Here is a 247,341-nt window from a genome sequence, read left to right on the forward strand (position 1 = left end):
AAGTGACAGAAAGGTTGCAAGTTTTAAGCACTGAGTCATCAAGGTAAAAAATCTGTTGATGTGCACTTGAGCAAGGCACTTAATCCTAATTGTTCCAGGGTAGCAGTTGATAATGGCATACCCTGGCGGTGCAATTTTTTAAATTTCCAATTCATGCATGCGTATTAATACATGTGTGAAATGGGACAAATATAAGCGCCCACCAAATTACTATTATTATAGCCTATAACTTGGGCCCAGAGTTTTTCCAAAGTCAGGTAGAACTCCTGGCCCAATTTGAGTATCGTTGCTGTAAAGGGTGGCTGGCATTGGAATGAATTAATGAAAATCAGACCGCAGTTGCTCTTGTTGCTCCAACACTCTTGAATGGACACTTTTAATAAATACTCTATAAAGGAGATGTGCAATGACTTGTTGGGATGAAATATGTGTTATAAAGAGATTAAATAGCTACCGTATGGCATTTGCATATTTTGTAACTTAAAAGAGCAATACTCAACGAGACGCACATGTCAACTTTGTGTGTAACCTAGACGTTTTATGAGGTAAATCTAATTTCAAGAGAATAATTAGATAGTACTTCACAATTTCACTAACGCAACACAAAATGAGGTATGGCAACTGGGAGAGCTGTTGGTTGGTCCACTGACACTATAAAATAAACTGTGTTTCCATGTCTTACTACTGTTTAGGTTTTCCACGCATTTCACATACTCAGGCTTTCCAACGCTGCTTGTGCTCTCTCTTAATAGGTTACTTCACATATGCAAAGGAGATTACAATAGGACACAGAACATGATTTTACCACATACCATTGAGTTTATTGCAAGTTTATAGCATAACAAACTGACTGGGTGAGGTTCTGTTCAAATCTTTGCTAGGTTTCTTCTCCAATCCTACACATACTGTATTTACAGTTAAAGTCGGAAGTTTACACACACCTTAGCCAAATACATTTAAACTCAGTTTTTCACAATTCCTGACATTTAATCATAGTAAAAATGCCCTGTCTTAGGTCAGTTAGGATCACCACTTTATTTTAAGAATGTGAAATGTCAGAATAATTGTTGAGAGAATGATTTATTTCAGCTTTTATTTCTTTCATCACATTCCCAGTGGGTCGGAAGTTTACATACACTCAATTAGTATTTGGCAGCATTGCCATTAAATTGTTTAACTTGGGTCAAACGTTTCGGGTAGCCTTCCACAATAAGTTGGGTGAATTTTGGCCCATTCCTCCTGACAGAGCTGGTGTAACTGAGTCAGGTTTGTAGGCCTCCTTGCTTGCACACACTTTTTCAGTTCTGCCCACAAATTTTCTATAGGATTGAGGTCAGGGCTTTGTGATGGCCACTCCAATACCTTGACTTTTGTCCTTAAGCCATTTTGCCACAAAAGTGAAGAGGCACGGAGTTTGAAGGTAGGCCTTGAAATACATCCACAGGTACACCTCCAATTGACTCCAATGATTTCAATTAGCCTAGCAGAAGCTTCTAAAGCCATGCCATCATTTTCTGGAATTTTCCAACCTGTTTAAAGGCACAGACAACTTAGTGTATGTAAACTTCTGACCCAATGGAATTGTGATTCAGTGAATTATAAGTGAAATAATCTATCTGTAAACAATTGTTGGAAAAATTACTTGTCATGCACAAAGTAACCGACTTGCCAAAACTATAGTTTTGTTAACAAGACATTTTTGGGGTGGTTGAAAAACGGGTTTTAATGACTCCAACCTAAGTGCATGTAAACTTCCGACATCAACTGTACATACTGTATTTACATACAGAATGTTTAAAGAATGTGGTTTATTTTTGCTGTCCTGTTTTGTAACTGCACTTTAAATAAAAATCTAATTGAGGTTGAGAATAAAGGTTGAGTGCAAGACACAATGAATTGACCAGACTTGAAGCAATTTATTATGTTAAAAGTTGTCTTTTTATTTGCACAGATATTCTATTCTGGTGAAATTGTATTTCATACCATTCATCATTGAATAAGACTTCATGTTGCATTCAGTTGTTGCTAGATCTGATAATTAATACTCTTCTTTTTACAAAAACAAATCCTCTTTAAAATTCACCTTTGACAGTGTTTCAATTCTTAAAATACCAATAGAAACTTTTTATTTTCACATTATTAATTGTGCTCGGTACAAAATATGCAAGTGAAGAACTCTCAAGTTTGACTTCATAGCAGTTGTACTCCGGGGTTCCCAATCTGGGAATTGGGTTTAGGGGGTATTTACAATGGGTAAGACTTGTGTCATGTGATCTGGTGCGGCGCTTCGAGCATTTCCATGAGGAAAGTATCTATGGGCGTATCTCCTATCAGCCTGAAGAAGAAGAGGTGCTCCAGACACTTGAGGCCGATGGAGCGTAGTGCAGGCAAACGCAGCAACAGCTTGGCAAATCTGACCAGGAGAAAGTAGATAGGAGGGAGGATTGATTACTCTTGTCTGGGGTGTAATTTTAAAGCCTTATCAAATCAAATTGTATTTGTCACATGCGCCAAATACAACAGGTGTAGTAGACCTTACAGTGAAATGCTTACTTACAAGCCCTTAACCAACAATGCAGTTTTAAGAAAATCCCCCCCAAAAAGTAAGAGAGCAGCAGTAAATAACAATAGCGGGGCTATATACACGGGGTACCGGTACAGAGTCAATGTGTCAAGGTGCGGGGTCACCGGTATTGAGGTAATTATGCACATGTAGGTAGAGTTATTAAAGTGGCTATGCATAGATAATAACAGAGAGTCGTAGCAGCATGGGGGGCAATGCAAATAGTCTGGGTAGACATTTGATTAGCTGTTCAGGAGACTTATGGCTTGGGGGTAGAAGCTGTTTAGGAACCTCTTGGCGCTCCGGTACCTCTTGCCGTGCAGTAGCAGAGAGAACAGTCTATGACTAGAGTGGCTGGAGTCTTTAACAATTTTTATGGCCTTCCTATGACACCGCCTGGTATAGAGGTCCTGGATGGCAGGAAGCTTGGCCCCGGTGAAGTACTGGGCCGTACGCACTACCCTCTGTAGTGCCTTGCGGTAGGAGGCCGAGCAGTTGCCATACCAGGCAGTGATTCAACCCGTCAGGATGCTCTCAATGGTGCAGCTGTAAACTGGATCTGAGGACCCATGCCAAATCCTTTCGATCTTAGTCCTGTGTTGACGCTTTGCCTGTTTGATCGTTCGTCTGAGGGCATAGTGGGATTTCTTATAAGCTTCCGGGTTAGAGTCCCGCTCCTTGAAAGCGGCAGCTCTACCCTTTAGCTCAGTGCGAATGTTGCCTGTAATCCATGGCTTCTGGTTGGGGTATGTACTTACAGTCACTGTGGGAACGACGTCCTCGATGCACTTATTGATAAAGCCAGTGACTGTGGTGTACTCCTCAATGCCATCGGAAGAATCCCGGAACATATTCCAGTCTGTGCTAGTAAAACAGTCCTGTAGTTTAGCATCTGCTCCATCTGACCACTTTTTTTATAAACTGAGTCACTGGTGCGTCCTGCTTAAATTTTTGGTTGTAAGCAGGAATCAGGAGGATAGAGTTATGGTCAGATTTTCCAAATGGAGGGCGAGGGAGAGCTTTGTATGCGTCTCTGTGTGTGGAGTAAAGGTGTAATGGCATACGCAAACCATGAAGATTAATTACGATTTATCGTCTTTAAATCAGATTTAGCGGAGAAGGAATATGGGAAAATTAGAGCCTATATGGGTAGAGTAAAGTGTGATATTTTAAAGAGCTGCAGTGTCATACAGTAGGAAGAGTCAGACACATGAGACTGTTGAATGACTGGACATTAGTGTATATGAGTGTGTCATTTACCGAGACTAGGGATTGGATTAAATCTGTGTCGTGGGAGATCCATGTTATAGCTCGATTGTTCCCGCGTTTGCAAAGACTGCATTCACGGTAAACGCTAAATTTGTCGGCTCATTCTGAAATGTACTTTACATTTTAGCGTGGGTCTTCTGGGATACTTCCACAATAGGGATTGAATGCAGCCCCAAATGAAGCAGAAAATGTATAAGACTGAAGGAGAGTGTGACTGTGAGAGACTGACCTGCCAGGCTGCTCCGGATATCTGTGTTTAGTGTAGGACTCCAGTGAGGCGTAGACCTTCTCTCTCAGGGCTTCCACCTCTGTAGGATTAGACAGGCCCTTGGCATCTGGAAGCAAAGAACATTCATAGACAGAAACTTACCCTTGTGCACACAGTAAACAGTATGTGAAATATATTATAAGTGTATTTCTAAAGTCGAATATATGGTGTTCAGTGAGTTAAAAACGTTAAATGATTAAAAAAATAAGCTAGACAACAATCTTTAATGCTAAAATTAATGAGGATGACCATCCTCCTCTTCCTCCCTGGACGAGCCGCCTCTTGTATGATGATGGTAGTTACCTGGGTTGAAGAGAACAATGGCTCGGAGGCAGCCCAGCTCAGTCTTGTCCATCTGCATGTCTTTCATCTTAGACACCAGCTCCGTCAGCACCCTGGAGACCACAACACAGCAAGAAAAGACATTGAAAACAAGTCACGGGGAAAAAACATGGTAACACTTTATTTTGCAAGTCCATCTATAGATGCTCAACAAACTATCATTATAGACATTTCTACTACTGTAGAAATACCAGGGCTACATTTCTAGCTGTGTTACATAAGAGAAAGCTATAGTGTAGGCCACAGGAGGCTGCTGAGGGGAGGACAGGTTATAATAATGGCTGGAATGGAGTGAATGGAATGGTATCAAACACATGGAAACGTGTTTGCTGTGTTTGATACCATTCCATTGATTCTGTTTCAGCCATTACTATGAGCCCGTCCTCCCCAAGGAAGGAGCCACCAGCCACCTGTGGTGAGGGCTATGGGTTACTATGGTATCCATATTACACATGTCAAGGGGTTATACTGTTAAAGTATTTTTCTCTGACCTGTCAAAGATGGAGCCCACCCCGGCACTGTGGGCGCTGCTGCGGTGTACGTGGAGCCCCGTGGCCAATAGGATACCATCCTTCACTGTCACAGAGCGGTGGGAGAACGAGGCAATGAGCAGCTCATTCCAACCTAACAGAGAGAGAGAAAAATACACTGTGGTTAACTGGTGAGTTTAACTTGAATTGTGACTATGTTGTTGAGACTAGAACTACCTACGTGTCCAGAGGGGTAAGGGTGTGCTAAGGAAACCGCGCTGTGCAAAAATATACTGTATTGTTCTACCACCACTACTCATAGTAAATATTTCTATCAATGCAGTAGATTAATCAATAGGTGTCTATGGTGTGTGAACAGGCATGGTGATCTGCTGTGCTGTAGCTGGAGCCTACCTGCTCGTAATAAGATGACCTGGTCGTCCAGGGGCAGCTCAGAGAAGTGGGGGATCCTCTTGGCCCACTCCACCAGGGTGAACAGCTGCTTGTCTGCTGCCTGGCAGATGTTGGTGACCGGGTCGTTCTTCTGTCAGATAGACACACATGGAATATTCAATAATCAGCTATGAAAGAGGACACTGAGTTTGGAACAAATAGACATGTGTAGAGTGACCTCAAGCATTCAGGACAATGAATATGATTTGACGTAGTGTAGATCTGTCCATAGAGAGAGAGAGATGGGCGGAAGGATGGACAGAGGGAGGTTTGTTTACAGAGTTGCCTGCACTCGCCTCCATGTAGGCTTCAGTCTTGGGTTCGATAGCCAGCTCCGCGTCCAGTATCTTCTCAACAGGCATGTCCTCGTTAAAACTACTGGTAGACTCCACCTCGTTATCACTCTTCTCCCGGCCCCGCTGACGCTCCTCCTGCACCGCTGCGCAGAGGAACACACAAACATGGGAGTCACACACACACACACACACACACACACACACACACACACACACACACACACACACACACACACACACACACACACACACACACACACACACACACACACACACACACACAAACACACAAAGACACACACACCTTCTCTCTTCATGCCCATAGCCAGACACTTCTGATAGCGGCAGTACTGGCAGCGGTTGCGCTGGCGCTTGTCGATCAGGCACTGCTTGCTGTCTCGACACGTGTAGCTGAGGTCCTTCCTGATGGTTCTCTTGAAGAAGCCCTTGCAGCCTTCACAGCTGTACACGCCATAGTGTTTCCCTGGAAGAACATGGAATATATAGAAGATCAATAATGTATCGATCAGATCACCTCTTAATGTATATGAACTGTTGTTGTGTGGTTCTCTCTGGATGTTATCATTCTGTTAATGCTGTTAGTGAGGGGATATAATATGATGGAGCATTTATTAAGGAAATGTTTTGGCTTAGTTATCCTGTAGCTATGTTGATGAAGGTGGTATGGTATACTAGTAGTAGGGACAGAAGTTCTTCCAAACCATGTAACTTGTCAAGGGGAAAAACGATGGTACAATATAGTATGGTCTAGTCTGGTAACCAGCTACAGTATAGTATGGTCTAGTCTGGTAACCTGCTACAGTATAGTATGGTCTAGTCTGGTAACAATCTACAGTATAGTATGGTCTAGTCTGGTAACCAGCTACAGTATGGTCTAGTCTGGTAACCAGCTACAGTATAGTATGGTCTAGTCTGGTAACCTGCTACAGTATAGTATGGTCTAGTCTGGTAACCAGCTACAGTATAGTATGGTCTAGTCTGGTAACCTGCTACAGTATAGTATGGTCTAGTCTGGTAACAATCTACAGTATAGTATGGTCTAGTCTGGTAACCAGCTACAGTATGGTCTAGTCTGGTAACAATCTACAGTATAGTATGGTCTAGTCTGGTAACCTGCTACAGTATAGTATGGTATAGTCTGGTAACCTGCTACAATATAGTATGGTCTAGTCTGGTAACCTGCTACAGTATAGTATTGTCTAGTCTGGTAACCAGCTACAATATAGTATGGTCTAGTCTGGTAACCTGCTACAATATAGTATGGTCTAGTCTGGTAACCTGCTACAATATAGTATGGTCTAGTCTGGTAACCAGCTACAATATAGTATGGTCTAGTCTGGTAACCTGCTACAATATAGTATGGTCTAGTCTGGTAACCTGCTACAATATAGTATGGTCTAGTCTGGTAACCAGCTACAATATAGTATGGTCTAGTCTGGTAACCTGCTACAATATAGTATGGTCTAGTCTGGTAACCTGCTACAATATAGTATGGTCTAGTCTGGTAACCTGCTACAGTATAGTATGGTCTAGTCTGGTAACCAGCTACAATATAGTATGGTCTAGTCTGGTAACCTGCTACAATATAGTATGGTCTAGTCTGGTAACCTGCTACAATATAGTATGGTCTAGTCTGGTAACCTGCTACAGTATAGTATGGTCTAGTCTGGTAACCTGCTACAGTATAGTATGGTCTAGTCTGGTAACCTGCTACAGTATAGTATTGTCTAGTCTGGTAACCTGCTACAGTATGGTCTAGTCTGGTAACCTGCTACAGTATGGTCTAGTCTGGTAACCAGCTACATTATAGTATGGTCTAGTCTAGTAACCAGCTACAGTATAGTATGGTCTAGTCTGGTAACCAGCTACATTATAGTATGGTCTAGTCTAGTAACCAGCTACAGTATAGTATTGTCTAGTCTGGTAACAATCTACAGTATAGTATGGTCTAGTCTAGTAACCAGCTACAGTATAGTATTGTCTAGTCTGGTAACCTGCTACAGTATAGTATTGTCTAGTCTGGTAACCATCTACAGTATAGTATGGTCTAGTCTGGTAACCAGCTACAATATAGTATGGTCTAGTCTGGTAACCTGCTACAGTATAGTATTGTCTAGTCTGGTAACAATCTACAGTATAGTATGGTCTAGTCTGGTAACCAGCTACATTACAGTATGGTCTAGTCTGGTAACCTGCTACAGTATAGTATTGTCTAGTCTGGTAACAATCTACAGTATAGTATGGTCTAGTCTGGTAACCAGCTACAATATAGTATGGTCTAGTCTGGTAACCAGCTACAGTATAGTATTGTCTAGTCTGGTAACCAGCTACAGTATAGTATGGTCTAGTCTGGTAACAAGCAACAATATAGTATGGTCTAGTCTGGTAACCAGCTACAGTATAGTATGGTAAAATCTGGTAACTTGCTACAGAATAGTATGGTCTAGTCTGGTAACCAGCTACAGTATAGTATGGTAAAATCTGGTTACCTGCTATGGTCTAGTCTGGTAACCAGCTACAGTATAGTATGGTCAAGTCTGGTAACCAGCTACAGTATAGTATGGTCTAGTCTGGTAACAAGCAACAATATAGTATGGTCTAGTCTGGTAACCAGCTACAGTATAGTATGGTAAAATCTGGTAACTTGCTACAGAATAGTATGGTCTAGTCTGGTAACCAGCTACAGTATAGTATGGTAAAATCTGGTTACCTGCTATGGTCTAGTCTGGTAACCAGCTACAGTATAGTATGGTCAAGTCTGGTAACCAGCTACAGTATAGTATGGTCTAGTCTGGTAACCAGCTGCAGTATAGTATGGTCTAGTCTGGTAACCAGCTACAGTATAGTATGGTCTAGTCTGGTAACCAGCTGCAGTATAGTATAGTCTAGTCTGGTAACCAGCTACAGTATAGTATGGTCTAGTCTGGTAACCAGCTGCAGTATAGTATAGTCTAGTCTGGTAACCAGCTACAGTATAGAATGGTCTAATCTGGTAACCAGCTACAGTATAGTATGGTAAAATCTGGTAACCTGCTACAGTATAGTATGGTCTAGTCTGGTAACCAGCTATAGTATGGTCTAGTCTGGTAACCAGCTATATTACAATATGGTCTAGTCTGGTAACCTGCTACAGTATAGTATGGTCTAGTCTGGTAACCAGCTATAGTATGGTCTAGTCTGGTAACCAGCTATATTACAATATGGTCTAGTCTGGTAACCAGCTACAGTATAGTCTGGTAACTAGCTACATTACAGTATTGTCTAGTCTGGTAACCAGCTACAGTATAGTATGGGCTAGTCTGGTAACCAGCTACAGTATAGTATGGTCTAGTCTGGTAACCAGCTACATTACAGTATGGTCTAGTCTGGCAACCAGCTACAGTATAGTATGGTCTAGTCTGGTAACCAGCTACAGTATAGTATGGTCTAGTCTGGTAACCAGCTGCAGTATAGTATAGTCTAGTCTGGTAACCAGCTACAGTATAGAATGGTCTAATCTGGTAACCAGCTACAGTATAGTATGGTAAAATCTGGTAACCTGCTACAGTATAGTATGGTCTTGTCTGGTAACCAGCTATAGTATGGTCTAGTCTGGTAACCAGCTATATTACAATATGGTCTAGTCTGGTAACCAGCTATAGTATAGTATGGTCTTGTCTGGTAACCAGCTACAGTATAGTCTGGTAACTAGCTACATTACAGTATTGTCTAGTCTGGTAACCAGCTACAGTATAGTATGGGCTAGTCTGGTAACCAGCTACAGTATAGTATGGTCTAGTCTGGTAACCAGCTACATTACAGTATGGTCTAGTCTGGTAACCAGCTACAGTATAGTATGGTCTAGTCTGGCAACCAGCTACAGTATAGTATGGTCTAGTCTGGTAACCAGCTACAGTATAGTATGGTCTAGTCTGGTAACCAGCTACAGTATATTATAGTCTGGTAACCAGCTACAGTATATTATAGTCTGGTAACCAGCTACAGTATATTATAGTCGTAACCTGCTACAGTATAGTAAGGTCTAGTCTGGTAACCAGCTACAGTATAGTATGGTCTAACCTGGTAACAATCTACAGTATAGTATGGTCTAGTCTGGTAACCAGCTGCAGTATAGTATGGTCTAATCTGGTAACCAGCTACAGTATATTATAGTCTGGTAACCTGTTACATTAAAGTATAGTCTGGTAACCAGCTACAATATAGTATGGTCTACTCTGGTAACCAGCTACAGTATAGTATGGTCTAGTCTGGTAACCATCTACAGTATAGTATGGTCTAATCTGGTGACCATCTACAGTATAGTATGGTCTAGTCTGGTAACCAGCTACAGTACAGTATGGTCTAGTCTGGTAACCAGCTACAGTATAGTATGGTCTAGTCTGGTAACCAGCTACAATATAGTATGGTCTAGTCTGGTAACCAGCTACAATATAGTATTGTCTAGTCTGGTAACCAGCTACAATATAGTATGGTCTAGTATGGTAACCAGCTACAATATAGTATGGTCTAGTCTGGTAACCAGCTACAGTACAGTATGGTCTAGTCTGGTAACCAGCTACAGTATAGTATGGTCTAGTCTGGTAACCAGCTACAATATAGTATGGTCTAGTCTGGTAACCAGCTACAGTACAGTATGGTCTAGTCTGGTAACCAGCTACAGTATAGTATGGTCTAATCTGGTAACCAGCTACAGTATATTATAGTCGTAACCTGCTACATTAGAGTACGGTCTAGTCTGGTAACAATCTACAATATAGTATGGTCTAGTCTGGTAACCAGCTACAGTATATTATAGTCGTAACCTGCTACATTAGAGTACGGTCTAGTCTGGTAACAATCTACAGTATAGTATGGTCTAGTCTGGTAACCAGCTACAGTATATTATAGTCGTAACCTGCTACATTAGAGTACGGTCTAGTCTGGTAACAATCTACAGTATAGTATGGTCTAGTCTGGTAACCAGCTACAATATAGTATGGTCTAGTCTGGTAACCAGCTACAGTACAGTATGGTCTAGTCTGGTAACCAGCTACAGTATAGTATGGTCTAATCTGGTAACCAGCTACAATATAGTATGGTCTAGTCTGGTAACCAGCTACAGTATATTATAGTCGTAACCTGCTACATTAGAGTACGGTCTAGTCTGGTAACAATCTACAGTATAGTATGGTCTAATCTGGTAACCAGCTACAATATAGTATTGTCTAGTCTGGTAACCAGCTACAATATAGTATGGTCTAGTCTGGTAACCAGCTACAGTATATTATAGTCGTAACCTGCTACATTAGAGTATGGTCTAGTCTGGTAACCAGCTACAGTATAGTATGGTCTAGTCTGGTAACAATCTACAGTATAGTATGGTCTAGTCTGGTAACCAGCTACAGTATAGTATGGTTCTAGTCTGGTAACCATCTACAGTACAGTATGGTCTAGTCTGGTAACCAGCTACATTACAGTATGTTCTAGTCTGGTAACCAGCTACAGTACAGTATGTTCTAGTCTGGTAACCAGCTACAGTACAGTATGGTCTAGTCTGGTAACCAGCTACATTATAGTATGGTCTAGTCTGGTAACCAGCTACAGTATAGTATGGTATAATCTGGTAACCAGCTACAGTATAGTATGGTCTAGTCTGGTAACCAGCTACAGTATAGTATGGTCTAGTCTGGTAACCTGCTACAGTATAGTATGGTCTAGTCTGGTAACCTGCTACAGTATAGTATGGTCTAGTCTGGTAACCTGCTACAGTATAGTATGGTCTAGTCTGGTAACCTGCTACAGTATAGTATGGTCTAGTCTGGTAACCTGCTACAGTATAGTATGGTCTAGTCTGGTAACCTGCTACAGTATAGTATGGTCTAGTCTGGTAACCTGCTACAGTATAGTATGGTCTAGTCTGGTAACCATCTACAGTACAGTATGGTCTAGTCTGGTAACCAGCTACATTACAGTATGTTCTAGTCTGGTAACCAGCTACAGTACAGTATGGTCTAGTCTGGTAACCAGCTACATTATAGTATGGTCTAGTCTGGTAACCAGCTACAGTATAGTATGGTATAATCTGGTAACCAGCTACAGTATAGTATGGTATAATCTGATAACCAGCTACAGTATAGTATGGTATAATCTGATAACCAGCTACAGTATAGTATGGTCTAGTCTGGTAACCAGCTACAGTATAGTATGGTCTAGTCTGGTAACCAGCTACAGAATAGTATGGTATAATCTGGTAACCAGCTACAGTATAGTATGGTCTAGTCTGGTAACCAGCTACATTACAGTATGGTCTAGTCTGGTAACCAGCTACAGTACAGTATGGTCTACTCTGGTAACCAGCTACAGTATAGTATGGTCTAGTCTAGGGCCTGTTGTGTTTTACCTGAGGATCGGTCCCCACAGATGGCACAGATGTGCTTGGACATGGACCCTGGGCTCATGCAGCCGTAGCTGTTCATGTGACCCAGTCCAGCTAGGCCTGGAGGAGGCTTGATGTCCTCACTGCTGCTCACATTGTTCAGAGAGTTCATCTACAGAGAGGGGGACATCGACAGCAGAGAGGGGGTTAATGGGGCGTGTGTGTGTGGGTGTCTCACTTTCGCCAACTGGCCACTGTATCACAAAGGTCAAAAGTAAAAAGTCACCGACTTGCAGCTTTCCAGTTTTGTTGAACACAGAACTCAGCACTTCCGGGTTCAGCAAAGATCACAGTGAGTGATATATCATGTCAGTCTTTCTATGACAACATCCCTATTTAAAAAAGATATATATATTTCACCTTTATTTAACCAGGTAGGCTAGTTGAGAACAAGTTCTCATTTGCAACTGCGACCTGGCCAAGATAAAGCAAAGCAGTTCAACACATACAACAACACAGAGATACACATGGAATAAAGAATCATACAGTAGAAAAATCTATATGCAGTTAGTGCAAATGAGGTAGGATAAGAGAGGTAAGGCAATAAATAGGCCATGGTGGCGAAGTAATTACAATATAGCAATTAAACACTGGAATGGTAGAATGTGCAGAAGATGAATGTGCAAGTAGAGATACTGGGGTGCAAAGGAGCAAGATAAATAAATAAATACAGTATGGGGATGAGGTAGATTGGATGGACTATTTACAGATGAGCTATGTACTATTTCAACCATGCATTAGCTATACAGTACACAGTCAGTGCCTTCCTCAGTGTATTTGTGTGTATGCATGCGTGTCAATCAATGTGCATCATTCAAACATAATAGCCCACAGGTGTGCTAACGTGTGTTTGTATTCACTTGTCATAACGTTGGCCTGGGGGTAGGTTTATGACAGTTATAAATACCTCTTCCCCCCTTTTTCCTCTCTCTACCCTACTGATGTGACATTTGAAAAGTCCTTTGGTTAACATAGAGATTCTGGGAACATCAGAAGGTGGGGGGAAATTAACTATATTCTGGTAATCCGACCAATTGAACATATGCGGTGGTACTTAATGAATATGATGTCAGTTTGGTTGTCATCTGAGACATTCTGATCAATGATAGAATGACATAAACGCTACAGTGGAAAGTCTGCACATTGTAGTTATTGGAGTCACATGGAATTGTTGTTCAATTTAAATGTTTGAATATAAAATTATTGGTGAAGAGATGAAATGTAATTTTAGCTTCCAAATGAGAGATTTGGGTTTTCATAAGGTTAGGGCTCTGCTCAATCAGTGGCCCGCCCCTGTGAAGAGACATGGGTTATAAAACTTTACACGCCCTCCTCTCCCTTCCTATATAAAGCCTTGACGACAATATAACCTGCTGTTCCAAGTACGTGAGGTCTGCAGCCTTTTGCGTTAAAAGGACTAACATGTCAACTACAGAACTAAGCCAACCTCAGCGTGAGCTTTGGTTGCGAATGGTATGAACTTTGAACTCTTATTCACTACAGAAGTGATACCTCCTAGCCGTTGAGTTAGCAACAGCAGCTGCAAACGTGGGCTAGGAAAGAACAGACAGAGTATCCCGTCTACCACACAACGACGTTACTACAACGTATCCAATTTACCACCAGAGACATTCTTCAAAGGACAAAGGACTCGGTTGGGCAACACGTTCTTCCATCTACCACCAACCTACCGAAGCGCAGCTCAGAGTAAATATTTATTGCATTTTCCTTTTCCAAATGGGCGGTAATTTAGAATGCATAAGATACTGTATTTACGATAGCATGGCTTCTCCCTTGGTTCCTCAAGTCTTCCCGCTCTTTCACTCAAACCCAGCCCCCTTTTCTTTTGTGTAACCAGCTGTCATATCTGTTCCGCCTGCTAGGGACACTTTCCTTTATGACGTAATTTGTAATCAAGGTATGATTCATTCTGTGTATATGTAATTCTGTGTGATTAGTTAGGTATTTAGTAATTAAATAATTAAACCCACTTTTGTATTGCTGATTCAACTTGTTAGCCAGGGTTCGTGAAGATAACCAAGAATTTACAACTTTCAGATGAGACTGAAATAAGGTGACGATTAATATTGACTGCTATTGATGTAAAATATTACTAGGTCTTTAAGAGTTTATTCGGAAGATAACAGCTCTATAAATATTATTTTGTGGTGCCCCGACTTTCTAGTTAATTACATTTACATGATTAGCTCAATCAGGTAATATTAATTACGGAGAAACGATTTTGAAGAATAGCATGTCATATCACTTAAACCGGCATAGACAAAGACACGACACACTCCTCCCTTGCCCATTCTGCCTCCCCCTCCCACCTTATCAGAAGTGTTTTTTCCTTTGTCATCTGACCTGTTCCCTCTAGGTGAGGAAGTAGCAGTTTACTTTGAATGTTTACTCTCAATAAACACCCACAGTCAACATGTACACAAGGTTCTTAAGGAAGGGCACAAAATTATATCTGCTGATACCAGTTTGAATTCTAATCGAACTCAACTGAAAACACTCAATTGAAACCTGTTACATGCAGTTCCACATGAGAGCAGTACAGGGAGGTAGTTGGTCATTAAAGAGCGACTGCCTTTAAAATCAACTAATCCCTTTGAAAATGGCCTATGTGGTATCGATATGAGCCATAAACAGTTAATATAGTGTCAAAATTGACAAAGTCTAAATAGGGTCATTTTTGTAATAAAGTCAGTCTGGTCTAAAACGAAGTTTGGAAAGATTTTGCGATACAAAGGGTAAATGAAGGTTGGGTTTTGATTTGACGATGTCCCTTTGCCCACTATCATGGGGTGACCAGCTGCGGTGATTGCTCTCTATCCAATAGCATAGACAGTAAGGCAGACCTGCCCAGCAGCTCTGACTTTGTTTACATAAGACAACACATCGTGCATTTTTTTACATGAGAACTACTGCACCAAACACCTTGGTTAGATATAAAATCGTGCAACTAAAACATCCTCAGCAAAAATGTCAAAATAAATTACAGATTTCTTGAGTTATCTTAGATTCATTCTGGGGATTTTGAGGAAGTGAAATAGGCTTCCGTATCTACAGTGTCTCATGGGGGACAAATATCATTAACCAAACTGTATCGGTCAGAAAACACACGTCCAAGACTGAAAACTTGTTTTTCAAATGAGCAACAGAAAAACACACGTGCCAATCGGTGTGCTCAGTTGCTCTTTAAGGCACTTTGGGCCATCTAAAGGTCTAATAGGGCTTAGTTATATATGTCCTGTTTCACACATGTACAAGTGTTGGTGTGAAATGGAAATGTGTTTTTTGCATATCCCTCAGAGAGTGGGGTCACGGCCAGTGATCAGCCATTATAGATGCCGACCCTGTAGCAATTAGGGTTACGTGCCCTTTTCACCTTTTCACCTAGTCGGCTCTCGGATTCAAACTAGCAACCTTTCAGTTACCGGCCCACCGCTAGGCTGCCTGCCGATCATTATCAGACCATGAAGTATTTGTGTTCTTTGAAATACTTTGAGTTTGATTGAGCCTGTCTAGAGGGGCAGGGTTTACACTTTAAGGACTATTCCATTGGTTCCATTGTGCCAGATAAGCTAAAGTATTAGAAATAGAACAAATACTATTTGAACCCAGGTCTGATCATTAAGAATGAGAACATCCTCCTAAAACTGCATTATCCTGACAGTGAGGGATGTATGTGCTGTGCTGTGCTATACAGGCATGCTCAAATCAAATCAAATCAAATTGTATTAGTCACATGCACCGAATACAACAGGTGCAGACCTTACAGTGAAATGCTTACTCACGAGCCCCTAACCAACAATGGAGTTTTAAAAAATACGGATAAGAATAAGAAATAAAATGAACAAGAAATTAAGAGCAGCAGTAAAATAACAATAGCGAGACTATATTCAGGGGGTTACCGGTACAGAGTCAATGTGCGGGGGCACCAGTTAGTTGAGGTAATATGTACATGTAGGTAGAGTTATTAAAGTGACTATGCATAGATGATAACAACAGAGAGTAGCAGCGGTGTAAAAGAGAGGGGGGGCAATGCAAATAGTCTGGGTAGCCATTTGATTAGATGTTCAGGAGTCTTATGGCTTGGGGGTAGAAGCTGTTTAGAAGCCTCTTGGACCTAAACTGCTGTGTACACACACGCACACGCACACACACACGCACACACACACACACACGTGTGTGTCAAGGGACTATTGCAGGTCTCGAGACCAGCCTGGGTCTAGTGTGTTTGGGTAGTAACAGAGCTTTCTGGACCCGAGTCGGCCTACCGCTGCGTACTGTACTCTACTGTACACTAAAAGGCGTCAGGGTCGACTCACGCTCACCCACGCACATACACAAAGGCAACATATGCACGGATGACCTATATAGTTAGTCTACACACCACATCCCATGTCTCTCACTCCACACATATCAGCCATGGGGCCCTTGTTGAATACTTCATATAGCCTATACATTATTCACAGTGCTCTTAATGCTACTGACTGTTCTATACACATTTCTCTGTTGCTTGGCTCATTGAAAGTGCCGGCTCATTGAAAGTGTCTACTTCTTTGAGGCCAAAAGGGAGCTGCACTATTAGCGGTAAGAAGAAATCCAATTTTAACATCCTATTGGCAATAAATTGATCTGAATCTGACTATTGCATATGTGACCCTATTTGCTTTACAGAAGCCTGTTGGCACAGCTGTCATTAGATGACTTCCATTTGTGTTCTCTTTTCTGCTAGCTAGCTAGCTAGCCTTCAAGGCTTTAGCTTAGCAGGCCGGGTCAATGATATCTCCCTCCGACTCACTAGCCATCACGCCTCATTAGCTTAGCTCAGTTAGCTCCGAGTGGGACAGCCAAATACAATTCACTCATCCCCTCTAGGGCAGGCAGAGGCCCAGCCAGTGGTAAAGGCAGGGACTGGGCAAAAAAAATGTCAGAAAAGGAGACATTCTAGATTCTATTTAATGCAGGACGGCAATGTTTTTTTTTTAACTAACTGAATAAAATGTTAACTTTTAAATTCACAAGAGTAAGTGGACAAGAGTAAGCCTCTATTTTCCCCATTTGTTATCTATTTGGGACTTGGACTCGAAGTAAGTGGAAGCGCTGTCTCACTAATGGAGTGGGGACGAGTGAAGTGAGCAACAGAATAGAATGAGGTTCTATTTCTAGGGCAGTGATTCAGTTGTAGTCTGTGGACATGAATGAGTCTGGGTCAGGCTAACCTAATGTAGCAGGCCTGAGCTGTGTTTCTTTCTTTCTGGTCCTGACGAGAGAAAAAAAAACTGTCAGGGGAGGTTTTCCTCTGCACTGGTCAACCAATCCAGTAAATGTGGAGGAGATGTTAAGATAGAGTGTTGCCTTGTTAACATCCAAAAGCAGAAGTTGTGTCACAGGCTTTTTTAATTTCCCTTGAAAACTGGATGCATTTTTGGCGACCTACACTAGGTTCTGTTAGAACAGTGGTCACCAACCAACTGGTCGATCTCCAAAGCATTCCTAACAATGAAGCCTTGCGTTCCTATTTGTCTCACGCTGTTGGCGGTAGGTCCACCTGATTCAGCTGCCCTACATGCCAGGTAGGTGAAGTGTTGCAATTTAGAACCATTTCATGTGTCTGAAGGTACAAACTCTGCCTTCCTGGAGGGCCCGGAGAGCAAATCTGTTTGAAGTAACGTAGCAGGTGTAAAAGAAGCTAAAGCAAAGTTGATACTGTGAGATTTCTAAACGTTTAAAACCATGACTAGAGAGACTGTCAACGAATACAGCAAAGAGATGCTGTTTTTATGAGTGAGTTCATGTTTAAGTTTTTAACTCTTTTTATTCAACAGTTTTATAAGCCATAAAATGTGCATTCTTCCTACTTCCACCTGTGCTACAACAAGCACTTCAGCTGTAATGAATGAGTAGGAAAGTGTATAGATAGGCTTGCATTGTTATTATCAGCGGCTTGGGTCTTCCTTAATATCAAGGAATATTTCACTTTCTCTGGTCATTGAAGTTACAACATGAATTTGTGCATGAGGCAGAAATAATGCGGTGCGACTCGAGCTTCACTATCAGCTGGAAGACGGTGTCCTTTTTTGGTCAGTGGAGGAAAGGGAGAGCGGAGGGACGTTAGGAGGTAGACCCTCAGGATGCTGCGCTCTCTCTCCTCTGAGACTGACAATCAAATGCAGGCACCATCAGCCCAATAAAATAAAAATAAAAAGCAAATGATTTGAATGTATGCTCTCTCAGCTGTGCCTCACATGTAATACAACAACTGATCTATTACCGGTGTGATCATATAGTCTACCTCAAATTGTTTAATATAATATAAAAAGTGGTCCGAACAACAATACATTGGCAGGGGAATTAAAGCAAAGCCAATATGCAGTGATAATGTATTGGGCCTATAGCCTACTGCACAAACCTCATTGCTACAGTACTGTTTTTAATAGGTTAACGTTGCATTGGCTTCCGTTTTTCAAGTCCTGTAAACAATCAATTCTGAGCAGTCGATCTCAACCTGCATCTTGACTCAGAATGTGATCTTGTTTCAGAATGTGATCTTGACTCAGAATGTGATCTTGACTCAGAATGTGATCTTGACTCAGAATGTGATCTTGACTCAGAATGTGATCTTGACTCAGAATGTGATCTTGCCTCAGAAAGGGTTGGTGACCACTAAGGAGTCTGAGACTGCTGTAGTATCAGCTCTGACAGAGAAACAGTTAGAAATACAACAGGCCAGGAAAGGCTAGTCAGCTGGGTGTAGAGTAGTCTCCTTCAATTGGCATGGGTTTGAAGCTTGGCATGCAAGGCTATGGCATTGAGAGACTCATATAAGTGACAATGTATCCAATGCAGTAGTTCCAAAGCTACTTTGGTGGGTCGGCTCACCTGCTGTAAGGCCTCTCATATTTTTAGTGTGTTCGCGTTTAACAAGTGTGTGTGTATAGGCGTGAGCGTAAATAATTGTCCAGGAGGCAGGGAGCCTAGAAGTTAAGAGTGTTGGGCCAGTAACCGGAAGGTCACTGGTTCTATTCCCCAAGCCGACTAGGTGAAGAAAAATCTGTTGATGTGTCCTTGAGAAAGGAACTTAACCCTAATTGCTCCAGGGTCGTTGTCAATAATGGCTGAGCCCTGGCCATGGCCCCTGTCTCAGGGGGAGTTGGGATATGAAAAAAATAAATTTCCAATTCAAAAATAGGACAAATATAAGCAACAAATTATTATGAGTGTGAATACATTGACCCTTACCTGTGGGCTGGAGAGTGTGCTGAAGCCCATGGTGGGAGTAGGGGGGATGGAGACACCTGGGGAGCCCAGAGAGGACGAGGTGATGACGGAGTACGGCGAGCCGCCCTGCCCGTTGAACGGCGAGCCCAGGGTGCTCATGGGAGACGGGAGGGGCTGCCCGGGGTTGACAGAGGCACTGATGACGGAGGGGTGGTGGTGATGATGATGATGGTGGTGATGATAGGGGTGGTGATGAGGGGGTCCCACCATGGTGCTGAGGGACTGAGACGGGGTGGAGCTCAGGTGCGATACCTGCACAGAAGAACCTGTAATCAGAGCAAAAAAACACCCAATCAGAGATGAGAATGAAGGAGTTAGGAGACACGGCAATCAATAAAAGAACAGGACAGAATGGAACACAGCAGGGTTTTATTCATTAGAGCACAATGTAGAAAAACTTGCTACAACTGAAAACAAGCATTTCTTAATGGACCAGTTCATGTCGTTGGTGCCTAATGAATACGACCGTCATCTATATAAACTATATTGTCCTCAAAGAGGATAACCGTTTTCATAGGGATCAATAAAGTGAAACGTTCAGATGTTGCAGGTAGAAATATACAGTGTAGAACCAACACTCTAACCTATTCTAGTCTATTCCATATGAAAATATATTGTTCATGACTACAGCAAAAGGCCTTGGTTCTGGTTCACAGACGGTGTGATGACCAATCAGACCAGAGAATAACAACTAGACCGAACTAGACCCACATCAGCCCCTTTTCACAGCAAAACAAGGTGCTTGAGTAGACAGCCAGGGGTCCAAAATGTCCATCACTCCATTTAACCTCATCACTAATCCAGCTGGTAATGCACTGTGATGGACCTGATGTAGCTGGTCGCTTGGGGGTCAGTGCATGGGGAAAACCTGCATAAGGGACTTCCATATATCACCAGAATAGCCCAAAAGGTCAGTGCAGAGACAGGCTACACTGATCTGATCATTCATAGGAGCTTTATAAGGTCATATTCACATTATGCATCAACATGAGGAAATGTCAGGGGGATGTTACAGGGACGCTAGAGGGATGATAGGGCAACATAGAGCTTTTAGCCAAAATAACGACGGCAAACATTATCCTACATAACGACGACAAACATTAGCCTACATAACGACGACAAACATTAGCCTACATAAGGAAAGTGAGACTTTAATGCGGCACAAAGATTGTTTTTATTTTGTATAGCAAGTTGGGTTGATATGAAATTGCCATGATTGTATGAGAACAAAACGAACGAACAACAGAAGGTGATAGAAGGTTATTTCCCTTCCAAAACAAACCGACTAAAACTCCCATTATAAACCTGCGTCATCAAAAAATCATATCAACAACACCATTCCAACAGAAACATAATGCAACAAGAGAGGGCTTTATCAACTATCAAATCTATTTACATGTATGTAGATTGTAGCATGGCCAGGGTTTTCTTTCTAGCTGGAATATAGAATGACAGGTTGACATTTCAGGCCCCAACAATTTAAGGTTGGGCTGTTGGGCAGAGCTGTGTGTCACAGGGTTAATGGGGGGTGGCATTTGCATGGGGCATGGTTTCAGGGTCGCCGTAGTCAGTCCTGGGTACAGGGATCTCTCTCATGTTACACAGGACAGAGTCTGATAGGTCATCCAGACCAGCAGCGCTCGGACGCCAGTCTACAGTGGTCACTGATACTAGCATGTGTTAGTGGGGTTGGGACGTTTTGTGTGGCAGTGTTAAATGACTACTTGATTTTCATGCACACAGAAAGTCTCTCTCACACACACACACACACACACACACACACACACACACACACACACACGATCATAGCCACACATGCTTCACACCATAATCCACGCAGTACAATAAACATAATGCTCACACAAGTATAAAAAGGTTCTATCTATAAAAGTAGCAAGTCTAAAACAAGCTAAAGGAGGACAAAGGCACTTCCTCATATTGTGTAGTAACAGCTGTAGCTTTAGCAGTTTCTCTGCCAAACCAGACGCAGGAAACCCCAATGTATATTTAGACAGGTTGAACAGAATCTAGAAAATAAATGTGTGCGTGTCTGTGTGTGTGTGTGTACTTCTGATCACACACACACTTTCACCAACTGCCTACTTGTGTCACAAAGGTCCAAAGACACCAACACACAGCTTACCATTTTTGTTGAAGACAGAACCCAGCACTTCATGTTCAGCAAAGATCACAGTGAGTGATATATCAGGTCAATCTTTCTATGCCAACAAATACATGCCCACATACTTCAGTTAATTCATGTATTAGCTATTGTACCTAGCATACAGTCAGTGCCTACCAAGTCAAAGTATATTACTCTGGACTATATGTATGGTCGAAGTGGCCATATTGCTCCCACAATATCTATGTTACTCACTGTCAAAGTCAGGAAGGAGCATCAGGGGCTGGTAGTTTACGTACATATCTAACTCTGATTGGCTAATGTCTATTAAGTCGCTTTCCTCTTTTCCTCCGGAATCTCCGACACCTGCTATGATTCTCATGTCTGCAGGCGATACCTCGGAGGATCTGCAGGGGGCTTGACCCTTCCAACGCAGGAGGCGAGCTGGCAGCCCCCGATCATGTGTGTGTGTGTTACAAGCAGCTGTAGAGTGGCACACACACACACACACACTCTCTCTCTCTCTCTCTCTCTCTCTTGGCACAGCTCCTCCTGTGATATTAATGCCTGCTAAATGTCAAATTCCAACAGCAAAGAGCCCCACACACGTACAAACACACACACACACATTAATAGGCATATTTGAGCAACACACACGTACACATATGAATGTACTTGAGTATGTCACCATACAAACATCATCTGGGTTAAGTGGTTTAGAAGAGTTTAATGATTTTTTTCACTGACTTTTATAGAGATACCATCATCATAATAAAAAAATATGATCAGTGAGCGCCTTAGCTTAATCATGTAAAAAGCAGGCCTGTAGCATCAGGGGCTGGTCTGGCCTGGTCTGGTCTCCCCTGTCGTATTCATTATGATCTGAGAGCCAAAACTGATCATAGAAAAGCCCTGGCCTGGTGTGTGGAGACAGTGCCCACTCATTCCTGTCTAAATGAAGATGATGTCTGATCAATCAGGGACCGTATAATCCTCTTAGCCTCTGTAAGCATCTCCAACCTGGTTATTTACTGTGTGTGGGGGGGGGTGTATATTAGAGATAGTGGCCTGGAAGCGGTTGAGTGGAGGCTTGGTCTACACGACAGCATGCAGTATGCTGAGGCACTGTAGAACACATTTCCCAGTTGCTCGTTACATGACAAACATACACATTCATTCACACGTGCAGTCTCTGTCCCTGTTCCATGTGTCTAAAGGGATTTGGCCTAGAAAAGGAGAAAATTCTATCCTGTCTGTTGGATGGGCTCTCTCAAATACCCAGTGGGGGATTGGATTACTTTTTAATTAAAGATGTCCCTTCTCTCTTGCAGACTTGTCCCTTTTTCCTGTTGAAATTACAGAAGATGCGTCGAGCAGACATCATTAACTTGTATGACTTAAGTATGAGAGGAGAGTGAAGTGATATAGAGAGTCCATTCAGTCCAACTCAAAGCTTCACATTCATTGGTAAAACAATTCAGTATTACATGGGAGGATACAGTAACTTTGCTAACGGTTACTAATGGTAATATAGAGTCAACTGCTGATATACTGTATTCGTAATGGCTTGGGACCACTGGTGAATGGATTCATGCACTAAACCAGATATGCACTTTTTCCTTGTTCACTTATCAGGAAATCACACTGTATCAATTCCTATGGCAGAGGACATCTATATCCAAGATGATTGTTCAACGTTGGTCTGACCAATCTGAATCTATGCTTCAGGATTGTTTTGATCATGCGGACTGGGAAATTTTCCGGGTCGACGTATACACTGACTCAGTGACTGGGTTCATCAGGAAGTGCATACAGGATGTTGTTCCTACCGAGATGATTACAATTTATCCATTCCAGAAACCGTGGATAGATGGCAGTATTCACACAAAACTGGAAAGCGCGAACACCACATTTAACCACATCCAGCTATGACCTCCGTAAGGCAATCAAAGAGGCAAAACGCCAGTACAGGGACAAAGTGGAGTCGCAATTCAACGGCTCAGACACGAGACTTATGTCTCAGTGACTCCAGACAATCATGGATTATAAAGGGAAAGCCAGCCACGTCGCGGACACCAACGCCTCGCTCCCGGACAAGCTAAACCATCTTCGCCCACTTTGAGGAAAACAACACCGAGCCGCCACCGTGGGCCCCCTCCGCTCACGATGACTTTGTGCTCTAGTTCTCCATGGCCGACGTGAGTAAGGTATTTAAGAGTGTTAACCCTCGCAAGGCTGCCGGCCCAGACGGCATCCCAAGCTGCGTCCTCAGAGCATGTGCAGACCAGCTGGCTGGAGTGTTTGGGGACATATTCAATCTCTCACTGTCCCAGTCTGCTGTCCCCACTTGCTTCAAGATGTCCACCATTGTTCCTGTGTCATCATGAAGTGCTATGAGAGGCTAGTTAAGGACCATATCACCTCCATCTTACCTGACACCCTAGACCCACTACAGGTTGTATTCAGTCCCAACAGATCCACTGCCCTATCCCACCTGGACAAGATAAATACCTATGTAAGAATGCTGGTCATTGACTACAGCTCAGCCTTTAACACCATAGTGCCCTCCAACCTCATCACTAAGCTCAGGGTCCTGGGTCTGAACCCCGCCCTGTGCAACTGAGTCCTAGACTTCCTGAGGGGCTGACCCCAGTTGGTGAAGGTAGGCAACAACACCTCTGCCAAGCCGATCCTCAACACAGGGGCCCCACAAGGGTGTGTGCTCAGCCCCCTTCTATACTCCCTGTTCATCCATGACTGTGTTGCCACGCATCTCTCCAACTCAATCATCAAGCTTGCTGACGACATAGCAGTGGTAGACCTGATTACCAACAACGACGAGACAGCCTACAGGGAGGCGGTGAGAGCCCTGGCGGAGTGGTGCCAAGAAAATAACCTCCCTCTCAACATCAACAAAACGAAGGAGCTGATCGTGGACTTCAGGAGACAGCAGAGAGACATGCCCCATTCACATCGACAGGGCCGCAGTAGAGAGTGCTAAAAGCCTCAAGTTCACAGATGCACCATCAAAAGCATTATGTTGGGCTGTATCACTGCCTGAAACAGCAACTGCACCGCGTGCAACCGCAGGGCTCACCATAGGGTGGTGCGGTCAGCCTGACACATCACCGGGGTCACCGTGCCTGCCCTCCAGGACATCTACAGCACCCGGTGTCACAGGAAGGCACGGTGACCCCGGTGATGTGTAAGGCTGACCGCACCACCCTCTGAAGAGCCCTGAGGTTGCATGCGGTGCAGTTGCGTGACGGGCTGCATCACCACCTGGTACGGCAACTGCACCGCCCACAACCGCAAGGCTCTCCAGAGGGTGGTGTGGTCTGCACAACGCATCACGGGGGGCAAACTTCCTGCCCTTCAGGACTACTACAGCATCCGATGTCACAGGAAGGCCAAAAAGGTAATCAAGGAACAACACCCGAGCCACTGCCTGTTCACCCCACTATCATCCAGAAGGCGGAGAGTACAGGTGCATCAAAGCTGGGCAGTCTGATGAACAGCTTTTATCTCCAGGCCATCAGACTGTTAAACAGTCATCACTAGCCGGCCTCCACCCAGTACCCTGCCCTGAACCTCAATCACTGTTACTAGCCGGCTACCACTCGGTACTCTACTCTGCACTTTAGAGACTGCCGCACTAGGTACAGAGAGTCATTGAACACTGGTCACTTTAATAATGTTTATATACTGTTTTACCCACTTTATATGTACATACTGTATTCTAGTCATGGCTCATCCTATATTACTGCTGTTCACACCTTTTCTATTCATATACTGTCCATACACACCATTTTATACACTGAGTATACCATACATTAGGAACACCTTCCAAATATTGAGTTGGCTGGAAGTTCTTTGGGTGGTGGACCATTCTTGATAGGGACGGGAAACGGTGTGCCCGGTGTGCCAGAGGGTCCCTGGTTCGCGCCCCGACACGGGGCGCGAACCAGGGACCCTCTGCACACATCAACAACGGTCACCCACGAAGCGTCGTTACCCATCGCTCCACAAAGGCCGCGGACCTTGCAGAGCAAGGTGCAACACTACTTCTAGGTTTCAGAGCAAGTGACGTAACTGATTGAAACGCTAGTAGCGCGTACCCGCTAACTAGCTAGCCATTTCACATCCGTTACACTCACCCCCCTTTCAACCTCCTCCTTTTCCGCAGCAACCAGTGATCCGGGTCAACAGCATCAATGTAACAGTATAACTTTATGGCGTCCCCTCGCCCCAACACGGGCGCGAACCAGGGACCCCCTGCACACATCAACAACAGTCACCCACGAAGCATCGTTACTCATCGCTCCACAAAAGCCGCGGCCCTTGCAGAGCAAGGTGCAACACTACTTCTAGGTTTCAGAGCAAGTGACGTAACTGATTGAAACGCTAGTAGCGCGTACCCGCTAACTAGCTAGCCATTTCACATCCGTTACACTCACCCCCCTTTCAACCTCCTCCTTTTCCGCAGCAACCAGTGATCCGGGTCACGGCACCAATGTAACAGTATAACTTTAGACCGTCCCCTCGCACCGACACGGGCGCGAACCAGGGACCCTCTGCACACATCAACAACGGTCACCCACGAAGCGTCGTTACCCATCGCTCCACAAAGGCCGCGGCCCTTGCAGAGCAAGGTGCAACACTACTTCTAGGTTTCAGAGCAAGTGACGTAACTGATTGAAACGCTAGTAGCGCGTACCCGCTAACTAGCTAGCCATTTCACATCCGTTACACTTGGCACCTACTACCATACCCCGTTCAAAGGAACTTAGATGTTTTGTCTTGCCCATTCACCCTCTGAATGGCACACATAAACAATCCATGTCTCAATTGTCTCAAGGCTTAAAAATCATTCTTTAACCTGTCTCCTCCCCTTCATCTACACTGATTGAAGTGGATTTAACAAGTGAAATCAATAAGGGATCATAGCTTTCACCTGGATTCACCTGGTCAGTCTGTCAAGGAAAGAGCAGGGGTTATTAATGTTTTGTACACTCAGTGTATATATTGTGTCTCATATGATTCATAATGTACTGTAACCAAGACAAAGTACCTCTCTCCTATAGCTACACACCAAACTGCACCGTTTGACTGTTATCATACTACTTTTTAAATGTAACTGTTACATTTAAAAATGTCAACCCTGTTACATTTAGACATGTCAACCCTGTTACATTTAGAAATGTCAACCCTGTTACATTTAGAAATGTCAACCCTGTTACATTTAGAAATGTCAACCCTGTTACATTTAGAAATGTCAACCCTGTTACATTTAGACATGTCAACCCTGTTACATTTAGAAATGTCAACCCTGTTACATTTAGACATGTCAACCCTGTTACATTTAGACATGTCAACCCTGTTACATTTAGAAATGTCAACCCTGTTACATTTAGAAATGTCAACCCTGTTACATTTAGAAATGTGAACCCTGTTACATTTAGACATGTCAACCCTGTTACATTTAGAAATGTCAACCCTGTTACATTTAGAAATGTCAACCCTGTTACATTTAGACATGTCAACCCTGTTACATTTAGACATGTCAACCCTGTTACATTTAGACATGTCAACCCTGTTACATTTAGACATGTCAACCCTGTTACATTTAGAAATGTCAACCCTGTTACCTTTAGACATGTCAACCCTGTTACCTTTAGACATGTCAACCCTGTTACATTTAGACATGTCAACCCTGTTACATTTAGAAATGTCAACCCTGTTACCTTTAGACATGTCAACCCTGTTACCTTTAGACATGTCAACCCTGTTACATCTGTTATATCAATCTAAATTTGTGGTTTTCAGCAACACTGTCATTATAACATCATGATAAAAGACAACACATGCTACATACAACTGTTTATGTATTCACACAAATAGCCTTGGACATGTGACAGTGACATAAGACCATTACAAATGCATGTGGTAACATGCATGCATCTTCATGAGTCTGTTTTCCAAAGCATTGTGTAACATCATATACAATGAATAAAGTCAACCACATTCTGAGTGGGTTCCCACTGTATATAGAAACCCTGATCTCGCTCTCTCTCTCTGTCTCTCTCGCTCTCTCATTCTCTCGCTCTCTCTGAGGTTAACATTTCCATCCTGGTGTCTATTTCATGTCCTGATTACCAGAGGTGGGGGGGGCAGTCATATGCCATGTGGCCAGGGGGTAGCAGGGGAGGCGCTCGCCGTCTGTTGAGTTTGGAGAGGGAGTGTGCACGTGTGTGTGTATGTGTGCTTGTGTGGGGGGGGGGGGGGATTAAATGGGATTATCCCCCTGGAGGAGATGGTATATTGAAGCAGCTCTATAGAGCTTTTGGGCAGGGGAGGAACCCAGGACATGGTGCTGCTGTACAGAAATACTGTGCCTTCACTGATCTCCATCTCTAAGAAACTGGCCACTATCTCTGACCACAATTGAACTCACACAAAAAACTAATTCCCAAAAAGCTGATAAACATCTCAACATTGAGACGTTATGTACAAGCAGTTACTGTATGTTACTGTATGGCATAGAAATAGAATCACTATTTATGTAGACGCTCTATAGGCTATTCTATTAAATTCCCCAATAATCCTACAAGAGACTACAAAGTTCTGAAGTTTCCATAAAGTGTAAAGCCAACCACGAGCCCCTCTATCTGTGAAGCTGCACTGCTCTCCTATTCTACTGAAGCAGTAGCGTTGGCTACCCAGACTGGGCCCACTTCAACTGGGGCAGAAAAATTACCAATTAGATAAGGGAGCTGATTCACAATCACAAGCCTGCCGGGATACACATCAGAGCACCGCGCCTGGCCCTGACTAAATGTTATCTAATGGCCGGGCCTGCCAGCCCTGTATGTTGACACCCTTTCTGTCTCTGCTATTTCTGAGTTTCCTCCATACAAAGAGAGACAGACAATCAGAACAAATGACAATAAAATGACAGAATGAAGAACAGAGCGGTGTATAGAGGATATTGGTTATAGCATCAAAGCACAATGAGTCGGGTACAAAAGAGTAGCCCACGGCAACAAGCGTGGTTGAAAGTGGAGAGCATGGCAGCAATAAGGGTATGATGAGTAGACAGACAGGGACCTGAGATTAATCCTATATGTTGGATCAGGTCTGTACATAGCCGAGTTACTCCCAACTCCACGATGTACATCACATTAAAGGAGTTGAGCGGAGACGACTGTGGGCGGACTGAAGCTACAACTACATAGAAGGTCCTGAGTAATCCAATTAGTAGGACAGAGAGACAGACAAATACACAGACATGTACACAACACACACAACTACAGAATGCTCACACACATGCGCACACAAACACACACACACACTCACACACACACTCACGCATTTGACGAGTACCAAGCTACATACTAATAGCTGTTAAGAAACAGGTGTCTTGTTGAATGCCAAGTAAGATCGAGGGAGGGAGAGAGAGAGAGAGAGGGAGAGAGACCGAAGGTGCCACTTGATCTCCCCACTCTCTTCCCTCTCTTTATCTCCTAACCCCTTTACAAACACAGCAGCACATAGAGGGCCTCTCAGTGCCCAGGACCCAACACAACACAGGCCTTGTACTACCTATTAAGGGACATCATCAAATAATTGTTAATGAAACATGAGGCCCATGTTGGGCCATCGGATCCCACTGTGTAGAGAGAGAGAGAGAGAGAGAGAGAGAGAGAGAGAGAGAGAGAGAGAGAGAGAGAGAGAGAGAGAGAGAGAGAGAGAGAGAGAGAGAGAGAGAGAGAGAGAGAGAGAGAGAGAGAGAGAGAGAGAGAGAGAGAGAGAGAGAGAGAGAGAGAGAGAGAGAGAGAGAGAGAGAGAGAGAGAGAGAGAGAGAGAGAGAGAGAGAGAGAGAGAGAGAGAGAGAGAGAGAGAGAGAAAAAAAAAGAAAGAGAGAAAGGGAGAGAAAGAGAGAGATAGAAAAAGAAAGAGAGAAAGGGCGAGAGAGAGATAGAAAAAGAAAGAGAGAGAGAGAGCGAGAGAGAGAGAAAAAGAAAGAGAGAGAGAGAGCGAGAGAGAGAGAAAAAGAAAGAGAGAGAGAAAAAGAAAGAGAGAGAGATAGAAAAAGAGAGAGTGAGATACAGCTTATCTCTCAGTATGCCTTAGTTCCCAGGAGAAGACTCAGAAGTGGATACTCCTCCTATGGTGCACTGCTTATGCTCCAGACACTACATGCTATAGCACTGAATAAATCAACATTAGTGTATGTGGCTTCACCCCAGACAGACAACCTTGACTTAGTCTATCTGTCTTTCATATCAGTCGGTCTATCGATCCATCTACATGTCTGTCTGCCTGTCCATCAGCTTTCCCGTCTGCCTGTCTGTCTGCCTGTCTATGGTGTGAAGCTCCATATGAATTGATGGTGATTTATTCAGTGATATCAGGAAGTCTCAACACTGATAGTGATTATAATGAGTACTACAGAGAACACTGGTAGTTAAATCAGACTGCCATCCCAGTTCTATACAGTATGGGGGCAATTAAGAGGGAGTGCATAGGAAGGAAGCATGCAAGTGTTAATGAATAATGAACAAACTATAACTAGGGGGACCTTTTGGGGTATTTGAGGAATCAGAGTCTTTTTTGACATCCTCTTCTTGTTCTACTGTTGATGAATATAATACAGCAACATCTCTTCCCAAACCTGAGTCTAAATGTTGTCATATTACAACAGCGTTTTACTGTTATTTTTAAACAGACATTTATGTAACAACCTTTTCATGAACAAATATGGTCAGCGCTGAGAATTATGTCAATGGTATAATAACATATGAAGAGACATGTTCATTAGCAGGTTTAGAGTTGCTGATTTACCTGATGGCTTGCAGACAGGGGAAAACAAGTATGTCAAACTACAGTATGTAGCCTGAACTGAAAGTAGGCCAAATAGTGTACTGAAGTTCATTGATCTTTGGCTGACACCAGTGGAGAGGCTGTAGACCCAGGATGCTGCTCGTGTTGACTTACCCTGTCTACAGACAAACTAAAACACAGCATGGTACCATATATAAAAAATACCAGATTAACTCTCGCTTTTCATTTCCAAAAAGCCTCCGCTGAAATGGGTCATTGTCTAGTCCTGCTGTTCCAACACTGACAGAATTGTCCTATTTTGGCCGAGAGAAAATAAAGTAGCTTACAGTATATTATAAACTGGGTGGTTCGAGCCCTAAATGCTGATTGGCTGACAGCCGTGGTATATCAGACCGTATACCACAGGTATGACAAAACATTTATTTTTACTGCTCTAATTACGTTGGTAACCAGTTTATAATAGCAATAAGGCATCTTGGGGGTTTGTGGTATATGGCCAATATACCACGGCTAAGGGCTGTATCCAGGCACTCCGTGTTGCCTCGTGCATAAGAACAGCCCTTAGCCATGGTATATTGGCCATATACCACACCTCCTCGTGACTTATTACTTAATTATAAACTCGGTGGTTCGAGCCAGGAATGCTGATTGGCTGACAGCTGTGGTATATCTGACCGTATACCACGGGTATGACAAAACATTTATTTTTACTGCTCTAATTACGTTGGTAACCAGTTTATAATAGCAATAAGAGACCTCCTCAGGCCTTATTGCTTAAATATAGTGAAGTTATCCTCACATAGCCTGGCATGAGATAACATGTACATTAGTTTAAATACACCATCAAACCCTTTGAAATGCATGAATGGTGCTAATGAAGGCAGTTTGTCAGTAATCGTATAGCCTCAAACCGTTCTCTCGCATCAAATCAAATTTTATTAGTCACATGCGCCGAATACAACAGGTAGACCTTACAGTGAACTGCTTACTTACGAGCCCCTAACCAACAGTGCAGTTTCAAAAAATATGCATATGTGAGAGGCTCAGTCAGTGGACGAGAGTGTTAGTAGGCTTGTGTTGTCAAGGGTCCGTGCTATCTGGGATCCTTGGGACATCCCTACCCAATTGAAGTTGACATTTAAAATGGTTAGGGTTAGGCAAAGGTAGGGTTTAGGGTTAGGATTTAGAGTAGGGACGTCCCAAGGATTCCGAATAGCACTGACCATAGTCAACAAGGACTGATCCCATGTCAGCCTTCCTAATCACCATTGGCAGTGAAAACCCGAATGACTTCTCACTCTCTTTGACTGCTTGCTGCAGGAAGAGATCATGGCACTCACAGCCGTGACCGTAGCGCCATATGGCTGCTTCCTACTCCACTAACGTGTTCTGCCATTGCATTGGTGCATTACAGTATGTGTTACTAGTGAATTATATTTGATTGAATTGTGAACTAATGTGAATTCAATGTGAAATCAACAATAATTTGAACCATGTCATGTGATTTAGGTTCAAATTTGTGTGAAAAAAAACTTTGATGACTTTTTGCAAATCAAATCAGTTTTCCACGTTGATTCAATGTCATCACATATGGGGTTTTTTTCTGACGTAGAAGCAACATTGATCCAACCAGTTTGTGCCCAGTGGGATCATAGCAGAAGTCAGACCATGCCAATGTTCAAATAAAACAAAGTCCACCGCTGCAGAGGAGACGAACCCATACAGATGAACTTGTCCCACACTCATTTGTTCACATAACTAAACCCTGGAGAGACAGAAAGAGTGTGAGAGAGAGAGAAGAGAGTGGAAGAGAAAAATAGAGTAAAAGAGCAAGAGAGAGAGTAGAGAGAGAAGAGAGTGAAAGAGAAAAAAAGAGAGAGAGATAGAGAGAGAGAAGTAAAAATAGATCAAGATGTCTCAGATTCCTGGTCCAATGTGGGATAATGTCCTCTGTAGCAATATGAGCATGTGATTACACAAACATAAAATGCTGAGGAAATAATGGATTTGAGTCCTTCAGAATCCTTTCTATAGCAGTATAATTTACTGCATGCATGGCTTCATGCTTGTTCTGGTAATAATCCCCAAAACTGATTCAGTGACATAATTGCTGTCACACTTTGTCTTTTTTTTATTTATTAATTAATTATTGACAATAGTTGGTGTTATAGAGAGTAATGATCAATACTTTTACACTAAAATCAAAATATGAACAGGGAAATGATACAGTCGCCTAGGCTGAAATGCAATAGAATAGAATAGAAAACAATATGCATTTCCAATACAAAGATAGAAGAAGTCTTTGGGTCAACAGGACTGCTTATTCGTGGTTTGTGTTGTGGCCTCATTGTCGTTCTTTGATTGAAAAAAAATATGATGATTCAATTACAGAACAATTTCAGCCAATTAAGAATAGCCTACTAAAGAGAAGTAGCGCTTGCAGTGAAAAAAAAATCATATCGGCCTACCCTCTCAATGTGGTCAGCTTGACGAACTTTCCTCGAGAACAGCGGTGAGGTGAGTGAATGTATGGCTGTCGGATGGATAAGCGCTTCTCTGCCAAGCCAGACCCATAAATAAGAACAAGGCAGCGAACAGTTTAACAAGAGGCGCGTAAGAAAGGCCATAAATTACATAAGCGCAATTAAAGTGCCAACCCCTGACCCTGACTGAGGAGCAGAATCAGTATCAGCTGACTTGAGCATTGGCACTGCCTCCTTGTCAATCAATACACATTAGGTGCGGGACAAGTGTTAACTACATAGATAACATTGCCACGCGGGATTTATTGCCGTCCGTATAAAGTCGGCTGTGCAGAGGGAATTCGGAAACTAAACAAACACAACACAGAGAACTGCAAGAGCAGCCTATGCGGGATATACCGCCCGCGTCTCAAGACTTGATAGAGAAACTGAAAAACATACTTACTTAGATGTAGATAAGAGTCATTGTTATCCATAACTGTATGGACGTTATTATTGTACGTTTTTTCTCTCCAAGATGAATGTTCTTGTTTAGCTTTCATAGAACAGCATCTCTCTGTGAACGCCGTCCCCGCCTTGACTGAGTTCTCTTCTTACTGTTGCCTGACTGGGCTACCACACACGGAGGGGCCCAGCGGAGGGGGTGGCGAAATCAGGAATCCCACTGGGCAAAAACTGGTTGAATCAACATTTGTTCCATGTCATAAAAAAAAAGCAATGTCATGATGCTGAATAAATGTGATAAACTGATTGGATTTGCAACAAGCCATCACCATAAGGGAATGTCGTATTTCTTTACCCAACTTTTTACCTAAATCCAATGACATGGCGATTTTTCTTCTTCTTCACAATTCAGGTTAGTTGACAACTCAAACAAATCTAAATCAAAACTACATGTTGAAATGACGTATGTGTCTAGTGGGATTCTCCCAAATGACAACCTTATTTGCTTAATTTACAAATAATAACATCTATTTACAAATAAAATCTAGTACATTAGAGGCATGCCAATTTAGGATAATGTGTCTGCAAATTTTTGTGGGGCACAGCAAAAGTAAATAAATACGCCAATATGCTATATACTTAATTGAGGAATTAAAGTGGAAATTCCTCCAATTCCAAGGGGATGCTACAGGCTATGTTTGACTACTGATGGAAGGTCTGAAGACCCCCTTGGACCCCCCCTCCCCTCAGAGTGAGGGGTCATTTAAGGGTGAGCTCACACTACCTCTGGAGGTTATTCAGAAGTCACCAGCATTCACAGTCTTGAACTCTCGTTTAAGGGGGACGGGGACACTCCGCGAGCACCGCGGCTGACCACTCCACCACTCCCTCAGTCCAGCCGCTCTGCTCCCTGGCTGGGAAAGACTCCCCCAGCTCCCCCCCCTTCTAAAAACAACCCACAAAAGAACACAGGAGGATGCTAACAAAGATGAATAGCTTTTCTTCCAACTCATTCCACACTAATCAGGCCCCTTTTCATTTGTCCCCCTTTAGATAATGTAAATTCATGAAAGTCAAAGAAGGGGACTAAAAGGACTATTTATCACCCTGGCTTTTATCTCACTAATGGAGCCACATGGTCTAGGACATTAGTATTGTCTGTCCCCTGTTACTCAGTATCATTGCATAGCACACGGTTTTAAGTGGCAGAAGACTATTTTGTTTTCAATCATGGTGGTTCAAAATGAAAATCGGAGGGTTGTGAATAACAATCAACATACAAAGTTTGTGTGTGCGTATGTCAGTGTGTGTGTGCGCGTGTCAGTGTGTGTGTATGTGTGTGCGTGCGTGCGTGTGTGTGTGTGTGTGTGCGCGTGTGTGTGTATGTGTGTGCGTGCGTGCGTGCGTGCGTGCGTGTGTGTGTGTGTGTGTGTGTGCGCGTGCGCGCGTGCCACTCTGTGTGTTTCTCAAAGCATGTGAAAAAAACAGGCTTGGGTGTGTGTATTTAAATCTTTTGAAATATTCAAAAATATTCAACATAATCAAATAATGTGACTTCAATCATTGCAGAAGTGGTTTAAAACATCTTAAATGTAACTAAATGTAATCAAAAATGTAATGTATGTAATTATTTATCATGAAAGCACCATAAACAATAACTGGTAATGCTGCATACTCCAAGAAAGGTTAAAATCTCACCCTTCTGGTAAAAATAGTTATAAATTGATGAGGTGTAGTCACTTTTGAGGACACAAGCTCAAGTACACAGTACAAATATGACAAAAAAATATGGAAATAAGAAATATTTGATATGATGTATTTTCTATTCAACAAAATTGTATGAAAAACATTAAATTATTTATATATTTTCTAAATATAGTATAATCAATTTATAAAATGACTAACTATAATATTTCACCTTCCTTATAAGTGTAAAATACATATTTGTATATTTAGTGTTACAGAAAATGAACGCCCCACAGAGCTCTAGCTTGGCTTCCTGAACTTGTTTCATCTCATATTAATCTTGTCCGTCTATGACAAACAAAGTTTTTTTTTGTTTAAAATCTATGAATGATTTTAGATTACTGGCTATATATACATCTCTGAATGTGCTACTGCAACGAAACCATGCTCTCCTGCTGCGTTATGATGTAAGGATTCCAATCATATGCCTTGTTAGTGGCTGTGACATAGGGTTCAGCCAGGAGTTGATGGACAGTCGAAAGAGCTAATGAAATGGGAAAAGGGACATCCCAGCTTCAAGTGGTGTCAGATTTCACATCCTGCTTCACACAGGCAGAAGATACATACTTCTGTGTCCATGAGAATCAGGGCTACCGCTCAATGCAAGCCATTTCCATCTATGTGGTCCACATATCAATTTATAATCTTAAATGTCGGTTGGAACCGGTACCAGAACCATGCAGGTCCCCAAAACAGGGGAATTTACATATGAGGTTTCATACAGGAGCAAACATTGCTGCTAGTCCACAACAATAGGCCATGTGAAACCCATTGAAAAGCACAAGGCAACAGACCCACCCTCAACACCATCTATCACCACTTAAGCTGAAGCATTAACCCAACTCAGAGAGCTGAGAAGCAAAAGTGACCACAGCTCGCCCGGTCCCTCATATAGCCCAGTGAAGCAAGCTCACTCGATAGTGTCTTCCTTAGGTAAAGTACAGAATTAACAGTTGTAGCTAAAAATGACCATTGTGCATGATGAAACATGTTTTTTTTCTCACCATCACTGCATTTGGCTTCTGCACACAATGTCTGCAGAACAGCTTAATTTCCTCTATTGTCTGTATTAAGTTTCCATGCGTTCAGTTGAGTTAAAGATTCTGAAACAAAAACAACCATGTCAGGGATAGTTCTGTACAGCACTTTTAGATATCAGCGAATGTAAGAATGGCTATATAAATACATTTGATTTGATTTGAGATTACAAAGGTGTCAGTCAGTCTGGTCTGTTACACATCGTGAGCATATGGCCACCACAGTTGAATCACACTCCCTCCACTGGATCTCATATGACATTATGAGATCGAGGTGTGTGTGTGTGTGTGTGTGTGTGTGTGTGTGTGTGTGTGTGTGTGTGTGTGTGTGTGTGTGTGTGTGTGTGTGTGTGTGTGTGTGTGTGTGTGTGTGTGTGTGTGTGTGTGTGTGTGTGTGTGTGTGTGTGTGTGTGTGTGTGTGTGTGTGTGTGGTGTGGATCTTCATGCATGTAGATTTGAGTGTTTTCTTTGTGTGTGTGTGCGCATATAATTGTATCTGTGTGTTCAATAATCTGTGTGTCAGTGTGTCTTAAAACGTGTGGTATGCATCTGTGCACGTGTGTGTTTGTGAACGGTCTTCGGCTTGGTTGGCTGAGTCGTTTCCATCTGCCATGAACTAATTATCGAGGTCTCATCATGCCTCTATGAGCTCCCTTCCCTCCTCCCCTCCCCTCTTCCTCCCCCATCATCACCCCCCACACTGCTGCGGAGTGCATCCCTCCCGCACAGCACCCAACGCAGGCGTGTAGAACATCATCAATCTCATACATCATCAATCTCCAAGCACAAAAGATGAAACATGCAACCCAACATTCCATTGTGAGCTCTTTCTTTGGCCTCAGCTAAGTTTCCATGCGTTCAGTTGAGTTAAAGATACTGAAACAAAAACAACCATGTCAGGGATAGTTTCAGGCTAGGAGGTTGTATGATGAGATCCATAGCCACAGTAAAGTGTGTTGAACATGAAGCTTGATGAGGCTAATGGACAGTTTGGTTTGGTTTCTCATCAGCGTTTGAAAATATGGCAGTCAGTTATCTAGGAACTCTTTGTACTTCCATGATGGGACCTTTGCTCTCATCTGAAGATCTGTAAAAGGGGCCACTTTTTCATTAATTTGCTGTATCTGCCTCTCTGTGTTTGGCCAAGTCAATAAAAACTTAAAGAAGTACAGAAATACTGCCCTTCAGGGATTGGTGAGTCAACATGTTGAGTCAACATGGCCCGATGAAGACACTGGAATTTCGAGGTGAAAGTGGACATTCAAGTCTGTGGAAATTTGAAATCGCAACCAGCTTGTATCATTCTATGATCTTGACTTGATAAAAATGAGAAGATTTGTACTCGTAATTTTTGGTAAGCACCACACAGTTTTTTAACCAACAGACAGAACAGGAGACTGCGGTTACTTCCAAACAGGATCTGAACTTTAGTTTTACTGGAGAAAGCCCTGACCAACAGGAAAGACAGCTAGAGCAGCATTACCTCATGACTGGCGTATCGTTTCAGCGGCACAGGAAGTCTGTCGTAAATCTTACTCAACAGATTTGTCAGCCGGGCTCATGGGACCTGAACCATGACACACTGATCAACACATGAGAGCTCCACCACGGGCCCAACATTAAACCTTGAGAGAACCCCAAAGCAGTGGTCTAATGCATTGCATCGCAGTGCTAGCTGTGCCACCAGAGACTCTGGGTTCGAGCCCAGGCTCTGTCGCAGCCGGCCGCGACCGGGAGGTCCATGGGGCGACGCACAATTGGCCTAGCGTCGTCCGGGTTAGGGAGGGTTTGGCCGGTAAGGATATCCTTGTCTCATCGCGCACTAGCGACTCCTGTGGCGGGCCGGGCACAGTGCACTCTAGCCAAGGTGGCCAGGTGCACGGCGTTTCCACCGACACATTGGTGCGGCTGGCTTCCGGGTTGGATGCGCGCTGTGTTAAGAAGCAGTGTGGCTTGGTTGGGTTGTGTTTCGCAGGACGCATGGCTCTCGACCTTCGTCTCTTCTGAGCCCGTACGGGAGTTGTAGCGATGAGACAAGACAGTACCTACTAACAATTGGATACCATGAAAAAGGGGGTAAAAATAAATAAATAATAATGTTTGTCCAATTCATCACATTGGGAAATTAACTGACTTTCTGAGGTAAACATTACAGGGAGAGTGGACATCATTAGCAATCAGCTAATCCCAATGGAATCAATGGAGTTGAGAGGGGCCTATGGGCTCCTTGGCATCGAAATAAGTATTACTTCAACAACAAGAACCTTGAGCAATAATTCAGAGGCAGGGAGACAAAAGGGGAAGCCAAGTTTGCAACATATTGTGAAAGCCAGCTTAGCAGCTAACCAGATGGACAGCATGCTCTGACCATTTTATCAGCAGAACAACCATTGGAGAGATCCCATGCAGTCAAGTAGGGGAACGACCGAGAGGGTGAAATGTGTCCGCCCGGTCCTTGTTCAGGCTCACACTCTTTCAACAGCTGCTGTAACTTACGAAGCGAGCCTATGAGTCTGGTGCGTGAAGCTAACCAACAGCATGTTCCAATTCGCTTCATTTTCTTCCCCGTTGGCCTACCTAACCCCTCAAAATTTGCAGGTCCGAAGGGTCTGGATAGGTAAAAGCAGCGTACTGGCGTAGCTTCCACCATATGGCGTCCACCTTACAGATCTGCAAGCATCGAAGGGTTGGGACCATGAGGAAAGTGTAGTGAGGCAGGCTCACCAAAACACCTACAGTTCCAGCAAACAGACCAAACAAAGAGTCAATCTGGGAACAATTGGGAGACAAACAACAGGAAATCACCTGGCCCTTCCCTTGAGAACTCCACCTGAAGCACAGCACAGTGGCCAAACAGTGGGCTAAAACAGACATCTTCAAGAGGACATTTGACAGGAAACAACAGAGCAAAATCAATAGGGCCTGAAGAAGGCCAGAGCGGGTGACCGGGGGCACACACCATCAACTAACAGAGGAAGAGAGTACCCGCCTGCTGCCAAATTGGAGGAACACTCAAGGCTTTTCCTTTCCAAACAAGATAGTTGCCAGAATAATTATTTTTAAAAGTACAATGACAGTGAAAGCCTGCGACAACAACAGGTTCGAATGTAGCAGTGTAGTAAACAACAATAAGAGAACATGGGACATCCTGGCATTTTGGACAAAAAGGAAATGCTGTATCTTAAATATATCACAATTAACTAGGGTCAGGAGTTATTCCATGTGCTGACTGTATCTTAAATATATCACAATTAACTGGGGTCAGGAGTTACTCCATGTGCTGATTATCTTAAATCTATCACAATTAACTAGGGTCAGGAGTTATTCCATGTGCTGACTGTATCTTAAATATATCACAATTAGCTAGGGTCAGGAGTTATTCCATGTGCTGACTGTATCTTAAATATATCACAATTAACTAGGGTCAGGAGTTATTCCATGTGCTGACTGTATCTTAAATATATCACAATTAACTAGGGTCAGGAGTTATTCCATGTGCTGACTGTATCTTAAATATATCACAATTAGCTAGGGTCAGGAGTTATTCCATGTGCTGACTGTATCTTAAATATATCACAATTAACTAGGGTCAGGAGATATTCCTGACCCTGCGCGATCTACACATTATGGTACAGTAGTTATAGAACAAGATCGAAAAATGCACCACAATAGTATTTTATAGCCCATTTTTTCATTTTAACGGAATGTCATGTTCACTCGTCATCTCACATATTTTGGCAACTACAAGAGCACTAGTTTTATACTTGATGAATTTACATTATGTCTGTGTCATATTTTTTCTGTGATGGTATAGTGGCCATGATGTAACCACATACACTGAGCTCTTTCCATGACAGACTGACCATGTGAATCCAGGTGAAAGCTATGATCGCTTATTGATGTAACTTGTTAAATCCACTTCAATTAGTGTAGATGAAGGGGAAGAGACAACCTCTTAAGGATCCGACCCTTTTTTTAAATTTTCGCCTAAAATGACATACCCGAATCTAAAGAAAGATTTTTAACCCTTGAGACAATTGAGACATGAATTGTGTATGTGTGCCATTCAGAGGGTGAATGGGCAAGACAAAATATTTAAGTGCCTTTGAATGGTTTATGGTAGTTGGTGCCTGGCACACCGGTTTGTGTCCAGAACTGCAACGCTACTGGGTTTTTCACACTCAACAGTTTCCCGTGTGTATCAAGAATGGTCCACCACCCAAAGGACATCCAGACAACTTGACGCAACTGTGGGAAGCATTGGAGTCAACATGGGCCAAAATCCCTGTGGAATATTAGGAAGGTGTTCCTAATGTTTGGTATACTCAGTGTATTTTTCCTGTACATAGGCCTTTGCTATTCAAGAGTGGTGGTCAGTCCACATGCACTATCCTTTAGAAAATACATGTCTTAGAGTTTTTCTATTTCCACCCTCTCCGAGGACCAATTGTCATCTCCAGAAGGCCTCGAAAAGACTATTTTTATTAACCTGTTAATCCCTGGTTCTGTCTAGAGGGTTACAATAAATAATTGAGATGAAGCCAACCAGACCATAGATTTGTCATACCGCATAAAAAATCTATGATGTTGATGTGGCCCAGTCCTAACTGACCTAAGAATAACCACAGCCACTATTTTGAATGATTGCTAATGTTGCCCAAACAAAAATTAGACACAAATTACACAGCAATAAAAATAATCCCACCCCATTACATCCTATATGCGTGCAAAGAATACCGGATCTGTGGTCTGGCTTAGAGACACTTTTGTAAAAGAGACGGCTGGACCAGGGATTCGCCTAGAACACCTCAGGTTAAGCTGGACCTGTCCTGAAGGGACCAGTCAGATTACGGCCAGAGACACCTGCTTCTTCATGTCACTCTGGTCTGCTGTGAACTGTCTTTCTTTTTTTCATTACATTTTAGTCATTTATCAGACGCTCTTATCCAGAGCGACTTACAGTTAGTGAATTAATCTTAAGATAGCTAGTTGGGACAACCACGTATCTCAGTAATAAGTAAGTACATTTTTCCCTCAGTAAATCAGCAAAGAAAGTGCTGGATATAATACTGAAACAAATTAATGTGCGTTCACATATGTGGTAAGATATTCATCCAGCTCATCAGTTCTGGCCACACCAAGTTTCACCATTACTGCAGCTTGGTGCATGGATGAATTCTGGTTTTAAAATGCATGTCAGTTTGGTCAAACACGGGTGATAACTGTGATTTTTAGATCAGATCAGAGCAGCTCTGCAGCCCCGAGTCCACATCAAGGCTGCAGAGGCCCTTGAAGAGTGACTCACACTTGCTCAAATGTCATCGTATCAGCTTTCACATCACATTTAAGACAGTGATGTGAAAGGGGGGGAAAGAAAAGGGCAGAGGAATATGAAGGTGCAGCATTGTATTTTACTGTCAAAATCACAGGGTCACTCCAGTGACCAAACCAGGACGAAATGTCCAAATTGGACACGGAGGGACTACTTTTCAACGAGGGCCATAAATTGAGGGTAGCCTAACCGTGTCGTCACACCCTCTAGGAACAGCTCTCTCTATTTATAATGTAAGTCAAAGGCTTATTGGAGAGGCTCGCTGAAACTGGAGAGCAGACATGGACTAGCATCAGAAATCTGACTTGACAGGATCAGTAAGAAATGGGTGTTGTTGAGTTCAGAGGAAAGTACAGCATGTGCAGTGTACTTTGTAAACAAATTAATATTTCATATATTTAAGCATTTCACTGTACTGTGACAATAAAACTTGAACTATCAACACTGTGACATGAATAAACTGTTGTATCATATATCTGGCTGCATCACCGCCTGGTATGGCAACGGATCGGCATCTGACCACAAGGCGCTACAGAGGGTGGTGTGTACATTCCAGTACATCACTGGGGCCGAGCTTCCTGCCATCTAGGACCACTATACCAGACGATGTCAGAAGAAGCCCCTAAAAAGGGTCAAAGACTCCAGCCACTCAAGTCATAGACTGTTCTCTCTGCTACAGCACTGCAACCTGTGCGGATGCACAATGTCTGGAAACAACAGGACACTGAACAGGTTTTACCCCAAGTCATAAGACTGCTAAATAGATAGTTAAATAGTTAACCAAATATCTACCCGGACTATCTGGATTGACCCTTTTTGCACTAACTCTTTGACTCATTACATACGCTGATGCTACCGTTTATTATCCTTTTGCCTAGTCACTTTTTCCCTACCTACTGTATATGTACATATCTACTTCAACTACCTCATAAACCTGCACATCGACACGGCACTGGTACCCTGTTTATATAGCCACGTCTTTATTACTCATTGTGTATTTATTCCTCGTGTTTTTATTGTTCTATTATTTCTGTATTTTTCTCTTTGCATTGTTGGGAAAGGCCCGTATGTAAGCATTTCACTGTTAGTCTACACCTGTTGTTTACGAAGCATGTGACAAATAAAATTGCATTGTTTTTATTGTTCTATTATTTCTGTATTTTTCTCTTTGCATTGTTGGGAAAGGCCCGTATGTTAGCATTTCACTGTTAGTCTACACCTGTTGTTTACGAAGCATGTGACAAATAAAATTGCATTTGATTTGAAGTAGTGTCACCATTTCCATGCATCCATTTAAAATGTATATTTGCTGCCATCTAGTGGAATAAAGATGTGAAATCAAATCAAAGTTTATTGGTCGTGTACACAGTTTACAGTAGCATGTGTTATAGCGGGAGCAGCGAAATGCTTATGTTAATTGCTCCTAACAATGCAGTAAAATGTCAAACAATTAAAATGTAAGGGGAAAAAATACAAATAAGACAAGAAATCAAGAAATTGAGAATGGCGGGACAAATCTGATTACAGTGTTTCTTTATCGCTTTGGTACTATTTTCACAAGTATGTGGTAAAATTTTACAACTCTTAGTACAAACTCAAAACAGATCATCAAAAAGGCATCTTTAAGCACATTTTCAATTGACTAAGTACAACACACAAAATCACACAGTAACTTTTTCACCAAACCTTTTTTATTTATTTTATTTCACCTTTATTTAACCAGGTAGGCTAGTTGAGAACAAGTTCTCATTTGCAACTGCGACCTGGCCAAGATAAAGCAAAGCAGTTCGACACATACAACAACACAGTTACACATGGAATAAACAAACATACAGTCAATAATACAGTAGAAAAATCTATATACAGCAGGTGCAAATGAGGTAGGATAAGAGAGGTAAGGCAATAAATAGGCCATGGTGGCGAAGTAATTACAATATAGCAATTAAACACTGGAATGGTAGATGTGCAGAAGATGAATGTGCAAGTAGAGATACTGGGGTGCAAAGGAGCAAGATAAATAAACAAATACGGTATGGGGATGAGGTAGTTGGATGGGCTATTTACAGATAGGCTATGTACAGGTGCAGTGATCTGTGAGCTGCTCTGACAGCTGGCGCTTAAAGCTAGTGAGGGAGATATGAGACTCCAGCTTCAGTGATTTTTGCAGTTCGTTCCAGTCATTGGCAGCAGAGAACTGGAAGGAAAGGCAGCCAAAGGAAGAATTTGCTTTGGGGGTGACCAGTGAGATATACCTGCTGGAGCCCGTGCTATGGGTGGGTGCTGCTATGGTGACCAGTGAGCTGAGATAAGGCGGGGCTTTACCTAGCAGAGACTTGTAGATGACCTGGAGCCAGTGGGTTTGGCGACGAGTATGAAGCGAGGACCAGCCAACGAGAGCATACAGGTCGCAGTGATGGGTAGTATATGGGGCTTTGGTGAAAAAACAGATGGCACTGTGATAGACTGCATCCAATTTGTTGAGTAGAGTGTTGGAGGCTATTTTGTAAATGACATCGCCGAAGTCGAGGATCGGTAGGATGGTCAGTTTTACGAGGGTATGTTTGGCAGCATGAGTGAAGAATGCTTTGTTGCAAAATAGGAAGCCGATTCTAGATTTAATTTTGGTTTGGAGATGCTTAATGTGAGTCTAGAAGGAGAGTTTACAGTCTAACCAGACACCTAGGTATTTGTAGTTGTCCACATATTCTAAGTCAGAATGCATTTGCATTTAAGAGCAGTTGGAGGCCACAGAAGGAGAGTTGTATGGCATTGAAGCTCATCTGGAGGTTAGTTAACACAGTGTCCAAAGAAGGGCCAGAAGTATACAGAATGGTGTCGTTTGCATAGAGGTGGATCAGAGAATCACCAGCAGCAAGAGCGACATCATTGATGTATACAGGGAAGAGAGTTGGCCCGAGAATTGAACCCTGTGGCACCCCCATAGAGACTGCCAGACAACAGGCCCTCCGATTTGACACACTGAACTCTATCAGAGAAGTAGTTGGTGAACCAGGCGAGGCAATCATTTGAGAAACCGAGGCTATTGAGTCTGCCGATAAGAATCTGGTGATTGACAGAGTCGAAAGCATTGGCCAGGTCGATGAATACGGCTGCACAGTAATGTCTCTTATCGATGGAGGTTATGATATCGTTTAGGACCTTGAGCGTGGCTGAGGTGCACCCATGACCAGCTCTGAAACCAGATTGCATAGAGGAGAAGGTACGGTGGGATTCGAAATGGTCGGTAATCTGTTTGTTAACTTGGCATTCGAAGACCTTAGATAGGCAGGGTTGGATAGATATAGGTCTGTAGCAGTTTGCGTTTTGAGTGTCTCCCCCTTTGAAGAGGGGGATAACCGCGGCAGCTTTCCAATCTTTGGGAATCTCAGACCATACGAAAGAGAGGTTGAACAGGCTAGTAATAGGGGTTGCAACAATTTTTGCAGATCATTTTAGAAAGAGAGGGTCCAGATTTTCTAGCCCGGCTGATTTGTACAGGTCCATATTTTACAGCTCTTTCAGAACATCAGCTATCTGGATTTGGGTGAAGGAGAAATGGGGCAGGCTTAGGCGAGTTGCTGTGGGGGGTGGAGGGCAGTTGACCGGGGTAGGGGTAGCCAGGTGGAAAGCATGGCCAGCCGTAGAAGAATGCTTATTGAAATTCTCAATTATAGTGGATTTATCGATGGTGACAGTGTTTCCTAGCCTCAGTGCAGTGTGCAGCTGGGAGGAGGTGCTCTTATTCTCCATGGACTTTACAGTGTCCCAGAACCTTTTTGAGTTTGTCCTACAGGATGCAGATTTCTGCTTGAAAAAGCTAGCCTTAGCTTTCCTATTTGCCTGTGTATATTGGTTTCTAACTTATCTGAAAAGTTGCATATCACGGGGCTATTCGATGCTAATGCAGAACACCACAGGATGTTTTTGTGCTGGTCAAGGGCAGTCAGGTCTGGAGAGAACCAAGGGCTATATCTGTTTCTGGTTCTACATTTTTTTAATGGGGCATGCTTATTTAAGATGGTGAGGAAGGCACTTTTAAAGAATAACCTAGGCATCCAGGCATCCTCTACTGACGGGATCCTTCCAGGATACCCGGGCCAGTTCGATTAGAAAGGCCTGCTCGCTGAAGCGTTTTTGGGAGCGTTTGACAGTGATGAGGGGTGGTCGTTTGACCGCAGACCCATTATGGATGCAGGCAATGAGGCAGTGATCGCTAAGATCTTGGTTGAAAACAGCAGAGGTGTATTTGGAGTGCATGTCAGTTAGGATGATATCTATGAGGGTGCCCGTGTTTAGGGATTTGGGGTTGTACCTGGTGGGATAATTTGATAATAACCTAATCAGTGTTTCATCTATAAATATCTTTCATATAAAGTAATTGCCTTTCACAAAGCAATGCTAACAATAATTTTCATATTATTCTCTTCTCGTTTGTTTAAAAACGTTTGACAATCACTTAACCCAACAGCGCTTAATGGTTAATCACTTAACCGTTTGGTAAACCTATAGATTTTAAACTGGTTTGTCTACAATATATGGATTTAGAGAACTACAGAAATAAAAAGTGTGTTTGTAAAGTATTGTAATGCGTGCGTATTGGCAGCAGAGAAGTCATGCGCAGGAGAGCAAAGATAAAAATCACAGTGAACAAAAACAATAAATAAATACAATGGGACGAAACCCTTCGCACGCCAGACATAACGTGCACAAACTCTTACAATCAACAATACCGGACAAGGACATGTGGGGAACAGAGGGTTAAAAACACAACGTAATTGATGGGATTGAAACCAGGTGTGTGGGAAGACGAGACAAAACAAATGGAAAATGAAAGGTGGATCGAAGATGGCTAGAAGACCGGTGACGTCGATGTCACGTTCCTGACCTTGTTTTCCTTTTGTATTGTTGTGTTTAGTGGGTCAGGGGCCTGTTGCACAAAACTAGGATAAGGGATTAAGCCAGGATATCTTGGTGATCCTGGCTCAATTGATCCGTAATCCGGTTGCACTAAAGATGGATAGGGGGCAGGAGGATATGTTATGGTATAAATTACCATGGAGATTTATTCTGTGGAGCTAGCCTGCTCCAGACCAGGCTAAATTCCAGGATCTATTTAATCTCATCCCTAATGTCAGTCAGCAGTCACCACAAATGGAAACCAATAGTTATTTCACTGCTCACTATACATTGTTATCACATATAACTAGACCCACTGTTATTATTTAAATGTTTGTGATCATTAATTTCAATGATTTTGGATAAAAAATGATTTTTAGATGATGTTGCTATCATTAGATAATTTACAGTTTCCCATAGACTATAAGGCTATATATAAAATGATAGAATATTAGGGCCACAGAGGGGAAAAAAACACAAGTCATAATATTGTAACCAGTTGTTTTAAAGGAGGACAGTTGTTAAAATGACAGATGTGGGGCATTTCGTGAAATTGTACTTCAGTATGGTTTCATAAACAAAGACATGCTGATGTGCCAGAATATTAAGTATCACATTGTCATAAGTATCAAAACTGTAAAAACAATATGTAGCTTTTCTGCAGAAAGAACCAGCCTCATAAATGTATGACTTTATCCTTTTTCTTCAGTGTGGCCCTAGTACTCTGTCATATAAACAAATACACATTCCATATGAATATAAAAACACAATGTGTAACATTATGTTCCTTTATTGAATAAGGACAAAACAAAGCAGGTAAACCATCAGCTCCTTTCGAAACTGAAGTCACAGTGACTCTACAAGATGGAAAGCACAGAATCCAAGCATATTATACAAAATGATACATACACATTCAAAGGTCTGTATATAACACACCCTGCATGTCTGCACACTAAAATAAATGCAGGACAAATCCATACACATCAACTGAACAGACAAATGAATGGATGCAGTAGCCTCCCTGCAGCCTTGTATTACACACAGTATACCGCACAAACATCATAAGAGGCCAAATTCGTCAAAAAACGAACCCAAAAAAAACCAAATTCCAGGACATATTTAACCAAAATTGAAAGCACACATACTAACTAAAATAATTCAACACATATTGGTCCCTCAGCAGCCGACCACTGTCGTCATCAGGGAAGATTGCCGGATTGTCCCAGTCTATGGCTGGTGGCACTCTGGGGGCCCTCTCCTTCCTCAGGCAGGCCACATTGTGGAGGACAGCACAAGCCACAGTAATATCACATGCCCTAACAGGGCTGACCCTTAATTTGTGAAGGCAGTGAAAGCGTGCCTTCAGGAGGCCAAAGGTCATTTCAACTCTGGCCCTGGTCCTGGCATGGGCATGGTTGTAGGCCTGCTGTGCTTCCTGGGGGTCTGTGAAAGGTGTCAGGAGAAAAGGCTGGCAGCCATACCCCCTGTCTCCCAGCAACACACCAGAGAATTCACCTGTCAACACAAAATCTCATCATTACTACCTCATAAACACAGTGATATTCTTGACACAGCCATGATGGTTATAAATAGGGGTTGTGTGGCTTACCTTGTGATAGGCACTGATAGATTTCAGAGGCCCGAGAGATTCTGGAGTCATGGACTGAGCCAGGCCATTTTGCCACAACATTGCTGATCACACAGTCAGCATTGCAGACCATCTGAAATCATAAGATGAGGAATATTACACCAATCAATGCACATCACTGGCAATGCAGAGTGTTCGTCAATGGACAATATCAAAAAGTTATGTTCACCTGAACATTAATGCTGTGAAAGGATTTCCTATTCACAAAATCGGCCTCATGGGCACCTGAGGGGGCTTTTAGTCCACTGCACCAATGACATTGGGGAAACCTGTCACACAAAGTAATGAGTATCCTACTATGTGTTAACAGTTGTCCTGTAATTTGTAGATCCTCTTACCTGCAATCCTATAGAACTCCTCTTTGATGTCACAGAGTCTTCTGTGGCCAGGGAAGGAGATGAAGACATCTGCTAATGCTTTGATAGCCAGACACACACTCCTTATTGTGCGGCAAATTGTGGCCTTGTTCAGCTGTTCTGCATCCCCCACTGAGTACAGGAAGGCTCCACTAGCAAAAAAGCGCAAGGCCACACAAACCATTTGCTCCACACTCAGTGCATGGCTCCGTGCAGTGCGGTGCTTAATCCTGGGACCCAGTAGTCTGCATAGATACCTGATGCCATCTGCAGAAAACCTGTATCTTTCATATAGATGGTCATCAGGGAAGGCCAGTGGGTCCAACCGGTCCCTGAAGACCCTTTCTCGCCTGAAGGCTCTCCTCAGCACAAGTGCTTCTTCATCCACCACATCTCGCACGAATGGGCATGCCATTGTCAGAGCAGAAAGGAACACACAATTTTGGGCCTTCATATAGGCTAGTGGCCACACCTGGTGCTGGGGGGGTGGGCAAAAGAGGGCGATGCCTTATAACGATGACTTGGTTGTACTGATTGCTGGGAAAATAAAAAAAACCTTAGAAAGATGCCACCGTCCTGTGTGCTCACAATAAGAGCTCATATGTCATGGCTCACTTGACTTTACGAGAATATACCTAATTTTTATTTTGAGCTGTGTCATCTTCTTGGAGCTGGGGGAGGAAAGAAAAATAATGATTAATACATTTGTGTTACAGTTAGCATACAGTGTACATTGAAGGCATATCTCACCTCCCTCTCAAGTTTTTTTATTTCAAGGTCCAGTTTCCTAATTGTCCTCTTTTTTATTTCGGACTCCAGTGCAAGATTTTCCATCTTTTTCTTCTTGTACTGAATGTCTATGTCTGCCAGTTCTATTTGGCGCCGGAGGTGGTTGCCATACAACTTTCTGATAGCTTGTGAGCTCTGTGAACACAATACAATTAGCGCAGCTGGAATTTGGCAGGATGTGGTGTCCTTTTATTAATACGCACTATGTTGCCAGGCTGGTTTTCCCACTGTATAGCATCTGGGTCCTGTAAAAGAAATTAGATTTTTTGATTTTGATGAGGACTCCTCACCATTGTAGAGTAAATAGTACTTTCACAGTCTTAACATGATACCTCATGCCTTCTGGAATCCAGAGAGATGGTCTCCTCCTCATCATCGTCTCCATCATGTGCTGTTGCTGCTGCACTGGGGCCTTCACCCTATCACATTTAATCGGATTCATATTGAAGCTAGTAGACAAGACATGCCAGGCCTACAGTATGCCTTTGATGGAGTACTCACTGGATCAGCATCGTCTGGTGCTTGTGCTGGTGGCTCTAACAGGAACACAGTGCTGCCAGACACTGCAAGGCAATAGGTAAACCAAAGTCAGACAGTCCAAATTGATTCAATATGAATGTGGTTGTATCCCATGTAGAGATGGAAGGACATACCTTGAATGAAGCGGGTGGCATCTTGGGAGGAACCTATGCTCGTCTCTTTCCCCCCAGGGATCCCCTCTAAGACGGGCCTGCCTTTATTTAGCTCCAAGGCCATGTCCTCTGCTGGGGTAAGGTCAGCCTTTGGTGACCCACCACCCGTGCCTTGTCTGTGGGTATTCTTTTTCACTGCTAAAACAGTACAGACAATGTGTGAGCAGGCACCTTCTGGGTACAATATATGCTTGTGCTTTGTTAAATATTAGTCAGGGACCATACCATTCTGCAGAATGTTCTTGTATTTGATTTTGACCTGCTGCCATGTCCGTTTTGGCCCGTTCATGTTTAATCTACACACACACACACACACACACACACACACACACATTTAATGGAGTCACACTGCAAAAAATTACTTGGTATTTTTGTCTTGTTTTCAGTAAAAATATCAAAAAATTTATCATAGCTTTATACAGTGTGATGGAGTTACTTTACACAATTTCACTCATATCTGCAGTGCATTTCAATTAAAAATTTAACCGTTTCATAATTACAGTACAACTGCATTTTTGGAGATGTGAATTAAATATTTGAATTGTAATTGTGATGTTTCAGCGGAGCGGTGAGTGTGTAATTGTGCACTACTTACGCATTCAGGCGGTCTGCAATACTTTGCCACGCTTTTTCTCTTTGCTTTATCACTGTGGCGGTGTTGCCTTTCTTCTTAATTATATATTTTACCTCCTCGTATGCCTCCATGAGGATTTGTGCTTCCGACGGGGAAAAGTACGCGGCTCTAGTTGCCATGGTAAATCAGTTAATCTGTGATCTGTGGCGGGGTCTATTTGAGTGAGCCGTGAGCGCGCACCTATCCAGGATTGGTTTCACCTGGCTTAATGAATCCGTGTCTGCTCATCCTGGCTTGGTCTTTGTGCAACCAATTAAGCCTGGACGCACATGTTTTGGCTTCATTGAGCTCAGCTGAGTCATTTATCCCGGATGTCTTAATTCTACTTTTGTGCAACAGGCCCCAGGACGTGAGCTGGGTGGGCAGTCTGTGTTGTTTGTTCTATGTTAAGTGTCAGGTTTAATTGACCTTGTATGGCTCTCAATCAGAGGCAGGTGTTTTCGTTTTCCTCTGATTGAGAGACATACATAGGGAGGTTGTTTCACATTGTTTGTCGTGGGTGGTTGTCTCCTGTGTCTGTATGTATGTTCGTGCCACACGGGACTGTAGTGTTTGTTTGTAGTCGTGTACCTGTTCATGCGTTCTTCACGTTATATGTAAGTTCGTGTCCAGGTCTGTCTTCATCGTTTTGTAAAATTATCAAGTGTTCTTCGTGTGTTTAGTTTCGTCTTGTTAATAAATCATTATGGCATCATACCTTGCTGCACATTGGTCTTCAGATCCCTCTCTCCTCTCCTCGTCCGAGGAGGAGGAATTAGAGTTCCGTTACAGTCGACCACCGAACGTTGCCCGAACAAGGAGAGGGACCGACTTCGGAGGAAGTTGTGACAAGTATAAACATCTAAATGATATGTATGATACATGATAACTATACATAATGTATATTGACTTTGAGGGTCCTGTGTAAGAATTTCCACAATTTGGTGTCAACGAACAGGATCAGTGACTCCACCTGTGGAGCATCTCAGTGAAGGTCTGCGAGGGAGACACCGGTGCTGCATTCCCTAGTGGGAAAGCGTAAGGGAATTTCCCTTCTGATCAAAAAAGGTGACGTGGACCCGCCTAGACCAGACTTCTACTGAGAGCTGCCTGGGGGAAGATACCCGATCTGTGAAACTCAGAGGGACATGTCTTCCGAATTTCAGTAAGTCAATTTAAATTAATTTGTATAAAAAAATACTAATAATGAAATCAAGGCGAGTAATGAATAAAATGGTACCCATAGCCTTATAGAGAGAAGACTATTAACTAATTTTATGAGAACTATAGCGAAAGCTTAACGGTCCCATGGAAAGTCCCACTAACAGCTGTCTTTAAGCATTTATAAGAAATGTCTATGTGGTCTGCAGCCACTACAACATAACATGAGGTACACTACTGGTCGAAAGTTTTAGAACACCTACTCATTCAAGGGTTTTTATTTTCTTTCTACATTGTATAATAATAGTGAAGACATCAAAACTATGAAATAACACATATGGGATCATGTAGTAACAAAAATGTGTTAAACAAATCAAAATATATTTTATATTTGAGATTCTTCAAATAGCCACCCTTTGCCTTGATGACAGCTTTGCACACTCTTGGCATTCTGTCAACCAGCTTCATGAGGTAGTCACCTGGAATGCGTTTCAATTAACAGGTGTGCCTTAAAAGTGAATTTATGGAATTTCTTTCCTTAATGCATTTGAGCCAATCAGTTGTGTTTGTCAGAAGAGAACTGGAAAAATGTAAGAGTCAAAAAGAGAAGAGAGAATGTAGAAATACAAGACGCAAATTAAGGAGCGCAAGCAGTAGGAAGAACGTCAGTAAAAAAGTAGCCGAGATGAAGAAGATGAAACAAGCAGCAGTGATGACAGCAATGAGGGCAGAAAACAGAAAAGATACGAGAAAGAAGACCTCCCCGGGAATGTATCTGATAATACGCTACTCCATCCCCAATGGTGGTGGTAGCATTTTGGAAATGGATAGACTGTGGGATGTTGATGAAATTAAGGCAATAGTGGGTGATGTCACTGACCCAGCAAAAGATGCAGTAAAGTTTGAAGAAGAGGTAAAAACAATCATCTCCATGTACAAAAGAAATTGAAGAAATACTCTGCTGCTGTTTAAAATTTAAATGGAAGGACTTTAAACATGTGATATCGCGATGTATTAGTGGCTAATCGTGGTGACCAGCTGGATGCAGTGTTCACCGCTATAAAGGCTGCTGTCCCTAAACATACAGACTGGCAGAACCATATCCTCTACCTGTAGATAACGTAGATAATGTTATAGATCAGCTCCCACAGAACTGGAAAACTCAGCTCCCACCAGTTTAATATCCAAATGTAAACCGTAATAGTACTAATTTCAATCCATTTATTATCCAAATTTCAGTAATTTGTGTTACAGCTTAATATGTCACATCACACAACTTTCACATCCACATTCACTTAGTACTATTCCCAAACACACTCGGTAATCTCCTCATTACCCCATGTGCATCTTCAACGATTCTCTTGTCGTTACTTGCTATGCACCATATGTATCATCAACGGTTATCTTGCCGCTACTTGCTATCCATATGAATAACACCCGTATTCAAAAATACACAGCCTGTCAAACGTTTTAGAACACCTACTCATTCAAGGGTTTTACTTTATTTTTACTACTGTTGACTGCTTTTTCTTCACTCTGTGGTCCGACTCATCCCAAACCATGTCAATTTGGTTGAGGTCGGGGGATTGTGGAGGCCAGGTCATCTAATGCAGCACTCCATCCCTCTCCTTCTTGGTAAAATAGCCCTTACATAGCCTGGAGGTGTGTTGGGTCATTGTCTTGTTGAAAACAAATGATAGTCCCACTAAGCCCAAATCAGACGGGATGGCGTATCGTGAAGCATTTATTTGGGCTGCAATTTCTGAGGCTGGTAACTCTAATGAACTTGTCCTCTGCAGCAGATGTAACTCTGGGTCTTCCTTTCCTGTGGCGGTCCTCATGAGAGCCAATTTCATCATAGCGCTTGATGGTTTTTGCGACTGCACTTGAAGGAACTTTCAAAATTCTTGAAATTTTCCGAATTGACTGATCTTCGTGTCTTAAAATAATGATGGACTGTCGTTTCTCTTTTCTTATTTGAGCTGTTCTTGCCATAATATGGACTTGGTCTTTTACCAAATAGGGCTATCTTCTGTATACCCCCCTACCTTGTCACAGAGGTTCTCTAGTGCTTATTTTTCACTCTCTCTCTTCCGTTCCTGTTGTTTTTGCTGGTAGCTTTCTATCTTCTATCTTTGATCACACCTTTTGATTACACATTGGATAGATATGGAAATGTATTGATTTTCTGTAAATTGTTGTGTATTGCCTAATGTGAAAACTGTAACTTACAGTAAATTACAGTACTGCAGCACATTACTTTCAGCACTTCTAAGGGCGATTTGAAATGCGTATCTTGCATTGTTTGCTATTTGGATTAACTTGTAGTTAAAATGACCAAATTTAAAAGATATCATTATGTTGTGTTTTGGTGATTAAACCAATGGTCTCATTACATTTCACTGTGACCAGTGTGACCAGTTCAGTTTGTACTAAGAGTTGTGAAAGTGTACCACTCAGCAAACCGTTTATTCACAGTTTAGCTGATGAACGCACAACTCCGTTCTCGCAAGACAAGTTCGCAATACTCATCTCAGCCTCAATATACGGAGTTGGGCGTTCCTCAGCTAACACAGCTTCAAACTTCGTTCTCTGTGTAGGAACGTAAGTGGAGCTATCTCCGGAACTAAAGTGTTCCATTTTTGTTCCCTGATTCGTTACAATTAATAACCGGACCAAACAGTTTAGCAGCCACGCATTACGTTTTTCAAGCATTATTTAGTTTTAGTTATATTTAGTGAGCTACCTTAGTTCTTAACAACTCACTGAAATAGCACACTTCGTTTGTAAGAGGCACGACTGATATTTTTTCCGATAAGAAGAACATTTATATTTAGGCTAGAAACTTGAGGCTGACTTAGCAGAGCCGGATAAATGAATCTAGCTAGCTAACGTTAGCTAGCCTAGCAAGCTGTGTTTAGTTAGATACGTAACTATGTCTCAATGATCATTGAGTGAAGATTATTAATGGACAGATCATACCTCATCTATTTGTGGATAAAATATACATATGTTATATTCTGATATTCAGGAAGGAAGCTATTTAGTACAGCATATACAAACAAAATGCCAGTAGCTAGCTAACGTAGTGAATGACTTAACGTACATATTCACTATATCATATTCATGTATAGCTATGCAGACTTTTAAATGTCACATGCTAACAACAGCTGTATTTCACAGGTCTTCTACCATAGAGAAATCCTGATTGCCAAGCCATGATTCAGGTAGAGGCAGGAGTCTACATCGGGGCAGCATCTGACCTGAAAGATGCCCAGGACCTGACCAATGCTGGCATCACCCACATACTCACAGTGGACTCAGAGCAGCCAGCTTCACCTGATGGGCCATTTAGGATGAAGTATGTCTATTCCCTGGACGAGTCCTCCACAGACCTACTCAGCCACCTCGATGACTGCATACGCTTCATATGTGATGCTTGCGAGGCATCAAAATCTGTCCTTGTGCATTGGTGCGTGAGACCTATCAAATCCTGAGTTATTTAATGCATATCATGATGATAGCCTCACATGCATTTGACATGCAACGCTGTGTTTGTGTTTTAGCCACGTAGGCCAAAGTCGGAGTGCGGCGGTGGTGACTGCTTACTTGATGAAATGTCATAAAATGAACTTCGGCGATGCCTATGCCAAACTCCAGCAACTTAAACCTGATGTAAAGTAAGCAAAAAAAGCTGTGATTTTATTATACCATTCAACTGCAGGGTCTGAATTGTTCATGTTTATTAAGGACACTTTGTTACTTAAAGGAAGTACTGTTATCTTGGTCAACTATGTCCATTGTAAAATGTATTTAATTCATGTTTAGGATGAATGAGGGGTTTGTGGACCAGTTAGCACTATATGAGTCATTGGGTTGTGAAGTAGATGTCACCCGCCCCCAGTACAAGCAGTACAGACTCCAGAAACTCGCCGAGAAATACCCAGGTATATCCTGCTGCTTTCCTCACCTCTTCATCCTTTCTGTTATTTACATTTAGCAGACGCACATTTTTCACCTAGTCGGCTCGGGGAATCGAACCAGCACCTATTTGGTTACTGCCCAACATTCTTAACTGCTAGGCTAACCTGCCACCTTTTCTTTCTTTCTTCCTGTTTCAGGACTGCTGTAGTTTATTTGACTGTACCAGGGGACATTACTCTGTTTAACCTAATTGAAACATTCATCCATATGAATTGAATTGCTGCCAGCTCTGTTTTGTAGAGATCCTCTTAAGACCGTTGTTTATCCTTGACGCAGAGCTTCAGAATGTCCCAAAGGAGTTGTTTGCAGTGGACCCTTACCTAAGCACCTGTTCTGAGGTGGAATACAGGTGTAAAAAGTGTCGGTAAGGGAACTGAATGAGTGAATAAATGAAGAATACACACACACCCTACGGTTTCAGATGCTGAACAGAGACTGAAGTGAGAGTGAAAAATAAAGGCTGTCAGCAAGCAACACAAATGTTCTTCATGTTCACCCTCTGGTGTTACCCCCTCTGTCTTCCCCTTTAGACGGAAACTGTTCCGCGCTTCCAGTATCCTCAGTCACACTATTGGCAATGGACCGACTGCGTTTGCGTATAAGAAGATGCGTAACCTACCGAGTGGGGACCAGACCCAATGTACCTCCTACTTCACTGAGCCTGTCCAGTGGATGGAACAGGCCTTGTTAGGGGTGATGGATGGACAGGTAAAAATGACCATTCGCTTTCAGATGGAATAGTCGTACTTAGTTAATGCTGGCATGGAATATTCTGACATTTTGTTCAGTTTAAGTCAGTTTTAGTCACATTGTTCAGTGTAAAATGAGAATGCATATTTATCTTGGCACAATATAACAGACTTACTGAAGCGGCTCTACTATATTTAGCAGATCAATTAATAAACAGAATTCAAACTGAATGATAACCTACAAACGAGACTCCTCGATGACCACATTTGAGAATAATTAACTTAGCATTTACTTGTTATATTTAGTGTCTTCTAAGTATTTAAAAAAAAACATTTTTTTAAATATATATATTTTTATTTTTTAGATCTTGTGCCCAAAGTGTAGATCCAAGTTGGGCTCATTCAGCTGGTGTGGGGAGCAGTGTTCCTGTGGTCGATGGGTGACTCCAGCCTTCCAGATGCATAAAAACAGAGTGGATGAAATCAAACATCAGTATAGCCACACTCAAATCATGAAAATGTAAAAATGATTCACATCTGTAATAAATTTCTCAGAATAGCTGTCTCCATCTTTCTATGTCTGCCATTGTTGTTTCTTAGATATTGTAGGTTACCTAGACTATTTCTACTACTTGCATATTGAATGAGTAGCCTGAAGGCAATTCCACGGTAACAGTGACACTGAGACTCAGATTTGTCACTTTAAAATGTATGTCAAACAATAACCAATGATTGCAAAGTTAAACAAATCATAGAACTCTATGCACGTGAACTACTTTTAACAATTTCCACTGAACATTTTACATAAACATATTTACTTGAAAAACAGTTCAGATGCAGAGTTTGGTAACAGTATGACGGTTTGTGTCATTCTGTTACTGAACTTTGCATCTTCAAGTAATTGTATTTTTGTAAGATTTTCTGTGGAAATTGTTGAAAGTAGTCCTTGTGAGTGGAGTTGTATGGTTTATTTAACTACGCAATCATTGTTTTTTGTTCAACATTTAAAATGACATCTGAGTCTGTGTCACTGTGGAATTGCCGCTAACAAGATGGTATTTATTTTTCTATATTACATGCAACTAAAGCAGATTGCACAAACTGTTGATGAGTTTTTTTTTTTTTTTGCGTTGCTCGTAACTTGTTTTGTACATAATGTTGCTGCTACTGTCTCCTATGACCGAAAAGAGCTTCTCAACATCAGCACCGGGATTGCTCACCTCAAACTGGACGAAGAGTTTTTCTTCAATGAGTCGGACGCGAGGGCTAAACTGTTGACACCCGGCCCCGTGATTCGCTGGAGAAGGAAACTGAGATTTCGAGGAAAAAGATCAGGGTGCCTTGTGAGGTTATTAGTGATGAGCATTCCGGCTCTTTTCAGTGAGCCGGCTCGCTCGGCTCATCAAAAAGAGACGGCTCTTTTGGCTCCCAAACAGCTCTTTAAAAAATATGTTTTGTAGTTTTTCAAGTCAAAGAGTTTGCGATAGTTTTACTATGATTGGTGTTAAAACAATTCTAAATTATTAAATGAAATCATACTCTACCTTAACCACAATTTATTCAAAAATGCATTGGTCTGTTATGACCAAAATAAGGCTATTAAACATTTGCATTTAAAGTATAACTTTTTTATGTATATTAACAAAGTGCATATAAATCTAACCATTCAAAATGAATACAATCTGAACAGCATAATAGAATATTGCACCATATCAAAGAAAAATAAATAATTTGCAAAACTGCAGCATCCCACAAATTGAAATACATTTAAAAAAGGATGCTATTACACGTGGATGTAAAGTATAACGTTTTAATGTATATAAACAAAGTGCATATAAATGTAACAATTCAATATGACTACAATCTGAACAACATAATAGAATATTGCACCATATCAAAGAAAAATAAATAACAATGTGCAAAACTGCAGCATCCCACTGAAAACATTAAACTGGTCCCTCTTTTCTCTCTTCTTTGTTGCCATGTTATAACCAGCAGCACACAGCAATGCTGACCATATTTTGCTTTTATGAGAGATTTGCATTCAGAATTGCAAGCTGCCTCACTTTCGAGGGGCTGATGAGGTTTCTTCTCTCAGTAATTATTTGTCCCGTTTTCGAGAAGACCCTCTCAGAAGGAACGGATGTGGCCACTATGCAGTCTCCCTATCATAACTTTAGTAAGCCGTGGGTAGACAGAGGCCTTGTTCTTCCACCAGCTCAGAGGATCTGCAGATCTTTCTCTCTCCACTGATCTCCACAGTGACCTGCTCAAAGGGTTCCAGGACTCTGCACACCTCCTCCACCACCTCCCATTCCTCTTGGGTCAGAGCATCAACAGGTGCATTGACAATGGCCAGGGTAGAGATGATGGCATTCTTTGACTCAAGAAACCACTTCAACAAATAAAATGTTGAATTCCTCCTTGTAGTGCAGTCTTGATTTTACAGCTGTATCATCGAGAGCATGCTGACGGGTTGCATCACTGCCTGATATAGCAACTGCTCGGCCTCCGACCGTCAAAGACTCCAGCCACCCTAGTCATAGACTGTTCTCTCTGCTACTGCACGTATGTGACTGTCAGGTATGCGTCAATGGCTGTAAGGGAGTCAGGTGCAGAAGAGCAGATATTGGGTAGCCAACGGAGCCTTTTATTTAGGCGAACCAAAAGCACACGGCAAAGTGAACACGAAATAACAACACGGGTTAACATAACCCAGCGCAACAGACTAACGTGCGCATAACATGAAACAGAATAAACAATACCACACAAAGACATGGGGGAAACAGGGGGTTAATAAATACACAACACATAATGAGGGAAATGAGAACCAGGTGTGTGGGAAAACAAGACAAGACAAATGGAAAATGGATCGGCGATGGCTAGAAGACCGGCGACGTCGACTGCCGAGCCCCGCCCGAACAAGGACAGTGACAAATAACATTTGATTTGAAATAAGTATCTCTCTTCCAGAATACCTTTCTCTATATTTCTGTCTGTCTTACCAGTATTTCTACTGCTCACATTATTCAATGGAATGATTATTATTAGCATTTTATGCCCCCCATATCATAATGCACTGGCATTTTGAAGAAGCAGATCTCCAGACATGTACTGTAGATGTTTGCGTCAGTGTGCGGCTACTAGTTCAAATAACCTTTATCACTAGCAGGCGAGACCGGCTGGGAACTGTCATGTTATGTAAATGTCCCATCGCGGGTTCCGTACTAATAGCAGGACGTGTATTTTTTTATTTATGGTATTTATAGTGGAGAGTTGACGGCAAACTAGGAAATGTGAACACTTTGTTGTGACTCTTTTGACAATTTCTAACATTAGAAATGGCAGAGTTACGTTTGGATTTAGACAGTCATCTACAATATGGGCTATTTGACAGCGATTTAGCCGATATTTGCATTGATCATGATGGCGAATGGGGTAAGTGCGATTCTTATTACATAATAATAGCTGTGTTGTAAACACAACGTGCAACTTCATTGACTGTCTGGATATAAAGAATATGCTCTACGTTATTAAATATAACATACGTTTTAATGCTCAGGCGCAGCAGTACTTGTTTTGACAGTGTCAATAAGCAACTTTCCCCCTTACTGTATTTTTTTATGTATTGAAGCTACTTTGGAAACTCACTGGTCTCTTGCAACATTTTTACAGGCGTAATGTATTAGAATAGATACGTTGGATTCTTTCACTGATCTGTTCCCGCTTGCAACATTGTTACAGACATCAACCTGTTTAAAGAACTTGAAAACCTAAGTGATGCAGAAGAACTGCTTCAAGAATTTGAGTTCACACCACCTGATGAAACAACACTGCAACAAGAGGTATTACATCACATTACCCCTCTATGTAATGCGATGTGTTATTATCCTACTAGGCTACATCTAAAATTGTTGGTAGTAGTAGCTGCCTAACCTACAATCAGTCTTAGTGACTGAAAGTGACAGCTAACAGACTGCATGTTTCTCAGGTGAATGACATTAATCTGTTACAATGGAGATCCTTCGCCAGTGGAGATACTGACGGTTGCTGCACAGGTAAAAATCACAAGGATTGCATCACTTTCAGTTGAACTATAATAGCCAAGCCAAGGCAAAGTAGGCTGAGTGTAGTCAACCATCAGAAACCCTACTAGAACCCTGTGTCTTCCTGGTAATAGATTCAAATCTCATACAGGAAACACACACCCACACTGTAAAGGGGATTTTCCGGTGAACAGAAAGGAGAGCATTTGTTGATAATATAAATAAAACAATCTATCCGGTTTATAGCAAGATTTCAGGGCGAACACATCCAGAGCCGAAGCAAAGAAAATGTCTCTGAGAAGGCCCTTATATATTAATTACACTGCACCAAATGTTCTGTAAACACCAGCCTGAGAGGCTTGTAGGAAGTCACAATATAGGCTGCTACAGAATCACACAGTGTCACAGATGCAGGTACAGTAACTGCCTAAATAAATGAAACACCTGAGTAAATGAGGGATACAAAGTATATTGAAGGAAGGTGTGGTTCCTGAGTTAATTAAGCAATTAACATCCCATCATGCATAAAAATGCCCAGTTGCCCATTATTTTGGCTACAAGACTAGAAGTAGAGATCTCAGTGACTTTGAAAGATGCGTCTCAAAGGAGCTTAGGGGGTTTAAAGGGTGTGTGTGTGGCTCAATCACCAGATCTCAACCCAACTGAACACTTATGGGAGATTCTGGAGTGGCACCTGAGACAGCATTTTCCACCACCAACAACAAAACACCAAATTATGGAATTTCTCACGAAAGAATGGCGTCACATCCCTCCAGTAGAGTTCCAGACACTTGTAGAATCTAGGCGAAGGCGCATTGAAGCTGTTCTGGTGGCTCGTGGAGACCCAACGCCCTATTAAGACACTTTATGTTACCTGTACATAATGAGTGTGTCCTCAAATCCAGTCTGGCATCAAACTTTAACCATAACATTCAACACTGGCAGACATTTAATACTGGCAGACATTTAATACTGGCAGTTAAACAGGAACATCAGTACTTGCAACAGATAATTATTGAAAACGACTTAAATAAATATGATACTTAGACATACATTTTAAAGTCACAGTTAACCCTGTGTTGTTCATTGAGCAGTATCCGGTACATATCGGACTAACATAATCAATGGGGGCCTCCGGTCGCTAATTCGTCCATGATTACTACAAGTTTAGATACCTGGCCAGATTAATTTAGACATCTAAAAAATGTTAGCTGACATGGGCTATTTGAGTGACTGTCAGTGACTGACATAGCAACAGAAAAACGGCTAATGTACAACCAACAGTTTTTTGTGTGTGAGTGGGGGGGGGGGGGGGTGCTGGAGGAATTGATCCATGAGCCTACAAAAGGGCCCATCCCTGCCCTAGTCAGTAGACATTAGGTGGCTGTCTTGGGCGTGGGAAGGCTGCACCTGTGAGGCCCCCAAACTGTGTTGTAAGGTCAATCACACAGGAAGTGAAAGAGGATCGGCAATGTGATGCCCCTGTTTGTCAATTGAATTGAGTTCTAATTGTTTCGTTGGCAGATGTAGGAGTGCCTGGGTCCTCCCTATCATCTGGATCTGCGGTTAGTGATACCTCCTCACTGTCACCACTATCCCTGAAAGTAAGATTTCAATTCGCTCAACACTCTCCCGCTATGCGTAAATAGTAGGCTAAGTACTGACTACTCTCACTAACTTCTGTCTTGTGCATGCCTATGCGTACCAGCAGGAAGATGATGTGTCTATGCAGCCTTTACCGACTATGTTGTCTCCTGAAAAGAAAATACACAAGCGAGTCAGCCCATCTCCCAGAGGTGAAACGTCTCTTTGATGTACATGTCACAATATGGTGGATATCTTCCAAAAAATAATTGAACGTGTCTGTTTAGTTGTATCATAGTTCACCCCTGTATTAACCAGGGGGCTCCCGAGTGGCACAGCGGTCTAAGGCACTGCATCTCAGTGCAAGAGGCGACACTACAGTCCCTGGTTCAAATCCAGGCTGAATCACATCCGGCTGTGATTGGGAGTCCCATAGGGCGGCGCACAATTGGCCCAGCGTCGTCCGGGTTTGGTGGGGGTAGGCTGACATTGTAAATAAGAATTTGTTCTTAACTGACTTGCCTAGTTAAATATAGGTTAAAAAAATATATATACAAAAACACTTACTTATTCTCTTACTCTTTTCCCACCAGCCAAGCGACCCGCCCACCCAAACCAGAGGGTGTCCATTCAGCCCAAACTTCCCCCCTCTGTCCTCCTCACCCAACCCTTGGCCCCTCTTCTCAAAACCAGGACCATTGTCATCCAGCCCGTTGGCCTGCAGACTGTGGTCTCAGTGATCAAGGATCCACCGCATGTGACTGTCCATGCTACTGCACCCTCTACTGGTGAGATTCTGAACTTTCATACTTTAACTCTACTCATGTGTTATCTTACAATGAAATAGTATTTAGTGTCTACTATTATTTGGAGGGGTTTGAATAGTGTTCTGCACAGTTTTGTTGTGACGAATGCCCCTTTATATTGGTGGGTCTTATTCACTGAAATAAATCAGGTTATATGGCTTCCTGGGGGGGGGCTATGGATCTGTCCCAGTTCGAACTATGTTAGTCACATGCAATATCTCAGACCCCACTGGCCCGATTTTTTTTTTTGTTGACGAAACTTGGGGGAATGATGCGTCTTGCTATAGGAATCATCTGGAATTCCAAACTTTGAACAAGCATATCTCTTGCCCCGTTTGAGCTACTGTCATGTAATTTTGCACATATATGCATTTTTTCATGACAGAAAGGTTCCCCATAAGGACCTATAAACTCTGCCGCAAATTAGATTTTGCATCATTTGTAGAGGTTGACGGGTTTACTGTTGCCTTGTTACAGTACATAATGGTATTTGTAAGGTAATGAAAAGCTGAAACAACATTCTGTGAACAAAATGAAAAATAGTATATGTATTTGTCCTATGACTGCACCTGTTGTTATTGACCACAAGGTGTCCTCAAAACAGTGGCTGTGTGCAAAGAAAGATACTGGCTTCTCCTCAAATGTAATCTAACGTAGCAGCAAAATATACGCCTGAAACTAGATCCCCCTACATACAAGAACAAACAAAAAACATTGGGGGAGGTTATCTTCTGCACTGTTCAACCAATCCAGTAAATGTAGAGGAGGAGTTAAGATGGAGTTTTGCCTTTTTAACATCCAGAGGCGGAAGTGACGTCACAGGGTCTCTTTCCATTTCCTCTGAATTCGGAACATCCGGGTTGTTGGGGACTCAGCAGAGACTACCTCAAATGTAACACAATGTCCAGTGTATGACCAGTGCATACCATGCAGGATCCTCGAGGACAGACTTTAAAAACCGCTGTAGAAATATTGTTGTTTTAAATCGTATATTTCATGAACGTCAGCACAGAGCACACTCATATCAACTACACCCGTCATAACCTCTAATTTATATACCAATGATCAAACAGATACAGTACATCCATCTGAGGCTGCGTTTACACAGGCAACCCAATTCTGATATTTTTTCAACTAATTGGTCTTTTGACCAATCAGATCTGCTCTTTTGTCTATAATTATCTGAGTTCTCTCTGAGGCAGCAGGGTCATGGCCCATTAGTAGCCAGACTAAAAGCCTTTAACCTCAGTAGGATCTTAGGTCTACTTGTATTATTACAGTGTAATTAGCATGGGAGTGTTTTCCTCTATAGGCCCCTAATACACTCCATTAGACTTCAGTAGGCCCAGGGCTTTGAAGGTGACTGTGGCAGGGCTTTGAAGGTGACTGTGGCAGGGCTTTGAAGGTGACTGTGGCAGGGCTTTGAAGGTGACTGTGGCAGGGCTTTGAAGGTGACTGGCAGGTTTCAAGGTGACTGTGGCAGGGCTTTGAAGGTGTCTGAGGGAGGGACAGGTTCTCAGCACTAAACAAGAGTCTGACTCTGGACAGGGAGTGGGATGGATCTGTTGTGTTGATGAGTTTATGGGGGGGGGGGGGTCAGTATCCCATACAGGTGATCTGACATCCTTAGTGATCGCGGATGAGAAAAAAAGACTACAGTCTGGATTAGAAAGAAAACAAATTCTATCTGAACCCAGGACTGATCAGTGAGATGAACATTGTGAAGAGCAATTGTACATGTTCCTCAGCTCTAAGGATGCTGGCTACTCTGACTGTTCAGTCAGTTATGTTACAGTGATGTACACTGACTGTATTCAATTAGGTATGTTACAGTGATGTACGCTGAGTGAAGGAGACCCCAGAGGGACATAGGATGATCTCAGACCTGGATGTGCTTTAGCCAACTCTTCTGACTCTGTTATGCCTTATGAGTTATTCAGAGATGGCTAACATCCAGGTTTAGGACAAGGCTAAAACAGACAGAAGGGTTGACCTCTTTCTTAACTGTATCTGGTCTTTGTCAGCAGCAGTTCCCACGATGCATCTCCAGCCGAGACTGTTGATTGGACCCCAGATCGCTTCCCCAGCTCCTCCCCTCCTTGCTGTCACCAACCAGGTGTTCACCATGCCAATTGTACCCCATCATGTTACCGTGGGGACCACTGCTGTTTCTGGCCCCACCCATCCCATGGCAATGACCTATCACAACACAGCTGTGGACACTGAGGTATGTTTGAAATGCATCTGACCTCCGCACAGCACATGTCTGCTTTCTCTCTTGACCTTTTTGGAGAGGAGCCTTCAGCATTGTGTTCTGTCTTATTCCATGACTTATTCCCTCAGATTAAAGGCACACAGTGCGGAAACATCTAGCCTAAAGTAACATCTTACCCCAGTCTTCTTAGGTGCTCAATCTCACAAAAATAGAGGACAAGCTGGGGTCTGCCCAGTGTCCATCCAGACATCTGTAGAGAGGTGGGAGGAGTGGAGGTGGTTGGTAGTTATGAGGGCAAGGCCGCTTTAAAAGCAATAGGCCCTGAGGGTGGTCAGACAGACAGAAATTGAGTACCTGGCTTTTTACTGTGGTAACACTTACCTGGGGTAGTATGTCTCACGGATGGAACATTTAGGGGGTAGAGTGGTGGGGTCGGTCCTTATGTGTTTGCTAAGTTAAATATTTATACAATTTACGTTTTGCAGCTTATAATATGTGTTGAGATAACAAAAGGCTGCCTGGATCTTTAATTTAAAGACCATTGTTCCCTTCGGTCTCAACATACAGTGCCTTGCAAAAGTATTCACCCCCTTGGCACTATTCTATTTTGTTGCATTACAACCTGTAATTTAAATGGATTTTTATTTGGATTTCATGTAATGGACATACACAAAATAGTCCAAATTGATGAAGTGAAATGAAAAAAATAACTTGTGTAAAAAAATAAATAAAATAAAAAAATACTGAAAAGTGGTGCGTGCATATGTATTCACCCCATTTGCTATGAAGCCCCTAAATAAGATCTGGTGCAAACAATTACCTTCGGAGGTCACATAATTAGTTCAAATAAAGTCCACCTGTGTGCAATCTAAGTGTCACATGATCTGTCACATGATCTCAGTATATATGCACCTGTTCTGAAAGGCCCCAGAGTCTGCAACACCACTAAGCAAGGGGCACCACCAAGCAAGCGGCACTATGAAGACCAATGAGCTCTCCAAACAGGTCAGGGACAAAGTTGTGGAGAAGTACAGATCAGGGTTGGGTTATAAAAAAATATCAGAAACTTTGAGCATCCCACAGAGCACCATTAAATCCATTATTTAAAAATTTGAAAGAATATGGCACCACAACAAACCTGCCAAAAGAGGACCGCCCACCAAAACTCAGACCAGGCAAGAGGGCATTAAATATAGGCAACAAAGATAACCCTGAAGGAGCTGCAAAGCTCCACAGCGGAGATTGGAGTATCTGTCCATAAGATCACTTTAAGCCGTACACTCCACAGAGCTGGTGTCACGGTTGTGTGTAGAGACGGACCAAGGCGCAGCGGAGGTTGAGTTCCACATCTTTATTTCTAAGTGAAACTTAAGCAAAACAATAACAACGAAATGTGACTAAGTGGTGCACAAAACACAAAATAATATCCCACAAACACAGGTGGGAAAACAGCTACTTAAATATGATCCCCAATTAGAGACAACGATTACAGAGCTGCCTCTAGTTGGGAATCATACAAATCACCAACATAGAAAATAAACTTAGAACACCACATAGAAATAAATAAACTAGATCACCCCCAGTCACGCCCTGACCTACTTCACCATAGAGAAACAATGGCTCTCTATGGTCAGGGCGTGACAGCTGGGCTTTACGGAAGAATGGCCAGAAGAAAATAAGCAAACATATGGAAGAAGGTACTCTGGTCGGATGAGACTAAAATTGAGCTTTTTGACCATCAAGGAAAACGCTATGTCTGGTGCAAACACAACACCTCTCATCACCCCGAGAACAGCAGGTTCAAGATCAAGTCCCCGAGCTGACAAGGTAATAATCTGCTGTTCTGCCCCTGAACAAGGCAGTTAACCCACTGTTCCTAGGCCGTCATTGTAAATAAGAATTTGTTCTTAACTGACTTGCCTAGTTAAATAAAGGTAAAAATAAACACCACAGTGAAGCATGGTGGTGGCAGCATCATGCTGTGGGGATGTTTTTCATCAGCAGGGACTGGGAAACTGGTCAGAATTGAAGGAATAATGAATGGTGCTAAATAATCTGAAATTCTTGAGGGAAACCTGTTTCAGTCTTCCAGAGATTTGAGACAGGGAAAAAGGTTCACCTTTCAGCAGGACAATGACCCTAAGCATACTGCTAAAGCAACACTCGAGTGGTTTAAAGGGAAACATTTAAATGTCTGGCCTAGTCAAAGCCCAGACCTCAATCCAATTGCGAATCTGTGGTATGACTTAAAGATTGCTGTACACCAGCGGAACCTATCCAACTTGAAGGAGCTGGAGCAGTTTTGTCTTGAAGAATGGCCAAAAATCCCAGTGGCTAGATGTGCCAAGCTTATAGAGACAAACCCCAAGAGACTTGCAGCTGTAATTGTCGCAAAAAGTTGCTCTACAAAGTATTGACTTTGGGGGGTTGAATAGTTATGCACGCTCAAGTTTTCAGTTTTTGACAGCTTGGCTGTCATTATAGCCTGATGAAGACAGCTTGTCTGTCATTATAGCCTGATGAAGACCGCTTGGCTGTCATTATAACCTGATGAAGACAGCTTGGCTGTCATTATAGCCTGATGAAGACAGCTTGTCTGTCATTATAGCCCGATGAAGACATCTTGGCTGTCATTATAGCCCGATGAAGACAGCTTGGCTGTCATTAGCCTGATGAAGACAGCTTGGCTGTCATTATAGCCTGATGAAGACAGCTTGTCTGTCATTATAGCTTGATGAAGACAGCTTTGGCTGTCATTATAACCCGAAGAAGACAGCTTGGCTGTCATTATAGCCTGATGAAGACAGCTTTGGCTGTCATTATAACCCGAAGAAGACAGCTTGGCTGTCATTATAGCCTGACGAAGACAGCTTTGGCTGTCATTATAACCTGAAGAAGACAGCTTGGCTGTCATTATAGCCTGATGAAGACAGCTTTGGCTGTCATTAAAGCCTGATGAAGACATCTTGGCTGTCATTATAACCTGATGAAGACAGCTTGGCTGTCATTATAACCTGATGAAGACAGCTTGGCTGTCATTATAGCCTGACGAAGACAGCTTGGCTGTCATTAAAGCCTGACGAAGACAGCTTGGCTGTCATTATAGCCAGATGAAGACAGCTTGGCTGTCACTAGCCTGATGAAGACAGCTTGTCTGTCACTAGCCTGACGAAGACAGCTTGGCTGTCATTATAACCTGATGAAGACAGCTTGGCTGTCACTAGCCTGATGAAGACAGCTTGTCTGTCATTATAGCATGATGAAGACAGCTTGGCTGTCATTATAGCCCGATGAAGACAGCTTGGCTGTCATTATAGCCCGATGAAGACAGATTGGCTGTCATTATAACCTGATGAAGACAGCTTGGCTGTCACTAGCCTGATGAAGACAGCTTGTCTGTCACTAGCCTGACGAAGACAGCTTGGCTGTCATTATAGCCTGATGAAGACAGCTTTGGCTGTCATTAAAGCCTGATGAAGACATCTTGGCTGTCATTATAACCTGATGAAGACAGCTTGGCTGTCATTATAACCTGATGAAGACAGCTTGGCTGTCATTATAGCCTGACGAAGACAGCTTGGCTGTCATTAAAGCCTGACGAAGACAGCTTGGCTGTCATTATAGCCAGATGAAGACAGCTTGGCTGTCACTAGCCTGATGAAGACAGCTTGTCTGTCACTAGCCTGACGAAGACAGCTTGGCTGTCATTATAACCTGATGAAGACAGCTTGGCTGTCACTAGCCTGATGAAGACAGCTTGTCTGTCATTATAGCATGATGAAGACAGCTTGGCTGTCATTATAGCCCGATGAAGACAGCTTGGCTGTCATTATAGCCCGATGAAGACAGATTGGCTGTCATTATAACCTGATGAAGACAGCTTGGCTGTCACTAGCCTGATGAAGACAGCTTGTCTGTCACTAGCCTGACGAAGACAGCTTGGCTGTCATTATAAGCTGATGAAGACAGCTTGGCTGTCACTAGCCTGATGAAGACAGCTTGTCTGTCATTATAGCATGATGAAGACAGCTTGGCTGTCATTATAGCATGATGAAGACAGCTTGTCTGTCATTATAGCATGATGAAGACAGCTTGGCTGTCATTATAGCCCGATGAAGACAGCTTGGCTGTCATTGTAGCTTGATGAAGACAGCTTGGCTATCATTGTAGCTTGATGAAGACAGCTTGGCTGTCATTATAGCATGATGAAGACAGCTTGTCTGTCATTGTAGCTTGATGAAGACAGCTTGGCTATCATTATAGCATGATGAAGACAGCTTGGCTGTCATTATAGCATGATGAAGACAGCTTGGCTGTCATTATAGCCCGATGAAGACAGCTTGGCTGTCATTGTAGCTTGATGAAGACAGCTTGGCTATCATTGTAGCTTGATGAAGACAGCTTGGCTGTCATTGTAGCTTGATGAAGACAGCTTGTCTGTCATTGTAGCTTGATGAAGACAGCTTGGCTGTCCACGCGTTGGTATTCAGTTATTGCATCTGAGCTCCTAGAGTGTGAGGCTCTCCTTTTCTTTTCAAGGATAGAAGAGAAACATCTAGAACATTGTTTTTTCGGAACGCAAAACGTATACCTAAAACAAATAGCTGTCTCGTTACACAATTGGGATATTTCAGTTTGTTCTTGAAGTGGTCCCTAAAGTGAACATATGTTTAGATTTGGCCTTTTGGCATGTGTGTCATCATCGTAGAGTAAATGTTAGTATTACTGGGGACAACTTGTGCCTGGTAGGCATTGTAACATACATTTTAAAAGACCCAACTACTAGGTAAACCCAGCATGAGAGTAGAAAATACCCAACTGATGGCTAAAGTAACCCATGTTTGGATTATTCAAGCAACCCAACTGGCTGGGTCAAAATAACCCAGCATGTGTTCTGTTCACTATTTATCCAGTGCTGGGTTAGAGTGTAGGAAATCCCTCTGAGTCTACTTAACCATTCCAACACTGGGTACAAATAGTATTTAAAATAATTGTAAATACTTAAAATGGGCTTGATTGAGCTTGTGTGGTGCAATGGGACCAATAGAACAGTTGCAAAACTGCAAATCCCACCCATCTGGCACACCAGGCAGGCTGGAACAAACGGTACAAGTATTTGACAGATTTCAAATAGTAGTTGCACTCAGGTCTGCATAGGAAAGCCTCTTCACTTAACCATTCCAACAAGGTGACATAAGGACAGCTGGAGCGACTGGTTTATTTATCCTTGTCTTGAAGGAGTAATAACGTATAACAGTTAATCACTGTTTAGGACCATGTGTAGCACATGACTCGCTACATGCAGTACTAGTATTGGACTTTTCTCAAATTGAAGAGAGTGGAGTGGATAAGCCAACATTAGAAGAATAAAAATATTATCTTATTGTTTTGAGGCAGAGGTTTCTCCAATAAAATCTCTTTAATTAATGCTACGCTATTTGGGTTTTACTGTGGTAGAGCTTGGCAAAAACATTTGACACAGTAGCCCTGGTAATAAATGTAGAGTTGTGTTGGCTCAGTCAGTTTGTTAACAGCTTGTAATCAATTCTAGAAGTTTAATAGTTTTTCGAACTTGGCTGGAAAAATATGAAATTGAAATATTGATATGGTAGCCCAACAGAGACATAAAACAGTCAACAAAGAAAACATAATTTCATAATTATTTCCTACTTTCTCAATATGACAGTGCTATTTTCAGACCGCATCATGACCTAGGTTGAACTCTTAGACAACCTCAGAAAATTTTATTACTTTAGTCTCTAATTAATTACAGTGAAATGTGTTTTTTCCGCCTCGATATCCAAGAGCTGTACACTAAAAACAAATGGTTCTATATAGTGCCAAATAAGGGTTCTTTGGCTCATAACGATATAACCCTTTTTTGAAGGTTCTATAAAGAACCATGCTCATACGGTTCTGAATGGAACCTTTATGGTGCTATTAAGAACCCTTTCCTAAGGTTCTATAAATAACTATTTAAAAAATGTTTGAATGGTTCTTTATAGAACCTTTATGGAGAATGGTTCTATTAGGAACCTTTTATCAATGTCAAAGGTTTTACAAGGAACCTTTTGAAGAACCATACAGGGTTATTTTTTCTGGTCAGATATGTTATATGGTTAAAATGCTATAGGTGTTAATTGACAAATTGAATCAAGTGTGCTAGCTGTCTACACAACACAGCTCTCAATTGACAAGATACCATCGCTGGCCATAAGTAAGTAACCTTGCGAGGTGCGAGCAGGAATGAGTCCTGTTTCTGTACCGTGAGACAGCTTGATGTAGACCACCTGGACAGGACGCTAGTCTATCGCAGGTCCGTACCCCAATGTTGAGAGCTAAGCAGAGATGTACCAGGTCTCATTTTTACAGTCTTCGGAATGACTCAGCTGAGGTTTGAACTCCTAACCTTCCAATCTCAGGGCAGACATTCTAACCACAAGGCCACTGTCGTTAGAATGTGAAGGCATAACACAACAGATTAGATTAGATAAACTGGAATGGCAATCACACTCACGGTTGCACAAAAAGAGCTGTGAGCAAACCACCCCCCAAAATATTCTGTTTGATTCCAGACCTTCTTTGAGTCTCTGCATTAGCCGTCTCCAAAGCTTCATTGCTGTGTGATGGCAAGAATTTAGTGCTGGGAAGTTTCTTTGAAATATTAGCATTTTGCTGTGTCATGGATTGTCACCTTTCTAGAAGACAAGGATGGCTTGTGTGTGGGTGTGCCTGTGTGTGAATCTGCGTATGTGAGGAAGTTGTTTGTTTACGATGACGGACCAACCATTAGGCCAGGGAGAAGAGGTCATAGTTTCCCTCATCCAGTCCCAGGGGACTCATGTCTGGCTGGTAATGAATTATGTTTGACCTTTATCCCCCGTGGGAACCTTAGCAGGGCATAGTGTCTGAATGGGTCTTTTGAAAGTCCTATCTGTCTGTTCCCTAGGGTGGAGGAGGCCCATAGGATGATAGGTGATTTATCTTTCTGTCAAACCAAAGAGAACATAAAACAATCGTGGACACCACTGGTAAAACATGACAGTGGCTTCTGGCTTCGCCTCGTACCTAATGACACCACTTAGCACTGATATATTCACAGCCTATCACAGACTTTCACAGACTTTTTCTGTTACTTATCCTATCACACATGACCGCATGGCATGGTTTTAGAGCTATTCAGTAATCTATTTTAGCCTCGTAAATACCAGACTGATTACCCCTGCTTGCCAGATCAGGCGGCTTGCGATGCTAAATCTATGTAGGACCAATGTAGTTTTGCCACTCAATTCTGGTGGACTCTTACCAATCATTTGTTTTAGACTGGTAACAGCTACTGAACGGGGATTATTTTTGAGAACTCCATTATGCAGTCTGACTGTATGTCGAGGAGGTTGACGTTTAGTGTCATGAGTCTTGTCCTGGAGGAAGAATTGAGCGATTTCCCTATAGATACAGTTGAAGTCGGAAGTTTACATACACTTAGGTTGGAGTCATTAAAACTCGTTTTTCAAACACTCCACAAATTTATTGTTAACAAACTATAGTTTTGGCAAGTCGGTTAGGACATCTACTTTGTGCATGACACAAGTAATTTTCCCAACAATTGTTTACAGACAGATTGTTTCACTTATAATTCACTGTATCACAATTCCATTAGGTCAGAAGTTTACATACACTAAGTTGACTGTGCCTTTAGACAGCTTGGAAAATTCCAGAAAATGATGTCATGGCTTTAGAAGCTTCTGATAGGCTAATTGACATCATTTGAGTCAATTGAAGGTGAAGTCTGGTTCATCCTTGAGAGCAATTTCCAAATGCCTGAAGGTTCCACATTCATCTGTACAAACAATAGTACGCAAGTATTAACACCATGGGACCACGCAGCCGTCACACGGCTCAGGAAGGAGAAACATTCTGTGTCCTAGAGATGAATGTACTTTGGTGCGAAAAGTGCAAATCAATCCCAGAACAACAGCAAAGGACCTTGTGAAGATGCTGGAGGAAACAGGTACAAAAGTATCTATATCCACAATAAAACGAGTCCCATATCGACATAACCTGAAAGGCCGCTCAGCAAGGAAGAAGCCACTGCTCCAAATCCGCCATTAAAAAGCCAGACTACGGTTTGCAACTGCACATGGGGGCAGAGATTGTACTTTTTGGAGAAATGTCCTCTGGTCTGATGAAACAAAAATGGAACTGTTTGGCCATAATGACCATTGTTATGTTTGGAGGAAAAAGGGGGAGGCTTGCAAGCCGATGGAACACCATCCCAACCGTGAAGCACGGGGGTGGCAGCATCATGTTGTGGGGGTGCTTTGCTGCAGGAGGGGACTGGTGCACTTCATAAAATAGATGGCATAATGAGGAAGGGAAAAGTATATGGATATATTGAAGCAACATCTCAAGACATCAGTCAGGAAGTTAAAGCTTGGTCGCAAAGGGGTCTTCCCAATGGACAATGACCCCAAGCATATTTCCAAAGTTGTGGCAAAATGGCTTAAGGATAACAAAGTCAAGGTATTGGAGTGGCCATAACAAAGCACTGACCTCAATCCCATAGAAAATTTGTGGGCAGAACTGAAAAAGCGTGTGCGAGCAAGGAGGCCTACAAACCTGACTCAGTTACACCAGCTCTGTCAGAAGGAATGGGCAAAAATTCACCCAACTTATTGTGGGAAGCTTGTGGAAGGCTATCCAAAATGTTTGACTCAAGTTAATTCTCAAGGCAATGCTACCAAATACTAATTGAGTGTATATAAACCTCTGACCCACTGGGAATGTGATGAAATAAATAAAAGCTGAAATAAATCATTCTCTCTACTATTATTCTGACATTTCACATTCTTAAAATAAAGTGGTGATCCTACCTGACCTAAGACAGGGAATATTTACTAGGATTAAATGTCAGGAATTGTGAAAAACTGTATTTGGCTAGGTGTATGTAAACTTCCGACTTCAACTGTATATACCATCTACAAAGTCAAAATTGTCTATATTGTAAAAATATTTAATTTAAGGTTAGGGTTAGGCATTAGATTTAGCAGTGTGGTTACGGTTAGCGTTAAAATCAGATGGTATGATTTTGTGGCTGTGCTAGCTAGTGACTACTTTACAGACCTGCCTCCAGAACAAGATTCATTACGAAAAATGCTAACCTCTGGATATGAGCTAACTTACCAAAATGTAAATGTAATTGTCTAGTGTCTATTGGATGTTTTCCATGAAACCCTTTACCTCAGCAGATCTTACACATCAAACCTGTGACATCACCTTTCACTGACCAAATCCATGTTCCCTGTTGTGATGTACTGTAGTAGTATCACTGGCTTAGCTGCACCGAAAAACAAACAGACAAGTACAGTAGGAATAGATAGATCATTTCTATGGCTCATGGTGGTGGAGAAGGCTTGAGAACCTTTTTTGGATTTGGAATATAATTTACTGTCTTTGACAAAATACAGTTTACAGTGCATTCGGAAAGTATTCAAACCCCTTGACTTTTTCTACATTTTGTTACATTACAGCATTATTCTAAAATGGATTAAATGTCCCTCATCAATCTACACACAATACCCCATAATGACAAAGCAAAAACAGGTTTTAGATTTTTTTTGCAAGTTTATTAAAAGTAAAACACTGAAATATTACATTTATATGTACTTTACTCAGTACTTTGTTGAAGCAAATTTGGCAGCAAATACAGCCTTGAGTCTTCTTGGGTTTGAAGCTACAAGCTTGGCACACTTGTATTTGCGGAGTTTCTCTCTCCCATTCTCTGCAGATCCTCTCAAGCTCTGTCAGGTTGCATGGGGAGTGTTGCTGCACAGCTATTTTGAGGTCTCTCCAGAGATGTTCGATCGGGTTCAAGTCCGGGCTCTGGCTGGGCCACTCAAGGGCATTCAGAGACTTGTCCCGAAGCTACTCCTGCGTTGTCTTGGCTGTGTGCTTAGGGTCGTTGTCCTGTTGGAAGGTGAACCTTCGCCCCAGTCTGAGGTCCTGAGCACTCTGGAGCAGGTTTTCATGAAGGATCTTTTGCAGCGATGCTCGGTTAATCTTTCCCTCGATTCTGACTAGTCTCCCAGTCCCTGCCGCTGAAAAACATCCCCACAGCATGATGCTGCCACCACCATGCTTCACCATAGGGATGGTACCAGGTTTCCTCCAGACGTGATGCTTGGCATTCAGGCCAAAGAGTTCAATCTTGGTTTCATCAGACCAGAGAATCGCGTTTCTCATTTTCTGAGAGTCCTTTGGCAAAGAGTCCTTTAGTCTGAGAGTCCTTTAGCAAGCTCCAAGCAGGGCTGTCATGTGCCTTTTACTGAGGAGTGGCTTCCATCTGGCCACTCTACTATAAAGGCCTAAATGGTAGAGTGCTGCAGAGATGGTTGTCCTTCTGGAAGGTTCTCCCATCTCCACAGAGGAACTCTGGAGCTCTGCCAGAGTGACCATCGGGTTCTTTGTCATCTCACTGACCAAGGCCTTTCTCCCCCGATCACTCAGTTTGGACGGGTGGCCAGCTCTAGGAAGAGTCTTAGTGGTGCCAAACTTCTTCCATTTAAGAATGATGGAGGCCACTGTGTTCTTGGGGACCTTCAATGCTGCAGAAATGTTTTGGTAACCTTCCCCAGATCTGTGTCTCGACACAATCCTGTCTCTGAGCTCTACGGACAAGTCCTTTGACCTCGTGGCTTAGTTTTTGCTCTGACATGCACTGTCAACTGTGGGACCTTATATAGACAGGTGTGTGCCTTTCCAAATCATGCCCAATCAGTTGAATTTACCACAAGTGGACTCCAATCAAGTTGTAGAAACATTTCATGCATGATCAATGGAAACAGGATTCACCTGACCTTCATTTTGAGTTTCATAGCAAAGGGTCTGAATACTTATGTAAATAAGTTATTTCTGTTCTTTATTTGTAATACATTTACCAAAAAAAACTGTTTTACTTTGTCATTATGGGGTATTGTGTGTAGATTGATGAGAAAAGAACAAGGCTGTAACTGAACAAAATGTGGAAAAAGTCAAGGGGTCTGAATACTTTCCGAATGTATTGTATGTACAGTAAATCAGGGTACAGTATGATGACTTGATCGCTCAATTCAATCAAACTCGCATCTCTGTATTTACTGTATGTAGTAGCGTTTTCGTGTGATCAAATAAAATCCCTGAATGGTTTTGGGTACTGTTAAAACCTATTCTTTAGGACTACCAGGTAGACATCCCTCTCGGGTACTGTAGATGCCAATTCTCAGATTAAGAAGTGTGCATGCATGCGTTTGTAAACAAAGGCACTGTATAAACATTGCAACGGCAAGTTCTCCACCGTAAAACAATAATTTGATGGTTCTGCAAGCCTTATGTTATCTCACTGCACAAAAACTGCTGACTTTTCCCCCCACCGCCCAATCAGAGTGCAACATCAACAAACCTGCAGTCAACAGCTGAAATCTATATCTCTAGAGAGTAGAGACTCATATGCCGATTCATATAGCTTCATATCAAACTAATTTTCAGCCTCTTATTCAGGCTCCCCGTACTCCCAGTTTACACCAGAGCCAGTGAAGCGCCAGATTGCTGACTCTGTCTACCATTGTGGAGGAGGGGTGGTTTGTTCTGTTGACTATACAGTGGTTGCTTAATGGCAGGGTTTGACTTTCCCCTTGCAGGACGTGTATCCCCTACTCCCCCAGCATTGGGTAACCAGACATGCTCTTTTTGATTTCTCAGGACCTGGCAGGTCCCCCCCCCCGGAACGAATCTGTTTCTACGGAGACCGAATAAAACAGTGTAGTCTGAATTTGCATAGCTCCAAAAGCCGCGCTATCAGATATGTTACGAAGCATGGCCTCAGAAATGGGGTGCAGAGCAGAAAGCAGTGAAAGAGCTGGAGCAGTAGACTTTAGCGGGGTTCTCCTGTGGTCTATGGCTCAGTGGTAGAAATACTAGTCTCAGAGAGGGCATTGGAGGACAACAGAATGGATGTTAGTCAACTGCTACTGCTAGGCAGTGTTATGAATGTTCAATGTCTAGTTTTGATATACATTTGGTTGAGTTGTGAACTAACGTGAATTAAAAAAATAATATATATATATATATAATCAACATGTCATTGAATTTAGGTTAAAAGTTTGGTCAAAAAAAGACGAAATGCCCTTACGTTGATTCAACATCATCACATAGATTTTTGGGTTGAACGGATGTGGACACAACATTGATGTTTTGGGTTGAACGGATGTGGACACAACATTGATGTTTTGGGTTGAACGGATGTGGACACAACATTGATGTTTTGGGTTGAACGGATGTGGACACAACATTGATGTTTTGGGTTGAACGGATGTGGACACAACATTGATTCAACCAGTCTTTGCCCAGTAGGTAGAGACTTAGTCTAGATATAGAATAAATCTCTATATATGGGTCTGGATTGACATAATCAAATGCTGTGTGCTTTATACAAATGAGATGGAACTGATGCTGTTTTAAATGTGCATTGTTACTCATAAAGTTGTTTATTTTATCACCTAAAACATTGCAAGAACATTCCTCTTTTGGTAATTTAGTTCACTTTGATAATGCCCTCCCTCCCTCCCTCCCTCCCTCCCTCCCTCCCTCCCTCCCTCCCTCCCTCCCTCTCTATGTATGGCTGTCATTAAATAATCCCACCACTAATCCAGCTCTCAGTCCACTCAGAGATGGAAAAAGGCAGTGCGTGCGTGTGAAGTCAGTTCTGCAGAAACATGCTGGAGTCATTATCAGCTTGTAATTGATGATTCTGCGTCAGTTTTTCCATATTTTGCAGCAGCTGCACCTATTGGGTGTGACTGAGGGAGTAAGTGACTGAATATATGTGATGTTAGACAAACATGTAGCTTAGAGCTGCGTACTGTAGGTGCTCTGTCTGGGCAGACAAGATGGCGACCAAAAGGTGTTACTGCCGGGTATGGCTTATGTCTGGTGTAACTGGCGTCAACAGATTGGTTTTGTAAACCTACAGCCAACATCATCTGCATGCCCAAGCCAAGGCCAATGTACTCATATTATATAATCCTCAAGCTCTCCTGTGTTGTGGACATCCATTTTGAATTGTTAATGTGTTCTGAGTAGGAGGAGTCAGCTGATGCATGGTATTTGTAACACCATGGTTGTATGTGTTTGATTTTCTCATACATCCATGCTGAAATATGTATTAACTTTGAACTTTCCCATAAAAGCATCTCTGTATGACCATGTCAGTCACATTATTTTATCAATCCCTCCACTAATCCACCCTCTCCACCTGTCCAGGTGTGTGTGGAACGGCGGCAGCAAAGGATGGTGAAGAACCGTGAGTCGGCCACGCTGTCTAGGCTGAGGAGGAAGGAGGCGCTGCAGGCCCTGGAGGCCCGTCTCAGGGGGGCGCTGTGTGAGAACCAGAGGCTGCTCGAGGAAAACGGATCCCTCAGAACCCAGCTGGATGGACTGCTCACTGAGGTGAGACGGGATAGACACACAGGGCCCCTGTGTGAATACTTTCCAAACATATCCTTACTTCCTCGCTTCCTGAAGCAATGACTGATCTGACACAAATTGATAGGTTTAAGTGAGGGTTCCATTCCACTGCTTTCACATATGCACTGACTTCAGACACCAGATCACCCACTCATACAGATGTAGGATCTTAATTTGATCACCCTATTGCAGGACAACTTTCCTGCAATGCAGGACGTTTTAAACTTGTAGTGTATTTGAGGTTTAAAAAGGCTTCTGAAGTGTGCAATTTCCACTTTCCCCTACAAAAAATGTATCAACCCCTACAAAAATGTCCATTAATCTTAATCCACATAATAATTCACATTTTCTGTTGCTGCAGCTTTATTTTCCTGCTGTAGCAAACTGGTTCAAATTAAGATCCTACATCTGTACAACACATCCATTTCTATTTCTCGCTTCTTTGATGTGCAATAATCACTGATCTGGGATGATTTGATACAGTTGCCAGTTCAGAGCTTGTACTGATCCAGTCTGGTAATTTTTCTGTACTTTTCTTCACAGAACACTGTGCTAAAGGTGACAGCTCCAAAGAGACGGGCTGTGTGTCTCATGGTCGTCCTGGTGTTCTTCGTGCTCAACACTGGTCCCCTGAGGTGAGCATTTTGTCTGTCTGTCTGTCTGTCTGTCTGTCTGTCGGTCGGTCGGTCGGTCGGTCGGTCGGTCGGTCGGTCGGTCGGTCGGTCGGTCGGTCGGTCGGTCGGTCGGTCGGTCGGTCGGTCGGTCGGTCGGTCGGTCGGTCGGTCGGTCGGTCGGTCGGTCGGTCGGTCGGTCTGTCGGTCTGTCGGTCTGTCGGTCTGTCGGTCTGTCGGTCTGTCGGTCTGTCGGTCTGTCTGTCTGTCTGTCTGTCTGTCTGTCTGTCTGTCTGTCTGTCTGTCTGTCTGTCTGTCTGTCTGTCTGTCTGTCTGTCTGTCTGTCTGTCTGTCTGTCTGTCTGTCTGTCTGTCTGTCTGTCTGTCTGTCTGTCTGTCTGTCTGTCTGTCTGTCTGTCTGTCTGTCTGTCTGTCTGTCTGTCTGTCTGTCTGTCTGTCTGTCTGTCTGTCTGTCTGTCTGTCTGTCTGTCTGTCTGTCTGTCTGTCTGTCTGTCTGTCTGTCTGTCTGTCTGTCTGTCTGTCTGTCTGTCTGTCAATCAATGGGGGGCTTTTATGTCAGCCAGCCAGCCAGTCAGTCATCTCTTTGCCATGTCCAGAGCCCGATAATTCACTAACATGCTGTATAAATTACACGTTTTCTCCCAATGTCTCAGAAAAAGGGCCAAATCCAAGCCTTTTCTTTCTCACGGAGGAAGGCTTCGGAAAGTTGGCTGAGAGTCGGGAGAGGAGAAGGGCTCTCTTGAGTTTTCCATACGCTCAGGCTTCCCAGAATTTTAGAACTAGGAACGGGGGAGCATTGCTTCCCTTTCACGCCGGCCGGTTCGAAAATGAAACCTGGAGATCAGCTGCACATACGTGCTTATTTATAGACTCCAAATGTATTCTATCACTCCGTTCCGATTGGACATGTTCCTTTGAATCCTCTCAATTAACCCTGGCCAGGGACAGCGAACTTTTGCTAATGTTTCCAGTCATAGCTCAAGTCAATATCAAATGTTTTTTCAATTATTAAGGTCCTGCTGAGTTTATCTTTTGTCACTCACACGTTTGGATTCATTTCCAGGCATTTAGAAAAAGGCATTGGTTAGGGGGGTGTTTTTTTTTATATGGGGTGTGTTTTCATTTGATACTACTGCACAAGATTTTGACCACTCTTTGGCATTGTTGTGTTGAGTACCTCTGTCAATTCTTACTGGGTCTTGTATTGTTTTGGCTCGAGTAGGAGGCCACAAGTTTATTATCCTCTTCTGTGTGTGGGTGTGTGTGTCTGTGTGTCTGTGTGTGTGCAAGTGTGCGTACATGTGTTTCTGTGTATATGGGTATGTATGCTTGTGTGTGTGTCTGTGTGTGTGTATACATAGGCTTATGGTACGTGGCCTTCAGATTGCAGGCCTGTCTAAGACTAAGGCAAAGCAACTGGCAAGGTACTGCTCTGTTTCAGCAATTATGGGCAGCCTAGCTGGGTGGAGAAGGTACTTTTTGTATCCTAAAGTGCCCTTGTATCCAAGAACTTTGAAATGTTTTAATCATTCCTTGATGTAATATGGTTTGTGGATTCAGATAAAGTATTTAAAATTTAGCCTAGAGCGTAAATTAAAATCTTTGATTTTGTTCACACACAATGGATTTAAGTCATGCCTCTCCTAAGCCAGGTAAAGTCTCTGTGTGGTTTTAAGTCTGTAGTCTGGCCACAATGACCAATCCTCTACTACCTGATCTTATGTTGTGATCACTCTTCTTCTCGTCTTCATCACCCGTCTTGCTTGTTTCAAGCTTGTGTGCATTTTGACCTTTTTGATAAAATGTTTTAACTTTTTGAGAAAAATGTATGAAGAGCCTTTATGAATTTATAACAAATTAAACACTAAGATGAAATTGGAAACTTTTTTTGATCTTTGTAATGGCTTTAGCCACCATTGTATGTGAATGCGTGTCTGTGTGTGTCTGTGTGTTTGTCTATGTTTGTGTGTGACTGATTCACTGCAGAACGATTCGGTCCTCAAAGGGAAATGCTCTAAGGTCTTTAATGCTCTAATGTTCTTGAACATGTGTGTGTTAGTCCATGTTGTTTTTGCCATGTTTGGCATGGCTTGTGTAACTGAAGACCCTGTCCCTCTGGTCTCAGTGTGTGGGAGTCAGAGCCCAGCAGCTCCAGTCTGTACACGGGGACGCCACAAAGCAGCCGACATCTGCTCAGCTTCTCCCTCGACCAACAACAGAGGAGAGGGGAGGAAACACCAGCCCCCCAGTCCCCATTGGATCCGATGGACGCCCAGTACCCACAATCCCACCAATCCCAGGACAGGTAATTACCACAACAAGAACATGAGGGTCCTCGAGAGTTTCTGGCCCAATATACATATAATGCTGTGTACTGCATGCACACACCGACAGACGGACGGACTGAGGGAGGGAGAGGGAGAGGGAGAGGGAGAGGGAGAGGGAGAGGGCGAGGGAGAGGGAGAGAGAGAGAGAGGGCAGGGGAGAGGGAGAGAGAGAGAGAGGGCAGGGGAGAGGGAGAGAGAGAGAGAGAGAGAGAGAGAGAGAGAGAGGGTGGGGGAGAGGGAGAGAGAGAGGGAGAGGGGGGCCTACTTGCTTTGGTGCAGCGCTATGTAACAAGGAGATCCAATGATTTTCTGCTAAATCTCTCACTGACTTCTGATTAACAAGTCTATTTACACATCGAGTGCATTAGAAGAGTTAGGCACAGGCTTGGATTGATAGGCTTTAAAGTCACATCTTTGCCTTTGCAAAATGCTCACGAACCAGGAATAATATTTAGTTTTTTTAAAAAGGACAAAAAAGCTGAATTAAAGAGAAGTGGGTACCCTCAAGTGTTGGCTTCTGGAGGAGAATCGGATCCATCCAAGAGAACTTCATTCTGTCCAGGGAACCAGAACTATAGAGGAATTGGCCGGTCGTTTCAGTTTGACTAAGCATCTATTTCCAGCCCTGTTTTCTTTGTTGGAATGGAAAGATTGCTCATTTTATCTTGGTGATAATATTTACATCCATGTATTTATTGATGTATTTATTTATTTATTTATAGGAGACAGTGCACATTAATCAACATCAATATTACAGTAATTCAACATCCATGTAAATGTGCCGGGGTTAGCCAAACGCTTATACAGGACTCATATATTTACCTTATTTAGACTCATCATTCTGTGGTGAAAAATCACTGTGTTGAATTGGAGCGTTGCAAGCAGAGCACAATATGAACCAACTTGGCAAAATCAAACTGTAATGTTGTCTCGCAAGTTTCCTCTTTAACATCAGTGTATAATTTCAGCACTAGTTATACTTGTTGTCTATACAGCTGTAGGATCTTAATTTGAGCCAGTTTGCTACAGCAGAAAAACAATCCTGCATCAACAGGAAATGTGAATTATTATGTGGATTATAATTTATGGAAATTTTTGTAGGGGTTAAAACCTTTTTTGTTAGGGCAAATCAAGAAAAACATTTCTACGTGGAAATGAGAAATACACTACAAGTTTGCATTTCATTCTTATAAACAAAATAGTGATGAAATTAAGATCCTACATCTGTATCTCACTCAGTCAAAGATTTTGACCTTGCTGTGTACAAGTCATATAGTTGACTGAGTATTTATTTTGGCACGAGTGATACAAAGCACACAACAGAGGCCTTAAGAGATGACAGACATATTTGCAGAAAGCATGCGCTGTGCCGCGGATGAGCCCTCCTGTATATCACTCCTGCAAACAATCTATTGATCTCCAGATTGACAGACTCTTTATATATTCCTGGCTCACCACCGGTTGTCCCCATGTGTCCAGCTCTCTGCTACAAAGTACTACATAACTTCACTACAAATACCTTGTGGTAGTACAGCAGTAGGCTAACTGGAAGGCTTGGAGAAGGTTACACAGTCTCCCACTGAGAGAGACCACTGAAGGAGTGGAGCATTATGTAACCGATAGCTTGGTCATCTGGGCCCAGGCTATAGAACACAATACTGAATATCATCAAAGTATATGTTCACCAGCACAATGTGTGTGGACTCCTCCTTTTTGGTTTATGGGCCATTTTAATGCCCGTTCTCTACCCTATTGTGTTGTTCCGATCTGGAGCCTAGGGCTCATCCGGACAAGTGTATGTTCCACACAGATTTCAAGAACAGACCATTTATCTAACTATTCCCAGGAGAAATCCAGTCCAACCTCTCTGCTCCTGCTGTGTGTGTCTGTGCCTACCTGCGTTTGTGTGTGTGAAGAAGATCCCACTGGCTCTGCTGGTTATTGTTGCAGCTGACTGAGAAGAACTCTGTAAAACTTATCAACTCAACCCGTTATTTAGTTTATGACATCATTAATCAACTCGACACCTTCTTTAATGTATGACATCATTAATCAACTCAACCCCTTCTTTATTTATGACATCATTCATCAACTCAACCCCTTCTTTAAGGTATGACATCATTCATCAACTCAACCCCTTCTTTAATTTATGTCATTCATCAACTCAATTCCTTCTTTAATGTATGACTCCATTCATAAACTCAACACCTTTAATTTATGACATCTGTAAGAACCGACGCTGGAGATGAGCAGCAGGTACAGGGAGTACACGTTTAATGAACGGACAAGTGACAGAACAGGAACAGCGTCAGAACAGGGGGAACAAACGACATGACATTATGCTGAAGTCGGAGAACAACCTCGGGAACAGACAGATATAGGGGGGGTTATGAAAGCAGGTGATTGAGTCCAGGTGAGTCCAATGAATCGCTGATGCGTGTGACAAGGGAAGCAGGTGTGCGTAATGATGGTGGCAAGAGTGTGTAACGCTGGGCAGCCTGGCGCCCTCGAGCGCCAGGGAGGGAGAGCGGGAGCAGGCGTTACAACACCATTCATCAACTCAACCCGTTCTTTAATTTATGACTTCATTCATCAACTCAATCCGTTCTTTAATTTATGACTTCATTCATCAACTTGTTTTGTCTATTGAGTCATCTGCACAGTTTTTGTTCCAGATGCTTGTTTAGAACTGATGAACACCTGGGACGTCCAGAGTAAGTGACTGGTATTCCAGTTAATGCATTAAGGTCCATAGACCACAAGGAAAACCCACAACGTACCGCAGCATGGTCCTGTAGCATATCAGCTGCTGAATCACAACGAGATCACAGAGGGGAGGGGAATGTGTTGTTGATGATTAATGTCTCCCTTGCTCCCTGTCTCTCTCTTTCTCTCTCTCTCTTTCTCTCTCTCTCTTTCTCTACCTCTTTGTTTCTGTTTTCTCTCTTTCTCCCCCTACCTTTCCTCACCCCTCCCTACCTCTCCCCCTTCCTTCCTTCCTTCCCCCCATCTCTGTGCTCTAGGTGGGAGGACTATGCTCCAGAGAAGATGGCTTCCCACTCTCCTGTCTCCAGGACCAAGTCCCTCCGGTCAGTACTAACCAAGTCAATCTGATCAGTAGCCTTCTACCAGCAGATAATTCAGTTCTACAACTGTAGGATCTTAATTTGATCACTCTTTTTTTATTTTTTTTTATCCCCTTTTCTCCCCAATTTTCGTGGTATCCAATCGCTAGTAATTACTATCTTGTCTCATCGCTACAACTCCCGTACGGGCTCGGGAGAGACGAAGGTCGAAAGCCACGCGTCCTCCGAAGCACAACCCAACCAAGCCGCACTGCTTCTTAACACAGCGCGCCTCCAACCCGGAAGCCAGCCGCACCAATGTGTCGGAGGAAACACCGTGCACCTGGCCCCCTTGGTTAGCGCGCACTGCGCCCAGCCCGCCACAGGAGTCGCTGGAGCGCGATGAGACGAGGATATCCCTACCGGCCAAACCCTCCCTAACCCGGACGACACTAGCCCAATTGTGCGTCGCCCCACGGACCTCCCGGTCGCGGCCGGCTGCGACAGAGCCTGGGCGCGAACCCAGAGACTCTGGTGGCGCAGCTAGCACTGCGATGCAGTGCCCTAGACCACTGCGCCACCCGGGAGGCCTGATCACTCTTTTTTTTGCTGAGAATTTTTCTGCATCTTAGTGTGAGCTTCGCGATTGACATATATTCACTGAAAACCCACGGTTATATTATCAGTATTGTACTTTTCATGTAGCCTACTTTTGGCCAGCTAATAGCCTCACCACCGTTCAAGCAACATTATGGACTAAACGTTCAAATCCAGTTGCTGCAGGAATATTTTGCTGTGACAATGTAGGTCAAATTAAGATTTTACATCTGTACTTAGCCTCAATCTTCCAGCCTTCTTGTCTATATCGCCAGTATGAAAGCAAGATTAGAACATCCGGTTAGGTAAGACTTGGGTACATTGATTTTGAGAATTTGAATTCCATATTGAAATCACGGTGATAGCTACCTCAATTGAGTATCAATGAGTCCACTCAGTATTCTCTGAAGAGCTAGACTTTGTCCTCCTCATTGTTAAGTAGACTCTAATGTGATCCATGTGGACCACTCATCAAACCAAAGTGTTCACCAGTCGTTTTGACGCCGTCACAGTTGACTGAAAAGATGGATGGTGCTCAGTATAAAAACTGATTGCCCACACTTTAGCTCCACCCAATTTTCAAACCGTCACGCTATTTGAGAGGGATGAGGTTCATACTGTATGAAAGCCAGCAGCAGCCTTTAACAGCTTTTACATAGAAAAATCCCTGAAAATCAAAGGTTTTAGAATTCCGTCATCATAAAATACAATATGGCTACCAAGTTCACTCCCAAGATGAATAGAAAGCAAATTTTATTTCAGGCAATCAAAATAAGTTAATAAAGTATGATTTCTAACTGAATATTGGTTCTTCCCCTCCACTCTAGTCTGGCTCAGAACCTGAGAGGCTGGGTTCATCGACACGAAGAGGAGAGGACCAAGTCCACACGTTCTACCACCGATCAATCCAGACATACAACAACTGATCAGCACACAACCAAAACTGTCCTGGTAGGTTAGACACTCTTCTTCCCTACAAAACAGGGGAAAGCTACTAACTAGGTCCTAGGTTTTCCCTGGTCAGGCAGGTTACATGGCCCTAATAATGAAGACATTTTAAAGTCTGATCAAACGTAATGCTCATTGCTGATTTTTGGACAGGTTAAGCAGTACCTCAGAGGCTATTTAAACTGTCAGTACGTAGGCCAATGTGTACTCCAGTAGAGGTTTCAGGCCCGTGTCAACACGTCTCTCCGTGATGGCCCATTAAGTAGAGCTGCCACAGCAACATAAACAGTTTAGTGAGAATATGTGTATCTTTCTTGTTATGAGGTCACAGCTGCCGACATCTGACACCATTTGGCTAATATTGTAACGATGTACGCTGAAAGTCGGGAAGCAAGTTCAGGGAGTGAAAACATTTAATAAATAAAAGAACAAAACAAGAAACACGAATAGCGCACCGACATAGAACAGAAACAATGACGACTGGGGAAGAAACCAAAGGGAGTGACATATATAGGGCAGGTAATCAAGGAGGTGATGGAGTCCAGGTGAGTGTCATTATGCGCCTAACGCTGGTGACAGGTGTGCGCCCTAACGAGCAGCCTGGTGACAAATAGCTAAATATTTATGTTTTTGTTGTTAAAACTAACACTCAAATTTAACCTCAGGTTATAAATCCTTCCTTAGGTTAGATTCTGATATTAGTTGATGGCATTTGATTTGTTTTTGATATAGCACTTTTTATTTTGTTTTTGACATCTGGTATGTGTTGTCTTTGACAGCTTAAATAGAGAGGTAGACTACTGGGAGCTATAGGTGAAGAATTACACTTTCAGACTGGCTTCCATTTGAACTCAGACCCAGTGAGTCAAGTCTGTAGTCTGCTGTGCTGTGCTGCAGTCAGAATGTGAGGAGCCCAAATCATTAAATCAGTTTTACAGGCCTAAAATTTTGTCCCCACTTGGAGACAAAGTCCTTTTGAATTTTTGTTTTTTGCTGTTTTAACTTCGATTCAGAGAGTTCACACAAGGCTTTTAACAATGTCTTCATACAGTGTGAGCTTCACAAAACCGCCTTTTGGTTCTCACGTTCAGCCAGTACTCAGCAGTGTGTCAGGCTCAGTTACATATACAAATGGTTTGAGGACATTATTGTTGATATATTGTGTTACTGTATACACCACTTACTGTAGAAAGAAAACAAACTAGTGAAAACACCCAAAGAAATGGTGCCACTAACATTAGTTGACATGGGAAGCAAATGATAACCAATGGTGTTTCTTCTCTTTGGGAGGATTCCACGTGCATCTCTAGCTTCCTGTGTAAGACATTTTTAGGGGTTGCCTAATTGGAAGCGGGGAGTTTCCACTGTGTATGACACCCTCAGGGAGTTCCAGGAAGTTAGGGAATTATCTGTGATGATCGTGGTAAGTAAGAGGAGGAAGAGGATATAAATGAATGTTTAATAATGTTAGAGGTTACAGCGTTTCATGCTCAAGGCTCTCCTACACACGTAACCCTCAGGGCTAGACCTGGTCCTGGACTCATCCTTTCTTTTCATTAACTCCATCTCAAATGATACCATATTGTCTGTGTAGTGCACTACTACGGATGATCAGGGGGTCAGGACATAATTACAAATCATTTGTAGACAGCAAATTGACGTCAAGAAGTCCAAACAGATACAATATTTGTCTAAAGCAGAATCATTTCAAACCTTGCTGACATTTGTATATAATCACATACGGTATATCTCTCTATTATGCGTGGGAATACGTTGAAACAGATTTCCAAAATTAAAATCACTCGGAGCTGATTTGCTGGTGTTTTTACAGTATTTTATGTCCAACAATAAAAAATAAAAATTAAAAATATATATATGTGTATATGTATATATTTGTTTTGTTTCTAAAACTTGGGGGGCCAAATAAAATCACCTGTGGGCCAAATTTGGCCTGTGGGGCTACCAGTTGGGGAATCCTGCATATAGTATTAGTGATAAACTCTTCTCAAGGGAGTACTTTTATAAGTGAGATTTACACTTTGCATACTGTCCCTCTTTGGATGTGTTTAAACCTCTTCCAGACTTTGGGAAAACCCCTCTGCATTTGCTCTACCAACTGAAGTGGCACAATAGAGATGCATGATTTGCCAGACCAGGAGATGTTGTCTATGTAGCTTTGCACAATGTTGGCATATCCTCACACTTTGACATCATGCTCTGCTTTTTTCTGAGTTCCAACTTTGAAGTACACTTATCAATCAGTTTTGTTTGCCATTTGATGAAAAGCAGTGAGATAGATCTATTTTATCCCTGTGTGATTCATCCCCAGACTTGGAGTTTATGGGGGAAAAAACCCACTGATCCCAATGAAATGCACTGTGAAGCACAGACTTGGAGAGCCCTCGTCGAATTGGATGAAACACGCCTGTCTGTAAATCTCTCTCTCCACCTCCATCTGTCATGTTTTGTCATTGATTATCATGTCTTGTCCCTGTGCTTCCCTTCTATTCGTTTCCCTCTGCTGGTCTTATTAGGTTCTTTCCCTCTTTCTATCCCTCTCTCTCCCCCTCCCTCTCTCCCTCTCTCACTCTCTCTCTCTATCGTTCCGTTCCTGCTCCCAGCTGTTCCTCATTCTCCTAACTACCTCATTTACTCTTTCACACCTGTCCCCTATTTTGCCCTCTGATTAGAGTCCCTATTTCTCCCTCTGTTTTCCGCTTCTGTCCTTGTCGGATCCTTGTTTGATGTTTGCTGTTCTGTGTCCTTGTTCCGCCCTGTCGTGTTTTTGCCTTCTTCAGATGCTGCGTGTGAGCAGGTGTCTATGTCAGCTACGGCCTGTGCCTTCCCGAAGCGACCTGCAGTCTGTGGTCGCGTCTCCAGTCGTTCCTCTCTACTGACGAGAGGATTTCAGTTTTCCTGTTTTGGATTTACCTAAGATAATATCCAGGAGTATCGTTTTTTGTTTAAGACTGGAATAAAGACTCTGTTTCTATTAAGTCGCTTTTGGGTCCTCATTCACCAGCATAACAGAAGGATCCGACCTAGAATGGACCCAGCGACTACGGATTCTCGCAACACTGCCGTCGAGTTCCAGGGAGCAATGCTCGGCAGACACGAGCAGGAATTGTCTGCTGCTCGTCATGCCGTTGAGACCCTGGCCGCTCAGGTCTCCGACCTCTCAGGACAGTTTCAGAGTCTTCGTCTCGTGCCACCAGCTACTTCCTGGTCTTCCGAGTCTCCGGAACCTAGGGTTAATAACCCACCATGTTACTCTGGGCAGCCCACTGAGTGTCGCTCCTTTCTCACCCAGTGTGATATTGTGTTCTCTCTCCAGCCCAACACATACTCAAGAGAGAGAGCTCGGATCGCTTACGTCATATCACTCCTTACTGGTCGGGCTCGGGAGTGGGGCACAGCTATCTGGGAGGCAAGGGCTGAGTGTTCTAACGATTATCAGAACTTTAAAGAGGAGATGATACGGGTTTTTGATCGTTCAGTTTTTGGGAAGGAGGCTTCCAGGGCCCTGGCTTCCCTATGTCAAGGTGATCGATCCATAACGGATTACTCTATAGAGTTTCGCACTCTTGCTGCCTCCAGTGACTGGAACGAGCCGGCGTTGCTCGCTCGTTTTCTGGAGGGACTCCACGCTGAGGTTAAGGATGAGATTCTCTCCCGGGAGGTTCCTTCCAGCGTGGACTCTTTGATTGCACTCGCCATCCGCATAGAACGACGGGTAGATCTTCGTCACCGAGCTCGTGGAAGAGAGCTCGCGTTAACGGTGTTCCCCCTCTCCGCATCTCAACCATCTCCTCCCACCGGCTCAGAGACTGAGCCCATGCAGCTGGGAGGTATTCGCATCTCGACTAAGGAGAGGGAACGGAGAATCACCAACCGCCTTTGCCTCTATTGCGGTTCTGCTGGACATTTTGTCATGTCATGTCCAGTAAAAGCCAGAGCTCATCAGTAAGCGGAGGGCTACTGGTGAGCGCTACTACTCAGGTCTCTCCATCAAGATCCTGTACTACCTTGTCGGTCCATCTACGCTGGACCGGTTCGGCTGCTTCCTGCAGTGCCTTGATAGACTCTGGGGCTGAGGGTTGTTTTATGGACGAAGCATGGGCTCGGAAACATGACATTCCTCTCAGACAGTTAGGGAAGCCCACGCCCATGTTCGCCTTAGATGGTAGTCTTCTCCCCAGTATCAGATGTGAGACACTACCTTTAACCCTCACAGTATCTGGTAACCACAGTGAGACCATTTCCTTTTTGATTTTTCGTTCACCTTTTACACCTGTTGTTTTGGGTCATCCCTGGCTAGTATGTCATAATCCTTCTATTAATTGGTCTAGTAATTCTATCCTATCCTGGAACGTTTCTTGTCATGTGAAGTGTTTAATGTCTGCTATCCCTCCTGTTTCTTCTGTCCCCTCTTCTCAGGAGGAACCTGGTGATTTGACAGGAGTGCCGGAGGAATATCATGATCTGCGCACGGTCTTCAGTCGGTCCAGAGCCAACTCTCTTCCTCCTCACCGGTCGTATGATTGTTGTATTGATCTCCTTCCGGGGACCACTCCCCCTCGGGGTAGACTATACTCTCTGTCGGCTCCCGAACGTAAGGCTCTCGAGGATTATCTGTCTGTTTCTCTCGACGCCGGTACCGTGGTGCCTTCTTCCTCTCCCGCCGGAGCGGGGTTTTTTTTTGTTAAGAAGAAGGACGGTACTCTGCGCCCCTGCGTGGATTATCGAGGGCTGAATGACATAACGGTTAAGAATCGTTATCCGCTTCCCCTTATGTCGTCAGCCTTCGAGATTCTGCAGGGAGCCAGGTTCTTTACTAAGTTGGACCTTCGTAACGCTTACCATCTCGTGCGCATCAGAGAGGGGGACGAGTGGAAAACGGCGTTTAACACTCCGTTAGGGCATTTTGAATACCGGGTTCTGCCGTTCGGTCTCGCTAATGCTCCAGCTGTCTTTCAGGCATTAGTTAATGATGTACTGAGAGACATGCTGAACATCTTTGTTTTCGTTTACCTTGACGATATCCTGATTTTTTCACCGTCACTCGAGATTCATGTTCAGCACGTTCGACGTGTACTCCAGCGCCTTTTAGAGAATTGTCTCTACGTGAAGGCTGAGAAGTGCGCCTTTCATGTCTCCTCTGTCACATTTCTCGGTTCTGTTATTTCCGCTGAAGGCATTCAGATGGATCCCGCTAAGGTCCAGGCTGTCAGCGATTGGCCCGTTCCTAAGTCACGTGTCGAGTTGCAGCGCTTTCTCGGTTTCTCTAATTTCTATCGGCGTTTCATTCGTAATTTCGGTCAAGTGGCTGCCCCTCTCACAGCTCTGACTTCTGTCAAGACGTGCTTTAAGTGGTCCGGTTCCGCCCAGGGAGCTTTTGATCTCCTCAAGAAGCGTTTTACATCCGCTCCTATCCTTGTTACTCCTGACGTCACTAAACAATTCATTGTCGAGGTTGACGCTTCAGAGGTGGGCGTGGGAGCCATTCTGTCCCAGCGCTTCCATTCTGACGATAAGGTCCATCCTTGCGCTTATTTTTCTCATCGCCTGTCGCCATCGGAACGCAACTATGATGTGGGTAACCGCGAACTGCTCGCCATCCGCTTAGCCATAGGCGAATGGCGACAGTGGTTGGAGGGAGCGACCGTCCCTTTTGTCGTTTGGACTGACCATAAGAACCTTGAGTACATCCGTTCTGCCAAACGACTTAATGCACGTCAAGCTCGTTGGGCGTTGTTTTTCGCTCGTTTCGAGTTCGTGATTTCTTATCGCCCGGGAAATAAGAACACCAAGCCTGATGCCTTATCCCGTCTCTTTAGTTCTTCTGTGGCTTCTACCGACCCCGAGGGGATTCTCCCTGAAGGGCGTGTTGTCGGGTTGACTGTCTGGGGAATTGAGAGACAGGTAAAGCAAGCACTCACTCACACTGCGTCGCCGCGCGCTTGTCCTAGTAACCTTCTGTTCGTTCCTGTCTCTACTCGTCTGGCTGTTCTTCAGTGGGCTCACTCTGCCAAGTTAGCTGGCCACCCCGGCGTTCGGGGTACGCTTGCTTCTATTCGCCAGCGGTTTTGGTGGCCTACTCAGGAGCGTGACACGCGCCGTTTCGTGGCTGCTTGTTCGGACTGCGCGCAGACTAAGTCAGGTAACTCTCCTCCTGCCGGTCGTCTCAGACCGCTTCCCATTCCTTCTCGACCATGGTCTCACATCGCCTTAGACTTTATTACCGGTCTGCCTTCGTCTGCGGGGAAGACTGTGATTCTTACGGTTGTCGATAGGTTCTCTAAGGCGGCACATTTCATTCCCCTCGCTAAGCTTCCTTCCGCTAAGGAGACGGCACAAATCATCATTGAGAATGTGTTCAGAATTCATGGCCTCCCGTTAGACGCCGTTTCAGACAGAGGCCCGCAATTCACGTCACAGTTTTGGAGGGAGTTCTGTCGTTTGATTGGTGCTTCCGTCAGTCTCTCTTCCGGGTTTCATCCCCAGTCTTTCGAAACCCTGCGTCTTGGGCAGAACAGCTCCCCTGGGCAGAATACGCTCACAACTCGCTTCCTTCGTCTGCTACCGGGCTATCTCCGTTTCAGAGTAGTCTTGGGTACCAGCCTCCTCTGTTCTCGTCCCAGCTCGCCGAGTCCAGCGTTCCCTCCGCTCAGGCTTTTGTCCAACGTTGTGAGCGCACCTGGAGGAGGGTCAGGTCTGCACTTTGCCGTTACAGGGCGCAGACTGTGAGAGCCGCCAATAAACGTAGGATTAAGAGTCCTAGGTATTGTCGCGGTCAGAGAGTGTGGCTTTCCACTCGTAACCTTCCCCTTACGACAGCTTCTCGCAAGTTGACTCCGCGGTTCATTGGTCCGTTCCGTGTCTCTCAGGTCGTCAATCCTGTCGCTGTGCGACTGCTTCTTCCGCGACATCTTCGTCGCGTCCACCCTGTCTTCCATGTCTCCTGTGTCAAGCCTTTTCTTCGCGCCCCCGTTCGTCTTCCCCCCCCCCCCCCCCGTCCTTGTCGAGGGCGCACCTATTTACAAGGTACGGAAGATCATGGACATGCGTTCTCGGGGACGTGGTCACCAGTACTTAGTGGATTGGGAGGGTTACGGTCCTGAGGAGAGGAGTTGGGTTCCATCTCGGGACGTGCTGGACCGTTCGTTGATTGATGATTTCCTCCGTTGCCGCCAGGGTTCCTCCTCGAGTGCGCCAGGAGGCGCTCGGTGAGTGGGGGGGTACTGTCATGTTTTGTCATTGATTATCATGTCTTGTCCCTGTGCTTCCCTTCTATTCGTTTCCCTCTGCTGGTCTTATTAGGTTCTTTCCCTCTTTCTATCCCTCTCTCTCCCCCTCCCTCTCTCCCTCTCTCGCTCTCTCTCTCTATCGTTCCGTTCCTGCTCCCAGCTGTTCCTCATTCTCCTAACTACCTCATTTACTCTTTCACACCTGTCCCCTATTTTGCCCTCTGATTAGAGTCCCTATTTCTCCCTCTGTTTTCCGCTTCTGTCCTTGTCGGATCCTTGTTTGATGTTTGCTGTTCTGTGTCCTTGTTCCGCCCTGTCGTGTTTTTGCCTTCTTCAGATGCTGCGTGTGAGCAGGTGTCTATGTCAGCTACGGCCTGTGCCTTCCCGAAGCGACCTGCAGTCTGTGGTCGCGTCTCCAGTCGTTCCTCTCTACTGACGAGAGGATTTCAGTTTTCCTGTTTTGGATTTACCTAAGATAATATCCAGGAGTATCGTTTTTTGTTTAAGACTGGAATAAAGACTCTGTTTCTATTAAGTCGCTTTTGGGTCCTCATTCACCAGCATAACACCATCTCTCTCCATCCTCACCAACCTGTTGTGCAGAAAGAAAAGAAGGGACAAAGAGGAGACAGGGTTTGTTTTTGTCATATTTCCTGTGATATCACTTGAAATATTATACTGCCGTGTCCTACCAGGTCAGGCCAGATTCGTTGCAGAGCTCTTCTTGAAAACCGCTTCGCTCCACTCGTCTAGTCGCACAGGAATAAGGCTAGCACGCATAGTTTTAGGTGGATGGATATTTCAGGTGAAAAGGGAATAACATTTACAGTACAGACTGTACCTCATACAGTCAGGCAGAAGTCAAAACTCAAGCTGAGTGGTGCCACTGTCTCAGATTCTGCAGTAGTAGCTGATTTCTTTTGTAACATTTTTGGTTTTCTCTGGTGTGCGTGTCAATATATGTCTGCGTTTGGTTTATCTTGATTTCTTAACTCTCTGTCTCTGTGAAGAGGAGCGTGTCCTAAATTGAGAAACTTGGCACAGAAAAAGTGATCTGTTTTTATCGGTCTCTGTATAGCACGTCTGTGTGTGAGACTGTTTTCGATAGCATCTAACTGGCTGAATTATGAAGAGTTGGACGAGCATCTTCTAGATTTGCAATCCCTTGCCTCTCTATCTGCTTTTGCTCAGAGTAGATACCCCACTTCCTGGCTAGTCTCCCAGTCCCTGCCTCTGAAAAACATCCCCACAGCATGATGCTGCCACCACCGGGATGGCGCCAGGTTTCCTCCAGCCAAACAGTTCAATCTTGGTTTCATCAGACCAGAGAATCTTGTTTCTCATGGTTTGAGAGTCCTTTAGGTGCCTATTGGCAAATTCGAAGCGGGTTGTCATGTGCCTTCTACTGAGGAGTGGCTTCTGTCTGGCCATTCTACCAAAAAGGCCTGATTGGTGGAGTGCTGCAGAGATGGTTGTCATTCTGGAAGGTTCTCCCATCTCCACAGAGGAACTCTGTAGCTCTGTCAGAGTGACCATAGGGTTCTTGGTCACCTCCATGACCAAGGCCCTTCTCCCCCAATCGCTCAGTTTAGCAGGGCAGCCACGTCTTCCATTTAAGAATGATGGAGGCCACTGTGTTCTTGGGGACCTTCAATGTTGCAGACATTTTTTGGTACCCTTCCCCAGATCTGTGCCTCGACACAATCCTGTCTCGGAGCTCTACGGACAATTCCTTCGACCTCATGGCTTGGTTTTTGCTCTGACATGCACTGTCAACTGTGGGATCTTATATAGTCAGGTGTGTGCCTTACCAAATCATGTCCAATCTCAAGGATGATCAATTGAAACAGAATGCACCTGAGCTCAATTTCGAGTCTCATAGCAAAGGGTCTGAATACCTATGTAAATAAGTTTAGTTTTTTAAACACATTTGTAAAAGTTTCTAAAAACCTGTTTTCGCTATGTCTTTATGGGGTATTGTGTGTTGATTGAGATACATTTAAAAAAAAAATCTATTTTAGAAAAAGGCTGTAACGTAACAAAATGTGGGAAAATACTGTATATGAGATTTAGTGCGGACTAGAATTCGACTGTCTCAATGGAATCCTTATACTGGGGTGTGGTGTACATTGTAGGACACCCTCAGCCTCATGCCTCACTCCTCTTGAATTAAGTCAATAGTCAACTCTCCTTGAAGCGTGCGGCATGACGATTAACTCAAGGAGGGTTGTTGATTGACTCATTGAGGGGTGAGTTTTGAGGCTGATGGAGTCCGAGAATTTACATACTGATCTTCATCCACAGTGAAACATGTTTTCTCAGCCGTGGGCCACTCATGCAGTGACCCGTTGAACTGGCATGCCTGGATTCTGTCATTGCCTTTGATAGGCATTAGTCAATTGTTTTTAAAGTGTTACTTTCATCCCATCCATGTTGGTTTTTACGGTAATATTGCATGTGTCATCCAACGATAACGCTTGTATACATTTTTTATTTCGATTTTTCCTTCAAAATATTTTTTAAGAAAATATTTCAGCTTACATTTATTTTGAAGGTTATATACCTGTGCTTCTGTTTCACATGTAAGTCACAGGATATGTGTAGAGCAGAGACAGGATGAGGATCAGTGTTTTTTCAGGTCAAACACATAATACTGTGGGCAATGCATGGGTAAATCCATACTGGCATACTGGCTAAGGAAATGGTCAAGTACAAGAAAAAAATGGCCACATAAACAAAATGTCTCTTTAAGTTCCACTTGATTTTTTGTCATCAATCAGCCAAGACAAAAGACACAATGATATAGTGTTCTTCATTCAATGATTCAAGTTTCAGAATGGAGCAGTCTGGTTTAATAGCAGTGACTCACTGACCACCATTCTATAACTTTTTTCACAGAAGTCACCTGAGGAGACGACCCAGTCCAGTAACTCGGTTGTAACAGTCAGCTACGACACTGAGTAAGTATTCATAAAAAATGGCAGAAACAATGTGTTTTGGACCCTACAGTATTTTCAGTGTCTTACTTCAAACTCTTCAAAATTATTTTATGGTCATGTTTTCCCTTTTGGTTCCACTACTGTGGAGAATGAGAGGCCAAAACAGTTGTGTTGCTATTTACCAGCCCAACTACAAAAGTAGCCTTTGCTACCAAGTCAATGGTAGACCTATGATACATCGATGCCCCACACTCATACAACTTGTGTTACACTGTGAGCTAGAAGTGGGAAGATGTTCCTCTAGATTCAACAGGGGAACTTAGAGTACTATTACTAGATTACTTATTCATTACTTATTCACTTATAACATAGTAATAGCATGGTAATAACTTTGTAATAATGTTTCATGTGAAGGAGATGGTGATTATAGATACAGTACATTTAGTTACAGTAAATGTAGTTACATTTAATCAAGATCTTCTAGGTCTCTTTCTTTTAAATTCACTGCTGACACAGCAGGCTGCAGTCATAAATATTGTCAGACTTTCTTTAAGTTGTCAACTAACCTTAATTACATATCAGATTTCTATTATGTTAGATTTAGTTTTGATATGTCATATAGTCTATTTCACTGCCACCTCTCTCTCTCTTTCAGCAGACCAGGAAGTGAGGTTCTGGTGTACTACTCACACCATCAAAGCTACAGCGACTTCTTCGATGAGTTAAATCGACGAGGCGATACTTTCTATATGGTGTCCTTTCGCAGGGTGAGTCACTCCATGCATATTCCATAGCATATTCCGTAGAAGCAGGCAACCATGTATCCTTCTGGTTATGACAATGTGCTGATCTCAAGGCCAAATTCAAATCTGGTCTGTAACTGTTTCATGACACAGTTTTGCCTTCAGCAAGTCTTCAGCGGATGAAACTGATAAGTAGGGAAGAAATGGAATCATGAAGTGGTTGTGAAGCAATTTTGAAGAGCATACTGAGCACTAATCCAGGGCACCAATTTTGAGTCTTAATTGAAGACGGAAAGCCCCAAATTCAAGAGCAGATGGTCTTTTGAAGCTAAAGGAAATATTTGTTTTTCCTTCCTCTTTTACCTCCCAAATGCATGAATGAATGAGGTTTGAAAAATGTCTGGTGCTGCTGATTAAACATGTACATTAGCGTTTCAATCTTCACATATGAGCGTATGTAATACATTTATATGTGATTTGTAACTTTATCGGTGTACAGTTAATGATTCACTAATTGACCTTGACACAAATTGCATTTGTGTGTTTGATGTAGGCCTTTTGGATTCTGAGCGAGCACATTCGGAAGGAATGTTATGGCTTTCAGAGACCTAAGGCGTGTAGACCTTATGAAATCCGTGTCCAAATTCAAACATCTAGAACAATAAAGAAGATGATCCTTGATGCTGTTCTTATATTCCTTTCATTCTGTGTGGTGTTTTGGCTGAAATGACCATTTACGGTAACCAATGGGGTCCGTTTCTTGTTAAGCTACCAGATTGGAATTTCACTGCAATTTTTATTTGATGTAGCCTAACCACTGAGAATCTTTTGATGTATTGATTGAGCACATTTTCCTTCCGCCCCACAAATTTTGAAATCTTTTCTCTGGTGAAGTGGAATGATGTAGTTAAACATCTCCAATACATTTACATTAAAGTGAACATTTAAATAATATTCACAACTGTTTATCGGCAACCTCTGCCAGGAAAGTCTTTTCGATGACGAGAATGCATACCTCCATTTTCATAAAAGACACACCAACTGTAAACTATGAGATCCTTATATCTGTTATTCCGTCTCCTCTGATATGTCTCCAGACATTCCTTTATACATTTGATGGAGCGTTTTATACACTTTTGAGGCTTTGTGAAAGCATTCTCATGATGCTAATCGGCTGAATCCCTTAGTTCTGTCTGTTTTATTCTCATTCTCAACCAGCAAGAGAATGACTGACTGTCTTATTTCATTGCACCCCTAAAGCCCCTTACACCGCCCTATTCATTTAGCCATCTATTCAGACAGCCCCTCTGAAGTCTTGGTCTGATTTTCAACGTTATTCTAACCTGATGACTGGTCAGGAAAGTTAGCAGGGACCATTCTCTCTGATGGCCTGCCAACGTCTGTTTTGTGAGAACCTGAGAGAGAAAGAGAGAGAAAGAGACGGAGAGAAGGAAAGTGAGCTCTGATTGCAATCTCTCAACTCAATTAATTCAGAGCATCAACGCCAAGGGGCCCCTCTTCAGCTCTTTTGTGTGCCATTCAGCTCTGCTCTCTGACGGCCCTTTATCCAGGATCAGATATCTGTTTCCTGAAGGCCCATTAACTGAGCCCCAATGGAGGCATCAACCCACCCACCACCTGCCTTCAGACCTGCCTGCATCATTCAGTCCGGATAAGAAGCTCTTGTACAATTGCCATTGTTTTGTATCATGGCCTCAATAGAAACCCTTTGCTGGCAAACCAAGTATGCTCCTTTCCAGAAGGTACTGTACATAAGCCGTACATTGAGAGCTGTTGTCAATGTGTCAACCCCACACTCGATCTTAAGCTGAGTATCACACACGTACAGTAATTGCATGAATTGCACCTGGTTTAACTGCAAACAAGAGTTGTGATGTCATTGGAAATGGCAAGTGATGGAAAGAGCAGAATGCTAACTTAATGCATTGGACCATGGCTGCTGTGGGAAAGAAAAGCTGAGCCCAAAGCTGAGCCCAAAGTTTTGTAGGTGAACATGATGATCAGGAATATATTCATACAGTATTTTACTGAATCACTTTTGATTATGATAATTGGCTCGCTCGGGTACTGTGCAAAGGGCGAAGAGATTTTCGGACAAAATGGTAGAAATGTTTCCCAATATTGTTTTCCCGAAGCTCATGGAAACGTTCCATCTCTCAGAGTTCAGGGCTACCCGCTTTTACAATCTATGCCAAAGCGAATTCCAAAGGGAATTTCATTAAAATGTTCAATTTAAAACATTTAAAAAGGTATCCTTTTTAGATTTACATTTACATTTAAGTCATTTAGCAGACGCTCTTATCCAGAGCGACTTACAAATTGGAAAGTTCATACATATTCATCCTGGTCCCCCCGTGGGGAATGAACCCACAACCCTGGCGTTGCAAGCGCCATGCTCTACCAACTGAGCCACACGGGACCGTGTGGCTCAGTTGGTAGATAAACGGGACGGGACCGTGTGGCTCAGTTGGTAGATAAAACTATACTAAATATAATCACATCACTAAATAATTGATCAACAGCACTGTAGGGTAGCACCATGTTGTAGCCGTAGGACAGCTAGCTTCCATCCTCCACTGAGCACATTGACTTCAATAGAAAACCTAGGAGGCTCATGGTTCTCATGGTTCTCACACCGTTCCATAGACTTACACAGTAATTATGACAACATCCGGAGGACGTCCTCCAACCTATCATAAGTTACAGCTAGCTAGCACTGCAGTGCATAAAATGTGGTGAGTAGTTCACTCAGAGAAAACTTATTTTTTAAAATTCATTATGCCTTTTTTTCACTTACAGTTTCACTTACTTAGCTAGCAAATGCAGCTAGCTAGTTTAGCCTCCTGAAACACCCTGCTCAAACAGTTAGCTAGCTGGTTATGTCTATCCAGCACAATACTGAAACTCTTCCAAGTCAAGGTAAGCTTTTAGTTTTACAAATGTATTGCCACTGGGGCCCTCCGGTGTAAAGTAGATGTGAGAAGGAATACAACGTGGCTGCTATGAAACTTTGAACTGTGTTTACGCGTGATCAGGGGTGTATTCATTCTTCCGATTCTGTTGAAAAACATTTCTTAAACAGAAGTTAACGGAACAAAACGGGGATAAACATACCTGAATTTGTCCAATAGAAACTCTCGTTTGTAACTGTTGGACTAATTACACCCACTGTCAGCTAGATGCAGGCAAGAGTGTGCAAGTCGGTATTGAATGTCACTATCTGTCACATCAATTTTGTCTCTCGACCTGTGTGCACCTACGTTGTAAATTTTCATTCATAGGCTAGGTTGTAGCAACCTCATGATGGGTATAGGGAAAATTTGAGTATCATGTAGTAGCCTAAACGTATCGCTGTTACATTTAACTGGGTGAATGGAAAATGAATGTCATTGTCACGTTCCTGACCTTATTTTTCCTTTGTTTAACTTTGTTTAGTTGGTCAGGACGTGAGCTGGGTGGGTAGTCTATGTTTTGTGTTTCTATGTTGGGGTTAATGTGTTGCCTGATATGGTTCTCAATTAGAGGCAGGTGTTTGACGTTTCCTCTGATTGAGAACCATATTAAGGTAGGGTGTTCTCACTGTTTGTTTGTGGGTGGTTGTCTTCCGTGTCTGTGTATGTTGCACCACACGGGACTGTTTCGTTTGTCGTCCGTGTATGTAGTCTGTTCCTGTTCGTGCGTTCTTCGTAGTTTGTAAGTTCTCAAGTCAGGTCTGTCTACATCGTTTATTTGTTTTGTAGTTTGTTAAAGTGTTTTCGTGTTTCGTTCTATCATTTAAATAAATCATTATGTCAAACTATCACGCTGCGCTTTGGTCCAATCCCTACTCCTCCTCTTCAGACGAAGAGGAGGAGAACGACCGTTACAGAACCACCCACCTAACAAGGATCAAGCAGCGTGAGAGGAACCAGCAGCAGCGGCCAAAAAACCAAGACTCGTGGACTTGGGAGGAGATTCTGGACGGAAAGGGACCCTGGGCACAGCCAGGAGAATATCGCCTTCCCAAAGCTGAGCTGGAGGCAGCTAAAGCAGAGAGGTGGCGATATGAGGAGGCAGCACGTAAGCGAGGCTGGAAGCCGGAGAGGAAACCCCAAACATTTCTTGGGGGGGGGGGGGGGGGGGGGGAGTGTGGCGAAGTCAGGTAGGAGACCTGCGCCTACTCCCTGTACTTACCGTGGAGAGCGAGAGTACGGGTAGACACCGTGTTACGCAGTAGAGCGCATGGTGTCTCCTGTACGTGTGCATAGCCCGGTGCGGTACATACCAGCTCCTCGTATCGGCCGGGCTAGATTGAGGATTGAGCCGGATGTCATGAAGCCGGCCCAACGCATCTGGCCACCAGTGCGTCTCCTCGGGCCGGCTTACATGGCACCAGCCTTACGCATGGTGTCCCCGGTTCGCCTACATAGCCCGGTGCGGGTTATTCCACCTCCCCGCACTGGTCGGGCGACGGGGAGCATACAACCAGGTAAGGTTTGGCAGGCTCAGTGCTCAAGGGAGCCAGTACGCCTGCACGGTCCGGTATTTCCGGCGCCACCTCCCCGCTCCAGCCCAGTACCACCAGTGCCTACACCACGCACCAGGTTTCCTGTGCGTCTCCAGAGCCCTGTTCCTCCTCCACGTACTAGCCCTGTGGTGCGTGTCTCCAGCCCATTACCACCAGTGCCTACGCCACGCACCAAGCCTCCTGTGCGTCTCCAGAGTCCTGTACGCACTGTTCCTTCTCCCCGTACTCGCCCTGATGTGCGTGCCCTCAGCCCGGTACCACCAGTGCCGGTACCACGCATCAGGCCTATAGTACGCATTGAGAGTCCAGTGTGCCCTGTTGCTGCTCCCCGCACTAGCCTGAAGGTGCGTGTCCTTAGCCCGGTACCTCCAGTTCCGGCACCACGCACCAGGCATACAGTGCGCCTCAGCCGGCCAGAGCTGTCTGTCTGCCAAGCGCCGTCAGAGCTGCCCGTCTGTCCCGAACCGTCAGAGCTGCCCGTCTGTTCCGAGCCGTCAGAGCTGCCCGTCTGTTCCGAGCCGTCAGAGCTGCCCGTCTGTCCCGAGCCGTCAGAGCTGCCCGTCTGTCCCGAGCCGTCAGAGCTGCCCGTCTGCCCAACGCCATCAAAGCCGCCCGTCTGTCCCGAGCCTTCAGAGCCGCCCGTCTGTCCCGAGCCTTCAGAGCCGCCCGCCAGACTGGAGCCGCTAGAGCCGTCCGCCAGACAGGAGCCGCTAGAGCCTTCCGCCAGACAGGAGCCGCTAGAGCCTTCCGCCAGACAGGAGCCGCTAGAGCCTTCCGCCAGACAGGAGCAGCCAGAGCTTTCCGCCAGACATGAGCAGCCAGAGCTTTCCGCCAGACATGAGCAGCCAGAGCCTTCCGTCAGACATGAGCAGCCAGAGCCGTCAGCCAGCCATGAGCAGCCAGAGCCAGCCAGACAGGATCCGTCCCTCATTCCGGAGCTGCCCCTCATTCCGGAGATGCCCCTCATTCCGGAGATGCCCTTCATTCCGGTGCTGCCCATTAAGCTAGTGGGGTTAATTTGGAGGGTGGTCATTTTGAGGAGGCTACGAAAGCGGGTAGTGACTATGGTGGGGTGGGGACCACGACCAGCGCCAGAGCCGCCACCGTGGACAGACGCCCACCCAGACCCTCCCCTAGACTTTATGCTGGTGCGCCCGATTTTTTGTCCTTTAAAATAATTTCAAGTTGATCAGAAATACAATGTAGACATTGTTAATGTTGTAAATGACTATAGTAGCTGGAAATGCCAGATTTTTTATGGAATATCTACATAGGCGTACAGAGGCCCATTATCAGCAACCATCACTCCTGTGTTCCACTGGCACTTTGTGCTAGCTAATCCAAGTTTATCATTTTAAAAGGCTAATTGATCATTAGAAAACCCTTTTGCAATTATGTTCGCACAGCTGAAAACTGTTGTTCTGATTAAAGAATCAATAAAACTGTCCTTCTTTAGACTAGTTGAGTATCTGGAGCGTCAGCATTTGTGGGTTCGATTACAGGCTTAAAATAGCCAGAAACAAATAGCTTTCTTCTGAAACTCGTCAGTCTATTCTTGTTCTGAGAAATGAAGGCTATTCCATGCGAGAAATTGCCAAGAAACTGAAGATCTCATACAACTCTGTGTACTACTCCCTTTACAGAACAGCGCAAACTGGCTCTAACCAGAATAGCAAGAATAGCAAGAGGAGTGGGAGGCCCCGGTGCACAACTGAGCAAGAGGACAAGTACATTAGAGTGTTTAGTTTGAGAAACGGATGCCTAATAAGTCCTCAAATGGCAGCTTCATTAAATAGTACCCGCAAAACACCAGTCTTAACGTCAACAGTGAAGAGGCGACTCCTGGATGCTGGCCTTCTAGGCAGAGTTGCAAAGAAAAAGCCATATCTCAGACTGGCAAATAAAAAGAAAAGACTGAGATGGGTAAAAGAACACAGACACTGGACAGAGGAACTCTGCTTAGAAGGCCAGCGTCCCAGAGTCGCCTCTTCACTGTTGACGTTGAGACTGGTGTTTTGCGGGTACTATTTCATGTATTTACTCATCAATCTACACACAATACCCCATAAAGACAAAGTGAAAACAGGTTTATGTATTAAAAATAGAAAGACAGACGCCTTATTTACATAAGTATTCAGAACCTTTGCTATGAGACTCCAAATTGAGCTCAGGTGCAACCTGTTTCCATTGATTATCCTTGAGATGTTTCTACAACTTCATTGGAGTTCACCTGTGGTAAATTCAATTGATTGGACATGATTTGGAAAGGCACACGACTGTCTATATAAGGTCCCACAGTTGACAGTGCATGTCAGAGCAAAACCAAGCCATGAGGTTGAAGGAATTGTCCATAGAGCTCAGAGACAGGATTGTGTCAAGGCACAGATCTGGGGAAGGATACCAAAAAATGTATGCAACATCGAAGGTCTCCAAGAACACAGTGGCCTCCATCATTCTTAAATGAAAGAAGTTTGGAACCACCAAGACTCTTCCCAGAGCTGGCCACCTGGCCAGGGAGGTGACCAAGAACTCGATGGCCAAGCTGACAGAGCTCCAGGCTTCCTCTGTGGAGATGGGAGAACCTTCCAGAAGGACAACCATCTCTGCATCATTCCACCAATCAGGCCTTTATGGTAAGTTGGCCAGACGGAAGCCACTCCTCAGTAAAAGGCACATGACAGCCCTGCTTGGAGTTTGCCAAAAGGCACCTAAAAGACTATTAGACCATGAGAAACAAGATTCTCTGGTCTGATGAAACCAAGATTGAACTCTTTGGCCTGGATGCCAAGCTTCACGTCTGGAGGACACCTGGAACCATCCAGAGGGTGAAGCATGGTGGTGGCAGCATCATGCTGTGGAGATATTTTTCAGCTGCAGGGACTGGGAGACTAGTTAGGGTTGAGGGAAAGATTAACGGAGCAAAGAACAGGGAGATACTTGATGAAAACCTGCTCCAGAGCTCTCAGGACCTCAGACGGGGTTCACCTTCCAACAGGACAACGACCCTAAAGCACATAGCCAAGACAACGCAGGAGTTGCTTCGGGACAAGTCTCTGAATGCCCTTGAGTGGCCCAGCCAGAGCCCGGACTTGAACCCGATTGAACATCTCTGGAGATACCTCAAAATAGCTGTGCAGCGACGCTCCCAATTCAACCTCACAGAGCTTGACAGGATCTGCAGAGAATCATGGGAGAAACTCCCCAAATACAAGTGTGCCAAGCTTGTAGCGTCATACCCAAGAATACTTGAGTCTGTAATCGCTTCAACAAAGTACTGAGTAAAGGGTCTGAATACTTATGTATTTGTGATATTTCAGTTTTGTATTTTTCTATAAATTTGGAAACATTTCTAAAAACCTGTTTTTGCTTCGTCATGGGGTATTGTGTGTAGCTTAATGAGGGATTTAAAAAAAATTATAATACTTTTTTTTTAGCATAAGGCTGTAACGAAACAAAATGTGGAAAAAGTCAAGGGGGTCTGAATACTTTCCGAATGCATTGTATATGGAAACTGTTTAGTACCACAAAATACATTAAATAAATAAAATCCTGATCTTTCTTCTATCTCTCAGATATAGAACTGACACTTCAGAACAAACTTCTTTTAGATTTTTTCTTCTGTTTTTCCATGTAGTGAATTTGTTATTCAATGTGTTTGTATGGACTAAAAGCAGTTAGGCCAAATAGCATTTTTATATATTTTTTATACTTCAAGGGATGTTAAAATTCTAACTCAAATAGCAAAATGACCATTGATATGAACTTCTTAAAACAATTCCATATAGCTTAAGAGAACCCCCACCCCCCCTCCTCCGGCTTAGACTATAAAGGGTTAAGGACCAGTTCAACTTAGTTAATGCAGTTAGTCATTAGTTATCTAACGCCAACTCTTTCTTTCCTTGTAGGATCACCTTCTGCTCCCTGCGACCAACCACAGCAAAGGGAGAAGGCCAAAGATGTCCTTGGTGTTACCAGCTATTAATGTGAATGGTAAGGACTAGTAACCGATGGGAACTGAGCAATAGCAAGCCAAAAGTAACCATTTGACTCTAAACTCTAAGGAAGTTTATTGATGTACGTTTTGGAGAAGAGCTTTCACGAAATCAGAAGCCACAGCCAATTTACATCTCCACCTTCATACTGTGTATAAACAGACAACCTAAACTAGTCACCAGTTTAGTTACAGCTTGAACCAGCTTGAACAAATGACTGTTATTGTGATGGATGAATGCTCACTTTTTCTTTTCGTCTTGAAAGCTTTCCTCTGTACTTACTTCCTATTGTATTAGTGACAGAAATAGCTTTCAGGTGTAAACTAAGCTATTTTTACTTCTGTCATGTGCAATGAATTAGGCTATTTTGCTAAGGGCAATCATATTGGTCTGTTGGTACCCCTTCTACCCTGAAGAAAATAAGTAGAATACAGATTTGACATGCCCTTTTAAGGATAGAATGTACACTTTCGGAAGTTCAGGGACAACAGTACTGTACGGCACATTTGCTTTTCTAATCTTAGGTGATTTGCTGTCTCTTCAGTAGCAGGGGAGGGTTAAGCTTTAGAGAAGAGCTTGTCTGGGGGAGCCAGATAAACAGTTTGAAAATACGAGTTGGATTATACTACATATGTAGGATCTTCATTTTACCAGTTTCTCACGGCAGGATAATTAGTCTGCAGCAGGAGGAAATGTGAATTATTCTGTGGATTCTAATTCATGAAAATTGTTGTAGGGTTGATACATTTGTTGTTAGGGCAAATTAAATCAGAAGTGTGAAAGTGGAAATTACACATTTTAGAAGCCCTTTTAAACCTTAAATGCACTACAAGTTTGCAAGTTTTCATCAAATTAAGATCCTACATCTGTAGGACATGGGGCTCACCATTGAACTCACCCTCTTTTGTCTGGGTTCTGTCCCCCTCAGTCTTCAGAATTAGTTTTTTTGTGTGGGTTATGATAAATTATTAATGCATTTAATAGGTACAGTTGAAGTCAGAAGTTTACATACACTTTAGCCAAGTACATTTAAACTCAGTTTTTCACAATTCCTGACATTTAATCCTAGTTAAAAACTCCCTGTTTTAGGTGAATTAGGATCACCACTTTATTTTAAGAATGTGAAATGTCAGAATAATAGTAGAGAGAATGATTTATTTCAGCTTTTATTTCTTTCATCACATTCCCAGTGGGTCAGAAGTTTACATACACTCAATTAGTATTTGGTAGCATTGCCTTTAAATTGTTTAACTTGGGTCAAATGTTTCGGGTAGACTTCCACAAGCTTCCCACAATAAGTTGGGTGAGTTTTGGCCCATTCCTCCTGACAGAGCTGGTGTAACTGAGTCAGTTTTGTAGGCCTCCTTGCTCGCACATGCTTTTTCAGTTCTGCCCAATCTATAGGACTGAGGTCATGGCTTTGGGATGGCCACTCCAATACCTTGACTTTGTTGTCCTTAAGCCATTTTTCCACAACGTTGGAAGTATGCTTGGAGTCATTGTCCATTTGGAAGACCCAATTGCGACCAAGCTTTAAGCTTTAATTGCGACCAAGCTTTTTAGCTTTCCTGACTGATGTCTTGAGATGTTGCTTCAATATATCCACATAATTTTCCTACCTCATGATGCCATCTATTTTGTGAAGTGCACCAGTCCCTCCTGCAGCAATGCACCCCCACAACATGATGCTGCCACCCCCGTGCTTCACGGTTGGAATGGTGTTCTTCGGCTTGCAAGCCTCCCCCTTTTTCCTCCAAACATAACGATGGTCATTATGGCCAAACAGTTCCATTTTTGTTTCATCAGACCAGAGGACATTTCTCCAAAAAGTACAATCTTTGTCCCTATGTACAGTTGGCTTTTTTATAGCGGTTTTGGAGCAGTGGCTTCTTCCTTGCTGAGCGGCCTTTCATGTTGTGTCGATATAGGACTCGTTTTACTGTGGATATAGATACTTTTGTACCTGTTTCCTCCAGCATCTTCACAAGGTCCTTTGCTGTTGTTCTGGGATTGATTTGCACTTTTCGCACCAAAGTACGTTCATCTCTAGGAAACAGACCAATACTGTCTTTCAGAGCTCAGCCCTTACAGACCAGGGCCTCCGGCCAAAGGAAAACCTCCCTCCCTGGACACCTCTGGGGATCGGCTGCCCTCAGTGCAGGAGCCTCGCCATTATGGCCTTGAGCCAGGCCCCTGTAAACATACTTTAGTGAGTCCCAGAGGCCCCACAGTTCAGAACATTGCAAAGGCCGCTATTACCTGCCTCACACTGTTAATGGTCCTGAAACATTCCAAGACCTGTTTCCTGAGTCTTATGGATCAAGTTTGTTATGCAAACACGCATCATCCTACAAAACAGAACTTTATGCTGACTGCTTGTTGACAGCAGTTTTGCTTTCTCTGAATCCAGACATATAAATCTGAAGTTTGGCATGTTTTTGTAGGGAAAGAGTCATCATTAATTTATTTGTTTAAGGTCTAGGTCATTAGCTCCCACAACATTAGCCAACATGTTTTGGATCTGCCATTATGCAATCTCATAGATGAGTGACAATATCTAGATTACAGCTTTAGAGTGATTACGAGGAGAAGAAAGAGAGAAAGTGGGATAGAGGCGTTGGTGGAATACAATGCAGTCCTGTCATGGGAATGCTTTGGTTTATTTCTTTATCTCTGTTTCTCTTGCTCTCAAAGTCTGTTTCTTTTGTTACCACAGTCTCTGTTTCTTTTGTTACCACAGTCTCTGTTTCTTTTGTTCCCACAGTCTCTGTTTCTCTTGCTCTCAAAGTCTGTTTCTTTTGTTACCACAGTCTCTGTTTCTTTTGTTCCCACAGTCTCTGTTTCTTTTGTTCCCACAGTCTCTGTTTCTCTTACTTTCAGTTTTTTTGAGGTGCAGAAGTGGATGCCAGAGAGGAATTTGTTTGATGTGCTTATGGCTTTGTTGAAAGGATATGCTATGCTTATTACATATCATTAGATAATATCCTTGGAGAGGCACAGTGGTGGCTGCATATAATTGCCAGGTGATTGTAACGGTAGGTTGTAATTTTCCCCAGCCACAGAGTGTGGTTGTTTAGAAAGACCTATTCTTGCCATAAATAGCTTCCATCTGTAGAAATCAGTTTGATATTCCTCACTACTTGAATAGAAGATTTACCATAGTTTTGTCCTCAGAATCACTCTTCTGGGCTACAACATATGGTGCAAGAATGCCAAGTGGCCTTTTGGGTAACTTTATCATAACCAATTGGCCTCAGTTGAAGGCTGCATGGTATGTGGAGGATAATGAAGGGCAATTTAGTATTTTCGTTCTCATGATTTGAAATAAGCCATTTCACTGTGTTGTATTGACAGGCCAGCATATTTTCTCATGTTCACATAGTTTAGTTTATGGTTGGTCTGACGTAAAGACTTCCACCATTTGGAATTAGCTATTCTCAGGTATGGGCTGTGCCATTTGGAATTAGCTATTCTCAGGTAAGGGCTGTGCCATTTGGAATTAGCTATGCTCAGGTAAGGGCTGTGCCATTTGGAATAAGGTATGGTCTGTATGAATACACAAGTGTTCCATTTGGAATTAGCTATGAAATAAGCTGTGCGTCTGTCTTCCAAACCAGTCAACACCTTCAAGTTCCAAGCCTTAAAACTGTCTCGAGACAATGCAGGTGTACACCTGGCAGCTAAAACAGATTCCTTGCACAGATATACTGGCGGATTCAGCTCTCATAAAAAAGAACAGTAACAAAAGTGTTAAATTCTATTTATCTTTAGTGGGTAATATTTTTGTATAGTATATTATATACAGTAGTGTATTCAGGTATTATGGGCTTATCATATTAGTTTTCATCAAACATACAGTAGAAACACACATACTTTGAATGTCCATGTGTTCACAAAATGTGATCGGTTGCATAACCCTTTCAATTTAATTTCCATATGCATTAATCCCCTTTAGATCCAGAGCCTGATCCCTACGTGTGCCAGTAAATTGCTCCCGCTGGCTAAGCCACATGGACCTGGCCTTTCTGGCCAGGCTGATGGCTTCAGCCAGTGTTCTTCCAGGAGCTGGTGTTCAGCCTCCAGCCATCCTGCAGGCTCCTCAGCCACCTGATACCAGACAGGGTCTCTGGGAGAAGGCAGTGAACCAAATAATGACTATTGCATTTGGGCTCTAGAGCGCTAAGAGGACGGACTTCGGGATTGGATCCTCACAGAGAGACACTATAAGGGGATCCCCTCAAGAGATCCTCATTGGATGTCTTGACCCAAGATGACTGAATATCATTTAGATTTTGATTATAACCATATTTTTTTTACTTATTGTATTTCATTACAGACTCTGTCATCAAGGACGACACATTTGAGGTGATGATGCAGATTGACTGTGAGGTCATGGACACCAAGATCCTCCACATCAAAACCTCCAGCATCCCAGAGTTCCTACGTGCTAACACCACTGACTTCCAGGCTGCAGCATCGGTTGGTGTTCTATCAGACTCTTCCTGAACTTCACTTCAACCAGAATACCTGGCAATCTGAAAGGCTATAATTTAGCCAACATTTTCAACTGTGACAAAACATTTAACTTTGTTGTATCCTCTCTGGAAATGTTCTGCATCAATTTCGCACATCCTCTGTCTTCTACATTTCACAAGTCCTTGTACCTCCGATGTTACAAATCTATCAAGACGTATAAAGAAGTTGTCCAGCAACTGTTTGCCTCCATATTGCTTGGTTTAGAGCATCTGGTTTATGTTAAATTGACAGGCTGCCAATGCAGGCATCTAGGTCATTTGTTAGAATAAATATGGGACTTAATGTTGAACCCTGTGGAACCCCTTCCAAAAATTCCTTCACTCTCTTGACCCTACAGCTATTGCGCTCTTTTAATTGAGCCATAATTTTACCAAATGTAACCTAATACCTTTATACAAAACAGTAATTGATTCTGGACCCTATTGATGGAACCAAGCCATGTTAACAAGATCCTTTTCACAGATATTAAAGTTGTTAATAGACATATCTGGTGGAGTTATGATTCGTACTTTTTATGAAGCCATGTTGAGTGAACAAAATTACTTACTAAAAACCCAAACAATGTAAGCAATACATTTAAATTTTTATCATTTAGCAGATGTTCTTATCCAGATCAACATACAGTTTGTGCATTCATCTTAAGATAGCTAGGTGGGACAACCACCTATCACAGGCATAGTAAGTATGCTTTCCTCAAAGTAGTTATCAGGAAAGTCAGAGCTAGAAAGGGGTGGGGGGGTCAAGTTTTTTACTCCTTAGTATGTGCAGTATCACACAAACATGATGTAAGTTATGTGCCCATTATTTTCAGAAATGTGTACATTTGGGGTGTAATAATGAATTTGTTTTGTTTGAGTTGCTTAATGGTTTGTCATGGTTTTCAGAAAAAAACCATGGACAGTAACATGTTCTAATATTGATGACTAGTGTGTCAGCATTCATGTTTGGAGGCATTTATTTTAAATTACAGTATATACAACATACACTTTAAACTTCTAACAAGCAGTAAGAAATAACTGTGTCTTGCTTTGCTGAATGATCTTGCCTGCTGCCATTTGGGCAGTTAAAAACAGTAACCATTAAATATAAAAATACAACAACATGCGTTGGGACAAAATGGGAGACATTTTGAGAAATAAAACACAAACAGAGCAACAGAGATTATAAAGTGCAAAACACAACGGCCCTGTAGACTGATCTACAATCCACTAAGACATCAAATATACACTACCGTTCAAAAGTTTGAGAACACCTACTCATTCAAGGGTTTTGCTTTATTATTTTTTATTTTCTACATTGTAGAATAATAGTGAAGACAACAAAACTATGAAATAAGACATGTAGTAACCAAAAAAGTGTTAAACAAATCAAAATATATTTTTTATTTGAGATTCTTCAAATAGCCACCCTTTGCCTTGATGACAGCTTTGGACACTCTTGGCATTCTCTCAAGCAGCTTCATGAGGTAGTCAACTGGAATGCATTGCAATTAACAGGTGTGCCTTGTTAAAAGTTAATTTGTGGAATTTCTTTCCTTCTTAATGCATTTGAGCCAATCAGTCACAAAAACCATCAAGCGCTATGATGAAACTGGCTCTCACGAGGACCACCACAGGAAAGGAAGACCCAGAGTTACCTCTGCTGCAGAGGACACGTTCATTAGAGTTACCAGCCTCCGAAATTGCAGCCCAAATAAATGCACAGACACATCTCAACATCAACTGTTCAGAGGGGACTGTGTGAATCAGGCCTTCCTGTTTGAATTGCTGCAAAGAAACCACTACTAAAGGACACCAATAAAAGAAGAGACTTGCTTGGGCCAAGAAACACAAGGAATGGAGATTAGACCGGTGGAAATGTGTCCTTTGGCCTGGGGTCCAAATTTGTGAGACGCGGTGTGGGTGAACGGATGATCTCCACATGTGTATTTCCCACCGTGAAGCATGGAGGAGGAGGTGTTATGGTGTGGGAATGCTTTGCTGGTGACACTGTCTGTGATTTATTTAGAATTCAAGGCACACAACCAGTATGGCTACCACAGCATTCTGCAGCGATACGCCATCCCATCTGGTTTGGACTTAGTGGGACTATCATTTGTTTTTCAACAGAACAATGACCTAACACACCTCCAGGCTGTGTAAGGGCTATTTGACCAAGAAGGAGAGTGATGGAGTGCTGCATCAGATGACCTGGCCTCCACAATCCCCCGACCTCAACCAAATTGAGATGGTTTGCGATGAGTCGAACCGCAGAGTCTAGGAAAAGCAGCCAACAAGTGCTCAGCATATGTGGGATCTCCTTCAAGACTGTTGGAAAAGCATTCCAGGTGAAGCTGGTTAAAAGAATGCCAAGAGAGTGCAAAGCTGTCATCAAGGCAAAGGGTGGCTATTTGAAGAATCTCAAATAAAAAATATATTTTGATTTGTTTAACACTTTTTTGGTTACTACATGATTCCATATGTGTTATTTCATAGTTTGGATGTCTTCACTATTATTCTACAATGTAGAAAATAGTAAAAATTAATTAAAACCATGAGTAGGTGTTCTTAAACTTTTGACCGGTAGTGTATATATTTAGGATCTTTTATACAAAAAGGTGCTTGTCCCTTTATTATATATATATATATATATATAACTACTCGTATGCTTTTAATATGCAAATATAACATTGTAGGTCACCTGGTGACCGTTGTCCCATGCGTACAGCTTTTTGTCCTTGGGGTTGTAGTCGATTTGCGTCGTGTATGTGTAGTTGTTTGTGAAAGGTATTCTGGGGATCATCTGGGTGTGTGTGTGCGTATCGAAGGCGTAGGATATATTGGCGAGGGTGCGTTCGTAGTTGTCCACCGCATACAGGACACCACAAATGACAAAGGAGTTTCCGTAGAAGTGTCTCCTCAGGCCCGTTCTGAACGTACTCTGGAGGCTGAGGTCGGTCGGGTTCACACGGCTTAGGATGATTACTTCCTGATGGAAGCCCTCCTCATCCAGAGCAGGGTACACTAACCACAGGCCGCTCTCATCCACCGCAAAGTCGATATCCGAGTGTCCTCGCCGCCTCCAGGAGGCGTCCTCCTCCTCTAACACGGCGTCGTGCAGCGTCGTCCAGGCTGCCACGTAGAGCAGATGCAGGTCGAACTTGATGATGTCACGGGAGAAGGCGCGGTTGTAATAGAAAGCTCCGTTGTACACCACGTGGCCTGTGCCGATCCAGTTGTACGGTAGCTTGTAGGAATTGGTGAAGTGTCCTGACAGGAAACAGACCAGAGAAACAATAGAGTATTCAATACTGAGCAGCACACATTGCACAAATCAAATGGCACCATTACATGAATCTATTGCCATGTCTGTCTCGTAATCATGGCACCTAGAACCAAAGCAGTTACTTGGTTTTGAGACTATTCTATTGTGAAAATACCTTGTTTGAAGTTGTCCATGTCGTGGAATTCCAGTAGGTGGTTACCATAGTAGTAGTTGGTGACATATATGACATTTCCGTTGCCCTTTGGGTCCTTCATCCAGGCCCCTTCCTTCCGGCCGTAGGTGTTATGGGTCACTGGGTCCGAGATGGAGGCCAGAGTGTCTTTGCACATGCCTGTAAGTAAACATACAAAGATAAAGATAATCTGTACTCCCCTCAGGTATTTAAAGATCAAACAAATAACACTATTTCCCTCCCAAAAAGATCAATGTGGTGTATAATACAAATCATGCCTTTTTCAGCATCAAATTTGAATTTCACTTTGGAAAATAAAAAATCTGATCAACCAAAGATATTTTTTACCAGGGACTTTAGGGGTCGCCGAGGGGCCCTCTGTCCAGCCGATGTGATGCTTGGGTTTGGGCGCACCCGTCACCTTGCTGGGTGAGGCTGTGGTGCTGTTGACCTGTCGCACTGCAGCGGTTGGAGACGTGGTCAAAACAGACAGGGTTTCAGGTTTCCTAGTGGCCGCTGGCTGGGTGGTGCTTGCGCTTGTCGCAACCATTGTAGTAGTGGTGGTTGCTGCGGTCGTAGTTGTGGTTGGAATGGTTGTGGTCGGGATGAACACAGTGGTTGATGGTGTCTCGGTAGCTTTAGGGGCAGATGTGGTGGGATTCCCTTGGGGACTATTGGTTGTTTTGGAGGCACGAGTGGCCTGGTTGTCTGGGTTCCACTTCCTGTCTTGCGATGTTGGTGTCGCGGTGCCTGCTACAGGTCTGGGCTGGGTGGGTCTCAGGAGCTGGTCATCGATGAGCAGGTCCATGGAACCATCACCGCTCAGGGCTTCGTCTGCTGCTGGTGAATGAGCAGCACAAGCATCATCTACACTACACCAATATACTCAAGAAGCCTCTCCAATCTCATATTAAACCCCAGAACAAAACATGTCTATAGGCACAACCCCAATATAGAGACCCCCAAAAAGAAGCCGTCGACATCACTAAAATCCCTGGGAAGATTTACATTTAAGTCATTTAGCAGACGCTCTTATCCAGAGCGACTTACAAATTGGAAAGTTCATACATATTCATCCTGGTCCCCCCGTGGGGAATGAACCCACAACCCTGGCGTTGCAAGCGCCATGCTCTACAAACTGAGCCACACGAGCCACACGGGACCAAGAAGATGCTGTATGTTCTGAACTGGATAGACCACTGCTATGTTAGTTATTCTAGTATATGTCCAGTATTTTAATGGACTTACTGAGCTCCCCAGCGGCTCCATCGTCCACCGTGTTGGCCTTGTAGAAAGTCACTCCTCTGATGACCATGCCGTTGAGTCCCACCTTGCCTTTCAGGGGCCCCTCCCTGTTTTGCAGCTGGCTCCTCTTCAACATGGGCCTGGTGGTCCCCTGGCCCTTGGCCCCAATGTAGCGCTCCTCATACTTCTTCTATAGGAGGATCCAATCATAAAGGACCAAATGTTACCATTGTGTTATTTTTAGTTACAATAAGTTCTTAGCAACCATTTGTTGCATGGCAGTAGAGTTTTCTGTTTCTGATTTTAAATTGTAATACTAGGCTACAGAAACAAATGCTATGGTTTTGAACATATTGTTTTTCTGGAAACGTATGCAGTCGAGGTTCAAAGTAAGAAAGTAATTTATGTCAAATACTCTGAAGTCTGAGGAAAATTAATTGTTTTCTGAGACATCTGGAAACTGTTGTAGTCCAGAAAGCAGACTAGTTTTTATCCCGCCACACTGTATTAAAGAGAGTGCCAGGCTACTGGCTACCTTAATGTCTTGCCAACGTTTCCACTACAAGTCCAAAGAGACTGACTGCCTTGGTTAGCATAGACTTTGTGTGTGTATGTGTGTGTGTCTTACCTCTGTGTTAGCATAAGCTGCAGCTGTATCCTTCTGCAGAGACGGCTCCAGCTCAGTCAGACGTTTTCTCTTTTCCATCCTCTGCTGGGCTCTTCTCTCCTTCTCTCGCTCCTTTTCCTCACTAGAGGGGCTCCTCACACTCACTTTATCCTTCTCCGTGTGGTTACAAGAAAAGGTCTGGACACCCACAGAGACAAAGCAAAATGGTGAGAAGCCAGTACCATGACCATAGACTCTAAGGCAGGGCTCATCGATTAGATCCAACCGGGGGCAGATTCTTTTCTTGAGCGGATGGTCAGGGGGCTGGAACATCATTACAAATAACTTGTAGACTGCAAATTGACCACAAGGAGCACCAACAGCTATAATATTTGACTAAAACATAATAATTTCAAACCTTGCTTACATTTGTATACGATCAAATATATCTCGCTATCATGTGTGTGAATACTTTGGAACAGATTTCCAAAATGAAAATCACTTGGAGCTGATTTGCTGGTGTTTTTACAGTCTTTTATGCCCCCCCCCCCACCCCCCCAAAAATGTAATCACCCGCGGGCCGGCAGTTAGGGAACTCTGCTGTAAGCTATGCAAGCTATGACTGCCCATTCTGAAATGCCTATGAGTGTCAGTATACAAACCTTTTCTATATTGCCAACCCGGTTGAGGAGTTTGGTTGTAACTGAGTGCAACTTTAACAGATCCATCCCGTAAAACGCTCCCTCCAGTAACTCCATTACTGTTGAGAGCTGTAAGAGAAAGTGATCAGAATCATTGCAGTACATTTTAGATAACATACATGTACATGTTGTAGTCCTGTCTCACGCTGTTTTCAACCACATATTTTCAATCACAGATGATGTGGACATTTCATTCAGATCAAATAAAGTTTGAGGAAATATTCCCTTGCAAAGGGACCTGGCTAACTCCTTGTTTTACAAAGACCATGGGTTATTTTATGATGGACCAGTGTAGTGTTTTTGTCCTTAGAGGTAGGCGCTTGTGTTTTACCTTGATGTCATCTTTCCCCGCCTCCTGCAGCTTCTTGAACCTGTAATCTCCCTCGCAGGGATTCAGAGCAGAGGGTGGGGCTATACACGCACACTTTTTACAATTGGGCCCCGATGTCACAGTCTCCACTGTGTAAAAGTCTTCGGCCTTGGCGGCGCCCTCCTCTATCCGCCGGCAGGCACTTCTGCTCAGCGGTCTGACAACACATTTACAGCGACAGTCAGAGCCTTCCGACAGCGTTTTCACTTTGTCATAATCTCCCAGCAGCTATAATTGAGAAGAGATGGGTAGAGCATGGGTAGTCCACCAATGAGGAGCACAGCATTTCAACAATTCACACACACAAGGCATTGACACATGCATTGGTTACAGTTCAGTGGAGGCTGGTGGAAGGAGATGTAGGAGGACAGCCTAGTGGTTAGAGCGTTGGGCCAGTAACCGAAATGTTGCTGGATCGAATCCCCGAGCTGACAAGGTAAAAATCTGTCGTTCTGCCCCTGAACAAGGCAGTTAACCCACTGTTTCCAGGGCGCCGTGGATGTTGATTAAGGCAGCCCCTGCACCTCTCTGATTCAGAGGTTAAAGCGGAAGATACATTTCGGTTGAAGGCATTCAGTTACCTAGTCAGTACAACTAGGTATCCCCCTTTCCTTGTAATGGCTGGAATGGAATAAATGGAACTGAGTCAAACATATTGTTTTGATGTGTTTGATAAGTTCTCTTTGTTCCAGTTCCATTCCAGCCACTACAATGAGCCCGTCCTCATATAGCTCCTCCCACCAGCCTCCTCTGGTGCAGTTACTTATAGGATGGATTCAGAGGTAGCTCAAATCAAATCAAATTTTATTAGTCACATACACATGGTTAGCAGATGTTAATGCGAGTGTAGCGAAATGCTTGTGCTTCTAGTTCCGACAATGCAGTAATAACCAACAAGTAATCTAACCTAACAATTCCACAACTACTACCTTATACACACACACAAGTGTAAAGGGATAAAGAATATGTACATAAAGATATATGAATGAGTGGTGGTACAGAACGGCATGGCAAGATGCAGTAGATGGTATAGAGTACGGTATATACATATGAGATGAGTACTGTAGGGTATGTAAACATAAAGTGGCATAGTTTAAAGTGGCTAGTGGTACATGTATTACATAAAGATGGCAAGATGCAGTAGATGATATAGAGTACAGTATATACATATGAGATGGGTAATGTAGGGTATGTAAACATTATATTAAGTGGCATTGTTTAAAGTGGCTAGTGGTACATTTTTACATAATTTCCATCAATTCCCATTTTTAAAGTGGCTGGAGTTGAGTCAGTATGTTGGCAGCGGCCGCTAAATGTTAGTGGTGGCTGTTTAACAGTCTGATGGCCTTGAGATAGAAGCTGTTTTTCAGTCTCTCGGTCCCTGCTTTGATGCACCTGTACTGACCTCGCCTTCTGGATGATAGCGGGGTGAACAGGCAGTGGCTTGGGTGGTTGTTGTCCTTGATGATCTTTATGGCCTTCCTGTGACATCGGGTGGTGTAGGTGTCCTGGAGGGCAGGTAGTTTGCCCCCGGTGATGCGTTCTGCAGACCTCACTACCCTCTGGAGAGCCTTACGGTTGTGGGCGGAGCAGTTGCCGTACCAGGCGGTGATACAGCCCGACAGGATGCTCTCGATAGTGCATCTGTAGAAGTTTGTGAGTGCTTTTGGTGACAAGCCGAATTTCTTCAGCCTCCTGAGGTTGAAGAGGCGCTGCTGCGCCTTCTTCACAACGCTGTCTGTGTGGGTGGACCAATTCAGTTTGTCCGTGATGTGTACACCGAGGAACTTAAAACTTTCCACCTTCTCCACTACTGACCCGTCGATGTGGATAGGGGGGTGCTCCCTCTGCTGTTTCCTGAAGTCCACAATCATCTCCTTTGTTTTGTTGACGTTGAGTGTGAGGTTATTTTCCTGACACCACACTCCGAGGGCCCTCACCTCCTCCCTGTAGGCCGTCTCGTCGTTGTTGGTAATCAAGCCTACCACTGTAGTGTCATCCGCAAACTTGATGATTGAGTTGGAGGCGTGCATGGCCACGCAGTCGTGGGTGAACAGGGAGTACAGGAGAGGGCTCAGAACGCACCCTTGTGGGGCCCCAGTGTTGAGGATCAGCGGGGTGGAGATGTTGTTACCTACCCTCACCACCTGGGGGCGGCCCGTCAGGAAGTCCAGGACCCAGTTGCACAGGGCGGGGTCGAGACCCAGGGTCTCGAGCTTGATGACGAGTTTGGAGGGTACTATGGTGTTAAATGCTGAGCTGTAATCGATGAACAGCATTCTCACATGGGTATTCCTCTTGTCCAGATGGGTTAGGGCAGTGTGCAGTGTGGTTGCGATTGCGTCGTCTGTGGACCTATTGGGTCGGTAAGCAAATTGGAGTGGGTCTAGGGTGTCCGGTAGGGTGGAGGTGATATGGTCCTTGACTAGTCTCTCAAAGCACTTCATGATGACGGAAGTGAGTGCTACGGGGCGGTAGTCGTTTAGCTCAGTTACCTTAGCTTTCTTGGGAACAGGAACAATGGTGGCCCTCTTGAAGCATGTGGGAACAGCAGACTGGGATAAGGATTGATTGAATATGTCCGTAAACACACCAGCCAGCTGGTCTGCGCATGCTCTGAGGACGCGGCTGGGAATGCCGTCTGGGCCTGCAGCCTTGCGAGGGTTAACACGTTTAAATGTTTTACTCACCTCGGCTGCAGTGAAGGAGAGCCCGCAGGTTTTGGTAGGGGGCCGTGTCAGTGGCACTGTATTGTCCTCAAAGCGGGCAAAAAAGTTGTTTAGCCTGTCTGGGAGCAAGACATCCTGGTCCGCGACGGGGCTGGTTTTCTTTTTGTAATCCGTGATTGACTGTAGACCCTGCCACATACCTCTTGTGTCTGAGCTGTTGAATTGCGACTCGATTTTGTCTCTGTACTGGGACTTAGCCTGTTTGATTGCCTTGCGGAGAGAATAGCTACACTGTTTGTATTCGGTCATGCTTCCGGTCACCTTGCCCTGGTTAAAAGCAGTGGTTCGCGCTTTCAGTTTCACGCGAATGCTGCCGTCAATCCACGGTTTCTGGTTTGGGAATGTTTTAATCGTTGCTGTGGGTACGACATCGTCAATGCACTTCCTAATGAACTCGCTCACCGAATCAGCATATTCGTCAATATTGTTGTTGGACGCGATGCGGAACATATTCCAATCCGCGTGATCGAAGCAGTCTTGAAGCGTGGATTCAGATTGGTCGGACCAGCGTTGAACAGACCTGAGCGCGGGAGCTTGTTGTTTTAGTTTCTGTTTGTAGGCTGGAATCAACAAAATGGAGTCGTGGTCAGCTTTTCCGAAAGGGGGGCGGGGGAGGGCCTTATATGCGTCGCGGAAATTAGTATAACAATGATCTAGGGTTTTTCCAGCCCTGGTAGCACAATCGATATGCTGATAGAATTTAGGGAGTTTTGTTTTTAGATTAGCCTTGTTAAAATCCCCAGCTACGATGAATGCAGCCTCAGGGTGTGTGGTTTCCAGTTTACAAAGAGTCAGATAAAGTTCGTTCAGGGCCATCGATGTGTCTGCTTGGGGGGGAATATATACGGCTGTGATTATGATTGAAGAGAATTCCCTTGGTAGATAATGCGGTCGACATTTGATTGTGAGGAGTTCTAGATCAGGTGAACAGAATGACTTGAGTTCCTGTGTGTTGTTATGATGATCACACCACGTCTCGTTAATCATAAGGCATACCCCCCCGCCCCTCTTCTTACCAGAAAGATGTTTGTTTCTGTCGGCGCGATGCATGAAGAAACCAGCTGGCTGCACCGACTCCGTTAGCGTCTCTTGAGTTAGCCATGTTTCCGTGAAGCAGAGCACGTTGCAATCCCTGATGTCTCTCTGGAATGCTACCCGTGCTCGGATTTCATCAACCTTATTGTCAAGAGACTGGACATTGGCGAGTAGTATGCTAAGGAGTGGAGCGCGATGTGCCCGTCTCCGAAGCCTGACCACGAGACCGCCTCGTTTGCCCGCACAGGGTCGCCGGCTGGGATCAGATCCATTGTATTGGGTGGAAGGCAAAACACTGGATCCGTTTCGGGAAAGTCATATTCCTGGTAGGAACGATGATGAGTTGACGTTAATCGTATATTCAGTAGTTCCTCCCGACTGTATGTAATGAAACCTAAGATTACCTGGGGTACCGATGTAAGAAATAACACATAAAAAAACAAAATACTGCATATTTTCCAAGGAACGCGAAGCGAGGCGGCCATCTCTTTTCGGCGCCGGAAAAGCATATTAATATTAATATTATTAATATATTAATATTAGCATATTAATGAGAATGTATACATTTATCACTACATAGGAAAAACTACCATCTCATCTCTCTGATACCAAATATTCTATGCACATTGCACATTGAAAATGGTTTAACGACTAACAATCGACTAATGTAGAAAAATACTGCTTTTTAACCCTTTATATGGGTATGAAAAATATTTTTGTCTTACGAACATATTTCACATTTAGGAGACATTTTAAAACTAAAGTAACTATATACTAAAATGACAACGCTCAGTGTGCGTGCGTAAGTACGCATGATAAGTGCTCAACGTAATAGGTCAACTTTTCCAAGGCCAGTATTCATAGATCATGAAGTGTCCATTATTAATATCCTAAACTAAACGGAATTATAATGCTTGGGAAAATTACATTAGTTATTCTCATTAACTGTCGCACTTGGCTTTAGATAGGTATAGGCTGTGCGTAAAATTCGGCTATCTAATCAATCCTGTTACAAATACCGAGAAAGGTCGTAAATACCTGAGTTAAAACGTTTTCCTGGTTGTCCATCTCATCATCTAGCAGTGGTCCGTCGGTCTGTTCTAGTTCCTCTTTTATTCCATTATCCATTACGTCGCTGAATGCAATTTGTGCCCAAGTGAGAGCGACCGCACACCACAACAAGAGCAATATCTGCAACCTAGACACCATCTCCTAAATTACCAGGTGCACAATTGATAAATTGCTAATCAAAAAATGATGTATTTGAAACTCTCTGCAGCGAATTTCAAAAAATAATAAAGTAGTTTGAAATATTCAAATGTTATAACAAGAAATATTCAAATGTTATAATAAGATGTTCATGATTAAAAAAAAGTGATCTCGCAATGGAAGTTAATCCGAGATGTATTTAGAGTCCACAAAATTATTGTGTTGCCCTCGCTGTAAGTGATAGGTATGACCACTGTTGATGGTCGGAGGTAATGAACAGGCAAGTGAACGTTCTAATGGTTGGTTATGGATAGGTGGGACGGACTTTATCATTATTGGATACAGGATGCAGTCTGTCTCGCAGATTGGATGTGAAACAATGTTACAAGAGATTAAACAATAGTTTTCAAACATAATATTTGGTCATTAATGTTCTTTCTTCTTAACTGTATAGTTGTATAAATGCCTCTCCTGGCCATTGGGAAATGTTTGCTATAGAATTCCTGACTAGTAGGGTATTATTATAGGTGATATTATTTGATGGACTGCAGAATGAAGCTCATAAATCAGACACAATTTTAGAATAGGCTATTTGTGGTTGAAATAAAGAGAAAATGTGAGCCCCAAATTTACCCGATAGCGCCATCTAGGGGATTATTTCTGTCATCGTCTGTTTATGTGATTGACATTATTCTCCCACCATTCCAGCAATGTGGGAATCAAGATAAATGAGTATTATCCGTTATATATTATTTAGAGTGAACAGCCATTATACATAGTGTATTTCATAATAATGTGCATTTCCCTCACAGAGTGGATCCTGTCATAACTGTTCAGCAGTTATTTACTGGTATACTGGTCTTGATACACAAGCCACAGGTCTTGCAATTGTTCCTTAGATCAGTAGGTGGACTATAAGTGAACTTTTCGAATGCAGAATATTGTACTCAAATGCCTAAAGTATGAACACAACTGCCAATATTGTATGTTTTACTTGCAACTTACTTTTGATTATCTTGTTTGGTGCTAATGCACTTGTTTCCCAAATATAACGTCCTGGGGCCAGAAACAGTCAAATATGTATTTTCAAGTCATTTAATCTCACCTTTGCTCCAACTTAGACACTTTATTCTGTGTTCGGTAGGTAGTTCTGAAAGGTTCTCTTAAAAAGAGAATAGAAAGGTTCAACAGCCTGTGCTCTTATTAACATCTCTCACAAGCCACTCAAACCAGTTACAATAACCTCCTCACCCTCTGAAGGATAGTTCTCCTGGTTGAGTAATACTTGATTAATAATTCCCTGTGCTATGGAATGTGTATATGCCAGTGTTTATGTAAGGGTGAGAGGTGCAGATCCATTTAGCTTGGCATCCCTCATTCAAAGCTGTTAGGACAACAGTCTATTGTGTAGGTACAGAGCCCTCCAGCAGTAGCAGTATGTGGCAGCTCGGGAGGTTGAAGTTGTTGCTTTGACAGAAACCTACAACTATGCCACAGCCGCTAGAGGTCCTCTTTAATGGGTACAATGTGTGAAATCACAGATCCTTTTTGTTTAAAAAATACCTGCAATAGTATGACAACATGCCAGGGAGTGCAGCTACTAATCTCAGGGATACTATTTTATTTTGTCGTTGGGGTTGAAGAAAAGTAGAAAATGTAATTGTGTATTAGTCAGCGTAGGAGGTCAGAGTTGTTTGTTGGGTATAAGGTCTCACTGATTTACCTCTTTCTTTTTAGAAGTAATAAAAAGTAATGTTATGGTCAGCATGGTCAAACACTTGGTTGGTTTAGGACTGTTTTACATTTGATACAGTTTCCTTTCTTCCCCAAAGAACTTTGAAGGTTATAGATTACGTTTTAAGTATTCCATATGATCAAATCAAATCAAATGTATTTATATAGCCTTTCTTAAATCAGCTGATATCTCAAAGTGATGTACAGAAACCCAGCCTAAAACCCCAAACAGCAAGCAATGCAGGTGTAGAAGCATGGTGGCTAGGAAAAACTCCATAGAAAGGCCAAAACCTAGGAAGAAACCTAGAGAGGAACCAGACTCTGAGGGGTGGCCAGTCCTCTTCTGGCTGTGCCGGGTGGAGATTATAACAGAACATGGCCAAGATGTTCAAATGTTCATAAATGACCAGCATGGTCAAATAATAATAATCACAGTAGTTGTCGAGGGTGCAACAAGTCAGCACCTCAGGAGTAAATGTCAGTTGTCTTTTCATAATAGATCATTAAGAGTATCTCTACCGCTCCTGCTGTTTCTAGAGAGTTGAAAACAGCAGGTCTGGGACAGATAGCATGTCCGGTGAACAGGTCAAGGTTCCATAGCCGCAGGCAGAACAGTTGAAACTGGAGCAGCAGCACGGCCAGGTGGACTGGGGACAGCAAGGAGTCATCATGCCAGGTAGTCCTCCTTCAACCACCAACTTACCATCCTGAGACAAGGCCGAGTAAGCCGAGTAAGCCTTTCCCACAAAGATCTCCACCACGGCACAACCCAAGGGGGGGGCGCCAACCCAGACAGGAAGATCACGTCAGTGACTCAACCCACTCAAGTGACGCACCCCTCCTAGGGACGGCATAGAAGAGCACCAGTAAGCCAGTGACTCAGCCTCTGTAATAGGGTTAGAGGCAGAGAGTCCCAGTGAAGAGAGGCCAGGCAGAGACAGCAAGGGCGGTTCGTTGCTCCAGAGCCTTTCCGTTCACCTTCACACTCCTGGGCCAGACTACACTCAATCATATGACCTACTGAAGAGATGAGTCTTCAGTAAAGACTTAAAGGTTGAGACCGAGTCTGCGTCTCTCACATGGGTAGGCAGACCATTCCATAAAAATGGAGCTCTATAGGAGAAAGCCCTGCCTCCAGCTGTTTGCTTAGAAATTCTAGGGACAATTAGGAGGCCTGCGTCTTGTGACCGTAGCGTACGTGTAGGTATGTACGGCAGGACCAAATCGGAAAGATAGGTAGGAGCAAGCCCATGTAATGCTTTCTAGGTTAGCAGTAAAACCTTGAAATCAGCCATTGCCTTAACAGGAAGCCAGTGTAGGGAGGCTAGCACTGGAGTAATATGATAATTTATTTTTGTTCTAGTCAGAATTCTAGCAGCCGTATTTAGCACTAACTGAAGTTTATTCAGTGCTGTATCCGGGTAGCCGGAGAGTAGGGCATTGCAGTAGTCTAACCTAGAAGTAACAAAAGCATGGATTAATTTTTCTGCATCATTTTTGGACAGAAAGTTTCTGATTTTTGCAATGTTACGTAGATGGAAAAAGGCTGTCCTTGAAACAGTCTTGATATGTTCGTCAAAAGAGAGATCAGGGTCCAGAGTAACGCTGAGGTCCTTCACAGTTTTATTTGAGACGACTGTACAATCATCAAGATTAATTGTCAGATTCAACAGAAGATCTCTTTGTTTCTTGGGACCTAGAACAAGCATCTCTGTTTTGTCCGAGTTTAAAAGAAGAAAGTTTGCAGCCATCCACTTCCTTATGTCTGAAACACAGGCTTCTAGCGAGGGCAATTTTGGGGCTTCACCATGTTTCATTGAAATGTACAGCTGTGTGTCATCCGCATAGCAGTGAAAGTTAACATTATGTTTTCAAATGACATCCCCAAGAGGTAAAATATATAGTGAAAACAATAGTGGTCCTAAAACGGAACCTTGAGGAACACCGAAATTTACAGTTGATTTGTCAGAGGACAAACCATTCACAGAGACAAACTGATATATTTCCGACAGATAAGGTCTAAACCAGGCCAGAACTTGTCCGTGTAGACCAATTTGGGTCTCCAATCTCTCCAAAAGAATGTGGTGATCGATGGTATCAAAAGCAGCACTAAGGTCTAGGAGCACGAGGACAGATCCAGAGCCTCAGTCTGACGCCATTAAAAGGTAATTTACCACCTTCACATGTGCAGTCTCAGTGCTATGATGGGGTCTAAAACCAGACTGAAGCATTTCGTATACATTGTTTGTCTTCAGGAAGGCAGTGAGTTGATGTGCAACAGCTTTTTCTAAAATGTTTGAGAGGAATGGAAGATTCGATATAGGCAGATAGTTTTTTATATTTTCTGGGTCAAGGTTTGGCTTTTTCAAGAGAGGCTTTATTACTGCCACTTTTAGTGAGTTTGGTACACATCCGGTGGATAGAGAGAACCGTTTATTATGTTCAACATAGGAGGGCCAAGCACAGGAAGCAGCTCTTTCAGTAGTTTAGTTGGAATAGGGTCCAGTATGCAGCTTGAAGGTTTAGAGGCCATGATTATTTTCATCATTGTGTCAAGAGATATAGTACTAAAACACTTGAGTGTCTCTCTTGATCCTAGGTCCTGGCAGAGTTGTGCAGACTCAGGACAACTGAGCTTTGGAGGAATACGCAGATTTAAAGAGGAGTCCGTAATTTGCTTTCTAATGATCATGATCTTTTCCTCAAAGAAGTTCATGAATTTATTACTGCTGAAGTGAAAGCCATCCTCTCTTGGGGAATGCTGCTTTTTAGTTAGCTTTGCGACAGTATCAAAAATACATTTTGGATTGTTCTTATTTTCCTCAATTAAGTTGGAAAAATAGGATGATCGAGCAGCAGTGAGGGCTCTTTGATGATGTGTTCAGTGAACCACAAAGATAGTGAATTCCTAAAAGAGGGACTCTGACAGCAAAGTTATTTTGGGTGAAACGTCTGAACATGCCTCTTCAGTCAAACCTTTATATTCACAGTAACACAAGAACAAGCTTGCATTATCCAAGGTGATATACTATTGTCTGGTTGGAGTTCAGATGGGTTGGTGCTACCGAACACAGGAAATATATTCAGCATATTACCTAACTGGGAAATCTCCTGCAATCTGTTCATTAAAGAGACTCCATCAAAGTCCTCCATAAATATTACATTCATTGGCCTCTATGTAAGATCTTCTGTTGGGGAGCAGGAAATGTTTTGTAGTAACAAGAACTACTAGAAAACATACACCTCCCCCTGGGCTTTGGCCTTTTTTACTCCCTCCTTTTACATCGCTCCATATGGAACAGCTTATACACATTGATGGAAACATGGAGACATTTGGCCAGAAAACCAAGTGAAACAGCTACAGGCTTTATTTCCAGTTGTTGGGGCTGGGTTTGACTTCCATAAGCCTATTTAATAGAATATACAGGTTTCATATATTTTCGGCTTTAAGTGGAACAGTTGTTGGCGTCTGTAAAGTCTGTATGTTTCCTGGGGAAGACAAAAGCAACATTCTTCCAGCACTGAGAGAATGAATGCAAGCTTGGGTTTGTGGAATCAATCAAATAATGTTAACAGTATGACCGGTATGAAACAAAATAAACTTTACACCGGCGTATTTATTCCAACTTACTTTCTAACAGCATGGGAAGAATGATATTTCAACAGGCTTTCACAGTCTTACTGCAGAATTAGACGTTCATCCACGATCTTCAAACGTAAAATTTTGAAGTTGCTCCTGCTCTGTATCATTCCATATTTCTCCAATAAAAACCAGTGTGCATGACTGGGATTGAACACACAACCTTCTGATCCACCACCACCCACATCCACAATGCCCTAGCAAAACTCATGCCCACTTGATGGCAATATCTCTCACTGTTGCCCCTAGTGGCCGCTTTGGAAGGCATTACCCGAGGTCGTCAGGACACGGACAGACGTCCGATTTCAACATCAATCTTGAACGACCTGGCTGGATATTTTGCCTTAGCTGTGGAACTCTAACCACTTTTGATAGACTGGGGCCCATATTATAAATGTTGGTTTTGTACAGTATAGCCTATGCATTGTTCACTCACAGCCAGGACCATTGTGTCTGTGTTTATAGGATTTGTGAGTTATTCCTTTCTTGAAGACCAGGACAATGAGGATATGCTATCAAGGAAAGTCAGTCACTGTTATGCATAAGCAGGACATGATATTTTAGTGAAACTACCCCACCTCCCCTTCTGTTACATCATAATACCATAGGTCTTGTTACATCATAATACCATAGATCTTGCTACCTCATAATACCATAGGTCTTGCTACATCATAATACCATAGGTCTTGTCTTTCCCCTTTTAATACTAGAAATAATTGCTTCTCTGACACCCTGTAAATATAGACTCTCTCTCTCTCTCTCTCTCTCTCTCTCTCTCTCTCTCACTCACTCACTCACTCACTCACTCACTCACTCACTCACTCACTCACTCACTCACTCCCACACTCCCACCCGCACGCATGTGCGCGCACACACACACACACACACACACACACACACACACACACACACACACACACACACACACACACACACACACACACACACACACACACACACACACACACACACACACACACACACACACACATGTTCTGTTTGAATGTCTCTCTGTCACATACCACACATGCACGCACGCACACACACAGGAGAGGAGAACTACCCCTCTACCCCTGGAGGCAGTCACTATTGAAAGAGCCAGGCATGGGTTTTAGAGTACAAGGTTCTGCAAGTCTACAATGTATATCAAAGCCGGCTTGACCAACACTCCTTTCCCTCCAGGCCTGCAGGTTGTAAAGCCATTAAAGCATCTAGGATTTTATTACCAATAGGTCTCTTAGTGCAACCCTCCCTTTCAAGCTGTGGTTAAGGTTGGGGGGTCGAGGCCTTCTTGTTCCTAAATGAACCATGTACTGTGTTTGGAGCGCAAGAATCGGTATTATTTTTATTCACAGCGCTGTCTTGCTATTCGGAACCTTTGAGAGAGCATCCACCAGCAACTTTAAGGTAAATCGCATACTTTTCATTCATAAAAGTTATTTAAAATCTGAATCCGTCTTGTGCAGAAAGCCGTGCGCTTCAAACATCCTTGTTCTCAACTCAAATGTCTGCGCGTGCATGTATCCCGGTACTTATCTGAAACTAAAGCCTTCAAATGGCAAGAGGATACTCTATTTCTAGACTACTAACCCATGCTTGCCCGCAACAGTTTTAATCCATTCGGGACTGTATTAGCCAAGTTTAGGTTTTGCGCCTTCTCCCCCCTTCCGTTTTATGCCGAAATACTTTTTCTGGACTCTTTATGCTTCAATATCAAAGCCCCAGCTGGAGTCTACATGTCTGCCTGGTATTTCCTAAGCCGTTGAAGTGGCTGCATATTATTAGAGAACTTCGTGGTCCACTGGACTAAAACTAATGAGGCTGTGCGGGAGACATGGATACGGTACAGGGTTCTACTTTAGTTCTAATTGAAGGAAGGTAGTCTGTAGACGTCTGACATGGGAAGATGCTCTAATCAATGCGTTAACAAAACAGTCTAGGCTAGTCTACATCTAACCAACATCAGGGCAACCGTTATAAAACAGCTTCTGAAAAAAAAGTTATTTGAACCTTTTCCCCAACTTTTTTTTACAGACATACTTCAAGCCTTCTAGATGCGTCAAAACAGTTGTTTTGTGACATATGGTTTTCCAATTCCACGGGTTAATTTCTATTATTGACGTACTCAAGCCTCTTGAATCATCTACATGGCCTCCACCTGACTGGCACCAGACCTGCTCAACTCCAGTGACTTTGAAGTGAAACTGGCCAATGTCCAATTGGCAACATGGTCTCAGGGAATTCGTATTATTCTGTATGTAAATCGGTGACTCTCCCTTTAGTATCATATGTTACATTAAGTTAGGTTACATTATGAATGGTATAGCGGTCGTGCAATATCATGCGAACTAGAGGATGCATATTGTCATATTGTAATGACCTTGATAGATCATTAGTAAAATAATATCCAAGACAGTGGAACGCTTTCTCGAATCAAACAGTTTTTTATGCAACTCGAACACGCAACTGTATGTACGTAGCCTACGCCAATAAATCGTTATACATAAATCACTAACTCTGATAGCTATCTCACTGATCCAGGACGTAAGAGAGAGAGAATAATCAAGCATGGCAATATAACACAACCTTTGGTGCCAAGCCCCCCGCTGTTCCAGCAACCACAAGGATACCTAGCAGACAGCAGGGGGACTGGCATGCTGTACCCCGCAAAACTCTGAGTAACTGGTAAACGTGCCCTGATAACCACACAACAACAGAACGTCAGAACACAAGCACGTCGCTACAGATGAAGTAATTTATAATACATCTTGGAGTACGTTCAGTACTATACATCTTTATTTGAGACCAGGTTGCTTGGTACATCCTAACAACAAAGAAGAAATATAGCTGTAAGCAGCCATGCCGGGGGTCAAGCTATGGTCCTTCTGAACACCTTACCATGACCATGTCAAACCACAGTGATGTCTCATCCATGGCAATGATGTTGCTCTCCTTTATCTTCTTTTGCCCTATCTTTTTTTGGTACTCACTGTAGTTCACTCATTAACAATTAATTTAGACCCATCGTTTATTTGAAACAGCCGTTTATTTGGTGAATTGTGTGCTGACGCTCGGCTATTAAAAGGGACAGGCGGCAATAGCATCTATGGACGCACATCTTTAAACTCAACATTTTCCAAGAGTCTAGCTAAAACAACACGGCCCCTATAAGCCAATGAGCTGCATTCATGTTTTTTCTTATCCAACAGCGCCAACATGCGGCCAAACTCAACCGTTCTCTACAGGTTAGCTAGAATCACATCCCCGAGCATGTGTGTAAAATGTAACCACTGTGAGTCAAACAGATCAAGAGATATGAATATGTTCCCGTAATAGTGCCACCGTGTGGGGTCGATCTGAATGTGCTTCCATATGTTGAGTCTTGACAGTGTTTGGAACATGGTAATCAAGTTTTATTACAATACGAATGTCTCTGTCTGAATTATATGCATTTATGTGCCAGGTCACGTCCATTTGAGTCTGTATTGGCCAGTATCGGACATATTTTTCGACATACAAGTCTGTAAAAACATGCGTTGAAAGACCTTGGTTCATTGATGCCATGTATCAAGTTTCGTGCAGACCGATTATTTGGTGCTAGAGGAATAGCGTTTTATGTGTTTTTCACAAAATTCTAAATAGCGGAAAATCCATCATGTTGGACCTTGTGGATCCTTGAGGCAACTTTGTTCCTTGTGAGGAGAGGGTCATACGTACTGAATTTAATGACTAGGTCACACGGGGTAAGGGGCCTGACCTTTCAAAGTTTGCATTTTCAATCGTGTGTTATAGCGCCACCACGTGGCCATTGGCATGGCATTGCATGAGAGGGTGTGGCCCTTGGTGCTTTACCAATATGCAAGGTTGCACCCTCCTAAGCCTTACCATCTCACGGGAATTTGTATTTTTTCACCAAATCATCGGCAGGAGAATAATAATGAACTGCAACAAATACAAAACGGTTTTACACAGCTTTGCTACTTGAACCCCTAATTATGGGGAGAATTTACGTTGGTGGTTAGGTGAACTAACGAAGAAGGTTAGGATAATTTACGTGAGAGGATCCGAGAACTAAAAAGACAAAGGTTAGGTGAATTTACATAGCAGGTTAGGTGAATTGGGTTAAGTTTAGAATAAGTGTTACGGGAAGGGTTTGCTAAAATGCTACTCGAACGCGCAACCTTTGGATTGTTAGACAGTTGCCTTTTACGCCCACTCATCCTCTCCGACCAACCTCCCTACTTTTGCTTCTGTCTAAACCCACTGTGCACAGACGTCAATTCAACATCTATTCCACATTGGTTCAAAGTATTTTACATTAACCAGTGTGTGCAGAGTGGGAAGTAACTAGACCATTGGTAGGTATCATACGTCCTTGATATGGCTGGGCAACAATTGTCCCCCACTGCTGGTCGCCACCACCTCCAAAAAGGTAGTGATTTGGAACTTCCGGGAGGTTCCGGGTTTGATAGCCTTGTGCATTAAAACCTGAAAAGTGGGGCTTGCACATTCTTGTTTGGACATGCATCACTCTAGTACCCTAGTTAAGTTACAGAATTGTCAGACTTTTGGTGTTTCTACCCATGTTTGTGATTTCAACAAAATAACTTTATTTCATACCTCTCATACCTTGTGTTCAAAGATGTGGTGATGTAAAATGAGTTTGTCTTCAAATTTATATGGCTGTCATATACAGTTGAAGTCGGAAGTTTACATACACCTTAGCCAAATACATTTAAACTCAGTTTTTCACAATTCCTGATATTTAATCCTAGTAAAAATTCCCCGTCTTAGGTCAGTTAAGATATTTTAAGAATGTGAAATGTCAGATTGAATAGTAGAGACAAATATTTCTTTCAGATTTTATTTCTTTCATCACATTCCCAGTGGGTCAGAAGTTTACATACATTCAATTAGTATTTGGTAGCATTGCCTTTAAATTGTTTAACTTGGGTCAAATGTTTCAGGTAGCCTTCCACAAGCTTCCCACAATAAGTTGGGTGAATTTTGGCCCATTCCTCCCGACAGAGCTGGTGTAACTGAATCAGGTTTGTAGGCCTCCTTGCTCACACACGATTTTTCAGTTCTGCCCACAAATTTTCTATAGGATTGAGGTCAGGGCTTTGTGATGGCCACTCCAATACCTTGACTTTGTTGTCCTTAAGCCATTTTGCCACAACTTTGGAAGTATGCTTGGGGTCATTGCCCATTTGGAAGACCCATTTGTGACCAAGCTTTAACTTCCTGACTGATGTCTTGAGATGTTGTTTCAATATATCCACATCATTTTTCTTCCTCATGATACATGCACCCCCACAACATGATGCTGCCACCCCCATGCTTCACAGTTGGGATGGTGTTCTTCGGCTTGCAAGCCTCCCCCTTTTTCCTCCAAACATAATGATGGTCATTATGACCAAACAGTCCTATTTTTGTTTCATCAGACCAGAGGACATTTCTCCAAAAAGTACGATCTTTGTCCCCATGTGCAGTTGCAAACCGTAGTCTGGCTTTTTTTATGGCGGTTTTGGAGCGGTGGCTTCTTCCTTGCTGAGCGGCCTTTCAGGTTGTGTCGATATAGGACTCGTTTTACTGTGGATATAGATACTTTTGTACCTGTTTCTTCCAGCACCTTCACAAGGTCCTTTGTTGTTGATTTGCACTTTTCGACCCACTTTTCGAGACAGAACGCGTCTCCTTCCTGAGCGGTATGACGGCTGTGTGGTCCCGTGGTGTTTATACTTGCGTACTATTGTTTGTACAGATGAACGTGGTACCTTCAGGCATTTGGAAATGGCTCCCAAGGATATAGCAGACTTGTGGAGGTTCACAATTTTTTTTCTGAGGTCTTGGCTTGATTTTCCCATGATGTCAAGCAAAGAGGCACTGAGTTTGAAGGTAGGCCTTGAAATACATCCACAGGTACACCTCCAATTGACTCAAATGATGTCAATTAGCCTATCAGAAGCTTCTAAAACCATGACATAATTTTCTGGAATTTTCAAAGCTGTTTAAAGGCACAGTCAACTTAGTGTATGTAAACTTTTGACCCACTGGAATTGTGATACAGTGAATTATAAGTGAAATAATCTGTTTGTAAACAATTTTTGTAAAAATTACTTGTGTCATGCACAAAGTAGATGTCCTAACCGACTTGCGAAAACTATAGTTTGCTAACAAGAAATTTGTGGAGTGGTTGAAAAACTTGTTTTAATGACCCAACCTAAGTGAATGGAAACTTTCGACTTCAACTGTAGATGTGCTTTTGTTTGTTGTTGTTTGAAGTCTCTTTGCACCTTCATATTGAATTACCACGACTACCTACCTTTATATTAATTAGCCAATTTGTTGGCTTCAATTTGGTTCAATTTAGTTGAATTCAGACATTCAATCACCTTTCTCCCCCTGTGTGTCTCATCTTTTTTCCCATCCTCTGGTTTTATCATTCTTTCTCCTCTCCCGTGCGTTCCAGCAGCAATGAGTTTGAGGTGTGATTGATGGACCATGACATCAGCCTTGCTGACATGTACAGATGGAAGGTATCTGCGTATGCACCCTGCAGCTCAACATGTACCACAGGTGCAGCTACCAGCCACACCACACATACAATGTACACACCCACATTGTACACACACATACTCTCAAACACGTTCACATACATTACACCAACAAACACACATACCGGTACTGGCAAATCACTTCTTGTCTCTTCTCTCCACATTGATCATACCTCCCACTAAAGATAGTTTAGTCTCATGAACAAAAGAAACATAAAGGATACATGTTCAGTGGGATATTTAGTGTGAGCCTGATTGTTCAGTATTATATTGGTCATGGTAGTCTATGCTCTGCAGGTATCAGTGTCGGTGTGTCGACTATGACTGCGACACCGTGACCAGACCTGAACCCACACATGAGTTCTGCACTGGGAAGGAGTGTCCACCAAGGTGAGATATTTCATGTAATATCACATCAGATTTTTGACGTTCTCATGGACCAGGACCTGATGGTGTGAATTAGGGCTGTTACATTGACCGTATTACCGCTACATCGGCGGTCACGAGTCATGATGGCAGTCAAATTCCATGTGACCGTTTAGTCACAGTAATTAGGCTTCTCCAAGCTCTGATGCTGCTGATGGTCATTAGTAGTCTACCAAACTTGCTAACTGCCTGGCACTCTATTGTCCCTTGGATCATTCTGACATCAATTCAAATGTAATGTAAAATCCAATCAAACACTTGAGAGCCCATGAGCTCATGTTGCGCAACGTTTCTATAAGCTATGCAATTGCGTGAGAAAACAGAGTTTTGATGGCCTCTTAAAAATATTTGTGTCATTCTCAAAACTTTTGGCTACGACTGTACACTAATGTTACTGCACGATGCTCTCCATGGGGCAGCTGTAGAACTTTGAGGATCTGAGGACCCATGCCAAATATTTTCAGTCTCCTGAGGGGGAAAAGGTTTTGTCGTGCCCTTTTCACAACGGCCTTGGTGTGTTTGGACCATGATAGTTTGTTGGTGATGTGGACACCAAGGAACTTGAAACTCTCGATCCACTCCACTTCAGTTAGTTCATGTTAATGGGGCCTGTTCAGCCGTCCTTTTCCTATAGTCCACAATCAGCTCCTTTGTCTTGCTTATATTGAGGGAGAGGTTGTTGTGAGACAAAGGAGCTGATCGAGTAGGTGTGTCCAACCTTTTGACTGGTACTGTATAAAAAAACATTTATTTTGTGCTGTGTCTAACAATCCAGAGAAAAAAAGCTGGTGAACAGGCTAACCCCTATTATGGTTTTCTTCACCTCAACACAAACATCAAGTCAAAGACACAGAATGTCTCATGTTGCAGACTGTTTATATACCACTACGTGTTGTGACAACACTATGTAGACAGACACAATAATCAGTCACACTATAAACTGGGAGCATGCTGACCAATAAAAAGTGGCACCAGATTCACAAGGAGAGATGCATCACATTTAGGGTGGGTTATGGGTGGGTTATGGATAGAATAGCTACTCTACAAGTTCTTCTGTCACAGTGATGCTTTCCACAGAGGTTTATTTTTAGGGATCTAAACTCTAATAAAAAGGCATGGAAGCACACAGCAATGGGTTGTCACTTGACTAATTTCATAGTACAGTACATTTTGATACCATCTTTAAAAGGATCTCCATGGACCGGGTAGCAGCGCAGGCGACACACGGTTAAAGTTCAACTGCCTATGAGGTTAGCTGGTTTAAAACAGTCGGCCTTCCAAACCATTCCAATACTTTATCTTTAATACTTTATCATTAAGTGCTTTAACATTAGCTCATTTATCTACTGTAACATAGGTATCATACCTTGACAACACTAAGTCAGCCGTCAAATGAGGCCGTGAGCTAAAATTTCCCAATGCTGTCCACAACCACTAGAATTGCTGGTGTTCACAAGGCATTACTGTATACTTGCGAGCCCAGTAGGTTTAGTGCATAGGGTGTACACGTGGTCCAAAACAAGACAACAAACACCACACTATGAAGGTGAATTAAAACAGTGCCGGACTTCAAGAGGACATTAGATCATGGGGCGAGTCTCCGCCCACAGGAAGTGAGGTGCTATATGTCGTGGAGGACTTCCAGCACCGTGGAGATGGACCAGGCCTGTGATTCGCAGCTGAAGGGACAGTACTGGCCATTCTCATTGGTCAGCTCTGGCAGACCCTTCCAGCTAGACCTTAGAGGGTTAGAAGAGACATGGATGAAAGTTCAAAGAGTGTGTGTGTGTGCGCGCATGTGAAAATGTGTGTGTTAGTGTGTGTATTTACCTCTCCAGGTGGACATAATGCTGAGAGAGAATGCTCTTCACCAGGTACACTGTCTGTTCATAAGTCTCCTTCCCAAGCTTCTTGGCAAAATAGAGCTTTGCTCGCAGGAAGTACCCAATTGGCCATAGCCACTCCTAAAAAACAAACAAAAAGCCATTAAACCAATCAGATCAATTTAATACAACTTTATTTATACCCTCGGGAGCATTGACATAATAAAGTTAACAATAACTATAATAAAAGGTGTAGTACAACTCAATTCCTCAGTAATGGACACTCACTGGTCCTTGGTGGTAGTTGAAACCTCTGGCCACGTTGTAGTTATCGTTGTCCAGGGCGTTGTCATAGACACCGCAGTACACCATATCACTAGGGGAGAAATTAACTTGATGTCAGTATATGTGCCAAGAAAATAAGTATTGAAAATGAATCAGTTAATGAACAAGTATGAGTGGGGCCAGGAGTTTTTCCTGAACATATGACCTGAATAATAAAAACTCAGGGCCCTAGGTTCTCCTGGTCAGGTCACATGGTGATGAGTGATAATGAGGTCTCTTACTCTGGGTCCAACGTCTTCATTCCCAGAGGTCCTAGCAGCTTCTTCTCAGCCATTCCCAGTGCCTTCCAGGCTCTCTCCACAGTGAACAACTCCGGAGCCTCAGGGACAGAATAGAGAACACCATTCGGGTCAACTTATTAACCCATAAGAGTTATTGTGTAGTGGAAACGTCTAGAAGCAACAACAGCTCAGCCGCGAAGTGGTAGGCCACACAAGTTCACAGAAACAAGACCGCCGAGTGCTGAAGCAGATAACGCGTAAAAATCATCTGTCCTCAGTTGCAACACTCACTACTGAGTTCCAAACTGCCTCTGGAAGCAACGTCAGCACAATAACTGTTCATCGGGAGCTTCATGAAATGGGTTTCCATGGCTGAGTAGCCGCACACAAGCTTTGCTGCCATTGGACTCTGGAGCAGTGGAAACGCGTTCTCTGGAGTGATGAATCAAGCTTCACCATCTGGCAGTCTGACGGACTACCAATGACATTCTAGACGATTCTGTGCTTCCAACTTTGTGTAAGGCTCTTTCCTGTTTCAGCATGACAATGGCACCGTGCACAAAGCGAGGTCCATACGGAAATGATTTGTCGAGATCAGTGTGGAAGAACTTGACTGGCCTCAACAGAGCCATGATCTGAACTCCATCGAACACCTTTGGGATGAATTGGAATGCCCAACCTCATTAATGCTCGTGGCTGAATGGAAGTAAGTCCTCGCAGCAATATTCCAACATCTAGTGAAAAGCCTTCCCAGAAGAGTGGAGGCTATTATAGCAGCAAAGGGTGGACCATTTCCAAATTGATCATAAATACAGTGTAGACATTGTTCATGTTGTAAATGACTATTGTAGCTGAAAACAGCAGATTTTTAATGGAATATCTACTTAGGCATACAGAGGCCCATTATCAGCCCATTACCCTTTTGCAATTATGTTAGCATAGCTGAAAACTATTGTACTGATTAAAGAAGGCAATAAAGCTGGCCTTCTTTAGAAAAGTTTAGCATCTGGAGCGTCAGCATTTGTGGGTTCGATTATAGGCTCAAAATGGCCAGAAACAAAGACCTTTCTTCTGAAACTCATCAGTCTATTCTTGTTCTGAGAAATGAAGGCTATTCCATGCGAGAAATTGCCAAGAAACTGAAGATCTCGTACAACGCTGTGTACTACTCCCTTCACATAACAGCACAAACTGGCTCTAACCAGAATAGAAAGAGAAGTGGGAGGCCCCAGTGCACAACTGAGCAAGAGGACAAGTACATTAGAGTGTCTAGTTTAATAAACAGTCGCTTCCTCAACTAGCAGCTTCATTAAATAGTACCCGCAAAACACCTGTCTCAACGTCAACAGTGAAGAGGCGACTCCGGGATGCTGGCCTTCTAGGCAGAGTTCCTCTGTCCAGTGTCTGTGTTTTTTTGCCCATCTTAATCTTTTATTGGCCAGTCTGAGTTACGGCTTTTTCTTTGCAACTCTGCCTAGCAGTGATGGTTGCTGATAAATGGGCCTCTGTACACCTATGTAGATATTCCATAAAAAATCTGCCGTTTACAGCTACAATAGTCATTTACAACATTAACAATGTCGACACTGAAAAATTCGCTTTTCTTTCAAAAACAAGGACATTTCTAAGTGACCCCAAACTTTTGAACGGTAGTGTATATATATATATTTTTTTTTACATGTATTTCACTAACCAGTCTCCATATATACTCCCATTACTTTTTTCAACTGGTACCAGGGGACCTTCAGACGAGTTTAGTGAGGCCTAGATCAAAACAACTGACATGTTCGTGAGAGTCACCTTTTCACAGAGGGGTCATAGTGTCTAGCCTAACTGTCCTGACTCTAAAGACAGAAGTTGGCAGATGGCTGTACCGACTTCAGACGAGTCCCAAGACGCTTGTGGGGGTCATCGAGCAAAAACAAAGAGACTCATCATTCCATAGAGGGACTATAGTTTGTAGGCCAAACCGTTTGGACGCTACAAACGATTTGGTGAGAACACCAATTTTCGGGATGTCTCAAGGTCTGACAAACACCGCTCTAGCTCGGTCAGCTTTCACCGCAGATGCAAAACAACTGGTATCTCTAGGTTAAACTGACAGATTTATTATGCTAATTTGAATTCCGCAGGGGCACGGACATTGACATTAGGTGGTTTTAATACCTCAAACTCTACCACTATGTCCTGCTATACATCTTCCACTGACCCAGAGCTTTAGCTCTATTTACATCCAAGGAGTAGCCAAGAAAATGGGCTAAGGACCAGGGTTGGTGTCAATTCCATTTCAATTCAGTCAATGCTGGAAGTAAACTGAAATTCCAATGCTTCTCTATGAGAAAAAACATGCAAAGGATTGAAGAAACGGGGCATGGGCTGATGCCACTCTGATGGCAACTCACCACCACCATGGCAATGCAAAAGTTGGGCCTGAGCTGGTAGTCACACCATGGGCTGGAAGCTCCATGGCTGTCCTTGTAGATGCCTCTCTTGTGGACCAGGTCGGGGTGCTTCTCGTTGGGGTCCTTGTCGTCGTGGGACACATAGAAGTTCTTCTCAAAGTTGGCCAGGATCTTATGGTTCCACTCCTCATAGGAAACCTTCACCTCCTTACCTGCAAGGGAAAACAATAATATAATAAAAAATGTTTCATTATGTCTTATTAGTGAAACAATTGTCTCTGAGGGAGGGACATTGCACATGTAAGTTTGCATACATGTCCATGTGTGTGTATGCCAGCACTGCTGGTGCATGTGTGTGTGTGTGTGTGTGTGTGTCCAGGCAGCACTCACCATCCCGGTGTATTTTCATGGAGCTGTGGGGGAACAGGCCCTTCTTATGGAGCTCCACCAGCCAGCGCACCGCAGACTTACTGAGGCCCACAATCTCCACCGCTGACCCATCTCTGGAGACACACAACAAGGGAGACAAGTCACATCAAATCAATTTAATATGCATTATTACATCTTTACAAACTTCAGGAGAAGCAGGAAAGACACCCAACTAAACATACACTGGCTTTTCCCTAGTTTGGTTTAATTGTATTGTTTTGTAGGTTTAAAGGCCCAGAGCAGTCAAAAGCTTGATTTTCCTGTATTTTATATACTATAATTCCACACAATGAGGTTGGACTAATACTGTGAAATTGTGAAAATGATGGTAATGCCCTTTTAGTGCAAGAGCTGTTTGAAAAGACCGGCTGAAGTTTCAGCCTGTTGTGGTGGGATGGAATTTTGGCCTGCCTAGTGACCGGTAAATTAATAAATAGACCAATAAGAAAGAGCGTTCCAAACCTCTCTGCCAATAACACCTCGTTTTCAGTTGTCCCCTCCCTACCTAGCAAAATTCTTGTTTGAGAAATTACTCTTTGCTAAGAAGCTATTTTTAGTTTAATTTTGACCATTTTAATTGAAAACAATCACATTAAGGTGATTAAATGTTACCCAGAAATGATTTGATATTGAGATAAAAACAGCTGAATTGGACCTTTAAGAAATAGGGGTAAAGTGGATAGTCTTACCTGGGTGTTGCAGGCATGCCCTTGTTGCGAGCTTTGTCACTCTCTCCCATTTTGTCCATCCATGTTCCGCAGTTGAAGCGGTTGCCACCGTAAACAAAGCCAGTATCACGGTGCACTTTGGCCACAACATTGAAGCCTGGGAGCAAGGAGAATAATAACAATATACCATATTTGCTGAAGCAAGTCAATGTGCACCTCATAACAAAAACCAACAAGAGCAACTTGTAAGGAATAACAGGTGGCCCAGAGTTTTTCCTCGTCAGGTAACTTGGTCAGTAAAAACTCCTGGTACTACTTATTAACTCAAAGTGTGACCAAAACAAGAGGTGACCAGACTGTGGCGAACTCACCCTCGTCCTTCATGTGCATGTCGATCTTTGGTCCTGCGTTGCGCTCCCTGAAGTCGATACCCTGCATGTGACGTGTCATGGCCTCGTGGATGACATCACACAAGGGCTGTGTGAGCAGGGACTGAAACACACAAGGATCACGTTAGACTGTACCTGTGCGTGATGTACAGAGCCTTCAGAAATGATTCACACCCCTTGACTTTTCCACATTTTGTTGTGTTACAGCCTGAATTTGACACTGGCCTACACACAATACCCCATAGTGTCAATGTGGAAATGCTTGCAAATTAATAAAAAATTAGTCAATAAGTATTCACCCCTTTGTTATGGCAAGCCTAAATAAGTTCAAGAGTAAACATTTGCTTAACAAATCACATAAGTTGCATGGACATTGTTGAATGACTACCTCATCCCTGTACCCCACTGGTCCCTCAGTCGAATTTCAAACAGAGTCAACCACAAAGACCAGGGAGGTTTTCCAGTGCCTCGAAAACAAGGGCACCTATTGGTAGATGAATAAAAAATGTAAAAGCATACATTAAAAATATATCCCGTTGAGCATGGTGAAGTTATTAATTCATTGTTTATTTTTTATTGAACCTCTAATTACAATTTGGATGGTGTATTAATACACCCAGTCACAAGATACAGGTGTCCCTCCTAACTCAGTTGCCGGAGAGGAAGGAAACCGCTCAGGGATTTCACCATGAGGCCAATGGTGACTTTAAAACAGTTACAGAGTTTAATGGCTATGTTAGGAGAAAACTGAGGATGGTTCAACATTGTAGTTACTCCACAATACTAACCTAATCAACAGAGTGAAAAGAAGGAAGCCTTTACAGAATAAACATATTCCAAAACATGCATCCTATTTGCAACAATGCAAGTAATACTGCAAAAAATGTGGCAAAGCAATTCACTTTTTGTCCTGAATACAAAGTGTTATATCTGCGGCAAATCCAACACAACACAAGACTGAATACCACTCTCCATATTTTCAAGCATAGTGGTGGATGCATCATGTTATATGTATGTTTGTAATCGTTAAGGACTGGGGAGTTTTGTAGGATAAGAAAGAAACGGAAAACCTGGCTTTCCCACAGACAAGGAGTGGCTACGTAAGAAGCATTTCAAGGTCCTGGAGTGGCCTAGCCAGTCTCCAGATCTCAACCCCATAGAAAATCTTTGGAGGGAGTTGAAAGTCCGTGTTGCCCAGCAACAGCCCCAAAACATCACTGCTCTAGAGGAGATCTGCATGGAGGAATGGGCCAAAATACCAGCAACAGTGTGTGAAAACCTTACAGAAAACGTTTGACCTCTGTCATTGCCAACAAAGGGTATATAACAAAGTATTGAGATAAACTTTTGTTATTGACCAAATACTTATTTTCCACCATAATTTGCAAATAAATTCATAAAAAATCCTACAATGTGATTTTCTGGATTTTTTTCCCTCATTTTGTCTGTCATAGTTGAAGTGTACCTATGATGAAAATTACAGCCCCCTCTCATCTTTTTAAGTGGGAGAACTTGCACAATTGGTGGCTGACTAAATACTTTTTTTGCCCCACTGTACATATTTAACAAAAAATATATGGGTGATTGAAAATGATGCAGATAATTACATTGATAGAAGTCACAATCTATTTGCAATATTAAAGCTGGTCTACCCCCAAAAAACCTATTGTCTCAGGGGTGTGAATACTTATGTAAATTAGATATTTCTATATTTCATTTTCAATAAATTAGCTACAATTTCTAAAAACATGTTTTCACTTTGTCATTATGGGGTATTATGTGCAGATGGCTGAGAAAAAAAATAATATTTTTATCAATTTTGAATTCAGGCAGTAACAACAATGTGGAATAAGTCAAGGGGTAAGACTACTTTCTGAAGGCACTGTATGTGTGTGTGGACCTGTATGTGTTTATGGATATGTGTGTCTATATTTGTGCATGTGAGAGTGTGTGGGTGGGAAAGAGAGAGCGATGGAGAGTGTGTATGTATGTATGTGTTTATGCATGTGTGTTCGTGTCTGATGTGTACACGTGGGTGTGTGTGTGAGAGAGAGAGGGATGAAACGTGTATAGATATGACCTACCGGAGTGCCAGGGGCCTGGGGCTCAGAGTCGTCACGGGGGTACATCCTGACCACAGGGCAGCGGAGGATGGCAATGCCCTCAGGCACCAAGGTACAGTAATCCTGGATGCACTGCAGCCACCACCACACGGCATCACGGCAGTTGAAGCGGGCACAGATGCCCTCGCCCAACAGGTTGGGGATAAGACCGTGTCTCAGGGTGCCTGCAAATGCCAGGATGATGTTTCTGTAGGAAAAAGAGACATTCAATTAATATATCAACTGTACTCCAGTGTAATATCCAGTGGTGGAAAAAGTACCCAATTGTCATTAAAAAAAGGAAAATACACCTCAATAGAAAATGACTCAAGTGAAAATCATCCAGTAAAATACTACTTTAGTAAAAGTCTAAAAGTATTTGGTTTTAAATATACTTAAGTATCAAAAGTAAATGTAATTGCTAAAAGATACTTAAGTATTCAAATTAAAAGTATAAATCATTTTAAATTCCTTATATTAAGCAAACCAGACTCCATCATTTTCTTGTTTTTTTAAATTTACGGATAGCCACGGGCACAGACAGAATTTACAAACAATCATGTGTGTTTAGTGAGTCCATCAGATCAGATGCAGTAGGGATGACAAGGGATATTCTCTTGATAAGTGCGTGAATTTCACAATTTTCCTGTCCTTCTAAGCATTCAAAATGGTACTTTCGGGTGTCAGGGAAAATATATGCAGGAAAAATAACATTATTTTCTTGAAGAATGTAGTGAAGTAAAAGTAAAAGTTGTCAAAAACATAGATAGTAAAGTACAGATACCCTCAAAAAACTACTTAAGTAGTACTCTAAAGTATTTTCACTTAAATACTTTACACCACTGGTTATATCTTTTCTAATAGCTAAGAAGTTCAATTTGGATACTACTACAGTACAGACAAAATACACACCTAGCCTCCAGGTGACGACCAGTGACCAGCATGAGTCCACGCAGAGCGATGAAGGTGTCTCGGCCCCAGCAGCGGAAGATTCCAGAGGAGAAGTGAGGCAGACCTGTGAAACAGGAAGGTAGAGATGAATAAAGGAAGAAGACGTTCAAATGCAGCTGAAATTCAAACTCCAATTCTCAAAATGGTACCGAGATACAAATAGGACTTTGTCAGCTGACAGCTACTGGATTGGACTGAAGCTTGTAGAATTGTGTCAGCTTAAAAATACCAAGCGACTGACTACAATAGACCATTTTGCTGACCAACAATAGACTTAAACACCACTTATTGGTTTCGTGAATATCAACAGAAGAATTATGGTTATTAGGTTGGCATCCAACTACTGTTTCCAGAAGTAGAATAGAATATATAATAGAAATAGGTTGTTGCTAGGCAGACCTGCGGCCAGGGAGACGCAGCACTGCTCCTTCTTGCCAGTGTCCTTGTTGAGGCGGTAGGGGACGTCGGGTAGTTCCAGGGATAAGGGGGGCAGAGCCGGGAAACTGCCCACACCACCCATCTGGACAGAGCCCAGGGCCAGCAGTTTGACAAAGGTCGAGCCGTTCTGGACAAAACTGAAAGAGACAGAAACCAGATGAAAAACATGATTTTACATTAAAAAAATTGTGCACCATTACTGGACAAAACTGAAGACACCACGAGAAAACACATATGTTGTAAAAAAGGAGAGGTTAAAAGATGCTGTCAAAAACATTTAATGGTATGGTTCTGGGTTTCGGCACAAATATCCTTAACGGTGCAGGGCCTTTTTTAATACAGATATTCTCACTAAATCTAATCATTTAAGAATATTCCATTCTTCTATTGCATAATTTCCTCAATGTATGTTGGGTTTGAGAGAAACGTTATAGGGTTGTTTATGTGAGACATCCAGGTGCAAGATTTTAATTTGACCAGTTTCTCACAGGAGGAAAATCATCCTGCAGCTTCAGGAAATCTGATTTATTTTGTGGCTTATATAATTAGAGCAAATCAAGTCTGAAATGTTTAAGTGTAATTTACAAACTTTAGAATCATTTTAAAACCTTGAATACACTAGAGGTTTGCATTTCCTGCTGTGCAGGACATTTCCTGCAACAGGGTGATCAAATTAAGACCCTAAATTTGTACCTGGACATCTTGTTGAAGGTGGTGTCAAGAGCCGTGGTGTAGACTCCCACTAAAATGGCATCAAAGTAGCAGGGGATGAGATAGCGAGGGATGTGCTTCAGATAATGGAACATCGCCTTGAGCCACTTCCCCACCTGGAAACAACACATGTTATCTGGATAACACCAGACTCTAAAATTATGACAACGGAAAATGGTGACAATGATGATAATCATCTTCCTATTATCATACTGCTACCACAGTGGTTGATTTAAAACCCCCTTAGCTGGGCTGAGTTGTAGGATTCATTTCTATTTACAATAATCATTGTCAAGTTCAGACCATCTTGTTTGTTACTTCTTACCATCATTAGGCCTATAAAAAAATCTAAATGGGATTCATTTATTCAGTTTAAATTACTGTCACTCAAACTGCTCACCTCTCCTAGAGCGCCACTGTGACACACCAGCCTGTTACTGACGTAGTCGATCATCCAGTCCCCCTGTCTCAGATTGTCACAAACCGGGTGGCCCAGGTCGTTCTTGGGACGAATGTCCGCCATCACTGACAGAAGACCTGCATGAAAACAATGAATCCCGTTTTCAATGTCTAAGTCCAGTTTCATTCAACAATATGTGTATAGCTGCTTGTAGACACAGCTCTAGGATGAGCTAACCAACTCAAATCCTAACCTTAACCATTGTGGGGGATGGAAAAATATCTGACCCTGTATCAGTGGTTGGGGAAACTTCCACAATGTGTGCTGACCAGGGTTAGGATCAAATCAGTCAATTCAGGAAGTAAACTGTAAAATTCCAATTTACTCTGAATTGACCGAATTGAAATGGAATTGACCCCAATCCTGGTGCTGACTGGACCACCTCACTGTGCACTGGGGCAAAATTGGGCTCCCGAGTGGCGCAGCGGTCTAAGGCACTGCATCTCAGTGTTTGAGGCGTCACCACAGACACCCTGGTTCGAATCCAGGCTGTATCACAACCAGCCGTGATTAGGAGTCCCATAGGGCGGGGCACATTTGGCCCAGCATCGTCCGGGTTTGGCTGGTGTACAGTAGGACATCATTGTAAATAAGAATTTGTTCTTAACTGACTTGCCTCGTTAATAAAGGTTAAATACATGTATTTTTTTTACTGTACCTTGCAGGCCACCGTACTTGAAGCTGGTCCAGGAAGGGATGTTGTAGCAGCCTCCTCCGTCCTCCTGTTCCTCAGAGTCACAGCGGAACAGCAGCATGTTCATGTCGCCCAGAGTCAGCTTAGACATGATCCTGAATGGGGATAGAAGATGGAGTCACATAACATTAGAACACACCCACCTGAGAGCACAACTGGAGACTACAGAGCCCTGCTGATCAGTATTTCAACACATACTGTATGGACACAATTCATCACTATACAAATATATAGCTACCAGGAAAAACCAAACATACTATACCTTTCAAGCCATTGTAAGCGTAACGCTTTTCCAATACACTTGGTGAGTGATTCCGGAAAGTATTCAGACCTTCAGTTTTTCCACATTTTGTTACGTTAAAGCCTTATTCTAAAATTGATTAAATAGTTTTCCCCCCCTCATCGATCTACACACAATACCCCATAATGGCACAGCAAAACCAGATTGAATAACTGAAATAACACATTTACATAAGTATTCAGACCCTATACTCAGTACCCTATACCCATGCCAGGTTGCAGTTGTAAATACGAACTTGTTCTCAACTGGCCTACCTGGTTAAATAAAATAAAATAAAATAAAAAATAAATAAAAAATACTTTGTTTAAGCAGCGATTACAGCCTTAAGTCTTCTTGGGTATGACACTACAAGCTTGGCACATCTGTATTTGGGGAGTTTCTCCCATTCTTCTCTGCAGATCCTCTCAAGCTCTGTCAGGTTGGATGGGGAGCGTCGCTGCACAGCCATTTCTGTTGTCCCCAGTCTGAGGTCTTGAGTGCTCTGGAGCAGGTTTTCATCTCCGTTCATCTTTCCCTCGATCCTAACTAGTCTCCCAGTCCCTGCTGCTGAAAGACATCCCCACAGCATGATGCTGCCACCACCATGCTTCACCGTAGGGATGATGCCAGGTTTCCTCCAGACGGGACGCTTGGCATTCAGGCCAAAGAGTTCAATCTTGGTTTCATCAGACCAGAGAATCTTGTTTCTCATGGTCTGAGAGTCATTTAGGTTCCTTTTGGTAAACTCCAAGCGGGATGTCATGTGACTTTTACTGAGGAGTGGCTTCTGTCTGGCCACTCTACCATAAAGGCCTGATTGGTGGAGTGCTACAGAGATGGTTGTCCTCCTGGAAGTTTCTTCCACCTCCATACGAGGAACTCTGTCAGAGTGACCATCAGGTTCTTGGTCACCTCCCTGACCAAGGCCATTCTCCCCTGATTGCTCAGTTTGGCCAGGCAGCCAGCTCTAGGAAGAGTCTCCAAACTTCTTCCATTTAAGAATGATGGAGGCCACAGTGTTCTTGGGGACCTTCAATGCTGCAGAACTTTTTTGGTACCCTTCCCCAGATCTGTGCCTCTACACAATCCTGTCTTGGATCTCCACGGACAAATCCTTCAACCTCATGCATTGGTTTTTGCTCTGACATGCGCTGTCAACTGTGGAACCTTACATAGACAGGTGTGTGCCTTTTCAAATCATGTCCAATCAATTGAATGTACCACAGGTGGACTCCAATCAAGTTCTAGAAACATCTCAAGGATGATCAACGGACACACAATGCACACGAGCTCAGTTTTGAGTCTCATAGCAAAGGGTCTGAATACTTATGTAAATGTGATATTTATGTTTTTTCTTTTTAATACATTTGCAAAAATTTCTAAAAACCTGTTTTCGCTGTCATTATGGGGTAGTGTGTAGATTGACGCAGGAAAAAAATGGTTTAATCCATTTTAGAATAAGGCTGTAAGGTAACAAAATGTGGAAAAAGTGAAGCCTGATAACTTTCATGAATGCACTGTATGTGTTTGCAATGCAGTGTGTGTGTGTGTGTAACGGTACATTTGCGTGTTTTTGTGTGATGTATACTCACTGTGCCAGTGGTGTCTCCAGTATGGTTGGTGTGTGCTGGTCAGGCAGACTGCCAGGCTTGTACTTGGGGCTGAATTGGATCAGGTGATGTCTGATGACTCCCACCAGCTCCTGGGCCTTAGGGTCCAGACTCACCCTGGTGAGGGAAACACATATACACTACCAGTCAAAAGTTTTAGAACACCTACTCATTCAAGGGTTTTTCTTTAATAGTGGAGACATCAAAACTATGAAATAACACATATGGAATCATGTAGTAACCAAAAAAGTGTTACACAAATCAAAAATATTTTATATTTGAGATTCTTCAAATAGCCACCCTTTGCCTTGATGACAGCTTTGCACACTCTTGGCATTCTCTCAACCAGCTTCATGAGGTAATCACCTGGAACGCATTTCAATTAACAGGTGTGCCTTGTTAAAAGTTAATTTTGGAATTTCTTTCCTTCTTAATGTGTTTGAGCCAATCAGTTGTGTTGTGACAAGGTATACAGAAGATATCCCTAGTTGGTAAAAGACCAAGTTCATATTATGGCAAGAACAGCTCAAATAAGCAAAGAGAAACGACAGTTTAAGACATGAAGGCCAGTCAATACAGAACATAAAGAACTTTGAAAGTTTCTTCAGGTGCAGTCGCAAAAACCATCTAGCGCTATGATGAAACTGGCTCTCATGAGGACCGCCACAGGAATGGAAGACCCAGAGTTACCTCTGCTGCAGAGGATTAGTTCATTAGAGTTACCAGCCACAGAAATTGCAGCCCAAATAAATGCTTCACAGAGTTCAAGTAACAGACACATCTCAACATCAACTGTTCAGAGGAAACTGCGGTGATCAGGCCTTCATGGTCAAAATGCTGCAATGAAACCACTACTAAAGTACACCAATAACAATAAGAGAATTGCTTAGACCAACAAACACGAGAAATGGACATTAGACTGGTGGAAATTTGTCCTTTGGTCTGGAGTCCAAATTGGAGATTTTTGGTTCCAACCGCAATGTCTTTGTGAGATGCTGTGGGTGAACGGATGATCTCTGCATGTGTATTTCACACTTAACGTTTCGACAGGCAAGCTGTCTTCATCAGGGTATAATCACAAACACTGCAGGGTGACTCGTTTATATAGTGTCAAAAGACACACAGGTGTCGTAATCATGGCCAAGTATGGCCTAATATCATTGGTTAATTCTCAAATATTAAAATGGCATACAAAGAACAGCATAGAAAATACAAATGGATTGCATACGATCATAGATTCATTTTAGACTACACAAGCTTACAAACAATTACAAATGGCAAAAGTCACAATAATCATAAGAATAGCTTCAGATCAAAGTCTACGTTGAGACCGAAGGGAGCAAGGGTCTTTAAATTAAAGATCCAGGCAGCCTCTCGTTTTAACAATAAATGATCAAGGTCACCCCCTCTCCTAGGGAGGGTGACATGTTCGATGCCAATATAACGCAGAGACAAAATCGAGTGGTTTGTTCCAAAAAGCATGGAGGACGATGTGTTATGGTGTGGGGGTGCTTTGCTGGTGACACAGTCTGTGATTTATTTAGAATTCAAGGCCCACTTAACCAGCATGGCTACCACAGCATTCTGCAGTGATACGCCATCCCATCTGGTTTGGGCTTAGTGGGACTATCATTTGTTTTTCCACAGGACAATGATCCAACACACCTCCAGGCTGTGTAATGGCTATTTTACCAAGAAGGAGAGTGATGAGTGCTGCATCAGATGACCTGGCGTCCACAATCCCCCAACCTAACCGATTTTGGGCCAGGCTAGGAGACATACTGTACAGGCTCTTCAAGGCTGGAGAGACTCCTGGATTACTGCCATGAAGTCAGCCAAAAGCTAGAGGGTAAGGTTTCTTCCTTCGAGACAGATTTGAACTAGCGACCTAAGGACCACTGCTATTTACCTACAGTCCTCTGCTCTACCAACTGAGCTATCGAAGGGGTGCAGAGTCAACAGTATTATCTGTGAGTTGTGAGTGGACAATAGGGGCTAAACAACAGTGTACAATAGGGGGACAAACTGGCAAGAGAATATCCCTCATTGGTGTGTGTTACAGTAGACATGCTTTGAAATTCTATTTAATGGGTGTATATATTGGTCTGCTCATCATGACCTCTGACCTGAAGGCGATGACGCTGCCAGGGGTGAGGCGCTCGAAGATGATCTCCTGGACAAACTCACTGCTGCCCTTAGACGTCACGCCTGCGTGTTTTACAACACCACTATCTTTCAGCTGGGGTGACAGGGGACACAGAAGACCAGGGGTGAATAATGTTTCACTACCACATAAAACAGTATGAAGGTCCACAATGGGCGATTGAGAGGAGAGGACAATTATGAATCGGCTTTTGCTGGTCTATATAACCAAATATTGTGTGTAGATTGAGGAGGATTTTATTTTTCATACATTTTAGAATAAGGCTGTAACGTAACAAAATGTGGAAAAAGTCAAGGGGTCTGAATCTTTTCTAAATGCACAGTGAACTAAATGGCATTCAATAGAAACTAACAAACATTCCAGACAGAATATAGACACAATACCAGCTTGTGAAATGTAACCAGATGCCACTGAAGCTTCTTGTTTTTCAAGACCCAGTCTGAAAATGGATTTGTTTGGTTTGAGAGGAAATATTTGTCACAAGGCGATCTTTACTGCTCAAGCCCATTGTGACAGGAGGCCTAAACAACTAATTATTACCCACGTTCCTAGCGTCACACTACCTGGATGTGCTCCTTAATCTCCACGGTGTACTCCGGCATGCCGTTGATGTACTTCTCGCATTTCTTGTAGGTGCCGGCTTGCCGGTCAATGATACGCGCCTCCAGAATGACCTCCTCAATTTTACCTGGAGATGGAGAGAGATGAAGGGGATTGTGTTAAAATAGTAGGTGCATCCAGGTCAGTAGTGTTTAAATACTGGTTTTAAATTATCCCTGACTAAGATGGCTGCCATTATCAGCACATTCTAGAGTTCTGAAGATGAATGACATAGGCCACAACTATAATTGTATTTCTATAGATAACCCATTCTGAGGACAGTGTCCTGTTTATGGTAACAGTGAAGCATCACACCAGGGATAAACATGGGTGGAACCTCCTTCCTGTACTGGTGGTGTTTGGGGTTGTGGAAGGCAGTGCGACACACGGCCACCACAGACTGGTGGGTGCTGGGACAGTGACGCGTCACCGCCACAATGTCCTCGTCCACCTGGTCAACGTACACCTAGGAGAGGGCCAGGGGACAAGCAGTGTTACAAACAACTTTTATCAGGCAAATACGTTTCCACATTCACACACACATACTGACCTGAATACTGTAGGGCCAATGCTAAAATGATCCTTTGGTTATTATCTACGACTCTTCACATGTCAAAGGACTAAATAGGAGTAACTGCTATGTCATATCTATTTAATCCAGTCTACAATTACCATTCACCATGTTGCCAATACCCATTCAAAAGGACTATGGATATGGGCGAGGAATTGGTTTGGGATTGAGTCAGACGAACACCCATTCCCCCACACACCCACCTGGTTGAAGCCCTTGGAAGCCAGTTCCTGGTGCATTTTGTTGAGGGCCAGCTTGCCAGCGATGATACCCGTCTTCAGGTTGACCTCCCCGGGTGACGAGGCCTTGGCTTCAGGGTTCCACTTGGGGTAGAAACGCTCCTCCTTGACCACTGAGATCTACAGGCAGACAGGCAGGGGAGATGGTCACTAAAGAGTCTAGTCCAGGCAGGAGAGATGGTCACTAAAGAGTCTAGTCCAGGCAGGAGATGGTCACTAAAGAGTCTAGTCCAGGCAGGGGAGATGGTCACTAAAGAGTCTAGTCCAGGCAGGAGATGGTCACTAAAGAGTCTAGTCCAGGCAGGAGATGGTCACTAAAGAGTCTAGTCCAGGCAGGAGATGGTCACTAAAGAGTCTAGTCCAGGCAGGAGAGATGGTCACTAAAGAGTCTAGTCCAGGCAGGAGATGGTCACTAAAGAGTCTAGTCCAGGCAGGGGAGATGGTCACTAAAGAGTCTAGTCCAGGCAGGAGATGGTCACTAAAGAGTCTAGTCCAGGCAGGAGATGGTCACTAAAGAGTCTAGTCCAGGCAGGAGATGGTCACTAAAGAGTCTAGTCCAGGCAGGAGATGGTCACTAAAGAGCCTAGTCCAGGCAGCGGTACTCAAATACTATTTGAGAAGGTCCAGTCCCACAAATTTCCTAGATGGCAAAGGTCCGGATGGATATTGTCATTTAAATCGGCATAGTAACAAACCCCCACGGCAGGTAGCCTAGTGGTTAGAGCGTTGGACTAGTAACCGAAAGAGTTACTAGTCCCCGAACTGACAAGGTAAAAATCTGTTGTTCTGCCGCTGAACAAGGCAGTTAACACACTGTTCCTAGGCATCATTGTAAATAAGAATTTGTTCTTACCTGACTTGCCTAGTTAAATAAAGATTTTAAAAAACAACAACAAAAAATATTCACACCCCTCATATTGGCGTAGAGAACATTTTGCAGTTTTAAACATAATTTCCTGCAATTCTACAAATGTTGCTATGGGCCGGAGAGAAATGTTGCAGTTATAAATCTCATTTCCTGAAGTTCTACATATGATACCAGGGGTAACTAGTTACCATCATTCTAAACTCCTTGGTTTTATACTTAAAGTGATTTAAGATATTGTGACGCTATAGTGGTGTATATGCATTTAAGATATACAAATATCTGTCTTAAAGTCATTATACTGTTATGACCAAGAAAAGGTGTGAGAGTTACCTGGTGAGGCACCATCTCATCATATCCCCTGGTGCTGCCAGAGCAACAGCAGGCCATTGAGACGATGGCAGAACTGGGGAGCGAGTCGTACGCAGAGCGGAGCTGGAACATAGACAACAACAAAGGAATTGACACACACCAAGGTTTGTGGTTGTCTCTTTTTTTTCCCACTAGGGGAAATGTTCCCAGAGAGTGAACATGGAGACAGCACACACACCTCACTGGAGTTTCATATTGTACTGGAATTAAACCAAAAGTTCATACTGAAATCAACCAGGCTCTCAACAGTGTGAAGCCCCTACAGATCACCTTGTTGCAGGAGAACTTTCCTGCAATGCACACAATAGCATACCACTTAGAATGCATGGCCAATATAATTGTTTCATTCTAAGCAGTAGTACGCCAGCTATTGTGCATATTGAAATAGTGCCTAGATATTTTATTTACAGCAATGAAATAGCAATGGCCACTATAACACTGTGATGTACCTGAATAGCGGAACTCAAGGATAGGCTAAGAATAAAGTACCTGGATGGGGCACTCGTTGTCGTGGGTGACGTCCAGGAACATGGCGTGGGCGATGCTGGGCACCAGGGGGCGGAGGCTGGGCTGGACGAAGGCCCCGACGGGCTCCCCTCCGTACCTGTACACAAGTCTGCCCTCCTCGTGACTGTCCCCTGCACTCATTGCCTCTGGAGGGGCCAGGAAGGGAGGGAGAGGGAGGGGTTCACAGTTACACCACTGTATTAGTTTGTAGTCTTTTCAATCACATACAATGGTGTCAACATGCAGGAATTGAGAACACCCGTTGGTACAATGTTTCATTCACAGATGCAGTGATGCGTTAACCTGGTCTCAGATCTGTTTGTGGTGTCTTACCAACTCCTATGGTCATTAATGACAAGAACCAAAGGAGTTGGCAAGACGGCACAAATCATTCTGGGACCAAGCTAGTGGTGTGCAATCCTACCTCTGATGAGCGAGGTAATGCCTAGCTTAGTCACAAAGACATTGTCCAGGTCCTCGCTGCCCGTGAACAGCTCAGCCACCACGTACAGACTGGGCCTCAACACACGAGCCACGTCCAACATGTACTACATGTCCACATCCACAGGTCAGTCAACGGTGGGTTAAAGCACAGAGAGGGTGGGGGTAGAGGAAGGAGAGGGAGAGGGAGAAGAAGTCGAAATGTAGGGAGGTACGGCGAAGCTAAGCAGGAAAGCAGGTTAGTATGGAAGAGGGGTCATGGGGGGGTTCAAGGTTCAAAAGAAAACATGCCAAACACCAAACCAAACAAAGAGACAGAAATATGAGAAGGGAACCGATAAAGGGGTGAGGAGGATGCCAATGATAAAGGTCAATGAGGTGTTTAGACCAGGAGTAAAAGAAAGGTGATATGTTTAATGCATTTTTTTTTAGCAGAGAGCGAGATAGTATGTAAAGTGAGGTATAGGAATGATGAAATGAGGGTTGTAAATGGGAGATATTAGAGAGACACACAGAAAGAGACAAAAACAGAGACTAGATTTAGTGTCATGCCAAAACAAAACGTTTTTGGTAACACTTTATTTTACAGTCCTAAGATGGTATTTGGTGTTTACTCAAAAATGATGTTGTAACCAACGATACTTTCTGGTATATGCTTTGAAGAAACTGGTACCAGATGTTACAAATATATCTGTTTTTCAATGAAATCTCAATAGTGCAATTATTATGTCATTTAAATAAACATTTTCAATGGAATGTCTAGTAAACACCAGATACGTCAAATAAAGTGTAACCTGGGATTTAACCCCCACCACTCCAGTGCTGTATCTACTACATGTCAACGTCCGGTACCTCTGACAAGACTGGTTATCCCCAGGCGGTTAACAAACACATTGTCAATGAGCTCGCTGCCCGTAAAGAGCTCAGCGATTACATACAGGTTGGGCCTGACCGCCCTGGCTGCAGACAGCATGTGCTACGGAAGGAGAGTGGTTTCAGTAATGACATTGTTTTGTCACTTTACAGCGAATTATCACTAACTTTACTCATACATCAACCGTATCAATTATCTTGGAAGATACCTGAATCGTATTAATTGGCCATACAGTAACGTTCTGAATTTCATAGATAGCATGGCCTACATGGATTGTAATAACAAACTCAATGGCTCAGACTGAATGGAATTGTGTACAGTACCTCAGCGACATGCAGAGGGGTGGAGTGACAGTTGTCCAGGCGGACCCCAGCGAAGTGCTTGGCCGTGATCTCTGTGTACTTCTGCATGTGGGCCCACAGGTAGGGACAGTCCTCGGGCTTGTTGCCGTAACGAAGTTTGACACTGTCGCCCCAGCAGATCAACTCTCTCCTGATGTACACGTTGGAGCCTGGAAAGATGGAGGCATTTGTTTTCTTTAAATTCTCAGAGACTTGGCCTTTAGTAACACTGGGAATTATATTTACATCTCACTGGCTCCCCCTTGTGGAATGATCAGGTTACCACAGAACCAGCATCACTATTTCCAGCTTTTTGTTTCTAAAGTCTGAACTAAAAATGTTTCTTTATATTCATATATATCACTTAGGCTAAATATGTTTGGTAAGATAGCAGTTGTTCTTAATCAGAGTGACTAGTTCACGCATCGCTACACTGTTTGCGTGTCATTGACCCATAGAGAGACACTGGTCTTTGCCCTGAAGAAAAGAGTGAGCGTAAAGTTTTATCTTCCTTAGCTGAATGCGCTTATTGTAAGTTGTTCTAGATAAAAGCACACGTTTGAATTATTATAATTTAAAACAATTGACTGAGCTTCAACATCCCCAGAGCTGGGGCACAGTGGAGAAATCGTCAGAAGTGAAGATTATTTTGTTGCTGCCTAAGTGCCAGCCGGCACAATGGGCAGGAATGAATGAATGTAAAATAAAACGTGTGGACCTGGCTCAGCAAAGTTCCTAAGAGGGTCATCTCCCATCACCCAGCCGTTGTGAGCCAGGAAGTGACGGGCCTTGTCTGGCTGGTCCATCATTGTCAGGTCATCCTCCAGGCTTTTCTCCTCGAATGGGAAGGTGAAGTATCTGTCAACATACAAAAGCATTTATTTGTATCCAGAATGAGATGTGTAAACAAATGACCCAAATTGTATTTAGATGTGCATGCTGCTAAGGCTCTAAGGAAGGCACTCCTGTTTAAATAAGCTTAGCATGAAATAATCGCTGATGTCACAGATGGAACTCCCCGTTTTTTCAATGCCAGGAAATAAAGTTAATCTCCTTCTTTGACATTACAGTCCTAATACTCTAGACCCTGTTCCTAAATCTGTTTTTATATTAATGTGAGTGAACTAATTAATCAAGCCTTTTAAAATCTACATACAGTCAGCACACACAGCATACCTGGTAACAATAGGGTCTTTCCTGGTGACGGGGCCCAGCTTGGGCCCGTGGTCAGCCAGGCGCTCATAAACTACATTTCCCACGATGCAGTTAGCAGCCTGTTTGAAAAAAAATAAGCAGAACAAAGAATTGTAAAATGGACGGACTACATTACCCAGAAACACGTATGGAACATACCAGAGCTACTGCTGGGGGTGGCGGGAGTGTGTCCTACCTGCTCCTGGTGGTGTAACATCTGCTGGTACTGCTCTTTATTGATCTCCTCCAATCTCCCCCACAGCCAGTTACAGGCCTCCAGAATGGCTTGAGGACTGCGGCTGGACAGGGACAAAGAATCGACAATGTGCAGGATGAGACTTGGTTTTAGATTTGGGGATCGATTCATTCAAGAGAATCTACTCAATGAACTCATGTTAAGTCATGACCATCGGTTCATCATGATCACACACACACACACACACACACACACACACACACACACACACACACACACACACACACACACACACACACACACACACACAAACCTGTGAGGCACAAAGGTCTCTAGTGCAGAGTCCATATCCACTTTATTTCCGAACCGTCTGAACATGGGGTCCTGGATGATCTTAAGTCCCTGTTTACCCCCAGTCTTCTTCTGGTCTGGTTTTGCTCCTGAGTCCAATCACATAATACCACAACATATAAATGACTTCATCAATACCAACACATTCAAGCATATCCTCAATATATTTCTCTGACTGAGAAATTATAGCTGCCAAAAAAGGAACATTGGATAATGATAAATCAACAACACTTTTGCAATTTCTCCTCATTTATATAATATTTCTTTTTTATGGAGTCATTTGTTTCACATCAGACATGGACAAACTCCCACTGAGGTGGAGGTAGGTGTCTGTTTGACTGTGACTTGGCTCTACTTCTCATGCGAATCCATACACGGTCACTGTTTGGACTAGAGGTCGACCGATTATGATTTTTCAACACCGATACCGATTATTGAAGGACCAAAAAAGCCGATACCGATTAATCGGCCGATTTGTTCAATTTTTTTGTAATAATGACAATTACAACAATACTGAATGAACACGAAAGCTAACGTTTAAGTTCCTTGCTCAGAACATGAGAACATATGAAAGCTGGTGGTTCCTTTTATCATGAGTCTTCAATATTCCCAGGTAAGAAGTTTTAGGTTGTAGTTATTATAGGAATTATAGGAATTATAGTACTATTTCTCTCTATAAGATTTGTATTTCATATACCTTTGACTATTGGATGTTCTTATAGGCACTTTAGTATTGCCAGTGTAACAGTATAACTTCCATCCCTCTCCTCGCCGCTACCTGGGCTCGAACCAGGAACACATCGACAACAGCCACCCTCGAAGCAGCATTTCCCATGCAGAGCAAGGGGAACAACTACTCCAAGTCTCAGAGCGAGTGACGTTTGAAACGCTATTAGCGCGCACCCCGCTAACTAGCTAGCCATTTAACATCGGTTACACCAGCCTAATCTCGGGAGTTGATAGGCTTGAAGTCATAAACAGCGCAATAGCTGCTGGCAAACGCACGAAAGTGCTGTTTGAAAGAATGCTTACGAGCCTGCTGCTGCCTACCATCGCTCAGTCAGACTGCTCTATCAAATCATAGACTTAATTATAACATAACACAGAAATACGAGCCTTAGGTCATTAATATGGTCGAATCCGGAAACTATCATCTCAAAAACAAAACGTTTATTCTTTCAGTGAAATACGGAACCGTTACGTATTTTATCTAACGGTGGCATCCATAAGTCTAAATATTCCTGTTACATTGCACAACCTTCAATGTTATGTCATAATTACGTAAAATTCTGGCAAATTAGTTCGCAATGAGCCAGGTGGCCCAAACTGTTGCATATACCCTGACTCTGCGTGCAATGAACGCAAGAGAAGTGACACAATTTCACCTGGTTAATATTGCCTGCTAACCTGGATTTGTTTTAGCTAAATATGCAGGTTTAAAAATATATACTTCTGTGTATTGATTTTTAAAAAGGCATTGATGTTTATGGTTAGGTACATGTTGCATCGATTATATGCAACGCAGGACACGCTAGATAAACTAGTAATATCATCAACCATGTGTAGTTATAACTAGTGATTATTATTGATTGATTGATTGTTTTTTATAAGATAAGTTTAATGCTAGCTAGCAACTTACCTTGGCTTCTTACTGCATTCGCGTAACAGGCGGGCTCCTCGTGAGGCAGGTGGTTAGAGCGTTGGACTAGTTAACCGTAAGGTTGCAAGATTGAATCCCTGAGCTGACAAGGTAAAAATCTGTCTTTCTGCCCCTGAACAAGGCAGTTATCCCACCGTTCCTAGGCCGTCATTGAAAATAAGAATGTGTTCTTAACTGACTTGCCTAGTTAAATAAAGGTGTAAAAAAAAAAATATATATTATATATATAAATATAAATAAATAAAAATCGGCGTCCAAAATTAAATCAAATCAAATCAAATCAAATTTTATTAGTCACATACACATGGTTAGCAGATGTTAATGCGAGTGTAGCGAAATGCTTGTGCTTCTAGTTCCGACAATGCAGTAATAACCAACAAGTAATCTAACCTAACAATTCCACAACTACTACCTTACACACACACACAAGTGTAAAGGGATAAAGAATATGTACATAAAGATATATGAATGAGTGGTGGTACAGAACGGCATGGCAGATGCAGTAGATGGTATAGAGTACGGTATATACATATGAGATGAGTACTGTAGGGTATGTAAACATAAAGTGGCATAGTTTAAAGTGGCTAGTGGTACATGTATTACATAAAGATGGCAAGATGCAGTAGATGATATAGAGTACAGTATATACATATGAGATGGGTAATGTAGGGTATGTAAACATTATATTAAGTGGCATTGTTTAAAGTGGCTAGTGGTACATTTTTACATAATTTCCATCAATTCCCATTTTTAAAGTGGCTGGAGTTGAGTCAGTATGTTGGCAGCGGCCGCTAAATGTTAGTGGTGGCTGTTTAACAGTCTGATGGCCTTGAGATAGAAGCTGTTTTTCAGTCTCTCGGTCCCTGCTTTGATGCACCTGTACTGACCTCGCCTTCTGGATGATAGCGGGGTGAACAGGCAGTGGCTTGGGTGGTTGTTGTCCTTGATGATCTTTATGGCCTTCCTGTGACATCGGGTGGTGTAGGTGTCCTGGAGGGCAGGTAGTTTGCCCCCGGTGATGCGTTCTGCAGACCTCACTACCCTCTGGAGAGCCTTACGGTTGTGGGCGGAGCAGTTGCCGTACCAGGCGGTGATACAGCCCGACAGGATGCTCTCGATTGTGCATCTGTAGAAGTTTGTGAGTGCTTTTGGTGACAAGCCGAATTTCTTCAGCCTCCTGAGGTTGAAGAGGCGCTGCTGCGCCTTCTTCACAACGCTGTCTGTGTGGGTGGACCAATTCAGTTTGTCCGTGATGTGTACACCGAGGAACTTAAAACTTTCCACCTTCTCCACTACTGACCCGTCGATGTGGATAGGGGGGTGCTCCCTCTGCTGTTTCCTGAAGTCCACAATCATCTCCTTTGTTTTGTTGACGTTGAGTGTGAGGTTATTTTCCTGACACCACACTCCGAGGGCCCTCACCTCCTCCCTGTAGGCCGTCTCGTCGTTGTTGGTAATCAAGCCTACCACTGTAGTGTCATCCGCAAACTTGATGATTGAGTTGGAGGCGTGCATGGCCACGCAGTCGTGGGTGAACAGGGAGTACAGGAGAGGGCTCAGAACGCACCCTTGTGGGGCCCCAGTGTTGAGGATCAGCGGGGTGGAGATGTTGTTACCTACCCTCACCACCTGGGGGCGGCCCGTCAGGAAGTCCAGGACCCAGTTGCACAGGGCGGGGTCGAGACCCAGGGTCTCGAGCTTGATGGCGAGTTTGGAGGGTACTATGGTGTTGAATGCTGAGCTGTAATCGATGAACAGCATTCTCACATGGGTATTCCTCTTGTCCAGATGGGTTAGGGCAGTGTGCAGTGTGGTTGCGATTGCGTCGTCTGTGGACCTATTGGGTCGGTAAGCAAATTGGAGTGGGTCTAGGGTGTCCGGTAGGGTGGAGGTGATATGGTCCTTGACTAGTCTCTCAAAGCACTTCATGATGACGGAAGTGAGTGCTACGGGGCGGTAGTCGTTTAGCTCAGTTACCTTAGCTTTCTTGGGAACAGGAACAATGGTGGCCCTCTTGAAGCATGTGGGAACAGCAGACTGGGATAAGGATTGATTGAATATGTCCGTAAACACACCAGCCAGCTGGTCTGCGCATGCTCTGAGGACGCGGCTGGGAATGCCGTCTGGGCCTGCAGCCTTGCGAGGGTTAACACGTTTAAATGTTTTACTCACCTCGGCTGCAGTGAAGGAGAGCCCGCAGGTTTTGGTAGGGGGCCGTGTCAGTGGCACTGTATTGTCCTCAAAGCGGGCAAAAAAGTTGTTTAGCCTGTCTGGGAGCAAGACATCCTGGTCCGCGACGGGGCTGGTTTTCTTTTTGTAATCCGTGATTGACTGTAGACCCTGCCACATACCTCTTGTGTCTGAGCTGTTGAATTGCGACTCGATTTTGTCTCTGTACTGGGACTTAGCCTGTTTGATTGCCTTGCGGAGAGAATAGCTACACTGTTTGTATTCGGTCATGCTTCCGGTCACCTTGCCCTGGTTAAAAGCAGTGGTTCGCGCTTTCAGTTTCACGCGAATGCTGCCGTCAATCCACGGTTTCTGGTTTGGGAATGTTTTAATCGTTGCTGTGGGTACGACATCGTCAATGCACTTCCTAATGAACTCGCTCACCGAATCAGCATATTCGTCAATATTGTTGTTGGACGCGATGCGGAACATATTCCAATCCGCGTGATCGAAGCAGTCTTGAAGCGTGGATTCAGATTGGTCGGACCAGCGTTGAACAGACCTGAGCGCGGGAGCTTGTTGTTTGAGTTTCTGTTTGTAGGCTGGAATCAACAAAATGGAGTCGTGGTCAGCTTTTCCGAAAGGGGGGCGGGGGAGGGCCTTACATGCGTCGCGGAAATTAGTATAACAATGATCTAGGGTTTTTCCAGCCCTGGTAGCACAATCGATATGCTGATAGAATTTAGGGAGTTTTGTTTTTAGATTAGCCTTGTTAAAATCCCCAGCTACGATGAATGCAGCCTCAGGGTGTGTGGTTTCCAGTTTACAAAGAGTCAGATAAAGTTCGTTCAGGGCCATCGATGTGTCTGCTTGGGGGGGAATATATACGGCTGTGATTATGATTGAAGAGAATTCCCTTGGTAGATAATGCGGTCGACATTTGATTGTGAGGAGTTCTAGATCAGGTGAACAGAATGACTTGAGTTCCTGTGTGTTGTTATGATGATCACACCACTTCTCGTTAATCATAAGGCATACCCCTCCGCCCCTCTTCTTACCGGAAAGATGTTTGTTTCTGTCGGCGCGATGCATGAAGAAACCAGCTGGCTGCACCGACTCCGTTAGCGTCCCTTGAGTTAGCCATGTTTCCGTGAAGCAGAGCACGTTGCAATCCCTGATGTCTCTCTGGAATGCTACCCGTGCTCGGATTTCATCAACCTTATTGTCAAGAGACTGGACATTGGCGAGTAGTATGCTAGGGAGTGGAGCGCGATGTGCCCGTCTCCGAAGCCTGACCACGAGACCGCCTCGTTTGCCCCTTTTTCGGCGTCGCACAGGGTCGCCGGCTGGGATCAGATCCATTGTATTGGGTGGAAGGCAAAACACTGGATCCGTTTCGGGAAAGTCATATTCCTGGTAGGAACGATGATGAGTTGACGTTAATCGTATATTCAGTAGTTCCTCCCGACTGTATGTAATGAAACCTAAGATTACCTGGGGTACCGATGTAAGAAATAACACATAAAAGAACAAAATACTGCATATTTTCCAAGGAACGCGAAGCGAGGCGGCCATCTCTTTTCGGCGCCGGAAGTTCATTTACCGATTGTTATGAAAACTTGAAATCGGCCCTAATTAATCGGCCATTCCGATTAATCGGTCGACCTCTAGTTTGGACAGGTGGAGCTCATGAGAAGAGGAGATGGTTACTCTTTTGAACAACACTCTGACATAAGGTGTTTATAAATCAAAGGTATATTCATTAGTGCACACCATAGCAAACCGTATTAAACATCTTGCAACGGAAACAAGAGTTTCTTATTGGACAAGTTCATTTAAGTAGGTAGGTCTCTCCACGTTTTGGCCTGCTTGCTTCCTTTTTGGTTCCTTGTGAATACCCACCATTTATTATAATGACACAGCAGATGTCATGAACAGAAAGATAAAAACAGTGCTCAGTTGAATGCTCTCACCTTCTGTGAGCAGGGTCCTGAACTCCTCCACAGTGCTCTCGATTTTGACCTGGAAGAATTCCCACAGCTTGACCTTGGGGAACACCTGCTCCCACAAAACATTGCGGATCGCCTTAGAGAGGTAAAACAAAAAAATAAAGGTTTAGGTCTTCACAAAAGGAGCTCACAATTTCATTAAGACAAACCGAACGAGGTGTTATGTATAAGGCCCTGGAGTTTTTCCTGACCACATCTGACATGACCAGGAAAAACTCTAGACCACCATTATAGTGCTGTTGCCAGGGAACAAAAATTAAGTAAGCTTTCCTTAAAGGTCCAATGCAGCCATTTTTAACTCAATATCAAATCATTTCTGGATAACAATTAAGCACTGTGGTTGTTTTCATTAAAATTGTAAAAAAGAAATAGCTTGTTAGAAAATAGCAATTTCTCAAGTAAGAATTTTGCTAGGACTGTCTGGGAGTGGTCTGAGTGGAGAGGGGAAACTGAAAACTATATGTTATTGGTAGAGAGATTTGTAACTCTTTCTTATTGGTCTATTGACAAATTTACTCCATAGTGATGTCACCAGGCAGGCCAAAACTCCATCTCACCAAAACAGGCTGAAATGCCAGGCAGTCTCTTCAAACAGCTCTTACACTAAAACTGGATTATCATCTTTTTCACAATTTTATTCCAACCTCAGTGTGGAAATATATATAAAACACAGAAATATCAAATTTTTGACTGCACTGGGCCTTTAAGTTCCCGGTTTGAGGAAACCCTCCTGCTTATTCCCTCCTGATTCCAAGAATCCTTCAACCAGGATTTTTTTTTAAACATGGGAATTTTGGGAAGGTTGGAATTTCACAATCCTAGCTGAGAAAGTAAACCTCAGACACTCACATTGAGGTGCCCCTCGTTTTGGACCTGGGCGGGGAGGCCCATAGCAGCGTACTTAGCGTCAGCCATGTTGCAGGTCATGTGCCATATGGCCCGGTCCAGGACCCAGGCTGACCTCAGGTGGGGGGAGTTGACCAGGTTGTAGCCACACTCAGGATGCTCCTTGATCCACGGGCTGTTGGCGGCTGCACAGGCAGGGGAAGCGCACAAAGCAACAGTTACCACACTGAAATTCTCAGTTATGGAGGACATTGAGGCCTTTGTCAAGGAATATTACAGAGGGGAATGAAGGTTCATTGATTCTATGCAGACACTCCCTGAGAACTAACCTTCTATCAGTGGTAGGATAATCGTTGGGATAATCATTGGGCACATGACCAAAATGGCAGCGGTATCTCTTCACTCGAATAAACCCTAGACTTTTTTTTTGCATGAAAAATATGTTGTTTTTATGGTAACACTGAAAATGTTGACTTTTGATCTAGGTTATTTCTCAGATAATACACATTCTAACCATAGTGTGCGCCTGTTTATAATATGCGCACATATGATAGAAAAGGGGAACTCTAACATAGGTAACCATTTCAGAGTGTTATATCATATCACAGCAGCGCAGACCCATTGGTACATCATTGTAAGCCGCACTGACCACAGACCATAGAGTTCAGCAGGTTTCTGGACATCAGTCAGCACATGGCCTTTAAGCTGCCATGGAGATAAGGTTTCTCTGACCATCTGACCTTTCACAATACTGGGTCTTGGCCATAGAGTGCTGCTCTCAAGACCTCATCCTCTCCAAGCCTTACCTAGGTTTCTGAAGCAGGCTACCTACAGTACACTGAACCTTATTACAGACACTTGTAAACCAGAAAGGATACAACTGCCCTGAATAGAAACTAGTAGACAATAGAAAAACAACTCAACTACCTCCATGCAAACCCCACACTCAAACACTGAAGACAAAAGAAACCACCGCTGAACCAATGGCAAGGAGCCACTTTGACACAGGTTCTATTCAAAACACATCTAATCAATAGGAGCTTAAGTCAGCGAAAGCATTCTCTTTTAACTTAGCATGCTAGTCACATAGATTCTGTTATGCAACAGCTTGGCTGCAGGGCTGCACACACACAGACTGGGTGCACCAGCAGCCATGACCAAGTGGTGCAGAATTATCTAGGGAGGGTATTTTTAACACGCCACTCATCTTTAAAGCTCGCTCTAGACTCGAGGACCATGACTCGTCATTATTTTAGACACTGTGGCCTTTTCCTAGTGACCTTTTCCTAGTCTACATTCAGTAAGAGACATGCAGTATGCAAACATTGGCTAGACTGGGACTTTAAAAATGTTGTAGATGTAGAGGTTATTTAAGGATATAAGACTGCTAAACTATGAATTGTGAGACCTGCCTAGCTCTTTGACAATGCTGGTACTTTTTCTCTGGACTTTGAGAGGAACTGCTCTTCAGGTATGGCCTCACAGTTACTGACTGTGACGCAACATCTCTAACCTAATACGCAGCTGTTGCAATGATCCTTCAACCAAACAGAGGGAGACACACGCACAGGCACACGTTCACCCCACGTCCCACCTACACACGCACACCTGTGTGATTGTAGACCACGTCAGTAATACAGATCATATTCCATTCTTTCTTCAGTTTCTGCACCAAATCTCCCACTTCTGTCCAGGTGTAGTTCTTTCCCGGTGGTGAAAACTCTGGGTTCAGGCTTAGTTGGTCAGCTAGGGAGTAGCAGGACCTGGAATTCCCTAGAGTCTGTAGTGGGGTGAAGTGGATCATGTTGTAGCCTATGAAACAAACAAAATGCATTTGTTAATATCCAAGCATTGGAGCTAAATGTTCTCAGTTTACTTAGTTGATTAAGTTTCACATGAAAAACTCAGGGAATGGCGTCCTCGCATGGCATGATAGCTATGCTTTCCATTTTACTTTAATGCATGTACGGTTATTACTACTACATACAGTATGCGTTTTGGAACCAGCTTGTTAATGATTAAACTAACCCTCTTTCTATTGTCAAGTGAGGACAAGCCTGGGATATTGCAAAATGACAAGATGAAAATGTAGTGTCAACATTGACTTGGAATCATGAACTAAACTGGTGTCCGTAGGTGACCTAAAACAAATTCTGCCAAACCTGTTAAATGGGATTCAAACTTCCTGGTGAGATGATGGACTTACAAGACAATTCTTCGCTCTTGATCCAGGAAAACTGCAGGCATAACACACCTAATACTGTACATCTAATTTAGTTGATGACTAGTTGATAAGTTGAATCAGGTATTCTAGTCCTGGGTTGGAACAATTAAAGCTCTACACAGACTAGACATCCCTCCAGGACAAGGATGGAAGAGAAGTACACGTAAAGGCAGGCTGGCATAAAGACGTCACCCTTCTCTCTCACCAGACTCCTTGGCCACCCTCAGTCTGGCTGGCCAGTCATCCAGGTGTCCCAAGCATTTGGACAGGTAGGTCTGGATGGTGATACAGTCCAGATGGACGTGGTGGTTGTCAGCACCGGCACGCAGCACAGGGTCCACCACTATGTAGCCACCGCCTGACTTCTCCTCATGGCTGGGGGTGAAAACATGTAGAATATTTACTTATAGTGGTGATATCAAGCATTATATAAGGACAATAAATTATTATATGAAGACAATCTGGACAATGGTCCAACTTGAACATACAACATGAAGCTATAGTTGCTCAGTGATGTTGTGGCTCATGTAGAAATGCAATATGAATACTGGTCTCTATTACAATAGTGCTTAACTCTCACCCGTGACCAAAGTAGTATTGGTATGATCCAGCGATCTGTAGGTCTAGGGTGCAAAACTTGTCAGAGTCGTCCTCTCTTCCCATGGGGTTGTGCCAGTCCAGGGCCTGGAAGGTGTGACGGTCAAAGTGTTTGCCCGGGGCAGGGTAGTTAGTGTGCACATGCACATGTTTTCCCTGGAGAGTAGGGCCCAGACGGAACTGGAGCTCAAAGCCTTAGAAGAAACATATAGTACAAACAGGCCTGAGTATACAATACATTTCTATGATTGTATGCTGCAAGGCACATGGATCAAGTTACGTCCCCCCTTTCGCCATGCTTTTGAATGCACCACTAACGGATTACAATCCGTTTCAACTAACATTTGCTACTCATTCTCCAAAAATGCGAGAAAGGAGATTGCTATTAATGAACCAGCTAACAAATTTGGGACCAGTTTCCCAGACACATATTTTGCCTAGTTCCGGACTAAAAATAATCTTCAACTCTCCATTGAGCTTGCTTTTCAGTCTAGTACTTGGCTTAATCTGTGGAAAGCACCCCTTAATCTGCTAAACCACCCCTTAAAGTCTAGTTGCCATAGACCAGGGATGGGCGGCACATTTTTCTCGCCGCCACGATGACAAAACTAGTAGAATTCCATGAAATGAGTTCGAACATTTCAAAATCACAACTGTCCCATGGCAAACTATGTACAATTGCAGAAATGAACTCTAAAACTTCAAGTTCTTCTCTCCACTGTCAAGAGGGGGGGGGGAGGGGGGGGCAACAAAATACTTCACTTAGGGCCGGCTCTGACTGCATGTGTGGGTATGAATGTGGGTAGGTACGCAGACCCGAGAGCCACTGCGGCCCCCTCCCACGAGGAGTTCAGATTTTTTGTGGCCCCCACCCCTTTAAAGTTGCCCATCCCTGCCCTAGACTATAAGTTATTGATAGATATAGGAATAACAATGAGTTGTCTGATCTCTGAAAATAGATTCTGCTGATAAGCTCAGCAGCAGCTGCCTTATCAAGAATGGTTGAGACTGCAACACTGCAGTTGCTCAACTGGAGAAGTGGAGTGATACTGGATCGCCACTATTTCCTGTTGTTGCTGTGCAACTGTAGTTGTGGTTTATGCATATAATTTAGACAATGAACAAGATTATTCGAATCATCTAAACCAGAATCTCTTCTTAAGGAAGCAAACTATGTTGGCTTTGTCTCATGATAGTATCATGTTACCAGATATCATTGAATTAAAATTAATAATGGCTGGGATGAGGCTATTATTGATCATGTATAACGTGAGTGTTATCTAGAAAACGTTGATGCATTTGCATACTGGAAATCTTGGATGACCAACAGATGTCTGAAGTCATGCAATAATTTGGTCTATATTAAACTAAAAAGGCAACACTCTCACCTCACAAGAACAACAAAATGTTCAAAAACTGCAATGCAACAATACAGGGAGGGACATGTCTGTCTGCAACCACACTCCCCAGTCCCCATGGGCTATCTATAGAAACAGCACACTAGCAAATATTGCTACACGTCTCATGTTTAAATACCACCTTAACTGTCACGTTATTCTCATTGTCAATACCATGGTAGCCTAAGGCATGCATAAAAATTGAAATAATGTCCAGGCACCTTGGTCCAGACGGAAGAGTGTCCTTCCCAGCTGTTCCATATCGTTGAGGACCAGGACTCTGACTTGTTTTGCCTGGAGGGACATTTTGACTCTGCCTATATAGGTCGTCCTTTACTGTACAGGGGATGATGATATGGATTTTCTTTTTCCAAGAACCTCCTGTTGAAAAAAAATGTAATATGTCACCAGCCATCAACAACATATTTCAGCTGTCTAAAAATAGTTACATTTTAGCAGCCTATTGCAGTTTCTAACATAATATTGTTGACACGTTGTGACAGCTGAATGGTGTGGTTGAAATTGGACAACTGGATCCAGTTCTTAAAGATCAATGCATTTGGAATGTGATAATAGTCACTACAAAGGTGAAGTTCTTAGAAGTGGAGCTGTCACTTGACGCAATTGGCAGGCAGCCTTTTATCCAGAATTGGAAACCATGTAGCTAGCCAATGGTCCAGTTTAAATTCGGTCCATTATCAACTAAATTCAGACCTAATTTTGAATCCTTTTCAGTTGTTCACTGCATGTATCCCACGGCTCCTCGCGTCCACAATGCGCGCACCACCAACACGCACTATCAACAAACGCCCACTTGAAATTGCGCAGCGCATAAGTGTCCATATTTAAATCATAACTCATTCTGGATAAGGTCCAGAATTCAGTCACTTAAAAGGCCAACCAGGCTATTAAATACTCGATCTACCGTGTCCATCCTCAGTCGGCCACTCACTAAAGTATAAGGACCAAGCAGACAACCACAAAACCTGAATCTGCAAAATGCGAAAACTGTACACAAAATTGTGTTGAAGCATTATGCGTAGCTTACAAACTATCGAAAATAAAAAGTTATGCACCTGTTACATCCAACTTTAAATACTCAACGCATCGTGAAAAGCTGCTTTACTGTAATTTGCAAAAATACAAAGTATCGGTATTTTTCCTGTATTGAAGAATACGCTTGGCATCTGAGCAGGGGGGCGTGCCGATTTTGCATCAACCTTTAACCCGACTACCGTACATGTACGAATATAAGAAAGCTGTATTATCATACTTTCTTGTAGACAGGTGCAATACAAATCTTACCTGTTTGGCAACATTATATGGCCTTATTACAGAGCACCATTCGACTGAAACACCAAATGTTGCAATATAATTCATTAAATAAGAAACGATACAAGATAAAACCGCGAACAGGATTGCGCTGCTTCTACATGAAGAGGACGTGTGTTAGGTAACATGTAGGATACATGACTGCACTGCAGAACTTAATAAAGTTCACGCGCTATAAAGAACGTTCTCGATGGAGTAGTAAGGTGAAAGCAGTCCGAGAAGATGTGCCTGTAGACGAAATCCAAGGTGTGAAGTCGGGGAGATGGTTTTCCAACAGCAAGGCTCAGTGCAACATGGCAGTGTTGCCATTGTTTATAAAATATATTCTTTATAATGTCGAAATAAACAAGTCTCCAACCCCCATATCTTACACTCACAAACTGAAAATATATGTGTGTATATCAATGGAGACTGCTGAGGGCAGGACGGCTCATAATAATGGCTGGAATGGAGTATAATGGAGTGAATGTAATGGTAACAAACACATGAAAACCATGTTTGATACCATTACATTCACTCCATTATACTCCATTCCGGCCATTATTATGAGCCGTCCTCCCCTCAGCAGCCTCCACCGGTGTATATTGTAGTATCAATTGGTGAGAGAGAGCCTCAAATATTACATTCAATTGGACATATCCCCTTGGTTCCTGATTGAATCTTTGGTAAAGTTCGCTTGGGTCAAACAAAACACCCTAATGATTGGTTGGCAATCCAGCTTCCCACAACGCAGGTGATGGCTGCAGGATGAAGTTGGTGAAGAGCAACTGCAGAAATTTGCAGTCCACTGCAGTCAAAACTGAATGACCTTTGATCACATGGTTTTTGTCAATTTCATGCAGTCTTCATGTAGGCGCAAGTCGGCAATTTTTATCCACATAACACTCTTTGACCACTGATTGTCACCAAATTGACAAAAGTCATCCGCTCTAACACGCCCAATATTACTGTGTTTTCTATTTAATCATGTGGCATATATGTATTATTTTCTGCAGCTCATTTCACACTACAAGAGAATTTCCAATTTGACTTATATCTGACTGTGGGCACGTTTGAACGGATCACTTTTGTCAAGTCAGTCACCTCCTTTCAAAATGTGTTGCATTATGGGGATAGAAATTGTCTCGACTTCCACCTACATGTCAACTGCATCAACTTCATCCTGCAGCCATTGACTGAGTTGTGGGAGGCTCTATTGTCAACCAATCATTTGACACCCAAACGTAACCAAAGACATGACTGAAACAAATGTTGCAGAGATTCATGTGTAGTGGATATGTAACGGATGTGAAATGGCTAGCTAGTTAGCGGGTACGCGCTAATAGCGTTTCAATCAGTTACGTCACTTGCTCTGAAACCTAGAAGTAGTTTTTCCCCTTGCTCTGCAAGGGCCGTGGCTTTTGTGGAGCGATGGGTAACGACGCTTCGTGGGTGACTGTTGTTGATGTGTGCAGAGGGTCTCTGGTTCGCGTCGGGGCGAGGGGACGTACTAAAGTTATACTGTTACATTGGTGCCGTGACCCGGATCACTGGTTGCTGCGGAAAAGGAGGAGGTTGAAAGGGGGGTGAGTGTAACGGATGTGAAATAGCTAGCTAGTTAGCGGGTACGCGCTAATAGCGTTTCAATCAGTTACGTCACTTGCTCTGAAACCTAGAAGTAGTGTTTCCCCTTGCTCTGCAAGTGCTGCGGCTTTTGTGGAGCGATGGGTAACGACGCTTCGTGGGTGACTGTTGTTGATGTGTGCAGAGGGTCCCTGGTTCGCGCCCGAGGTCGGGGCGAGTGGACGTACTAAAGTTATACTGTTACAGATACATACAAATGCATGTGTTATTTGAGGCTGTCTCATTGACTGTATATTGAACACATATGTTAGTATGTCAGTGTGTGATATGGGGATTGAAGAGTTTGTCGACATTACAAAGAAAAACTTGAATAAACAACTGCAACACTGCCATGTTGCACTGAGCCTTGCTGTTGGAAAACCACATCAGTGTCTGACTTTCGCCTGTCGCAGATGCACCTCCCACCGACTTCTCTCCTCGACTTTTGTCTGTAGTCGGTTGTTTCAGCCTCACCATTCAAAGAGCCCTGTGTCATTATCTGATAAAGATGTACAGTTGAAGTCGTAAGTTTACATACACTTAGGTTGGAGTCATTAAAACTAGTTTTTCAACCACTCCACAAATTCCTTGTTAACAAACTATAGTTTTGGCAAGTCGGTTAGGACATCTACCTTGTGCATTTTTTCAACAATTATTTACAGACAGAATATTTCACTTATTATTCACTATATCACAATTCCAGTGGACCAGAAGTTTACATACACTAAGTTGACTGTGCCTTTTAAACAGCTTGGAAAATGCCAGATGATGTCATGGCTTTAGAAGCTTCTGATAGGCTAATTGACATAATTCGAGTCAATTGGAGGTGTACCTGTGAATGTATTTCAAGGCCTACCTTCAAACTCAGTGCCTCTTTGCTTGACATCATGGGAAAATCAAAAGAAATCACCCAAACACCAAACACAATTTCCAAATGCCTGAAGGTACCACATTCATCTGTACAAACAATAGTACGCAAGTATTAACACCATGGGACCACGCAGCCGTCATACCGCTCAGGAAGGAGACACGTTCTGTCTCCTAGAGATTAACATACTTTGGTGCGAAAAGTGCAAATCAATCCCAGAACAACAGCAAAGGACCTTGTGAAGATGCTGGAGGAAACAGGTACAAAAGTATCTATATCCACAGCAAAAAAACTCCTATATCGACATAACCTGAAAGGCCGCTCAGCAAGGAAGAAGCCACTGCTCCAAAACCGCCATAAAAAAAGCTAGACTACGGTTTGCAACTGCACATGGGGACAAAGATAGTGCTTTTTGGAGAAATGTCCTCTGGTCTGATGAAACAAAATTAGAACTGTTTGGCCATAATGACCATTGTTATGTTTGGAGGAAAAAGGGGGAGGCTTGCAAGCCGAAGAACACCATCCCAACCGTGAAGCACGGGGCTGGCAGCATCATGTTGTGGGGGTGCTTTGCTGCAGGAGGGACTGGTGCACTTCACAAAACAGATGGCATTATGAGGATGGAAAATTGTGGATATATTGAAGCAAAATCTCAAGACATCAGTCAGGAAGTTAAAGCTTGGTCGCAAATGGGTCTTCCAAATGGACAATGACCCCAAGCATACTTCCAAAGTTGTGGCAAAATGGCTTAAGGACAACAAAGTCAAGGTATTGGAGTGGCCATCCCAAAGCCCTGACCTCAATCCCATAGACAATTTGTGGTGTTACGAATCCCTTTGGCCCGACAGTCTAGGGGGGATGGTAATGGGACCCGTAACACAACTCATGCAAATTATAGTAGTGAAAACGTAACAGTGAGAACAAATAACACAGACAACTTAATTACCGTCAAACACTAAATGTTTATTTATAAACACACGGTAAATGGGGGGAAGCAGGAAAAGGGGCTGAGCGGGACCCAAGGAATGAAAGAATAATAATTCAAAAACACCCCTAAGCTAGACTAGCCTACTTCACAAACAGCTAACTAACTAACCGTAACAGTGGGCAGAACTGAAAAAGCGTGTACGAGCAAGGAGGCCTACAAACCTGACTAAGTTACACCAACTCTGTCAGGAGGTATGGGCCAAAATTCACCCAACTTGTTGGAAGCTTGTGGAAGGCTACCCGACACGTTTGACCCAAGTTAAACAATTTAAAGGCAATGCTACCAAATACTAATTGAGTGTATGTAAACTTCTGACCCACTGGGAATGTGATGAAAGAAATAAAAGCTGAAATAAATCATTCTCTCTACTATTATTCTGACATTTCATTCTTAAAATAAAGTGGTGATGCTAACTGACCTAAGACAAGGAATTTTTACTAGGATTAAATGTCAGGAATTGTGAAAAACTGAGTTTAAATGTATTTGGCTAAGGTGTATGTAAACTTCCGACTTCAACTGTATGTAATCATAGGAAAAAATGTCCTAGCCCCACATAAACCATATAATAAAACACTAACATCCCATGTTATTTTAGCATTCCATCTTTCTACTCATACTCAGTGTGTAGACTAATAGTTTCATCAAGTGAAAATATCATTATCAATACAGGATAGGATAGGCAAAATATGTTTTTATATATCAGATCAATACAAAATAGTAAGAATCAAGTAAAAAAAGTGTTATTTATACTGGAATTATATGATTATTCAGTGCATTGATTAGTGTAAAAACATTTCTTATTACATGTATTATAAACATCGAAAGTGTTATGCATTACAGTGTAGTGGAGTGTTATGATTGGATGAATACAGGTATTTTAATACTTGAATACTGAGTGTGCGTAATACAGGATTATATGTTTTATAGGCAGCATAGGCTTTGACACTTTGTATCGTATACAGATTGTACTATGTAGAAGACTACCAGTATTCTACATGAATATCTTCCATCTGCTTCTTGTCCAAACTGAATAATGAATGTGTATGGTTTAATATAGGCAGATGTGTTATGTTATAGTTTATTAAGGTTTGACACTTTGTGAAAAGATGGTATTGTGGTGTGTACCAGTCTTCTACATGAATATCTTATTCTGCTTCTTGTTCAGGCTGCTGGGCGAGATCAGAGCCTCCAGGCTCATGCCAGCGTACAGGGGCTGGTTCCGATTTCTCCTGAACACCAAGGTGACTCGCACCACCAGGAGCACACAGGAAACCACCAAGAGTACAACTGGAAGTGATAGAAGACAGAGTAAATTATCCTATTTATCTTTAACATGTATATTAGTTTCTAATATGATTTACGGAGAATAGAGAGGGAGGTTCTAAAACGTTTAAGTGTTTCACATGAAGAGATTTGAGCCCAGTCCAAAACGAAGCTAGACATTTCTTGTAGATCTGAAAGAATCTGTTAGGTCTAAACAATATGGTGGGAACTCCATTTAGCCTATCACATGACTCGTGGAGCTATTGCTTACACCCATCCAATCCCTTCAGATCTACAATATGTTTTCAGGTTTAGGAGGAAAGGGTTGATGTTGTACTTGGTAATAGATATCTAGTCTGAGAGATGAGACCTACTCACCCATGAAGATAGCGTTTGCGCTTGGTGCTGCAGGGTCGTAGTGCTTGAACACATTCCCAACCAGAGCAATTATTACCACAGGGTAAATAGTCAGGATGTACCTCACATGCTGATCCAGCAGGAAGTTCTCAATACCAAACCTACAATAAACACATTACGATTACATTGAAAGTGTGTGGCTGTGTGCACAAATGTGCTGAGAGTCTAATTTACATTGGTAACGTCTATATAATTAACAAATAAAACATATGCATCGAGTGAGATTGGATCACATGCCCAAAAATGTAATCAAAAGACGATGAGCCTGATTCTCATAAGACAGACTTTGTTAAACTGTGCTTACCATCCGATCACCTCCACCAGTAGGATACAGAGAGACACGGTGGCTGCAGTGCTCTTTGCCACTCCAGAGAGGTCCAACACCAGGGTGAAGTTGATCAGAGTGGCGATGGTTGTCCATGTGGCATACAGGGCAATGCCATTCTGCACCTAAGATTTAAGAAAACGTTACTTGTAGTATACGACTGTAGAATTCCTCATAAGAGGACAAAGGAAGGGATAGAGCAACTGAAAAAGTGGATTACCTAAGATGGTTAGAGAAAATACATTACAATAGAATGATTATGTAAAGTAAAATGCAGTAGGATGGCCAGAGCTGTATGTGCTTTAGCAAACTAATCTCAAGGGGTATGAAAGTATTCATACCCCTTGACTTATTCCACATTTTGTTGTGTTACAGCCTGAATTCAATTGTTTTCTTTTTCCTCAACCTACTACACACAATACCACATAATGCCAAAGTAAAGACATGTTTTTAGAAATGTTTGCAAATGTATTGCAAATGAAATCTCACACCTGGGTCAATACAAGTTAGAATCACCTTTGGCAGCGATTACAGTTGTCAGAGTCTTTATAAGCTTTCCACACCTGGATTGTGCAACATTTGCCCATTATTATTTTCAAAATTCTTCAAGCTCTGTCAAATTGGTATTTTCAGGTATTGCCATAGTTTTAACTTAAATCCGCTTGAAAATCTAACTCAGCCACATAGGAACATTCACCGTCTTCTTGGTAAGCAACTCCAGTGTAGATTTGGCCTTGTGTTTTAGGTTATTGTCCTGCTGAAAGATTAATCCATCTCCCAGTGTCTGGTGGAAAGCAGACTGAACCAGGTATTCCTCTAGGATTTTGCCTGTGCTTAGCTCCAATCCGTTTACTTTCTATCCGGACTCCCCAGTCCGTAACAATTACAAACATAGCCATAACATGATGCAGCCACCACTATGCTTGAAAATAGAGAGTGGTACTCAGTAATGTGTTGAATTGGATTTGCCCCAAACATAACACTTTGTATTCAGAACAAAAAGTTAATTGCTTTGCCACATTTTTTGCAGCATTACTTTAGTGCCTTGTTGCAAATAGGATGCATGTTTTGGAATATGTTTATTCTGTAAAGGCTTCCTTCTATTCACTCTGTCAATTGGGTTAGTATTGTGGTGTAACTACAATATTGTTGATCCATTCTCAGTTTTGTCCTAACACAGCCATTAAACTCTGTAACTGTTTTAAAGTCACCATTGGCATCATGGTGAAATCCCAGAGTGGTTTCCTTCCTCTCCGGCAATTGAGTTAGGAAGGACGCCTGTATCTTTATAGTGATTGGGTGTATTGATATACCATCCAAAGTGTAATTAATAACTTCACCATACTAAGGGATGTTCAATGTCTGCCTTTTTTTCTCTCTATTTAACGCATCTACCAATAGGTGACCTTTTTTGCGAGGCATTGGAAAACCTCCCTGGTCTTTGTGGTTGAATCCGTGTTTGAAATTCCCTGCTCGACCTTACAGATAATTGTACCGTATGTGTGGGGTGCATAGATGAGGTAGTCATTACATTTTTTAATGTTAAACACTATTATTGCACACAGAGTGAGTCCTTGCTATTTATTATGTGACTTGTTAAGCAAAGTTGTACTCCTGAACTTAATTAGGCTTGTTAATAACACAGGGTTTGAATACGTAATGACTAATTTTAGCTTTTCATTTTTAATTCATTTGTAATAATTTCTAAAAAATATAATTCCACTTTTACATTATGGGGTAGTGTGTAGGCCAGTGACAAAAATCTCAATTTAATTCATTTAAAATTTCAGGCTGTAACATGACAAAATGTAGAAAAAAATCAAGGGGTGTGAATACTTCAAAGGCACTGTGATGAGTTCTGACTTCTAAACTTGAAATATTGTTAATCATAAGGTATCCTATGGAAAGGAGAAGGGCCACAGTCTGGTTTCTACACCAGAAGTTAATGGTTATCTGTAGGAGGAATGTATATGGTTGCGGTCACTGATAAGGGTGGAGAGCTGTCGATTAGTGAGGAATGGGGGCCAAGGTCAGGTCACATTAAGGGAGAAGAAACAGTTTATTACCCGCATCACTTACATCTTTATTGCTAGGCAGGAAGTTAATGTTTAGAGGGAAGGAGGAGACTTAACGCAAATTGGGGTGGGTGGATACATATGTAACGGATGTGAAATGGCTAGCTAGTTAGCGGTGGTGCGCACTAATAGCCTTTCAATCGGTGACGTCACTTGCTCCGAGACCTTGAAGTAGTGGTTCCCCTTGCTCTGCAAGGGCCGCAGCCTTTGTGGAGCGATGGGTAACGATGCTTCGTGGGTGACTGTTGTTGATGTGTGCAGAGGGTCCCTGGATCGCGAGGGGACGGACGTAAAGTTATACTGTTACACATACATACAGTTGAAGTCGGAAGATTACATACATCTTAACCAAATATATTTAAACTCAGTTTCACAATTCCTGACATTTAATCCTACTAAAAATTCCCTGTCTTAGGTCAGCTAGGATCACCACTTTATTTTAAGAATGTGAAATGTCAGAATAATAGTAGAGAAAATGATTTATTTCAGCTTTTATTTCTTTCACATTCCCAGTGGGTCAGAAGTTTGCACACTCTCAATTAGCATTTGACCTTTAAATTGTTTAACTTGGGTCAAATGTTTCAGGTAACTTTCCACAAGCTTCACATAATAAGTTGGGTGAATTTTGGCCCATACCTCCTGACAGAGCTGGTGTAACTGAGTCAGGTTTGTAGGCCTCCTTGCTCGCACACGCTTTTTCAGTTCTGCCCACAAATTGTCTATGGGATTGAGGTCAGGGCTTTGTGATGGCCACTCCAATACCTTGACTTTGCTATCCTTAAGCTATAACTTTGGAAGTATGCTTGGGGTCATTGTCCATTTGGAAGACCCATTTGCGACCAAGCTTTAACTTCCTGACTGATGTTGCTTCAATATATCCACATAATTTTCCTACCTCATGACGCCATCGATTTTGTGAAATGCACCAGTCCCTCCTGCAACAAAGCACCTCCACAACATGATGCTGCCACCCTCGTGCTTCACGGTTGGGATGGTACTCTTCGGCTTGCAAGCCTCCCCCTTTTTCCTCCTAACATAACGATGGTCATTATGGCCAAACAGTTCTATTTTTGTTTCATCAGACCAGAGGACATTTCTCCAAAAAGTACAATCTTTGTCCCCATGTGCAGTTGCAAACCGTAGTCTGGCTTTTTTTTAATGGCGGTTTTGGAGCAGTGGCTTCTTCCTTGCTGAGTGGCCTTTCAGGTTATGTCGATATAGGACTTGTTTTACTGTGTATGTAGATACTTTTGTACCCATTTCCTCCAACATCTTCACAAGGTCCTTTGCTGTTGTTCTGGGATTGATTTGCACTTGTCGCACCAAAGTACGTTCATCTCTAGGAGACAGAACGCGTCCCCTTCCTGAGCGGTATGACGGCTGCGTGGTCCCATGGTGTTAATACTTGCGTACTATTGTTTGTACAGATGAATGTGGTACCTTCAGGCATTTGGAAATTGCTCCTAAGGATGAACCATACTTGTGGTCTCCAATTATTTTTCTGAGGTCTTGGCTGATTTCTTTTGATTTTCCCATGATGTCAAGCAAAGAGGCACTAAGTTTGAAGGTAGGCCTTGAAATACATCCACAGTTACACCTCCAATTGACTCAAATTATGTCAATTAGCCTATCAGAAGCTTCTAAGGCCATGACATCATTTTATGGAATTTTCCAAGCTGTTTAAAGGCAGTCAACTTAGTGTATGTAAACTTCTGACGCACTGGAATTGTGATACAGTGAATTATAAGTGAAATAATAAGTGAAATAATCTGTCTGTAAACAATTGTTGGAAAATGACTTGTGTCATGCATAAAGTAGATGTCCTAACCGACTTGCCAATACTATAGTTTGTTAACAAGGAATTTGTGGAGTGGTTGCAAAACAAGTTTTAAATGACTCCAACCTAAGTGTATGTAAACGTCCGACTTCAACTGTACACACACACACGCTGGTGGGAACATGTCTTTGTGTGTTCAGCTGTCTGACCCATTGGGTGATTAAACTTGGTTTTAGCTTTTATAGTTGTCTGTCCATTTTTACCCTGTTATTTAGAACCTAACAACTGTAAGTGTCACCATAAAACTAAATGGGATGAGTGAATCCAATGAAAAACAATACTCCGACTGGAGTTGGCTAAAGCACATCTGTGACCATGCTACAATCATGAGGATGGTGTGAGTCTAACAACTAACTAAATTAAGCCACAAATTAAACTCACCAGCACCCGGATGCACCAAAGATCCTTAGGGTGGTTCTGGCTGAGCCAGGCTCCGTAAACACTCAGCCCATAGCAGGAGAAAAAGATCATAGCGTAGTTGGTGACAGCAATGATCCCCAGTAAAATCAACGCAGCAGTCATCTGCCTGTGCGGAACAGTAAAACAAAAGACCACTCTCATTGATCCACAAGTTACCTTGGTGTTTTGAGCAGAAATATTATTTTTTTTACCTTTATTTAACCAGGTAGGCTAGCTGAGAACAAGTTCTCATTTACAACTGCGACCTGGCCAAGATAAAGCAAAGCAGTTCGACACATACAACAACAACAGAGTTACACATGGAATAAACAAACATACAGTCAATAATACAGTAGAAAAAGTCTATATACAGTATGTGCAAAAGAGGTAGGATAAGGGAGGTGAGGCAATAAATAGGCCATGGTGGCAAAGTAATTACAATATGCTGCTATGGTGACCAGTGAGCTGAGATAAGGCGGGGCTTTACCTAGCAGAGGCTTGTAGATGACCTGGAGCCAGTGGGTTTGGCTTCGAGTATGAAGCGAGGGCCAGCCAACGAGAGCATACAGGTCGCAGTGGTGGGTAGTATATGGGGTTTTGGTGACAAAACGAATTTGTTGAGTAGAGTGTTGGAGGCTATTTTGTAAATGACATCGCCGAAGTCGAGGATCGGTAGGATAGTCAGCGTTACGAGGGTATGTTTGGCAGCATGAGTGAAGGATGCTTTGTTGTGAAATAGGAAGCCGATTCTAGATTTAATTTTGGATTGGAGATGCTTAATGTGAGTCTGGAAGGAGAGTTTACAGTCTAACCAGACACCTAGGTATTTGTAGTTGTCCACATATTCTAAGTCAGAACCGTCCAGAGTAGTGATGCTGGACGGGCGGGCAGGTGCGCGCAGTGATCGGTTGAAGAGCATGCATTTAGTTTTACTTGCATTTAAGATCAGTTGGAGGCCACGGAAGGAGAGTTGTATGGCATTGAAGCTCGTCTGGGGGTTAGTTAACACAGTGTCCAAAGAAGGGCCAGAGGTATACAGAATTCCTGTCCTACAATCTATAGGCCTGGTTATTATCATAGCATGATAGAGACCCACAAAAATACAATGAATCTCAATGGGTCCAATTATATATACCTTGTGTAGTAACATTGTATTCATACATTATGTATTTCTTTTTTAATTGTAAACCAAAGAAGTTAAGGGGGGAAACGCTAGGCCTATGTGGTTCAACTTCTCTCAATGTTCTCTACAGACAGGCAGAGGCCCACAATGTGGGGAGGTGTGGTATGGTTATAGTAACACCTTGAATACACCGTCCACATTACGTGTGCGAGCATTGCAAAATAAATTTACACGGATGTTATTCAATAATTTCAACCAAACTTGTCACAGTGTCCGTGTAGTGTAGCCAGGTGGTAATTATAACTTGGTTCTATTTAAGATGTTCGACGGGCTGCAAATGCCCTCCTTATTGGTTATCAGGAAGATACAAACCCACGTGGATGACAAAGACAAACGAGGAGTGATTCATCAGAGATAACTAAGAAAAAACGAACTAAGTTTCCCTTTTTATCTGTGGATTAATCGTCTGAGTAGAAACATAATTTTGTATGAATCTGGGTAAAAATTCTACAAAGAACCAGCTGTAAAGAGGACCATATGCATGTCAGGTTAAACAACCCCATGTTAATCTCCCAAAACAAACGAGCTAGCAACATGCATGTTTCAATCTGCCTGGAAATAAATATATTGATTTTGATATTTTAACCTACATGTAATGATTGCGCCTGGTGGAGACAGGCAAAATGATCACGCAAACATTGGTGCGGGGCTGATCTAGCCATGGTGGAAGTGGAGATGCTGTATTTTAATTCCACCCATCCACTTAAATCAGGTTAGTCAGGCAACAGGAACTCATTGGTTTAGGTGTTAAAAGACTGTTACGCACTCTTGAACCCATAGGACAAGCCAGGTCATGTTGAAGGCCATGTTGACTATCCAGGACACGTAGAAACCATATGGCAGTACAGAGAGGGTCCAGCTCCTGAGGAATTGAAAATAAAGTTGGTATCAGAACAAACATTCTACTGTAGCTTTTAATTTTTTATTTATTTAAATGTAACCTTTATTTAACTAGACAAGTCAGTTAAGAACAAATTCTTATCTACAATGACGGCGTTGGGCCAATTGTGCACCGCCCTATGGGACTCCCAATGACGGACGGTTGTGCTGCAATACCTACATAACTATACATCTAATACATGAATTACTGCATTTCACTGTCTAGGTGTTGATACTACAGCAGAAGGATGGTGTCCTAAAATAATAGAATACTATAGAATAGTAGCCTAAAAGATAGATGGCTGCATGGTTGAGCTAGTGATTGATTGACTGATATAGGTAAGTGAATAATTGTGTCTGTACCCTCTGTAGAGGAAGGAGATGACATAGATGAGCATGAGAGACAGCCAGGTGTAGATGAGCCCCCAGATAGAAAAGGTCCATCCAGCCGGAGTTATGTCGGTTTCATACTTCTTGGAAATGTTCCCTGTACTCGAATGGAATGGTCCTAGAAGAGAGGAGATTGCAAAACAAGTACAGCATAACTGTTGGGAAAACTACAGTGTTGCATCAGTCAGTTATGTAGTCTCAAGCACCAGACTTCCTCCCCTGAGGACAAGGTTGTCATTGACTTTGTGTAATAGGGTGGGTTCTGCATGTCCCTTGCTAAACATAAAGCTAGGAACTTTTAATGCTTCTACTTAAGAATAGAATAATGTGCAGCTGTGCTGCCAACAAAATGTTATTTCCTGTCCTACAGTTTAGTATGAACAGCCATATAGGAAGCGCTACACAGTTAAAACATAGCAAGTTACACAACACTGCGTTCACATGAGTTAGCGTTAGCTAAGTTAGATAAGACTCACCCTTTCCAGCGCCTGCCATAGCATTAATTGCTAAAGCAGAAATGTAGATCAGCACAGACAGTGCAATGACCACAATACGAGGAAGGCTTCTTTCTTCCATTATTTTTAACTACACTAGCTACAATGTATCTAGATAACTGGCTAGTCTAGTCGATAGTTGATCATGAAAGTCCACACTGGATGGTGATTGGTAGGGGAACAATATAAGGAGTGTAAACAATCTTCTTCGGGAATTTCTTGCCTGCTGCATGTCCACTGTCAACAATAGGTATAGCACCACCTGCTGTGCAGGAGAAGCCTATACAAAAACAAAAAACTAAAATGGAATGGTTGTCTTATTTTCACTGTCCATGTATCAAATGATAAATCCCCAAATAATATGAGGAAACATTAAAGAACACGCTGACTTGCTTTATTCGGCCAAGTAGTTGCAAAGCAGGAAGCACCATCATCCAACCAATCAGATGAGGCAGTGACAGCCCCGTCATTTTCAAAATGGCAGCAACATTGCAAATAAGCGAGTTTGATAGTGAAGACCAAATAACTAAAGAAATAGCTAAACAAGAAGAGACAACGTCGTTGAAATACATAATCTTGCGCAAAGACAAACGTTTTGGGCGAAAGGGTAAGCTAGTTGCCTATCACCGTCTGATGTACTAGGCTACTTACTCCCGGGGCGAAGTGGCTAACGTTATCAAGATGGTTAAACGTTAACGTTAGCTAGTTAGTACACTGTGGCCATGCTGAGCTGGTGTAGGTAGACCACTGGGGTATACAGTAACAAATAACGATGTAGACATGCTGTGGGAATAGCTAGCAAACTAGGTCTGTAGCTTTTGGTCTGGTTATTTAGTAAAGGACTGCCTCTTCCTCCACACTACTTCCTCCACATCTTAAAATGAGCTAACGCTAGCTAGCAGATTGTAACCAGGGTTGCCATGTCTGCGGTTCTTTTACCAAATTGGGCTACTTTGAAAACGATGTCGCGGATTAAAATGTATTGATGGCGGGTTTTTGAGCTACTTCTATTTGGCACTGCGGCATCTCTTATTTATATATATATATATATATATATATATATATACAGTATATGTAACTAGCTGCTGTTGACTCGGGCAATGTGCGCCTTGAGAGAGTGCTGCAACTGAGTCAACGAGAGAACAGCGCGCGCACATCAAGACAACTTTTTTTTTTTTTTTTTTTTTACAAGTTTGTAGGCTATTAATAAGAATGTCTCCATAATGACACTAATTTTCCATAAAACTATAACGGCGACAAAGCTCTTTAGATAAATTCGCTAAAAGGTGGTTTAAAGTAAACTACATTCAAATGTCGACTTTTCTCATGGTTAATCATATCAAGCGAAGGGTTTAGTCGTGCTCAGTTCTAGGGTCTGGAGCGCTGCGCGAGTGAAAATGTGAAATTATTGAACTTCCTCGCGTGCTTCTGTTATGGGAGAAAAGTCCACAATGAAAATTACTTTGAATGCTGAGAATGATAGGCTACATTTGGATCTGTTGGTGGTCAAGTAGGCTATTAATTGCAATGCCATTCGGCTACTGTAGCCTACCATTTGATACAGTACAATAAATATGTTGAAATCACTGGAGTCATTGCAAATCAATTTGTGCCACTTGTGTAGCCTAGCCGGAGCTGGCAAACGGAATTAATAGCCTATAACTCCGTCTTTTTTGTTGGAGCCTTGTGTTATTATGCAATTATTTATGGCCATGTTTAGTTAATTAAATTGGGAGTTATCAATTGTGATCATGGTTACAGCTCTATCGCGAATGTATCTGTCCACATTTAATGTCAGTTTCATTGTGGACTTTTCCCTGAAATGAGATAGCCTATAGCCCCTGGAAGGACATCTGCATCTAGCTCAGTAAACCATGGCAAAGTTGAATTGCAATTAAACCCAGATGAGTCATTAGCCTATGCCTATTGAAATAAGTCAATCTCGCAGACCATTTATAATGGATTGTAGTCTTAACATCTGGCAAAATTGCCAGAAAACAGCCTAACATTGTTTTTTTGAAGTTCTTCCAAGTGTTTCCTGCACAGAGATTGAGACCCTCTGTCCAAGTTATCACTCACTCTCCCATTGGATTTATCTATAGTTATGCGCATCCACAAACTAGATTTATTTACAATTAGAAACTGGGTAGTTTGAGCCCTGAATTCATATTGGTTGAAAGCCATGGCATATCAGACTGTGTACTATGGGAATGACAATTTTAAACATATTTTTACTTTTCTAATTACATTGTTAACCAGTTTATAATAGCAATAAGGCTCCTCAGGTGTTTGTGGTATATGACCAATATACCATGGCTAAGGGCTATTTCCAAAGAATATACCCTTAGCTGTGGTATATTGTCCATCTACCATGTCCTAGGACCTTATTGTTTAATCATAGCAGTCAAAACAAGTTAAATTGACATCCATTGATGAAAAATAATCTGGAGAGTTTAATAAGGGAAGTTTCTTGTGACATTCTTAAACTTACAAGAATTATTATTCGGATGGAAAAACAAATTTTCCTTCATTGCCTACATAGTTAAAATTGTAAATATTCCTTAACTCGCTCAATAATGTTATGGCAAAAGGGTCTCATGGATAATTTTTTGGGGGGGTAATGGGTAATGGTAATGGGTTAATAGAGATTGTCACTAGTTACCACAGCCACAAAGACACTTGTTAATTGTTTATTCGTTAGAAAACGGCAATAATCATCGCTTGCGATACAGCTTTCAAAACATATGGCCTCTCATCAGCGAGAAAGAATCCTTCAAATAGGAAATATACTTACTGTAGCAGTTTTGCACAGATTCGTACAGCTATGGGTGCCTCTAGTTGACAAAACTACACTTCCTCTAAACTTCCCGAGTCACGCTTACACACAAGTGTTCAGAGCATGTTAGATAGCTACAGTGGCTTGTGAAAGTATTCACCTCCCCTTGGCATTTTTCCTATTTTGTTGCCTTACAACCTGGAATTAAAATGGATTTTTGGGGGGGGAGTTTGTATCATTTGATTTACTCAACATGCCTACTACTTTGAAGATGCAAAATATTTTTGGGTGAAACAAACAAGACAAAAAAACAGAACTTGAGCGTGCATAACTATACTTTGTAGTGCCAACTTTTGCAGCAATTACAGCTGCAAGTCTCTTGGGGTATGTCGATATAAGCTTGGCACATCTAGCCACTGAGATTTTTCCCATTCTTCAAGGCAAAACTCCTCCAGCTCCTTCAAGTTGGATGGGTTCTGCTGGTGTACAGCAATATAAGACATACCACAGATTCTCAATTGGATTGAGGTCTGGGCTTTGACTAGGCCATTCCAAGACATTTAAATGTTTCCCCTTAAACCACTCAAGTGTTGCTTTAGCAGTATGCTTAGGGTCATTGTCCTGCTGGAAGGTGAACCTCCATCCCAGTCTCAAATCTCTGGAAGACTGAAATAGGTTTCCCTCAAGAATTTCCCTGTATTTAGCGGCATCCATGATTCCTGACCAGTTTCCCAGTCCCTGCCGATGGAAAAACATCCCCACAGCATGAAGTGCCACCACCGTGCGTCACTGTGGGGATTATGTTCTCAGGGTGATGAGGTGTTGGGTTTGTGCCTGACAGTTTTCCTTGATGGCCAAAAAGCTTAATTTTAGTCTCATCTGACCAGAGTACCTTCTTCCATATGTTTGGGGAGTCTCCCACATGCCTTTTGGCGAACACCAAACATGTTTGCATATTTTCTTCTTTAATCAATGGCCTTTATGGCCACTCTTCCGTATAGCCCAGCTCTGTGGAGTGTACGGCTTAAAATAGTCCTATGGACAGATACTCCAATCTCTGCTGTGGAGCTTTGCAGCTCCTTCAGGGTTATCTTTGGTGCCTCTCTGATTAATGACCTCCTTGCGGTGGGTGGCCCTCTCTTGGCAGTTTTGTTGTGGTGCCATATTCTTTCCCTTTTTTAATAATATATTTAATGGTGCTCTGTGGGATGTTCAAAGTTTTGGATATTTTTTTATAACCCAACCCTGATCTTTACTTCTCCACAACTTTGTCCCTGACCTGTTTGGAGAGCTCCTTGGTCTTCATGGTAGCACTTGCTTGGTGGTGTTGCAGACTCTGGGGCCTATCAGAACAGGTGTATATAAACTGAGATCATGTGACAGATCATGTGACACTTAGATTGCACACAGGTGGACTTTATTTAACTAATTGTGTGACTTCTGAAGGTAATTGGTTGCACCAGATCTTATTTAGGGGTTTCATAGCAAAAGGAGTGCATACATATGCACACACCACTTTTTTCATTTCACTAAATCAATTTGGACTATTTTATGTATGTCCTTTACATGAAATCCAAATAAAAATCTATTTAAATTACAGGTTGTAATTCAACAAAATAGGAAAAATGCTAAGGCACTGTAATTAGCATAGGTGGTCGCCTCTTGTCTTCTGTCTGTTTTCCGTAAACATGCGCTGAAACATGGAGATATGGCCGTATGGGAATGCTAACCCAAACCTTATCACGGTGTGTAAAAATTTAACCTTTTGCTTTTGAAATTATTTCTCCCTGATATGAAAGATAAGGTCCTTATGCTTCCAAAACTGTACTGAAAGCGATATGTTAATGTTCAGATTGAGCGGCGTGCTCCCCGTACAGAAGACACCTTAATCCAATGATTTATCTGTAAATTAATGAAACTGAGTCATGATCAAGGACTAGCCTTACGGGAGTTGTTGATATGGTGAATATCCTTTTAAGCCCAGAATGTATTTTTATTTAACTAGGCAAGTCAGTTAAGAACCAATTCTTATTTACAATGACTGCCTACCCCGGCCAAACCCTCTCCTATGCAGTGCCTTAGACCGCTGCACCTCTCAGGATCCAAGGAAGCAGCCATTCAACTTGCCGTTCACCAGCTTTTCAAGTTTAATAATGAGAAAATGTTAGATACTCACCAAATATGGAGTTTAGATTGCTATCATCAAGCTACATACAACCTGAAGAAATGCCTCTTTGGCACCTCCATTGTATTGAGCTGTTGTAGACTTCCGATCATTTTCTAAATTCAAACAAACCCCCTGAAACTAGACATGGATGTTTAGAAGACATTGGTTGTCTTCTGAGTCAGGAAGTATCAACAAGTTAAGGTTGGTCAAGTGATCTGTGTCACACCAAACATTACCTATCTAATAACACCCAGCCAGCAGGAACAGGCAATATTTTTAATAGTTGCTAGCATATGGGATTATATTCCAAGCACAGAGGATTTCTTGGATACAGAAACTTTGCTACTTTATTTATTTTTGCATTTAGCAGACGCTTTTATCCAGAGCGGCTTACAGGAGTAATTAGGGTTAAGTGCCTTGTTCAAGGGCACATCGACATATTTTTCACCTAGTCGGCTCGGGGCGTAGAACCAGCGACCTTTCGGTTACTGGCCCAACGTGCTTAACCGCTAGGTTACCTGCTGCCCTATGTTATTTTCCCAATAGTAATATCAGTTTCTTGTCCTTTGACAGATGCACACCCTTTGGAAGGAAAGAAGATCAGCTGGGAGGTAAAAAGTCACCCATTCAATGGAGTTCCATTTCAGGTTGTGGGCACAAGCACATATGAATGCCATCAGGGGAAAGACCGACAAGTAAAAGCTAAAGAGAAACATGCTGCTAAAATGAACAAGAAGGCGGTAAGTTCAAAGACGGATCGCTGTTCTACCATACACTTTTACAACATTCATTTAATTTCGATAATGTTGAAGTGTACTAGGCTAACTAACAATAGATTGGACTTTAAATGGGTTTCCTGACCCTATGTGGTCACTAAAGAAAGATCCCATGGCACTTATTGCAAGAGTAGCCTCTGGCTAAAATCCAATTCCCAACCAGGCCTCATTCCATTATCATTCTTGTAATTGGCATATATATCACTCCTCGCCTCTCCACCATGATAGCTAATGTGTGGTGAGCAGTCTGGCTCAAAATGGTAGTGGGTGAGATGCAGGTAACTGCCAAAATAAAGGAAACACGTGAGTAAATGAGGGATAAAAAGTATATTGAATGCAGGTGCTTCCACACAGATGTGGTTTGTGAGTTAATTAATTATCATCTCATCATGCTTAGGGTCATGTATAAAAATACCCAGTTGCCCAGTATTTTGGCTACCATGTTTAGAAGAAGAGATCTGTAACTTTGAAAGAGGGGTCTCAAAGGATTATAGGGGCTGTCTCTGTCACCAGATCTCAACCCAATTGAACACATGGGAAGATTCTGGAGCGGTGCCTGAGAAACCGTTTTTCACCACCACCAACAAAACACCAAATGATGTTGCGTCCCTCCAATACACTTGTAGAATCTATGCCAAGGCGCATTGAAGCTGATCTGGTGGCTCGTGGTGGCCCAAAGCCCTATTAAGACACTTGGTGTTTCCTTTATTTTGGCAGTTACGTGTAAATTGGTGGAAGCTTCGGGTGTCTCAAATTGCTATATAAGTCCAATCAATTATTATTAAATGTTTTGCCACCTTCCATAGCTTGAAGACCATGCCTTAAAGAGACGGAAACAAAATACAAAGAAGGTGGACTGCAAGGCTTTAATAAACATCGCCCACATTATCCGCTTTCCTGGTTTTAAGGTAAATATGAAGAACTATATCATGGTTTAGACTGTCACCTACAGGGCTAACGCTGTACATAACAGTACACATTTAACAAGCATGTTATTTCCTGTCTAGATTGAGGAGAGTACTGTGCGCTCTAAAAAGGAGGCCTCCAAAGATCTGAAGGCAGCGCTAAGTGAAAAACCAAGCTCTGTGAAGGCAGAGGTTGTCTACTGCGTCAGGTTCCCCTCTCTCTCTGAGCATAGCTCACACGCACTTGTTGGCGAGGTATGTGTGTGTGTGTGTGTGTGTGTATATATATATATGCATGCTGTCCTACCTAAGAATGATATAAATTTTTTAAAATAAATAAATGACCCCTCTGTGATAAACCCATGTTCTTTATCCCAAAGAGGTCCTCTAAGAAGAACTTGAAGGTGTTGCAGAAGCAATGTGCAGGCTATCTAAAAGAAATAACAGACCTCACCTATCATCTTCAAGATGAACAGTACATGACTGGCCTGTCTTCACATCTGCAAAGCCTATTGCAGGAAATTAAAGGACTTGTCCCACAGGATAAAGATCTCACACTGACCCTTTCCCCAAGGAAGAGAAAGGCTGAGGAGGACATGGCCACCCTACCAACCCAGGGAGCGTCACAACCTTTCACCGACAGTGTAGGACAGCATGCAGATTTACAGAACACATGCGAAGAACCATGTTTGCCAAACTGAGTGTGGAGTGAGATTGCTTGTAGGCAGGGAGCCTAGGGCGACGGAGGATGGCAGTGTGTGTATATATGTGTTGAGTCCGTTTTTTGTTTTCCCCCTTCAGAATATTTTATTTTTGATAGCTGGGTTTTGTGGTAACCCAAGCCTACCAGCATACTTGTTGTACTATTTTAATATTAATTGTAATAAAATAAAAATACAATTGGGTGATAATCCTGTATGCAGTGGTGGAAAAATTACCCAATTCTTATACTTGAGTAAAAGTAAAGATGCCTTAATAGAAAATGACTCAAGTGAAAGTCACCCAATAAAATACTACTTCAGTAAAAGTCTAGATGTATTTGGTTTGAAATATACGTAAGTATCAAAAATAAACAACTGCTAAAATATATTTAAGTATCAAAAGTAAAAGTATAAATCATTAAAAATTCCTTATATTAAGCAAACCAGACGGCACCATTTTCTTATTTTTTTATTTATGGATAGGCAGGTGCACACTAACATTCAGACATAATGTACAAAGGACGTATTTGTGTATAGTGAGTCTGCCAGATCAGGAGGAAGTAGGGATGACCAGGGATAAGTGTGTGAATTGGAAAAATGTTCTGTCTTGCTAAGCATTCAAAATGTAATGAGTACTTTTGGGTGTAAAGTAAAAAGTAAATTATTTTCTTTAGTAATGTAGTGAAGTAAAAGTTGTCAAATATAAGTAATATAGTACAGATACCCCAAAAAACTACTTAAGTAGTACTTTAAAGTATTTTTACTTAAGTGCTTTACACCACTGCTTGTATGTGGTGCATTTCCACATCCAGTACCCAGGTCAGGTCTTCTGTCTGATTCCCTCTGCATTCTCTCAACATATCTTTCCATGTAACTTACTGTGTTATCTCACAATCGTATCTACACCATAAAATGAAAACCTGTATTTACAGTTAAAGATTAATGTGTTTCTGACAGTTTTATAGTACAGTGCTAATTGGTGGAGTACTGTGGCTACCAATATCCCTGTGAGCCTTCCATGTCGCCGAGGGTTAAGGGTATAAATTGTAGATTAATAATATTGCATTGTATTACACTCTCTAAACTTGTTCTATGGATTTCTTGGCCAAAATCTGTTAACTGTTTTTTTTTAATACATTTTGAGATCTGTCTGTGGAACCCCTGCAATACCTTTGGAGAACCTCTGGTTTATACGTTCATTGTGTGGTCTTGTCGGTTTCCACTCCAATATAAGAGAGATCTCAAAAATGGAGAATGCAGTGATAAGGCTATTATATTTTAGGACATGTGGTTTTGGTCTGTGATATAGTCTTGAGTGTTTTTGATATGAAAGTGAAACACTTGTACAATCACATGTTATCTTGTTTAGCTGATTAGGCCATGTATCTGATTCACCTGGGAATACACTGCCCTTGCCAGAACCGGTTTTATGTCTCTTGTCATTCTATAATTGCATACAGTTGCATAACTGTTTACACAACTGTTTGTCTATGGATTTTGGTGGTGGAAACAAGGTCTAACACATTCTAAAAGTTATCTGATTACTTTACATAATGTGCTGCATTTCAAATTGTTTGCTTTATTACATCCGTTAGTGGATTTGGTATTCCACACACCTTTCTTTGTACATAAAATAAAATGCAACTTCGATCTGGTCTTCTCAGCTCCCTGGCTTTACTAGTTATCTCCTAGTTCTCAAAAATGTAATGTCAGTCAGTGTTTTCTTTCGTCCATGAGGTCAAGGGGTTTGTGGTTTGATATTGGCTTGTCATACTGCCCCTGGGGTAAAGTCTTATAACATTTATGTCACATTATTGTTTAATGACACCCACGCTTCAGCCAAAAATGTTTAACTAACCCAAGATAGACTCATTTCCAATGGGAGCAAATTAATCATAGTGGGCAGAACAAGCACAAGCTAGCGAGATCCTATTGGTGCGTCCCAGCATGTATTTGCATATTCCATTAGGAAACGCCTACTCTTAAGTGAGTGTAAATCTGATGACTCAATTCGTGCTTGCACTTCTTTTAAACAACACCTTTTTTTTTTTTACTTTGGTAAAGGGCAAAGTCTACAAAAAATAGTCCACTCTGTAAGAGATTCTAGTTTTGGGAACAGAACATTTTTAATTGATGAGAAAATTTGCAGAATGTGGGCCAAAATCCATCTTCTCACACTGCTGGCCACTGCGCTTGTTCTTATCACCATATTTGGTGGTAAGTGGAAATTCCAACTGAATACTTCAGATATTTACATCCAGTGAAACATCTGGCTCATTGTTTTGTCGGAGCTTCTGCTACTGACTACATTAAAAAATATATATATATTTTACCTTTATTTAAAATTTACTGTAAATGTCAGATAAATTGTGGTATATATATAATATGGGGGGATCTAGATAGAAGGCCTCAATCATTTATATAGCTATACATTTTCCCCCTCAATGGCCACTTTATGACCTGTTTATGACGGTAATAAGCTGTCAAAGAATGGAGAATATAGATAAAAGGTTTTTTGGATGAAGGTTGGCGAAAGGATTTAGTAATTCTGCCTTTGAAATGGCTTCCAATCATGCTGTCATACAACAGCATGCATCTTATTAATTGTATGCCCTATTTCTAAAGATGGAGTACCCGTTGAATGTCACCTCACCTTCACTGACATATTAGTCACAGTATATGTCACTGATGGTAAGAGAAGCCTACTTTCTGTAAGTGACTTACTACTAACTCGTCCACCTCTGTGACTATTGTCTTGTCTGGGTGGTGCACAAGCATGACCTAACCCCTCATATCCTCACGGTAGAAGGTCATCAATGTTCCAGCAGAGATTCTCACAGGCTCCCGATCACCCTTCCTCGTGAAATTTCACAGTGAGTGGAATGGACACTGAAAATAGCAGGCAAACAAATGCATAAGAATGTACCCTTCACAGAACTGTCGGTGATACCATGTTAATATGGTTGGTGTGGCAGGTAGCCTAGTGGTTAGAAAGTTGGGCCAGTAACCAAAAGGTTGCTAGATGAATCCCTGATCTGACAAGGTAAAAATCTGTCGTTCTGCTCCTGAACAAGGCAGTTAACCCACTGTTCCTTTTATTTTTATATTTAACATTATTTTACCAGGTAAGTTGACTGAGAACACGTTCTCATTTACAGCAACGACCTGGGGAATAGTTACAGGGGAGAGGAGGGGGATGGGGATGATTAGGTGACCGTGATGGTATGAGGCACAGCTTGGGAATTTAGCCAGGACACCGGGGTTAACACCCCTACTCTTCCTAGGCTGTCATTGAGAATAAGAATTTGTTCTTAACTGACTTGCCTAGTTAAAAGTTCATTAAAAAATATATATATATCATGTCAGACTTTCGTCAAGAATTTGATATATACGGCATTAATTGACTTGATTTAAGAATGATTAAGGGTAATCTAAAGTTGTTTACATGATCTATTTTGTAATATCAAGCACTCTCATGTTGATTGCTTGGATGTTGGCTGGAAGCACGGACACTTTCATAGTCAGCTACTTCAAACCTGATTGCCCAGAGCAAACACTGTTCAGTCAAAAAATGTGTTTCCAGGTATGTAACAACAAACAGATTAACTCAAATGTAACATCTGTTGTAAAAGGTTAAAGATGTAAAGGCTGTAGATGTAACGGCTCAGGGAATATACTGTACATGGACAATAAGTTGTCCCTTTACATTGATATGTCACTGCTTGAAGGTGATAAGCATCAAAGATACAGTGTAAGTGTCCTGTGTTTGTTCAAATGCATCGAGGGTTGATGGTGTTAACAGTGATGCTTATCTGTTTGACCTTCACTCTTCCTTTCATCTACAAAGGAGGATAGAGTAAGGTGAGCTACAGCAAACATACAGGTCCCCCTCTTACTCTGCCTCACTCTTGCTGTTATGCCCTGCTTTAACTTTAGTTTGCCAACAGAGGGCATCATATCTTGTTGTAGGATGAAGGCCTCAGTGGAAAAGTGGTTTGATGTACAGTGTGTTGTCTATCTAGTAGCATGTATTCATGGATGCCAAGGGAAGCCCGGCTTCCCCAAAAAATTGACCAAGAAAAAAATATATATATATATATATATTTAGTCTCTCTGTGTTTCCTAATTATCCTTCAATTCACAAGAGTCTGAATGTATTTAATCGGAGAAAGCATCCGAGGGAGCGAAACAGCGCCCCTCTGTCTCAGTACGTGTAGGCCATTATCTGAGGCTGTCTGTTCAAAAAGAGTATAACGTTACTATAGTATTGAATGCAAGGGAAGCCAATTTGGATTTGGCTTCACAGCAATCACATTACACCAAAACCAACAAATAATTTACAGAATTAAACTTTAATTGTTGTATCTCGTTGTGTTGTTGTCCTCTGGTGGCTAGCTAGCTAGTTAAAATCATCCCTTTCCTAAATTAGCCATGGATGGAGATAGGGATTTGGACTTCTGGTTTTACTTAATTCTCCGTACTGGCCTATGATTATAACAGCGATTCTGATCTAATCATAAATTCATACGTTGTGCCTCTGGCCTGAGATGAAGGAAGTTCAATATGTAACTAGATGTAGTAGGCTAATGTTAACTAGCTGGCTTGGCACATCGTTTCCCATGAACGGAAGTTAGGCTAGCTAGCAAGCAAGCATTTTAGCCAGCTAGCCTAGGACAACAAAATCTAAAAGCGTGCACTGTATGGCAGAGTCATGGTAAGAGAGGAGGACAGCATTGGCGTTTCACTACAAGTAGGGTGAGTCAACATGTTTTTTCTACTTACACACACCCACCCACACACACACATAGAAATCAGTGACATGGACAGCCACATCATATCTAGCTTACGTTTATTGGACTAAATGGTTTTTGGTATCTTAGTTGTCACTGTATTAGACTAAGCATAGATTATTTGATGATGTTGAAATGTTAAAGTTGGAATGGTGTTGGATTAGTGGAGGCAGCTCCTGTTTTCTTTGTGACTTGCGGTAACACTCTGTGGTTCTAAATCAATAGTTGTTTACTAGTCCGAAAATGTTGGAAACATTAACCTGCTTGACCATGCTGTAGGTCATTTAATACCATATGCTTTGTGGACTTCACCAGACAGCTGTTGCTCTCCGGTTTTGTGAAGAAACAAAGGTGTGGTTGAATTTGTACTGTCCCAGCCCTGGCTATACTTCAGCCCATAATGGCCTCTCTCAGACCTTCTCCCGACTCCTCCAGGTAAAGCCCAACTGTCATCTACATCTCATACATGATCATACTCTGAAGATGCTGATGCTGTAAAATAAGGTTTCTCTAAGCTGCTGGTATGGATGTTTGGTTATTACCTGTGTATGTGTGGATGGATGCTGTGTTTAATGTGGTGCTGTTGTTTTCTGTAAATCCTCTCTCTGGCTGTTATATAAGGTGTGCTTCTATTATTAACCTGTACTCTTACCACTGATTAGCTGTTCTCTCGATGCAGGAGGTGGGTATTTCACTGGATGCAATGGGGAGATTATGGCTGGTTAGTCCACCTTTGGAACTTATGTTATTTTAGTACATATTTGTTTCTATTTGATAGTCAAGCTAAATAACTTAAAGTGCATACATTATCCTAATTTTGTCATATTAAATGTCACTGTTACTGCGCAGTTAGCTGATTATGACCACTTCCCATCATTGAATAATTGTTGTTTAGAGCCAGGAGTTTTTCCTGTCTTTAACAGGAAAATCTCTTCGCCCTATCTATAACTTGGGCCCATAATTTTTATGGCCAGACGGTCAGGAAAAACTATTTGCCCTTCTCATTGATTTCCACTAGTTTCTATAGTCCCAAAGTCCTGTTCCACAGTCACAAAGTCAGGTTCCAGAGCCACAAAGTCAGATTCCACAGCCACAAAGTCAGATTCCACAGCCACAAAGTCAGATTCCACAGCCACAAAGTTAGATTCTACAGCCACAAAGTCAAAATTGGCTACAAAATTTGCTTTTTGGTCTTAATTTAAAGTTAGTGTTAGGCATAAGGTTAGGTTGAAAATCTAATTTTAAGAAGATAAATTGTAGAAATGGGCATGGTTTGTGACTGTGTCTATAAAAGCTACTGACGACCCTTTTCATGTGATACTCTTTTCCTGTTGTGATGCCGTCGGCCATGTTTTTGGGGATTGGTCAGCAGTCTGCCTCACCCCTGGTTGCTGGGGGTGCTGACTGGGTTTCTTCTTGAGAGTGTTCCTTGGGCTCCATAAAAAAGCCTACATTAAAACACGTAACTTGTTTCATGATTGATAGGTCTGTTGCTTGAATATATAAATTATTTTCAGAAATGCACTTTTCCCATTAATTTTAACATGCATAGCAGGTTAAAGGTGATTGATCACACTTTCTGTAGAAAAAGTTGTCATTGTTTCATATTCAAAGGTGAAAAGCTTTTCAGCACCAATTTCCTGTTTTGTGATGTTGTGACCTTGTTTCCACAGCGAGTGACCCTAATGACCAGCAGGGGATTCTTGCTTACTACTCAGAGGGCAGCACTTGGGTAACACCATAAGAACAGACTTAAGAGTTATCTCTGTGAAGCTTTGAAGTGATTTGAAGTATACGGGCCAGTAAGAATTCAGGTTTAAAGCCAATGACGGATAATTAGGATGGAACTCTTATCCTGAACTTTATATTTTTATGAAGTTGTCTTGGTTTGACTAGATATTGCAAGAAGCTGTACTGTTCATGAGTAAATATTTGTGATTTACTAGTAACTGATTGTGCAAAGTATAATATTGGCCCCAGAGCCTAATCAGCTGCTGGTTTTTAGCTAATTATTAACAGTTTCATATTATGGCTGTCTTGACAGATTGGTGCAAAGAGACCGTTTTAATTTGTCGGATATTATTTAATTGTGCACTTTTGACAATTTAATATAATGTCATCCTTTTTTTCACAGGATGCATGGTTCAAAATGGTTGCCTTTGTTATTGGGAATAGCAGATTTCCTGGTCAGCTTTATTTACACCATCGGTGTATTGTGACAACTGTGAGGATGACCTTTTCATGGTACAGGACAACTCACTGGCTGTTAGAATGAGGAAGGATTGTGATTCTTATTCAGATTCAGGCCACAGGCAGATCAAGGCACTGAACCAGATGTATGATCTCTAGATCGAGGGAAAGGAAATGGTAGGGAATATTTTAAACAAAAACATTTTTACTGGATAGCTTTTTGTACTATTGATTTTGTGCTAATGTTGTTATCCCAACTTCTCAGGAAAATGTAGAGTACTGTAAGTCTATTATCATGATTACAATCTTCACATTTTGTTGAAAGATAACTATAATTAGACTATATCTGAACAGAGCAGCTGCATGCCGTACTGCATGCCATATAGCAAAGATTCAAGTGTTTCTTTCAAGTTTTTGTCCTCAATGTTATACTCAGTATAATGCAGCTAAGTTCATACAGGCCACTTTAAATGTAGATCGTGTAATTTCATATAAAAAAATGAATGGTTGATTGAGAAAAGCATTTGAATGTAACTATTTATGCTGTAAATTGAAATGCATTATCTTGATACAGCCTTGTCCCATATGAGTTAATGTGTATTACATTTCTGCTAAGTGTTGGTAAAGCGCTGTAAGGGAGAATGCACAAATTATTCTTTCAATCAATTATTGATATCTTAATTAATAATTAGAAAATGTACTTTTTGTTGAACTTTAATGTGCATGTCAGATATCTTTCCAAAATGGAATTTATCCTGTAGTATAATACTGTATAAATTAATCATGCATGAATTTGTAGTTAACTATCCCATCCTGTGACTACTGTACATGTGATTTTACTTTATTGGTGTTATAGCTAGTGTGGACTTCCCAATCAACACACACAGCCATACACACTTACAGGCACACACATTTCTAGGTAACAAGAGGACAAGTCAATTATTTTCCTTAATGTCAATACAACTTTATTTTGATGCAGAATTATCAATTGAGAATAACAAAAACAAACAAAAGCGAAATCTCCATGGAACAACTTAACACTTAAAATAACAGAGAATGCAATTTTAAAGTATTCACCTTGGAGTTTTGCATTAGTTTAGTACATAATACTAGACCACCTGCAAACAAAAAAGATCACATTGTGAAGCATAAAAAACAGTAATATAGTTGAAAAAGGCATCTCAAAATGGCAATGTCAGGTCAAGCTTTGAATATCCTATACTATAAGTGGCTATCATATTAAACATTTTAAATGAGGTTAATTATACAGGTAATCATAATATGCATTCTTTATTTTAGAACAATAATAGATTCGTTTTTTACTGCTTTGGATTACCACATTTATCATAATATTCTTATTGCCTCTTTAGTTTAAACTCTATTTAGAAGAAAATACAATACGAAAATACCATAAATATCTTTCTTTTGTATAACCAAGACAGTACTTAAAAATATGTAAAGATCTTAACTGAACAATATCGTAATGTACTCATCCGGTAGTCCATCTATGTTCATTACATTGTGTCATATCTCTTACAATACCAATTACATATTTTATTTCACAATAACTTTAAAAGTACAGTACCAGTAATGAATATATATATTCAAGCTGTATCAATAATAGAACTGGAAACATCTAGCAAAGTTCAGGAAGTTGGCAGCTGTAGTAATATGGAATGGGATTATTCAGGTTTGGTGTTCTTCACTCTTGTTCGTGGTTGACAAATAGTCTTGCCTCCCATCTCTGAGCCATGGCATTCTTTTTCCTTGGTAATGTGGAGAGTGATTCTGGGAACTGGGGGAAAGAGTTTCACCTGTAAAACTGCATACAGTTTCAAGGTGAAAATGGATGGTGTTTAAAATGGTTTGTAATGAAAAACCAGTATCAGAAAATGTAATAAACACAATTAAACATGAGCACATGCAATGTTATTTAGTGAGGCATTCAGATGACATTTAGTGAGAAAATCAGATGACAAAATATTTTTTTTCTACACTGGTCATGTTTCGCAATTGGCATGACAACGAACACCACAAGGGAGTTGACTAGGCTAACATCTGTTCGTTGATTAATTATTATTGGAGAAGATAGGACATACCCTATGGTCACATGACAGGGTGGAGCGGTCCAGCTTTCGAGTCCTTGATGGTGATGAAGGGGAAGACACACATTTCAGTGGCACTTCTGAAGAAGAAAGAGAAACCATTAATACTCATACATTCATATGCTTAGAGACCTATATCATGAATTTGGACAAGTGGTGACCACTAGTGATGCAATGAAAACACAACACAGCTACAAACCACAAACTCTTTCTCATATTAACCGTGCTCTTCATCAGTCATCAGCACATACCTGCTGTATCAAAGCTCAGGTTCTCCAGGTTGGGGGACACCACAACAGTGTCATACTTCTCCCTGGTGTGCATCTGGCTCCTCTGCCTCCTCCACTCCTCCTCCCTCTGCTTCACCATCTTAATCTCCTGATCCACCAGGGACATGGAGCTCCGCGAGCGCAGTTTGAAGAAGGGGTTGTTGACAAATGTGCTCTCCTGGGTCTCCTGGCAGGAGGCCGAGCTCAGGCAGAACTCTGAGGCGCTTCGAATGATCAGGTTGGACGTCTCTAGAATGATGACGTTGGCTGACGTCTCCAAAGGCCACTCGCTGTAACGGCTGGAACCCGGGGAGAGCAGGGATCCTCGGGTGCGGTGCCTTGGGCTGGTGGGGTAGGAGTCTGGCTCCAGGATGATCACGTTTTGGGCGGTCATTTCGTGGTAGGTCGCACACCTTGGTGTGGGTGAGGGGGAGGTGGCTATGGAGAAGGTTGGGGTTTTTGCGTCGAGAGACCTCAATGGCCTGCATCCGGGATCACTAGAGTCAAACATCTTCCGTTTCTCCTCCACCTCCTGGCAAAAACCTTTCCCGTACTTGCCGGGGTAGAGAGTGGTTGGTCTGGGATGTGCAGATGATTCTCCAGCTTGACCCTGTTTCGCGATCCCTCTCTCCCGCCTGAAGTTTTCCTCGCGCTCTATGGTCTGTCGTATCTCCCTTTCCACAGGGTTGTCTGAGTCCTCGTAAGGGGACCTGTAGCTGAGGTCATCCAGACCTGAGTCTTCTGAACATGGGCTGAACTGGGTGTGATGAAAGTCACCCAGGGCGAGGCTGTCGGGTTCGGTGTCCCTCCTGGGTCGGTCGATGTTCCTGACGGGTGTGTACATGGCGCTGTGGCCTCCCTGGCACATCCCCTGCTGTCTGACAGTGGGCTGGTGGACCTGGACCTGTCCTTTGGTCTGCTCCTCCATTTGGCGCCACTGCTTCCGAGCCCCCTGGAAGTCCACATGTTCTGTACTAACGTTCTTGCTCGTCATTTCTTGTATCACACAGTAGTCTTGAGGAACCTTCTTGTCAGGGTCAGAGCTTACAGAAGAGCTTGCAGATGTAGAACGACGTACTTTGCAAGCTCCGCCTTGGCTGGCCTCTTCCTCATCCTCTGGAATCTCGGATAAGACCTTGAACTGGCCAGAGGACATATCTTGGTCTTGGATCTCGCATTCTGTGGGGCAATCGGGTTGTTCAAGCTCATGAGGACTATCTGCAGTTTCATCCTTGGCCCCATTCTCTGCCTCCCCTGCAGCTTTGTCCTTCTCGAGAGCATCTTGAGCATTTCCGTCACACCTTTCCTCCTTGTTGACTGTAGATCCAAAAGTGGACCTCCATTGGTCATCAGTCTCGCTGTCTGATGACACGATGGCCATTTCTACCTGCAGACAGTCACTCAGGTCGTCTCGGTCAAGGTCATGACAGGACCCCGTAGAAACGTCAGAGGAGACCTCCTCTCGGATAAGCTGCTCCAAGATGGACTCTTGTGTCACCATCACTTCTGATGGAGCAGAGTTGTCCATGTCATCTTCTGCAAGCAGGTCTTCCACCTTGCAAACGGGTTCACTCCCAAATATACTTGAGGAGTTGAGTAACTCTTTTAGACTGAAGTCATCTTGTCCTGTCCCAAAGTTGAGAATCCCCTCCTCTCTGTTTCCATCCACATTTTCATTGTCCTCGTCTGGTTCATCCACTGACGTTTTTATGTTCTCTTTTGTTCCTCTGTATTCTGCGAAAGGTTCTTGGTCACATTCTTCCTCGCTCTCACTAAGCAGACGTCTCTGGTCCTCCGTTTCCCCAGAATCCATTTTATAGTCTGTTAGGTCGTCCGTCTCTGAAAGCTGGCTGGTCTCCATGGCTACGGCCCCAGAGTGGGATTCTTGTTCTTGTTGTTTCTCTTGTGGAGTGTCGCTGGCACTGGCACTGGCACTGCAGCTCTCTCTCACTTCATTCCCCTTTATCCTCTTCACTCCAGCTGTGGCTCTCTATGGAAGTCAAATAAAACACGTTAAGGGAAGAATAATGCGGAGACACAAAAAAACCTGTATCTGAATAGATCAATGGATAGCCTACTGAACCTGGTATGATGTATTTTTGTCTTTCTTCGATGGCTCTTTTGATGAAGTGTGGTGGCGAGTGGAATTCCTTATATAGTGAAGCTCAAATTAAGTAACGCCTATATCAGCCAGTACCCTCAGTTCCATGTAAAAAATATATAGTTTATCCTTATAGGTGGTATAATGTTATCCTTTCAACACCCACCACAGTAACTGGTTAACTGGTTATCATTTTGGTTCTCTGTGATATGACACACCAGGGTTTCACCACGCCATTTTAATTTCATCAAAACACCGTCTTCACTCTGGTGCTTACAGAGGATGGGAGGAAATCTTTTGAAAGCATAAAACACCTTGAGACATGCTTCAAACCGAGCATGGCTTCGCTGTAAGTGGGTGAGAATTAGCATGATTTTGATAGTTTCACAGCCAAGCATGTGATTCTGCCAGGGATAACATGTTGATGTCAAAAGAACATTGTACTGACATACCCCAAAAAACACAGAAAATGGCTAGGTGAAGGGAGATGGGCTTGTTGTCATACATACTGTATGTCTTTAGATGAACGTTTGGATAAGGTTTTCATACAAGAGATGCAAGCTGTCTACATACAGTACATGTATGCATGAAATATGGTGACCAGACCATTTTCTGAGGCCCTTAATAACAGTTTACATGTGATTAAAACTGACTTCTTGATTAGGGGATGTAAGCAAATCAGCCCACACAGTAGCCCTAATCAACATACCTAGCTATTGCTAAGACAACATTTATTGCATAGTGAATACACCCACACACCAACACTGATAATTCACACCATTGGAGTTGGCATAGGCTACTGTCCACCAGTTGGACAGCACTTATTTTTCAAGTGAAGCTGTGTAGCGTGCTTATTGCCTAAGTTGTTTGAAAGCTTGGAGACCCCATATCTGCAAATTATCAACAGTTTCTTTATCTGAAGAAAAACAAAAACATGCTGAAAGCATTGCACATGTTTCTGAGTGTGTGTGTTTGTTTGTTTACGCACATGTTGCAAACATGTGGCACTGCATACTGTGACAATGGCATTGGGCAGAGAACAGAATAAACCCATCTGAAAGAACAAATTGGATCCATTATGTAAGGATGAAATACCTCGGCCCCCGTCATTTCGGTTGTGTCCCAATAGCGTTTGAACATTGTGTCCTGGTACTGCAGTACAGGGAATCAGTACATTCGAGCCCTCAGGGCATCCAACCCAGCCTCCATCCACCACACTGTACTAAGACCTGAATTCAACCTGTACTGGTCATTCATCCATAATGCTGTATCAATCCTAATGTCGATGGTTGGAGTGATTTCTTTGAAGCTCTTAACTTGCACTAGTTTTGCTTCTCCAGTGCACCACCATACAAACTATTCCTCCCATATACTGGTGTTTCTGACTGTTTCCTGGATGGAGATCAAGTCCACTTGGTGTGAATCTCTTAGCAAACATGCTGTACTGTATATGGTATAAATATAGCTTTGGAACGGTTGCCTAGAAACTTGCTGAAATGAAAATCCAAGCTCTCCTGGGAGCAGCTTGTAAGAGAGATGCCTTTTCATATTTTTTATCCTCTGGGTCATATTTAATGTACATAGAGCAGTATTAAATGTACAGTAAGCTCTCTGCAATACCAGTAATGGCTAGATCTGCCAGATGGACCAGATTCATCTTGAATGATACAGCAGGGACATGTGTTGAAAAGTAGGGTAGCCTAACCCACTGGCCACACCACGTTATTTCAACATGGAAATGTGGCTAATTTTTGGTTGAGACATTGCTCAATGAAATTTCAACCTTTATTTACCCAGTCAAAAAGACAGCCAGAATTTTGTTGAATTCCCAATGTGTTATCATATGCGTTCAACCATCTAAAAGCACAACCAAATTCCTATGGAAAAACAATGTCAGATTTTTGGTTTAGTTGTCATCTAAATGTGTTACGATGTCACGTTCTGACCTTAGTTCCTTTGTTTTGTCTTTTGTTTTAGTATGGTCAGGGCGTGAGTTGGGTGGGTTGTCTATGTTAGTTTTTCTATGATTTTCTATTTCTGTGTTTGGCCTGATATGGTTCTCAATCAGAGGCAGCTGTCAATCGTTGTCCCTGATTGGGAACCATATTTAGGTATCCTGTTTTCTGTTGGGTTTTGTGGGTGGTTATTTTCAGTCTTTGTGTGTCTGCACCAGACAGAACTGTTTTCGGTTGTTTCTTTGTTGGTTTGTTAGTCAGTGTTCAGTTTTGATTATTATTAAAGATCATGAACACTTACCACGCTGCACCTTGGTCCTCACCTTCTTCCACCGACGACAGCCGTTACATACGACTTCAATTTCATCCATTTAAAAACCCAACAAATTTCGAATGGGATTACCAAGTCAGATATTTTTTATTTATACAACAATTTAATGTGTTATCACTGTGCTTCATCTAATAGCACTACCAAATGACCTGGATTGTAGTTGAGATTATATTACAATATTTGTTTATTTGTTAATTATATTTGTTAATATATAATATAATTAATTTGTTAATATTTGTTCATTAATATTGTGAAGATCTCCACAGACCTGTGACCTTTGCATGCTACCCTGAACATGCACACTTTCTATGATGACATAATAAGACTTTTAGAGTTACAGTAACCTCTAAATGTGGCCATGGATGAGTTGAATAAAAACTGTTCCATAGCCTTAACTTTAGGCTATTTACTGCATTACAAAAGTCATATTGAATTGTGTTGGTTGACAAACAAATATCAACATTTTAAAGGAGATGTATCTAACGCTTGGATAGTTTCATCTGAGCCACTGGCTTAATCCTATTCTTTAGCTTTTATTTTTGGTTTAGTTGGAGACGTGAATCCAACATGTAGACAAGTTAATAGGCTATTTACTTTATTGCAAAAGTGAGATTAAATTGTATTTGGTTGTCAACGCAACCAAATATCTCCATCTCAACCAAAAATCGAAGTAATAAAACAGGACTATATCAAATCAAACTTCAAATGCACTTTAAATAAAGTTCGATTTGATTTATTCCTGTTCTTTTAACTTCGATTTTCTGGTTGAAATGGAGACGTGAATCCAACATATTAAATTTGACATTCACTAAAGCTTGAAATCCTAGGCCTATATGTATTGTTTAGTTTTGTTGAACCCTGGGCTGAATTGAAACAATAGCTTTTGATTTCTTCGCAAACGCTTATACAGTATGGTTAAATGTAATTTGAACTGTTTAACCCACCCCTTGGAATGACTTCGATAGCAATAGTGAATATATTTAGTTATTAAGAAATCTCTAAATAATCATTCTCACGGTAACACATTGGTAGTAGTAAGTGACAAATATCAAAGCTGGGCTTGGTTAAACCCCTGGATGGGAGACCAAATGCAATAGCTGTAGATACATTTGCTCTCCAGTAGGAGGTTCTGCTAAGCCTATTGTTTTTTTCTGATAGTGGATATAACGTTGAAGATCTGACGTTGTTTCAAAGGTACAAACTAAACATATTTTATACAAGGTTGAAAATTGGTTACCATGATGACATAATTCTGTGGTTGAAATTTCACCCTCAAAACAACAGTTTGGATGACTGTTTGAAAATCCAATGTATTTTCCATTTAGATTCCACGTCACATTACCTTGACAAATTACGTTGAAAAAACATTGATTCAACCAGGTTGTGCCCAGTGGGAAGCTTTACTTTACACACACAAATATTTTACTGAATAGCATTATGAATGTTTACATGTACAGTTTGAAAATTCAATGAGAAGGAAATATTTTGAGTGCTTTGCAGAAGGTCAAATTACCACAGGCCTAGGGATGGATTCACCTGCCAGGCTATCAGTAACTAATTTCACCTGCATGGCCATGTATCTTTGTGTTGTTCATGTGCACTGTTATATCATGTGGCCTGCTGTAGGCGTATGAACCAGCACATCCTACAGGTAATGTGTTCTGCTTTCTAATCAATCATTGCAAAATGGAGTCTGTGGTCTGCACAGCCAAGATAGGTTTACTGCTTTGATCGTCTGCAGACACAACAAGGATGATATCAACAGCTGGTTACAGTAGGATGAAATCCCTCAGTTCTGTTTATGTGGGAGGTGGAAAATACGACTGAAAGATGACTTGATTGTTGAGTATGAGGAGAGTCCCTCACACCCCTTCTCTTGTTACATCAAAGGTTGAGTGATGTACTCTGAATAACCTGTTCACAATGTCCCCAGGATACCCAACCAATGGGAAAAGGATCCACCATTTGCAGTGATACAGAATGAGAAAATTCTGTAAAATCTCAGAGAGTAAATATGTTCATGAGAATGAATTGCTTGGCTGATAATAATGTGAAAAATGCCTTAATGTAAAGTTATTTTTTTTTTCTCTTGATAAAGGCAAACCACCTGTCGTATGGCTGAGGACCAAAGACATGTTGGACAACAGATAAAATAGTCACGCGCAGAATGCTTAGGATACCCCACTGCGCAAATTACAGACATTTCCACCATTCTGCGGGGTGATGTAAATAGCAAACAGACATGCATCGACCAGGCAAATGCCCAGCATAGTGACAGATAAACTCACGTGCCGTAGCCGAGCAAAATCCATGCGATTTATGTACCCATCCAAGCCTTGAGCATGCTGCCAATCAAAACAAATTGGCCGTGGCGAAAATATACAGTATACTTGGATAGGATAACATATCTGGTACCTACCAGCAGCCTCCAACAGAGCAACCAGAAGGATATCATCTCCAACTTACCGAAGCGACCACATATTATTTGAACTACATTCACGGGTAGAGAACTCAACCAAGCGGCCACCCGTTGCGAGTAATTCATAGGTTTAATTTGAAGGAGGAAGAGATTCGCGTTTATGTGGGTGTGTGTGGTAGGTGTCGGTCGGAATTATCGATTCGCAAGGCAAATTTGTCTGATGTTAACTAGAGCAGACGCAATAAGTATTGGCATAAACGCCACTGAAATGCATTGCATCGCCCGCGACCCCCCGCGCTTCTCTCACAGCATCCTGCCCAATCCCCATACAGATAGATACGTTGGGCGCGTATGCATCGGCTACTGCAGCATCCAGCTGTCGCCCCCAGGCTCCTTCTCTTTCAGAGACCAGCTATGGAGCGTTTGATTTTGCCTGCACTTTTTAGAACCCTGTCGATTTCCATGACCAACGTCACTGCTGCTCTGAAATCATTAGCTCACTGATTATTCATTGTGGTCCATTAACATCCTTTTCCAGAAAGGGCTTCAGTGTTTTATCAGCTGTCAGGTTTTGTACATACAATTATTTCAATTGACTGACCCCTAAGTTCATTGCTTGGGCTGTCTGGGTTATATTATTAATATTCTGTCACTAAGTGGACAATTAGAACATCTAAATATTTCAGTCGTTTCAAGGATAAACCAGAGCTGAGTGATGCAAGAGAGTGAAGTCTCTGGTGAGGGTACTGTATTGAAGAATAACCCCTAGACACAGTTAACTCACTGCTGTTAAAAAGCCATTCAAATCTGGATAAATGATGGATCTTTAATAAGTGAGGTGGATGCGAGTGCCATGGCAGGACTGGCTTTTTAATCTTTTAATGCTCCACTTTTGTTCTGTGTCCAACATTTGGGATCAGTTGTTCACTTTGGGCCTGCTGTGATAAATGAGGCAGTATGCCTACCATTAAAGGTGTTCAATTCATCTGCTGAATGTGTTTGTATTTATGACCGTGTTTTTCTTTCTGCTTGCATTTTCTATTTAGATGTGTGTATTTTCTGTAATTTATGTAACTCAGGGCTCATCTGTAAAAGAGACATTGGTCTAAAAATGACTCCCTGATAAAATTAAGGTTAAATACAAAATAAAATAATAATTCAATAAAATAAGAGGAGAACCCCAACAAAAGCCACCATATCTACCCCATATGCTAAACAAAATGTATACAAAGTTAAACAGTTCGTTTTAGTGTCCCAAATTGGCTAAAATGGCATACCCTGGATATATCTCTGTCTCTTGTAATGTGAATGGTCTGTAAACTCTGACTTTTTGAGTTCCAGGGGGGCATTCCAGCTGTACAAAATACCTGAAACTGTATGTTAGCTTTCAAAAGCGCTTCCTCAACTCACTACAACTTTTCTAACCCCTCATCCAGCATTAAAACCCAATAAAACAAATTTAAAAAAACACTACTCTCAGTCTTAAACCAGTGGTCAGCTTGACAACCTCTCCAATGTATGCAGGAATGCTCAGTGCTGCTGTGAGTGTTTCTACAGTTTAATCCACCCTCACTCTATGTTCTCCTCAGCTCAGCTGGCTCACTGGAGCAGAGCTTTGTTTCTATCCACTTCAACCACACACTGAAGCCACAGTAAGAACAGAATCAACCAAATACCAATAACACAACCTACTTATGTTAAAGCAGAGCTCTCTCCTCCTCTTTTTCTCACACTCTAGCCTACATCTCTATCTTTCTCTCCCCCGCTCTCACTTTTTCTCTCTGTATCTCTCTTTCCCTGTTTTTCTCAAACACTCTCCATCTTTATCACTCTTTTTGCCTTCCAGAACACAATCCCAGCAGTACTAACTCAATACTCGGAACTGGTAACCACCTCTACAAGACTGTCAAGTGCAAAGTCCATTATTGTGACCTTCTTACTTTGGTCACCGTCTCTAAAGTGTTGCTAATGGTCATCAGCCTGATGCTGAATAACTAGGTGATGACCAAACGTCATGTTGTCCTACTGCTCCCTTACCTCTCAGGGTCTTTCCACAGTGATTCGGGCTCGGACTGGTCCAGTGGTGGAGTGATGAAGTGGAGTGTGCCTGTCTGCATCTGTCTGACACACACACACACAGTCACCACAGCGGCAGGCAGCAACACAAATCGGGTGCGTGGAAATCAGCCAATCACGAAACAGAAGCTTTGGTGACAGTTGTGTGTGCAACATGCGTTCACAGGCTCACACATTGAATATCACAAGCTCAGGGCAGCTACACGGTAAATACACTGACTGTACAAAACATTCAGAATATTGAGTTACACCCCCTTTAGCCCTCAGAACTGCCTCAATTCATTGGGGTATGGACTCTACAAGGTGTCGAAAGCATTCCACAGGGATGCTGGCCCATGGTGACTCCAATACTTCCCACAGTTATGTCAAGTTGGCTGGATGTACTTTTGGTGGTGGATCATTCTTGACACAAACTGTTGAGTGTGAAAAACCCAGCAGCGTTGCAGTTCTTGACACAAACCGGTGCGCCTGGCACCTACTGCCATACCCTGTTCAAAGGCACTTCATATTTTGTCTTGCCCATTCACCCTCTGAATGGCACACATACACAATCCATGTCTCAATTGTCTCAAGGCTTAAAATTGATTCTTTAACCTGTCTTCTCCCCTTCATCTACACTGATTGAAATGGATTTAAGTGTCATCAAAATGGGATTATAACTTTCACCTGGTCAGTCTATGTCATGGAAAGAGCAGGTGTTCCTAATGTTTTGTACACTCAGTGTAGATCTTGCATGCACACACACCACACACCACACACCACACACACACACACACACACACACACAAACACCAACATGACCTTTTCAAAGGACTTACTACTTTTCATCATCACATATGGCACGTGTTACATCTGTCAACTTGACATTCTAATCTCCTTCATCCTCATTAATCACACTTGCCCAGATCAGCAGCAGCAGCAGAATAAAGATGCAAAACAACAACCTGACTATTTGATGTGTTGTTGTTACATGCATGGCACCAACAGCTGGGATGGAATACAAAGACTCCCCCACACAGCCTCCTACACAGCTAACTGTTAGCTACTCTGTCAGGTTTTGTGTGGACCCCAGAAAGAGTAGCTGCTGCGTTAGTAGCAGCTAATGGGGATCCTTAAAAAAGAACAAATACTACTCCTGTCAGGGATTTTAAATGGTAGAAGAATCACTAAGGTCTGTGAATATGGATTTTTTTCTAGCATCACATTTTATCTTTCCTCTATAGCAGTGCTTCCCAACCCTAGTACTTGACTTTTTAATTAATTTTTAATTTCACCTTTATTTAACCAGGTAGGCTAGTTGAGAACAAGTTCTCATTTACAACGGCGACCTGGCCAAGATAAAGCAAAGCAGTGTGACACAGACAACAACACAGAGTTACACATGGAGTAAACAAGAAACAAGCCAATAACACAATAAACAACTCAATGACACAGTAGGAAAAAAAGAAAGTCTATATATACGGTGTGTGCAAAAGGCATGAGGAGGTAGGCAATAAATAGGCCATAGGAGCGAATAATTACAATTTAGCAGATTAACACTGGAGTGATAAATGAGCGGATGATGATGTGCAAGTAGAGATACTGGTGTGCAAAAGAGCAGAAAAGTAAATAAAATAAAAACAGTATGGGGATGAGGTAGGTAGATTGGGTGGGCTATTTACAGATGGACTATGTACAGATGCAGCGATCGGTTAGCTGCTCAGATAGCTGATGTTTAAAGTTGGTGAGGGAAATAAAAGTCTCCAACTTCAGCAATTTTTGCAATTCGTTCCAGTCACTGGCAGCAGAGACCCGGAAGGAAAGGCGGCCAAATGAGGTGTTGGCTTTGGGGATGATCAGTGAGATATACCTGCTGGAACGTGTGCTACGGGTGGGTGTTGTTATCGTGACTAGTGAACTGAGATAAGGCGGGGATTTACCTAGCATAGACTTATAGATGACCTGGAGCCAGTGGGTCTGCGGACGAACGAATATGTAGCGAGGGCCAGCCGACTAGAGCATACAGGTCTCAGTGGTGGGTGGTATAAGCTGATTTGGTAACAAAACGGATGGCCCTGTGATAGACTGCATCCAGTTTGCTGAGTAGACTATTGGAAGCTATTTTTGACTATTGGAAGCTATTTTGTAGATGACATCGCCGAAGTCGAGGATCGGTAGGATAGTCAGTTTTACTAGGGTAAGTTTGGTGGCGGGAGTGAAGGAGGCTCTGTTGTGAAATAGAAAGCCGATTCTAGATTTGATTTTGGATTGGAGATGTTTAATATGAGTCTGGAAGGAGAGTTTACAGTCTAACCAGACACCTAGGTATTTATAGTTGTCCACATATTCTAGGTTGAATCCGTCCAGGGTGGTGATGCTAGTCGGGCGGGTGGGTGCGGGCAGCGAACGGTTGAAAAGCATGCATTTGGTTTTATTAGCGTTTAAGAGCAGTTGGAGGCCACGGAAGGAGTGTTGTATGGCATTGAAGCTCGCTTGGAGGTTAGTTAGCACAGTGTCCAAGGAAGGGCCAGAAGTATACAGAATGGTGTCGTCTGCGTCGAGGTGGATCAGGGAATCGCCCGCAGCAAGAGCAACATCATTGATATATACAGAGAAAAGAGTCGGCCCGAGAATTGAACCCTGTGGTACCCCCATAGAGACTGCCAGAGGTCCGGACAACATGCCCTCCGATTTGACACACTGAACTCTGTCTGCAAAGTAGTTAGTGAACCAGGCAAGGCAGTCATTAGAAAAACCAAGGCTATTGAGTCTGCCGATGAGGATGTGGTGATTGACAGAGTCGAAAGCCTTGGCCAGGTTGATGAAGACGGCTGCACAGTACTGTCTTTTATCGATGGCGGTTATGATATCGTTTAGTACCTTGAGCGTGGCTGAGGTGCACCCGTGACCGGCTCGGAAACCGGATTGCACAGCGGAGAAGGTACGGTGGGATTCGAAATGGTCAGTGATCTGTTTATTAACTTGGCTTTCGAAGACTTTAGATAGGCAGGGCAGGATGGATATAGGTCTGTAACAGTTTGGGTCTAGGGTGTCACCCCCTTTGAAGAGGGGGATGACCGCGGCAGCTTTCCAATCTTTAGGGATCTCAGACGATACGAAAGAGAGGTTGAACAGGCTGGTAATAGGGGTTGCAACAATGGCGGTGGATAGTTTTAGAAAGAGAGTGTCCAGATTGTCTAGCCCAGCTGATTTGTACGGGTCCAAGTTTTGCAGCTCTTTCAGAACATCTGCTATCTGGATTTGGGTGAAGGAGAAGCTGGGGAGGCTTGGGCGAGTAGCTGCAGGGGGGGCGGAGCTGTTGGCCGGGGTTGGATTTGCCAGGAGGAAGGCATGGCCAGCCGTTGAGAAATGCTTATTGAAATTTTCGATGATCATGGATTTATCGGTGGTGACCATGTTACCTAGCCTCAGTGCAGTGGGCAGCTGGGAGGAGGTGCTCTTGTTCTCCATGGACTTTACAGTGTCCCAAAACTTTTTGGAGTTAGAGCTACAGGATGCAAATTTCTGCTTGAAAAAGCTAGCCTTTGCTTTCCTGACTGACTGCGTGTATTGGTTCCTGACTTCCCTGAACAGTTGCATATTGCGGGGACTATTTGATGCTATTGCAGTTAGCCACAGGATGTTTTTGTGCTGGTCAAGGGCAGTCAGGTCTGGAGTGAACCAAGGGCTATATCTGTTCTTAGTTCTGCATTTTTTGAACGGGGCATGATTATCTAAGATGGTGAGGAAATTACTTTTAAAGAATGACCAGGCATCCTCGACTGACGGGATGAGGTCAATATCCTTCCAGGATACCCGGGTCAGGTCGATTAGAAAGGCCTGCTCTCAGAAGTATTTAGGGAGCTTGACAGTGATGAGGGGTGGTCGTTTGACCGCGGACCCATAGCGGATACAGGCAATGAGGCAGTGATCGCTGAGATCCTGATTGAAAACAGCGGAGGTGTATTTGGAGGGCAAGTTGGTCAGGATAATGTCTATGAGGGTGCCCATGTTTATGGATTTAGGGTTGTACCTGGTGGGTTCCTTGATGATTTGTGTGAGATTGAGGGCATCTAGCTTAGATTGTAGGACTGCTGGGGTGTTAAGCATATCCCAGTTTAGGTCACCTAATAGAACGAACTCTGAAGACAGATGGGGGGCGATCAATTCACAAATGGTGTCCATGGCACAGCTGGGAGTGGAGGGGGATCGATAGCAGCAACAGTGAGAGACTTATTTCTGGAGAGATTCATTTTTAGAATTAAAAGTTTGAACTGTTTGGGTATAGACCTGGAAAGTATGACAGAACTTTGCAGGCTATCTCTGCAGTAGATTGCAACTCCTCCCCCTTTGGCAGTTCTATCTTGACGGAAAATGTTGTAGTTGGGTATGGAAATCTCAGAATTTTTGGTGGCCTTCCTAAGCCAGGATTCAGACACGGCAAGGACATCAGGGTTGGCGGAGTGTGCTAAAGCAGTGAGTAAAACAAACTTAGGGAGGAGGCTTCTGATGTTGACATGCATGAAACCAAGGCTTTTTCGATCACAGAAGTGATCCCCCACCTGTGGACGTCGGGCCCTCATACCACCCTCATGGAGTCTGTTTATGACCGTTTGAGCAGACACATGCACATTTGTGGCCTGCTGGAGGTCATTTTGCAGGGCGCTGGCAGTGCTCCTCCTTGCACAAAGGTGGAGGTAGCGGTCCTGCTGCTGGGTTGTGTCCCTCCTACGGCCTCCTCCACGTCTCCTGATGTACTGGCCTGTCTCCTGGTAGCGCCTCCATGCTCTGGACACTACGCTGACAGACACAGCAAACCTTTTTGCCACAGCTCGCATTGATGTGCCATCCTGGATGAACTGCACTACCTGAGCCACTTGTGTGGGTTGTAGACTCCGTCTCATGCTACCACTAGAGTGAGAGCACCGCCAGCATTCAAAAGTGACCAAAACATCAGCCAGGAAGCATAGGAACTGAGAAGTGGTCTGTGGTCACCACCTGCAGAATCACTCCTTTTTTGGGGGTGTCTTGGTAATTGCCTATAATTTTCACCTTTTGTCTATTCCATTTGCACAACAGCATGTGAAATTTATTGTCAATCAGTGTTGCTTCCTAAGTGGACAGTTTGATTTCACAGAAGTGTGATTGACTTGGAGTTACATTGTGTTGTTTAAGTGTTCCCTTTATTTTTTTGAGCAGTGTATTTTTATTGTAACCCTGGACAAGCACACCTGATTCAACTGCCAACTAATCATCAAGCCCTCAATGAGTTGAATGAGTTTTTTTTTGTCAAGGGCTACAACAAAACTATGTACTGGGGGTACTCGAGGACCAGGGTTGGGAAACACTGTTCTATAGGGTCAGTGAAGAGAATTATATTTTAAGTGAGAGACATTTGGGGGCACGAGACAGTCTATATATATTGGTTTCTGTGTTTTATAATGGATATCGACAAATATCTGCAGCATCCTCCCCTTGAGCTGAAAGAAAGTTAATATCACATCACCACACTCTATTTAAATCAAAGCCTTTGTCAAGGGACATTATAAGAAAATCTCAGTTTCAACGACTTATTGGCATTTCCTTTGTATAACAGCTTAACACTCAGTTGTGTGACAATTAGCTTTTTAATTATTTAGTTAGCATGATTATCTTTTACAAATATGCAAGCAGGTTACAGTTTCAACAGCAAATTATATTAAGGCACTTAGCATATAAAAGTGTGCTGGCTAGTAGCCTACAGTAGAGGAGGACAATATATCTGGCAGCAGCATAAAGGCTGGAGAGTAAACATCAAATGCACTGATATCTTCAGGAACATTGAACGAGCAGATTTTTCATTTAAGATCAGCGATTCCCTTCAAAAGTCTGTTTTAGACTGGTTGTTCCTTCTCAAAATGACATCATTGGTATATTTTAAGCTCTAATACTCTGTGTAAGGAAACATTATGAGCAAACATGTTTACCACTTTTAAACAGAACCTTATATTGAGAATTATATTTAGAATCCAAATATAAAGTTTTGATTTGAGCTATTGATGGCCTCACAGAAGTGTGCTTGGTGTTAGTCGAATGTGTTGCGCAAAGATGTTTTTCTTCCTTCTCGTCATGGAACTTGAAGGGTTGATGAGTCTTGCATGGAGTATTTCTACACAAACTGTTCAGGTTTCTCCATACACGTACTTGAAGCTGTAGGAAATGTAAGAGAAAATAAAACACATTTACCATGTAAATATCATATCACATCAATTAGGACTAATTAAGATTCATCCAGATTAGTTGTGTTATGTTTATAATAATGTGTGTCCTGAAATAACCTCAAGACAAAAGTATGGGACAAGACTTTCTGTGAAGTATAGTAACACCACTCTTCCAATAGCCTACTCACCAAGCAGACAAAGTTGTGAGGAAAAACACTGTCTGAACCAACCCCAGGAGAGCTAAGATTGGTGTATGTCCTCAGTTATGTGTCATCAGCATTTATGTAACTCAAATTATAGTTATATAAGTGTGTCTCAATCACATATTACAGGATGACACATTCCTTTTAAAAGCCTCTTAGTTCGGGAGACATCCATGTCTAATGATCTGATTGATGTCTGGACCGTTAAGTCTGTTAAGGTCCAGACCATCCACTGTCCCTGTCCTCAGAGAGATCATGAGAGGTGACAGAAAGGTCGTTAGCACTGTCAGATGGTGTGAAAGTGTTGTTGGGTGCGTGTGTATGTGTGTGTGTGTGTGTGTGTGTGTGTGTGTGTGCGCGTGTGTGTGTGTACGTGTGTACATGTGTGTTTGTGTGTGTGTACATGTGTGTGTGTGAGTACATGTGTGTGTGTACGTGTGTGCGTGTACGTGTGTGTGTGTGTGTGTGTGTGTGTGTGTGTGTGTGTGTGTGTGTGTGTGTGTGTGTGTGTGTGTACGTGTGTGTGTATGTGTGTGTGTGTGGGAGGGTGTGTGTGTGTGTGTGTGTGTGTGTGTGTGTGGGAGGGTGTGTGTGTGTGTGTGTGTGTGTGTGTGTGTGTGTGTGTGTGTGTGTGTGTGAGGGAGGGTGGAACGCATGTCTTATCCCTCTTCCTTTGACTCCTCAGATGTGAAGTGATCAGTAATAACACAGTGATGGTTATGTATAGGAAATTATTCTGACATTAGCTTCAGTTACAGTTCTACTGAAGACCTTAACATATTGCCATGCACTTTCTTCCACTTTGTACTGAATCTCATTAGCTACATAGTGTCGGTGTGATGAAATGTTTTAATGATAAATAAAGCAAACATTGAACAAATACACAACAATTGTTCAGCAGAAATACACTGAGCGTAAAAAATATTAGGAACACCTTCCTAATATTTACTTGCGTTCCCTTTTGCCCTCAGAACTGCCTCAACTCATCGGGGCATGGACTCTACAAGGTGTTGATAGAGTTGACTCCAATGCTTCCCACAGTTGTGTCAAGTTGGCTGGATGTACTTTGGGTGGTGGACCATTCTTGAGACACATAGTAAACTGTTGAGCGTGAAAAACCCAGCAGCGTTGCAGTTCATAACACAAACCAGTGTGCCTGGCACCTACTACCATACCCCGTTCAAAGGCACCTACTACCATACCCCGTTCAAAGGCACCTACTACCATACCCCGTTCAAAGGCACTTCAATCTTTTTTCTTGTCCATTCACCCTCTGAATGGCACACATACACAATCCATGTCTCAATTGTCTCAAGGCTTAAAAATCCTTCTATAACCTGTCTCCTCCCCTTCATCTACACTGATTGAAATGAATTGAACAAGTGACATCAATAAGGGATTATAACTTTCACCTGGATTCACCTGGACAGACTATGTCATGAAAAGATCAATTGTTCCACACACACACACACACACACACACACACACACACACACACTTGTGCCTGTTATATGCACAAACTCATGCACGTACACACTCACACAATCAAACAGATCATTGTTACACAAGAGGATTAAGGCAGTCAATAATGAGTTAATTACTGTTTAAGTTACAAGGCAAGCAATCATGCATATTACTGTAAGTATACAGAGTACAGACATGGCATAACAACATTGCAATGTGGAAAAGAGATTCTAAAAAACACATACAAAATAATAAATATTAAGTTAGTGCAAAACAATTATTTAATCAGAGTGTACATTTGATTTGCACTGTACCTTCAGACCAGTTATTTATAATATGTCAGTAAAAAAGTCAATTCTAGCTTTGTTATCCAAAAGTAGAAACATAAAAAATATCCAATAATATTTTACAGTCTGTGTTACAATGATTAAGACAAGAACAAACTGATGCAACAGAGAAGCCAACTACCCAGCATACAGTTCAACACACTAGCCAGCCAATGAGAGACCTCAAAAGTGCTGTCAGTCAAAGCAAAGGAAGTGATGTTAGTTAGCTAGTGTCAACAGTTGCAGGTTGGTTACATGAGCATGCAGCATGGCTTCTTTCTCTTTTTAATCTTTCTGATACCTGGGGCTGAGTGCTTCTCTGTCCCGTCCAACTGTCCGTCTGAATATGGGTAGCATGCCTCTTTGGCCTGTTGACCAGGGTAGACCAACTTCTTTGACGCTGTGTATGGTGACGCATTGTTAGCGTTAATATTAGCGGTGGGCTCTGCCATGTACTGTATTAATTTGTGTTGAGGTTGAGAGTGATGATAACCCCAGTTGTTGTATCCATCCGGGTTGTAGGTGTTAAGCTGAGGGTTACTCTCGTCCACCCCATCCTCATCGCCAATGACGACAAGCTCAGCCCGGATGGACCCTTCGTAGCCCAGACCACGTCCACTGTCATCCTTGGCGGTTTGGTAGCCCATAAAGATCGCAGTGATAGGCTCAGATGTGTCTATGGCGTTCAGGATACTGAAGTGCAAGTCTTCCTGGTAGATCGGAGATGGTTTCCGGTCCTTTTTAGCCGACGAGTTGTAGAACATCTCGCCTTGCTGGCTCTCTCTAGGGCTATGGTAGGAGTTGTGGGTGGGGTGAAACTCCCCGCCGTAGGAGAAAGGGTTCTGGTTGTACCCGTTGGTTGGCTGGTAGTACTCCTCGTCCTTCCTGCAGATGAAAGAGGGGACTGGAATGTGAGGGGAGGAGGAGAGACTCTCCGGCCCTGAGTAGTGGACTCCATCAATGTAGTGGAGCTCCTTCCTGGAGAGGACGTCATGCTCATACAACTCCGGCTGATACCCATTCCCATTGGTTCCTTGGAGGACTTTAGCATGACTCTGTTGGGGCCTGTTGGAGGCTGAGGCACTCCTGGAGAATGCAGGCACTGATTCCTGGTGAACCTGATGGTCCTGTGGGAAAGCTCCGCTTTGAGGCATCTTCTGCACTATAGCCTTTCGGAGCAGCTTCTCCACCTCCATAGGGCTGAGCTCCTGGTGGCTCCGAGGGCCACAGGGGGTGGAGAATGCAGGCACTGGTTCCTGGTGGACCAGAGGGCCACAGTTGGGGGAGAATACAGGCACTGCTTCCTGGTGGCCACGAGGGCCACAGTTGGGGGTGAATGCAGGCACTGGTTCCTGGTGGCCCGGAGGGCCACAGTTGGGGGAAATTACAGGCACTGGTTCCTGGTGGCCCCGAGGGCTATAGTTGGGGAAAAATGCAGGTGCTGATTCCTGATGGCCCTGGTGGCCCCGAGGTCCTCTCTGAGACTTCTTCTGTTCTGTGGCTGCTCGCAGCAGCTCTTCCACCTCCATAGGGCTGAGCTCATCCACTCCATTCCCCAGGTGAGACCCGTCAGACTGCAGGGCATAGACGGACTTACGGCCGTCGTCGTAGACTTTAACCCCTCTCTGCTGGAGCTCCTGGGGGGTGACGGTGGATGTAGACAGGACCCGGCTCTCCCCGGTACGGAGGTCCTTCTGGACGTTGATCTCCATTGCAAACATGGCTGGAGGAGGAGAGAAGGAGGAGAGACAGAGAGTACGAGGAAGGGAGAGATGGAGAGAGAGATGGGTTGTAATTAGATAAAAATAGGATTTTGACATATCTACAGTACACGCCATTGTTGTAATAAATGTTACTATGAAGTTTCTTACTTTGTTTGGGTGTGTCCTTATTAAATTTAAAGGACTGCTTCCTTGAAATTTGAGGTTTATAGAACTTTGGGACATCCAGAGTAGCTGGGGAAATATAGATTGGTTCTGTGAAAAAAATAAGCTATGTTTTTTGTATTACCAATGATTATGTGTATAGTGTAACATGCTTGATCAAATACATTAAATGAATAACGCAATCAGAAAGCTAGCAAAAGGCCTTACCTTCTTTGAAATTCTCATTTGCCTCCTGTAAGACAACATAAAAACAGCACTTTTAGAGATACAACTCAGATCAACAAAACCTCAGATTAACAGTACCCTCATTGTGGCCAAAGCAAAACATCTAAACCAGAAATATCTCAATGTCAATTATGTTATGTCCAAGTACCTTTATTATCTCCTCAGGGGTTTTCTCAATAGCCTTCAGTCTCTTCAGTATGAAGCCCTCGTTTTTTGATATCATCGTCTCTTCCCTCTCCAGAGCCTCAATCTCTTTCTCAATCCTGCAAGCCGAAACAGAAAGGGTCAAAGGTCATATCACCTCATAGACAGGCGGAGAAGGGATGAAGAATGGATCAGTGAACTGACAGTTTTCTCATCTTCGGAAGACTTCCTTTTCTGGCTCTAATCTCGTCAGAGGTGTAACTTGGCAAACTGATCATGGCTGGCAGCAGACAGACTCAGGGTCAACCACCCGTGCATCCCACCTCTGCCAACCCCATCAATGCTGTGCTATCCCACCCAACTGGCATTAAATCACCCCATTAGAGTAGCACAACCCTGCCACTTGACACCTACAGTCCAAATGGCTATACCCCAAAGCGGTACGACCCTAACAGATTGGAACCTACCCTGTGAAATACTAAAAAGTGTCCATTCAGTTGAGATGGGTGGAACAGGAGGGGGGAGGGCAGAATGAGTCTATTTGTGGATATCCCTCACTCTTACTAAAGAAACAAAAAGGCCAGAACATCACCTTTTAATAGTGACAAATACCTATATGTTTAAATCCAAGGTGGTTTTCATTAGGTAAAAAAAGAACTCTGTTACTTCCATCTCAGTTACGGGAGTTAGTGAACCTAAAGCTCACGCTGCTGTTGTCTTACTACCAGCACCTTAGGGGTTTCAGGGAACGCACTGACTGCCACTTGGACCAATCTACGGACAAATATAGGTCTAACTGGACAGTTGATGGGCTACCCTTCACCGCAGACAGTCCAATACATGTTGCCAGGGTGTTGATGCATGCAACGTGATGCAGTGCCTGTCGGTTGAGCATAGAAATTAAATAAATAAAAGAGGCGTCCCCATTTAAAAGCAACACTTCACCGTAAGTGGTACAGATTTAACATGGGTAAGGTTTAATCGAATGAAGCATCCAAGATGAAACATATGCTAAAACATATCTCGACATACCAAGGCCTATATTCCATCAGGCAGCCATGTTAAAAAAACAGCAATGTAAACATACTGTAGATCAGTTTAGACATGAACAAATGGAGTATCAGTTGTCCTGGCTTACTGTACCTGTGGATGCTGGTCTGGAGGAGCTTCGTTTGTTGTTGATCTCCCCTCAAAGTCTCTCTCTGCTGTGGGCTCTGGATGGCTGCTCCATCCATGAGCCATTGCTCTCTCAAGGACTTTTTCTGTTCAAAGTAAGAGAGGGTGACACAGCATTATGTCTTAACTGTCATGAATTACATGTTATTTTTGCACTCTAACATATGTCTTTAATGGACTGCTCAGCCACAGTGACCATAAAATCTAAAAACTGTCATCAAGCTTTGATACTTAGAACTCTCGCTGTCATTAGATAGTTACGAATTATTGAAACAATGTGGTTTGACAATATGACAGTAAGATAAACTGTAATGTTATCACTTCATTGATGGTCAAATTACCTAACTGTACCTTTAAGTGCTGAAGCTTTAATTTCTCCTTGTCAATCTCCAGCTTCTTATGAGCAATGTCCTCTTGGACTTTCCTCTTATCCTGCAGATAAAGTATTTAAAAAAGAAAGTTGTGAACCTTAAACTACTTGACACAGATATTATTCAGTCGTTGATTTGCTGTAAGAGAACCAGGACTCGAGGTCAGTTTACCGTTATGGCTTGGAGCCGCTCCTTGACCAGGTCTGCCTCTTCCATACCGACCCTGGACCAAAGAAAATTTTTAAAAAGAAAAGACAATGGCGATGAGAAGGAAACTCTGGAACAAAAACAGCAGCTAAAAAGTGATGCGTTGACACACATACCAGTCATCCAGTGAATAGAGCTTTATGATCCATTGAGAGGGAAGGTTAAAGGGATACTTCACCTTTTTATGTGAACTATCCCTTTAACAGTTGAACCAGGAATAGTGCCAGTGGTGATTGACACACTTTAAAAAAGTGACTTGAAAAATTTGACCAGAAACAAGAGGGTTTGAGTTCCACCACAGATGACAAATGACCTAGTCATTACTGAGGGATTTCACACTCAATTCTACCTGACCAGACCTGAAACACGAGTCTGGTCTAGCCAATAACACACTCAATTTTTGGTCTGAGAGAGCATAGCATTCAGGCCCCTAATATCATATTACAGAAATGTAGTGACCTACAAGGCAAGAGTCTCCAACTGGAATGCCGATACGCATACTTTCAATAAGTGAAAAGTGAAAACACGAATGCACTCTGGGGTACCTTAGGGGTGTGCTTCTGTGTGTGGTGACAGTGACAGTGATGACCTATGGCCCTGAAAGGGCATGCCAGCATCTACTTGGTCTCTCCTTACATCTTTCCACGAAATGTGAGCCCTACCGCAGACTTCCTGTCTCTCACCATGCTCCACAGATATTCTAGACTAGCTATTTTCTCAGACAGCCCCCTTAATGGGATGACTCAGCAGCAGCCTCTATATTTGCTCTTCACATAGAGGTAGGAACCTGAAAGAGATAGCAGTCTGATAAGTGAGGAGAATATGGGGGCCTTCCAGTTACTGGTAAAATGTTCTGTACATACAGTTGTAGTCGGAAGTTTACATACACTTAGGTTGGAGTCATTTAAAACTTGTTTTTCAACCACTCCACAAATTTCTTGTTAACAAACTATAGTTTTGGCAAGTCGGTTAGGACATCAACTTTGTGCATGACACAAGTAATTTTTTCCAACAATTGTTAACAGACAAATTATTTCACTTATTATTCACTGTATCAAAATTCCAGTGGGTCAGAAGTTTACATACACTAAGTTGACTGTGCCTAAATAGCTTGGAAAATTCCATAAAATGATGTCATGGCTTTAGAAGCTTCTGATAGGCTAATTGACATAATTTGAGTCAATTGGAGGTGTACCTGTGGATGTATTTCAAGGCCTACCTTCAAACTCAGTGCCTCTTTGCTTGACATAATGGGAAAATCAAAAGAAATCTGCCAAGACCTCAGAAAAAAAATCTGTCTGGTTCAAAGTCTGGTTCATCCTTGGGAGCAATTTCCAAACACCTGAAGGTACCACGTTCATCTGTACAAACAATAGTACGCAAGTATAAACACCATGGGACCACGCAGCCGTCATACCACTCAGGAAGGAGACGCGCTCTGTCTCCTAGAGATGAACGTACTTTGGTGCGAAAAGTGCAAATCAATCCCAGAACAACAGCAAAGGACCTTGTGAAGATGCTGGAGGAAACGGGTACAAAAGTATATTTATCCACAGTAAAACGTGTCCTATATCGACATAACTTGAAATGCCGCTCAGCAAGGAAGATGCCACTGCTCCAAAACCACCATTAAAAACAACAACTATGGTTTGCAACTGCACAGTCGGAAGTTCGTACTTTTTGGAGAAATTTCCTCTGGTCTGATGAAACAAAAATGGAACTGTTTGGCCATAATGACCACCGTTATGTGTGGAGAAAAAAGGGGAATGCTTGCAATCCGAAGAACACCTTCCCAACCGTGAAGCACGGGGGTGGCAGCATCATGTTGTTGGGGTACTTTGCTGCAGGAGGTACTGGTGCACTTCACAAAACAGATGGCATCATGAGGGAGGAAAATTATGTGGATATATTGAAGCAACATCTCAAGACATCAGTCAAGAAGTTAAAGCTTGGTCACAAATGGGTCTTCCAAATGGACAATGACCCCAAGCATACTTTCAAAGTTGTGGAAAAAATGGCTTAAGGACAACAAAGTCAAGGTATTGCAGTGGTCATCACAAAGCCCTGACCTCAATCCTATAGAAAATTTGTGGGCAGAACCGAAAAAGCGTGTGGGATCAAGGAGACCTACAAACCTGACTCAGTTACACCAGCGCTGTCAGGAGGAATGGGCCAAAATTCACCCAATTTATTGTGGGAAACTTGGCTTCGTGCCATGGATCATCACTGGAGGCTTCGTGCCATGGATCATCACTGGAGGCTTCGTGTCATGGATCATCACTGGAGGCTTCGTGCCATGGATCATCACAGGAGGCTTCTTGCCATGGATCATCACTGGAGGCTTCATGCCATGGATCACCACTGGAGGCTTCTTGCCCTGGATCACAACTTGAGTGGAGAGACACACAGGAGGCCTGGCTCTGGGAGAAGGCACAGGACTCACCAGGCTGGGGAGACATGCAGGAGGGTTAGGGCTTAGCACAGGCACAGGACTCACCAGGCTGGGGAGACATGCAGGAGGCCTCTTCCTTGGCCGAGGCACCGGATACACTGGGCCGTGGAGGCGCACTGGCGGTCTCGAGCGCAGAGCTAGCACAACTCGTCCTGGCTGGATACCCCCTGTAGCCCGGCAAGTGTGGGGAGCTGGAACAGGCCGCACTGGGCTGTGCTGGCGAACCGGGGACACCGTGCGTAGGGCTGGTGCAGGATAACCCGGGCCGAGGAGACGCACTGGGGGCCAGATGCGCTGAGCCGGCATCATCCCTCCTGGCTCGATGCCCACTCTAGCCCGGCCGATGCGAGGAGCTGCGATGTAGCGCACCGGGCGATGAGTGCGCACTGGGGACACCGTGCGCTCCACCGCATAACACGGTGCCTGACCAGTACGACGCTCCACCCGGTAAGCACGGGGAGTTGGCTCAGGTCTCCTACCTGTCTCCGCCAATCTCCCCGTGTGCCCGCCCCCACATTTTTTGGGGTGCTGCCTCTCGGGCTTCCTTGCCAGCCGTGTTCCCTCGTACACCTGGTTCCCTTCTCCTGCTGCCTCTGCTCTCCTGGCTGCCTCCACCTGTTCCCATGGGAGGCGATCCCTTCCAGCCAGGATCTCCTCCCATGTGTAGGATCCCTTCCCGTCTAGAATGTCCTCCCATGTCCATTCCTAATTTTTTACACGCTGCTTGGTCCGTTGGTGGTGGGTTGTTCTGTAACGGCTGTTGGAAGGAGAGGACCAAGGTGCAGCGTGGTACGTGTCCATATTTATTTAATGAACACTGAAATAACAAAAATAACAAAGAGAACAACCGAAACAGTTCTGGCTGGTGCAGACACACAACAGAAAACAACAACCCACAAAACACAGGTGGGATGAGGCTACCTAAGTATGGTTCTCAATCAGAGACAACGATGGACAGCTGCCTCTGATTGAGAACCAAACCCGGCCAAACACATAGAAATAGACCACATAGAACAAAAACATAGAATGCCCACCCCAACTCACGCAACAAGGCCATATCTACACTGGAGTTGCTTACCCAGAACACAGTGAATGTTCCTGAGTGGCCAAGTTACAGTTTTTACTTAAATCTACTTGAAAGTCTATGGTAAGACCTGAAAATGGTTGTCTAGCAAAGATCAACAACTAATTTGACAGATCTTGAAGACGTTTGAAATAAATAATAATGGGTAAATGTTGCACAATCCAGGCGTAGAAAGCTCTTAATAGATTAACCCAGAAAGACTAACAGCTGTAATCACTGCCAAAGGTGATTCTACAAAATATTGATTCAGGGGTGTGAATACTTAAGTAAATTAGATATTTCTGTATTTATTTCCAAGAAAATGTGCAAACATTTTCACTTTGTCATTATGGGGTATTGTGTGTAGATGGGTGAGACTTTTTGCAAATATTTAATCCATTTTTTATTCAGACTGTAACACAACAAAATGTGGAATAAGTCAAGGGGTTTGAATACTTTCTGAAGACATTGTAAACTCAAGGAGAGTCTAAAAATAGGAGGCCATAACAACAATAAACAAGTGTTGCACTCTGCGGCAAAGCATGCATCTGTCTGTCTCTTCAAAACAGAGATAAGCAAACAGGTGATAGAACTAAAGTACAGTTCTTGTTCTTCATTTACATGTTATTACATTTGTGGGGTTCTTCTATGAGGGCAGGGAGATACACAACTCTGATACTTTAGTCGGAAATGGGGGGATGTAGAAACATTTGGGCAGCTGTTATGGTTGTAAATGTTATTGACATAAAGCCCTTGTGATGAAATATTGCCAGGTGGCATAGGGCCAGTTATGTCTATCATGATTACAGTGACATCATCACACAGCTCTGTATAAACAATAAAATTCAAATTCAAATTATTTTCCTGTTTGAAATTAAAAGTCTAAATATTATTTTAAACAAGAATACATTAGAAAAATCCTCATTGAAAGAAAAAAAAATTCATGGCACTTTTCAGTTCTTGAAGGGGAATTTCAATTATTAATCTCCTGATTAGAAAGAACTGAAATAGGACTCACTGATCCCAACCCTGGTCAGCATTATGAACTGTGCCATATGTCCTCCCACGTGTGACAAAGACTGCATTTCTCTGACCAATCACATAAGATCTTTTCACATCAGATCTTTCAGACCAATTAGTAAAAAAAAGCTCAGAATTGGGCTGCCTGTGTAAACCCAGCCTAATTTGGCTGGACACCGCTTTGACCCTTAGTTCATCACTTCTAAGAAGGTTTGAGACCTGATGAAAGACTTAAGAAACAACACATTGTTTAGCTGGCCTGATATATCACACTTGGGCGCATATAGAGCATTGCAGTACGCAGACTCTTTTATTTTCTTTATAGACATATTATAGGCTACTTCTTCATCAGCACCTGCCCAGATCAATCGGATGTGTTTCAATATGTCCCCAATAGGTCCCCATGTGAAGAGTGGCAGCTACAAACTGTGATGGTCAGTTCCCAGCTCCAATCCCTCCTCAGGCAGACTGACAGTTCTAGTGGAAGGAGGTTTTCTCTAAGCTGTCTGCCCTAAGCTGATCACTGCGGTGATTTAGCCAGGCAGCAAATCTGTTGGGGCATCTGCTTCCACAACAATAACTGCATGGACACATGGTTTTCAAAAGTGCACATGTACAGTAGGATGGTAAAACCGTATGCATATTTGTAGTATACAATTTCATGTGCATACTTCCTTCATTTTCTTTATGCTTTATGCTATTATTTAATGGGTGTGTATTTCATTCCAATATAGGGCTTTGCATGAGTATAGGGCTCATGCAAAGTATTTGTCACTAACATAGCCTAGATGCACAAAGAATGCCCAAACGATGAGACATAAATGCTGTATATTCTAGACCTATTTTGGTAAATTAGAATAGTTTATTCACACAAGTAATCAAACAAATGGAGAACACGCGCTTGAGTACACCGCACAAACATTGGACTGAGGAATAGTTAACTGTGATTTTGCAGCTCTCACATGAGTGAAACAACAGTGTCCCAAGTAAAAGTTCCTATAAAATGACAACAAATTCCCATGCCTTCGCATGTTAGAACAGGAACACTGGCGGTAAAAACTGAAGTGGTTTAAATTAAGCATTAAGAGATCACTGGAGACCCCGCAGCGCGCCTGTCCAATTGGTTTATACATGCACGCTAAAAGAGCAATTGAACATATGAGAGTGAATTTATGTTGAAATGATTTAAAAATAACGAACTCAGGTAAAACCTAAAACCCATACAAAGTTATAATGTATTGCATAGTTATATATGCAGGATCTTAATTTGACCTATATTGTCACAGCAACATACAGAGCAGCAACAGGATTTTAAAGTGTAGTCCATAATGTTGCTTGATCGGTGGTTAGGCTATTAGCCTTATCTTACAACATTGCCAAGCAAAAACGGTTTGAGAAAATGGCAAGAACACTCACCAGTTGTGCGTGAACAAATGCTGGATATGGATTATAAATGCCTTGGTGACCCAAGTTCACTATTGGTGGACAGCGTAAAGCGCTCTGTCCTAAACAACGCGACAGTCAGGTACAGCGCGGGTGGCTTGAACAGAGCCAAGGGAAGGCATGATTGGCAGCTTGCCTTTACACCAATAGCAACAGGGCAAGTGTTGTATCCCACTGAGCACAGATGTCAGTTCAACGCCAACGTCACATTTGGTTGAGTTGTCCACTAACGTGAATTCAACCTGAAATCAACCAAAAATGTCACCATGTCATTGGATTTGGGTTTGATTGAAAACAATACGAAATTCCCTTACATTGATGACTTATTGCAAATCCAATCAGTTTTCCACCTCGATTCAAAGTCATAACATAGATTTTTTTAGTTGAAATTACATTAAAAAATGTTGATTCAACCAGATTTGAGTTAGTATATGCATCAAAAGTCCCAATGCACTTTCCTATTTTTGGAGTTATTACATAAAACTGATCAGTATTCAGAAGAATGCCGAAGTCATGTATTTTCAAGGCTGTGATGCAGAGGCACAACTTTGGTTTTAGAAGTGGGGGGGACATAATATATATTTTTTTATCTAGTCGGATAAACACTCCAAACAGCCTATCCGACTGCTCGTAGTCATCCACATTGTCCTAAAGCACGCCTCGTTTTGTACCACATTGCGATGATAAGACTGGGGGGTACAAAAATGCAATTTCAGAATGTGAGGGGTACGAGCAGAGATTTACAGATTGATGGTTGGGGCCCATCCGAAAACTTTTAAAAGAGTGCAGGCTCTTTTAGCTATCAAAGCAAGGGGGTGGTTGGGCGCTTCACCAGGCCGAAATCCAAAATAGATACATTCCAGATGTCCGTCAGCTAGCGAGCTAGCACTAAGCCAAGGTGGAAAAAGTTACAAAACTCCCATAGCCTACTTCACAGAGAACATGCCGAAAAGTTGACAAAACAAAAAAGAACAACAGACGAGGTACTACACAATAGAGCAAACAGGTATGATTTTCTCTTTCATTTTGAGCCCACGGCAAGAAAGCACCAAAGCCTGCCAGGCTAACGGGTTACCACTAGATAACACAGCCACAACGTTTGTGAATAGCATGAGGTGTGGCTAACATTAGCCAGCTTGAGCTAGCTCCCGAGCTAGCATACGAACTCGATAGCACAGAGTAGACCCTCCATATGACGTTGAGAAATAGTGCATTGTGGGTAGTTTAGACTTTTTTCCGTAAATAAGTAAATAAATATGTAATAACCCAAAAACATAACTATGTTTGTACTTATAGGTAACCAGATTGTGACTACAACTAAGTTACTGAGTCTGACCACACTGTGTTGTTACATTGGTGAGTAAAAACTGCTTCCTACCCTTTATCTGAAGCTTTGAGAAAGCCATGTGCTTGCTCTCATCATCTCACTGTGAAACAAAGTTCCTCTTTGCTTTCCTTGCAAAGTTCCAAATTGGCCTTTTGTCTAAATGTGCACAGCTGTCTTTGCTTTGATCCTCCTTGACAAACATGGACAGACATCGACCTAGAACCTAGAAGAATTAGAAACCTAAAACAGTCATCCATGTCAGTCATGCTATTTTGAACAATTCATTTATTTATTATGTCACATTCCAGGGAATGTTTTGGAGTTTTTTATTAACCACATCGACCATGGGACAGACAGTGTCCTGAACACCCATAGCACATGCATGTTTACGGCCAAGTCGTTAAAGATTCCATAAATAACTGACATGCGCTCCAAACACATCCATCATGCAGGCATGCGGGGACAGGTGTGGGAAGTGGGAGTGTAGCTATGGCAACAACACACGTCTCCAAATACCCATGTCTGTCTGTGTGAGTCATGTTATAAGGTTTTGCACTTGTGGCTTCTCTCCCTGCCTGTTTTCTCCTCTAAGCTCAGTGTGTTTATTTCTGTTTGAGTATTTCCAGGAATGCATTTTTGGGCTATATTGTAGGCCTCCTTCTCTCATCTCAGTGGAACGTCCAACAGTTAGCTCATAGGTACAGAGTAGACCTGCTGGTCAAACAATAATGCATCCACAAATCACCTCAGCATGGGACAGCTCACAGACTGCGCCAGAACACACCCAGGTGGGAGACATTCCTACGTTGTGTTGCGCTTGCTTGTGCTCCCATTAAGAAATGTCACCCTCGGTGGCATGAGACATTCTCAGTGCAGCCTCTAATGAACAGGAACACGTCAGTAGCGGTCAGAACACACAGGCAGTGACACACACACACACACACACACACACACACACACACACACACACACACACACACACACACACACACACACACACACACACACACACACACACACACACACACACACACACACACACACACACACACACACACACACACACACACACACACACACACACACACACACACACACACACACACACACAGAGGAGATTGAGTTAACAGTATATCTAACTTAATTCCTACTCCGCAAAAGGCTTCTTGTGGGATTTGAGTTCTTTATTTTTACAATTTTCTACATTGTCGAATAATAGTGAAGACATCAAACTATGAAATAACACATATGGAATCATGTAGTAACCATAAAAATGTTAAACAAATCAAAATATATTTTAGATTTGAGATTCTTCAAAGTAGCCACCCTTCGCCTTGATGACAGCTTTGCACACTCTTGGCATTCTCTCAACCAGCTTCATGAGGTAGTCACCTGGAATATGTTTCAATTAACAGGTGTGCCTTGTTAAAAGTTAATTTGTGGAATTTCTTTCCTTCTTAATGCGTTTGAGCTAATCAGTTGTATAGTGACAAGGTAGTGGGGGTATTCCGAAGATAGCCCTATTTGGTAAAAGACCAAGTCCATATTATGGCAGAAGAATCTCAAATCTCAAATATATTTTGATTTGTTTAACATTGTTTTGGTTACTACATGTGTTATTTCATAGTTTTGATGTCTTCACTATTACTCTACAATGTAGAAAATTGTAAAAATAAAGAAAAACCCTTGAATGAGTTGGTGTGTCCAAACTTTTGACTGGTACTGTATATGTGTTTAATAATTGTCCACAACAGACGCTTTCTATTCTATGTTGCACTACTCTAACAAAGGTCATTCAAGTACAGCCATCACATTACAGTGTTCTTTAAATGCTCCAATGACGTCTAAAGGTTTTTGTTAGCCAGCAGGTTTATTGTCCCCTTCAATGACAGCTACAGTCAGACCACCCAGAGAGAGCATCAGTGACCTTCCCTGTCCTGCCTCAGCATTGAGGCAATTACATTTAACTTATTTTTAACATTTTAGTAATTTAGCAGAAGCTCTTATCCAGAGTTATTTACAGGAGCAATTATGGTGAGGTGCCTTGCGCAACAGCACATCGACAGATTTTTCACCTAGTCAGCTCAGGGATTCGAACCAGCAACCTTTCGGTTACTGGCCCAATGCTCTTAACAGCTAGGCCACCTGCAGCCCAAAAGCACAAAGAAGGGACACAAATAGCTAGGGCCAGGAGTTTTACCTGATCATGTAATCTGACAAGGAAAAACTACTGGGCCTGCAATAGTCTATATAACTAGGGCCCAGAGTTGTTCCTGTTCAGGAAACATTGTCAGGAAAAACTCCTGTCAGGAAAAACTCCTGTGCCTGTGTATGGTACGGCTATAGCCTTGGGCATTCCTCTGACCATCACGAGGTTTAGCTATTGAAGTTCAACCCAGGGCAAGAAGGTCATGACCAGGGTTACACAGTTCACAAGTTCAGGCTCCTAGAGAGAAATGATATAGCCCACGAGGGATCCCAAAATAGTGTGTGTGTGTTTGTGTGTGTGCGTCAGGTGCGTGCGTCAGGTGCGTGAGTCCACTAATTTGAAGGGGCGTCCACATACTTTTGTATATATACTGTATGTGTCAACACCAATTCTGCTTTGGTAAGTAATGGTGGCCAATGTGGTTGGCTATTGTCGTAGACAAGTCATTCAACACATCATCGCATTGCACATCATCACATTACACATCATCTTCCTCTCTCTCTCCAAAATATAATTTGAGTTAATTGACATCACGCTACAGTACATTGGGAGTTACAGCCCTGTGATCAGGTAAAGAGCCATTGTGTTTGTGTGGTTCAGGCATGTGGACACTTAACCTACTTACAGCCTTAATCCAATCAGGGCCTCTGTCTTCTTTCCCTCCAATGGGAAGAGGTGTTGATCCTATGGAGACACTGAGATTTGACAGTTTAGTTATTTAGCAGACAATCTCATCCAGAGCAAATAGGGTTATGTGCCCTGCTGAAGGGCACATCAACAGATTCTTTACCTAGTCGGCTAGGGGATTTGAACTAGCAACCTTTCATTACTGGCCCAACGCGCTTCACCGCTAGGCTACCTGCTGCCACAACTGAGAGAGACCGTAAGCCATAGTCCTCAGACGCTATTCAAGACTACACCCAGGGAGTCTGAACTCTTACAAGATCCTCGCCCTCTTCTGCTTCCTTCTGTTTTTCTCTCTCACCCTCTTCCACACAGTCTTTTCTCTTTCTCTCTATCATCCTTCTCTCTGTTTCTCCTCTGCTTTTCCAATTATTTTATATTTCTCTTTCTGTCTCATCCTCCTCTTTAATCATCTACCTGTGTCTCCCTATCCATCTCTTCCTTCCATTAGCTCTCTGCCTGTTACCTTGTTTCTCTCTCCTATGACCCTTCTCCAGTCCAGACGGATGGATGTGGTCAGGCAAAGGCTTTGTGTTTGATCATTTCTCCTCTTCATTAATTTACAGAGGCCTGCCATATTAGAAAAGCTACTGAGGCTTTTGAACTGTAGCCATTGTGAATGGATCCACATGGTTTAGGCTCTAGAAGACAAGTCAACATAGTTGCAAATGTGTCCATTCGGCTTGAATATCTGCTGAAGAAGTACATTTTGAAAAAATATTTTACTTCATGACCTGAACATAGCAGTAAACATTTGCTGAACATTGAGAACCACAATTGTTACCCACTGGGCACACACTGGTTGAATCAATGTTGTTTCCACGTCATTTCAATGAAATTACATTGAACCAATGTGTAATGGGAGTTGAATTGAATTGAATTGATGCGCGGTTCTTCTAGCTTCTAGGTCCCAATGCTATCTTAGTACTCTTACCATAAAGCCTTGTGTCATGACTGACCTAATGAGAGAGGTATGTGTCAGGTTAGTGGGAAATAACCATATGGTGTGGTCATTCCCATAAAAATATCCAGCATCTGGAAGCTGGTCTTTTAATAGACTCTTTCTAACTGAACTAAAGGAGGGTTGCGTAACTACTGTGACACCCACTCTGTTGCCTCATCAAGCAGGCACGTCCGCTGTATTGTTGATGATGATGCAGCAACATTTTGGACTGAAAGAAACAGTTGTCTGACAAAAGATTTGTAATATTAGGTCTAAACAGAAAAATATTATTTGTAGACTGCCTGTTTACATGCAAAATTATGTAATCCCTCAATCAAAGTTCTGGTGTGATTACATGGCTAGCAGCAGAAGTAAACCCCAATGGAATGAAATCGCACAAACCATATGAAAATGAGTAAAATGTAGAGTCAATAGACGATTCTACTATCTATAGGCCATCTACTGTATATATCAGATCATTTTATATACTGTCTATAAGCAGTGGTGTAAAGTACGTCAGTAAAAATACTTTAAAGTTCTACTTAAGTCGTTTTTTGGGGTATCTGTACTTTACTATTTATATATATATATATTTTTAAATAAAAAATTAAATAAAAAAATTTACCCCCTTTTTAGTGGTATCCAATTGTTAGTAGTTACTGTCTTGTCTCATTGCTACAACTCCCGCATGGACTCGGGAGAGGCGAAGGTTGAGAGCCATGCGTCCTCTGAAACACAACCCAACCAAGCCACACTGCTTCTTAACACAGCGTGCATCCAACCCGGAAGCCAGCTGCACCAATATGTCGGAGGAAACACCGTACACCTAGCGACCTGGTCGCTAGTGCGCTATGAGATAAGGATATCCCTGCCGGCCAAACCCTCCCTAACTCGGACGATGCTGGGCCAATTGTGCGCAGCCCCATGGGCCTCCCGGTCGCGGCCGGCTGCGACAGAGCCTGGGCTCGAACCCAGAGTCTCTGGTGGCACAGCTAGCACAATATTTAGATTTTTGACAACTTTTAATTTACTCCACTACATTCCTAAAGAAAATAATGTACTTTTTACCCCTTACATTTTCCCTGACACCCAAAAGTACTAGTTACATTTTGAATTCACGCACTTATCAAGAGACCATCCCCGGTCATCCCTAATGCTCGTTTGTAAAGGATGTCTGAGTGTTGAAGTGTGCCCCTGGCTATCCGTAAATTAAAAAATCAAGAAAGTCATGTCGTCTGGTTTGCCTAATATAAGGAATTTTTTATTATTTATACTTTTACTTTGATACTTAAGTATATTTTAGCGATTACATTTACTTCTGATACTTAAGTACATTTAAAACCAAATAGTTTAGACTTTTACTCAAGTAGTATTTTACTGGGTGACATTCACTTTTACTTGAGTCATTTTCTTTTAAAGTATGTTTACTTTTACTCAAGTATGACAATTGGGTACTTTTCCTCCACTGTCTATAAGTGTCTTTCGACCTCGAGTTCATGTGCAGTGTAGGCTCTGTTGTGTTGTCATGGATACTGAATTCTAGCAACTTTCCATTAACTAATAGATTATTTGCAAATGAGTGTCTGGCTCTAGTTTTAGCAGGTTCTTCTTCGCGTGTGCCCCGCACATGTGAGTGAATGCCACTTTGTGAGACACGTTTGAGCAACGTTTCTAGTTACTTTGTCAGACACAGGTCCTTGTGACTTCTGAGAGTTGCATCATTACAACACTGTAAAGTTTTTTGGCCCGAGACCCCATTTTGATATCAACATTTTTTTGTGATCCACCATGTAAAAAAAGTGATGGAATCAATGGCCAATGTTTACTTTTTTAATTGGGACTATGACAGTCTATTACAAATCAGTCGGACAGTACTTTTGACAGTATTTCAATCTGAAGGAAGTATGGTTTGAAGTGACTGAAATGCATCCGAAAGGTATTGGAAAGTTCAGAAGATCTTCAGGCAATAATTTTGTATGATCTTCTGTGTAGAAAAGAACATCATCATTGATGTTCTTTTCCCCCCAGTCTGATTTAGTGCCTGGTCTTGTCCACTCTGTGAGGCTTGTGGGCATTGTAGAGGGAAACAGAAGGCACATACATGTTCCTGAGAATCTTATCTTCCAGTGATTGTAGATTAAACGGTAAAGAAATAGAGCCACATTTGTAGGAAGAACCGCTCTGTTTATTACAACCTCATCTAGAGGCCCCGGGCGGTTCTATGAACCGAGCACAATTTTTACATTTTATTTTAGAGTTTCTCACACGACCCCATTTTCAAATCAGGCGATCCCAAATGGAAACGTTGCTGTAGCCTATGACCTAGCACCTCGTAGCCTACCTATGACCAACCGCATCACAGCTGTGCTAAAATCACTATAAGCCCCCCCCCCCCCCCCCACCATATATTATTGCTTATTAAGAGAGAATGATGAATGATTTTGTTAATTTTTCACAAGCTGAAGTTCAAAGCATACCCTGAAGCTTCCTACTTTGCCTATTGGGCCACACGTTTTGGCTGCTGTCACCTTCAGAAGCAAACTCAATCTAATTAGGTATTGGTGATACTTTAGGACCAGCAGGTGGCAGTATGATACATCTCATTTAAAACTGGAGAGTGAGACTAATCCAGTGAGGCATATGGGATGGCAGGTCACATCTCCAGAGGTTTTTTCTTTTGAGTGACACCAGAGAGGAAGATGTGACAGAGGCAGAAGACCTCTCAAAGTGTTAGTCACAAATCCACTCAGCATGGATGAATGAATAGAGCAGGGGCCAAAACACTCTTTGTTTTCTCTATTTCTAATCAGCAACTTATTTAGAACTGGGAGGCTAGGGGAGTGGACTCTGTGAAAACCAACAGCACTTTGGCCCTGCAGGCCTAAAATTGAATACCTCTGGGCTTCACTCTTTAAAAAAATGGTGCTACCTAGAACCATTTAGGGTCCTTCAGTTGTGCCTATACGAGAAACCTCTTCAAATAACAATTTTTGGCTCCAAGTGGAACCCTTTCACTAATACAAGGTTCTACATGAAACCCTTTCGCCTCTAAAAGGATCTAAGTGGAAGCTTTTTCACCACCAAATGTTCTACCTGGAACCAAAAAGGCTTCTGCTATGGGGACAAACAACGAACCCTTATACCACTCTTATTTTGTGTCGTAATAGCAATCATATAACCGATTTGAAAAGGACAACATAATCTATCAGGGGAGACAGATTGTTGGCAGCCTGATAGCTACAGCTACTGTACATCCTCCCTTTCTGTCTGTCTGTGGATCAGCCTGGGAATTCTGACACTGTCTGATGAGAATGTCTCACCCTTGTTGTTGACTGTTCTGGGTTCAGTCAAACTGAAATAAAATGGGATTAACCCCTGGGATTAGAGCCTGTGGCTGCAGGGGAGAGTGGGGTTCATTTGGGATTACCTGGAGGTTGAATGTTAACCACCAGGCAACCACAGACCCAGGGTGGGCTGGGACCAGAAATTGCCCCTGGCATATCTTACACACCACCCATTTTTTTTCCTTTAGGCCCCCACACTGGCCCATTTTCTGTTGTTGAGGGTGCCACACCGGCCCATTTTTTCCTTTGAGGCCCTCATTATTTGCCAGATAATTATCATTTTGCACAAAATACCCAAGTGAGACAGACCAGCCCATCTGGCATTTGCCTGAAATGTCAGATGGCCAGTCCACCCCTGCATAGACCCCATATAGAGATTGTGCTCATTCTGTGTTCTTTGCTGTGGAGAACATTAATCTGACATCTAATCAACTCAGAACCACTTACTCACACAGCTATATCCATACTGTATTGAATAGTCACGCACTCTCTCTCTCTCTCGAACTATCTTGCATGCACATACTTACCTATCCACGCAAACGCACACACACCCTTGATATCTGAATTACTGATTGGTCCAGATGTGGGTGTGTGTGTAATTGTGTGTGTGTTTGTGCATGCACACGCAGTGTGTGTGTATGTGTGTTTGTGAGCTCTTTGAGTTGACCGCTCCAACTTGCTGAGCTTACACTGTATCCGTGGCATGGTTGCCATGGTGAATTTCTACATGGGCGATCGAGGATTGCATGTTCCGCAGCCCTCCACTGTGTGTCAAGCAGCTTTCTGTGGAGAGACCCACAAAAATAGAGAACCAAGATAGAACTGTGAAAAATAGAAAAGAACAAACAGCATTCAGCTGTAAGCACCCCTTCAATCGATACACTCACACACGCACAGTGTTATTTAACATCAGACTGTGAACTATGACAAATCTACACGTAGGAATTATTCAGTGTAGTGCAACCTGATAGAAATGCAATGTATAAAGCTGACACAATTCATTGTTGTATATGACAGAGAATAATGCATTTTCTACACAATACATTTCTATTTCAATGGTCCGCAACGATGCACTCTCCTGGATAGACCACTGGTATCGTTGTATAACACGGTGGGTTGGCTGGTGAAGAAATGAGAGGAGAGATTTCCTCATTGAAAAGCTGTTTCGGTGGATAATCTCGCTGTTGAATAGAATGTTCTTTCTACGTCAGAGGAGAAGACACAGGAGACATGATGCTATGCTTTGCTATATGTTCTACAGTGCATTCGGAAAGTATTCAGACCCCTTGAATTTTTTCACATTTTGTTACGTTACAGCCTTATTCTAAAATGGATTAAATCGTTTTTCCCTCATCAATCTACACACAATATGTCACGTTCTGACCTTTATTTCCTTTGTTTTGTCTTTATTTAATATGGTCAGGGCGTGAGTTGGGGTGGGCAGTCTATGTGTGTTTTTCTATGTTGGGGTTTTGAGTTCGGCCTGGTATGGTTCTCAATCAGAGGCAGCTGTCAATCGTTGTCCCTGATTGAGAATCATACTTAGGTAGCCTGGGTTTCACTTTTGGTTTGTGGGTGTTTGATTCCGTGTGAGTGTTTGTTGCCACACGGTACTGTTTTCGGTTTCGTTCATGTTCACATTTATTGTTTTGTATTTCATAGTGTTCAGTTTATGTTTTAAAATAAACGTTATGGACACTTACCACGCTGCACCTTGGTCCTCACCTTCTTCCACCGATGACAGCCGTTACAGAAATACCCACCAAAACTGGACCAAGCAGCGTGGTAACAGGCAGCAGCAACAGGAGCGGCAGAAATGGATATCTGGAGAAATGGACTTGGGAGGAAATATTAGACGGCAAGGGACGATGGGAACAGCCGGGTGAATATCGTCGCCCCAAGGCAGAGCTGGAGGCAGCGAAAGCCGAGAGGCGGCATTATGAGGAGCTAGCTCGGCAGTGCGGCTGGAAGCCCGAGAGGCAGCCCCAAAAATTTCTTGGGGGGGGCACACGGGGAGTGTGGCGAGTTCAGGTAGGAGACCTGCGCCAACTTCCCGTGCTTACCGTGGAGAGAGAGGGCGTCGTACCGGGCAGGCACCGTGTTATGCGGTGGAGCGCACGGTGTCCCCGGTGCGTGTGCATAGCCCGGTGCGGTACATTCCAGCTCCTCGTATCGGCCGGGCTAGAGTGGGCATCGAGCCAGGAGCCATGAAGCCGGCTCAGCACATCTGGTCTCCAGTGCGTCTCCTCGGGCCGGTGTACATGGCACCAGCCTTACGCATGGTGTCCCCGGTTCGCCAGCACAGCCCAGTGCGGGCTATTCCACCTTGCCGCACTGGACGGGCTACGGGGAGCATTCAACCAGGTAAGGTTGGGCAGGCTCGGTGCTCGAGACCTCCTGTGCGCCTTCATGGTCCGGTCTATCCGGTGCCACCTCCTCGCACCAGCCCTCCGGTGCTGGCACCACGTACCAGGGCTCCAGTTCCAGCACCCCGCACTTGCCCTGAGGTGCGTGTCCCCAAACCAGTCCCACCAGTGCCAACACCACGCACCAGGCTTCCTGTGCGTCTCCAGAGCCCTGTAAGCCCTGTTCCTGCTCCCCGCACTCGCCCTGAGGTGCGTGTTCCCTGCCCGGTACCGCCTGAGCTACCCGTCTGTCCAGCGCCGCCTGAGCTACCCGTCTGTCCAGCGCCGCCTGAGCTGCCCGTCTGTCCAGCGCCGCCTGAGCTGCCCGTCTGTCCAGCGCCGCCTGAGCTGCCCATCTGTCCTGCGCCGCCTGAGCTGCCCGTCTGTCCAGCGCCGTCTGAGCCGCCCGTCTGTCCTGAGCCGTCAGAGCCGCCCGTCTGTCCTGAGCCGCTAGAGCCGTCCGTCAGTCAGGAGCCGCCAGAGCCGTTCGTCAGTCAGTCAGGAGCCGCCAGAGCCGCCCACCAGTCAGGAGCTGCCAGAGCCGCCCGCCAGTCAGGAGCCGCCAGAGCCGCCCACCAGTCAGGAGCCGCCAGAGCCGCCCGCCAGTCAGGAGCCGCTAGAGCCGCCCGCCAGTCAGGAGCCGCCAGAGCCACCCGCCAGTCAGGAGCCGCCAGAGCCGCCCGTCAGTCCGGAGCTGCCCGTCAGTCCGGAGCTGCCCTTCAGTCCTGAGCTACCCCTCAGTCCTGAGCTGTCTCTCAGTCCTGAGCTGCCTTTCAGTTCGGAGCTGCCTTTCAGTCCGGAGCTGCCTTTCAGTCCGGAGCTGCCCTTCAGTCCGGAGCTGCCCCTCAGTTCTGAGCTACCCCTCAGTCCTGAGCTGCCCCTCAGTCCGGAGCTGCCCCTCAGTCCTGAGTTACCCCTCAGTCCTGAGTTGCCCCTCAGTCCTGAGCTGCCCCTCAGTCCGGAGCTGCCCCTCAGTCCGGAGCTGCCCCTCAGTCCGGAGCTGCCCCTCAGTCTGGAGGCGCCCCTCAGTCCGGAGGCGCCCCTCAGTTTAGTGGGGCTCTTTATTGGGGTTCCCAGTCCGGGATCTGCGGTGAGGGTCGCTGCTCTGAAGACGTTACTGAAGTGGGTAATGACTATGGTGGAGTGGGGTCCACGTCCCGCGCCAGAGCCGCCACCGCGGAGAGATGCCCACCCAGACCCTCCCCTATAGGTTTAGGTTTTGTGGCCGGAGTCCGCACCTTGGGGGGGGGGGGTACTGTCATGTTCTGACCTTTATTTCCTTTGTTATGTCTTTATTTAGTATGGTCAGGGCGTGAGTTGGGGTGGGCAGTCTATGTGTGTTTTTCTATGTTGGGGTTTGAGTTCGGCCTGGTATGGTTCTCAATCAGAGACAGCTGTCAATCGTTATCCCTGATTGAGAATCATACTTAGGTAGCCTGGGTTTCACTTTTGGTTTGTGGGTGTTTGATTCCGTGTGAGTGTTTGTTGCCACACGGTACTGTTTTCGGTTTCGTTCATGTTCACATTTATTGTTTTGTATTTCATAGTGTTCAGTTTATGTTTTAAAATAAACGTTATGGACACTTACCACGCTGCACCTTGGCCCTCACCTTCTTCCACCGACGACAGCCGTTACACAATACCCCATAATGACAAAGCAAAAACAGGTTTTTAGAAATGTTTGCAAATGTATAAAAAAAAGAAACGGAAATATCACATTTACATAAGTATTTAGACCCTTTACTCAGTACTTTGTTGAAGAACCTTTGGCAGGGATTACATCCTAGAGTCTTCTTAGGTATGATGCTACAAGCTTCGCACAATTCTCTGCAGATCCTCTTAAGCTCTGTCAGGTTGGATGGGGAGTGTTTCTGCTCAGCTATTTTCAGGTCTCTCTAGAGATGTTCGATCGGGTTCAAGTCCGGGCTTGAACCTTTAGAGACTTGTCCCGAAGCCACTCCTGTGTTGTCTTGGCTGTGTGCTTAGGGTCTTTATCCTTTTGGAAGGTGAACCGTCGCCCCAGTCTTAGGTCCTGAGCGCTCTGGAACAGGTTTTCATCAAGGATCTCTCTGTACTTTGCTCCGTTCATCTTTCCCTCAAGCCTGACTAGTCTTCCAGTCCCTGCCTCTGAAAAACATCCCCACAGCATAATGTTGCCACCATCATGCTTCACTGTAGGGATGGTGCCATGTTTCCTCCATACGTGATGCTTGGCATTCAGGCCAAAGAGTTCCATCTTGGTTTCATCAGACCAGAGAATCTTGTTTCTCATGGTCAGAGTCCTTTAGGTGCCTTTTGGCAAACTCCAAGCGGGCTGTCATGTGCCTTTTATTGAGGAGTGGCATCTGTCTGGCTACTCTACCATAAAGGCCTGATTGGTGGAGTGCTGCAGAGATGGTTGTCCTTCTGGAAGGTTCTCCCATCTCCACAGAGGAACTCTGGAGCTCTATCAGAGTGACCATCGAGTACTTGGTCACCTCCCTGACCAAGGCCCTTCTCCCCTGGTATGCTCAGTTTGGCCAGGCAGCCAGCTCTAGGAAGAGTCTTGGTGGTTCCAAACTTCTTCCATTTAAGAATGAAGGAGGGCACTGTGTTCTTGGGGACCTTCAATGCTGCAGACATTTTTTGGTACCATTTCCTTAGATCTGTGCCTTGACACAATCCTGTCTCAGAGCTCTACAGACAATTCCTTCGACCTCATGGCTTGGTTTTTGTATCACATCTGGCTGTGATTGGGAGTCCCATAGGGCGGTGCACGATTTTCCCTGCGTTGTCCTGGTTTGGCCGGGGTAGGCCATCATTGTAAATATTTTTATTTGGCCTTACTGCTATTAGCCCATAGAAATGCATTGAATAACCGATTCATACATGGAAAAATAAATACATTTTAATTAAGTTTGTTTTAAAGTGTCTGTCCTATATCTGACAGATATTCTTCAGGATTGGTGGGTCCCCTGTGGGACTGTTGAGCTAATGGAGGCGTATGCGATTAGCATGAGGTTGTAAGTAACATGAAGATTTACCAGGACATAGACATATCTGATATTGTCAGAAAGCTTAAATTCTTGTTAATCTAACTACACTGTCCAATTTACAGTAGCTATTACAGTGAAAGAATACCATGCTATTGTTTGAGGAGAGTGCACAATTTTGAACATGAAAAGTTGTTAATAAAAACATTTAAGTGAAATGCAATGGTTCATTGGATCAGTCTAAAACTTTGCACATACACTGCTGCCATCTAGTGGCCAAAACCTAAATTGCACCTCGTCTGGAGGTGCATTATGACCTTTCTCTTGCATTCCAAAGATGATGGTACAAAAAAAATGTTTTTTTTTTCTTTGTATTATCTTTTACCAGATCTAATGTGTTATATTTTCCTACATTCCTTTCACATTCCCACAAACTCCAAAGTGTTTCCTTTCAAATGGTACCAAGAATATGCATATCCTTGCTTCAGGGCCTGAGCTACAGGCAGTTAGATTTGGGTATGTCATTTTAGGCAAAACATTTAAAATAAGGGTCCGATCCTTAAGAGGAGATATAAGAAAGATGAGTAAATTATTATAATTTTTTACCCATATTTAACCAATTTGTTTTGGCACTAAACTACTTCCATATATACTTAAACTGATACCGGCTACCTTCAGACGAGTCTTGTAAGGCTTTTCACCTTTCCATAGATGGGTGATATTAGATTTGTAGGCCAAACCATTTGGTCGCTACAGACGTTTTCGTGAGAAGACCGATTCTTGGGATGTCTCATGGTCTGACAAACACCACTGTAGCTCGGCCACCTTCCACCGCAGATGCGGAAGGCCATTGACGGATGCGGTGGATTGAGACAAGATATGTCTAGTTCAACCCTCCTGCTGTGTTCCGGTCGAATTGGACCGATTTACAAGTTTTCTCAAAATGTAGTTCATTTAATCTGATTGTCATTAGGTTCCATGACTTTGTCCACACACATCTGAACACACAACATTTTGATGATTTTTGATGATTGTCACAACATTTTTGGTGTTTTATTTAACTTTTGTACACCTGTGGTGTTCCCGGTCAAAAATGACCAGTCATTAGAAATGAATGGGTGAGACTACAATTAGTGTATAAAATTGAGTTCAGGCACATGCCCATTCATCAAATGGACACACTTCCTCTCCCAGACCCCCACATGAATGTGTGTTTGAGCACACACACACAAATACACATACACATACACACACACACCTCATTCCCCTTCTTGGCTTCCATGGCAACCCCCACGGGAACCTTTCCCCAATAGAATCTTTCCCCCACGGGAACCACACTTGTTGGCATTCTCATAAATAATCGCAACACTGTTTCAATAATGTATAGAACTTTTCTCGCAACTCTGGTATATAAAGTTTTTTTGAGGCCTTGCTCACAATTCATTCTGTGGCAGCACAATGACCAAATGATATACTGTACGTGAGGCTCTTGAGCATATCTTTGATCATGACACTGGTGAGGAGGAAAGAATCCTTGTTAAACGTTGACACAAAGTAGTCTGTGATAAATAGCACGATATGTTTCATCTGAGTATGTGTTATAGTCAAAATAATCCATACATTATGCTTTTTTAAACTCAAAAGCGAGTTGTATGAGCTCAGGTCAATGAGGCCTACAGGCCATAAATAGCAAATAGAAGTTAAAAACTTGTGTAATGTTCACAAGAACTTAAGTTGATTAAAAGATCTAACACAACATTAGATGATAATATATGTATTATTATGGATTTACAATCAGCTATAATGGGGGCGGTCATTTTGGACCGGGAACACAGAATGAATTAACATGAAAGGAACACAAGAGGAGGGTTAAACAGAACAGGAGGGTTAAACACAACAGGAGGGTTAAACAGAACAGGAGGGTTAAACACAACAGGAGGGTTAAACATAAACAGGAGGGTTAAACACAACAGGAGGGTTAAACACAACAGGAGAGTTAAACAGAACAGGAGGGTTAAACAAAACAGGAGGGTTAAACATAACAGGAGGGTTAAACAAAACAGGAGGGTTTAACAGAACAGGAGGGTTAAACACAACAGGAGGGTTTAACAGAACAGGAGGGTTAAACACAACAGGAGGGTTTAACAGAACAGGAGGGTTTAACACAACAGGAGGGTTAAACACAGCAGGAGGGTTAAACACAGCAGGAGGGTTAAACATAACAGGAGGGTTAAACACAACAGGAGGGTTTAACAGAACAGGAGGGTTAAACACAACAGGAGGGTTAAACAGAACAGGAGGGTTAAACACAACAGGAGGGTTTAACAGAACAGGAGGGTTAAACACAGCAGGAGGGTTAAACATAACAGGAGGGTTAAACACAACAGGAGGGTTTAACAGAACAGGAGGGTTAAACACAGCAGGAGGGTTAAACATAACAGGAGGGTTAAACACAACAGGAGGGTTAAACAGAACAGGATGGTTAAACACAACAGGAGAGTTAAACAGAACAGGAGGGTTAAACACAGCAGGAGGGTTAAACATAACAGGAGGGTTAAACACAACAGGAGGGTTTAACAGAACAGGAGGGTTAAACAGAACAGGAGGGTTAAACATAACAGGAGGGTTTAACAGAGCAGGAGGGTTAAACACAGCAGGAGGGTTAAACATAACAGGAGGGTTAAACACAGCAGGAGGGTTAAACAGAACAGGAGGGTTAAACACAACAGGAGGGTTTAACAGAGCAGGAGGGTTAAACACAGCAGGAGGGTTAAACAGAACAGGAGGGTTAAACACAACAGGAGGGTTAAACATAACAGGAGGGTTAAACACAACAGGAGAGTTAAACAGAACAGGAGGGTTAAACACAACAGGAGGGTTTAACAGAACAGGAGGGTTAAACACAGCAGGAGGGTTAAACATAACAGGAGGGTTAAACACAACAGGAGGGTTTAACAGAACAGGAGGGTTAAACACAACAGGAGGGTTAAACAGAACAGGAGGGTTAAACAAAACAGGAGGGTTAAACACAACAGGAGGGTTTAACAGAACAGGAGGGTTAAACACAACAGGAGGGTTTAACAGAACAGGAGGGTTAAACACAGCAGGAGGGTTAAACATAACAGGAGGGTTAAACACAACAGGAGGGTTAAACAGAACAGGAGGGTTAAACACAACAGGAGAGTTAAACAGAACAGGAGGGTTAAACACAACAGGAGGGTTTAACAGAACAGGAGGGTTAAACACAACAGGAGGGTTAAACACAGCAGGAGGGTTAAACATAACAGGAGGGTTAAACACAACAGGAGGGTTTAACAGAACAGGAGGGTTAAACACAGCAGGAGGGTTACACATAACAGGAGGGTTAAACACAACAGGAGGGTTTAACAGAACAGGAGGGTTAAACACAGCAGGAGGGTTAAACATAACAGGAGGGTTAAACACAACAGGAGGTTAAACAGACTGATTTTGATGGGGATTTTTTTATTATGCTAATTAGATTTTCACAGGATCGTGGACATCGACTCCAGGTTTTAATTAGAGTTTTTCCCAGTTGGTAACACACGTTTGCTGAAACTACATCTCAAGTACTCAAAACTCTTAACACAAAACAGTTACCAATTTTTCCAAAACCACACAGACATCAAGCTAAATGAAACACAGCAATCAAAATCATGTACTCCCTGCTCAAAATGAAACTCTGCAAACAAATGAGACATTCACACACTATGAAGGAATCTAACTTAGTGACAACCGAGATCACACTAATGTGACATATTCAAAACACTACTATCAGAACCTATTTCAGTGTAGACTAAGATTTTGTTGTTATACCGTATATTGTTTGTGTACTCAAACAAGAAAGGAACACAAATGCAAACATTTTTGTTTTATATTTCAACATGACTCAATACATGCCACACAGCATACTGTTAGCACACATACAGTAAAAATGCAAACATACAGTAAATACATTGTAATAACCTGGCTAGATCATAAAGAAACAATTGTCCACACAGAGGAATTTACGAATGTATGGTTTATTAACCCAAGTCCACACAGGCTACTGGCCGTAGCCCATGCCAAATAAATGAAAGATATCCTGGAAAACAACCTTGACCTTCTCTTGTGAAAATCAGACGTAAGAGAGAGCTCAATGGCTGTCACGTTCCTGACCTGTTTTCCTTTGTTTTGTATTCATTTTAGTTGGTCAGGGCGTGAGTTGGGTGGGTTTGTCTATGTTTGTATTTCTATGTTGGGAGTTTGTGTTCGGCCTGGTATGATTCTCAATCAGAGACAGCTGTCAATCGTTGTCCCTGATTGAGAGTCATACTTAGGCAGCCTGGGTTTCACCTGTGTTTTGTGGGTGTTTGTTTCCTGTGTCAGTGTTTGGACCACACAGGACTGTTTAAGGTTAGTCACGTTTGTTATTTTGTAGGTTTAAGTGTTTTCTTGTTGTTTCATTAAATCATGAACACTTACCTCTCCGCATCTTGGTCTGATCCATGCTCCTCCTCGTCTGAGGAGGAGAACGACATTGACAGCCTTAACAGAAACACCCACCACAACAGGACCAAGCGGATTGAGGAAGGAAGGCAAGAACAACAGCAATGGGGAAAAGAGGAATGGACTTGGGAGGAGATCCTGGATGGCAAAGGACCCTGGACTCAGCCAGGGGAATATCGCCGTCCCAAAGCGGAGCTGGAGGCAGCGAAAGCGGAGAGGAGGTTCTATGAGGCAAAAGCACGTAAGAGCGGCTGGAAGCCCGAGAGGCTCATCCAAAAATTTCTTGGGGGGGGCTAAAGGGGAGTGTGGCGAAGCCGGGTTGGATACCTGAGCCAACTCCCCGGGCTTGCCGTGGAGTGAGAGGGCGTCGTACTGGTCAGACACCGTGTTATGCGGTAAAGCGCACGGTGTCCCCAGTACGCGTGCTTAGCCCAGTGCGGGCTATTCCACCTTGCCGCACTGGGAGGGCTAGGTTGGGCATCGAGCCGGATGCCACGAAGCCGGCCCAACGTATCTGGCCTCCAGTACGTCTCCTCGGGCCGGCGTACATGGCACCAGCCTTACAGGTGGTGTCCCCGGTTCGCCTGCATAGCCCAGTGCGGGCTATTCCACCTCGCCGCACTGGCAGGGCTACGGGGACCATTCAACCTGGTAAGGTTGGAGAGGCTCGGTGCTCAAGAGCGCGTGTCCTCCTTCACGGTCCGGTATATCCGGCGCCACCTTCCCACCCCAGCCCAGTACCATCAGTGCCGACACCACGCACCAGACTTCCAGTGCATCTCCAGAGCCCTGTTCCTCCTCCACGCACTCTCCCTATGGTGCGTGTCTCCAGCCCAGTGCCTCCAGTTCCGGTACCACGCACCAGGCCTATAGTGCGTCTCAGCCGGCCAGAGTCTGCCGTCTGCCCAGCGGTGCCTGAACGGCCCGTCTGCCCAGCGGTGCCTGAACTGCCCGTCTGCCCAGCGGTGCCTGAACTGCCCGTCTGCCCAGCGGTGCCTGAACTGCCCGTCTGCCCAGCGGTGCCTGAACTGCCCGTCTGCCCAGCGGTGCCTGAACTGCCCGTCTGCCCAGCGGGGCCTGAACTGCCCGTCTGCCCAGCGGGGCCTGAACTGCCCGTCTGCCCAGCGGCGCCTGAACTGCCCGTCTGCCAAGCGCCGTCTGAGCCATCCGTCTCCCCAGCGCCGTCTGAGCCATCCGTCTCCCCAGCGCCGTCTGAGCCATCCGTCTGTCCCGAGCCGTTAGAGCCAGTCGTCAGTCAGGATCTGCCAGGGCCGCCAACCAGACAGGATCTGCCAGAGCCGCCAACCAGACAGGATCTGCCAGAGACGCAAACCAGACAGGATCTGCCAGAGCTGCCAACCAGACAGGATCTGCGGGAGCCGTCAGCCAGTCATGAGCGTCCAGAGCCGTCCAGCCAGGACCAGCCAGAGCCGTCCAGCCAGGACCAGCCAGAGCCGTCCAGCCAGGATCCGCCAGAGCCTTCCGCCAGCCAGGATCCGCCAGAGCCAGCCAGCCAGGATCCGCCCCTCAGTCCGGTGCTGCCCCTCAGTCAGGTGCTACCCCTCAGTCTGCTACTGCTCTTTAGTATAGGGGGATTGACATGGAGGGTGGACATTTTGAGGAGGCCACGGAAGCGGGGGTTGACTATGGTGGGGTGGGGACCACGACCAGCGCCAGAGCCGCCACCGTGGACAGACGCCCACCCAGACCCTCCCCTAGACTTTGTGCTGGTGCGCCCGGAGTTCGCACCTTAAGGGGGGGGTTCTGTCACGTTCCTGACCTGTTTTCCTTTGTTTTGTATTCATTTTAGTTGGTCAGGGCGTGAGTTGGGTGGGTTTGTCTATGTTTGTATTTCTATGTTGGGAGTTTGTGTTCGGCCTGGTATGATTCTCAATCAGAGACAGCTGTCAATCGTTGTCCCTGATTGAGAGTCATACTTAGGCAGCCTGGGTTTCACCTGTGTTTTGTGGGTGTTTGTTTCCTGTGTCAGTGTTTGGACCACACAGGACTGTTTAAGGTTAGTCACGTTTGTTATTTTGTAGGTTTAAGTGTTTTCTTGTTGTTTCATTAAATCATGAACACTTACCTCTCCGCATCTTGGTCTGATCCATGCTCCTCCTCGTCTGAGGAGGAGAACGACATTGACAGCCTTAACAATGGCTTAACATGGTCTTAACTTCCAATGCTCCATCCCCCTGCCCAATCCCCCGGTCGCTACAATATTTTGCATATGCAAAGGAAGAAAAATAGACCTATTTGTACTACTGTACAAACAGTAGATCAATTGATAACAAAAAAACTGTCAAAATACAGTAAAATCAAAACCATAAGTCAAGAAACAAATACTCCATTGCTTTAACAAAATCAGTTATGTCTGTTGTTTTGGTCCGGCTAGAGCTTTTCATCAACATCACAGGTGATATTCTCTGGCCAGACAGAAGGGGAAATATCTTCTGGCATGATGCATCCACCCCTGCTGGAATGTCACCACAGGCCTCCTCCATTGCCTGGAGAAGGGTAAGACATTCATGGTGTTTGCGATCATACACCTTCCACTGCCATGCTGAAAACAACTCCTTAATGGGGTTGAATTCCTTTCAAATGGGACTCCTCAGATTTGCTTCATCTGGAGATGGTATTTCTTAAGGATGCGGGCTATGGTTGATAAACTCACTCTGATGTTATGGAAGATTGCAGGGATTTCAATAATCTGTTTTTGGATTTCCTGCAGTCTTATGACATTATTTTCAACTACCATTTGCACAATGGCAGCCTCCTGTTTGCCTGTAAACAGATGCATTGTACCACCACGTGGTGGTCATCTTTCAGTTCTACAAAAACAAAATAGCATACAGTACAGTAAACACTAAAGTAATACAGTATACAAGATAAACATGTTACAAAATAGTATACCTACAATTTCATACATACAGTTATACTTGAAACATTTACTTTGTTTCCCCTTAAAGTATGTATTGGAATCTACAGTCTTTACTATGTTTTATGTTGTACTACTTTCAGGAAGTAAAAGAAGTAGATAGGTCCAATGTCTGCAGTACATACCTATTATCATTTAAGAACGTCCGGATGCTAATAATGGATGCTACGATGAAGCGGCTCAGATTGGGCTCCACTCACTGCCCAACCTCTCTCAAGGTCAAACCATGGTTGACCACATGGTCCACCACATCTTGGTCTTCCTCCACCACCTCTACCTCCACCTCTACCTCTATCTCTACCTCCACCACCTCTACCTCCACCTCCACCTCTACCTCTATCTCTACCTCTACCACCTCTACCTCCACCTCCACCTCTATCTCTACCTCTACCACCTCTACCTCCACCACCTCTACCTCTATCTCTACCTCTACCACCTCTACCTCCACCTCCACCTCTACCTCCACCTCTACCTCTATCTCTACCTCTACCACCTCTACCTCTACCTCCACCTCCACCTCCACCTCCACCTCTACCTCTATCTCTACCTCTACCACCTCTACCTCCACCTCCACCTCTACCTCTATCTCTACCTCTACCACCTCTACCTCCACCACCTCTACCTCTATCTCTACCTCTACCACCTCTACCTCTACCTCCACCTCCACCTCTACCTCTATCTCTACCTCTACCACCTCCACCTCCACCTCCACCTCTACCTGTACCTCTACCTCTATCTCTACCTCTACCACCTCTACCTCTACCTCCACCTCTACCTTTATCTCTACCTCTACCTCCACCTCTACCTTTATCTCTACCTCCACCTCCACCTCTACCTTTATCTTTACCTCCACCTCCACCTCCACCTCCACCTCTACCTCCACCTCTACCTTTATCTCTACCTCCACCTCCACCTCTACCTTTATCTTTATCTCTACCTCCACCTCTACCTCTACCTCTACCTCTACCACCTCTACCTCCACCTCCACCTCTACCTCTATCTCTACCTCTACCACCTCTACCTCCACCTCTACCTCTATCTCTACCTCTACCACCTCTACCTCCACCACCTCTACCTCTATCTCTACCTCTACCACCTCTACCTCTACCTCCACCTCCACCTCCACCTCCACCTCTACCTCCACCTCCACCTCTACCTCTACCTCCACCTCTACCTCTATCTCTACCTCTACCACCTCTACCTCCACCTCCACCTCCACCTCCACCTCTACCTCTATCTCTACCTCTACCACCTCTACCTCCACCTCCACCTCTACCTCTATCTCTACCTCTACCACCTCTACCTCCACCACCTCTACCTCTATCTCTACCTCTACCACCTCTACCTCCACCTCCACCTCTACCTCTACCTCTACCACCTCCACCTCCACCTCTACCTGTACCTCTACCTCTACCTCTACCTCTATCTCTACCACCTCTACCTCTACCTCTACCTCCACCTCTACCTTTATCTCTACCTCCA

General features: G+C 43.1%; 10 protein-coding genes and 1 non-coding gene across 35 annotated transcripts; 3 read left to right on the forward strand and 8 right to left on the reverse strand.

Annotated features, from left to right (window-relative positions):
- Window positions 1-1,915: 1,915 nt before the first annotated feature.
- LOC139560587 (retinoic acid receptor RXR-gamma-A-like) lies at window positions 1,916-33,454 on the reverse strand. Of its 6 annotated transcripts, none has more exons than XM_071377495.1 (10): window positions 33,285-33,454; window positions 19,352-19,656; window positions 12,062-12,209; window positions 5,966-6,145; window positions 5,644-5,804; window positions 5,327-5,456; window positions 4,934-5,066; window positions 4,404-4,495; window positions 4,062-4,167; window positions 1,916-2,413 (listed from the first exon to the last, which is right to left on the reverse strand). In XM_071377495.1, the coding sequence occupies exons 1-10, from the start codon at window positions 33,379-33,381 to the stop codon at window positions 2,266-2,268; spliced, it is 1,500 nt and encodes a 499-aa protein (XP_071233596.1). In that variant the 5' UTR covers window positions 33,382-33,454; the 3' UTR covers window positions 1,916-2,265. The 6 variants fall into 6 exon arrangements, with proteins under 6 accessions (XP_071233596.1, XP_071233597.1, XP_071233593.1 ...); XM_071377496.1 differs by lacking the exon at window positions 33,285-33,454 and adding an exon at window positions 32,825-32,964; XM_071377492.1 differs by lacking the exon at window positions 33,285-33,454 and adding an exon at window positions 21,768-22,017 and having other exon boundaries at window positions 4,062-4,164.
- Window positions 33,455-47,408: 13,954 nt separating this feature from the next.
- LOC139560589 (uncharacterized) lies at window positions 47,409-50,750 on the reverse strand. 2 transcript variants are annotated; one of them, XM_071377499.1, is made up of 10 exons: window positions 50,005-50,749; window positions 49,741-49,917; window positions 49,589-49,650; window positions 49,420-49,506; window positions 49,291-49,332; window positions 49,049-49,222; window positions 48,934-48,969; window positions 48,281-48,835; window positions 47,904-48,015; window positions 47,409-47,809 (listed from the first exon to the last, which is right to left on the reverse strand). In XM_071377499.1, exons 1-7 carry the CDS (start codon window positions 50,111-50,113, stop codon window positions 48,934-48,936), a joined length of 687 nt encoding a protein of 228 aa, XP_071233600.1. In that variant the 5' UTR covers window positions 50,114-50,749; the 3' UTR covers window positions 47,409-47,809; window positions 47,904-48,015; window positions 48,281-48,835. The 2 variants fall into 2 exon arrangements, 1 of the variants encoding a protein (XP_071233600.1); XR_011671992.1 differs by having other exon boundaries at window positions 48,112-48,835; window positions 49,049-49,332; window positions 49,741-50,750.
- Window positions 50,751-54,206: 3,456 nt separating this feature from the next.
- On the forward strand, window positions 54,207-56,785 carry dusp12 (dual specificity phosphatase 12). Its single transcript, XM_071377498.1, is given in 7 exon segments — window positions 54,207-55,025; window positions 55,120-55,233; window positions 55,382-55,500; window positions 55,814-55,901; window positions 56,068-56,245; window positions 56,592-56,716; window positions 56,718-56,785. Coding segments are annotated over 7 exon segments (903 nt in total). The 5' UTR covers window positions 54,207-54,771; the 3' UTR covers window positions 56,743-56,785.
- Window positions 56,786-59,060: 2,275 nt separating this feature from the next.
- Window positions 59,061-110,416, forward strand: LOC139560591 (cyclic AMP-dependent transcription factor ATF-6 alpha-like). Of its 11 annotated transcripts, none has more exons than XM_071377506.1 (16): window positions 59,061-59,664; window positions 59,971-60,071; window positions 60,218-60,284; window positions 61,797-61,876; window positions 61,984-62,068; window positions 62,450-62,644; window positions 64,687-64,889; window positions 78,174-78,359; window positions 78,921-79,012; window positions 81,134-81,313; window positions 84,359-84,424; window positions 85,825-85,948; window positions 96,091-96,152; window positions 96,787-96,898; window positions 105,308-105,392; window positions 109,731-110,416. In XM_071377506.1, exons 1-16 carry the CDS (start codon window positions 59,568-59,570, stop codon window positions 109,898-109,900), a joined length of 1,905 nt encoding a protein of 634 aa, XP_071233607.1. In that variant the 5' UTR covers window positions 59,061-59,567; the 3' UTR covers window positions 109,901-110,416. The 11 variants fall into 11 exon arrangements, with proteins under 11 accessions (XP_071233607.1, XP_071233608.1, XP_071233610.1 ...); XM_071377507.1 differs by having other exon boundaries at window positions 59,062-59,664; window positions 61,797-61,837; window positions 61,981-62,068; XM_071377509.1 differs by having other exon boundaries at window positions 59,062-59,664; window positions 61,797-61,837.
- Window positions 110,417-110,867: 451 nt separating this feature from the next.
- LOC139560590 (olfactomedin-like protein 2B) lies at window positions 110,868-121,533 on the reverse strand. 2 transcript variants are annotated; one of them, XM_071377501.1, is made up of 8 exons: window positions 121,092-121,533; window positions 116,251-116,517; window positions 115,881-115,988; window positions 115,240-115,416; window positions 114,615-114,801; window positions 113,715-114,203; window positions 113,349-113,525; window positions 110,868-113,178 (listed from the first exon to the last, which is right to left on the reverse strand). In XM_071377501.1, exons 1-8 carry the CDS (start codon window positions 121,260-121,262, stop codon window positions 112,580-112,582), a joined length of 2,175 nt encoding a protein of 724 aa, XP_071233602.1. In that variant the 5' UTR covers window positions 121,263-121,533; the 3' UTR covers window positions 110,868-112,579. The 2 variants fall into 2 exon arrangements, with proteins under 2 accessions (XP_071233602.1, XP_071233601.1); XM_071377500.1 differs by having other exon boundaries at window positions 113,715-114,206.
- A 12,943-nt stretch (window positions 121,534-134,476) lies between these two features.
- Window positions 134,477-167,985, reverse strand: agla (amylo-alpha-1, 6-glucosidase, 4-alpha-glucanotransferase a). 3 transcript variants are annotated; one of them, XM_071376429.1, is made up of 34 exons: window positions 167,836-167,985; window positions 166,981-167,140; window positions 165,346-165,556; window positions 164,971-165,140; window positions 164,150-164,353; window positions 162,545-162,726; window positions 161,660-161,771; window positions 155,820-155,946; window positions 155,507-155,609; window positions 155,293-155,390; window positions 154,835-154,974; window positions 154,099-154,286; window positions 152,885-153,008; window positions 152,443-152,606; window positions 151,915-152,016; window positions 150,681-150,836; window positions 150,222-150,372; window positions 149,870-149,994; window positions 149,269-149,381; window positions 147,125-147,259; window positions 145,217-145,347; window positions 144,499-144,635; window positions 144,081-144,214; window positions 143,349-143,524; window positions 142,911-143,013; window positions 141,981-142,206; window positions 139,879-139,999; window positions 139,529-139,664; window positions 138,801-138,913; window positions 138,411-138,622; window positions 136,009-136,106; window positions 135,731-135,818; window positions 135,450-135,583; window positions 134,477-135,358 (listed from the first exon to the last, which is right to left on the reverse strand). In XM_071376429.1, exons 2-34 carry the CDS (start codon window positions 167,063-167,065, stop codon window positions 135,241-135,243), a joined length of 4,617 nt encoding a protein of 1,538 aa, XP_071232530.1. In that variant the 5' UTR covers window positions 167,066-167,140; window positions 167,836-167,985; the 3' UTR covers window positions 134,477-135,240. The 3 variants fall into 3 exon arrangements, with proteins under 3 accessions (XP_071232530.1, XP_071232532.1, XP_071232531.1); XM_071376431.1 differs by lacking the exon at window positions 152,885-153,008 and adding an exon at window positions 153,754-153,877; XM_071376430.1 differs by lacking the exon at window positions 167,836-167,985 and adding an exon at window positions 167,474-167,760.
- On the reverse strand, window positions 149,003-149,088 carry trnay-gua (transfer RNA tyrosine (anticodon GUA)). Its single transcript is given in 2 exon segments — window positions 149,003-149,038; window positions 149,052-149,088. It is a non-coding gene; the product is annotated as a tRNA-Tyr (tRNA).
- LOC139559952 (uncharacterized) lies at window positions 164,708-189,791 on the forward strand. 3 transcript variants are annotated; one of them, XM_071376435.1, is made up of 5 exons: window positions 164,708-165,034; window positions 186,328-186,494; window positions 187,337-187,438; window positions 187,538-187,690; window positions 187,816-189,791. In XM_071376435.1, exons 2-5 carry the CDS (start codon window positions 186,480-186,482, stop codon window positions 188,134-188,136), a joined length of 591 nt encoding a protein of 196 aa, XP_071232536.1. In that variant the 5' UTR covers window positions 164,708-165,034; window positions 186,328-186,479; the 3' UTR covers window positions 188,137-189,791. The 3 variants fall into 3 exon arrangements, with proteins under 3 accessions (XP_071232536.1, XP_071232534.1, XP_071232535.1); XM_071376433.1 differs by lacking the exon at window positions 164,708-165,034 and adding an exon at window positions 181,261-181,418; XM_071376434.1 differs by lacking the exon at window positions 164,708-165,034 and adding an exon at window positions 185,089-185,332.
- Window positions 171,504-181,026, reverse strand: LOC139559951 (uncharacterized). The gene is made up of 7 exons (XM_071376432.1): window positions 180,794-181,026; window positions 180,291-180,435; window positions 179,815-179,910; window positions 177,848-177,992; window positions 173,534-173,679; window positions 173,191-173,330; window positions 171,504-172,836 (listed from the first exon to the last, which is right to left on the reverse strand). Exons 1-7 carry the CDS (start codon window positions 180,891-180,893, stop codon window positions 172,682-172,684), a joined length of 927 nt encoding a protein of 308 aa, XP_071232533.1. The 5' UTR covers window positions 180,894-181,026; the 3' UTR covers window positions 171,504-172,681.
- A 6,264-nt stretch (window positions 189,792-196,055) lies between the features above and the next one.
- LOC139560594 (uncharacterized) lies at window positions 196,056-204,287 on the reverse strand. Its single transcript, XM_071377514.1, has 4 exons — window positions 204,166-204,287; window positions 197,473-199,480; window positions 197,216-197,301; window positions 196,056-196,911 (listed from the first exon to the last, which is right to left on the reverse strand). The coding sequence occupies exons 1-4, from the start codon at window positions 204,187-204,189 to the stop codon at window positions 196,819-196,821; spliced, it is 2,211 nt and encodes a 736-aa protein (XP_071233615.1). The 5' UTR covers window positions 204,190-204,287; the 3' UTR covers window positions 196,056-196,818.
- A 7,672-nt stretch (window positions 204,288-211,959) lies between these two features.
- On the reverse strand, window positions 211,960-224,641 carry palmda (palmdelphin a). Of its 4 annotated transcripts, XM_071376482.1 has the most exons (10): window positions 224,505-224,641; window positions 218,518-218,569; window positions 218,327-218,407; window positions 217,943-218,061; window positions 216,804-216,918; window positions 216,638-216,662; window positions 216,416-216,520; window positions 215,038-216,267; window positions 214,846-214,944; window positions 211,960-212,540 (listed from the first exon to the last, which is right to left on the reverse strand). In XM_071376482.1, the coding sequence occupies exons 2-10, from the start codon at window positions 218,560-218,562 to the stop codon at window positions 212,500-212,502; spliced, it is 1,860 nt and encodes a 619-aa protein (XP_071232583.1). In that variant the 5' UTR covers window positions 218,563-218,569; window positions 224,505-224,641; the 3' UTR covers window positions 211,960-212,499. The 4 variants fall into 4 exon arrangements, with proteins under 4 accessions (XP_071232583.1, XP_071232582.1, XP_071232579.1 ...); XM_071376481.1 differs by having other exon boundaries at window positions 214,846-216,267; window positions 216,416-216,499; window positions 224,505-224,640; XM_071376478.1 differs by having other exon boundaries at window positions 214,846-216,267; window positions 224,505-224,640.
- Window positions 224,642-247,341: the final 22,700 nt, after the last annotated feature.

The sequence above is a fragment of the Salvelinus alpinus genome, chromosome 30 (assembly GCF_045679555.1).
Source record: "Salvelinus alpinus chromosome 30, SLU_Salpinus.1, whole genome shotgun sequence".
In the NCBI taxonomy this organism is placed as follows: domain Eukaryota; kingdom Metazoa; phylum Chordata; class Actinopteri; order Salmoniformes; family Salmonidae; genus Salvelinus; species Salvelinus alpinus.

Bases quoted from the DNA above. Each gene is read 5' to 3' on its own strand.
- LOC139560589 (XM_071377499.1), bottom strand. From the start codon at position 50,113: ATGTGTGTGTGTGTGTGTGTGTGTGTGTGTGTGTGTAGATTAAACATG. The intron at 49,507-49,588 runs GTGAGTACTCCA...TAAATGTGATAG, and splicing joins CACCAGACGATGCTGATCCA to GGTGAAGGCCCCAGTGCAGC. The intron at 48,970-49,048 runs GTGAGATATGCC...TTCCTCCCCCAG, and splicing joins TAAAAAAACTTGAGAGGGAG to CTCCAAGAAGATGACACAGC.
- LOC139560587 (XM_071377491.1), bottom strand. From the start codon at position 21,894: ATGAGAATCATAGCAGGTGTCGGAGATTCCGGAGGAAAAGAGGAAAGC. The intron at 19,657-21,767 runs GTGAGTAACATA...CTCTGATTACAG, and splicing joins GCTCCTTCCTGACTTTGACA to GTTCTTCTGTGCAGGTATCG. The intron at 12,210-19,351 runs GTAAGGGTCAAT...CCCTCTCTGTAG, and splicing joins GCACACTCTCCAGCCCACAG to ATGAACTCTCTGAACAATGT.
- LOC139560591 (XM_071377503.1), top strand. From the start codon at position 59,568: ATGGCAGAGTTACGTTTGGATTTAGACAGTCATCTACAATATGGGCTA. The intron at 59,665-59,970 runs GTAAGTGCGATT...ACATTGTTACAG, and splicing joins TGATCATGATGGCGAATGGG to ACATCAACCTGTTTAAAGAA. The intron at 96,899-105,307 runs GTGAGTCACTCC...CTTTCCTTGTAG, and splicing joins ATATGGTGTCCTTTCGCAGG to GATCACCTTCTGCTCCCTGC.
- agla (XM_071376429.1), bottom strand. From the start codon at position 167,065: ATGTCCCTCCAGGCAAAACAAGTCAGAGTCCTGGTCCTCAACGATATG. The intron at 149,382-149,869 runs GTAGTGTGACGC...CTGTCACCCCAG, and splicing joins AGATTAAGGAGCACATCCAG to CTGAAAGATAGTGGTGTTGT. The intron at 143,525-144,080 runs GTACAAATTTAG...TGTCTCTTTCAG, and splicing joins ACCTTCAACAAGATGTCCAG to TTTTGTCCAGAACGGCTCGA.
- LOC139559952 (XM_071376433.1), top strand. From the start codon at position 181,289: ATGGCAGCAACATTGCAAATAAGCGAGTTTGATAGTGAAGACCAAATA. The intron at 181,419-186,327 runs GTAAGCTAGTTG...GTCCTTTGACAG, and splicing joins CAAACGTTTTGGGCGAAAGG to ATGCACACCCTTTGGAAGGA. The intron at 187,691-187,815 runs GTATGTGTGTGT...TTTATCCCAAAG, and splicing joins CACACGCACTTGTTGGCGAG to AGGTCCTCTAAGAAGAACTT.
- LOC139560590 (XM_071377500.1), bottom strand. From the start codon at position 121,262: ATGGTGTCTAGGTTGCAGATATTGCTCTTGTTGTGGTGTGCGGTCGCT. The intron at 116,518-121,091 runs GTATTTACGACC...TCTCAATTATAG, and splicing joins AGGAAAACGTTTTAACTCAG to CTGCTGGGAGATTATGACAA. The intron at 113,526-113,714 runs GTAAAAAATATC...GTTTACTTACAG, and splicing joins GGCGACCCCTAAAGTCCCTG to GCATGTGCAAAGACACTCTG.
- palmda (XM_071376478.1), bottom strand. From the start codon at position 218,562: ATGGAAGAGGCAGACCTGGTCAAGGAGCGGCTCCAAGCCATAACG. The intron at 218,408-218,517 runs GTAAACTGACCT...CTTTATCTGCAG, and splicing joins AGCGGCTCCAAGCCATAACG to GATAAGAGGAAAGTCCAAGA. The intron at 212,541-214,845 runs GTATCAGAAAGA...CATTTCCTACAG, and splicing joins AGAGAAGCACTCAGCCCCAG to CTTCAAGTACGTGTATGGAG.
- LOC139560594 (XM_071377514.1), bottom strand. From the start codon at position 204,189: ATGGATTTTGCTCGGCTACGGCAC. The intron at 199,481-204,165 runs GTGAGTTTATCT...TGACTTCCATAG, and splicing joins ATTTTGCTCGGCTACGGCAC to AGAGCCACAGCTGGAGTGAA. The intron at 196,912-197,215 runs GTATGTCCTATC...TCTTTCCCCCAG, and splicing joins CCCTGTCATGTGACCATAGG to TTCCCAGAATCACTCTCCAC.
- LOC139559951 (XM_071376432.1), bottom strand. From the start codon at position 180,893: ATGGAAGAAAGAAGCCTTCCTCGTATTGTGGTCATTGCACTGTCTGTG. The intron at 179,911-180,290 runs GTACAGACACAA...TCAATTCCTCAG, and splicing joins ATCTCCTTCCTCTACAGAGG to GAGCTGGACCCTCTCTGTAC. The intron at 173,680-177,847 runs GTGAGTTTAATT...CTTAAATCTTAG, and splicing joins TTTGGTGCATCCGGGTGCTG to GTGCAGAATGGCATTGCCCT.